Here is a 288,358-nt window from a genome sequence, read left to right as displayed (position 1 = left end):
GGTTAGTCACCGAAAAATACTTCTGGCCCTCCATGAACAAGGACATCAATTCCTGGGCCAGAGAGTGTATCGCATGCCAAAAGTGTAAAGTCACCAGGCATGTAAGGAAAGAAGTGGGCTCATTCTCCCCACAACCGAGCGGTTCCACACAATGCACCTCGACATAGTAGGGCCTTTGCGAGACTCACGCGGTTATAGGCATTGTCTCACAATCATCGCGGTAGCCTGAGGCAATACCTCTGAAAGACATTACGGCGCAATCTTGTGCCGAAGCCCTTTGTCGAGAGTGGATACCTCGCTTTGGCGTCCCTGCAGTGGTCATCACTGACCAGGGAATGCAATTTCAGTCCACCCTTTTCTCGGAGTTAGGCAAACTCCTAGGGTTTAAACGCCAGCGGACTACTGCATACCACCCGCAATCCAATAGGATACTAGAACGTTGCCACCGGACGCTGAAAGCCGCCATTATGGCACGCGACGATCCGTCCTGGACCCAAGTCTTGCTTACGTACAACACGCCGAGAGGAATTTGCTGCCAGCCCCGTGGAGCTGGTATACGGGTAGAACCCGAAACTCCCAAGTGATCCGGTCTTCGACAAGAGATCGGGTCTCACAGAGTCGGGGTTGGTGCGTCTGCTGAAAGACAATCTCCGACGCATCAAGGCCACTCCTCCCACCCAACACTCGTCCCCACCTGTCTGTGCGCCAAAGGAACTGGACACGTGTACGCACGTCCTAGTCAAGGCGGATGCGGTCCGGAAGCCGCTGCAGCCTCCTTATGAAGGCCCGTACCGCATTCTCGAGCGGAGAGAACATTTGTTCCAGCTCGAGATCGGTGGACACAAAAAGGCGGTCTCCCCGTCCAGGCTGAAGCCTGTGTGCACCCCTAAACAACGGCGCGTTCGCTTCAGGGTCTGATGGGGGAACACGGTTCCGGATTCAGTCGCTGAAATCTCTCGGTTTCATCTGGGAGCGGAGTGATGTGGCGCGGCAGGATTCGCGGCATTCGAAATGCAGTCAGCTCACCATTGGCTGAGAACATTGATCTGAGATATTTATATCGCTCAATTCTGTGCAAGTCACTGCCACTGCCAATGACAGCGTCTGTTTGATAAGGGTCGGTCCCCAAACATTCTGTTTTATTCAGATTCAATCTAAGACCCTGTTGCACAAGGTGATCATGCGCTAGTAAAACATCATCTGCATAATACAGTCTTACATACAGGGCGCTGAATGTTGGATGTCCCGCATTACAGGCTCTATAACAAGAACAAAGGGGATTGAGGCGTGGGTGCTTCCTTGATGAACATTGACAGAGACACAATGTGGTTTTGATATGCCCGCCACACTTCCAACTTTACTTTTCGGATCGAGATAGAGCAATTTAATTTGAAGAAAATGCATAAGACAAATTGCTAAATCCATGTGTATAATATTGAAGTTCATAGTGACCGTTTAATCTTATTGCGATGCAAAACCGAATCGAGTTTGTGCATAATTCCGCTATTCATACCACCACTCGAAATCGATGAATAATATTCATTCACTTATGTAAGCTCATATGTGTATAGACAGTTTTATGTAGGAGAAGTTACGCTTTTGACTTACATTTAACTTCTCCTTAATACACAACTAATCAACCATTTCTCCCACGACCAGGTAGAAGGGAGGAGGCTTAACTTATACCTAGGACAATCCTCAGAAAACAAAATATAATTGCTGGACTCATAGAAAAAGATACATAGAGTACAGGTGGAGTTACGGGGTTACATAACAATATGCTTTGGTGAAGGGTCACGATAGACCGGAAAAACTAATAGCTATTTCGTAAGAAAACAAATGAAGAAGAAGAAGAAGTCGGGAAACCGGAAGCTTGACGCTTCAGGTAGAAAAGGTTTTGTGTTCCCTATGTGAAGAGCATAACGCAGTTCTCCATTGGCTGATAGCGTTGACGCGCGATATTTAAATAGCTCAATTCTGTCAACGGCAATATCCTGTCCAGAACTGAGCGATCTCTCTATATTGCTTTTCTCGATCTAGAGAAAGCGTTTCATCACATGTTGCACAAATCTCATTTGGTATGCAACACGACAATAAAATGGCCACGTTTTTTCGGAATACAGGACTAATAATCTTCACAGACCTAATAATCTTCAATTATGGAGGACGGATCGGGTGCGGAGGTGTACTCGGGAAATCCTTGGTAAGAGTTTCTTCAACGAACAATCTGTGCATTCTCTGCCTCTGGAGACTGTTTTCGATAGGCCGTTGAATGGGCGATCTCCAGGGATAGTACAATGGACCTAACAAAGACTTGAGTGCTTGAAGGTGCAGCTCCCACCGAGTTACCTAAAATAACTAACTAACACGACAACATCTACTCCCAAAAAAACCATCAACTGGGCTAAACTAGTCTGCTGAAATCCGAAAAGTCTAATTCGAAGTACCGCAGGTACATACTATACATCAAATAATCATAATCATGCAGAAAGTCTGGGGTCAACTGTACGGAAAATAGAGCTTCTGGCGGCCCGGATCTGCAGACATTAAGTGCCTTGCATCGATGCTCGCAGGATATGGTGAACTCCATCCATAAGATTATTCCGTGGATCAATATGGTATAGAAATTACATTTTATCCCCGCCGATTCAATAAAACAAGTCAGAATACCGGAAGCTGGACGCTTCAGGTATAAAGTTGTTGTGTTCATCTTGTGTGAGAAATATCCTAATCCCATTCACATTTACCTCTAATTCATAACATTCCTTGATATACATTCATATGTATTTCCAAACTCCAACAAAACCTTAAAGACACACACTTAAGCTCGGAATCACGTTAATTGATTGCTGTTTACAATGACTCTGATTATTAGTAGAATCTTACGGCCCGTCTACATGTTTACCAAGTCTTAAGAAACAGTCGCAATGGCTTAACAGCTAGCGCTTGCCGCCGAACCGATGGAGTGTCGGTTTTTGACACAAATAAATCGGTGGGTACGCATAAGTGTGAGAGATAAAGGAGCGGTATGAAATGGACTTTGTGAACAAACTACTGACTTGGAACGAACTTCGTCGGCGTGGAATTGAACATTGCAGTTGTAAACGGGGAACACCGCGTCCCGACGTTGAGGATATAATAATGTCGGCCTCGCTCAAGGACTTCGAAGACGCCCTCATAAGCTGGCTGCAGCAGCTTCCGATGAGCGTCCGTCCTAATTAGGACGTGGGTACAGGATTCGAGAACCGTAGCCCGGAGGTCAAGAAGAACAAGTGGTGGGACCTGCGACCAAGAAGGGTGGTCTTAAGCAATTATAGCGGCCTTCAGCGTCCTGTGCTACATTTGGAGCGGTTGCACGGTGGCGTTTAAAACCGAGGAGTTTGCTCACCTCTGAGAAATGGGAAAACTCAAACGGCATTCTCTGGTCGGTGACTATAATTGCCGACACATCCGAGCGTGGAGTCCTTCCTCGACCAAGAGCCTCTGCACAAGATTGTGCAGTAATGTCCGTCAGAGGACTCCCACGTGAACCTGTCGATGATTGTGATGCAATACCTGAAACCGTGCAAGCTTCGCAAAGAACTATTGATGCCGAGGTGGGTTCTATGGAAACGTTAAATGAACCGAGGGAACACTCCTAACTCTTTCCTCACATGCTCCGTTATTTTGCACTTCTGGCATGCGATGATGTACTGTCTTCCTCAAGAATTAATATCCTTGTTCATTAATGGCCAGAAATATTTAGTGGTAACTAACCGATTCGTTATACGAATGCCTAGGTGCGACAGATCATGAATGTTGAGACGAAAATAGAAAACTCCCTAAATGTGTATGTTGAGTTGGGCCTCAAGCTTTGAAGAACTGCGTCGTCCTTCTACGCCTCAGCGATTGTCGGAAAATCGACGGTGGTGGGGATCTTGGCCTCTGCAACACATGACAAAGCATCAGCAACCACGCTATTTTTCCAGACACGTATTGAATGTTCGAAGTGAACTGGCTGATAAAACTCCAGTGCCGAAGTTGGCGAGGGGATGCCTTGCTGGGCTTTTGCTTCAAAACAAGTGAGTGGCTTATGGTCAGTGAGCAATGTGAACGGCCCGCCTTCATGGGAATACCGGAAGTATTTGATTACGAGGTACACGGCGAGTGTTTGGCAAAGAAGAGAACGCTGCCATATTTGGTGAAGGGCAGCACCTACGGCAATGTCTGAGGCAACGACCAATACAGGTAAGGGTGCATCTTGCTGAAGGAATGCCAGAAGTTTAGCATCCACGAACTGTTGCTTGGCGATCTCAAACACTTTGACAGCAGACTGCGGGAAGCGGGAAGCTCGAAATCACTTGAATCTTGACTAAATCCGGTTTAATGCCGTCAGGAGTAATCAGGTGGCCGAGGAATCTCACCCGCAATTGCAAGAATTTGCATTTCTCAACTCAATATTGAGTACTAGGCCGGCCTCAAGGAGCCGTTGAAAAATGCACTCGATTTGTTCTAAATACTCCGACTCAGAGGAAGATGCGACCAGAACATCATCCAAATATACGATACAGAAATTAAGGGTTTCGCAGCACACAGTGGATGAATCTTTGAAAAGTTTGTGTCTCGTTGCAAAGTCCAGAAGTCATACTAGTGAACTTTTTTTTATGGTTTTATGTAAAACCAAACCTTATTAAAATCGATTCAATGTCTGTCTGTTTGTCTGTCTGTCACACGCATTTTTCTCCAAAATGGCTAAACCGATCCGAACGAAATTTGGTGGACAGATGGAAACTATGAAATCCCACGCATACAGCGAGTAAGCCACCACCGTGGCCTCCTCCGAAACCGGAAGGTTGAGTACATCATCATAGATGATGTTCCACAGTAATGGGCCTAGTACGGAGCCCTGTGGGACACCCGCGGAGACAACGTACTCTTTGGGTCCATCATCGGTATCATACTACAATATTCGCTCATGCAAATAGCTATCTATAATAGCGGCGAGGTAGGTGGGAACACCAATCGTCGCCAGAGACTCTCGTATAAGGTTCCAATTGGCCGAATTGAATGTATTCCTCACATCCAGGGTGACCACCACACAATATTTGCTGGTGCAACCCCTTCTGTGAATTGCATTTTCGGCCAGGCCAGTACCCACTTTGATGGCATCAATGGTTGATCTGGCTTTACGGAACCCATACTGCCTATCCGAAAGGCCGCCTTGGGTCTCGACGACTGGGAGCAGTCTATTATAAATAACCCGCTCCAACTTTTGCCCCATAGTGTCTAGAAGACATATGGGTTTATAGGAGGACGGTTCCCCTGCCGGTTTGCCAGTCTTAGGCAAGCAGCATCAGCTTCTGCCGCTTCCACCGTGCTGGAAAGATACCCTCGGACATGCACGTTTCGAACAGCTCCGCGAACGTACCCGGTCTACATTTGACGACAAGTTTGAGGGCTTTATTCGGTTTGCCGTCAAGACCTGGGGCGTTACTGTCGCCTATTCAACTGCAGATCTCCAGCAGCTCGTCACTAGTGACTGGTGGAATCGGCGTCACATTCAGGGGAGGCTGGAAAGTGGCAGTACCCCCCTCTTGCTGGGAAAATAACCCCTGCATTATTTTCAACAAGAGCATAGGGCACGAGATGATAGGCCTCTGAATCGCCCTGTCACGATTTTATAGGCACTACCCCACGGATTTATGTCCGCTTCCAAACAGAGCTCCTTGAAACATTCCCTCTTACTCCGCTGGATGGCGAGCTTGAGGTTCTTGCGGGTTTGCTCCTTTTGCCCTTGATTGATCCTACCTATTGCTCTCTGAGCCGTTCGTCTGGCTCTGTGGCAAATCGGTCGAAGGCTGGCAAGTTCACTATTCCACCAATAATTGGGTCCTCTAGTGGAGAATGAGCATCTCCTAGGCATCGACGCGTCGCATGCTTTAGAGATGCTTTGTGTAACATGGAGAGCATCCTAGTGAACTTGAAGAGTCCGAAAGGTATACTTATTGGCGTTTTCGAATGTCTTCTGCAGCTACAGGGATTTAATGGTATGCCTTGTGTAAGTCCAAGGTCGAGAAAGTACGGCAGAATCGTCTGAGCATTTAGACATCTGTAGTCGCCACAAATTCTCCATTCACCATTGGATTTACGGACCATGTGAAATGGCGAAGACCAACAACTGTCTGAAAGTCTGCAAATACCCCGCTTAAATAGTTCTTCCAACTCTTTCCGCGCAATCGCGAGCGGCGGAAATGGACGCACCTTTGAAAAAAATGGAGAGCCAGTAGTGTTGATGTGGTGAACATCATGCTTAGCGGGCTCGGAGAGACTACGCTCGGTAGTGACGTTGCGGTATTTTTTAAAAAGTGCTCGAATACGTGCGTCGGCAACGTCTTCAAAAACAATGGTAGGAGTCCTGGGTGAGTAGGATGTGATTTTTCCTGATAACCTAGGGAAGTTGTGGGATCAATAAGGGACCTTTTATGAATATCCACTAGCAAACCATAATGACACAGGAAATCTACGCGTACGATGGAGGGGATCTAGACCTTAATGTCCGCGATTATGAAGCGCCAAGAAAGCACTCGTCGAAGTCCTAAATTCAAGTCTACCTGTCTACGAGTTTCGATAATTGCGGTATTAAATTTTAATGCCGGGATATGGGAAGAACCGAGACTTCAGCACTTGTATCGACCAGGTAGTTGCGCCGGCTCAAAGGGTCGTAGATTTTGAGGGTACTTGCTAAAGATCCCGACGACCTACCAACCGATCGCCCATTTCGGGAGGCGGATCTAGATCTTGATCTAATCCTACTCCTCGAACGCAAAGCACCGCCGGCCTGTGCCTACTCAAAGACCGTAGTTGTTAATGCTGTCACTATCTGCTGTAGCTGAGCCACCTGATTCGAGTTGTCGCAGAACACCTCGCCAACCATGGGTTGCACAGGGACCTCATGAATATTGTCCGCGATGACAGTTAACGCATCCTGAGACCACAAATCCCCATTCCAGGATGGCCTGTGTGCTGTTCGGAAGTCTGTGCAGCCTGAAAGATTGTAGCGTTCGGTGCCAATTTTGTCACCACCCAACAATTGGCTTGGCACATAGTCACCTAGCATCAGCTCTTTTAATAAGTGGGTGAGTTTAGCCGTTTCACTTACTGACAGACGTTTAATGAGCTGGTCTTCTAATAATAATAACAATCCACATCGAATCAGGGCGTTGAATTGTGTTAGAACATTCAAGACCGTAACGGTACACTACTGTAGGAGAAAATGTAGTCAGTATTGCGCTCTTCCTCTTTTTCATCAGCCTTTGTCCCGTTCACAATCGAGGTCGGTTCCTCGTGATCAGTTTCGGCATTTGGCTCTATCAAATGCCTGATCCCCATCGAACTTATCAAGCCACTATTATTTCCGCCGACCTTTTGGTCGTTTGCCATCGACTTCGATGTTCAGACCAATCTTGACAAGTGATTTCTGGCTACTGCGAATTACATTACCATACCATCGAAGATGCCTCTCTCGCAATTTTTTCACGAGCGGTGCAACCCCATATCGATTACGGATATCCTCATTTCAGATGTGATCAAAATGTGTTACGCCAATAGTCCAACGCAATATCTCCGTTTTCACGACCACAAGACGCCGCTCATTGTCTTTTATATTCGGCCTACACTCAGAACCATGGTGAGCGACAGGACCGACAACATTACGGTAAATTTTAGATTTTAGAGGTCCGTTGATACGTCGATCACAGAGAACACCAGATTTGGAAAGCCACTTCATCCAGGTTGCATTAATGCGTGAAGCAATTTTATACCGCAGTTCTCCATTGGCTGATAGCACCGACCCGAGATATTTAAATCCCTCTGTTCTGGGCAGATCACTGCCGCTCACAGTGATTGTGTCTGTTTCATGGGGATCCGTCGTCAAAAATTCAGTTTTACTCAAATTCAATCTGAGACCGTGTTGCATAAGGCGATCATTCCATTTTTGGACAAGGTATTCGAGATCATTTTTGCTATTAGATGCTAGGAAAACATCATCTGCATAAAGCAGTGTATATGGCGCTGGTCGTTGCATGTCCTATATGACGGTGTCCATAACAAGAACAAAAAGAAGTGGTCAGAGGGCGCTTCCTTGATGAACACCAACAGAGACACAAAGGTTTTTTGATACACCCGACACACTTCGAATTTTACTTTTCGGATTGTGACAGAGCAATTGAACCCAGCTCACGAGTTCCTCTGGCACTAAGTGTTGTCGTAGAGCATATCAAATGAGTTCATGTGGCACATGGTCAAACGCTTCCTCTAGATCCAGAAAGGCAATGTAAGGAGGGCAATGCTTCTCACGGTGGTTCTCCATGAGTAACTGCGCAACGTATATTGTGTCAGTAAGTCCGCAGTTTTTGACAAATCCGGCATGATTCACGGTTATTTCAACGATTTCGCGAATACGGTTGTCAAGAATGCGTTAAGAAATCTTCATGACCAGCTTTGCGGTACTCATTCACAGCTGAGTCGGTTGATATCCGACATCCAGTCACGATAAAAAAATCCCTCTGCCCCCAGTGAAATTTGAAACGCGACCTTCTGCTACGACACTTGAGGTTTAACCACTTGAGCCATTCGGACAGTAGCTGCTTTTTTAATTGCCTATAAGAACAGCCCTCGAGGACGCAAGTGACAAGCTCAACTACCTCCTCGTCCAGCCCGACTTGCGAGTGATTAAAACGAACGGCATCCGTTGAGATGCCGACCAAAGTGAATTGGGCCTGGAGTTAAAGGGAACATGCTGCCGGGCTCCTACGCCAAAACGGCGGCACCAGTACGGCCGCGGTAGTTACTGAAGACGGAAACAAACGACCCAAGAGAGAAAACGCGCAAATGGAATAAGCGGAGTTCGATAATCAAAAAAGTGAAAGAGGAGAGGAGAAGAAAACGGTCCTGGGCCGTCTTTTCCGCCGTTTTCTCTTTTTTTATGATAACAGGAAGAAGCTCTGCCAATTCTTGCGGCCTGATGTTTTGACTTTACAGAAAGAATTTACAGAAGGAATAATAATTTAACCTATTCATAATATAAATATAAAAAAAAATTGATATCTGCTAAGACGACGGTTGCGAAGTTGTAATAGTTCCGTTGGGAAGCGACTGGCTAAAGGTTACTCGATTTCTCGCCTGCTGTTGCGGAGCACCGCTACTGCTATTCATTGTCATAATTTGAGACGCCTACGATGAATGCATCTAAGATTGCTGCTGCGAACTCGAATGGTGCGAATTGATTGTGCTTATGGATCTTTCTTCTCCTTCTTCAGCCTTTGTCCCGTTCACAAGCGAGGTCGACTCGTCGTGACCAGTTTTGCCATTTGGTTCTATCAAATGCCTGATCTGAATGCAATCGCGAGGTCTTTAAATCCCCATCCTGCGTATCAAGCCACTGTTGTTTCGGCCGGCCTTTTGGCCACTTACCATCGATGTTCAGACGAATCTTGACAAGTGAATTCGAAAACGCCTCGCTTGCAGTTTTTCCACGATCAATACAACATCTTCGCCTCCATTCCCGCAAAACGCCCTTTGTTTCCTACAAAGTACACTTTTTTATAAACATGTGCAATCCGATATCGTAATTGCTGATATCAAATTGCATAAGGCTTAAATTTTAATTCATGAGTGGATCGGATGGCTATTTTATGAATATTGCCAATCTTTGCGTTACCGGGGTAAATGAACTTTGTTAGGTTCCACATTGAGCACCTTGATCAAAAGTGGTGAGTCTTTCGTATGCAATAAAGCGGTAGATACCGATTTTATAACGTTCTGTTGTGTTTTCGTTCAAACATAAGAATTTTGGTCGAGTAAAGAGATCATTAATGCCAAGTTAATTATTTTTTTCGAACCAGTATTTAGCACAGTTTGCTCGTTTTGTGGTTTATAACGCGAAATTTAAACTATAGGGCGAAATAGTTGCCGAAGAAAGTTGTGAATTGACCGTTATCGGGCAATAGACGGGAAGCGCTGTAGCCATTTTCGTTGAAAAGTTTCCTAGTGATAATTTGTTTTAGAAGCGCGAAGCTTCCAACGTTTTAGTTGTGAGTGTTGAGTGACTGGTCGACAAAAACTAATGCTGGTGATTTGTGACTAAATTTTCCATCAGCGCCATTAAAAGTCGGACATTTCCATCAAGGTTTTTAATATTTTATTAATTTTTTTTTTTGCTTTTATATACTATCTTCGAAGTTAAATTATGGAGCTTCCAAGGAGCATGCAAAGTATAATTGACCAGAAACAATCTCGTAGCTTCGAAATAGAAGCTATTCGAGGATCGTTTTGTAAGCTCAGAAGTGTAAAGCGTACAGTAAAAAAGTTTCTCGGAGGGTGGGAAAATATTAAGGTTCTTATGAGCAATGCCAAAAAGACCACCACAAATCCTTGTGACAGCAGATATACCGCGAGATGTTTCGTATTTCACCGATCGGAAATTCGGAATCTTTGTCGATGTATTTAAGCGTGCGCGTGAATTTATTGAGCGAGTCCATCCGGGATAAACTCAGGACAAAGACTATGACATGCAGTTTCGGAAGGTTAAGAAATCGCGCAGCAATCCGAAGGCCCGGCTGCAAGGGAATATATCGATGGGATGAATCCATTCCTATAGGAAAAGAAGAAAGGGCTCCAGAAAACAGTAAAGGAGCCATACCCAAAGAACAAAATTTAGGAGAGGTTGCTGAACATAGACAATGTAGTGAGTGATGAAGAGTTTTCGGAAATTGGGATGTTAATGTACGCCAATCGTTTTGATTGTGCGCGAGGCTCCACGAAGCCAAACTATGACACACGACGGTCAAGTGACAATTACGATCGCAAAAGTGATTTTCTTGGGGAATATTTTTGCGTGCGCCGGAAATGATCGTAGCCGAGCTTGGGACTATGCACACTATGATGGAATTGAAAACGAATCATACGGGCTTTGGTCGAAACCAAGGCAATCTAGAAACAATCTAGAATATGTTGACGAGAATCGATTTACACCAGAAAGTGCATGCTATGACAGAAGATTATCGTATCGGTTTTCGTGTCGTGATAGACGCGTTCAATTCGAATCGGATTTTGGGCGTAGAGACTCCGATCGTGATTGTTATGAGAATCCTATCGGACCAAATCGCTTCGAACCAGAAAGAAATGTTCACCCTAATCAAACGATTCCAGTTACGTATTGGAATCGGTTTTATCGACCTCGCCCGTATCCTCGGTATTCTATCTACGATGGATTAGATAAAGTAGAGCGGTTAATGATGCTACAAAGCAAATTAACTGAAAATGCGAAGCGGGTAATTGAGCATTTAGGAATAAATGCTGCGAATTATCGACATGCTTGGGAACTACTTACTACTACTACAGATTTCTCAAGACGATCCTAAAACTTTGGGGAAAGCTCTTGACACTATGCGATCAGTTATCCAGAGTTTGAAAAAAGCTGGATATGACGTGTTCATAGGTGTCCCATTCATTCCGTTTGTTACAATCAAAAGAATGGATTTGAAAGCAAGACGTGAACTTGACAACACTTTGCGGAATCGCAATTGGCGATATTGATTGTTTTTTAGAAAACCGATATATAATAATGAGAACAACTGTTAATAATAAAACTATTAGCAATTTAGAAGGAAAAGCCTATGAAAGTTGATGTTGCTAAATAGAGAGAACATGCTTTTATGGCGCAGGCAGATTCCTCATGCGAACCTGAGAGAGACCAATCGAAATTAAAATCTACTGCAGGAAGCGAAAAAGGGAACAAATTGGAAAATCTAAACAACTACAGTCCTTTATTTGTGATGAAAATCATTATACTGTCAGATGCACAAAACTGCTAGACAGTACCGACAAAGACTCTTTACTGCGAAAATTCAAAGTCTGCATTTATTGTGTCGCACACAAATTTGATTACAAAAATCCTTGTAAGAAACGAGAAACTCTAAAATGCGAAATATGTCACAGAAAATATATTACTATCATGCACCCATTGAAACAAATTGTAAGCCCTGCAAGTGAGGTCGCCCATGTTTCTGAAAACACCAAAGCAATGTCTTATTCGGAAACTATATTATCTACAGCAGTAGCCAAAGTCGTGGTGAAAAATTGACAAATAATCCCTGCTCGATGCCTAATAGATCAAGGAAGCCAAAGCAGTTATATGTCCGAAGATTTAGCTTAAAAACTACGGCTTCCTAGAAAACGAACATTGGTTGAAATATTTGGCGTAGGAGGAATTACTTCAGGGAAGCCGACAACTATAGTCTGGCTCACTATAAATATTTGTGCTGGAAAATTGGTAACTACGAAGCTTTAGTAGTTAAGAAAGTCACGAAGGGAGGTCTTCCGCAATTTCCATCAAAACTTAAAACCACCAGATCCAAATTTTGAGTATACGTCCCATATACCAATTCTGTTAGGATCGAACGTTATCCTATTACTTTTCTTAGAGGGAGTGAAGATAATTGATAATTACTTACTCCAAAACGCAAGGCTAGAATGGATCGTTTCCAGGCCATCTGGGAGCAGTAATTCGAAGTTTAGCTCCTCATATGTTCCGTTATCCGAAACCGAACAACGACTGCTATAATTCTGGGATATTCCTGTCACAAAGTATCAAGATGATATTTTAGAAGAAGAGAGTTGCGTATAGCTATATATATATACTATACGACAAAAAATTTGCGATAGCTCTTGGCAAATCTCACTTAGTCGATCATTATTAGGGATATACATTAAAGATACCAGCATTGTGGAAACGCGTTGACAATCGCAGCTATAAGGTTCAAATTTCACGTGCCTGCATTATCACGACAGGTTAAAAAATTAATCAGAAGTTGTATTGCGTGCCGGAGATTTCGTGCAAAACCCTTCCCACCAATAATGGCGGATTTGCTAGGTGAAAGTGTTGCTGCGTATTATGCTTTCGATAATGTCAGAACTGATCTATGTGGTTCCAGATTAAATCCAGCTCGTTGAGGTTTGCCAAAGTTACATAAGTTTACATTGTAATTTTTATTTGCATGGGAACGAAAATGGCTTATCTCCAATTTTGTTCCGATTTCAGCACCAAAACTTACCTAGCTGCATTTAGTCGGTTTGTAAGCCGCAGAGGTCAACTCTCCAGGGTGGGATCTGACAATGGCACAAATTTAGTAGGAGCATCCAAAGTTTGGGAGGCAGCTTGGAATTATCTGGCTACATTACCCACCTAGAGCTAGTCATTTCGGAGGGCTTTTCGAGGCAGCTGGGAAGAGTCTAAAACAATTCTTAAAACGTTTACCGACAACTGCAAATTTAAACTACGAGGAGTTCCACACTGGAGTTTGCGGCTGGGAAGCGATTTTTAATAATCGCCCACTTTATCCAGTATCAAATTGTGCAGATAACACCGACATCCTTACGCCTGTCCACTTTCTTTTGTAAAGGAGTGCCATTTCTCCTCCGATGGCACAAAGTCTCAACGAAAACCTTCCGGCCACCAAGCGCTGGTTGTACACACAAGAGCTTCTAAACAAATTTTGAAAAATGTTCCAAACAGACTAGATACAAATGGAAACGTCCTGGTCAACCCATCAAAGTAAATGATTTGGTTATAATCAAAGATAACAACTCGCCACCGCTAAAATGGAAAGCAGCTACATTAACCGGAACATTACCGGATGCAAAAGGGGTGGTGCCACAAGTAACTTTCAAAATTTCTTCAAGGGATAACGTCCGAAGAGGGGTTCATCAACTTGTACTATTGTTGCCAGAAAAAACATGGCATTATCACTCGAAGCAACAAGCGGCGATGAAACTCCAATGGCAGATGTAGGGTCGATGTGTACAATTGATCCAACGTCTGAAGTAAAAGGCGCCCACAAGATTATAAACTCGGCGCGGATGAAGACTCGATCGCAGACGCAAACAAGTCGGAATACCGGAAGCTCGCGCTTCGGGTATAAAGGTTTTGTGTTCATCTTATGTGAGAAACTTCATCGCACATTTTTCTGTCCGTATATAGCTACAAATCCAACATAATCCTTCATATTTTTCCAAACTACGAGACATACGTACATATTACAGCCATAGATATGACGCTCACCCTAAACAAACAAACTGCCTATTACCGAATACTGTACACATATATACACGTATATAAATTGATCGTACCCATATTTCCGATTTACTTCTTATATCTATCTGAATTAGGCACTACCCGCAAAGTTCATTAGCACGCATATATTATATACCTACATACACGCATGTCTGGCTGACAAATAACTAAAAAACTAAAACAAAATAATTCTCTGCGACCCAATTCATAAGAACTCATTTCGTTGTGGTATTGACGAATTGATACGTGATCATGACGTCATGCAGGTTGTAGAGTGCACGAAATTCACAAAAAATTGTAAAGTTTCACCTCCTATAACTTTGTTAATAATAATTGGATTTTCTTCAAACTTGACCAAATTGTGCATTATGTTCTTCATTACACGCATGCCAAATTTTGTACTTCTGGGATGAACATAAGGGGGGTGCCGGGTAAATTTCGAAAATGTGGAAATATACTATTATTAACTTTATTTCTGCAGATATCGGAACCGGATATATTTTGAGGCCTAGATTTCGTAGAGATGCACCACTGTGATTTTTTTCAGATTTTTCGGTTGGATAGGTTCTGAGAATGAAACCTGTTACACTTTTTGTGGGTCATATTTTGAACCCTCACTCCCCTATGTTTCATCTAATATCAAATATTGAACCACATTCGAAAATTGAAAAATTGAAAAATTGAAAATTGAGACCTTTCATTTGATACCCCACATGGCTACATTCTGTGAAAAAAAAATTTGCACCCTCCATTCACATGTATGGGGAGCCCCCCCTTAAACTTAACACAAGATGGCGCCACTTACTGCATGTAAAGGGATCACCAGATTACATACTCTCACCAATTTTCGTGACAATCGGTCTAGTCGTTTCCGAATAAATCGGGTGTGACAGACAGACAGACAGACAGACAGACAGACAGACAGACAGACAGACGGACAGACGGACAGACAGACACCGTCTCGATTCTAATAAGGTTTTGTTTCACACAAAACCTTAAAAAGAGGTCAGAAGGAAAAAATAGTACGAAGCTTAACGCCACCAGAGGATTATTTACGAAAATGTTTTTACTCTTGCTATGTTAACTCATAGTAACCGTATCAGCGGAATCAACATCTACGGGAAGACACCACCCCACGCAATTACTATTAGAAAAATTCAAGTGGAAAGCTTCAGTTTGAGATTTGTTATAGCGACTTCAATTAATATGACAAAACAGTGTGAATCGATTGGTAGAGAAGTTGAAGACTTCAGAACATTTTGTAACTTCGAACCAATCCGAGAAAAAAAGATTGGAGAACAATGCCTCGAAAGGCGGAATCTATTTACGCAGAATTCAACAGTTTGAAGACTAGTTTCAACGAGTTCTATAAAGGAAATAATAGATCCAAAGGGACGCCGTTTTCACCCGCTCTAATGTCTATCGGAGGTAACCTCCTCCTCCTGGAGGAAAGTATTTGCCACACATCCTCACTACAAGAGCCGCAGTTGTTATGGGGTTGCATCGAGCGTGGACAAATTGCGAGGGAGGCGTATTTGATGGTATGGTCATGCAATTCACGCAAACGAGAATTCACTTGCCAAGATTGGTCTGAACATCGAAGTCGATGGTAAACGACCAAAAGGCAGTCCTAAATGTTGGCAATGATTGTGAAAGTGGCGGATGAACCAATTCTTCAGTTGAAATCTGCCCGGAATATTCTCGCGGGTTCACGCTTGGTAAGCAAAGTATCGTTCTTGGCATTAACGCAACAGAAGTTTTCGATATCCTGTGTGCGTTCGTATCGGTTTTTGCCTTTTGCCTCTCTCGCCATCCCGAGTATCCATTTTATTGTAAAGATTTTTGTAATGGACCGCTCGGGTGACAGCGATAGCTTTCTTTGCTTTCCGGTTAGCATTCTTATAAGTTTGCCAATTGGTGAGCGTTGTATCGTCGAGAAACTTGTGGTAAAGGCGTTTCCTTTCACGGACCTTCATTTCAACATCGTCATTCCAAAGCGAAGTACCTCGGTTGATGTACCGCTCACCTGGCTTGGTGACCCGGAGGGATGCAGACGCCGCTTTATGAATCGTGCCTTTAATTTGGTTCCCCATTCTTAATGGTTGGAATTTGCGAGATGTGAGATGATGATGATACTACTCCATAAATACAAAGTCCGCAAAATTAATTATACGCTCGCCATCCTCACTACGCGCTCCAAACTCCTTTCCCCCATGGCACTTGTTACCGTCTACGTTTTCACCCACATGATCATTAAAGTCGCCGCCAATGATGATATAGTCATCAGTGGGCACTTTCTCGGCGTCAGGTCGATCAGCTGAAATAATGTTTCATTAGCCGGTCATCAAATCATTCGGCTTCTCTGATAGCTTAGCGGAAACCCTCCGAGATGGCAATGTTAAGAGCGTATTGAGTGTGTAGGCTACAAAAATAGAGAAACTTATAACCATTTTTACCGCGTTCGTGCTCTAAGTCGCAGTTTTTACAACCTGACCATCAGGTTTCTCGCAGAGCACAGATATCAATGTGTCTTTTCCGAACGGCTCTTGCGAGTTCCTCGGTCTTTCCAGTTAGGGTGCGCTAAATAGCGTGCAATTGTGATGTATTTTATTTAATTTTAATATTGTTTTATTAATTATTGTTAATTATAAATTGAATTGAGAGGAGTGACCTCCCTCCTCTTCTTGACCTGTCTTCTTTCAAAGTCCAACTGTCATCGAAAAACAATTTTCGTTGTCAAAAATTTCATCACAACCACGCTTCTTCGTATAATTGCAATCTAAGCATTTTTGCTTTTATTTGTACATTCTAAAGGTACAATGACACGCAGTACTTGCTTGCAATTGAAAATCAAATACAAAAATGTTCGGAATTGCATTTTTTACCCAAACACGTTTTATGTATATAAGACATTACTGTGTTGAATAAAGTTTTCTTTTATAAACCAGAATCGTAAGACTATTTTCTTCGTACGGAAACGCTATTGGTGAGCCGCAGCCCTTTGGTTTTAGGGCAATTGGCACTCTGCCAGAATTGCAACTAAGAAAAAGGTTACAATCAGTATGGATGTGGGAAAGTGGTACTTGCAATCACTTTTACCATTTTGTTCGAAACAGAGAACGAATAGTAAAGAAGCCTTTTACACAAGATTATGTAAGAAGCACTTGTTCTACGCAAAACTTATAAAGTTAGCATTTTCCTAGTATTTCATGAAATGCAACGTGCGGGGATGCCATCTAAACTCACCCTGTAAGTGCTATCCAACTTTATAAATGATAAAGCTTTTAATTCCTAATTGACATTCGCTAGGAATCTGCTATTATTCCCTCGTTTCAAGTAAATTATCGTTTAGCGAGAAGCGGGACTACGCAGACTGACGGTGGGGTGTATATTGCCGTAAATTCGCCTGGATTAGCTCTGGATAAGGAGCAATGAATGGGTCGGTGATGGCTTTCGAACACAGCGGCAGGGTTTGAGCCTTTGTTACGGCGTCAATATGGACTCAGTGAAATGGAAGTCCAACGGTTATGATGGCAACGAGTGATGGTGATGATGCTGGAAGAGGAGGGACCGTGAAGATTCAAGTGTGGTACGTAGGAAGCCGTGAAAGGCAAGTCACCATGTGATTTCGAAAAGAATGGCAGCCCGACGTCAAAGAAGGAGTGTGGTGCAGTGTGAAAAAAGCACACAATCATTACTTTTTCTTTATGATTAAAATCCGTCACATCCAGATGTCGCTCTATATACTTTTTTATTACGATTTTCCAACTGATTTAATGCTTTTTAAGGACCAACAATTTTCTACATGAAAACGTTCGACGTCAATTTTTTCTTGAGCTGCGACATTACACAATGAGTTCCTTGAGGGGTTAAGCCGATATTTTTCATTCCACTTTCCTATATACAATTGTAATGTTGGAAAAAGGGACATAAATTATGCCGTCTCGTTTAGCCATAAAGTTTAATCCAACAATGCTTTTTAAATATTATTATTTAGCACGACAATAAAGAGTTTATGGCAAATTTGCAATGTGACTTTTTAATAGTGAATTATTAGAGGAGAGCATTGAAATTTTATTTGACATGAAGGGTAGTGGAGAAATGAAAACAATTCAGGATATTGAGTACGCCTGAATCGGAGAGTTAATTCTCCCAATAAGCCATCGTATTCCATCTGTATACACATATATGTATAGTTGTGATTTAAAATAAGTAGGGATCATAATTAAGTGTTTTTTTGGGCTAGTCCTCGAACTCTGCCGCCTTGCAGAGCCTTCAAATCAGGGAATTCCTTTCACCAACGGGAGGGGAGAGGAGGAAGGGAACTGTCAGTTCAAGGAACCAAAGCCATCCGGCTCCTCCACCGGTCGAGTTCTATCTTCTTAGCAACGAGAAGGGCCCTTCTTCGACAATGTTGTCTGGAGAGAGATTCCCTGTGTTTAAATAGAGCTGCTGACGAACCCCATCCCACTTTCCACAAGAAAAAAAGGGTGGTGGGCGTCGTCCACAACTCCATTGCAAAACACACAATCCGGAGAACGCGCCTTTCCAATCTTGTGCAGGTAAGACTGAAAACTTTCATGCCCACTTAAAAATTGGGTAAGGAAATAATCAGTCTCACCATGCTTCCGATTCAGCCACGCACCTAAGTTGCCGATGAGCCGCGCAGTTCATCTGCCTCTAGTTTCATTTTGCCAAGGGAGCTGCCACTCGTCTAGAGTGTGTTGCCGTTCTTCGCGAGCAACCAGCTCCCTTGGCTCATCTCCCTTGCGCTTGTATATGGCCTGACGCTCCCTAGCAAGAAGGACAACGGGGATCGCGATCACCATCACGGCCAGTTCAGAGACAGTACGGTACGCAGACGCCACCCGTAAAGCTCCCCGTCTCTGTACTTGCGCGAGGCGTTTACGATATACCTCCTTGTTAAGAGCGCCAGCCCACACCTCATACCGTAGAGCAGGGCAGACTGCGTTGAACTCATCAGGAGACGTAGCCTACTAGACGTGGGACCCCCAATGTTTGCCATTAGCCTACTTAACGCCGAAACTCCAGCCGCAGCTGCTTGGATTTGCTCAGAAAAGCTCATCTTTGAGCCAAGAGTCAACCCGAGGTACTTTACCGCTGATTTTGACTCGATGATCGACTCGGCGAACGATATGGGACGCAGGGTCGGAATTCTCCTTTTAGTCAGGATGACTACTTCGGTTTTTTCCAGTGCAAGGTTGAAACCATGAGTAGTCATCCATCCGCTTACCCGTCGCATCAATATGCCGAGTCTGCTTTGCGCCTGTTCGACAGTGCGTCTAGCAACAAGCACTGCGGCATCATCTGAGTTTAAGCAGACTGTCATAGGTAGCGTTCCAGAGATCCGGCCCTAGGATGGATCCCTGTGCTACCCCCGATGTGACCTCCATCCACTTTTGACGCTCTAGTGTTTCATAGAGCTGGGAGCGGTTCCTCAGATAGTCCCTCAAAATCCGTAAGAGATAGTTCGGCACGTTGAAAGTATTGTCTAGTGTACCTAGAATGTCTTTCCATCTTACGAAATTAAAGGCGTTTCTGACGTCAAGTGTTACGAGGAGCACCACCCGTCGAGTTCGGCGGTTATGTGCCTCTGCTCGTCGAACGGCGTCCACGACTTGCATGACAGCATCAATTGTCGATCTGTCTGCTCTAAAACCGAACTGTCGGGGAGATAAATCTCCGGCAGCACGTACCGCTTCAGCGAGTGCTATTCATGTAACAAGATCATAAAAGGTCAATTGTTTGTGGCAGTGGTAATTACCCTGACACTTGATTGGAATTACAACTACGAAGTGGTCTACTCCCTAAAAGTTAGCTAGTTGCTAGAGGGTTAAGTAGAGCAACAGAACACTCGGTACCAAAGTAATCTACCCACAGCTCTCAGGCCACATGAGAAGCATGTGCGATGTTAGATGTACATTCAAATAAACATGTGAAGTTAACAAGTCGAAAATCGGAAGGTCGACGCTTCAGGTGTGAACGGTTTTGTTAATTTTTCTATATCAGGATTCTTGGTTTCATTTATATATATGTAACTCTGCTACCCAATATTCAATTCATCGTGGTACTGACATTTTATTTCGTGGAGAGTAGTAAAATAACGCGGGAAGGGCAACTTTAACCTCCTATAACTTTGTTAATAATAGCGGGATTTCCATCAAACCTTCCTATTAAAGTCTATATTTTTACGGATCTAGGATAAACTTGACATGCTTTGCAGTAAATTTTTAAAATATAATAATATACTTTCATTAATTTTATTTGAACAGAAATCTTATCGAAAAGTATTCTGAGGCCTCCATACCATGTGCACACACGACCATTCTTCTTCTTTTTTAGGCAATTGCTAACACGCTTCTTTTAATTAAATGATTAAATGAGGAAAATATAGAGCATCATCACCATTTTGAGAGCGAAGAACAATGATGATCTTCGACACACAGAATAGAGTAAATTGCAGTATCTTTGGTGCGGTATGCCACAATGGCGCTGCGTACGGAGGATAGTGCATACAATGGCAGAGCCCCCGTACGGGGGCTCGCACGGACGAAGGGACTACTGAATAAATCCTACCAAGTAGTAACTTCCCGTACACCATTAACGGAACAGGGAAGACGTGAACGGAACTGGATTGATGCCAGTTTGAGTGATCCGATCTACGCAAACCGGATACCCCAAACCAGTGTAAGTTTTAAGTGGAAAACAGACGAATGCTTTGCGTAATTTGATGAGACCTTTTATGGATGAGAACATGGTTGCCTCTGCTTATTTACCGTATAATTATTTGTGTCTACACCGATACAAGAACTAAGGGATCTGGTAGCGTATGCAGAACTAAGTGGTCGCGAGCTCTTAATAGGTTGCGACACGAATGCTCAACATATTTGTTGGGGCAGTAGCAAATTCAATCTCAGAGGAGAGAAGCTTTCGTCACTCCAATTGGTCTCATGAATGCAAACGTTCGTGGAACCGAGAAGAAATGAAGTACTTGACCTAACAATTTGTACTTCAAACGTGTCAAAGCTGATTTCGGACTGGCGGGTACTAGACTGTATATTGCAGGCAAACACTCTGTAATACAAAAAAGGAATCCTAGGGAAACGGATTGGACAAAGTCCAATGGAAATCTTGGGAATATAGTGGAGCTCCATAAGCAACTAAGGATCCCTATGACATTAGAAGGTGAATTGAAAATTGTGAGTCGCACACTTTTAGAGTGCTATGGAGAAGCTTGTCATATTTCCTGAGGAAAAAGCTGGAAAACACTTCCTTAGCGGAACCACGAACTGTAAAAACTCAGGAATCGACTTCTGAACCGTTTGAAGTAATAGAAATGTAGACTGGTTAAATTTCCGCCACACACTGCCTGCATATAAGAGGCTCGTTAAGTGTTCAAAACCAGACTTCTTTAGAGCGTACTGTGAGGAACAGGAGAATTCAAGGCTATGCAAAGTCCCTAATACAGATGATTCGGTGGAGTTTGACTCTCTTAGAAAACCGGATGATATTTTCTGAAACCAGTGTAGACTCTCTTAGAAGTACACCACCCGGGAGAACTGGTGAGATGAGTGGAAGGAGGAGAGTTGGCGGACGTTGCAACTCCTTCAATATTTAATTGTTGTAAAGTGAATTGGAACACTGCAAAAGCGGTTGTTACCAATGAAAAGTGAGAGTTGCTATATGTCCTTTGAACAGTTCAAGGTACCTGGCATGGATCGTATCTATCCAGTAATGCCAAAGGAGGGTGTAGAGCATTTTTTCAGAGTATGGTTACGTTGGGAATCAAGCGAAAGTGCTCAATTAATAATTTCGAAGATGATCTTCTTCCTAACAGCGGGCGGAACACTTAGAGCGACTGCTAAGAAATAGTTTTCTAGCATGTCTGAGCTGAGCTATGATTCAGGTAATCTTCATGCCGAAACATGGGAAAGACGACTTTTCAAATCCATTTTCACTGTACACCGTTCCAAAAGCTTTGTTATACCGCCAGAATGCATGATGCCGATGGTACTTTAATCAAATGGATCTATAATATGCTAACGTAGAGATTTCTATGTACTGGAGTGAGTGGCGATCGCTACCTTACAGCAGAAGCAACGGAAGGCTACCCCAAGGATATTTGCTATCGCCACTTCTACGGAGTATGATGATCGGCTTACTACTATGCGAACTGCAAAATTTCCGACATGCAGAAGTGTACAAAGTACCGTTGATTTAATTTACAATTGGTGCGTCAGGTGTGGGCTTTCAATAAATCTAAATAAAACGATGGTATTATTTTCAAAAAGGATAAAACTGGAAGGGATTTTGCTCTCAGAGATGAGGAGTACAATCCTTCAACTCTCAGAAGAAGTGAAATATCCTGGGGTCACTCTAGATGAAAAGATTCTTTCGAACAAACATGTAAAGATAAAGTTCAAACGCAACCTATGGGCTGTGCAGACGAACCTTTACCTTGATATCGAAACTCTAGGCTCATGTGGTAATGTGGATGTACGTTGCTGTCATTAAGCCGATGCATCCGTAGTGTGGTGGGATAAGGTGAGACAAAAAAGTTTTCACTGCAAACTTACCACACTGCATAGAACTCTGTGTCTGGGTATTAGCGGTGCTATGAAAACAACATCCGGCCCAGCTCTAAATGCATTACCTAATTTGCAGCCCCTGGATATATTTATTCAAGGCACTGCAATGAGAGCAACTTATAGACTAATTCACTTAGATCTATGAGTAAACAACGGACTTGGGAAGCAAAGGGCATTGGAAGAGTTATTCGCAGAACTGGATTTAGTTCCGAAAATGCTTTCTGATTCTCGAGTCCCCATACGTCTATTTGGTGCCAGATAGGAAGTTATTCTAAAACATAGAGAGGTCTAAGAAGTCTCATAGGAATGCGCGGCGGGATAAACCTGGCTCTTCTAAACCGATGGCTCAAAAACAAAACAGGGTCTACCTCTCGAATAAAAACGGGAAGTGAGTTTTTCCTTTCGGAAAATATGCAACGGTTTTCAAAGCTGAAACATATGCGATCCTAAGGGCGACAACATGGGTCATTGGCGAGTAGTCGAGCGCATTCGCTTGGCAATCTACAACGATAGCTATGCTGCGATGAGAGCGTTGAGTAGTCCTTTAATCACCTCGGAAATCCTTCAGAAATGTTGAAACTCTACTTCAAGGCTCCATACGGTAGAGCTACTCTAGGTACCTGGTTACGGTAATGTAGAGGGAAATGAAATCTCGAATCTCTTAGCAAAAGAGGGTTCAATCCTCCCCATACCGGGACCGGAACCAGCAACTGGAGCATCACTAACATTGACTAAGACCGTCTTAATAAACTGACAACAAGCCTCCCATAATGATAGGTGGCAGAGTCTGCTAGACACACCAAACTTTTCCTATCAGAACCTAGCATACATTGAGGAAGCATTTTGCACACTCTGACTGGCCATAATTCACTAGTTGAAGCTAAATGCCGCCTGTAGCCACTTTCGGTCACGCTACTCTGCAGGGCAGAGGCGCTTAGGCAGCATCTGATGAGAACGCCTCTACCCTGCAATCGAAACCGACCGAAAGTATTGGGCACATGCCCAAGAAAACAGTTGCCCGTGCACTAAATAGAACAGGCGAGTTGCTTCTAAACTAGCGCGGCCCACCATTAAGTAGACGGCGGGCTCAGAACAACTCATTACTAAACAAAAGAGGAAGCAGAATCCACGGAACGTTTTCTATGTGAATGCCCCGTATATGGACGCATCAGAAATCTGATCTTTTTAGTGCTAATGTAATCCAGTTGCAGCAGGTAACATCGCATCCACTAACGGAAATCTTGCAATATATAAATAAAACCGTGGTAGCGCTTTCGCTTTTGAATAACCGGATTTCGAATTCGATTCCCAGCAAGTGCGTTTTTCTTTTAGTTTCTTTTTTATTAATAATAAATTCCATCCCGCTTAAATTTTTACTTTCCTTCCTAATAGAAGGTGTAAAAGAATTTTTCGATTTTTTTTTTGCTTCTTGTTGTTTTGGAAGTTAGGTCCGCACTATTTCTCGGCGGCATAACATTCTTAGGAGTCGATTCGGTGCTCCGCTTCAACAAATCATAACTTATAAAGCATCCAAAAGAAATCCATGCGTGCGTAATGCTAAAATGTCTGTCACGCATCTAACCTTACCGTTTGAGCAACTACGCGTCTCGATTAGCTCTGTATTCGAACTGCCCAAGAGAAATACTTGGAGAGCCGAAGTATATCGCTATTCAGCGCCAATGGCAATCGAAAGGCTATCAACAAGGTCAGTATTGGATCTTCACCCGAAGTGCAAATAAAGACTGGCGGAGGCCACCCGAAAAAAGTACAGACAGGGTAAAATAGGTACATCCTAGTCACCTCCAAACACTCGAGGAGCACTAAGTCTAACAAGCGAAAAAGTGCGACGAAAATGGTCAAAACATTACCGGCTAGCAAGCCATCACAGAATCTGAAAATGAAGGTAGTGGACATTCTGCTTAAAATGCAACTTTACCCAAACCTCTGCCAATTTACTTACGTGAGCGCAACAACTTTCTATGTTGTGCTAATGAAAAAGGGCAATGTTGACCAGACAGAAGTGTAGGTCTACAGCGAAAGCGACTATCGTTAAGTCACCAATACATATTCTAGCTTAAAAAACAAAGTAAGCATTTAAAGGCATTGAACCTGAAATTGCCCCACCTGAAATCTCTGAACTGCTCTCAGAAGAGGGCTTTAAGATTAAATCGGTATCAATGCAAAACATGGTACAACAACTGAACAACTGATGCGAAACCAGACATTGAATCTCCAAACCCTTCGAAGAGGTCTGCTATAATCTACCACCGGAATGCAAATAGTATTAGCCTTTCATGTTAGCTTACAAGTATTCCTTGTCAACAGTGGGATCGACATCCTCCTTATATCGGAGACTCATCTCATCGACAGATACGATTTTATGATACCTGGCTACAAATTCTAGGAAACATAGCACCCTGACGGAAATGGTCATTTAGGTTCAGAAATCCTCATTAAAAATTGTGTAAAGCATTATGTCATGGAACGCTTTGCTTAGGGCTATATGCAAGCCACGTTTATATGCGTAGTAGAATGGGGGGATCCGGTTGCAGTTTCCCCTGTATATGGCCCTCCGAGGATTACCATCTCTGCAGAACAGTTTGTAAGCTTCTTCAACTCGCTTAGCAGAAGATTTATTGTATTATAGTTGGAGACTTCAATGCCAAACACACGTATTGGGTCTAGAGAAGGCAAAACTCTCCGGGCTGTCATATCGACGAACTGTAAACTCGATGTGTTATCGAGTGGCCATCCAACCTACTGGCCAACTGATTGCCCTAAAATACCTGATCTTATCGATTTTGGCATAACGAGAAATACAAAAAGAAACCAACGCAACCCTGCTCTCATAACTAGGTCAAATCTCCAACCAATCCCTACCGAGTCTACCAAGTCTACCAACAAAGAAAACTAAGTGGCTGGAAAAAATGTAAACCGCATTTTAACGTGCGGACTTAACAACAGTCCGCAAACTAGGATTATTGGAAAATATTGAAACCTAAATTTTTGGTGCCTTGTTAAACTTTTTTTGGTGTTTTTCAAGGGTTCTTCAATGAATAAAAAAAACTACCGAATGAATCGCAATTATCCCAGTTTGCAGATCGTAGAAATATGTTGTGAATAAGTCGAGAAAATAATCTGCTATACCTAGTCCATAAACCTTAGGTTTCTTCAAGAAAAACATGTAAAACCTTGCCTTCACTTCTTACGATTTTAGTGAAGTCATTCGAAAGTCATTCGAACCGATAAATACACGCTTTATTACGGCGATAAACGTAAACCTGGTATGTGAGATTTTACCTGTTTAACATTGTAATTTCCGAGCGACTCCGAATACCAACAAATCACTTTGCCCATACTGTGTATTCAACACTATATCTAAATACAATTAATGCCAAAAAAAAATTCAATTCCTTGGATCCGACACACAGGATGACCCCCTTAAATATCCGAAATACATTTCTTCGCAAGCAAATGTGCCCTCGAAATCAAATATTGAACTCGACCAGGCTGCAATATTAATTCTTTGAATTATTAGCATCAACAGTGCTGCATGCAACATCGAAAACTGCGCATTGGGACAGTTTCAGATCATCCAAAAAGTTAAAAAATAATAGACCGGCTTATAAGAAAAAAAGACAGCGAAAGCCTAAATGGCAGCAATTTAGATCGCTGAATTCGAAAAAAAACGGGCGGCAGCTAGAAAAAAGCTACAAAAAGCGTTGAAACAAATCGGGAAACCGGAAACTCAACGCTTCAGGTATAAAAGGTTTTGTGCTTCCCTATATGAGGAGCGATGGATGCATGGCAGTTCTGCGTGTACACAGTTAAAAATTCCATTGCCCTCTATTTTTTAGGAAGCCATCTAAATAAACAATTTGATGGAAAGCACTCTATCTAGTCAACCTCATACGCTTCACACTCGGAGTTTAATATTGTTAGTGTGTTAATGTGAAGAACTTAACCTACAACAGATACAGTCGGGATACCGGAAGCTGGGCGCTTCGGGTAAAAGGTTTTGTATTCATCTATGTAAGGAACTCCCTATGCTCGGTTTTCTATTCGTGCGCACATGACTATCCTATTGAACACTACCCGCAAACTTAATTAGCACATATATATACATATACATGTCTGTTTCGAGTAATTTAATTGAATTTGATACACAAATTACAAAAAAAAAGCTAAAACAGGAAAACTGCAATGCCCCCATGGAGCCTCCCGTTCATTTAACTTCACTTTATTTGATGATGACGTCATACACCTTTTAGAGTGCAATAAATTTTCGCGAAATGCAAAAGTTTCAACGCCAATAACTTCATTCAAACTTCCCAAAGTTATGTTTTACATTATCGCTTATTTCCATGCCACATCTTGTACTTCTAAGATGAACTTAAGGGGGGTTGCCGGGTAAATTTCGAACATAAGGAAATAGACTATTAATAACTTTATTTTCACAGATATCGGAATGAGATGAGGTCCAGGTTTCGTACTAATGCACTATTGTGAATTATTTCAGATTTTTCGGTTGATTATGTTCTGAGAACGAAGCCCGTTTCACTTTAAATAAAATCAGTTTCGAAAAATACTAGTCGAGCTCTTTCATTTGATACCCCCCATGACCATATTCTCGGAAAACAAACTTCACCCTCCTTTTGAATGTATGGGGAGCCCCCTTCAAACACAACACAAAATGGCGCCACTGCATGTAAACAGACAGACAGACCACATATTCTCACCAAATTTCCTGACAATCGGTTTAGGAGTTTCCGAGTAAACCGGATGTGACAGACAGACAGAAAATGAACCGATTTTAATAAGGTTTTCTTTCACAAAATTTTTTTTGGAATTTTAATATTCCACTCGAATGTCATTTATTCTTTTTAAGGTTTTGTGTAAAACAAAACCTTATCAAAATCGATTCAATGTCTGTCTGTCTGTCTGTCTGTCACACGCATTTTTCTCCAAAACGGCTAAACCGATCCGAACGAAATTTGGTGGACAGATGGGAACTATGAAATTCCACGCATACAGCGAGTGGCATAAATTTAGGTGGAGTTTAAGGGGGGCTCCCCATACATGCAAAGGGGGGATTCAAAAATTTTTTTCACTGGATATAGTTGTGTAGGGTATCAAATGAAAGGTCTCGATTTGTACTTTCCGAAACTGATATTAGTTTTGGCATAAATTGCAAAGTACCTGAGTAAGCAGTCAAAATGTACGCACTTGAAGTGAGGCAGGACTCATTTTCGGAAACTACCCAACCTAAAAATCCGAAAAAAATCAGGGTGGTACGCCTAGATGAAATCTAGGCCTCAAAATATGTCCAGCATAGGGGACAATATTTCGTATATATGTGCTAAATTTCATGGAAATCAGGCAGTTAACGCTAAAGTTGTACCAGTTCAAACTTAGCAATTTCGCGCGAGTTTACTGCTTCCAAAGCCATGCAAATCAGATGCTAATTACCCGGAATAATTGACATTCGCGTGGAATATTAAAGTCACATTGATGAAGAATCTATTTATCTGCAGCCCTTTTTAAGGTTTTGTGTAAAACACTTATGTGAAATCTAATCTTCGAGAGATGTCCCATTCCGGTATGTGCTCAAAAAATTACTTTTAGAAATAGACTAAAAAACTCCCCTTAAGTTCATCCTAAGTGTACTAAATTTTGCACCGACATAGAGGACAGCCTCGTGCATACACATGCCAGGTTTCATGAAAATCCAACTATTAGTGGGAAAGTTATAGCAGTTCAAACTTATCAATTTCGTGCTAATTAACAGCATCCTAAGCCAGTCAGTCAATTTCTAAAAGTTGTTAATATACTATCAGTGAGTTTATTTGAGCAGATATTGAAATGGGACATATTTCGAGGCTTAGATTTCTCATAAATTTTTACACAAAACCTTAAAAAGGGCTGGAAAGAGGTATTTAATATTTCACGCGAATGTCAAATATCCTCGTTAAATATGACATTAGCATCTTATTTGCATGGCTTTAGAAGCAGCAAATTAAGTTTGAACTGCTATAACTTTGGCGTTAATATCCGGATTTTCATGAAATGGCATGTGTATGCGAAATATTGTCCTCTATTCTGGTACGCAATTTGATTGTCCTAGGATGAATTTGAGGATAGTTTTTCAGTTAATTCACTAACACAGTACGTGCATATAAATGATTGCCAATTATGAAATACGCATATATAGTTTCTAAATGAAGAGTAGCATAGCTCACATCGCACGGATATATTTCACTATTTCGGCTTGCAACCGACACGCCTGTAGATACGTATGTACGAATATATGTACGAGTTGCAAAACAACCCTTCACGGAAGGCACATGGATGATCCGAAATGGAATATTTAGTTGGTTGTTCATAATTTGTAAACAAGTCGGGAAACCGGAAGCTGCACGCTTCAGGTATGAAAGGTTTTGTGTATTTCTTTTATAAAGACATTTGGCATTTGTCCTATTAGTACGTAGCAAATAATATATGTATAAGAATATCCACTTTTGCGTGATATTGACATTTCAAATCTTGAACACAAATTTGACCATTTAACATTTTGTTAGTAATGGTGCGATTTCCACGAAAGGTACAATTATGCTCTATATTATAGCCTATATTGCTACGAAATTTCATGGTGCTAGGATGAACTTAAGAGGGGCTTTGCAGTCAATTATTAAAAATTATAGTAATATGCTATTATTAACTTTATTTGAATAGATATCGATATAAAGGTTATTTCGAAGCCTAGGCACCATACAGTGGCAACCTCTTGATTTTTTTTCAGATTTTTCGATTAGATGGTTCCTGAGAATGGGTCCGTTAAAGAAATGACCATTTTCGACCCCCCGCACTCCCCCTTTTCCAACAAATACCAAAAGTACCAATCGAGACCTTTCATTTGATACCCCACATGACTATATTAGATGAGTCAATGTAGAACTATGTAACTCCCTGAATGCGTGAGCGTTCACAGTTTCCACCTTTCCACCAAATTTGGTGTGAATTGCTATAACCATCTCTGAGAAAAATGCGTGTGGCGGACAGACAGACAGTAAACCCATTTTAATAACGATTTGTTTTACACAAAACACAAAATTTCAAGCTGAAATGCAAACTAAGATACACACAAATATATGTTTGCACTGTGCGTATTCCATAAGTGGCAATTATTTATATGCACGTACCGTGTGAGTCAATTGCCCAACCACCTGTTGACTTTAGACACAGACATCTGTCTGCCTGTTGTCTGATCTAGATTATCTGATGTTTGAGACCGACCCAGACATTTGTCTGAGGCAGCCTCAAACATTTGTCTGGTACAGAAGAAGACATCGCCTGAAACAGATATTTATCAGAAACAGACATTTATCTGAAACAGACATTCGTCTAACACATACATTTGTCTGTCTGATGTCTGATACAGGCACAGAAATTTACCTAACAAAAGCTCAGAAAAAGACGAATATGTTATGTTTTTGTTTTCAACTGGTTTCACTTCCCGCGCAATTCTTCACGCTTGAACACATTTTTCGAGTTTATATGTGCATACATACTTTTTTGTCTACACCTGCTATGACTTTTAATCTTCTTATTGGAGATTAAGTCATACGTATGCTATCACATCAAACCGCACTGGTCAAACAGGAAGAATAAGGATAGGAGAATACAACTTTGAGACCGTTGATAATTTCCCCTATCTAGGGTCGAAAATCACAACCGATAATAGCTACGATGATGAAATCCGCGCGCGGTTGTTGTCAGCCAACAGAGCCTATTTCAGCTTACAAAAACTGTTCCGCTCGAAACGTCTCACCATAGGGTCAAAGCTGTTAGTGTACAAGACTATGATCTTGCCAGTCCTCATGTATTCCTTGGAAACTTGCGAACTTTTGGCCGCGTTCGAGAGAAGAATCTTCCAAAGAATTTTTGGCCCCCTACATGAGGATGGACGATTCCGTAGCCTACACAATGACGAAATCTATGAGCGATACCATGGCCGTCCGGTTGTGGATAAAATCCGGCTCAATAGGTTACGGTGGGCGGGTCATTTAATCCGTATAGATGAGGATGATCCCACCCGGAAAGTCTATAAGGGCAATATCTATGGTAGAAAAAGAAGACGAGGCAGACCCTGCCTAAGATGGAGCGATGGCGTAGGCCAGGACGCCAGACAGCTTTTAGGGATATCGTAATTGGTGGACCTCGGCGCAAAACCGAAATGTCTGGAGTTCCCTATTAAGGCAGGCCTAGACCGGATACCGGTTGTTGCGACGATAATGATGATGATGTACGCTAATTCGTATTCGCACTTGGAAATATTCGTATTAATCCAATAGAGTTCGTATTCGTACCCGTAAATACGAATACGTTTGTATTCACTTTCGGACGTATTCGTATTCACTTGTGCAACTAGCCAGATATTCACTTTTTTGAATACGAATGCATTCGTATTCGTATTCATAAAAAAGCATCGTACGAATTTATTCGTATTCATATTTACACAAAATCGCGAGCGCAATGCTAACCACATTGCCTCCTAAAATGTATTGTAGTGTACCGTTACTGTCTTAAATTAAGTTCTCTAATACACTTCAAAGCCCTGATCCAATATGGATTGTTGCGCCAACGATTGCTATTATTATATTTGAAGAGAAAGAAGTTTACACCCACTTTTCGCCACGGGGGGACCACCTCTAAGTTCTACACAAAACCATGCTTTCCACAGTATACGTCGGATTTCATAGTTTGCTTATGTCCTACAAATTTCACCTCAATAGGTGTAACCTACCGCAAATCGGTAATTTACTCAAGAAGACGAGGCTGGTTCAAATTTTAAAAAAATTTTTTTTTTTAGAAAAACAAGTCGATAAATCAGGAACTGGACTCTGCAGGTATGAACGATTTTGTGTTTTTATTATGTAAGAAATATTCAATGTAAATTTGTCCATTCCTTCTCCATTTGTCCTTCACGTGTTTACAAATTCCAAGCTATACATATGTATGTACATAGTGAAGACAAAATTATTATGATCATCCTAAACAAACATTGCTCATTACTGTTTATTGGTGCTTACATACATACATAATGTATACAGTGGTGGAAAAAATAAACGTTAATAGGGACAAGTTTTTGACATTTATTCGTTTTATAGTCATATATTTGAATGCACAATTTCCTAGTGCGATTCTTTTAATTGTTATTAGCTTCAGTTTAACAAATACAACAAAATAGTAAATAGAAATATGGAACAAATAAATCTGGCACGAACTTCGCTAATGATGCTATATCATATTGCCTGCAATTTTTCTCAGATTTCCCCCTTATTTTTATAGCTATGGCTCACCAACCGCAGCAGCGACAATCCCAAATAATGAATGATCCGCCGCTATGCTTTAAGGTCTTCATGGTGTACTTTTAGTCGGACGGTACTTAGGTAGGCATCAGTGGCCACTCCGTGGAGCCCAATTAGCACTGTGGTGCGGCATTTTGAAGTAAGCAAGGAGGCAGAGTGCAGCCACCTCAAATCTTCAGTCCCACCTTGCAGCCGGAGATCTCTCTAAGGTCCCCAAAAAAGGGTTTACCAATCGCAAAAGAAGTGCCTGAGTGTTTCACCCGTTTCTCCGTAGCTTCGGCAATGCCAGTGCCCCGTGTAGACCACCGTAATCTTGTATGCATTTGCACGCGTCCGGCACGCGCTCAAGATTTGTTATAAGCGAGCCAAATCCTCCTTAACTTGGCGCAGGCGGTGAACCTTCGTCACTTGAGGTCGCGGCTTCTAAGTAGTGCAAGTAGATTCCGCCTTTGATAGTCGACAGCGGGACACAGTCTGTACCCGTCGAAGATCTGCCTAGAGTAGAGCCCCCACTGGGCAGTCCACCAGTCCGCTGATTCCCGTCCATGTTCATAGGGCCAATAGCCCAATAAAGGTGACCTTGAGCATGCCGCCCAAACTGTTCAGAGCATTTCTGCACTGCACGACCAACCTGGAAAATGTCGCCGCTTAGTATAAGGTCTTAATAGCCGCTTAACTGTTGGTCTGAATGACTATGTTACGCTTCGGATACACTGTGTGCATTCGAAAAATCACCCCCCCCCCCCCCGCCACAGCCCTCCTAGCTGGCGGGGAAGTACGTCCGAATCAGCAGCTCCAAGGTTTCACAGAAAATTCCATCCAGAAACCTTCCAACTCTTCAAGAAAGTATGGGCTTTTTTGTTCCTTGAATAGAACCTTACTGAGCCTTGCAGATTCGCTAGTGCTTTCAATCTTCTGGCAATAGTCCAACCAGTCAGCTTTCTGAGGCTGGACAGATCTTCATTCCACCGCGGTGGTAGTGTCTTCTCGCTATATTTAGTAGAGCATGAGGCTTTAAAGGCAGTATCGAATGCCTTTTCCATAGCCCCGATCTTTTCGCACCGGAGCGTTTGTTCTTGATAACTTGGCAAAACTTCCGCGAGTCTATCTGTCTCTGGTCTCTGAAGGGTTTGGAGACCTCTACGACGAGATCTAAACTGAAAAATATCTATGATCTGAGAGAGATCTCTGGGCAGACACTTTTCAATTCTCCACCCTAAGAATCCCATTGTTGATTAGTTGGATGATATCAAGAGCCGCCTACCAATCCTCAGAATTCTCCCAGCTGGGAAAATGGAAGATTCATGTACTGCCCCTGTTACATACCTACAGATTTTTATTAATAATAAAATCAAAGAATGAATTACCTCTTTCGTTGATTTCCGAGCGGCCTCACAGAATATACCTTGCATTTGCATCGTAGCCTGGTTGGTTGGTCTTCTTCGCTGCTACGGTGTTGCAGTTCTTCTGACGGCGCTGATTGATCGTGAGGCTTGCTCCAACTTGACCACGACTAGGTCGCTGGAACTGTGCAGAATTTTCCTGGCGAGGATACATGCTCTAGGTGTATCCCGATCATCGTTTCTTGTGGTGTGGAATAAACTATAATATTTGCTTTGAAGGCCTTTGATAGAGATAGATAGAGCTCGGATAGATAGAATTCGGGCGCCTCTGATCCAGAGTCCCTGTACTAGTGCGATGTCGATGTCTTTCTCAAAAAGGAAGACAAGCAGATTATCCGGGATTCACTTCGAGTGCTGTAGATTTATCTGCGTTACCTTCAGCATAATGTATTTGCTTAAAGCGTTCGTCAGTCTGCGTTGGATCATGTTTTTGTTCGACCTCATCTTGGCCTTCTGCTCGTCTGTCAGATGTTTGCTGTCATATTGTTCAACAACCGCCTGGTATTTAACGAGGTTCCTTTCATCCCGGTCGTCGAGAGTACCGCCCTCCTTATTTTTCGCAATCTTGAATATGCATGACCTTCCTAGTGGACCTCCACTATTTAGGTGGTTTTCGGTGACCGACATTTTTGTCAGTCCTTGCTTTCCCGACATCCGTTGTTTCGAGTTAGAAATACTATGGCTGGTAATACTATGGCTACACCCAGATTGACAGCAGTAGATTCCAAGCTGAAAACCGCTAATCCATGTGCCGCCTCGCTCCGGGAGGTCTGTGGGGTTGGCACAGAATGTACTGCTCTCGACGCACCTGCTCCTGGCTGGATGCGTGCAGCTCGTCCTCCGATAATGCACCTGGCAATATCACCTCTTCGTCTATCGTCGGTTTTCTGTTGTTATTAGTTGAGTCCATGTTTTGGCTCCACAAGTAGTCCGGAAAGAATATCCACCCTGACTAACCCGGCCACCAGGGTAAGGATCTTATTGGAAACTGAAGGTACCCAAGGTATTCAGAGTTCACATACTAAAGACCAAGTTCTCCATTGGTCACGCAGCCGTCGGCATATGCTCTTCCACTTTGGCTTAAGGTCCTGTGAGGACTTTCCGAATTATGCAACCTGAACCTGAAGCATAATCAGACCACGCCGCCCACATTCAGGCTGTCGAACATTGGTTTTTTCCGTCTGATCCAAACAAAATTATAATATTTCAGTTTCGTTGAACCAAAACAATTAGCGCGTAGAAAGTGTTCATGAAGAAATTTCAATCTTTATTTTAGGTTCCTTTTGAGCAAAAAGAGTACCTTCCTTGCAACTCTGCCAACCTAATCTCATTTTTTTAAGTGGGTACTGAATGATACGACTTATAACTGTAGCACGAAATTGCATTTGCAAATCAGATAAAATCGGATGATGTTTTCAATAAGCTGTTTTTGGATACATGCTCTAGCAACAGGTTGAACCTTGTAATCGTTTCCTGCTTTCTTCCCCTTATATTGGCTTATGAAACGCTTTGGAAACCTCATTTCTGAAGCACTCTATGATATCTACTATTTGTTTTATAGTTTTCCTCTCCTTTCGCAATTTTGCAATAAGTTTCCTTTCAAATAAACATGTTTATGTTGCTACATTTTTGATAAATCTATTTAAAATATGAATTACTTTCTTTCCATAATAGTTGCTGATTTTATTTCCAACTAAACTTCCAAAATATCGTTCTAAGGATGTTTTACTCCTAGAGTAAAAGAAGACAGGAAATCAGAGCTGGACGGTTCAGGTAGGAAAGATTTTGAATATTTCTTATATAATAAATTTAAGTGGACTTTTGTCCTACTTGTGTCTGGCTAGTAATGTATATTCAAACACAAAGTCACACTATTCACTTTAGAATCATACTGACATTCAAAGTCTTTGATTGCAGTAAATTCGCACAACTGCTGTGAAAGCGCTGTAGTTTGGAGCCGCTTATCGGAAATTTGTCCAAACTCCACACCAAAGTAGCGCAACTCACCCGCCCGAGTAGTTCGCCTGCCTATTGGTAACCGCAGCCACGGGACCGACGGATTAGCCTGACAGGAAAAGCAAAAAAAAAAGAGAGCCGTCAACCAAAAACGTAAAAAACAAGTCGGGAAACCGGAAACTCGGCGCTTCAGGTATAAAAGGTTTTGTTTACTTCCCCTGTGAGTATATTTAAGTGCAGAACTATCCCATTTGTACATAGCACGTAATGTATATGCATTTAGCATGTCAGAATACTCACTTTAGTGTGGTGTTGATAGTTACAGTAAATTTACACGATAAAGTCAATTTTGAGCTACTATAACTTTGTTAATAATAGTATGATTTCGATCAAACTTAACATGCTTTATATTATATTCTATACTATTACAAACTTTCTCTCTCTATAACTTTGGGATAAACTTAAGGGGGGTTTTACCCAATTTCCCCAAAAATATGGTAATATACTATTAATAACTTAATTTGGGCAGATATCGATATGGAGAGTATTTTGAGGCCTGGACACCAAATAGAACCAGGTTCATGATTTCTTTTCAGATTTTTTGATTGGGTAGTTTCTGAGAATGGGTCCGTTAAAGAAATCATCAATTTCTACCCCTCCCACTCCCCGCCTTTCCAACAAATGTCAAAACCAAGACCGGCTTCGAAAAGTACTAATCGAGACTTTTCATTTGATATGAAAATGACTATATTCAGTTAAAAAAATGTACACCCCCCTTTTGCATGCATGGAGACCCCTTCTTAATCTCAACGTAGAAGAATATCACTCACTGCATGTCTGGGCCTTCACAGTTCCCACCTTCTCACCAAATTTTTTCCACTTTCTCACCAAATTTCGTGTCAATCGGTATAGCCGTTCATGAGAAAAGTGCATGTTACAAACCGACTGGGAGGCCGAACCGAACCGAACCGAACTAAAACAAAATAATTCTTTGCGACCCCATTCATATGAACTTGTGGTATTGACCAGTTGATATGGGATGATGACGGGATACAGGTTGTAGAATGCACGAAATTCACAAACAACGACAAATTTTCACCCCCAATAACTTTGTTAATGATAGTTGGATTTTCTTCAAACTTGACTAAATTGTGCCTTATGTTATCCCTCACACCCGTGCCACTTCTAGGATAAGCATAAGGGGGCTGCCGGGTAAATTTCTAAAATCTGGAAATATACTATCATTCACTTTATTTGTGCAGATATCGGAACCGGATGCATTTTGAGGCCTAGATTTAGTAAAGATGCACTACTGTGATTTTTTTCATATTTTTCGGTCAGATAGATTCTGAGAACGAGACCTGTTACCCATTTTGATAGTCATATTTTGACCCCTCACCCCCCCTATGTTTCACCGGATATCAAATATGCAACCTTTCATTTGATACCCCACATGACGACATTCTGTGAAAAAAAATGTTGCACCCTCTATTCACATGTATGGGGAACCCCCCTCAAACTTAACACAGAATGGCGCCACTTCCAGCATGTAAAATGTGACACAAAATTCCTAATTACATGCGAACAGTGGTAAGACAAACGGTAGGCGACATAGCTACCGTGCAAAGTGATGATTAGGACGCAAATAAACAGTTGGTAGCTGAGCTCCTGAATTTCGTGAAATTGCAATCAATGCAATCAAAGCGAGCAGAGCAAAAAGAAGGTTAAGTGTAATCCGAGGAAGATCTGTATTGCAGACCAGACGCTGTATCTGCACTTTGTGGAATTCGAAAACGCGAACAACTTGATAGACCACAACACTTTATTTGGATACGCAGTTCCAAATAACTTTTACCTTGACATTGCGAAAGTTTGTTAGAATTGAACAGAAACCGACGAGGATTCACGCCACCGCTTGCATCGGCCTCACCACAACATCAACTGAACTTCACCCCAGGTGTCCGTCAGTACTAAACGACAATGTGATTTTGTCACTTCGTCCGAATCGAAGCGAAGCTCACTCCAAGCTCCAACATCAGCTTCAACGTGTGCCGCATATCAAGCTGACATCACTCCGCAGAAGGCATTGCAAACCACCAATGACGCACTATTGAGGCACCAGCAATACCAGCCACCTCCAGCATAACAACAGCGCAACAATCATAAGTGCAATAGTAACAAAAGTTGCCAAGCAACTGACTACAGTTCTTTTTATTCCCGAGTTGTCACAATCTCGGCAGATGCTGAATTTTACCTAATACCAGTACAAAGTACCAACCATTTAGGCTATTACCTATTTAAAAGATGGTGGTGGCCGGTGGTAGGTTAACGGGAGAATCCATCAAGAACTCCCCGCAACATCGAGCACGTATGCTGAATGGTTTAAATCAGACTGTATGAGAGTCCGAGGACGTCAAGAGAAGCAGTAAGGGATTTAGATACAATACCTGTGGTTGACGATATTATGGAAACTACAGCTACTTTCCCGAGACCCCAACTTTCTTTGATTTCCCGAGCCAGTGACTCATAGTCCACTTTCTTCTCCACGTATTTCCGTTCAATGTTCCTATTATGGGGAATAGCAACATCAATAATATACGCAGAGCGACCCGTCTTGTGAACTAACAGCAAGTCAGGCTTGTTGTGTGTAATGTGCCGATCAATTAAGACTTGCTGGTCCCAATATATGCTGCAATCAGAACTATCAAGTACTGCTTGCGGCTCATACCGTTAAACCGGACATGTTCCCGTAATCAGCCCATGCTTGTATGCAAGATTTTGACTAATCATCCTACATACAATATTATGCTTATTCGTGTATTGCACCGGTGCTACAACAGTACAGCCAGAAATGAGATGGTCCAATGTCTCTAACGCTGAACCACCCATTCTCCACTGGTCGTTCTCCACCCGCTCTTTCATTATGAGCTTTTTGTAAGTTTGGAATAATTGAAAGAATGGGACACATGAATCCCTCCATCTCAGCACACAGCAGTCTTTTTGACAAATGCAAAACGACAAATGACTGCCAAAGACAATTCACGTGTTTGCGGTGCTGTGCATTGCCTTCGACTTCCATTCATCAATTCGCTCTTAGTTCAACTTCATCCCACTCAGAGAATTGAAAGATCGATCCCTCAAGTTAAGTAGAGTCAGCTCACAGTCTGCCTTACAAACAGCCGCATGTAAGGCACTCGCCTTCCTTTTGCTGAAAAAATAAGCGCACTACGAACCGATTTGACGGTGATGTTGTGCCGCCACGTCAATCACGCCCATACCTCCGATGTCACGAAGCAGGTTCATCCGCTACACGGCAGAGTTTGGATGGTGCATTCGGAATTTGGACATAGTAGTCCATATCCGCCGCTGGACGTTTTCCAGATCGATTTTCGTCCACGGCAATATTCCGAATACCATAAGCCAGTGATGGGATAGCGAATACTTTCAATGCGCTTATTTTATTCTTCCTCAAGAACAGGAGTTCGGCCAGCAGAGCGTTCTTCAGATCAGCAACTCGAGCATAGGTTTGCGAATGGTTTGGATTCGACATTTGTCTAATCGGAATTCAATCCAAATATCACGACCGAACATGTCTACTATTCGCAACAGACTTCTAAGATGGCCATCAGTACCAGCATACAGTTTGATGTCATCTAAGTTACTCAAGTATATCAGCTCGCACTTGGCAGGTAGGCCATATTTGATTGTGAAACCATGCCCTCTAGCATCATTCAGTAGCCATGAAAGGGGGGTTCCATGCCATGCAAAACCAGGGGGGACCCAAAAAAAACCTGGGACCCTCCATTTCTTCGAGCTGTTTATGGCTCGTCGAACATCCTCTTCGGTAACACCCGCAAAATTCATGCCAGGCATATTGGCATGGCGAGTGCTTCCGGCGGTGATCCATTCAGCATGCTCAGCATGCTGGGCGAGTAACCCCTAAAGTCCACTCCAATACTCTTTCGCTTCCGTCACCGAAAAGTGCACTGTGTGGACGCTCTGTTGGGATTTGTTGAGAGATCTGAAAAAGTTCCGCTGGCTCCTAGCGTATGTTGCATTCTGGACATGTCTGGAATGACTTTCGCCATACCGTCGTAACCGACTGCATATGATAGAAAGTTTCTGCTTTAGTGTGTTCAGAATTTCAACTACGGGTGTGTCACTGGGGATGGCATAGTTCCAGTAAACCCTCTGCACTTTATTCTTCACCCGTCTGCTAGAATTACCAGAGCTGAATTGAGTCAACCTAAAAAAATTCCCCGCCTTAGTGAGTCACACCGAAGTTCCAGACGAACTTCCCATGGTGGATCTCTTCGGTCACTCAAACCAGTAACGCGAAAGCAAATATTCTGATCGTGTAATCTAACAACCGCTACTGCATCCCAATGCACAATTTGTTGTAGTTGCAGCAGCGACATATCAGCACACAGACTAGATGCAATATCATCATTGATTTGAGATAGAATTCTCAGAGTTGCTGGAGACTCATACAGCCTGGGAAAACCTGCTCTATGCAAACGATCCATTTCTGAGAATTCTATACACGCTCTTTGGAATTCATCCCGAACCTCAGCGGAGACTTCATCCGGACGATGAAGGAGAGTGCTTCGGCGAGTACTAAAATTGCAGTACGGCGTGGTGTTGTTGATGCCGCCGCCTCTGCCCCCATCGACCTTTGGTTAACATTTTCCTCTATAACCTCAAGTCGAACACGTTCCCTATTAACGGCCGGGATTATGTTGCTGAGAATAATGAGCTGTACTGGTCTGCGACCCGCTGCACGAATTGCGGGAAACGCTCGACGGATCTCTGGTGCAAGAAGGGGCGGTAAGATGTTGCACCTACTCCGCCGTTATTTCATAGTAGGAACGGATGGTAAGTGGTTCATTTTTGCCATTCACTTCATCCGCTGCCTACGCAAACCTGCTGAAGTCGCCACAGATTGTGGCGAAACAGTTGCAGTAGGCGGGGCAATGTTCCTGGTCATCGTGCCACCTAGACGTCGAGCCGCCCTACGATTAGCGATTTCGACGCTGTGCAGTCCATTACGGGAGCCCAAACCAATCACCAAGTCAGACGACTCCTGTCGGTTATCCGTACCTTGAAATCCTCCTTTTTCTCATTTTTAGTGGTGCATTTTATCCCAACTCCCAGATGTGGTGATAGCTTCCTCAGTGGGGAATCTTCAAAATTGCAAAGTTCCTGCACTTTCCTCACCTACCCCCTGGGACGCTGCGCTGATTCAGACTGAAGCTATCTATCCCTCCTCCTTTCACAACTGGGCTTGGAACCAGTCATTGTTTAACATTATTATTCAACTATTTAAATTATTCTATGTAAAGTGTTTGCAAGGATTTCCGACCGAAATTCTTGCCCGTTCGTCACATAATTGACCAGCTGTAACGCTCCAATATTGGCAAGGTCATAACGTAATTACGGTAAACAGCAGCCGCATAAACAGTTATGCTGCACAATACTTCCGCTGAAGCAGCATGTTCCGTATTCCGACACACACGATCGACGACTTTGCGTGTATTTACTTCCGTATGATGTTTACATACCAGCAGAAATTATAAGAGTTCATAAACGAACTCCGGCGTCGCAGTTTAGACCGAGAACGAAACAAACGGCCAAGTACCAGAGAACCAGTCAGACGAGCGATTTTGATAAATAAGGTAGCGTTAATCTATCGTTGTTGTTATTTGGGAAGTGCAGCTAGAGGACTTGGTACTTTTGGTAAGGAACTTATTCTAACGTATTCCCTTTCAGCAGCGGCGTCCAGGGAAGTTCAACAGCTTCGTAAGAGAAGGTCAGGAAAACAACCGAACGTGGATCCTCAATTTCAGGGCGTGAAGCTAGGCGAGATTTGCTAACGCAACTCCTCAACTATACATACAATCATCAAAAATATAGCAACATTAATATAAAAAGTATTCTCTCGCAACCAGCTAAGCATGATGTACAGCACCATATCGACACTACTGGTTCCCATATCTTCTCGGACGTGCGTCAATTACCGCTCCAGGACCTCGCTGTTGCTAAGACTTTTAAACCATCAAATAGCTGCTGGTCTTCTCATCTTCAGACGTCTCAATGCTCAGACCATTCCAGACTGCTATCTTATACCACTCATCCACGACTTTGCGCACAACCTCGCTAACTGCTGTTTTTACGACCTTGGACTTAGCCAAGCGTCCCATCAAATTCCTGTAGCTCCAGAAGATATGCCGAAAATGCCAATATGCACACTTTTCAGACTCTTCGAGTTCACACGAATGCGTTTTGGTCTGTGCAATGCGGCGCAATCTTTCCAGAGGTAAGCATTTGGTACATCTCGAATGCATTTTCTAACGTGTCATTGAGGCCGGTCTTGTACTTAACGTTCAAAAATGCAAATTCTTTCAACAGCGGGTAAAGTTTTTAGGCCACACTGTTTCCTCTGAGGGAATCCATCCGGATCCAGATAAGATTAAAGCCATCACAAACCTCCCACAACCTAAAACAGTCAAGCATCTGCAAAGGCAGCCGTTGAATTTCCTTTCCAAGAAACTGGATACAACTCAACAGAACTACAGCACCTACGATCGTGAGCTATTAGCCGCGTACATGGCAATAAAATACTTCCGATACTCCCTAGAAGGCAGGCCGTTTACGGACCACAAGTGTCTTACCTTTGCTTTTAAGCAAAAAGGCCGACAAAGCGTCTCCTCCCAAACCTCGGCACTTAAACTTCGTAAGGCAGTTTACTTCGGACATCCAGCATCCGGCAGAGAAAAATGTACTTGCAGACGTTTTGTCACGCGTTTCATAATTTAAAAACCCTGCCACGGTCGATTTTTTGGCAATTATTGAAACACAGAAGGATGACGCCGTACTTCAGCGCTTCAGGGACAACCCCAAATACAAATTTTAGGAGGTTCGCCTTTCCGACTCTACCTCTGAAACATTCTGCGAAGCCTCTGAAAAGGGACTCCAGACCTGTTCAGAATGCAACGTAAGCGAAGAAGCAGCGGAGTTTTTCAGATCTCTCAAACAATCTCAATAAAGCGCCCAGCCAGTGCAGTTATCAGTGACGGAAGCGAAAGAATGTTGGGGCGGAGGAACCAGCGAAACTTTTTCAGATCTCTCAACGAATCCCAACAGAGCGTCCATACAATGCACTTTTCGGTGACGGACGCGAAAGAGTATTGGAGTGGACTTTGGGGGTTACCCGCCCTGCATGCTGAGCATGCTGAGTGGATTATTGCCAAAGGCACCCCCCATGTCACTACGCTTGGCGTGAATTTTGCGGATGTTACCGAATTCGAGGTTCGACGGGCCAATTGGAGGAGCCCTGCATTTTATTTACTAGCACACATAGTCGATTGGCACATAGCATAACTCAGATCATTAGTTGACCAGAGGAATTTCCACCTTTCCTTAATGCGGGAATTACCTACCATGTCCCTAAAACGGTGACACGGTGCAGGACCCCGAAGACAAAAGACCGATTACTTGCTTACCAACTCTCTACAAATTCATAATGCCCATTATTGTGGAAAGGTCAAATGGGATGCTGAATCGGATCAAAGAGTTGCAAAGAGCAACTCATTATCGACTCGGTAGTTGTAGGGCAAGCAACTAGAGGCCAAAGAAACCTCTTTATTTGCTATATCGATTATGCCAAGGCTTTCAATAGCGTCCCGCATACCTGGCTAATCGATGTTCTACGTCTGTATCGCATTAACCCCAAACTAATAAAGCTTTTGGTAATAGTCATGGATGGGTGGCATACCACATTATCAGTGCGTTGATCTGAGGGTGGCAATACCTTAGAGCTTATCCACACGGAGAGGCATTTTCCAGGGGGATTCGTCGGGTCTCCTCTGGTCTTGCATCGCACTGAACCCCTTTCATGGCTTCTGAATGATACTAGAGGGCATGGTTTCGCAATCAAGTATGGCCTACGTGCTAAGCGAGAGCTGACGCACTTGATATACTTAGCCATCAGGTTGCATGCCGGTACTGACAAAAACCTTAGAAGTCTGTTGCGAATAGTAGACATGTTCAGTCGTGATATGATTGAATTAAAAAAATGTCGAATCGCAAAGGTCATCACGAGCCGCATGCCGGACATAGCATTGGAGACCTCTACATCCAAGCTATCAGCCGAGACAGACTTCTACAAATACCTAGAATTTCAGCAAGGAACCCATGCTCAAGTTGCTGATGTGAAGGATGCTCTGCTGATCGAATTCCTGGGATGTATAAAGCTGGTGCTGATATCGCATCTCTCGAAGAAGAATAAAATAAGCGCATGAAATGTATCCGCTATCATTTCACTGGCTTATACATTCGGGATATTGGCGTGGACGAAACCCGATCTGGAAAACGTCCAGCGACGAATACGGATTACTATGTCAAAATTCCGAATGCACCATCCAAACTCTGCCGTGTAGCGGATGAACCTGCCTCGTGACATTGGAGGCAGGAGTGTGGTTAACGTGGTGCCCTTTATCTTTTAAGTAGGCAGGATCATCCGAACCTAAATGATGGGCATTTAGTGTTAGTATTAAGTAAAATCCGGCAACTGCCGAGATTGTGACAACCCGGTGATCCAAACCATCCAAAAGTACACCATTCTGCATTCGTGTTCGATATTGCGGGGAGTTCTACACGGATTCTCCCACTAACCTACCATCAGCCACCACCACCAGCGCCAAACTGTTTTTTAAGTAGGTAGGATCGTCCGACCCCAAATGCTTGGCACTTAGTGTTAGTATTAGGTAAAATCCAGCATCCGTCGAGATTGTGACAACTAAGAAGGTAAATTAGAGAAAATAGAAATGAAAAGAAAAATCTGGCTACTATCAAGGTTGCACCAGTTATGGATATAATTTCCTTACTTATAACCAAAAAAAATCGGATGATTCCATAAATAGATATGCAATATGTTTCCCCATAGCCCCCCCACGAAAAGAGATAATTTTGAAGAAAGAGATGTTTGATTTCAAAGTCCTTATATCAAAGAACTATTCAACCACTTTACATAGTAACCAGCTGAGAATGTTCTGCGTTAGTGTTATTTCTGTATTGCTATAGCACATGGATAGTAAACACCTGTCTGCGTCCAATTCCAAACGAAAAAATTGGTTAGCGCACAGCCCCGTATGGGATGTTATCGGAAGACAGAAGTGGCAGTGGATAGCCCACACATTAGGGAGGGATGACAATTGGATTGCCGACTATGAGTGGAATCCGCTCTCCTAAGAGGAGGACTGCACACATCTTGGGCGTGCATTTCAGTGAACCGCGAACGATAACCCATTGGTGCTATACGCTATACCCCACCACGGGGTATATTCAAGACGGCTTGGTCGCCATCCAGGCTTATAATACCTCATAATCATAAAGCGATGAGTTACCATAGCGAAATGTGTATTTCGACGTTAGAGACTTTGGACTATCTCATTTCTGGTTACACTGTTATGACATCGATACAAAACACGGACAGGTATAATTCTGCATCTAAGGTGATTCACCAAAACCTTGCATACAAGCAAGGAGTGATCACGACAATATGGTTAACCGATATGAGCCACAGGCAATACTCGATAACTCTGCTTACTGCATGTATTAAGACCGACATATTCTAACTGCCATATAGCACACAACAAATCTGATGTGCTATTAATTATCAATTTGGGCCGCCCCAAGTATATTATTAATGTTGCTATCTCCCATAATAGCAACATTGAAAGGAAATAAGTGCAGAAGAGAGAAGAGAAAAAGGTATGCTATGAGCCACTGGCTCAGGAAATCAAAGATATTTGGTCGAGAGGGTGGTAGAAGCTCCCATAATATTGTCAGCTATAGATTTTGCACCTAAATCTCTTATGGCTCCATTGATGTCCTGCGACTCTTATACAGTCTGGTCCAAACCATGCAGAAATACGCCATCCTGCAAACGTGTCCGATGTTGTGGGGCGTTCTTGACTGATTTTTTAAACCAACCTATCTGAACCATTAATATTATTATTATGTCAAATACGACATCTGCGAGATTGTGGCAACCAGGAAATAATAGGCTAATAATAGGCTGACTCAAATCGCCACTGTAAATGCCAGCAGATGGGTAAACAATATAGTGCCGAATGTGTACTGGAACTATGCCATCTCCAATGAGGCAGACTTCTAGAAACACCTAGGAATTCTGTAAGGAGTCCATGGTCGAGTTGATGTGAATATGACAATGAAAACTGAAGTTAATCCTTAACCCGGCGAAGGAGCCAATATCGCTACTCCCAACTGCCGCCAAGTTATTTGAAAAGACTTAAGAAAATTAGTTTCCATTAAAGCATTTCACAATTCTACCGGTGTACAGGATCACGATTCTGGCTGAAAATGTAATGGAAAACAAGTCGAAAAGCAGAATCTCCGCGCTTCGGGTATTAACGATTTTGTGTATTTCTTATGTAAGAATATTTGAGGGCAGAACTCTTCCATTTGTACATAGCCAGCAATGTATATTTATTTAGCATGTCTTACAACTTACTTTAGTGTTATATTAATATTCAGTGTTCCAGGTTATAGTAAATTTACACCGAAAAGACAAATTTAGCTTTGTCAATAATAGTACGATTTTCACGACACTTAGAGATATCGCGCTTTACACTTACATTATCGTTCTATATACACTTAACGGGATCAAGGCTCCAAAAGCATATTAATGTACTCTTATTGACTTTGGTTGGAGACTATTTTGAAGCCTGTAATAGCTCCATGATTTTTTCCAGATTTTACGGTTAGAGAATGATCATTTTAAGACTCCCGCACTCCTCCCTTTTACAACAGACAACGAAATTGAATCGAGACATTGCATTTGATAGCCCATATGACTATATTTGGCGAAAAAATGAACACCCCCCTTTTTGAACTGCATGCATGGGCGTTCGAAGCTCTCACCTTCCCACCAAATTTCGTGTCATTTAGTACAGCCGTTTCTGAAAAAAGTGTGTATGACAGACAGACAATGAACCGATTTTAAGGAGAATTGGTCTTTTTCAAAACCTTAAAAAGCATGTATGCTTAGGCGTTCGATAAGGTGCGGCATCAAGGGTATGCTGTACAAATTACATAGAGACCCCCCGGAAAAATTCGTTGAGCTCCAAAAATCGTATATATCCGAGCGTCTATTCAGAGTAAAATACGGAGAAATATACTCTGAATTAAAACTGCAGCTGGTGTTCCGCAGGGCAGTGTTGATCCCTGCTGTGATGAAGCCAAAATAATGACATTTACGGATGACATTTCTATATGCTAAAACACTGAACAAGCAAAAATAAAGCTACGAAAAGCTATTGACCACATAGTAGAATGGACCAAAAAACCGAAAATCAAATTATGTAAATCAAACGAAACCGATTTACATTAACTTCACCAACGAAAAATAGGATCCAATTTGAAAGTCATATGAACTTTTAAAAACAAAGTGCTCAAAAGCAAGTAGGTCCACATGAGAATAACGAAGTCCAAAAATTGCCAAATATCTGTATTGTGAGACGATTGAAACGAGTAAAATCAAATAACTATCATAAAGAACAACCTGCCTTAGGACTTGGACTTTTGAGGACGAGCCAGTTCCTCAGAAAAGCCAACCAAGATACTGGGCTTGACCACAAGGTCTTTTCACAAAACTGTAGCTGTAGCGATAGATGGTGGGTAAAGACCCACCTATTCCAAAAAAAAAAACAAACTGAATGTCATAGTTGATGTTGCGGCACAGCATTACCACCAAATCGACTTTCTTCGCAGTTATTTCTACAGGAAGGAGCAGGCGAGTCCCTTGCATGCGGCTGACTTCACTTAACTTGAAGGATCGATTTTTCAATGATCTGAGGGGACTAAAATCAGGGCAAAAGCGGATCGATGAATGGAAGTCAAAGGCAATGCACGGTAAAAACGTTAATTGTCTCTGGTAGCTATTTATCCAACAGATGGCTATATACTTGGGGGCTCCTTTCTGAGACAGAGATTTATATGCGCCATTCGAGACGGCGTGATTGCCACCTGGGCGAAAGAGCGGGGCAAATGACCGATTCAGAATGTGTGGTTCGGCGTTGAACCATCTCATTTCTAGCTGCACTGTAATGGCGTCAGTATAATGCACAGACAGGCATAATGCTGTACCTAAGGTAATTCACCAGAAACTTGAATACAAGCATGGACTGATCACGGGAACATGTTTGGCACTTAGTGCTAATGATAGGACAAGTCAGCCCACCCAACACACCCACAAGATCGTAACAGCTCGGAAACATTTAATAGATTTAGGGTTTCGGGAAACTTAAAGGCGAGAAGGTTTTGTGATTAAAGTTTCAAAACAATATTAAAATGAGCATATATAAATTAATACTTAAAATACGCTAATGTTTTCGGTGTAATAAGAAACATGGGTAGTAGGAATATAAAAGGAAGATAAAGGATGCTAATAGAACGAGAAGGAAAAACGTTGCATATACCAATTGTGGAATAGCACGGATACTATTACTTTTTGCACTTTAGCTAACGGAATACTTCCGATGGGTAAACCATGGATGATAAAGGCCGGATGCCAACCGTTCAAACTTTAGGGGTTTCCCCTTTCTCACAATAGATGCTAGCAATATCGAATCGCGGAACCCTAACAGAGAAACCACTGCAATGGAATTAAATATGCGATATATTTTCTAAATATTTCCTAAATAATTTACAAAATAAAAATCTAACAATAATAGAATTGAAAATCAGCATCAGTGTACATATAAGGTTTAAATTTCAACTAAAACACTTATCACATAATCGAACCATTCGCGCCATCTATCAGATTACACTCACAGCTGGAACTGATGCATCGAATTGTGGTAGTCGGGCCGATTGTAATGCGGGTTCGGAGTTCGGCTAGAGAACTGCGAAATGGTGTCGTCGCCCGCCGCTATGTGATGCGGTGGCGACACCAGTAAAACCGGTTGCAAATTCAGCGACTTTCGCGACCCGGCCAGACTCACGGCGTCCGTAATGTAAGCGTTGTTCACTTCACCTAGAATGGAGACAATCATTACGAGGACAACTGAGCTGATTTAATATTACCTTTGTACATGGAGCTTTGGTACATGGGTTCCGGTTGGAGCCGCACGTGTCGTGTCGCTAATATGAATGCGAGCGTAGCGAGAATCAAACCATCAATGCAACCTACAAAAACAAGAAATTTCGATTAGAAAGGAATTCATGCAAGCCTTACATGCCTCCGCCATCATTAAATCCTTACGGGCATCAGCGCAAGTGAACGCGGCAACGTGGAATATGATTTCCCAAAGCATAATTTCCTAAAAACAAATAAGATGAGCTCAACGAAACGGAGCCAGCCACACTTAATGAAAGGGCTCTAGTCGCGATATCTATTCCGTTTTCTACTCATTTAGGGCAGATATAATGGGAAAACTGATAATTTGATTTTAGCCAATCACAATCAATACTAGAAGATGAGCAGAGGTTCTCCAAAGGAGCAGGAAGATTCGAGCCCCAGTTGCCTACCCACGAAGAACTGCATAATAAAGCTACCCGCAGCAGACGAACCATCCCCTTTTATGGTCTCATCCAAAGAAAAGGGTCGTAGCACAAAATCGTTCTGCTCAAGGGGTAACTTACGACTAATAAAACAAGTCTGAATACCAAAAGCTGAGCGCTAGGGACTTTTTTGTTTACTTATCTGAGGGATTTCTGCAGACGGGTTTGCATTCAGGCATAACTAAAAATTGAAAAATGCCAGATATATGTACATATTAAAGACATAAACAAACATTGAGTATTATCGAACACTGATGAATACAGCATCAAAATTCATCATACATCTTACTACTTCGTGACCAAACATATATGTGAATTGGATACCGCTTATAATAACTTTCATATTCATACCCATATGTTGATCTGAATTGAACACAATCTGCAAACCCCATTAGCGTACACAAGTAATTGATACTAATATATAAATAATTAAAATTTGTTCAGCGATTGCATTCTTCAAATAACGCTATGTATTTCGCTGTTGAGTCTCAAGTCCATGATTATTATACCATGCGGCTGTTGCGGCTTTCCACGCTTTCGAGTAGGTTCACCACGTGCAGTCCCCTCAGATGACGATCGTTTTGATTCTGGTGCGAAATAATGGAACCATGTTTCGTCCATTGTCGTATATCGACGTATAAATTCTAGTTTCTTACGGAGAAAGAGCTTCAAACGCTACTAACAATCGTCAACTCGTTGTTGTTTTAGGTCGATTATGAGCTCGCATGACAATCTGATGAAGTATGATCCGGCAATCCCCATGACTTCCTTTTCTTTGGGTTACTGTAATGAATCCATTTTTCATCACCCGGCATAACGCGATGAAGAAAATCCTTCCTTTTTTTGCGCTGGAGAAGTTGTTGACAGGCACCATTCCTTAGCTTTAAATCATAAGGGATCCAATTTCCTTGGTTTTCAATCATTCTCAATGCTTGCAATCGCTTGGTAATGGCTTGGCGGGTAACTTCTAATGCCGAAGCAAGCCGTTCCTGCACTTGGCATGGATCCTCATCGTTTGTTACTTTCCTTCACGTCAACATCGAAATCACCGTCTTTAAAATGACAGAACCAATCACGGCACGTTTCCACTTCCGCACCTTTTTTTAATAGTCGATGCACTCCAGCCGCCATTTTTTTTTAATGAAGGAAGAAAAGTACGACTTCCCGCAAATGACGATTTTTTGGGACAAAATCAGACATTTTCACACAACTAAAAGTATATGACGCCACAATAAAATCACTAACGTGTCAAAGCGATTTGTTTACCATATGCCTCAGCTTGGTTCATAGTGTTTTAAATATGTCAAGATAAACCAGCACTTACCGCTGGAGTCATCTATTGATAAATAGCGGGAACTTAGTTTCACACCTAGTATTATTTCATTCGCATCGTTCAGAGAAGAATAATGGTGCATCGAGATGTTACCATCACGGTAAAATAAATTTCTTTAGCTACTGCGCAATTTGAGAAAATTGTGAGATGCTGAGTGCCTCTATAAGTGCTATATTACACGGACAATACACATATTTACTGAATATGGCGAACTAAGAACTATTTATTCTTGTATAATTACTTTGATCGAGATAACAATTACTGTTAAACATCTTCTTATTGCTTGTGCATAGAATAAAATACCCGGAAAAATTCTTTATACCACTTGTAAATCGTGAATGGGCCTGTATCAATAGAATTTATGGATACTAGGACGAATGTAAAAATCGATACAATTGTGGAATATACACCAATTGTTTTAATTGTTGCCAAGCGGCGAAAATCGGCCTTATTTATTCGGGAACCGGACCTTGAAATCTTATAAGGAAAGAAACGGGTTTTATTTGATTTGTATTTTTCATTCTTCTTATTCTTAATCTGTGGCATTAATACTTTCTTTCAAATTTTCATTTTTTTTATTGTTAAGTTTAACGTCATCATCACTATTTTTTTCTTATGGTGTCTTTATACTTTTATTATAATGCTTTTTTATTTTCACTTTTCAGGGGTTTCAGTAAATTTCTAAAAGTTAACATAATTTTAGTAAGTTTATTTGAGCAGATATCGGAATGGGACATATTTTGAGGCCTAGATTTCATCTAAGCGCACCACCCTGATTTTTTTCGGATTTTTTGGGGTGGGTAGTTTCCGAAAATGAGTCCTGTCTGTTTTGTTTTACACAAAACCTCAAAAATGAGTAAAAAAAATTACTAATAAATCCGTATTCACGTAATTTACTAAAATCATCTTAACCTTAAACAAGCATAACTCGGAAGCAATCTCAGCAATAAAGCATGAGAGCATTTATTCAAACCATTTGAAGTCAAAATGGAAAGTAATTTTTGCGACTGGGAAAATCCTTACTTCCCTAAATATATTTTATTTGCCGACGAAGGTATTTTTATCCAAGAAAGGACTTTTAATTACCCCAATAGTCACTGTTGAATTGAATCGTGAACCATATTATCAAAACCGATGGAATTAAAAGCTTGGACTGAAATTAAAAGCTTGGGCAGGAATTATTTGCGACTAACTTATAAGGTCTTATATTTTGTTATATTTTTTTGGCGGGATGTCCTGCTCTATTTATCACAAAATGCGCCACATAACAGGAGCAAGAACTTATCTTCAGTGGCATTACATTCTTTCTTAACCAAAAATATCATGAATGGTGGGAAGATCGTTTTGGCCCGGTATGTCCTGCCAAACTGTCCGATTTAAATCGACTGGACCACTTTCTGTGAGGCCATTTGAAAGGAATGGTATATAAGAACATCCTAAGGCCCTTATAAGGAATTCTTTCTGCAAAGATATCAACAAGAATGTTATTAAAAGCAACACGTATTTTCAGTAAAATATTCTCCTATTGGTTAATAATGGAGGACGATTACTTGGAACATTTTTCTTAAGAAAAAATCAAATGAAAACATTTGGAATACAGCGTCTTTTAATGTTAATTCATTAAAGAGTCCGTTGTTTCGTGAAATTCAGTGTTTACTTTATCTTTACAATTCACTTTTCTAGGCTAGAGAAGATTACTGAATATTTTTTGCTTAAAATTGCATGAGGAACTGCCTGCCAAACAGTTTGTCCAGTAATTTTGAAACACCTTGTATATGTCAAGGATATAAATGCGAACTGTCAAAGTATTTTTTAGTATGCAAATTTTTCGTATTTTTGCAACTTTAAGTCTTTTGATGGCCTTTTATCTTCCACCTAGCCTTCTGACAATATTGTCCTGTGTTTGTGGATCTTTGCTGGATATCTACGAAAAAATTCAGCCGCGCAAGAGTCAGTTTGTTTTTGACCCAAAATTGACAGGTTTGGCTGCTCGCGTTAGTCTTTCAGTAGGTCTTCTGACTGTCCGGCTGTTGCTTCGCCGACAACAATCCTACCATTTCCAGGTATAATATTTCGCGCAACGAGTCATGTAAATTTTTTGTATGCTCTAGAGGCAAATCTGTCCCGCCCACATCTTCCAATGTCGTGGCGTTTTTTAACCGATTTTAATTAATTCCGAATGGCACCGCATCGTTTCCTAATTACCAGCTTCTGCAGTAGGTCGTTCCATTTTTTGTCTACCTTAATGGACTATTTCATATCTTTTATAATGTGACGGACCGCATTCATCGAAATAGCTACTTCGATTTTACGGAAATTTTGACCTTTCTCACGAACTGACGACAAGCAAAACGGTACTAGTTCAAATTTTCGATCACTTTGCCATCTAGCAAAAGGTGATATTGCCCAATATTAGGTTTGTTTCGGTTTCTGTTGAAAAGTACTGCAAATACCTATTTAATGTAAAACGTACCGAGAAATGAGAAAAAGAAATGAGGTGCTGATAAACTTCAATAGGTACTAATCTTTCGGTACTAAAAAGGCAAGACTGATCGTTACGGCCACGCATCTACTGAATCCGCCACAACTTGATCGACCAAATTCTAAAACCATCTTGCTATAGAAAACTCTGCAAATGTCTCCTATTCACTCTCTTGTGGAGCATAGAGGATCTTCTTGTTGTTATTTTTCCCTCTTTTTAATTAATAAACACCAACCTCCATAGTCGAAAACAGAATTCAAAGCTGGGGCATTCGTACTAGGAGCTGACGCTCAACCGCCTCAACCACAATATCACCTCCATAATATACACAGTAAATAGCAATAGCGGTTAAAATTGTGTGTGCTCCCAAAATTGCATAATCAATATAAATTTGTTCAATTCTACCTATTTTTTATTACCATTTTTCTCCATACTCATAATTGCCAAATCGCTACGTACTGCCAACGTATATACGTATATGCATCTGAATGAATCATTCATACCATAGTTGTGAGATACAAACGATTAAAAAGGCTGCAAAAATCGAGGTAATATGCTCCCATCTGACCCCCTATATGTATGGGCCATTCTAATCAAATTTCGTAGTAATAAATTCAGCGGTTTTTTGGTAAATTGGATGTAGAGAGAGATAGGCAGACGGACAGGCAGACTGATATTGAATTGATATTTACATTAGGCTTTAAAAATTCAGTTATATGTGTAATATAAATAGTAAAATACTTACCTATTATTGCCAGGGGATAAGCCCATCGCACGCCACATAGACCTAGTTCAAACCGATTCGACTCAGGTCCACAAATTTTGCGAGATTCATCGGAATTCCACCCAAAAGGGAAGGCTACGCAACCGATTATCATACAAATCGCTGAAATTCCAATAATACAATTAATAAAATGAAAGCTTTCTATGAGACTAATAATTGACTTGCAGCCTAAACTCTAATTTTAATTCCAACATTATTGTAAGCTGATAAAGTGACGATGAGAACAAATTAAAAATCAATTTGCCTTAGATTTAGTTTGATTTTGGCAAAGCTACTAGTTCAAAATGTTAAATTCCCCTCAACGAATCGAATGGAGGACGAAATCGGTACTGATTAAGTCATATATTAACAAGGGTAACGTTTTCACTACTGTTAAGTTATAACCATTTTTTGCCACACTCAAGTGAGTGAGAGTTGAACATTATTTTGCGAGTGTATAGCAATTTACTTAACACAAATACAAACAAATCGAAAACTACAAGTTCAGCGGTTCAAGTATAAAAGGTTTTATGTAACTTGTGTTATTTCAGTACCCAACAGGGCAGCCAAAGCGGTCGAGAGATACTTGAAAGACCTCGGCAAATATTACCTGGCATGGGGCATTAAGATTAATGAGGCCAAAACGCAATTCTGCACCTTCCGGAGGAAAGCTAGATACCTAGGTTCTAGAGGAATCCATAGAAAAGCTAAACGCTTGAAAATGAAGATCGGAAACACTATAGTGGGCAATTCCCAGACCATTAAGTACTTAGGAGTTAAACTTCACGAACTCCTTAAGTTCAAGCCACATCTTGAGCTCGCTATCGGTAAGGCACGCGATGCACTCAGTAGGATCTACTTTCTTCTTCGAAAGAAGGTAGGACTCAGCACCAAGGCCAAACTGACTCTCTAAAAAACCCTGATCAGACCCATTATCTGCTATGGAGCGCCCACGTGGATCACTTGCTCTACCCGAACCATGTCCAAATGTGAGGCATTCGAACGCCGGATATTAAGGTACTGCACTGGTCTTTCCTATAATTGGAAAACCAAGAAGGTTGGAAAAACCGCCGAAGTATATCGGCGCGCCAAGGTACAACCTCTTCGAGAATTCGTTCTCAACTTGGTGGAATGGTTCTTCGAAAGAACGGAGAATCATCCAAATCCACTAACCCGGCAACTCTACCAACAGGGTAGCACCTTCCCATTGGCCAACTTCCTAAGGCCCTGCCAAATAGTGAGCAAAGCTCTTAAACCCGCCATACTTTCCCTATATGGTTCTCCCTGCCTGGTAGGGGTACATTGAGGCTAAGCACAAGAAATGTAATGTGCTATTGTATATAGTAGGTCAAGTATTTATTGTTAGAGTAAGTTAGATTAAGTTTAGGCTTAATTAGTTTAAGTAAGTAAGTAATGCCTTCTGGCGCTTTTAGTGCAAGCGCAGTCTTGAAATAATTCAGATCAATTGAAAATAAATGTAAAGATTCATGTATTAAATCAATACAATTAACGTAAGAATTACACAGAAGGTCGGGTAGGCCAAACAATAGTAATAGCCACCCATTGAAATAAAGTTAAGTTAGTTAAGCTAGAATGTAATTAATCATGTATTAGAAAGTAAGACACTATCGAAAATAAAAAACTTATAAACTTATAAATTGTGTTGTTTCAGTACACGTTTGTCCCATTTGCACTTAGCTGGTAACATTTGTGCATTTAGTATGTTGGAATATTCACTTTAGGGTGATATTGACATTCAAAGGCTTAGATTACCGTAATTGGAAGATTGACGCTTCAGGTATACAATGTTTTGTTTTCCCTATGTGAGGAGCGCTGAGGGCATGATTGTTCCGTGTGCACATAGTTAAAAATTCCATCGTCCCCTATTTGTTAGAAAGCGATTTATATAAATCATTTGATAATAGTCAACCTCATACACTTCACACTCGGAGTTTAATATTATTAGCAAACGCGAAGAACTTAATCTGCAACAGATACAAACAAGTCGGGAAACCGGAAGCTGGACGCTTCAGGTACGAAAGGTTTTGTGTATTTCTTAGTACGTAGCACGTAAATATATGCATATATATGTGAGTGTATCCACTATCGGGTCAGAGTTTGACATTTATAGTCTTGGGTTTTCGAAGAAGCAACAACTTTGACATATTATAACTTTGTTAGTAATAGTACGATTTCCACTATACTTGGTAGGATTAAGCCATATATTATAGTCTACATTACTGCCTAATTTCGTGGTGCTGAGGCAAACTTAAGGGGGTTTTGCAGCCAATTACCAAAAATTATGGTAATATACTATTATTACCTTTATTTGAACAGATATCGGCATAGAAGGTATTTCAGAGCCCAGGCACCATATAGTGGCAGCCTTCTGAACCTTAAAAAGGGCTGGGGAGAAGTAGATTTTTCTTGAATGAAATTAGCATCGTTAGCATCTTATTTGTATGGCTTAGGATGCGGAAAATTATCGGAATGGGACACATATTTTGAGGTCTTTCATCTAAGCGCACCCTCCTGATTTTTTTTCGGATTTTTGGGTTGGGTAGTTTCCGAAAGTTTTGACTCTTTACTGCCGCACTTTGCAATTCACGCCAAAACTAGTATCAGTACTAACCGAGACCTTTCATTTGATAACCTACACGACTGTATGCGGTGAAAAAATGTTAAATCCCCTTTAAACACCGCCTAAATTTATGTCGCACGCTGTATGCGTGGGGTTTCTCAGTTCTCATCTGTCCATTTTAACCTATTATTCCGATTTCCAAACTTATAATAGTACGCTTGATATTATAGCCTATATTATTGCAAAATTGTATGATTCTAGGGTGAACTTAAGGGGAATTCTAGGTAATTTCTAAAAAATATAGTAATATACTATTATTCGTCATGAACGGCTTGGCCATTGTTCCATATAACCCAGGGTCTGCAACGTCTTCTTTCTCTACCATCGATATTGCCTCATAGACTTTGCATACAGATTAGATTATTAGTGGTATCCCTCAAAGTTTTCGTCGTATGTAAAAGCTACGGAATCGTCCATCCTCATGTAGGCGGGGAGAGATATTCTTCTCACGGACGCGGCTAAAAGTTCGCAATTTATCTTACTAAGAACCCAGGTCTCCGGAGAATACAGAAGAACTTATCAACTGGCTCAAAGTTGTAGTCTCCTATCTTTATTCTTCTCGTTCAAACAGTGCGATTCTATGTATTATTATTAGCTTTACTTAAAAAGGTATCGGTACAGAGAGTGTTTTAAGGCCTGCGCACCGTAGAGGGGCAGCCTCGTGATTCTTTCCAGATTGTTAGGTTGAGTAGCCTTTGCAGCCCCTGAATTCCTTCTTTTGCATCATACGTCAAAACAGATTGATTGGAAAAGCTTTGAAAGATACGTTTTGTTTTATACTAAACCTCAAAAAAGAATGGATAAAAGTAGGTAATTCATATATGAATCGAGAACACTACATGTATGCCGGCTATTACCGTTAATTATTACATCAGCATCACATTTCTATGACTTGCGTGAAATCGATATCTTTGAGAACTGCTACAACTTTGTTCTAATGACAGCACTTTGACGAAACTTCTCAGTATTATGCACTGGTACTGGAAAATTGTGTATTATGTGCCATACTATTCTTTATGCTAAATTGCTCCGCTTAGGATGAAAGCACTAGGGGGTTTCCAGCCAATTTAAAAAGAACAAGTCGGGAAACCCGAAGCTTGGCGCTTCAGGTATGAAAGGTTTTGTTTGCTTCTTCTGTGAGTATATTTGAGTATAGAACTATCCCATTGGTACGTAGCCCGTTATGTATATGCATTTAGCATGTCTGACTACCCACTGGGGACCATATAGAGGCAGCTTCATTTTTTTCAGATTTTTCGGTTGGGTAGTTTCTGAGAATGGTTCCGTTAAAGAAATCATCACTTTCCACCCCTCCCATTCCCCACCTTTCTAACAAATCTCAAAGCTAAGACCGGCTTCGAAAAGTGCTAATCGAGACCTTTCATGTAGTACCCCACATGACTATATTCGGTGAAAAAAGCTTTTACACCCCCTTTTACATCGATGGGGACCCCCCTAAATCTCAACGTAGAAGGATACAACTCACTGCATATCTGGGCGTTCACAGTTCCCAGTTCCCACCTTATCACCAAATTTGGTGTGAATCGGTGTAGCCGTTTCTGGGAAAAGTGCGTGTGACAAACAGACATACCGACAGACAGAGAGACCCACCAAAACTCCCATGGTAAGTGAAAAGGAGGTCCTCGAAGCTGCGGATAAAATTGTTGGAAATAAATCATCTGGCTGGGATAGCATCCCCAATAAAGCTCTCAAGGCAGCAGTCAAAATAGCTCCAAATATGTTTGCCGAGGCGTTCACCACATGCCTTAAAGAAGGACCATTTCCTACACAATAGAATTGGGTGAAGCTTCATCCTACGGGCCGATATGCCTTCTAAATAATACTGGCAAACTATTCGAACGAGTAATCTATAACCGATTAAATCGAATTGCCAAAAAGGATGGCGGTCTCTCCGAAAATCAGTTCGGTTTTCAAAAGGGGAGGTCTACAACGGATGCACTTGTCCTAGTAGATAACAGAGCTAAAACCGCACTTTACGAGGGCAAATGTTGTGCAGTGATTACGCTTGATGTGAAGAATGCCTTCAATTCCACTAGATGGAGCAAGATACTTCAGTCCCTAATCAACTTAGGTGTGGCGAAGTACCAGGTGCATATCGTTGCCGACTTTCTAATCGATAGGATTCTGTGCTGCGAATCAGATGAAGGAATGAAATCATACCAAACGAAATGCGGAGTTCCACAAGGGTCTCTTCTACGGCCACTCTTGTAGATTATTATGTATAACGAAGTACTGACCCTTACCCTTTCTACTACTGTGGCATCCATTGGTTTCGCGGACGATGTTGGTGTGACGGTTGTTGCACGCTTTCTCGAAGAAGTCGAGTTTTATGCAAATGAAGCAATCTATGAGATTAAATCCTGGTTAGAGGATGCTGGTCTACAGCTCGCAGAGCATACGATGGAAGTAGTACTTATTACCAAGCGGAGAAATTGCACTTCCATGAAGATCAAAGTGGGAACGAAAGCAATTCTATCCAAGCCTGCCCTTAAGGACTTAGGTGCAATGATTGACCAGAGGTTAAATTTCAGATTGCATGTGGAGATTGCAGCAACCAAAGCATATAACATCGGAGCGCTAGATTGCGAGAATGCTACCAAATACAGGTGGCGCAAGACCGAGCCGTCGACTCCTTATTTCGAAGGTGTATGTAGGAGATCACGTTACACCAGAAAATATAATGGAACTTATAGAGTAAGCAAAGGGGATATGGACTGAATTCGAATAAGTGATTGCAGCCATCGGAAAGAAGCTTAGGCAGGAAGAAGTCATCCGAAAGAATGAACGCGAGAGGAACACGAATATGAACATGAGCGCAGAATAAATTCTGATCCACCCAAATATCATATAGGCACATTATTGTGATTTTTTTAGTCCTGAGTTCTGTCTAACTTTAAGTTTGTAAATTTGTAAATATTATTTCCAACGGCCGTTTCACTACAGACACTTTTTATATCAAAGAGAAAAATGATGTATGCAATACTCCATCAAGCAATTGAGAATTGCCCTTGAAGGCATTGATGGATATCGGAGGACTCTTCAACTGTAGTTAATTCACAGTCAGTGCACCAAAACGGCATGAAATGGATTTGGAATTGATCAATCAATTGTTATCCCAAGGAGGCAAATAGAAGAAACGTGCAAATCCAAAGGGAAGAAGACCTAGCTCGAGATGAAAATCCAAATTGCATAAGTAATCTAATTTTGTTATTTCCCCTATTTGAGCCCATACAAAGACTCTGGAGCCGGTGATGATCCTCTTCTTTCTTTCGAAAGCAAAAGATTTATGGTGGCAGAAGAGATGATAGACCGTCAACTTTATATGGCCGTATTTAATTTGAAGGGAAAAGATGAAGTAAAAAAATCATTACGACAGCTAAATACCAAATAAGCCTGAATGATAACTTTATGTGCGATCTGAAAAAAAACATGGAGAATAAATATGAAGCTTGTTTTCATACGCATTTCGGCAGCCCCATCAACTTTTAAGAAAAAGTGACATTGCCGAATATTAATTCTCCTCACTTAATATTGAAAAGTAATAAAAAGCACTTTCTGAATAAGGAGAATATTAGAAAATGAGCGGAAGTATTGAGGTATTGATCAGCGTCAAAAACTACTAAATATCTATCTACCTACTTTTAATAACAAAAAGACGACACAGCCTATAACGGGAAAGACGAGTGGACGATTTTGAAAATATTTCCTGCGTACTCTAACGACAATGGAAATCAAACCAGCCCAAATAGTCAAATATTCAAGAGTTCCTCTTGACTCTTAAGTATGGCGGCTAGTCTTACACGATCAGTATTTCATCAGTCTGTCTTAAGTTAATCCATCAAAAATGGACTGATGAGAAACTGATGGACTGATGTATTAGTATAACCAAGACGGAAAAAAACAAGCAAACAAGTTTTTGTCGCAGGGATTTAAATATTCGAAGCAACCATGTTTCAACTAACAACACAATGGCAACTGCATTTCATTCAGTCTATCATTAGTCGAACAACACTGACAGACTTTACTTGTAAATCTAAATATTGGACTGATTCCATTAGTCATTGCCATTAAAATACTCATGACAATCATTTTGCTATAATTTTGTCATTCTGACAGACGCCAGACATATGAAATACTGATCGTGTAAGATCAGCCTATCGTGGGAGCCCTTTCTCTGAAGCTGGCCACAGACGTGCAGCCAAGCTGGCAATCTGGGTGCGGTTCGTTTGCCACAAAACGGAGCACCAATTCGATATCCCTAAAAACTGTCTGGCGTTCTGACCTACGCCATCGCTCCATGTCACGCAGGGTCTGCTTCGTCTTCTTTTTCTACCCTAGATATTGCCCTTATAAATTTTTCTGGCTGGATCATTCTCATCCATACGGATTAAGCGACCCGCCCACCGAAACCTAATGAGCCGAATTTTATCCACAACCTGACGGTCATGGTATCGCTCATAGATTTCTTCGTTATGTAGACTACGGAATCGTCCATCATCAATCATATAGGGTGCCAAAAATTCTTCGGAGGATTCTTCTCTCGAACGTGGCGAAGAGTTCGCAATTCTTCTTGTTAAGAACCCAATTCTCCGAGGAATACATAAGGACTGGCAAGATCATTGTCTTGTACAGTAAGAGCTTTGACCCTATGATGAGACGTTTCGAACGGAACAGTTTTTGTAAGCTGAAATAGGCTCTGTTGGCAGCCAACAACCGTGCGCGAATATCATCGTCGTAGCTGTTATCAGTTGCGATTTTCGACCCTAGATAGGAGAAATTATCAACGGAGACTACACTCCTATCTTAATTTTTCCGTTCAACCAGTGCGGTTTAATGTTGTTGGATGGTTGGTTTTTGGTACTGACGTTTTGTCTTGCCTTCATTGATGTGCAGCCCAAGATCTCGCGCCACCTGCTCGATCTGGATGAAGGCAGTTTGTACGTCTCTGGTCGTTCTTCGCATGATGTCGATATCATTCGCATAGACCAGTAGTTGGGTGGATTTAAAGAGAATCGTGCCCCTCGCATTTACCTCAGCATCACGGATCACTTTTTCAAGGGTCAGGTTAAAGAGGACGCATGATAGGGCATCCCCTTGTCTTAGACCATTATTGAAAAATGGTGCAACTAATGTCCATATTCCAACAGTTTTGCCATCGCTTGTCGCAAGGGAAAATTTGATCTGGGGCTCATTTGCCTGGAATGAAGCTTCTTTGTTATGGGCCAATGATGGTTTGGGCGTATGGAGTATCCCACCTAGCAAGACAGCGGATATCCTATAGGTGATACTCAGTAACATGATACCTCTATAATTGCTGTATCAGATGATATCTCCCTTTTTATGTATAAATACTATTATTAATTTAAATTAGGAGGAAGAGTATTTTGACGTTTGGACACTGCGCTGTTAAGAGTTAGGAAGTTGAACGAGTGTGTAGACACGCGTTTATTCACACATTTCACATTTGTCGGTAACACCATATCAAACCAGTTGATGTCAAATTACCACCAGGCACTTGATCGTTTAGACGAAACGACCCCGTTATAAACGAACAGGCTAATAAAGTGGTTCCGCAAGGTTCTCACGCAACTATGGTAGTTGACGTTATTTGAACCCCTGCTGATAAGCAAATATTTTTATGATGAGACCTCACGTCGCAGATTCGATAAGGCTTTTAATGGGGCTGAGATCTCAAGATATTTTTTAAGGGAGTTTTCCTATGTGACGGTTTCCAGAAATCGATTTTTTCTTTTATATATATTTTAAAAGCAGAATATGTTAGGAATATACGGTAAAAATTTCAGATCAAAATTCAAAATATTTACCAAGCTACATCAAATAAAAGAACACGAGCCATGTGACGTGCACACAAAATGGAACTTTAAAGACGTTTTTTTCAGAACTCCTTTTTTTTCAACCGGTAGGAAGCGCATCCGATCGCGGTGAAATATTTTACATAATATTCTACACCTTCGTAGCTCTGGTCCGAACCACGAATATGTATTTTCGTTAATAATTTCTAATTTTTATTCTGCATTTTCAATGGAAAATTGATCCGATTTTTGATGATTTTGCTTCACAACTTTGAATATTTAGTAAAATAAAATCATAATCGCCATTCGGACGTAAAGGCAAGCATATGGAATAAGAAAACGTTTCAATTTTTGATTTCAGTTTACTATAAATGGGAATATGCTTTACACCTGTTACCCAGATTTTTTTAGAGGAGCCTACTTAAGCCCCAAAAAGCAAATAAAAAAGATTATCAAACCTGTCAATTAAAAATGTAGTATCATAATTGAAGAACCCAATAATAACATTATCATCATCAACGGCGCAACAACTGGTATCCAGTCTAGGCCTGCCTTAATAAGGAACTCCAGACATCCCGGTTTTGCGCCGAGGTCCACCAATTCGATATCCCTAAAAACTGTCTGGCGTCCTGACTTACGCCATCGCTCCATCTTAGGCACGGTCTGCCTCGTCTTCTTTTTCTACCATAGATATTGCCCTTATAGACTTTCCGGGTGGGATCATCGTCATCCATACGAATTAAGTGACCCGCCCACCGTAACCTATTGAGTCGGATTTTATCCACAACCTGACGGTCATGGTATCGCTCATAGATTTCGTCATTGTGTAGGCTACGGAATCGTCCATCCTCATGTAGGGGGCCAAAAATTCTTCGGAGGATTCTTCTTTCGAACGCGGCCAAGAGTTCGCAATTTTTCTTGCTAAGAACCCAAGTTTCCGAGGAATATATGAGGACTGGCAAGATCATAGTCTTATACAGTAAGAGCTTTGACCCTATGGTGAGATGTTTCGAGCGGAACAGTCTCTGTAAGCTGAAATAGGCTCTGTTGGCTGACAACAACCTTCCGCGGATTTCATCGTCGTAGTTGTTATCGGTTGTGATTTTCGACCCTAGAGAGGAGAAATTGTCAACGGTCTCAAAGTTGTATTCTCCTATCTTTATTCTTCCTGTTTGACCAGTACGGTTTGATGTTGTTGGTTGATTCGTCTTCGGTGCTGACGTTGCCACCATATATTTTGTCTTGTCTTCATTGATGTGCAGCCCAAGATCCCGCGCCGCCTGCTCGATCTGGATGAAGGCAGTTTTGTACGTCTCGGGTGGTTCTTCCCATGATGTCGATATCGTCAGCATAGGCCAGTAGTTGGGTGGACTTGAAGAGGATCGTACCTCTGGCATTTACCTCAGCATCACGGATCACTTTCTCGAGGGCCAGGTTAATGAGGACGCATGATAGGGCATCCCCTTGTCGTAGACCGTTATTGATGTCGAATGGTCTTGAGAGTGATCCTGCTGCTTTTATCTGGCCTCGCACGTTGGCCGGGGTCAGCCTAGTCAGTCTTATTAATTTCGTCGGGATACCTAATTCTCTCTTGCCCGTGTACAGTTTTACCCTGGCCATGCAATCATAGGCGGCTTTAAAGTCGATGAACAGAAGGTGCAACTGTTGTCCATATTCCAACAGTTTTTCCATCGCTTCCCGCACAGAGAAAATCTGATCTGTTGCTGATTTGCCTGGAGTGAAGCCTCTTTGGTATGGGCCAATGATGTTCTGGGCGTATGGGGCTATCCGCCCTAGCAAGATAGCAGAGAATATCTTAAAGATGGTACTCAGCAACGTGATACCTCTATAATTGCTGCACTGTGTGATATCTCCCTTTTTATGTATGAGACAGATAATGCCATTGATTCGCGGTCCCATACCTTGAGCACCAGTTGGTGAACCACTTGGTGTAACTGGTCGCCTCCATATTTAACCAATTCGGTTGTAATTCCATCAGCTCCTGGCGACTTATGATTTTTTAGCCGATGAAATGCACTCCAATTCTGCCGTTCACATGCATTCCCTTTATTAGATGATGACATCATACATGGCTTAGAAACCGATAAATTCACGTAAAATATACAATTTTGACCTTCTATAACTTTGTTAGTAATAGTTAGATTTTTGTCAAACTTTCCAAAATTATGCATTGTATTATTACTTAAATTCCAAACTCCAACCAAACTTTATATTTACATGAATCGCGAAACTTTCACCTTCTATCACTTTGTTAATAATAGTTAGATCGTAACTTTCCAGAATTGTGTCTTATATTATTGCCTACACTACTACCAGATTTTGTACTTCTAGGATGAACTTAAAGGGGTTTTCTACGGAAATTTGTAAAATATGGTAATATACTATTGGTACCTTTATTTAATACGTACAGCCCCGTAGGTATCAATCTGATACAAATTGAGTTTGCATGTTGAGGCCGCATGTATAGATTTGATACATATTTGATTTACATGGGAGGCCACATGTATACAAATACTTATTCAACATCATCTGTGAACTCCTCAACAGTATAGAGAATTAAAAAAACACTTCTGGCCTGGGAGTGTCACCTACTCAAAAAAAGCTGGTATTAAGGGGGTCATCCCGTGTGAAGGCCGTTTTTTTCGCTTTTTTGAGAATTTTTTTGTGAAGAACTGAATAAAGATACAAATACGAATTCTTCATCATAGATTTATTAATATCTTGAGCGTTCATAGTAATTTTTCTACCCGATTGCATAGTTCATTACTGAAATACAGAGCAATTTATAACCCATCTCCAAAAAAGGTGTTTTTCTGCTGCCACGCTAGAGGGCGCTGCGGTCATCTTAAAGAAGAAAAGTAAGCGGCATTTTAACGTACAGCCACACCTACAGTCCGCAAACTAGGATTATTAAAAAATATTAAAAACTAAATTTTTGATGCCTTGTTTTTTGACGGCTTCTCCAATGAATAAAAAAAACTATTGAATGAATCGCAATTATTCTAGTTTGCGGAAATATGTTCTGAATAAGTCGTGAAAATTTCAAAGAACTTCGTTGGATAGATTTCGGGCTATGGTGGCAGCAGAGTTTCAATATGCGATTTCGAGAAAAACGCATTTAAAAAGTAGAATGCGATTTTTAGCCATAAAACCTTAACCTTAGGTTTCTTTAAGGAACACATGGACAGCCTTGGCTTCAATTTTTGTCCTTTTAGCGAAGTCATTCGGACCGATAAATACGAGCTTTATTACGGCGATCGACATAAATCTGGCATGTAACTTATCACGTGTTTAACACTATAATTTCCGAACGACCCCGAATATCAAAAAGTCATATTAGAATGGGACGTATTTTGAGGCCTAGATTTCGAATGAATGCACCATTGTGATTTTTTCAGATTCTTCGGCTGGATAGGTTCTGAGAACGAGACCTGTTACATTTTTTGGGGTCCACATTCTGAACCCTAACTCCCCTATGTTGCACCCGGTATCAAAAATATCATCAGTTTCGAAAAGTACTAATTGAGCCCTTTCATTTGATATACACACCACACGACCATAATCTGTGAAAAAAATGTACACCCCCCTTTCAAAATTATGCCATCTATTACGTGTAAATGGTTACACAGACCACACATTCTCACCAAATTTCGTGACAATTGGCTTAGCCGTTCCCGAGTAAATCCGATGTGACAGACAAACAGATAGACGGACAGACGGACAGACAATCGATTTTAATAAGGTTTTGTTTCACACAAAACCATAAAAAGGTTGAAATATGAGCGATTTTAATGTATTTCAACATTATTTTGAATACTACCTTTACAACAGGGAGCAGCCAAATACATCTTCCATCTTCCATTACCGCAAGACGCCGTTCATTGTCTTTTAAAATTGAACTAAGGCATCTTCACACATTTCCACCTTACTCCGTGCACAAAAGCACTTACGTACGCAATTAAAAGCCGCTGGTAACCAGACATATGTGTATTATATTTGTTACTATCCGCAAGATTTATTACACATTCAAATTCATATACATGTCTACCTCGAGTAATTGATACTGATATGCAAATAACTACAAACAGCCAAAAAAGGAAAACTAAAACGTCCCCATGGACAGCGCCATTCATATAAGTTCACTTTATATGATGATGACGTCACACACGTCTTAGGGTGCATTAAATTTACCCGAAATACGAAACTTTGACCTTCTATAACTTTGTTAATTATGGGTGGATTGCCTTCAAACTCCTCAGAATTATGTCCTAATCCGCCTATGCTGCTGCCACATTTGGTATTTCTGAGATGTACTTAGGGGGGGGTTTTCCGGTAAATTTCTAAAATATGGTAGCATATTATGATTAACTTTATTTGTACAGATATCAGAACGGACTGTATTTTGAGGTCTAGATTTCATATAGATGCATCACTGTGATTTTTTTCAGATTTTTCGGTTGGATGGGTTCTGAGAACAAGACCTGTGTCACCTTTTGGAGAATACATTTTGATCTCAATCTCCCTTATGTTTTACCCAATATCAAAAATAAGTCCAGTTTCGAAAAGTACTATTTGAACCCTTTCATTTGACACCCCATGTCTGCATGGTTAAAGCACAAGACTGCCGTACGGAAGGTCGCGGTTCGCATCTCACTGGTGGCAATGAGATTTGTATTGTGATTTGATCGTGTCGTGTCGGATACCAGTCGACTCAGCGGTGAATGAGTACCTGAGTCAAATCAGGGTAATAATCTCGGGCGAGCGCAATGCTAACCACATTTCCTCCTATAGGGTAGTGTAATCCTGCAGTGTACCGTTACGGTCTTGAATGAGGTGCTCTAACACACTTCAAAGCCCTTATCCAATATCGATTGTTGCGCGATTATTATTATTATTTGATACCCCACATGACGATATTCTGCTGAAAAAAATGTACACCCCTCTTTCACATGTATATAGAACCCCTCTTCAAACTTAACACAAAATGGCGCCTGTCGCTGCATGTAAAGGAGCCCACATACCACATATTCTCACCAAATTTGGTGGCAGTCGGTTCAGCCGTTTCCAAGTAAATCGGGTGTGGCAGACGGATAGACAGACATTGAATCCAGTTTCGCAAAGTTTTATTCCACACAAAACCTTAAAAACGGCCACACTTGAAAAGGAAGAAGACGCTATTTAGTGCAAAGTCTAGGACAGTAATTCTACACATTTTACACAAACAGTCGTCAGAAGTCAAACTTGTATTTTTCACGGGAAATTGTTGCACCTTATGCAATAGAGTATACCATATATAAGAAGATTATGCCAAAGTGAGATAACAAAGCAAAATGTTGTATGGTATACGATACGTCCACACATACCACATATGCATGCCCAAAAATGCGTAGCGATTACATAACACAACCACAAAACTTTTCATTATTAAAGCGCCCAATTTCCGATATTCACAATGTAGTGAATATAAAAATCCATTTGTTGGTAGCATACCTTAAGTTGGTAGTTCACGTTAGGTACAATATCAGTAAAAATTCAATTCAAAACTTAATGTTTAAAAGCAGAAGATTATGTGAAAGTAACATGAGTCGACCTTCTAGGTGAAACGCTGCCTTAAATATATTAATATTTTGATCGCTCTCACGATGAGCGCATTATAATTAATTTATGTTCACTCGACAACCGCAGTGACTAAATTCTTTATTGTAATTGTGACAACATGAAGCACGTACAAGATGAATCGTTTGTTACAATTCGCTTAATGGTTTGGAATTTACTTATTTTCACTTTCTTCGAAGCTGTTGTATGGGAAAGTTTGCAGTCTTGCCTACGAGTGAAAATGCAAAATATCGCTGCGCCAATTGAATAATGTTACTGGAAAAAACATTTGATTGAATAGTTTGAGGGGACAAAAGTCGCGAAAGGAGAAAGCAACGGAAACTTCTCAAGCGCACAAGCACTCTGGATTTTTTTTTGTTTCAAGAAAGTAGCTCCAACTTATTTCCACTTGCTACTCCCGAAGGTCATTAACTACTAGCTGCTTAAATATAGCACATACATACTGACCAAACTTGAAAACAGAGAATTTTTCAATCGCATTCGCACACACACAAGTTATATGGTTCCGCCAGTTGCCGTTATCAAGGTTGCGAATATAATTACTTCTGCAAGAGATTTCTCAAGTGATATTTAGCAACGAAGTTAATTAAAAAATGAAATGCAAGGACGTTCACGAAAACCCGTCTCTCGAAGCTTTACCAGAGTTTCGATCTATTTCCTACATTTGGATTAAATATGCTTTCTCATACCCCATACATGATTTAACAATTGTAATGAACTACTTGTGTACACTGACAAGTTTGAAATTCGGGTTTTCCGTAGTCTTTAACTAGAACAAGTCGGGAAACCGGAAGCTGGACGCCTCAGGTAGGAAAGGTTTTGTGTACTTCTTCCATAAAGACATTTGAGTGTACATTTGTCGCATTAGTACCCCGCCATGCTATTAACATAGTATGCTGATCCCAAGCCCAGATAAAGGAAGGTTTGTACTACCCTCAGTAAGACAAAAATAAAATGCTAAGACCAGGGAAAGAGGTAAAATATAGTTGAATTCATTCCACTATGATAAATCTTACCTGATCTCTTTTGGTGACAGGTCGACCAAGAAAATGCATCCAATGTCCATAGAAACAACATGATCGGATTGAGTAACAAGCCTCGGAAAAATGATAGGGCCTCCACCTCAGTCGACGCGGCGGTCCTGTCTAGAAATGGGCAAGGGTTCTTGACGCATGGACGGCGTCAGGACGTAAGCAAGTTAGTCCGCACACAACGAACAAAACAAATACGTGTCTGCACGCTAAATATTGGTACCCTAACTGGAAAAACCGAGGAACTCGCAAGAGCCCTTCGGAAAAGGTGCATTGACATCTGCGCTCTGCAAGAAACCCGATGGTCTGGTTCCAAAAGCTGCGTCATTGAACGCGAACGCGGTAAAAATGGCTACAAACTTCTCTATTTTGGTAACCCACACACTCAATACGGTGTTGGCGTTGCCATCTCAGAGAGTTCCCGTGATACCATTAAAAAGTTGGACAATTTGATGATCGGCTGATGAAGGTCACCATTATATCAGCTGATCGCACTAGTTAATTTTTCACCGCATACGCACCACAGGTAGGTCGATTTGATGCCCAGAAAGATGCCCTCTGACAACTTCTCGATGAAAAGAATTTTAATGCGCCTGCTGATGACTATATCATCATTGCCGGTGACCTTAATGGTCATGTGGATTAAAAGGCAGACGGTAACAGGTACTATTGGGGAAAGGAGTTTGGAGCGCGTAATTAGGGTGGCGAGGGTATAATCGATTTTGCGGACACCCATGACCTTGTACTTATGAAGACATGGTTCATCAAACGATTGTTTCATTTTCCTACATTTTATAGTGGGAACAGTAAAACGCAAATCGACAATATTCTCATAAGACGCCGACCTTTTACCACTGTCATTGATTGCAAAGCCGTTCCCTATGAGACGCACCTCAACATCGGCCATTGATTGCCGTCCTGCGAATTAAGCCACCGATAAAACGGCGTGAGGAACGCACGGGCCCGCCGCGTATGGTAGCGATTTGGTGAGAAGAAAGAAGAAACGATCTCACTCACATGATTACCAACCATTACAAATGTGGAAGAATCATGGAACCAAATGAAAGAGACGATCCACAAAGCGGCCTCTGCAACCCTCGGGGTCATCAAGCCGAGTAAGCGAAACATCAACCGAGATACTTGGCTTTGGAATGATGATGTTGAAATGAAGGTCCGTGAAAAGAAACGACTCTACCACAAATTTCTCGGCGATAAAACGCTCACCAATTGGCAAATGCTAACCGGGCATCGAAGAAAGCAGTCGCTGTCACCCGAACAGCCCATTACAAAAATCTTTACGATAAACAGGACATTCGGGATGGCGAAAGAGATCTGTATCGACTTGCCAAAAGCCGAAACGAACGCGCATATGATATCGAACACTTCTGTTGCGTTAATGACAAGAAAGGTACTTTGCTTACCAATCGTCGAGCCGCCGATAGCAAGAATATTACGAGCAGATTTCAACTGAAGAATTTGCTCATCCTCCACTTCCACAATCACTGCATTAACAGTTCCACCTGTTAGCGCAACCGAAGTCGAGGAAGCAATAAGACGAATGAAATCGGGGAAAGCTACAGGACCTGATGACATCGCATCTGAGCTCTAGAAAGCGAAGAGCTGGGACCCAACACTGTGGATCAATTGTTAAATTGGATTATTCAGGAAGGCCGAACACCATCTGTTTGGGAAGAAAGTACTACAGTTCCAATATGGAAAAAGATTTTTGAACGCATTCTTCACAACCGTATTCGCGTAATCGTTCAAATAACCGTGAATCAAACCGCATTTGTCAAGAACTGTGAAACTACTGACACGGTGCGGTTACCAATGGAGAACCGCCGTGAGAAGCGTCGCTCTCTTCACGTTACATTTCTGGATCTGGAAAAAGCGTTTCACCGTGTGCCACACGAAATCTTCTATTATGCTCTACGACAACATTTAGTGCCAAAAGAACTCATGCGCTGGGTTCAATTGTTCTACCACGGTCCGAAAAGTAAAGTTCGAAGTGTGCAAGTGTATCAAAACCGCTTTGTGTCGCTGTTGGTGTTCATCAAGGAAACGCCCTCTCACCACTCCACTTTGTGCTTGTTATGGACACTGTCATACGAGACATCCAACGTCCAGCGGGTTATACACTGCTTTATACAGATATGTTTTCTTAAGGGGGTCATCCCGTGTGTCGGGTTGGAGAAATCGATTTTTTTTTCGCATGAATTGTATCTATATATAGTAGAGAATATGTGGGCAAAAGGATTTTCCGATATTCCGAGTCCTTCAGAAATTACAGGATTAAACAGGTAAGGAGTTTGCAGCCACGGCTAGAGTACTCGATCAGAAAGAGCATCGAATCTTTTTTTTGCCTGTTAGTTTTTTACCTGAGCCTTATAAATTTGAACACAGGTATAAATATAAAAAGATGAAAAACCAATCAATTGTCTAAACTTATTTTCTGTTTGGAATAAAAAGGATAATCCAGTCTAGAGTGAGCACTGAAAGGCTTACAAGCTATACTCAGTTATATTTTGTTGTAAGTATTGTGCTGTTTGTGTGTTCAGTGATTTTTTTTAAATGGATCGTACGAAGAGAGATCGCTTTAACATTCAACGTCATCCTCGCACTAAAAAACGAGTATTTCATGGGAATCGATAGTTATCAGAGAAGAAAAAGGACTTCGCATCAACATCAGCAAAGAAACTTTTTGCAAGCATGAACATGGATGTTCCAATTGCGACAAGTTTTGTATATTGTATCATATATTGGATTTTGCTGGAGTTTTCTCCGGTATTTCTGCAAATTTCTGCAAATAATAAAATATACGTAGTAGTAAAAAAAGGAATGCGTAGGACATGTCGAGAAAAGAATGGGAACGCGGCTTAGAAATGCAAAGAAGAATCACAAAGGCATTGGTGGAAAAGGGGCTGGAAAACTTACTGATAAGGACCTCACTACATTTTTTGGGCTAGCTATTCGTCGACACGCAAATTCGATAGAAGGAATGACGCAAGAAATTTGGGAAACCTTCCATAAATGTTCTACAGACGAAAATCCTCAGCATCAAAATTGTCCAGTAGGCGAGGACAGTTGGTGCAAATGCGCAAAGCGGAAGCTAAAGGAGAACTGGATAGTTTCCACCACGAGAAGGCACTTTTGACTGAAGAAGTTCAAACAGTCTTCAAACCAATCTACGAAGTTTTGTCACGAGATGATCTGTTGAACAGATGTTTAGGAGCAGAGACCTGGAATAACAATGAGTCGTTAAATGCATAGATCTGGACTTTCGCTCCTAAACACCTTCATTCTGGGGCCAAGGTCGTAGAAATAGCCACTTTTCTGGCTGTAATTATTTTCAATGAAAGATTCAATGGCATTCTCAAAATCCTAGTGACAATGGGATGTCAAGTTGGTCACATATGACAGGTTTATGCCGACCGCCGTAATGAAGCGCGAATTTGGCGGTCCGAACGACGATCGACTGATCTCGCTAAAAGAGCCAGAATTGAAAGCAGAGAGCAACAATCGGCCCTACAAGACTTTTTTGAAGAAATGGAGGGTGCTCTCTATGGGCCAAGTATAGCAGATTAATGGTGAGCTAAAATTTTACTATTGATAATGACATTTAAATTTTCAAATGCGTTTTTCTCGAAACTGCATCTTGAAAATCGGCTGCCACCATAGCTCAAAATCTATCCAACCAAATTCTTTGAAATTTTCACGGCTTCTTTAATACATATTTCTACGGTCCGCAAACTAGGATAATTGCAATCGGACGGGTAGTTTTTTTTTATTCCTAAAAAAAAGCCGTAAAAAAACACCAAAATCCAAAAAATTAAGTTTAAAAGCCCACCAAAAATTTACCTTTTAATATTTTCCAATTATCCTAGTTTGCGGACCGTGGAATATTGTCCACATTAAAATGCCGTTTAGTTTTTTTCCCTCAGATGAACACAGCGCCCTCCAGCGTGGCAGCAGAAAAACACCTTTTTTTGGAGATGGGTGCATAAATTAACACGTATTCCGAAAATTAGCTACGATATCAAGCTGAAAAATTTATCATATATACTAGAGATATCAATAAACACATGGTGAAAAAATCACGTTTCTATCTTTATCCAATCTTTCAAAGTAATTTTTCAAAAAAAGGCAAAAAAAAACGGCCTTCACACGGGATGACCCCCTTAACATAGCATCACATAGCAAAAATGATTTTGAGCAACTTGTCCAAAAATGGAATGATCCTCATGCAAAACGGTCTGAGATTGAATTTAAACAAAACTGAACTTTTGACGACCGATCCCCATGAAACAGGCACAATCACTGTCAATGGCAGTGATCTGCCCAAAACTGAGCGATTTAAATACCTTGGATCAATACTATCAGCCAATGGAGAACTTCGTTATGAAATTGTTTCACGCACCTGGATGAAGTGGCGTTCCAGAACTGGCGTTCTTTGTGATCGAAGTACCAACGAACGTCTCAAATCTACATTTTACCGCAATGTCGTCCGTCCTGTCGCTGTCTATGGTTCTGAGCGAACGTCTTGCGGTAATGGAGACGAAGATGTTGCCGAAATATGGATATCCGCGACCGATATAGTGTTGCCCCGATCATGGAAAAATTGCGAGAGAGGCATCTTCGATGGTATGGTTACGTAATTCGCGCTAACCGGAATTCACTTGTCAAAATTGGTCTGATTATTGAAGTCGATGTTAAGCGACCAAAAGGCCGGCCAAAACAATGGTGGCTTGATACGCTGGATGGGGATTTAAAAGCCTCGCGATTGTATCCAGATCAGGCATTTGATAGAGCCAAATGGCGAAATCTCTTTCCCAGAATTGGTTGGATAACGATGTCCAGCATATATACGCTACCCACTTATAATTTAAAATTCTTGGTTGCCCATCGATTCCTTTACAATTTTTGCCGTATGTTTAGGGTCATTATCATGTTAAAAAATGACCCGCGATGATACTCCTCCATTTTTAAGGTTTTGTTTTATCGGTTTACTAGCAGAAACCTATTAATGCGAAATTTAGTGGAAAAATGAAAACTTTGCATGCAGTGTAACATTGTCCTATGTTGGCTTATAGCGAGGGTCCCCATACATGCAAAAGGCGTGTGAAATATTTTCCTTTCACCCAATATGTCGGATATCAAATGAAAGGGCTCAGTCATACTCTTCAATATCGATATAAGATTTGACATTGGTTCCCCTCCCTTGGGAGTGCGGGAGTCCCAAAGGTGTCCATTGCTTCAAGGACTCGTTCTCAAAAACTACTCAACTCAAAAACTTTAAAAATATTATGGTGGTCCATGCACATGGTATCTAGGACTCAAAGTACACTCCATGCCGACATCTGCTTAAATAAAGTTAATAATAGTGTGTTACTACGTTTATTATTAGTACAGTGCGCGCAACTTCTATATACGCACCCCATATATTGCTCGTTGTGACTATATAGAAGCCTTGAGAAATATAAAGTTTATATGATAGTAAATGTATCTTTATTTAAGTTTAGAATAACAAAAAAAATTAACAAAATACATCTTGATTTCTTTTTAAATTGCCAAAAAATACATTTTTACTGCGCAATTTCTATATACGCACTTACACTTTTAAGCTTATTAAAATAAATAAACGCATATTGACTAGTTACTAATATTTTGTTTTGCCCCCATTGGACCTTATCACTTCGAAAATTCGATTAGGCGTTGAGGCTATTAAATGTTTAAAGTATTTTCTTCGATTTGATCCCAGCATTCTAAAACTTTTGTCTTTAACTTAAGTACGGAGCTAAATTGGCGTTCATTCGCATAGACTTTCCTTGCAAGTATCCCCCATATATTCTCTATCGGGTTAAGATCAGGACTTCGATGGGACCACTGCAAATTTTTTATTTGTTTGTCATTTAAAAATGATTTCGTGTATGCAGTAGCGTGCACCGCGGCGTTGTTATGTTGGAAATTTCAGGAAATGTTATTATTCTTATCTAAATGTGGCATAAAAATGGCTTCCAGAAGCTCAGTATAAATTACTGAGTTCATTTTGATTGGTACGATTCCCTGCCGAAGGTTACAGGGAAAAGAAAATGCCCCCCAAACCATAACACTGCCGCCTCCAAAGTTGCGACTCATTCGAGGAGCTTCATTTTTTTTAGATCGTGCCAAAATGCGCTAAATCCAGCTGGGCCGTAAAGCTTGAATTTCTCCTCTTCCGAAAAAATTACTGCCTTCCATTTTTCATCCCATTTCATCCACGATCTATTCAATTTGAGACGAGCCTTATTATTTGTCGGTGTTAAATGAGCTACTTTAGCAGGTTTTCTAAGGTTTTGGTAAACCTTATTAAAATCGGTTCACTGTCTGTCTGTCCGTCTGTCTGTCTGTCTGTCCGTCGCACGGTTATAGCGATTGACACCAAATTTGGTAGAAAGGTGGGAACTGTGAACGCTCACGCATACAGTGAATTACATCGTTTTACGTCGAATTTAAGGGGGGTCCCCATACATGCAAAAGGGGGGTGTAAAATTTTTTTTCACCAAATATAGTCATGTGGGATATCAAATTAAAGGTCTCAATTAGTACTTTTCAAAGCCGATCTTAGTTTTGACATTCGTTGGAAGGGTGAGGAGCGCAGGGGGTTGAAAGTGATCACTTCTTTAACGGGGCCATTCTCAGAAACTACACAACCCAAATATCTGAAAAGAATCCGGAGGCTGCCACTATATGGTGCCTGGGCTTCGAAATACCTTCCATGCCGATATCTGTTCAAATAAAGTTAATAATAGTATACTACTACAATTTTTTGTAATTGGTTAGAAACCCCCCTTAAGTTCATCCTAGTACCATGATATAGGCTATAATATAGAGCATGATCTTACCAAGTTTGGTGGAAATCGCACTATTACTAACAAAGTTATAATACCTCAAATTTGTTGCTTCTTTGAAAATTGAAGACTTCATAGTCAATATCACCCGAAAGTGGATACTCTCACATAATATATGGATATATTACGTGCTACGTACTAAGAAATACACAAAACCTTTCGTACCTGAAGCGTCCAGCTTCCGGTTTCCCGACTTGTTTATAGTTAATGAAGTTATCGGTAAGGAAAATCTGTTGCAAACGTCTCTTTTTAATAGGAAGAAGGAATTTCGGCATAATCTGGAACGAACCAAATTTTATTTCTAGTAGCTTTCTCTTTTCCCGTTTTTAAGGTTTTGTGTAAAACAAAACCTTATTAAAATTGATTCAATGTCTGTCTGTCTGTCTGTCACACGCATTTTTCTCCAAAGCGGCTAAACCGATCCGAACGAAATTTGGTGGACAGATGGGAACTATGAAATCCCACGCATACAGTGGCATACATTTAGGTGGAGTTTAAAGGGGGGCTCCCCATACATGCAAAAGGGGGATTCAAAAAATTTTTTCACCGGATATAGTTGTGTAGGGTATCAAATGAAAGGTCTCGATTTGTACTTTCTATCTTTATAAATTGCAAAGTGCGTGAGTAAAGAGTCAAAATATACGCACTTGAAGTGAGACAGGACTCATTTTCGGAAACTACCCAACCTAAAAATCCGAAAAAAATCAGGATAGTGCGCCTAGATGAAATCTAGGCCTCAAAATATGTCCCATTCCGATATCTGCTCAAATAAACTTACTAATAGTATATTACTACTTTTTAAAAATTTACTGAAAAACCCCGCTAAAATTCATCCTAGGACTTCCGAATTTTGTACCAGCATAGGGGACAATATTTCGTATATATGTACTGAATTTCATGGAAATCAGGCAATTAACGTCAAAGTTATAGCAGTTCAAACTTAGCAATTTCGCGCGAGTTTACTGCTTCCAAAGCCATGCAAATCAGATGCTGACGCCATAATTACCCGGAATAATTGACATTCGCGTGGAATATTAAAGTCACATTTATGAAGAATATATTTATCTGCAGCCCTTTTTAAGGTTTTGTGTAAAACACTTATGTGAAATTTAATCTTCGAGAGATGTCCCATTCCGGTATCTGCTCAAAAAATTTACTAATAGTATATTATCAACTTTTGGAAATAGACTAAAAAACTCCGCTTAAGTTCATCCTAAGTGTACTAAATTTTGCACATAGAGCACATGAGCACATGAAAATCCAACTATTAGTGGGAAAGTTATAAGCCCTTGTTAAGGTTTTGTATGAAACAAAACCTTATTAGAATCGAGACGGTGTCTGTCTGTCCGTCTGTCTGTCTGTCTGTCACACCCGATTTATTCGGAAACGGCTAGACCGATTATCACGAAAATTGGTGAGAGTATGTAATCTGGTGTTCCCTTTACATGCAGTAAGTGGCGCCATCTTATGTTAAGTTTAAGGGGGGGGGGGCTCCCCATACATGTGAATGGAAGGTGTAAATTTTTTTTTTACAGAATGTAGCCATGTGGGGTATCAAATGAAAGGTCTCAATTATTACTTTTCGAAACTGGTTCAATATTTGATGTTGGGTGAAACATAGGGGAGTGAGGGTTCAAAATATGACCCCCAAAAAGTGTAACAGGTCTCGTTCTCAGAACCTATCCTACCGAAAAATCTGAAAAAAATCACAGTGGTGCATCTCTAGGAAATCTAGGCCTCAAAATATATCCGGTTCCGGTATCTGCACAAATAAAATTAATAACAGTATATTTCCACATTTTAGAAATTTCCCCGCCAACCCCCCTTTTGTTCATCCCAGAATTATAAAATTTATCATGGGTGTAATGAAGACCACAATGCACAAGTTGGTCAAGTTTGAAGAAAATGAAACTAATATTAACAAAGTTGTAAGGTGTGAAACTTTGCCATTTTTTGTGAATTTCGTGCACTCTACAACCTGTATGACGTCATCATTACATATCAATCCATTTTATGAATGGGGTCGCAAAGAATTATTTTGTTTTAGTTTTTTAGTCACAACTACATTAAACAGAGATGTATAATATGTATGTAGGTATATAGTATATGCGTGCTAATGAAGTTTGCGGGTAGTATCTAATTCAGATATTTGTACATTAAACTAGCGGTATTTAATATACATACTATATATGTACATATGAACGCTTTTGTGCACAAAGTAAATCGGAAATATGGGTACGATGAATTTATATACATGCATATATGTGTACAGTATTCGGAAATAGGCACCTTGTTTGTTTAGGGTGAGCGTAATATCTATGGCTGTAATATGTACGTATGTCTCGTAGTTTGGAAAAACATGAAGGATTATGTTGGATTTGTAGCTATATACGGATAGAAAAATGTGCGTTGAAATTTCTTACATAAGATGAACACAAAACCTTTATACCCGAAGCGCGAACTTACGGTATTCCGACTTGTTTTCTTGGTCTTATCATGGCAAATTATCTCAAAACCACTGAACAGATTTTGATTCTATCAAATTCCAATCGTAAGTTGTCCATGATTCATAATTTTTCAAAAGATCCCTCCCGCCGGTTTTTGAGATTTTTCGGAGCAACTTTTAACTTTTTCTTTTTCACAAAAGCTTTTACTCCATCGCCATTCCATGCTCTTTGAATCGTCCATTCTTTAGATCTTTTTTTGCCTACCAGAAACGAATATCCACCAAAAACACGGCAGCTGACACCGCGAAATCTCGTGCACTTTTATTGCAATGCTAAGGGATCTCCTCGTAACTAAATAATATTGTGTAGCTTAACACATGTTCAAACAATGACTATATAAATTTATTTTCCTATTACATTAGTAATAATAATAATAATCGTTGGCGCAACAATCCATATTGGATCAGGGCCTTGAAGTGTGTTAGAGCACTTCATTCAAGACCGTAACGGTACACTAGGAGACAATGTGGTCAGCATTGCGCTCGCCCGAGATTATTACCCTGATTTGACTCAGGTACTCATTCACAGCTGAGTCGACTGGTATCCGACATTAAATCACGATGCAAATTCCACTGCCACCAGTGAGATTTGAACCGCGACCTTCCGTATGACAGCCTGGTGCTCTAACCACTGAGCTATCCGGACACACGGACATTAGTGATAGGGGAAAAAATAATGTTATGAGAACAGTTTTGGCATGGTACAAAATTGAGCCAACGCGGTACTCCTATTCTCTTTAAAGAGAGGGAAGAAAGAAACAAAGGCCTAATTTCAAATTGAACGGATTATATCCACATTATAAAATATGATAGTAAATAATTTTTTTTGCTAACTTCAACGCATACGCTATTGTGGCGCGGCAGGATTCGCAGCATTCGAAATTTATTTCGAATGTTGCGAGTGCGAGCAGCGCAGACTGCGATTTGTTGATGGGGATGATGATGTGCTTGCAAAACAAGTCTCTTATAGATTCCACGACCAACCTTAATTCGTCGGGACATATGGTATCTCACCCAGGCAATAATCTTTCCGTTCTTTTAGAAGACATTACCGACTCTCGTGTTCGGGCACTTCTCCAAAAGTTCAGCCAGATTACTACCAACTGTAGTCTCTCCAAACCAGTGAAGCACAATGTGCAGCACCACATTATCACTACTGGTTCCCCGATCTTCTCGAAGGTGCGTCCTCTACCATCTCAGAAACTGGCAATTGCACGGAAAGAGTTTGAACAACTCGTTCAACAGGGTATCTGCAGGCCCTCAAACAGCTGTTGGTCTTCCCCACTGCATATGGTCCCTAAGCCAAACGGCGAATGGCGCCCATGTGGGGATTACAGAAGGCTAAATGCACAGACTGTTCCTGACCGATATCCAATTCCACTCATCCACGACTTTGCGCATCACCTCGCGAATTGCCGCATCTTTTCGACCTTGGACTTAACCAAGGCTTATCACCAAATTCCAGTAGCTCCTGAAGACATTCCAAAGACGGCAATATGCACACCCTTTGGACTCTTCGAGTTCACCCGAATGACTTTCGGATTGTGCAATGCGGCGCAAACCTTTCAAAGGTTCATTCACTCAGTCCTGCGAAACCTCGAATTCTGTTTCGTATATTTGGATGATGTTTTGGTCGCTTCTTCCACTGAGTCTGAGCACTTAGCCCATCTCGAGTGCATTTTTCAACGTCTCCTTGAGGCCGGTTTAGTCCTAAACGTTGAGAAATGCAAATTCCTTCAACAACAGGTGAGATTCCTCGGCCATTTCATTTCCCCTGAAGGAATACAGCCCGACCCAGACAAGGTGCAAGCGATAACAAGCTTCCCGCGTCCAAAGACAGTGAGGGAGTTGAGGAGGTTCTTGGGCATGCTAAACTTCTACCGTCGTTTCCTGCCCAAGGCCGCCCATCTCCAGTCCATTTTGAACGCGTACTTGTCTGGCCCCAAAACTAAGGACATACGAGAGATCGTGTGGTCTGAAGAGGCTATCTGCGCGTTTGACAAATCCCGTCAACAACTGGCCGACGCTACACTCTTGGCATTTCCTCTGCAAGATGCACCCCTAGCCGTTTTTGTTGATGCCTCTGACATCGCAGTAGGTGCTGCCCTTCACCAAAAGGTGGACCAACTTTGGCAGCCGTTGAGCTTCTTCTCGAAGCAGTTGAATCCCGCTCAACGGAACTACAGCACCTACGATCGCGAACTGCTCGCCGCATACCTGTCCATCAAATACTTCCGTTTCTCCCTAGAGGGCCGGCCGTTCACAGTGTTCACGGACCATAAGCCTCTCACGTTCGCTTTGAAACAGAAGCCCGACAAAGCGTCCCCTCGTCAGCTTCGACACCTGAGCTTCATAAGCCAGTTTACGTCGGACATCCAGCACGTGTCCGGGAAGGACAACATTGTTGCTGACGCTTTGTCTCGTGTCTCCGAAGTCAACATCCCCGCCTCACTCGATTTCTCGGCTATTGCCAAGGCGCAAGTGGATGACGCAGCATTTCAGAGCCTCAGGTCCAACTCCAAATACAAATTTCGGGAGTTGCCCATCTTCGGCTCAAACCTCTCGCTCTGCTGCGAAGACTCGGAAAAGGGACCTCGGCCATACATTCCGGCCACATTTCGCAAGGAAGTGTTCCACGCAGTTCACGACTTGGCGCACCCCGGCATCAGGACAACAAACCGGTTAGTCACCGGAAAATACTTCTGGCCCTCCATGAACAAGGATATTAATTCCTGGGCCAGAGAGTGCATCGCATGCCAAAAGTGTAAAGTCTCCAGGCATGTTAGGAAAGAAGTGGGCTCATTCCCCCGCACTACCAAGCGTTTCCACACCATACACCTCGACATAATAGGGCCTTTGCGAGACTCGCACAGTTATAAGTATTGCCTCACAATCATCGACAGGTTCACGCGGTGGCCTGAGGCAATACCTCTGAAAGACATTACGGCGCAATCATGTGCTGAAGCCCTCTGTCGAGAGTGGATACCTCGCTTTGGCGTCCCTGCAGTGGTCATCACTGACCAGGGAATGCAATTTGAGTCCACCCTTTTCTCCGAGTTAGGCAAACTCCTTGGTTTTAAACGTCAGCGGACTACGGCATACCACCCACAATCCAATGGGATGTTGGAACGTTGGCACCGGACGCTGAAAGCCGCCATTATGGCACGCGACGACCCGTCCTGGACGCAAGTCTTGCCTCTCGTCCTACTCGGCCTTCGTACAACCCGCCGAGAGGAATTTGCTGCCAGCCCCGCGGAGCTGGTTTACGGGGAGAACCCAAGACTCCCAAGTGATCCGGTCTTCGACAAGAGATCGGGTCTCACGGAGTCGGGGTTGGTGCGTCTGCTGAGGGACAATCTCCGGCGCATCAAGGCGCCACCACCCACTCGACACTCGTCCATACCTGCTTGTTCGTCCAAGGAACTGGACACATGCACGCATGTGCTGATCAGAACGGATGCCGTCCGGAAGCCGCTGCAGCCTCCATATGAGGGCCCGTACCGCGTTCTCGAGCGGGGAGAACATTTCTTCCAGCTCGAGATCGGTGGTCACAAAAAGGCGGTCTCTTTGTCCAGGCTGAAACCCGCGTGCGCCCCGAAGCAACGTCGTGTCCGCTTTGCGGATTAACGGCGAACGAAGTTCGGGGATCAGTCGCTGAAACCCCTAGGTTTCATCTGGGGGCGGAGTGATGTGGCGCGGCAGGATTCGCAGCATTCGAAATTTATTTCGAATGTTGCGAGTGCGAGCAATATAGATGGCGCGAATCTATCCACTTTGCGTAGCACGCCAAGGGAGTGGAAGATCGCAGTAATTATGTTTTTCAGACCTGTCACTGATTTTTATTATTAAGTTTGGAATTGAGAAAAGAACACTGAAGTCTTTTTGATTTGGAAAATAGAATTGGAGTTGAGTTCGCTGACTAGAATTGATGTTGAGTTCGCTGATTAGAATTAGGACTAATAATATGTAAAACCATTAATATTAAATGTTCGCTTAAATATTTTAATAAAAATATAAGTAATGTTAATTACTTAACTATAATGAGGGGATCGTTATAATTTCAAAAAAAAAAATCAGTAACATTTTTGCACCATATTGTATCCCCAATTTAGCCACGACATTGTTACCGCACCTGTCATTCGTTCTCTGATATCCAAATTAATGATCGATTTTTCAGTGGTGATGAAAGACACCGCTGCATCAGGTTGCAGCACTGTGTGGAGGAGACCACTGTGGTATTGCTTCGCGGGGAGGGCTCTGGTTTACATAAGCACGATTAAATCACGCGTCCGTTGCCTTTTCCGGGCGCGATCCAGTTCCTGCACTCCAGCACCTTCTTCCCGAGATTATGGGGTTTTTCATTGGCGAATCTCAGGCAATGAATCATAACATAGCGGCGCATTCGGGACAGTCTGGGGGCTCATGCAATCCAAAAGGGTGCAAGTATTCCCTGTGTCTACCATGCCCCGTAAGGAACTGTGTTAGGTAGTAATTCAATTCTCCGCGTTCTCGCTCAACCTATCACCCAATTCGCGACAACAATGTACGGGTCCAGCGGCCATTTCTGAAATTATCCTACCGTTACATTCATCTCCTTTCCAGCTCTTTCCTAATGACTTTTCAGAAGTCCTCCCGAGTCAGATCTACGACCGTTGCTATAGCATCGACCACAGAACCGGCTCTCCGAAACCCATACTGCTGCTCCGATAGACCATCCGCTAGCTCGACGAATGAACGCAGCGCCCTCTCCAACATCTTCCCCGTAAAGTCTAAAAGATAAACAGATCGATATGGTGCCAGGTAGTTTTTGGGGTTTCGGTAGAAGAACCAACCCCTTCCTCTTCCACTAGGCAGGGAACAATCTCTCTACCATGGATGATTCAAATGTGCGTATGAACCACGCAGCCAACTTCAGAAGCAGATGAGTCAATAATGAGCCGCCCACCAAATGGTATTCCAGTTTCTTCGTCTAACATAACATTTATACTGTAGAATCCCGATAATTCGTATCGTCAAGGGACTGACGCTTTAGTGCGAAATGTCGAGATTACCAATTTCTTTTCCTCTCGTGCCCGGCAAATTTGTACGAATTTGCCGAAAATTCGAACAGTCGATGTACAAATTATGTAAATTTCACTGTATTACCAACCAGAATCGTCTCGACATTATCATTCCATGCGTCCACTTTTTAACAGCATGTTGATTACCTTTCATGTTCTCATAAAACGTCTGTCTATGGCCAAAAACGTATACGTCGACGTCATATATATCGAATCTCTCCAATGAAAAGAGTACGTACCTCTTTAGGTTCTACGCTAACACTTTTTAGCTGATTTATATCCACGAACTAACTTACTTCGATGGCGAAGATTCGGATGGACACCACTCCTTAGCCCCTTGTATCGATTCAGGATCATGGTGATAGATCCTGGTCTAATCTATGGCGATGAAAATATTTTTTATTTTGCTTTGAACGCTCCAAATGTTGCTGAGAAAGTCGCATTCGAATGTTTTTGTTTCATTGTTAAGGAATGCGGCTCCAATTCCGCTTCCTGAAACCCAAAATTTTACTTATGTTAAGATATGAATTATACTGCCCGTTAAGATGCCTACGGCCTCCACTAATTCTTTCTGTGTCTCTCGACGATTTACCAAAATCATATCCTACATTTTCTTTCCTTTCTGATGTCCTGCACCTGGATCGTCTTGAATGCTTGCTTTATTAAATTCACTATCCCACTTGAAAACCATTGTTTTCGAAGGAACAGATTCACCTAACACATTTACCATTTCGGTATAAATGGCCATTGGCCTCAAAGTCTTTTACAAAAAATTTAGTAACTGCAAGACGTTCGATACCTTCTATTGTTGCCAAATGCACTGACAAGCAAATTAGAATGGCTTGTAAAAAAGCAGAATGGCCAATATGATTTGAAATTCAGGGAATGCTTGAATGTTGACTTGACAGTTGGAGCGTTAAAATATAATCCAAACGCTAGTTCTAATATCGACAGAGAGATAGCGTTCCATCTGTCCGCATAGCTGAGTGGTTTGAGCACAAGGCTGTCGTACGGAAGGTTGTGGTTCGAATCTCAGTGGTGACAGTGGAGTTTATCGTGTTTGGACGTCGTTTTTTTTCTTTATCAGCTTTCCTATATTCTGAATACCCGCTTTAGTTGGCTCATTTTCAAGTCAGCCGAGGGACCATATCCATCATAAGTTTGGCACATTACCTGTAATGGCCGTTTATGCTCCCTTACGCACCTGCTTAGCAATTCTAGGCAATGTGCAGATACCGGGTACTTCTCTGGCTTCAACGAAAAAACAGTTTAAATAAATACTCTGCCTATTACTTCAAACCTTCTTCTTCTTGATTTTGCCACTTTCAGTTTTTTGATGAGTACATAGGTAGAAAATTAATACGGAAATCTCAGAGAGCTTCCGAAAAGCATACAACAGTACACAAACAGCAATCAGCTTGTCAACTGCGTGAGAAAACTGTGATATCCAAGAAATAGAAGCAGCACCATACTACTAAAATAGGCTAATAAATAGTTTGCCTTTCAGATATCGCAAATGTCTAATGGACTGAGTGGCATTTACGGTTAATAAATATCTACGCTCCGGCTGGAAGTTCCCCTGTACACACGGTTTTTCCTCTGTGTTGTTATTATTGTTAACATTTCACATTTAATGAAACTGCTCTAGTTTCATTATCACCACACTTAATGCTTTTTAAGTGATAAACATATAGCAGTGGGACAAGCACAAAAAAAAACCCGACATTGTCCTCAATTTCACAAAGACGATGGGCCGCAATGGCTAACGACTAATCATTAATTTTTAATCAATGTGCTAATTAAACTGCACACCCAGATACCTAGCTAATTTTTCCACTTATTGCGATAGCAATCACAATTACTGAACCTTTGAAAAGCTGCGTGACGCATCCGGATTATGCATCCGAACAAGGCTCACCTTTCTTATACAGAGAACAAGTTATCGTAGGTGAGCATTCTTCTCGAAAGCGGTGGTTCTATTGTATGTAAGTAATTGGGCAATTACTCTAGAACCCCGCGGAGGAAGGCTCACAATATCAAAATTTCCAACTACTGTTGTTGTTGTCCCACGACGTCCCGGCAAGCTAACAGAGGGAGCTAAGTTCTCTGGTCCGGCCCACGAAGATCGTACGTGGGGGCGAGAATTGGTCAGACCTTTGGCCTATGTATACCAACTGCCACTCGGTTTTTGGGCACTGGGCCCTGTGCTACTAGACTCGTTGTAGGTTATATAACCCACGAATGTTTCAATACGTGTTGTGAAGTGTCGGAGCCTGTCCGAACAGGCAGGACATGTGTTACAAGCTTAGTTACAGGCACTGTTCTCAAATGGTTATGTTGCCTATTTTGCATTGTTCGTCCATCACCCAGGTCTGAGACGACCCAAGTAAGAGGGACTTTAACGGTATTTAAGGCGTAAAACTTTTAAGTTAGCATGTGGATTTGAAGCACGTGCTTATCAACGACACTTCTTACTGAGTTTTCCTTGAACTGTTTGTTAAAACTATTACAACACAGATTTACTGAAAACTACATTACAATTACAAAGTACTATAATATTGCAATATGACTTAACAGTAAAACGGAAAAGTATGTTATTTCAGAATAGCCACTAGCAGGCGTGTAGTCTGTCGGCTCAGTTATCACAATATAAAATACGGATTAGGAAACCGTTGTCGCGTAGTGAGTTGAGGAGACTTTTGCAGAATAAACTTGCGCGTGGTCAAGCAAGCTTAAAATAAATTACGATTGTATTGAATGCATCATACGATCGTATTTAGATTGTACAAATAAATCGAACAGTGCAATATCACTGTGGGCGCCCGGAGGGAAGGAAGGTCACTGTCAAATAGAACAAGTCGGAAAACCGGAAGCTAGGCGCCTCAGGTATGAAAGGTTTTGTTTGCTTCTTGTGTGAGTATATTTGAGTGTAGAACTATCCCATTTGTACGTAGCCCGTTAAGAATATGCATTTAGCCTATCAGATTTAGTATTTCGGGTTGTAAATTTATCCGGTGAGGACAACTTTGAGCTACTGTAACTTTGTTAATAATAGTATGATTTTGATCAAACTTGGAGATAATATGCTTCATATTGTTTTATACTACTACCAACTTTTATAACACTGAGATAAACTTAAGGGGGTTTTACTCAATTTTCCCAAAAATATGGTAATATACTATTATTAACTTAATTTGAACAGATATCGATATGGAGAGTATTTTGAGGCCTGGGCACCGTATAGAGGCAGCTTCAGATATTTCGGTTGGGTAGTTTCTGAGAATGGCTCCGTTAAAGAAATCATCACTTTGCACCCCTCCCACTCCCCGCCTTTTTAACCAATCTCAAAACTAAGACCGGCTTCGAAAAATACTAATCGAGACCTTTCAAATTTTACACCCCCCTTTTACATGTATGGGGACCCCCCCCCCCCCCCCTTAAATCTCAACGTAGGAGGATATCATTCACTGCATGTCTGGGGGTACACAGGTCCTACCTTCTTACCGAATTTCGTGTCAATCGGTATAGCCGTTTCTGAGAAAAGTGCCTGTGACAGACAGACAGACGGACAGACAGACATTGAACCGATTTTAATAAGGTTTTGTTTGTAAAACAAAAAATACTTCACGTAAGGCAACGAGTCGATAGATATGTTAAGAAAACCAGTCGGAATACCGGAAACTGGACACTTTAGGTATAAAGATTTTGTGTTCTTATGTCAGTAACTTTCTATGCAAGTTTTTCCATTCGTATATACTAGTAACTAAAAATTCAAAATATTCCTTCATATATTTCCAAACTCTACGACACTCATATGTTCAAATTAAAGACAAATATTATGCTCATCCTAAGCAAACAGCGATTGGCTATTACCACACACTTATGCATATACATGTGTAGGAACGCTCCGAATACTCGGCTTTACTTCGTATGGAAAAGCGTAATATAAATAAGTATATGTACGTAAATTGAACTTCGCTAATAAGAACGTCAGGGCTATGACACTTTTTTCAAATTTTGAATTTTCTGTGCTTGCAATTGATGATCTTTTGTCTATTTATTACATTTCTGGTGCCATTTTTGTTCGTTTTCAAAAAAAATCTCCCGTGGAAAATATTATTTCATTTCCAACGGTTTTTCGCTACGCGAATAGCAAAAAACCTGTTTGTAGATTATTAGTACTAACAAAATTTAGTAGCTTTATGTGTTGAATTTGTGCATAGGAAATGACGTTATTGATATCGAATTGTATTAATGATGATGCAGAAGAGTATACTCCGACGAAACGAAGGTATAATTCCACAAAATCGGCACCTCAGTTCGTATCAAAAGAGGGGGATTCAACAAAAGAAAAGCATCGAAGATTCTTCAAAGCTTAAGTGAAGAAAAAATAGCGGTTCCCATACCTTCACAATCAGCGATCTACCGTCGAATTATGAAGGATGCAGAAAAAGTAAAAAATCGTTTTAGAGAACTTCTCGCTGAAAAGGGGAAGGAAGAACGGAGTAGTTGCGAAACTTCAAACACAGTTCAGACGAAAGAATCTAGAAGCGCCTCAGCTTATAGGGTGCCAGCATAACATTCTTGATCTTGTTATTCACCACTTGATGGATTCCGTGTGTTCAACCAAATCGCGATCGCCTAAACTTCAACTATCAATTTATTAAAAATATTTTGGTAGAATACGAGAATATGCAAAGAAAGTATTGTGGCAGGGAAAATATATCATGATTAAGAAACCCAGGATGAAGAGACCACTTTCAGTTTCCTTTTGAACCCTATGAAGGATATAATTACTACCAGAAGCAAAAAAGATGGTCTTTAATAAAGTGGAAAAGCTACGCTCTCTCCATAGTGCCAGGTGGTATTTGCGAGCAATGATTGCTTATTTTCTCTTTCCAAAATTGAGAAATCATCCCAAACCTTCTTGTGGCTTTATAACAACTGTCTAAATAAGGACAGGATTTTCAAATCAGCATTATTCAGAGGACACATACGATAAATTACATACTGTTATTACCAAATTAAATTGCGCAAAGGCTTTGGGCAAAATCACGTTCTGTGCTTGATGTGCCTCATTCAAATATGATGGGTGAGCGAGCTACAAAAATTAAATGGAAGAACTTCACAACACTTGAAAAGTGACAAATATGTGAATAAGAAAGCCATAAAAAGTAATTTAAAATCATCTACATAGTCTGTTATATACTATATTCATAAGCAAATAAAATATATTGAAAATATTCTTCAAATTACAAATACCGTTATGCGCGGGAGTTTTTTTTAAGTCTTTACAAATTGGAGATTTTTTTTTTCAGTTTTATACAAAAGTTCACCGTTTGCCACTTCAGACATTTGAGTCTAAAAGAATCATAACCCTAATGTATATCCATCAGAAACAGATACGACCTGCAAATTTCATTAGCATATGCAGCGGTAAAAAAAAGCTGGGGGCATTTTTTGAGAACAGAAGGGCTTGAGTGATGATCTCTCTTGGTACAGGTACAGGTCCCGCGACAGGCATATCGAAAAAATGCATTCAATGTCGCTAAAAACAAAATGATCGTGTTGAGTCATAAACTGCCGAGAAAGATGCCTTCTGGCAATTTCTCAATGCAAAGACCTACTGCTGACGACTATGCCATGTGGGTGAATAGGCAGACGATAACAGGTGCCATGGACGAAAAGGGTTTGAAGGGTGCAATGATAGTGGCGAGAGTATAGTCGTTTTTGCGGACTCCTTGTATTTATGAATACATGGTTTATCAAATGTCTCTTCTTCGTACATTTTATAGCGGGAACAGTAAAATGCAAATCGACTATATTCTCATAAGACGAGACATTTTACCACCGTTACTAACTGCAAGGCCGTTTCGTATCAGACCATAGCACCTCAATATCGGCCCATAAAACAGCGTGAGGAAGGCACTGGCCCGGACAATTACGAATGTCGAAGAATGGTAGAACGTAGAACGACACAATCCGAAAAGCGGCTTATGCAACCCTTGTTGTTACCAGGCCAGGTAACCGGAATGACGATGTTCAAATGAAGGTCCGTGAAAAATATGCCTCTACCACAAGAGTCTCGACAACAAAACGCCCCCCAATTGGCAAATTTATAGGAATGCCCATCGGGAGTTAAAGAAAGCGATCATTATCACCCAAGCGGTCCATTACAAAGATCTTTACTATAAACTGGACAATAGGGGTGGCGAGAAAGATCTGCATCCGGTTGCCGAAACCCGATACCAACACATACAGAATAGTGAACACTTAAATAGCTCTGAAAAGCGGAGAGCTGGGACCCAAAACTTTTGCTCAGAGAAATCGGTTCATTCATCTGACCTGAAAGAAAGTACCAAAATTACAAAATGGAAAAAGAAAAGTAATCCAGAGGATATTCGAATTACCACCCGATTCGGTTGCTGTGCCATGCCATGAAGATTGTTGAACGTATTCTTGACAGCCGTATTCGTGAAATCGTTTAAATAGCCGTGAATCAAGCGGCAGAAAACACGCTGCTATATTACTCATGGAAAAACATCGTAAGAGGCATCGCTCTCTTTACATGGCATTTCTGGATCTGATGAAATCCTTTGACCGTGTGCCATACCAACTCATTTGGACAACATCTAGTGCCAGAAGGACTCGTGTGTTAGGTTAAATTACTCTACCGCGATCCGAAAAGTAAAGTTCGAAGTGTGGCGGGTATATCAAAACCGCTTTGTGTCTATATCGGTGTTCATCACGAAAGTACCCTCTCACCACTCCTCTTTGTTCTAGTTATGGACACTGTCACACAGGACATCCAACATCCAACTCTACACTGTTCCATGCAGATGACGTTTTCTTAGCGTCTCATACCCAAATGATCTCGAGCAACTTGTCCAAAAGTTAAATGATCGCTTCATGCAATACGGTATCATATTGAGTTTGAATAAAACTGAATTTATGACGACCAACCCTCATATTTATAAGACTGACTAGGCTGACCCTAACCAATGTGCGAGGTCAGATAAAAGCAGCAGATTCACTCTCGAGACCATTCAACATTAACAACGATCTAAGACAAGAGGATGCCCCATCATGTGTCCTCTTTAACCTAGCCCTGGAAAATGTAATCCCCGATGCAGATATTAACGCCATGCTCTTCAAGTCCACCCAACTACTGGTCTACGCTCACAATATTGATATTATGGGAAAAACAACCCGAGATGTACAGTCTAGCTTCATCCAGAATGAGCAGGCGGCGCGAGATCTTGGACTGCACATTAGTGAAGGCATGACGAACTACATGATAGCAACGTCAGCGCCAAAAACCAAAGAACGAACAACATCGAATAGCACTGGTCAAACAAAAACAATAAAGATGGGAGACTACAACTTTGAGACCATTGATAATTTCTCCTATCTAGTGTCGAAAATCGCAACAGATAACAGCTATGATTATGAAATGGCCGCACGGTTGTTTAACAGCAGAACCTACTTCAGCCTAAAAAAAACTGTTTCGCTCGAAAGGTCTCACCCTAGAGTCAAAGCTCTTACTGTACAAAACTAAAATCTTGCTAGTCCTTATGCATTCCTCGGAGATTCGAGAAAAGAACCCTCCGAAGAATTTTTCGCCCCCTACATGAGGATGGATGATTCCGTAGCCTACATAACGACGAAAATTATGAGCGATATCACGACCGTCTAGTTGTGGATAAAATTCGGCTAAATAGGTTGCAGTGGGCTGGTCAGTTAATCTGTATGAGTGAAGATGATCCAGCCCGGAAAGTGTATAAGGCCAATGTTTATGGTAGAAAAAAAACGAGCTTGCCTCAAATAGAGCGGTGACGTAGGTCAGGACCCCAGGGATATCGAATTGGTGGACCTCGGCGCAAAACTGAGACATCTGGAATTCTTTACCGGAGACCGGATGCTGGTTGTTGCGCCGTTGATGATGATGAATCTTCATGAAGCATTCACTATCACTATCAATGACAGTAACCTACCCAGAACTGACCGATTTAAATATCTCGGGTCAATGTCATTAGCCAGTGAAGAACTGCGTTGTGAAATTTCTTCACCCATTGGCGCAACCTGGATCTTCATCTATCATCTGGTGTTCTACAACTGGTGTTCTTTGTGATCGACGCATCAGCAAATGTCATTCGCCCTGTCGCCCTCTATGGATATGATTGTTGGCCGACTATAAAAGACAATGAACGGCGTGTTGTGGTAATAGAGGCGAAAATGTTACGTTGGACTAGTGGCGTAATATTCCGAAATGAAGATACCACTGATCATGGAAAAATTGCGAGAGAAGCGTCTTCAATAGAATGGTCACGTAATTCACGCTAAGGAGAATTCACTTGCCAAGATTGATCTGAACATCCAAGTCGTTGGTAAGTGGCCAAAAGGGCGGCCGAAACAACCGTGGCTTAATACACTGAATGGGGATTTGAAAGCCGGGGGGTTTCCGATAAGTTTCTAAAACATGGTAATTATTAAATTTATTTGTGCAGATATCGGAACGGGATGTATTTTGAGGCCTAGACTTCATATAGATCCATCACTGTGATTTTTTCCGGGTTTTTACGGTTGGATAGGTTCTGAGAACAAGATTTGTTTCACTTTTTGGGGCACACTTTGAGCCCTATGTCCCCTATGTTTCACCCAATATCAGATCATTTTCGCATTCGAGCCCTTTCATTCATTCAAAAAAATGTACACCCTCTTTTGCATGTATGGGGAGCCCCCTTCAAACTAAATGCAAAATAGCACCATCGCTGCATGTTTTGACTGAATTTCGTGACAATCACTTCAGCCTTTTCCGAGTAAATTGACTGTGACAGACCGGCAGATAGACAGACATTGAATCGATTTTAATAAGGTTTTGTTTCAGATAAAACCTAAAACAAGTCGGAATACCGAAAGCTCGCGCTTCGGGTATAAAGGTTTTGTATTCATCTTATGTAAGAAATTTCAACACACATTTTTCTATCCGTATGTAGCTACTAATCCAACATATTCCTTCATATTTTTCCAAACTACGAGTCATACGTACATATTACAGCCATAGATAATACGCTCAACCTCAACAAACAAACTGCCTATTTCCGAATACTGTACACATACATGCACGTATATAAATTGATCGTACCCATATTTCCGATTTACTTCTTATATCTATCTGAATTAGGCACTACCCGCAAAGTTCATTAGCACGCATATACTATATACCCATATTCATACATGATATTCATATACAAATAACTAAAACACTAAAACAAAATAATTCTTTGAAACCCCATTCATAAGACCTCATTTCATTGTGGTATTGACGAATTGATATGTGATGATGACGTCATACAGGTTGTGGAGTGCACGAAATTCACAAAAAATGGTAAAGTTTTACCCCCTATAACTTTATTAATAATAGTTGGATTTTCTTCAAACTTGACCAAATTGTGCATTATGTTCTTCGCATGCTAAATTTTGTACTTCTGGGATGAACATAAGGGGGGCTGCCGGGTAAATTTCCAAAATGTGGAAATATACTATTATTAACTTTATTTGTGCAGATATCGGAACCGGATATATTTTGAGGCCTAGATTTCGTAGAGATACACAACTGTCATTTTGCTCGGTTGGATAGGTTCTAAGAACGAGACCTGTTACAGTCGGTCATATTTTGAGCCCTCACTCCTCTATGTTTCACCCAATATCAAATATTGAACCAGTTTCGAAAAGTACTAATTAAGACCTTGCATTTGATACGCCACATCGCTACATTCTGTGAAAAAAAAATTTGCACCCACCATTCACATGTATGGGGAGCCCCCCTTAAACTTAACACAAAATGGCGCCACTTACTGCATGTAAATGGAACACCAGTTTACATACTCTCACCAATTTTCATGACAATCGGTCTAGCTGTTTCCGAATAAATCGAATGCGACAGACAGACAGACAGACAGCCACCGTCTCGATTCTAATAAGATTTTGTTTCACACAAAACCTTAAGAAGACTAATCTCAAATACTACATAGAAGCTCAAATACATATAATACCTAGTTCATGTGCAACTGTTGCAACATCGCATGCATTAAAGCGATCATTGATTTTTTCAATTATACCTTACTGCATAGACATTGGATGTCTATGATTAGCTAATTTTCGTCGGCTAATTCGATTAGTTATGAAATAAAATTCAAGATTACATAATTTTCTCGAAGAGAATTATAACCGAAATGGCAAAAACCGAAAGCCTACCTGGCCTAATATTACCAGCTATTGTTGTTTGAGACGCAAACAATATTCCGCTTTGGTAGCTTATAGTTTGCAATAGTTAACATTCTTTACGAAGTTGTTTACAAAGCAAAAATATCTTTTTTGCCACATTGTGAATTTTAACCAAAGAAAGCACGATTTTAAGTTCTGTTCATCAGTCTTTTTATTCATCTTTGGGTTGGGTTTATTTGTTGTTTGTTTTGTAGAAGTAAATACAAAAAATCAGATGTGAGTATTTCATATAGCTAACTTGAGTTACGTGCAATGGCTATTAAACTCTTTTCTTGCACAAGAGCGAGGAAAATCGTATCGTCTTATATATTGCACAAAGCTGCAGTAGTTACACATTTTCTCGGGAAATTCCAGCGCGCAAACACCGATTGATTTATTACACCAAATGAACAAAAAACATATGCAAATATGATACAAAGGCAGGCAGCTAATTATGACCCTTAAGGGGGTCATCCCGTGTGTCGGATCCGAGGAATCGAATTTTTTGTTGATATCAATTGTATCTAGATATAGTGTAGAATATATGGGTAGTGATTTTTTGATATTCGGAGTCGTTTGGTAATTATAGTGTTGAACACGTGATAAGTCACATGCCACATTTATGTCAATCGCCATAATAAAGTTCGTATTTATCGGTCCGAATGACGACTTCGCTAAAAGGACAAGAATTGAAGCCAAGGCGGTACATGTGTCTCTTCAAGAAACCTAAGCTTTATGGATTAGGTATAGCAGATTAATAGTCAGTTAAGGTTTTATGGTTAAAAATCGCATTCTGCTTTTTAAATGCGTTTTTCTTAAAACCGCATGTTGAAAATCGGCTGCCACCATAGCCCATATCTAACCAAATTCTTTGAAATTTTCACAACTTATTCAGAACAGATTTCTACGGTCCACAAACTAGGATAATTGTGATTCATTTAGTAGTTTCTTTTTTATTCATTAAAGAAGCCAAAAAAACACCAAAATTCAGGAAAAAAAGTTTAACATAAGGACGATGTGTTTATTGCGCTGGACGTTGTTGGAGCGTATTTCGATACATCACACATTTCATTACTCGCGGCAGGTTTGCTCGGTTCGCAACCAAAAATTTACCTTTAAATATTTTCTAATAATCCTAGTTTGCGGACTGTAGTTAAGTCTTGACGTTAAAACGCCGTTTACTTTTTTTTTTACGATGATCGTAGCGCCCTCTAGCGTGGCAGCATAAAAACACCTCTTTTTGCAGATGGATGTATAAATTGCTCTGTATTTCAATAACGAACTATGCGACCGGGCTGGAAAAATTACTACGCATGCTCAAGTTATTAGTTAGTACATGGTGAAAAATTGGTATTTGTATTTTCATCCAGTACTTCAGGAAGTTTTACCAACAAGTCAGCAGGATGAAGCTTTATACACCTCAATGCTCATCCTGCCGAGACAAAGGGGCAAATCTGGTTTCCGACAGAATGGGCATATTGGAGCGATAGGTTGAGTACTTTGATGAACTACTGAACAACCAGAACATCGGCGAGTTGGAGGCCCCGCCAACTGAAGACGACGGACAAATACTGCCACCACCAAATTTAGCAGAAACAGTCCGTGTAAGTCATCGGCTAAAAAATCATAAGTCGCCAGGAGCCGATGGAATTACAGCCGAATTGGTTAAATATGGAGGCGATCAGTTACACCAAGTGGTTCATCAACTTGTGCTCAAGGTATGGGACAGCGAATCAATGCCTGACGATTGGCAACGAGGCATTGTCTGTCTCATACATAAAAAGGGAGATATCGCACAGTGCAGCAATTATAGAGGTATCACGTTGCTGAGTACCATCTATAAGATATTCTCTGCTATCTTGCTAGGCCGGATAGCCCCATACGCCCAGAACATCACTGGCCCATACGAAAGAGGCTTCACTCCAGGCAAATCAGCAACAGATCAGATTTTCTCTGTGCGGCAAGCGATGGAAAAACTGTTGGAATATGGACAACAGTTGCACCATCTATTCATCGACTTTAAAGCCGCCTATGATAGCATAGCCAGGGTAAAACTGTACACGGGCATGAGAGAATTCGGTATCCCGACGAAATTAATAAGACTGACTAGGCTGACCCTGACCAATGTGCGAAGCCAGATAAAAGCAGCAGGATCATTCTCAAGACCATTCGACATAAACAATGGTCTACGACAAGGGGATGCCCTATCATGCGTCCTCATTAACCTGGCCCTCGAGAAAGTGATCCGTGATGCTGAGGTAAATGCCAGAGGTACGATCCTCTTCAAGTCCACCCAACTACTGGCCTATGCTGACGATATCGACATCATGGGAAGAACCACCCGAGACGTACAAAACTGCCTTCATCCAGATCGAGCAGGCGGCGCGGGATCTTGGGCTGCACATCAATGAAGGCAAGACAAAATATATGGTGGCAACGTCAGCACCGAAGACGAATCAACCAACAACATCAAACCGTACTGGTCAAACAGGAAGAATAAAGATAGGAGAATACAACTTTGAGACCGTTGATAATTTCTCCCATCTAGGGTCAAAAATCACAACCGATAACAACTACAATGATGAAATCCGCGCACGCTTGTTGTCAGCCAACAGAGCCTATTTCAGCTTACAAAGACTTCCGCTCGAAACGTCTCACCATAGGGTCAAAGCTCTTACTATACAAGACTATGATCTTGCCAGTCCTCATGTATTCCTCGGAAACTTGGGTTCTTAGCAAGAAAAATTGCGAACTCTTGGCCGCGTTCGAGAGAAGAATCCTCCGAAGAATTTTTGGCTCCCTACATGAGGATGGACGATTCCGTAGCCTACACAATGACGAAATCTATGAGCGATACTATGACCGTCCGACTTAATCCGTATGGATGAGAATGATCCCACCCGCAAAGTCTATAAGGGCAATATCTATGGTAGAAAAAGAAGACGAGGCAGACCCTGCCTAAGATGGAGCGATAGCGTAGGCCAGGACGCCAGATAGCTTTTAGGGATATCGAATTGGGGGGATGACCCCCTTTATATTAAAAACTGCGCTCGGTGTTTTAATGGGCGCCTTTTATTTATTAAGCCAAATTTAAAATGCAAGTTGTTCTGAGGTTTAGGACGCCTCAAAGTTCAAGTTCACTTTGACAACACCTTGCTCGGGTATTTGATGGGAAGGATGGGAAGGTTGGGCCTACCATGATCAGCAGTAGATTTAAGTCTTTTGAGATGCTGACATCGGCTTCGAAAAAGACCATCATCTGATAGTTGCTGCAACGTGATGTCGTCCGACGATCAACAAAGCGAAGGCCGCCTTTGCTATTCTGTCTAAAATCCGCATTAAATTTGTTGTCTCCGCTCTGCAACGTTCTCAGTCTGACGGGTCATCGCACTTTTTATATCTGCATTAGGACAGAGCACTGAAAGCAGCGGTACCAAACTTAATATTGCTCGATGCATTAACCAGGCTAAATCCACCTTCGTTGTTTTGTTTATTTAAGATGTGCTTATGTTTATCTTTGATATATATGTACATATGTATATCTTGGAATCTGACAATATATGAAGCAATGTTTAGCATTCTTAGCTATGTACGAATGGTAAGACGTGCTTAGAGAGTCCCTCACATAAGATGAACACAAAACCTTTGCACCCGAAGCGCCCAGCTTCCGGCAACGAATAATAACAACCGATTAAACAAGGATACATGGATACCATGCTTTAATCCGGGAACTAAACTCAACCTATGGAATGGCACTAACCACAAGAAGAAACTCCACTTAAAGCACGTTCAGTTCCTTCTGTTGGCATGGTAACGATTACTATATTTTGAATTATTTTTGAAAATGGCCTAAAAAGACTAGTTTAGCACTGGGAAAAAAGGATACAATTGAACGGTAACTATATTGAAAAATTGAATTGTAACATCATCATCATCAACGGCGCAACAACTGGTATCCGGTCTAGGCCTGCCTTAATAAGGAACTGCAGACATCCCGGTTTTGCGCCGAGGTCCACCAATTCGATATCCCTAAAAGCTGTCTGGCGTCCTGGTCTACGGTTAAGTTGAAACCTCAATAATATTATTATTAACTTTGTATGAACAGATATCCGTATAGAGGGTATTTCGGAGCCAAGGCACCTCCTGATTTTTTTGATTCGGTTCGGTAGTTTCTGAGAATGGGTCCGTGAAAGAAATGATAAATTTCGACCCCCGCACTCCACACCTTTTCAACATATGTCAAAACTAAGACCGGCCTCAGAAAATACTAATTGAGATCTTTCATTTGATATCACACATGACTATATTTGGTGAAAAAAAAGGCACCCCCCTCCTTATTGCATATATGAGGACTCCTTAAATTCGACATGGGATGATGCAACTCACTGTGTGGGTGAACATTCATAGTTCCCATCTTTTCATCGAATTTGGTGTCAATCACTATAACCGTTTCTGATAAAAATGCGTGTGACAGACAGGCAGTAAACCAATTTTAATAGGGTTTTATTTTACACAAAACCTTAAATAGGATAAAATTTGTTCATTTGTTCACTTTTGCGACAGCTTGTATACCGTGACTAATAACATAGATCATGCTCGAATTACTTACGATTTTTATTAAATGTTCTAGCTTCAATGCGTGCAAATCTACAAACAGCACTTTATATTTTTGTTACTTAGTCTTTGGACTTCCGTTATCAACATATCCCTGAGTTCAGCCAGAACTAACGGTATATTAATCTTGGATTGTGTGATATATGATCGCATGATCAATTTTGTGAGTTTCGCGCGTGCAGTTAAGACGGATGGTTGACAGCTGTGTTCGCTTTGTGAAACAGGTGTAATTAAAAATATTACATTAATAGAGAGATAAGACGTACAAATAAATTCAAAATTAATCGCATGTTATCGTCGGTAGTATAAGAGAACAAGACTTTAATCCACAACATCGGCAGGGAAATTGAGGAGATGTTGCATAATGGTGAAACGTATTGGTGGATTTGACTGGGAGTTGGAATCTCTGTTGGCATAGTAAATAAAATCGCAAGTGGATTCTTAGTCCAGGATCAGGAATTTATACCGATATTAACAATAATAATAATAATAGTTGGCGCAACAACCCATATTGAATCAGGACCTTGAAATGTGCTAGAGCTCTTCTTTCAAGACCGTAACGGTGTACTACAGTACACTGTAGGAGGCAATGCAAGCAGTATTACGTTCGCTCGAGATTATTAACCTGATTTGACTTAGGTACTCATTCCCAGCTGAGTCGACTCGTATCAGACATCCATTCAAGATAGCAACCCCTCGCCCCCAGTGAGATTTGAACCGCGACCTTCCGCTACGACAGTTCAGCGCTCTAACCACTTGAGCCATCCATCTTCATGTGAGATAACAAGATAACAAAATCCCCCGAGATTTTACCTTGGTGCAGCACGTGAAATTTTGCGCCATCAGATGTCGCCCTGATAATTACTATTTGTTCCTCCGGGATGTCCCTCCTGCATAAAGCAGTCTAGATACACTCCCTGTTCACGCTATCGAAAGCTTCCTCGAAATCGTTGAAGAGCAAACGCAACGAAAATCTAAACTCCGTGCACTGTTCCAAAATGATCCGTAGGGTTTTGTTGCGGTCAATGCAGGAGGATCCCAAAGGGAAACCAGTTTGGTCTCTGTCGATCGAGCTCTGGAGACGTTCTTTGATGCATCATAGGGTTATTTTGGCTATTATCTTTGCGACGGCAGGGAGTACGTAGATATCCCTCCAATTGACATTAAAAGCAGGTTCCCTTCTTTGGGATCTCTCTGGAAGCAGCAGATCTGTAATAACTGCATGTACAGCGATAAATAACTTTGCGGGGAGATCGTCAAGCCCAGCGACTTTACTCCGTTTGAGTGCATTGATGGCCGAGATAATTTCTCTTCTGCCTGAAGGAGCAGTCCGTATTCGCATGTGGTGGTGACTAACCATTTCATCCACAAGAGGAGGAACCTCACCGGAAGTGATACGGTTAAGAATCATGGTATCCTTTCCACCGTTGTTATTTGTTCATCATACTAGATGAGAAATCGACCTTTAACGTCCTTCACAAGACCACTGAAAGATTTGCGACCATATACAAGCTCTTTAGTGATGCGGTATACATTTCTGATATCATTGCGATCTGCGGCATCTTCCGCTGACCTGACCACCACAATAACGCCAAAGTTGCCGTTAGGTCAATCGCTATCCGAGGCGCTGTTGACATTTCGGTAGCAATAAAGTTTTAAAATTTGCAGATTTCTAGCCCACAAATTTCCATCCCTTTTAGTCGCCTCTTACCACAAGCAGGGAAAGTAAACATAGAAAAGTATAATGATCATATTACGAAACATCCAAACAAACCACCATGGAACTTTATTTGTTTCCGAAAATGAAATATTGAAGCGAAGATCATATTCCACACTCAGCCGGATTTCACAACAAAAATAATACCATTATCACCATCAGAAATACGAAGCAATCACCGGACATATAATTTAAAGCTTATTTTCACAATTCCTAAAAATTCTCTTTTCGGAAAGGTAATTGAATCAAATACAACTCAGCAACTGCATGATAAATCAAAAATACAAAAAACAAGATGATCTGGCGTTTTTCATATTTGGTGGGTTTTCAGCTGTAAGCTGGCGTTATAAATATTAGAGTAAACCAATTTTCTTTAATTCAATTCCAGTGAGATATTGATTAGTAGACAATAAATAGGCTTTTCATTTAAATATTGAGAAGCAAATGATAATACAGAATTTAAAAAAAACAAGTCGGAATACTGGAAGCTAGACGCTTCAGGTAGAAAAACAAAAAACAAGTCAGAAAACCGAAAGCTGGGCGCTTCAGGTATGAAAGGTTTTGTTTGTTTCTTGTGTGAGTATATTTGAGTGTAGAACTATCCTATTTGTGCGTAGCCCGTTAAGAATATGCAGTTAACATATCAGATTTAGTACTTCGGGTTGTAAATTTACACGGTAAGGCAACTTTGAGCTACTGTAACTTTGTTACTAATAGAATGATTTTGATCAAACTTGGAGATAATATGCTTCATATCATATTTTATACTACTACCAACTTTTATAACTCTGACATAAACTCAATTTTCCCAAAAATACGGTAATATACTATTATTAACTTAATTTGAATAGATATCGATATGGAGAGTATTTTGAGGCCTGGGCACCGTATAGAGGCAGCTTCATGATTTTTTTCAGATTTTCCGGGTAGGTAGTTTCAGAGAATGGCTCCGTTAAAGAAATCACCACTTTCCACCCCTCCCACTCCCCGCCTTTTTAACAAATCTCAAAACTAAGACCGGCTTCGAAAAGTACTAATCGAGACCCTTCATTTGATACCCCACGTGACTATATTTGGTGAAAAAAAATTTTACACGCCCCTTTTACCTGTATGGGGACCCCCCCTAAATCTCAACGTAGGAGGATATTACTCACTGCATGTCTGGAGGTCCCACCTTCTCACCAAATTTCGTGTCAATCGGTACAGCCGTTTCTGATAAAAGTGCCTGTGACAGACAGACAGACAGACGGACAGACATTGAACCGATTTTAATAAGGTTTTGTTTTACAAACAAAACTTTAAAAAACAAGTTGAAATACTGGAAGCTACACGCTTCAGGTAGAAAAGTTTTGTGTTCATCCTATGTCAGGAACTTTCTATGCACGTGTTTTAATTCGTACATAGCTAGGAATGCAAAACATTTCTTCATATATTTCCAAATTTCAAGATAAAAAGATAGATGTTGCTCTCATTTTAAACAAACATTGTCAGTACCGCACACTGACGCATACATACACAAATATGTACGCAATTAATCAAAAGCATCTGAATATTTTCTTTTTATTCCGTGCACAATAGCATACGTACATATGATTATATACATAAATGTAGGTAAATTGGGTGACATTGACATTCATAGTCTTGAATTTGCAAAGAAGCGACAACTTTGACTTATTAATTTTGTTGGTAAGATCTTGCTATTTGAATTTAAGGGGAGTTTCCCAGCCAAATACTAAAAATTGTAGTAATATACTATTATTAACTTTATTTGAACAGATTCGGTGTAAAAGATATTTCGGAGCCCAGACACCATATAGTGGCAGCCTCTTGATTTTTTTCAGATTTTTCAATTGGGTAGTTTGTGAGAATGGATCCGTTAAAGAAATGATCACTTTCGACCCCTCGTATTCCCCAGCTTTTCAAAAACTGTCAAAACTAACGGCTTCGGTAACTGCTAATCGAGACCTTTCATTTGATACCCCACATGACTACATTTGGGGAAAAAAATGTACTCCCCTTTGTCATGTATGGGGACCTCCCCTTAAATTCGGCGTAAAAGGATGCAACTCACTGCATGCGTGAGCGTTCACAGTTCCCACCTTTCCACCAAATTTGTCAATCGCTACAACAGTCTCCGAGAAAATTGTGTGTGACGGACAGACAGACAGTAAATCGATTTTAATAAGGTTAAAGCTAAAAAGTAAAACTAACTCCCCCGTGACCCACCGCTCAGATGATTTCAGTTTATTTGATAATGACGTCTGTGTGACGTTTTAGACGTTTAGAATGCAATAATTGGCGTAAATTCGCAAACTTTGACCCTCTATAACTTTGTTAATGATATTTATATTTACATTTCCAGAATAATGTCCAATGTTATCACTTACATTGATGCCTTGATTGATTGATTTTGTGTTTCAAAGATGAACTTAAGAGGATTTTCAGGTAGATTTCTAAAATATAGTATACACCATTATTAACTTTATTTGTGTAGGGATCGGAATAGTATGTATTTTGAGGCCTAGATATCATATAGGTGCATCATGGTAATTGAGACCTGCTCCACTTTTCGGGGCACCCATTTTCAGCCTTCACTCCCCTGTAATTCACAAAATATCAAAAGATTGATCAGTTTCGGAAAGCACTAATTGAACCCTTCCATTTGACACTCCGCAAGACAATATAGTGTGAAAAAAAAATTACACCCCCCTTTTGCATATATGGGGAGCCCCCCTTAGCCCCAACGTAAGCCGACCCGACTCGCTGCATGTAAAGGGACACGCAGATCACATGTTTTCATTAAATTTCATGATAATCCGTTATGCCGTTTCCGAGTAAATCGAGTCTGACAGATAGACAGACAAACTTTGCATGCATTTTAATAAGGTTTTGTTTCATACAAAGCGTTAAAAAACAGAAAAGATGCTTGCTGCATAATAAAATTTATGTAAATTGCCTGAAGAACTACAATGTCGCAAAATAATACAAAGGCAAATTTGAATCTGACATCTGACATTCAGGTATAAAGGTTTTGTATTCACCTTATGTTTCGTTTAGATACACCTCCGTAAGTTTTTTCAGATTTTTCGATTCGAGGGTTATATTTAAAGTCCTCACTCCCGTAAGTTTCATCCGACAACATATATGGGACGTTTCGAAAAGCACTAATGGAGCCTTTTCATTTGATACCCCCATGTAGCCGTTTTCGAATAAATCGAGGGTGACAGGCAGACAGACACACATCGAATCGATTCTAAAAAGATTTTGTTTCACACAAAACATCGGAGAAACATTGTGAGAAACATCGCCCTCCTTACATTGCATTTCTGGATCCAGAGAAGGTGTTTGGCCGTGTGCCACACGAACTCATCTAGAATGCTTGCGGTAACATAGCTCCACCATGATCGGAAAAGTAAAATGCGAAGTGTCGTGCATATATCAAAACCGCTTCGTGTCTCTATCGAAATTCATCAAGGAAGCGCCCCCTCACCAATCCTGTTTGTTTTTGTTATGGTCAGTATCACATGGCACATCCGTATTAAAAAATGGAATGATAAATATGAGTAAAACAGATTTTTGACGACCGATCCTAATGAAAGAGACACTATCACTATTAGCAGCGGTGACCTGCCCAGAACTTAACGATTTAAATATCTCGAATAGTGAACTGCGTTATGAAATTGCTTGACGCAATAGCCGAACCTAGATGATGAAGTGGCATTCCACAGCTAGTGTTCTCTTTGATCGTCGCCCTCTATAGTTCTGTATGCCAACTAGAAAAAACAAAGAGGATATTCGCGATCGATATGCGGTTCCACTAATAGCGTAATGGCAAGAGGAGTGTCTTCGATGGTATGGTCACGTAACTCGCGCTAACGAGGATTCACCAAGGTTGATTTGAACTTCGCAGTCGATGCAAAACTACTAACGGTGGCTTGATACGTTAGATGGTGATTAAAAAGCCTCGTCACTCCATCCAGATCAGGCTTTTGGAAGTACAAAATGGTGCAACCGATAAAGATGAACGGACCTCGCTTCTGAACGTGACAAAGGCTGAAGAAGAAGACCTTGATCATTCTTTGCTGAGTCCGCAGAAGTTCACTTAAAATGAATACAAAAAATCGGAGTATCCGCAACGGGGCGCCTAAGATATAACAATTTCGTGTTTATCTTATGTGAGAAACCTTTTATATATATTTTTCCACAAAAGGATTCAAAAAAATACCACAGACATAAATATTTTGCTCATCCTAAACAAACAAACCAACATTGTTTATTAATGCATACTAATGTGCAATAATAATAATACTGTCAAGGGAAGTTGCATTGCGGCCTAGAAAAACGATTTTGTCGCTTTACTGGGTATAGTGCAACCAATGGAAATTATGTTCTCTACTTCCAAGTATTTCAACTTGCCAACTTGTCAAATTTAAACACCAAGTATCACAGAATCTTCACTGTTTCTTTTTTGCTTGAATATCCCAGAGACATATTTTTCTTACCTTGTAAATTACTTTGCATTTTAATAAACTAAAATTAACTGTGTACTTTCGCCGAACTAAAAGAATGTATGAAATTGTTCGTCAAAAAACGGAGAGTATGTAACCCAACAATTTTTCAAACAATGAGGTTCAAAAGCTGATAGGCTCTAAATAGAAACAAACTCACCTGATAAAATTTGCATCCAACCACAAATATGGAAAACCGTCGTTGATTTCATAAACAGCATGAGAAGAAGCGACGCAATTGCAACAATGGCAGTAATCACTGATATTCCCATAAAAATTGTCGCCACCTTGAAATGTTCAAGAACAATGCAATCAACCCTTCTACTGCGTCGTCTTCTTGTTTATATAACTTACCTGGAACGGTAATGATGGAACTGATAGAATATCCTCCCATCGCCGCTGACAATTGTCGACTACATCGTCTTTTTGACAAATTTGCCACAACCCAAGTCGACCAGCATTTTCTGTATCTGGGTCACCAATCCACTCTGTAAATGAAAGCAAGCGAAAGAATTAGATGCGAAAATAAAAATTGCTTATAGTACATGACTTCTAACGTATTTATATAATTATTCACGAGCAGGTCGTACTAGATTGCCAGCTTCAAAGACAATCTGGTAACCAAACATCAGTGGATCAAAGAATCTGAAATGAATGCGAGAAGGACACAGTCTAAAGCAAAATTAGAAGATATGCCTGTGCATATTAGAGGTTGAACCATTTGTACAGCCGACTTTCCATATCGTCAAGTTTAAGTTCTTCGAGACTTCTACAAAAAGTCGTTTCAAGGTTTTGTGTGAAACCGTAACCTTATTAAAATCGGTTTACTATCTGTCTGTCTGTTTGTTTGTCCGTCTCAGTTAGTACTTTTTGATGCGTGTATTAGTTTTGACATTTGTTGGAAAGGCGGGGAGTGCGGGAGGTCGAAAGTGATCATTTTTTTAAAGGACCCATTCTTAAAAACTACTCAGTCGAAAATTCTGAAAAAATCACGAGGCTGCACTATATGGTGCCTAGGCTCTGAAGAGGATTAATAATAGTATACTACTGAAATTTTTAGTAATTGCCTGCAAACCTCCCTTAAGTTCCTCCTAGCATCACGACATTTTGCAACATGTAGGGTATAGAGAGAGAGAGAGAGCATGATCCTACCAAGCTTGATGGAAATCGCACTATTCCTAACAAAGTTATAATAAGTCAAAGTTGTCGCTTCTTTGGAAATTCAAGCCTTGGAATGTCAACATCACCTGAATGTGGATCTTCTCACATAGCGTGCACATATATTACGTGCTACGTACTAATGGAACACATACAGACTCAAATGTCTTTATAAAAGAAATACAAAAAGCCTTTCATACCTGAACATCCAGTTTTTGGTTTCCCAACTTGTTTTAAACCTAAAGATCACTTTCTAAAATGAAACGCCTTTGTTACAGTCATCATTAATGTTGACTTTATCTTTTAAGGGGAGCTGAGTATGTTGAAATGTATTATTCAGTTTAAAATTTCGCCAACAAAACTAAAACTGCAAACTTATGACGGAATGTTTCAACCAGACGAGACTACCACGCTTTTTTGATAATAAAACAAAAACACTTCATAAGGGGCGTTCAAGAAGTTCTTAAAAAATTCAAGAGATGGCGGTCATTGCATCAGATACGATTTGTTTTTAGTAAGTGTCATTTCTCACCAGATGGCTGTCGAAGTTGCAGTTATATCCGCAGCATGGTTTCATTTTCATTGTCAGTTAAAGGAAGAAACTTCTGCTTATTTCGAAAGATGAGAAAAAATGAGTTTAGTGCAATGTTTAACCATTTATATTTCAAAGGACGAAGTTCATGGCACATCAGCCCGTATATTGGCAATTATTTACAGTTGGGTATATGAATTTAAACATGGCCGTAGATCCACCGTAGATTTTTTCACCATAGATTTATTAATACCTTGAGCATTCATAGTAATTTTTCCAGCCCGATCGCATAGTTCGTTATTGGAATACAGAGCAATTTATACACCCATGTAAAAAAAGGTGTTTTTCTGCTCCCACGCTAGAGGGTGCTGCGATCATCTCAAAGAAAAAAAGTAAACGGCATTTTGACGTACAGACTTGACTACAGTCCACAAACTAGGATTATTTAAAAATATTAAAAACTACATTTTTGGTGCCTTGTTAAACTTTTTTTTGTGAATTTTGGTATTTTTTACGGCTTTCTCATTGAATAAAAAAAAACTACTAAATGAATCGCAATTATCCTAGTTTGCGGGCCGTGGAAATATGTTCTGAATAAGTCGTGAAAATTTCAAAGAATTCCGTTAGATAGATTTTGAGCTATGGTGGCAGCAGATTTTCTACATGCGGTTTCGAGAAAAACGCATTTAAAAAATAGAATGCGATTTTTAGTCATAAAACCTTAACTGGCAATTAATCTGCTATACCTAGTCCATAAACCTTAGGTTTCTAGAAGAAACATATGTACAGCCTTGGCTTCAATTCTTCTCCTTTTAGCGAAGTCATTCAATACCAGCTTTATTACGGCGATCGACATAAATCTGGCATGTGACTTATCACGTGTTTAACACTATAATTTCCGAACGACTGCGAATATCAAAAAATCACTTTACCCATATATTCTACACTATATCTAGATATAATTGATGTCAAAAAAAAAGTTCGATTCCTCGGATCCGACACACGGGATGACCCCCTTAAGAAGAAAAATCGGGTGAAGGTTGCATTTTCAATTCCATCTCCGGAAGAGGTGAGGAGTTTATGGACGGGGAGAGTGAAGCGTCTGCTCTTCAACCTCAATGAAGCCTTGTGGTAGTCACCGCCCCCTAAAAAAATATGGTCCACCAAAGTGAAGTTTTTTTGATATAATTGTAAATGTCGATTTTTCAACCCTACCTCGTTCAGGAGAGAGGATCGAGAGGATATCCAATAGGAAGAAGATCCACCCTCTCTAATTCCGCTATTGCAGCGGCCATCCCCTTAAAAAGTTTTCTCCCAAAGACGGGACTATTTTCATGTCGAAACGGTAGCGCTTAACTTCGAACCAAATCCTCGTAGGCGAAAAGGAGGGGATTGAAATCTGAGTGAAATTATGCGGTGTTTCCAACGATTAATTAATTGAAATAATAAAAACTTGTTGTTTCTTTTTCGTTGGTGTGGATATTTATTTTTGCAAATTCCGATATTTCGGGAGCCACTTGTTTCCTTCATCAGTACTAACAAGCTGAGGATTGAAAAATCTCCTAAAATATATTGTTTTTCAATCACTCTCTAACGATGTATTGAACGACCCTCATATCTTGTGCTCTTGTCTGTGAATACGTGTGTGGGAGAGCGTGTCTAAAATTTCATAGCGGCAGACAAACTACAAACAAAGGATTTAATCAAAAATATATTAGTAAGCCACAATTAACGAAGAAATATAAAACTTGAAACTGTTCTGAACCCTTTGGGCCAGATTCATATACCCAAAGATTAGGATGGTTAATACAACACCTGGGACGTAAACCTCTAAATACGTATTTTTGAATTTCTCCCTGAGGAAGTGTCATCATTCTCTACTTGCTATTGTTAATTAAGTCCGATAGTTTTGTTTTCAAAAAATTCAACTTTCACAGGAAAAACACAAACAGGAAAAGGCACGACTCAAGTTGAAATACCAAAGACAGTCGGTGATCAGCCCAGTCTACTATTAAAAGACCGACCTCCACGCTAATAGATCACAATCGGGAAGAAAACGAGCACCATCACACGTTGGGACAGAGAAATTATTCTCGAGTCTGTTAAGGAAAAAATATCGTTTCAGCTTGCTTCGGATCTGTCGACAGAAAAAAGAAAACTTATTAGTGCTCGTACCGTACGAAGACTTATCGAAACAAAGCAAACCAAACAAACAAGTCGGGAAACCGGAAGCTCAGCGCGGTATGAAATGTTTAGTTTGCTTCTTCTATAAGTACATTTGTTTTTTTGGGTTTTACTCAATTTCCCCAAAAATGTAGTAATATATTATTATTAACTTTATTTGAACAGATTTAGGTGTGAAAGATATTTCGGAGCCCAGACACCATATAGTGGCAGCCTCTTGATTTTTTTCAGATTTTTCAATTGGCTAGTTTGTGAGAATGGGTCCGTTAAAGGAATCATCCATTTCGACCCTACCCACTCCACGCATTTTCAACGAATATCAACACTAAAACTGGCATCGAAAAGTACTAATCCAGACCTATTTTGAGGTCTTGACAGCATATAGAGACAGCTTCATGATTTTTTGGTTGGGTAGTTTCTGAAAACGGATCCGTTAAAGAAATCATCACTTTCCACCCCTCCCACTCCCCGGCTTTCTAACAAATCTCAAAATTAAGACCGGCATCAAAAAGTACTAATCAAGACCTTTCATTTTATACCCTACATGACTATATTCGATGAAAAAAATCTCAAAGTATAATAGAAGAATATCACTCACCGCGTGTCTGGGTTTCTACCTTCTCACCAAATTTCGTGTCATTGGGTATAGCCATTTCTGAGAAAAATGCGTGTGACAGACAGACAGACATACAGACGGACATGCAGACAGACAGACAGACAAACAGATATATGTATATTTCTGCTAAAGTTTTTGATATTAATTCTTCCAAAGCAGAATTCCTTCATCAGTTTCAACATATTTTTTATATTTCCTATACAATCTAGTTTTACTTGAAAATTTTAATTGAAGGCGTAGGCCTAAAACATACGTACATATACAGGTTTGACAACAAGTCGGGGAACCGGAAGATGCACGCTTCAGGTACGAAAGGTTTTGTGTAATTCTTAGTATGTAGCATGTAATATATGCATATACTATATTATGTGAGAATATCTACTTTCGGATGATATTGACATTCATAGTCTTGAATTTACAAAGAAGCGACAATTTTGACGTATTATAACTTTGTTAATAATAGTGCGATTTCCACCAAACTTGGTGAAATCATGCTCTATGCTATACCCTATTTTGCTGTGTTCGTGGTGCTAACATGAACTTAAGGGGCGTTTTTCAGGCAATTACCAAAAATTATAGTAACATACTATTATTAACTTTATTTGTACAGATATCAGTATGCAAGGTATTTCGGAGCCCAGGTACCATATAGTGGCAGCCTCTTGATTTTTTTCAGATTTTTCGGTTGGTTAGTTTCTGAGAATGGCCCCCTTAAAGGAATGATCACTTTCAACCCCCCGCACTCCCCACCTTTCCAGCAAATGTCAAAACTAAGACCGGCTTCGAAAAGTACTAACCGAGACCTAATCTGATACCCCACATGACTATATTTGAAGAAAAAAAAATCTACACCCTCCTTTTGCATGTAAGGGGACCCCCCCCCACAAAACCTTAAAAAATAGAATATCACTTTTAATAGAACTAGTTAAATTTGAGAAATCCGTATTTTTTTGAGCTAAGGCATATAATTTGTAAGTTTAGGTAAGTAAATTTATGTATTCGATTCATAATAGGTCATTAATTACGTGCTTCCGGTAAATCCATTAAAAGCTGAACTATGAAAGGTGTCTTAAAGGAGGCTGTACTTTTGTGGACCCACCAAGCTCCAGGACAAATCGATGAACGCAAAAAAAGTGGGAGACCACATGTGTTAGAATCAAATTGGAACGAGCGAGCACTACCGAAATAAAATGTTGCCTATATACAGAAGTGCCTCAATAACTGATAGCAATATGCAAAAGGAATATCTTAAACTTGTATGCAAGGTATTGCTCGCTATCATTCCTTTCAATTCCATAAACTACTTGTGGTTTTTTGGTTCTGGCAGCTCTTTTCTCTGTCACACTGATGGCTGTTGGCTTGTTTCCTTGCTAAATTCATAGAACCATGTCTCATTAATAGTTATTATGCTTTCCATGAATCTTGGATAAGCATTGACGCGATCTAGTATGTCCAATGAGATCTGTTTACGATAATCTTTCTGAAGAAGATTCAACTCTTTTGGAACAAGTTATCAACTCAAATCGATTGAACTGACTTGTGAGAGACATTGAGGTGTCGTCTATCTCTTTTAAGCTATCTTAATCTTGATTTTCAACCACAATTTTCTTCACTTCCTCTATATTTTCATCTGTTGGCCATCAACGGGCAAATCTTCAACCAATTCCGAACAAGAAAATCAATGCCAGCTTGCACAAAAAAAAATATTTGAAAAATCATTAACGTGGTTTATTTAAATTATAAATGCCGGGTACATTTTTGACAGAATGTATATGTACTATATGCCTCGAGTAACTGAGACAAAAAGAAGTAAAAACAAATGGGAAACCGGAATCTTGGCGCTTCATGTATGAAAGGTTTTGTTGACTTTTTAATGTAAGAATATCTGGCTACACGATGGTTCCACTTGAATATAACTCGTAGTGTATATACGTTGAATATATCCGATATTCAATTCGACATGGTACTGACATTTTATTTCTTAGTGAGTAGTTATTTGATGCAAAAGGAACAACATTGACCTACTATAACTTTGTGAATGATGTCCGTGATGAATGATTTCCACTAAACTTTCCAGTATAATGCTTCCTGTTAAAAAATCTTCTTGCAATTTCACATATCTAGAATGAACGTTCGAGGTGCGAGCCATAAATTTTTAAAATATAAAAATATACTATTATTAATTTTTTTTAAACTAATATCGTAACAGAGAGTACTTGGAGGCCTAAAGATCATGTGTACGGACCACTATTTTTTTTGAGATGTTTGGGTTCGGTAGTTTCTGAGAACGAAATGAAGTGAAGTGAAGTAATTGTTCCCCTTCACACCTCCGCACTCCTCCCCTTTAAAACTAATGTCAAAATAAATATCTGCTTCAAATCTTCTAATGGAGACCTCTCGTTTAATACCCTACATAACTATATTCAATGCACGCCCTTAAGTTCAACAAGCTCCAATGTATCATAATTCACCACACGCGTGGGGTTCACAGTTCCCAATTTGCCACCGAATTTCGAGAAAGGCACCTGTGCAGACAGACAGTGAACCTATTTAAGATGTTTCCATGCGACTCTGTGTATATTGGCTGTTAATACTTCCAACTTTTCATTTTCATTTCTGTGTATATATGTAATCCAAAAGAAATAGAAAACTTTGAACTACTTTATATAACTTTGTTAATAATAATACAAGGTCCCCTAGATGGAATACACTGCGTCCACCATGCTTACACGCCATGGTTGCCGGTTCGCCGAAATACGCTTCAGTTCCTTCCAGACCATGCCGAGAAGGCCACACTCGTCCTCTACTATTCAGCGCCACGTATTGGATCACCAACTCTAGGATGGTGAATTCCATGGAATGCATGGTCGTCGATGTCTGTCGTCTATCCATAGTCACTTCCGTCTTTTAAACAAAATATTTACTGGTATCAGGCCCATACGCCAACGCAACTCTTCGTTCGAGATTATGTCGGACTAAAGCACACCGATGACGCAACGGAGGCAGGTGTTAACAACGGGTTGGAGCTTTCGAGTAATAGTGGTGATCACCTTTCATGTGCTGCTCCTATGTATATAACAACACATTCAAAGTTTTTAGTATTATGCCTTATATTATTATTTCCAATCATACCAAATTTTATACTTCAGTAGTGCATTTAAGGGAATGGGGTGAAAACATATATGTTTGTAGTCGTATCATTGTGATTTTTTTACAGTTTTCTTTGAATAGGTTCTGAGAATGGAACCTACTTTATTCTTCAGCTGATACTGGAAGCTGGAAGGCCAGTTCTAATTGATCCATTTCATTTGATATCCCACATGAACACATCCTGAGAATGGAGAGTATGGGGAGCCCCCGCTAAAGTCATTGCTTATAAAAAGATTCGCAGACTACACATTTTAACCAAATTTCGTAACAATATTTTGAGCCGTTCCTAAGTTAATTTAATGTCACAAGCAGACAGACAGACAAACAGGCGCACATAGACTGACAGTAGACCGATTTTGATAAGGTTCCATTTTACAAAACACATTAAAAACGCCATTAGCATTTAGAAATACTTATAGTATGTTATTTGCATAGGTACAATTTGTGAAGGCACAAACTTGTGGTAGTTTTGATACCATAAGGATAAATAAAAAAGTTAATTGCATGGATATCGACTCCACCATGAAGGATATTAACTACCCCAAAAACGTGCCCCACGCGTGTAACGTGTCTAACGGATTAGCTGAGGCCATATTAATAATATTCACAATTAATCTATCGCATTTTTTCCATACAAAAATATTAACTCCTCTGTGAGATGGCGATTAAGAATTCACTGAAAGTATTTCCTGCTTACCGCGAAAGGCGACTAAAAGGGATAGAAGTTTGTGGGCTAGCACCGTGCTAATTTCGAAATTTAATTGCTAATCCAATATTATCCAAGCCTCGTATAAAAACGGGTTGGCGGGGATCTTCGTACTAGTACAAGAATTTTTTTTTGAATGCACATACGCTCCTCTAGGGCCCCAGAATGCTCGTTTTCTCCAACTTGAGCGAGAGTCCCAGCGTTGCAAGTTGGACATTCTGAGATTTAGTGGGGTGAGAGGGTGACACTCCACGAAGCTAATGCTTACAACAACCACAAGATGCCGCCTGCTTACTTGGAAGTCGACTACAGACAAGACTGAGGAATATTCCAAAAGCAGTTTTTTGCACCAACGAAGACTTCCAAAACAGAGGAGAAGGAGCTTTTCTATTGTATAAACAATTGAATATAGACTAGAAAACGCCTCCTAAAGGTGCAATTGTGATCGGGATGGGTGATCTGAATGCGAAGGTGAACTCTCATTCGAAAACACGATCGCAACGATAATGTTAAGACGTTTATGCATTTCTTCAGCTTTCACTCATCATTCGCGGCACACTGTTCCGGCACAGAACCTGCCATCAGGTCAGTTGGATTTCACCTCAGCGGCAACGTACAACAATCACATTGACCGCATTATCATCAGCAGTAGATTTAGTTGTGGAAATGCGTTTCAAGAGAGGCACTGGAATCATTTCTGATGGTCGTTAGCGTGTTGCGTCCACTGCTTCTCACAGGCTCTCCAATAAATTTCCATAAAAAAATAGTTACTAATAATAGCTCGCAATTTTTTATAGATTCTTGAGGTGTAACCACTTTTTTCCACCGCCAATCCTCTCCCTTTACGACCAATTCCAAAACTTTTACTATATACCAATCTGCACACTTCATTAAATACATCACATTCCGTAAAAAAAATTGCGTAAATATACATATATATGCGAAGCACTATGGAATTGTCTAATGCCGCACTAAATCAAAACAACTATTATGAATTGGTTACCAACGTCTACGTTGCTTCATACCTTTCAATCGTTTCCCAATAGAGTCCCCCCCTTATTTTCAGTAATGAAAAAAATCACTTTTACGACGCAATCTAGCAAAACTCTCCAAGACCGTTTTTGAAATTATCAGCATTTTAAATTTCAACCAAATTTAAAAAGGAAGAAAAGCACGCGCCACGTTGTACCATGCTATGCCAAAAAACTTCAGTAGCTCGGCAACTGGTAGTTGCTCACTTACAAAGTGTCAAAATTAATGTTGCCGCGTGAAATGCTAAGGAGGACCGTGAAAAAAAACACGAAAACCCCGCAGAAGCGTTTTTGGCTATTCCGAAAGGAGATTTTCGGGAGAAGTGGATCGCCATCGTCCGACGGAATCCAGTTTCTTTGGAGTCAGGTTTTGGTTTTGTGAAGATCATTTCAATGTGAATTAACATTTTTTAAACTGCGTTAGAATTTTGTGGCACTGCTATTCAAATTCAAATCAAATCACAAAAGAAGAGATACCGCAGAATATTCAACGTGCTCCTCCTGCTCAGTGCAAATCTATTTTTTTTAGGCCTGTGAATCTTTCAGGAACATACGTTTTATTGTCGTTCAGATAAAAATGTCAGAATTAGAATAGCTTTTTACCATTACTACCGAAACGTAAAGTAACTTGAAGGATTGTCCATCCACGCATCAATTTCCCAATTTCCTATTTGGTAACTTGCAAAGTTACAAGTAACAAACACTAAACCGTAGATAAGATTCAAATTGCTCGCTCGATGATGTCGCCAGGTTTTCTTTTCCGCCTTGAGAGAATTCAATTTTTAAACCATTATAATTAACAAATGAGCGTTGCGAATTAGTTGTTTTTAATGGATATAATAATTTGGCAAAATACATAGGCATAGGCATAGGCATATATAGGTATTTTCTAACGCGGGGAGTCTATTCACAAACGATAATCCGCTTTCTTATATCTGGCTAGAATCGCTTTGTGGACAGTGGCACCGAGCTTTATATCTCTCGGCACATTTATAGCGCTAAGTCCGCTTTCGTTTGTTTCGCCTAAAACCTGAAAATGCAACTTTCTTCATACCATTATCACTCTCTCTGTATATATGTAAAGTGACTGAAAATCATACTCGGAAGCTTCAAGCTTTCATCAATTCTTGTCTACGTCTTACCATGAGGGAACTATAACCGGAGAGAATGCCAGACCAAGAACTACGTAGACTTATGTGCTAGGTACCCGTGGACACTTCAATTAGAGAGCGGCAGTGGATTGGTCACACCTTGAGGAAGGGGAACATTTCCATTGTACGTTCGATATACCGAACTCGTATTGAAGAAAACCCGAACTTGAATTGCCACCAAATTTCGTAATGCATCCTTCATTATCCTAAAGGCGGAGAAATATTATCTTCACAAATGAACGGTTACTTACGAAATTTGGTGAAACCGTGGAAAAGTCTCAATTAGTACTTTTCGAAAAAGACATCAATTTGGACATTGGTTGCAAAGGGAAAGAGTGTGGGTATTCGAAATAAGCCAATTACCTCAGGGACCCGTTTTCACAAACTACTCAACTGCCCCACGTTACAACATCTACTCAAATCAAGTTAATAGTATATTACCATATTTATTATAAGTATATTTTTCGAAGAACCCCCCTATATTTATCCTAGTACCATTAAGTTTTGCACTAATATAGGCTATAACATTCAGCATGGCACTCCCAGGTTTGATGGAAATCGCACTTTTACTAACAAAGTTATAGTGGGTCAAATTTGCCGCTTTTGTGCAAGTTTACTGCAATTTAAGACTTTGAATGTAAGTATCACACTAAAGTGAATAGTCTGGCATACTAAATACATAAACATTACGCAGCTACGTACAAATGGGACAAATATCCAGTTAAATATCCTTACATAAGAAACACATAAAGCCTTTCATAACTGAAGCATCCAGCGGGTTTCTCGACGTTATTTTTAAATGAGGCAGATGGTTGGTTAAAAATATTTTTGTAATCTTCAAGAGTTGAAAATTGACGGATATATACATATTGGGTCTGGGAAAAAGAAATGTCGTATTTGTGATCGAAATTTCACGCTTTATTTAACACACGTAACACATCGTTCAACAAGTCCCGGGACTAGCGTAGAAATGGCGCTAATAATGCCATTTATATACCAAGGTTCAGAAGTACCAACCTTCAGATAAGATGTGTCAAAATTTGATGTAATTCGAAACATAACCAAGAAAGCTATAGTGGTTAAACTGACGCTACCTTTGCAATCGTGAAACAAGTCGGAATACCGGAAGCTCGTGCTTCAGGTATAAAGGTTTTGTGTTCATCTTATGTAGGAAATTTCAACGCACATTTTTCTATCCGTATATAACTACAAATTCAACATAAACTTTCATATTTTTCCAAACTACGAGACATGCGTACATATTACAGCCACAGATATTACGCTCACCCTAAACAAACAAACTGCCTATTTCCGAATACTGTACAGATATATGCACGTATATAAATTGATCGTACCCATATTTCTGATTTACTTCTTATATCTATTTGAATTAGGCACTACCCGCAAAGTTCATTAGTACGCATATATTATACACCTACATACACACATGTCTGGTTGACAAATAACTAAAAAACTAAAACAAAATAATTCTCTGCGACCCAATTCAAAAGAACTCATTTCGTTGTGGTATTGACGAATTCATATGTGATGATGACGTCATGCAGGTTGTAGAGTGCACGAAATTCACAAAAAAAATGTGAAGTTTCACCCCCTATAACTTTGTTAATAATAGTTGGATTTTCTTCAACTTGACTGTGCGTTATGTTCTTCATTACACGCATGCCAAATTTTGTACTTCTGGGATGAACATAAGGGGGGTGCCGGGTAAATTTCTAAAATATAGAAATATGCTATTATTAACTTTATTTGTGCAAATATCGGAACCGGATATATTTTGAGGCCTAGATTTAGTACAGATGCACCACTGTGATTTTTTTTCAGATTTTTCGGTTGGATAGGTTCTGAGAACGAGACCTGTTACACTTTTTGTGGGTCATATTTTGAGCCCTCACTCCCCTACGTTTCACCCAAGGTCAAATATTGAACCAGTTTCGAAAAGTACTAATTGAGACCTTTCATTTGATATCCGACATGGCTACATTCTGTGAAAAAAAATTTGCACCCTCCATTCACATGTATGGGGAGCCCCCCCTTAAACTTAACACAAAATGGCGCCACTTACTGCATGTAAAGGGAACACCAGATTACATACTCTCATCAATTTTCGTGACAATCGGTCCAGCCGTTTCCGAATAAATCGGGTGTGACAGACAGACAGACAGACGGACAGACGGACCGCAAGCTGGGAGTGGATAAAAAGTTCACTGGCTAACACGGGTGTCCCTAGTTACTTGACTAAGCTCCTCAACAGTTACCTTTCGGAGAGGACACTGTGGTACGACACGGATGAGGGATCCAAGCAGTACACCGTCACCGCAGGAGTACCACAGGGCTCAGTGTTGGGTCCTCTCCTGTGGAACGTCATGTACAATGGGGTCCTTGTCCTTCCCGTGCCAAAGGAGGCCACGATAATCGGTTTCGCAGATGATCTAGCTGTGGTTGTCGTCGCGAAAGAACCTGAAGACGTCGAAATGTACGCTAACGAAACCATTAGCGCCATAAAAGCGTGGCTGGAGATGGTTCAGCTTGACCTTGCGGAACAAAAGACGGAGGCGGTCTTGATTACCAATCGTAGGAAGAGGAATACGATTAATATTCGCGTTGGTGGTCACGTCATCACTTCGAAGCCGGTTATCAAATACCTGGGGGTGATGATTGACGCTAAGATCAATTTCAGGGGACATCTGGACTATGCCTGTGAGAAAGCGGCAAATACCAGCGTATCATTAGCGCGGATGATGCCTAACATTGGAGGTCCAAGGTACAGTAGCAGATTACTTGTAGCCGGAGTGGTTCGCTCCACACTATTATACGCGGCACCAGTTTGGGAGAAAGCATTAGCGTGTGAGAGTAATCGTAGGAGAGTGAATATGACTTACCGCTTAGTGGCGCTAAGGGTGTGCAGCGCCTTCAGAACAATATCAGGCGAGGCAGCGTGTGTTATTGCGGGAATGATCCCGATAGACATTCTGGCAAGTGAGACACGCTGCCTGTACGAGGCAAGGAAGATGAATCCTCTTGAAAAGGATGCAGAATGCCGAAAGGCGGCAAGGCGAGAGTCGCTGGAAAAGTGGCAGAAACGGTGGGATGACTCGCAGAGGGGTCGCTGGACCCACACTTTGATTCCCCGTATTGAAGAGTGGATCCAGCGACGACACGGTGAGATTAACTACCATCTGACGCAATTCCTGTCAGGACATGGTGGTTACAGGAAGTACCTGCACCAATTCAGGCTGGATGATTCTCCCTTGTGTCCTGAATGTGGTTGCACACCTGAGGACCCGGAGCATGTTATGTTCCACTGTCCACGATTTCTCTCAGAAAGGAGGAGTCTGGAAGACTCCCTGAAAACCACTCTAAGCCCGCAGAACATCGTCGGGGAAATGTTGAAATCGGAGGGAAACTGGTGTGCGGTGAACACCGCCATCAAACGAATACAAGAGGAACTGGGAAGAGCGGAGCGCGCAAGGAGGACGCGAAGAACGGAAGGCGTGGTCGCGTAAAGCGCAGTCCACCCCGCGAAGTAATGCTTTGCGGCGGTCCCGCGGGGAAGGAAAAAGGAGAAAGTGGGGGTGGTTTTAGTGGGTGAGAATCCCACACGCTGCTGCAACCTGCCGCGGCAGTGTCTTTCTAAGATTTCCACCTCCATCCATAAAAAAAAAAAAAAAAAAAAAAGACAGACGGACAGACAGACACCGTCTCGATTCTAATAAGGTTTTGTTTCTCACAAAACCTTAAAAATGGACCAAAACGAGTTTTGTGTGTTGATAAAACATTCTTTTCTAATGGGGAAAAAACACTGTTCAAGCTCAACAATGGCTTGAAAAACGTTATCCGGACTCTACTCGTTCGAAAACAACCATTTGTCGGTGGTTTTCGACGTGAAACGCGATCGTGCTGATACAAATGATGCGGAACGTTCGGGTCGGCCAAATGAGAGAGTAACTCCCGAAAACACCATGCACGTATTGAAAATCGTGATGGGTGACCGCAAAATGAAAGTGCGCGAGATAGCTAAGATGGTGTACATATCAACTGATAGTGCATTTACTATTTTGCACCAAAAATTGGCTATGAAAAAGGTTTTTTTCCAAATGGCTGCCGCGTTTGCTCACAATGGAACAAAAGCAACAACGTATCAATGATTCGGAGAACTGTTTGGCACTCTTTACTCGCAATAAACAGGATTTTTTGTGTCGATATGTGACAGTGGACGAAACATGGATTCACCATTTCACTCCGGAGTCAAGTCGGCAGTCAGCTGAATGGCGACCGAGAAAAGTCGCCCGAAGCGTCCAAAAACACAACAGTCGGCCGGCAAAGTGATGGCGTCCGTATTCTGGGATGCGAATGGTATAATTTTCATTGCCTACCTCGAAAAAGGAAAAACCATCAATAGCGACTACCACATGGTGTTATTGGATCGTTTGAAGGCCGAAATAGCGAAAAAAACGCCCACACATGAAGAAGAAGAAAGTCATCTTTCATCAAGACAACGTACCGTGCCACAAGTCAATCAAAACGATGACCAAATTCAACGAATTAGGCTTCTAACTGCTTCCTCATCCTCCGTACTCGCCGGATCTGGCCCCCAGCGACTGCTGGGAATGAGGAGGTGATCGCTGCTACTGAGGCTCATTTTGAGTCAAAATACAAATCGTTCTACAAACATGGCACTGAAAAGTTAGAGAAGCGTTGGAATGATTGTATAACCCTTGAAGGAGATTATGTTGATGAATAATAAAGAATTTTGCCCTCTATAAAACCCCCTCTCCTTATTTGCAAAAACCTCAGACAGCCAGTTTTCGCAAGCGTAATTTGAGGCCAACTTAATAGCACCAAGAGCGTTTTGCATGGACCAGAAGAGATGGTAATCACTTGGTGCCAGATCCGGACTATACGGTGGGTACGATAGGAAATCCCATCCGAGTTCCCGTAGCTTCTGGCGGGTCATCAAAGATGTGTGAGGACAAGCGTTGTCCTGATGGAACACAACACCATTCTTATTGATCAATTCTGGACGGTTCTGGTCAATCGCCTGCTTCAAACGGTCGAGTTGCTCACAGTAGAGGACCTATTTGGGAGGCTGGCCATAGTTGAGCAGCTCATAGTAGATAATTCGCTTCCAATCCTACCAAACACAAAGCAAGACCTTCCTGGCCGTCAATCCGGGCTTGGCGATGGTTGGGCTGGCTCGCCGCACTTTGACCACGATCTTTTTCGCTTGAGGTTATCGTACGTGATCCACTTTTCATCACCAGTCACCATCCGCTTCAAAAATGGGTCGAATTCGTTCCGTTTCAGCAGTGCATCGCAGGCGTTGATTCCAAGACATTTTTTTGCGTCAACTCGTGTGGCACCCAAACATCCAGCTTTTTTTGGAATCCAATCTTTTGCAAATGGTTCCAAACGGTTTTATGGTCTATACCCAGTTCCTGACCAATCGAACGAATGGTTACATGCCGGTCTACTTGGATGATTTCGACGATTTTATCGGTTTCTACGACGGTTGGCCTACCAGTACGGGGTGTATTTTTGACATCCACTACCCCAGAACGAAATCGATCGAACCAACGCTGTGCGATGCGATTCGTTACAGTACCGGGCACATAAACTTCACAAATTTTTTCGGCCGTGTTCGTTGCATTTTTACCTCTCAGGTAGTAAAAACGTAAAATATGACGAATTTCTTGCTTGGTGGACTCCATCTTTGACGCGCTATAACTTGAGACTGAAACGTACGATCACAACTCTGTCAAAGAGACACTTGTAGCACAGATTGTCTTCAAACCGCCGTATAGTATGACCCGATGCGATAAGTAAAACACAAGATATGTTTAATTGTCGCCATCTATTGACAAAATACGACATTTCTTTTTCCCCAACCCAGTATATGCTATGATATGAGCTGACATTAAGCTCTAAAGGTAACTACCAACTGAACTCATTACCAGAAAGACACTATACAGATAAACAATAACTAATTTAGAAACAAACAATACTATACTACCAGATTGCTCTGGGCTGCAGGATTGAACGAAATTAATAAAATTGAAAACAAGTTTTTTTTATCTAAATAAATACAAATATGAGCGATCATTTTTCCAGCCTGAACTCTTTTTACCTCACATGAATGTCAGAAAAATAACGATATTAGCATCCAACCAAATAAGTTTTCGGTCAGCTAACCAGATTTTTATTCCCGGAGAAAAGATGTTTACTAGTATACTAATAAAACAAATGTTTTACTTTATCCATCTATACGACAAACATAAAACCAAATAGTGATCTATCTATTATTTTGCGGCAGGGTTGTGTAATGAATATTCTACATTCCAATCAAGTTTGTTGACTATTCGAATCGACTGTTGCAAACAAACAAACAAATCAGCAGGTAAAATTTCTATAAATCCCCGTGACAGTAAATAAATAATTATGGAATGATGTCTCACCTGGCGTCACAAATGCCACAACACTGATAATGGCATAGCATATCGTGAAAATGGCCCACAACACTGCAATTGCTTTTGAATTTCTGATGTAGTTAGTGGCGTACATGTGGGTTGAATCCACGTACTCAATCTTCGTCCCCATTTTACTCTCCGCAAGTCGCGATGATAGCTCCACGGAATTCGCTTAACCGGTCTGCGATCTGTAAAAGAGAATAACATATGTACTATATGATACGTTGCTTGCATTCCAGATTTCCTTCTATTGACCTATTTTGTCTATTATCTAAATTTGCATCTACAATCAACAGTAACAAATTTTCTATTCTGAATGGGAGCAACAATATTACCCCTCATAAAGTAAATGTAAAAACTGGAAAGCATATAGAGCGTTAGGGGTTTGAGAAAATAATTCACGGCTATCGGTTGAAAGAAACCATGTTCGGTCATTAGCAATATATGAAGAATTATGTGCGCTTCCCAAACGTTCACTCGCTGTAAATATGTGAATATTGTGAACTGCACTTCATAATCGAAGAGCATCCGTTTTAAAGTGAATTTAATGTTTATGTCCAAAATCGTATTTACTTTACATTCAAACATTTCAACTCACTACTTCTCCTCTTCCTTTTTCGACACATGAATGAACACAGTATGGTTTCCGGTTCCATTCACTACTTTCTCTGTTACCATATTAAACCCTGCCATGTAAGTTGCGGTTTAAAAGTATTCCTTACTTGTCGTAAAGAGCGACTAAAAGGAATAGAAATCTGTGGGTTAGCAACCTGCAAATTGCGAAACTCACGGCAGCGATATCAGGGTCCCCAGAATGCTCTACAGCTCGCGCAAATTCCAGCGATATAAGCTGAACATCCTGGGCCTAACCCAAGAAAGATGGTGGGACTATGGAGAGTACTACTCTACCTCTCGCGACACTGCCCTTTTGTACTCTGGAAAACCAAGTGAATAAGCACAGTCCAGGGGAGGCTTCTTAAAGGTGATATTGTGATGGTGACGGGTAATCTGAGCACCAAGGTGAGCTCTGACAGCACCTTGCACGGGCATGTGATGGGGATACACGGCCATGGCGACCGTAACGTTCACTGTGGGAGGTTGTGGATTTCTGCAACTTCCACCGCTCCGCCATTATAATAATAATAACCGTTGGCGTAACAATCCATATTGGATCAGGGCCTTGAAGTGTGTTAGAGCACTTCATTCAAGACAGTAACGGTACACTACAGTAACACTGTAGGAGGTAATGTAGTCAGCATTGCGCTCGCCCGAGATTATTACCCTGAATTGACGCAGGTACTCATTCACGGCTGAATGGGCTGGTATCCGACGTCAAATCCCGGTACAAATCCTACTGCTACCAATGAAATTTGAACCGCGACCTTCCGTACGACAGCCTTGCGCTCTAACCACTTAGCTATCCCCTCCGTCATTGTTGGCACATTGTTCGGGCACAGAGCTTGTCACATAAGGTCAGTTTGTTTCCAACTATGTGACACCGTACGAGCAATCATATTGACAACTTTGCGATCAGCGGTAGATTTAGTAGTTGTCTCCTAGATGTGCGTAACAAGAGAGGCGCACGCACCGGCCTCGAAAAGATCACCATCTAATGATCAGCCTTCACTTACAAGTTGCATCCGCCGTTTCTCGCAGGATAGGCGAGCTTTGACCCCCCAAATTCAGTGTCGACAACTTATGTGATCCAGTTAATATTCGACAGTGGGAAAATTATCTTGCTGGTCGGATGGCAGATAACATAACCCGCCTGTGAATATTGATGGGCCCTGGGCTGCCATTAAAAACGTTCTTTCCTCGGCCATTGCGCAGGTCGCCGGCCACGTCCCGAAGGAGCGTCCCAAGATTTGACTGACTTAGGAATAAGGGAAGCAGATCCACGAACAGAAGGAATTGAAGGTTCTATTGATCGCCGTGAGTAATGCGTCACGAGCGCGAGATCATGCCTGCAGAATTCCGGGAAGTTCTATGAAGCGTGCAACGTGATAATAAGGAATTTGTTATCGCACTGATCCTGGAGTCAGAAATTTCTGTAGATCGCAATGATTTCGGAATCGTATAGCGTATCTCGCCAAAGCTTGCATGTGCATGTAGTTGCAAATCTTTCGGTAGTCCTGCGAACAACATTAACCGTCGACTCCTCATTCACGGTGAGTAGCTGAAGCGATGAAAGCAAGAAGACTACACACAAGAGATTCGTCTCCCGGCACATTGCTTGATTTTTTATAGTGGAAAAAAAACATTGCGCATGACTACTCTTTCACATAGAAGAGAAATCTTCCCGGCTATCAATGTATGTGTGCAACAATTCAAGGCGTGTTCCCTGTCGTCGCAAAGATAATAGCTAAAATAAACCTGGAACGCATCAAGAAACACCTCGAAGGCTTGATCGACACAGATCAGGCTGATTTCCGCTCCGAATCATCCTGCACTGGCGACATTAACACCCTACATTTTTGAACACTGCGCAGAGTCTGACATCTTTCCTCACCTGCTCTCCATTGATTTCGAGAAGGCTTTCGACAATGTCAACAGGGAGCGTACCTGTAGTACCCTGCGTAGGAAGTGCTAATAGCTGTTATCAGAGCGACATATGGTGGTTCAAGATATCACATGCGCAATGGATATGTCGCACATTACGAAAAGGTAACAATTCCATTGCTGGAACTATAAACGTATTAGTATTTTTATAGCCGCTAAAAAGGTTTTGTTTTCTTTTTACTGCCTGGCAGTAATTGGTCCCCGAAATACTGCATGTCTGGTAGAATGAGAACAAAATATAAGAAAAAATGCTCCTTTAAACCTAATTTAAATTTATAAACGCATTCGTTTTTATTCACTGAGTCATCATCATGGGCGGTGAAATAGCCGATGTTCCGTCTTTGGACCGCCTCAATAAGTGGTTTGAAACATACCGATATTCCGCCCAGGACCATCAATTCGATATCCATGGCAGTTGACGTAACATCGCTCACAGATTTTCTCGTTATATAGGTTACACAATCATTTATTCTCTAGCATGGACCGAAAATTCTTCGAGAACTCTCCTCTCGAACGCGACTAAGAATCTGTGTGTTTACTAAAACACTGGCCCTCAAAACATATATGTGGATTGACAAAGTCATTGTCTTGTACGGCAGAAAAGTGACCTTATGATAATTCCCTTCTGCAATGCATTTGCTACTTCTAAATTTTTATATTCTGAAATCGGTTTATTTGGCTGCCAACCACCCGGTGTGAATTCCGCCATTATAGTTGTTATCGGTCGTAATTTTCAACCATAGGAGGAATTTTCAGCGATCTCAAAGTTGTAGCCCCATATTTTCATTGTTTGATTTTGGTGTTATTGTTGCCTTGTTTTCCTTCATGTACAGCTCAAGATCTCGCGTCACCTGCTCAATTTTGATAAAGGCAGTCTTACCATCAGTGTTGTTCTTCCCATTATGTTGGTCTCCTCACCACAGGCGAGCAGCTGTGTGAACTTGAACTTGTCATCTTAAAGCGTATCATAGATTATCCTCTTGCTATAAATCGTTAATCAAGGTGCAAGGTCTCGAGAATTAAGCCACCGGTAAAACAGCGTGAGGAACGCACTGGCCCGCGGCGCATTAAATCGTTGCGATTTGGTGAGGAGAAACAAGAAACGATCTCACTCATACGATTGCCAACCATTATGAATTCGGAAGAATCATGGAACCAAATGAAAGACACAATCCACAAAGCGGCCTATGCAACCCTCGGAGTCACCAAGCCGGATAAGCGGTACATCAACCGAGATACTTGGCTTTGAAATGAAGGTCCGTGAAAAGAAATGCCTCGACCACAAATTTCCCGACGATAAAACACTTGCTAATTGGCAAATTTATAAGAATGCCAACCGGAAAGCAAAGAAAGCGGTCGCGGTCACCTGAACAAACCATTACAAAAATCTTTACGATAAACTGGATACTCGGGATGGCGAGAGAGATCTGTATCGACTTGCCAAAAGCCGTAATGAACGTACACAGAATATCGAACACTTATGTTGCGTTAATGACAAGAACGGTACTTGGCTCACCACCCGTCGAGCCCCAACGGATAGATAGCAGGAATACTTCGAACAGATTTCAACAGAAGAATTTGCTCATCCTCCACTTCCACAATCATTGCCGACATTTTGAGCAGTTCCACCTGTCAGCGACGGGTAAGCGGATGGATGACTACTCATGGTTTCAACCTTGCACTGGAAAAAACCGAAGTAGTCATCCTGACTAAGAAGAGAATTCCGACCCTGTGTCCCATATCGTTCGGCGAGTCGATAATCGAGTCAAAATCAGCGGTAAAGTACCTCGGGTTGACTCTTGACTCAAAGATGAGCTTTTCTGAGCAAATCCAAGCAGCAGCGAACAAGGCTGCGGTTGGAGTTTCGGCGTTAAGTAGGCTAATGGCAAACATTGGGGGTCCTACGTCTAGTAGGCGACGTCTCCTGATGAGCTCAACGCAGTCTGCCCTGCTCTACGGCGCAGAGGTATGGGCTGGCGCTCTTAACAAGGAGGTATATCGTAGACGCCTCGCGCAAGTACAGAGACGGGGAGCTTTACGAGTGGCGTCTGCGTACCGCACAGTCTCTGAACCGGCCGTGATGGTGATCGCGGGAGTTATCCCCGTTGCCCTTCTTGCTAGGGAGCGTCAGGCCATATACAAGCGCAAGGGAGATGAGCCAAGGGAGGTGGTTGCTCGCGAAGAACGGCAACACACTCTAGACGAGTGGCAGCTCTCTTGGCAAAATGAAACTAGAGGCAGATGGACTGCGCGGCTCATCGGCAACCTAGGTGCGTGGCTGAATCGGAAGCATGGTGAGACTGACTATTTCCTTACCCAATTTTTAAGTGGGCATGGAAGTTTTCAGTCTTACCTGCACAAGATTGGAAAGGCGCATTCTCCGGACTGTGTGTTTTGCAATGGAGTTGTGGACGATGCCCACCACACTTTTTTTTCTTGTGGAAGGTGGGATGGGGTTCGTCAGCAGCTCTATTTAAACACAGGGGATCTCTCTCCAGACAACATTGTGGAAGAGATGCTGAGGACTGCTGACAGCTGGAACCGTGTTGCCCATTACGTTCGGGCCCTTCTCGTTGCTAAGAAGATAGAACTCGACCGGTGGAGGAGCCGGATGGCAGGGAGTTCCTTGAACTGACAGTTCCCTTCCTCCTCTCCCCTCCCGTTGGTGAAAGGAATTCCCTGATTTGAAGGCTCCGCAAGGCGGAAGAGATCGGGGGCTGGCCCGAAGTAATGTGACAAACGGTTCCAGGCTAGCTCTCTGACGATGGGGAGGTGTTTAGTTGGTAGTCCGACGATGTACCGAATCGGGAGTCCAACACTGTGTGCGTAAATGCATTCACCTACCCTACCCAAAAAAAAAAAAAAAAAAAAAAAACCTGTCAGCACAACTGAAGTCGAGGAGGCAATAAAACGAATGAAATCCGGGAAAGCCACATGAACTGACGACATCGCATCTGAGCTCTGGAAAGTGAAGAGTTGGCACCCAACACTGTGACTCAGTGAATTCTTTAATCGGGTTATTCAGGAAGGATGAACACCATCTGATTGGCAAGAAAGTATCACTGTTCCAATGTGAAAAAAGAAAGGTAATCCAGCAGAATGTTCAAATTACCATCCGATCCGGTTACTCTCCCATACCATGAAGATTTTTGAACGCATTCTTGACAACCGTATTCGCGAAATCGTTGAAATAACCGTGAATTGTCAAAAACTGCAAAACTACTGACGCAATACACACTGCGCGGTTACTCATGGAGAAACACCGTGAGAAGCATCGCCCTCTTTACATTGCATTTTTGGATCTATAGAAAGCGTTTTACCATGTGCCACACAAACTCATCTGGCATGTTTTACGGCAACACTTCGTGCCAGAAGAACTCGTGCGTTGGGTTAAGTTGCTTTACCACGATCCGTAAAGTAAAGTTCAAAGTATGGCGGTTGTATCAAAACCGCTTCGTGTCTCTGTTGGTGTTCATCAAGAACACACTGCTTCATGCAGATGATGTTTTCCTAGTCCAAAAATGGAATGATCGCCTGATACAACACGGACTCAGATTGAATCTAAACAAAACTGAATTTTTGACGACCGATCCCCATGAAGCAGGCACAATCACTGTCAGTGGCAGTAATCTGCCCAGAACTGAGCAATTTAAATACCTCGGGCCAACGCTATAAGACAATGGAGAACTGTGTTATGAAATTGCTTCACGCATTAATGCAACCTGGATAAAGTGGCATTCCAAAACTGATGTTCTTTGTGATCGACGTATTAACGAACGTAAATCTAAAATTTACCGCAATGTCGTCCGTCCTGTCGCTCTGTGTGGTTCTGAGTGTTGGCCAACTCTAAAAGATAATGAGCGACGTCTTGCGGTAATGGAGACGAAGATGTTACGTTGGACTACTGGCGTCACACGTTTTGATCGCATCCGAAATGAGAATATCTGCGATCGTTATGGGGTTGCACCGATCGTGGAAAAGTTGCGAGAGAGGCGTCTTCGATGGTATGGTCACACAATTCGTGCTAACGAGAATTCACTTGCCAAGATTGGCAGGCCGAAACAACGGTGGCTTAATACGCTGGAAGGGGATTTAAAAGCCTCAAGATTGCACCCAGATCAGGCATTCGATAGAGCCAAATGGCAAAACCGATCGCAACAAGCCGACCCCGTTTGTAAACGAGGAAAAAGCTAAAGAAAAAGAAGAAGGTATCAAAGATGATCCTGCTTCTTTTATGAAAACTCGCACATTGGTCAGGACTTTACTCTGACGGTGGTATCATAGGCAACTTTAAAGACAATTGAAAAGATTGTGTCACTGAACGCCACTTTCACTAATTTATCCATCGGTCCACAAACAAACGTGGACGACTCCAGACGGGTTCAGTTTCAACCAAATTGACCATGTGCAAATCAAATGCCTTGACGAATGTTAGAACATATAAGAGACCCATATAGACTCCGACTACTATCCCGTTGGCATGGTGCTCCAAGCCTGAATAACACAAAATACAACCTCGAACCCCCCCCTGACAATCAGGGAAGAGTGAACACTGAAGCCATCCATAACACAGTTCTTCGTAGCTCCTATAAAGAGGAAATGTATGCCGCAATAACCAAAACTAACAGACGTCCTGGAGATGAAGCGTCGACAAATGATCTCACCTGAAAAACGTTATCATTGGTATGACCACAAACATACTTGCCCTAGTCGCAAAAAAAAATCGAAACGACTGGTTCGATGTTGAATGTGAGCTAGTAACGGAACGAAAGAATGCTGCATACCGGGCAATGCTGCACTCTCAAAGAACGCAAGCACACACAGAGACCTATCATGAACTTTGTCGAATGGAAAAGCGAGTTCACAGACAGGAGTTGGGAAACTATTATAGAAGCTAGAAACTATTATAGAAGCTGGACGCTTCAGTTATAAACACGATGGTAATTCGTAGTGTATGTACGTTAAATATACCTAATATTTAATTTGATGTGGTACTAACATTTGATCTCTCCGGGAGTAGTAATTTGGCGCGAAAGCAGTAATTAATACCAACCTCGGAAACTTTTCATTTCACACCCCACATGACTATGCTCGTAATTGTGTATCCCTCTATTAGGTTCATATCTCCAACTTTTTTACCGAATTTTGTATCAGTAAGTGTAACCATTTCTGAGAAAAGTGTGTGTGACAGACAGTAAATTTATTTTAATAAGGTTTCGTTTTCAGTAAGAAGTTGGGGTCAAGTAGATTCTTAATAAATGGAATTTCAATATTTTACTCAAAAATCAATTATTCTCGTTTATTATGACGTCAGCATCTAATTTGCGTGGCTTAAGGGTGCAGTAAACTCGCTGGAAATTGACAAATTTAAATTGCTATAGCTTTGATACTGTTATGTTACTTGCTTTACATAGCTCGTATCACTGGATTGCGTAGGATTAGATAAACCCCCGCTCTATAACTTTAACATAAGCGTATATTTTACACTAAATTATACAGCCATACTGCTTAATTCATTAAAGACCAATTCCTTCAACTGGTTCAATTCGATCCGTATTTATAACCGACACGAATTGTTCTAACTCTAGAACTTCCAAAAAGAATAACTTTGCGCCTTTAACAAGATCTTACTGACATTAAAGTCATCTGTTAACAATTATCCTGACTAAAGATTCGCCCTACAATTTTGGTGTTCTTGTGCTATAAACTCTGGAGTAATACCAATTCATCCTCGAAGGAGCCATTAGAACTAACTCTTGTATCTAATATTGTTTATCCTTTATGCATGGATGCAATTTCTCCTTACCGTTCTCTAATGACGGTTTTACGTTAGGCATAAAACTTCTTCCGAATTTAGTTCCAATCTCACATAGGAGCATGTACTCCCGTCTTCGTTTCTTCGCCCCTTTTGAAAAGTCATTTCGCATAATCTCACGTAATCTGATCCTAAGCATCTAGTCCAATAAAACAACCGTTTGCCCTTCATTACAGTTTCGGTGACATCCAAATTCTCACAACTAACTTCTTCATGATGCTCCAAAATGATACCCCGCGTCGTTACTCGTCACAAAACCATCAACATTTCTCTTCATTTTCCGCAACGTTGAACACGCATCTACCCACTTACATTAGATTCTGCCGTCGTGCCACATAAATCCTAGCTGTGCAACTTTTGACCGTTGAATCATCCCAGCTTCCGTAGCACTCAAACGACAAACACTACTGGATCGCTTCATGATACTCACTCGTGTATTCTCCTTACTTTTGCTCTCTTTATCGGTAGTTTCGTTCTTGCTGTTTAGTCACCTCCTGACTGATCACTTCTTGTCATTACTCTCACGCAACTTGGCAGCTTCCTCATGTCATTTTTCAACTTTTTGGATCATTTCTTCCGTCGGTTATATCACTTCCTTATGTATACTCACTTTCCAATACATCGGCCTTCCATCCTACCGCTCTACCGTTACCTCTTGCCTTTCCATACCTTTCTTAAGCGATTCTTCCAGACACTTTGTACTTTCCGTTTGTTGTTCTGCTACTTTTAGAATGTCTTCCTTTCGTTCATCTACAACCCGTCCTTAAACTCTTCTAAAAATTCGGCTTGACGTGTTGTAATCTCTTCCATGATTTTTGCCTGCCTTTCGTGTTGTCGGATTTCCTCTCCCTCCTCCGTCTTTTGCTTGTTCTTCGGCTTGACGCCTTTCCCATTCCTCTTGTCGTCTTCTAGATTCTTCTTGTTGCTTTCTAGAGGATCGTCACGATAAGCAATCAGCCACAATATAATACTCCACAAAAAAGATTGACGATTTGATTCACAAATTGGCGAAAATGCATAAAGGAAATCAGCAGTGGTATTTCATTGGATATTCGATAACGGCGTAAATCTGACATCGAGAAAGAGCTTGAGCGGTTCAGCAAAGTTCCGCAAAAGGTCAAAACAAATTCAATTAAAACCCAAACTAGAATAAATTGGCGCTTGTAGATGATCATGAGTCGGATATCCAACCATTTGTAGGCAGCCTATTCGTTGTGAAAAACAGCTAAAAAGATGAAACCATTAATCAAAGCGTCCCCCTTAATAACTTTCAGAGGTAATTGGACTAAAGGTAATGAGGACAAAGATAAGGCAGAGAAAAAACTTTAACTTCATGTCAGCCGATCGTTAACATCATCGCATTTCGCATCGATTTTTATGACACTTCAACATGTTTTCCCATCAAGCAAATCCTGTTCCGCATAGAACATTGAAAATCAACCCTATATGGAGACTTGGGTCTGCTGTATACTCTGTGTCTTTGCTATTGTATGTGTCATCTAAAAGTCAAAACAATCGAATTTGCCTCTTCTCGAGAAACTCGTTGTCATAGTTTAAGGACCCATTAGATAATCGGGATATAGTTCGGGATATATAGATTTTGATTACCACTATCAAACGGTATTACATTCAGCCGATCAGCTAAAATATTCATTTACGGAAGGCAGGTTTATCTAACTGACGCTTTGTAAGTTAAGACCGGCATGAAAAGGCAGTTTTTCCATTTTCCATTACGCTACGCTACGCAAGGACGTGCAACAGGGCGAACATTTGGAGCTCGAGATCATTTTAGCTATGAAACACTAGGAAAACATCATCTGCATAAAGCAGTGTATAGCGTGTTGTACGTTGGATATCCTTTGTGACAGTGCCCATAACAAGAACAAAGAGGAGTGGTGAGAGGGCGCTTCCTTGATGAACACCAACAGCGACACGAACCGATTTTGATACACCCGCTACACTTCGAAATTTACTTTTCGGATCGTGGTAGAGCAACTTAACCCAGCACACGAGTTCTTCTGGTACAAGGTGTTGTAGAGCATACCCGATTAAATGATGCAACGCACGGTCAAACGGTTTCTCCAGATTCAGAAATGCAATGTAAAGGGGCGATACTTCTCACGGTGCTTCTCCATGAGTAACCACGCAGCGGTGTTTCTTCATGAATAGTTCCGCATATGTTGACAAATCCGGCTTGATTCACGGTTATTTCAACAATTTCGCGAATATGGTTGTTAAGAATGCGTTCAAAAATGTTCATGGTATGGAAAAGTAAGCCGCCTGGTCTGATTATGCTCCAGGTTATAGTTGCATAATTCGGCAAGTCTTCGACCTCCTCGCGGTGAATGCTGGAAACCGTCTTCGGACGGGCCAAGAGTGTGTGGGACCGGGCTGGGAGTAGGCTTTTCCAACTGACGAGGATCTACAAGTAGATCTCGCGGGGGGATAAGCCAAAGCAATAGCATTGGAGAAAGTGCTAGTAGGACCCCAAGCCAAGGCGGGACAGCATGCGCCGAGGGCTGCGTGGCCAGTGGGGAGCTTGGTCTTTAGCATGCGAACTCTGAATACCTTGGACACCTTTAATTTCAAATAAGACCCTTGCCCTTGTTGCCTGGGCTAGCCAGGGTGGACATTCTTCTCGGAGTACTCTTGGGACGAAGAGATGGACTCAATCTTAAAAATAAATAAACCGACGATAGAAGAAAAGGAGCTGATAGCATCCAGCCAAGAGACCGTAGTCGTCGAGAGCAATACACTCGGTGCCAGCCTTAGCATCGCTGCGCTGAAACCAATCGCTGGGACCTCCCGGAGCGAGGCAGCAGACGGACTAGTGGTTTCCAGAGTGAAATTATGCGGTGTTTCCAACGATTAATTAATTGAAATAATAAAACTTGTTGTTTCTTTTTCGTTGGTGTGGGTTCATCACCCACACCAACGAAAAAGAAACAACAAGTTTTATTATTTCAATTAGTGGTTTCCAGCCTGTAATCCACTGCCATCACGCTGGGTGTAGCGAGTACGAAAGGAAGCGGAGCAGAGTGGCGAAGAGCTCTGACGCTAAGCAACATCTGACAGCCAGCCGACGACCCACGAACTGCGAAACCATTCAGCGATGTGGCCAGGAGCAACTTACATGTGGCGCTGACGGATGGTAATTCCGCAAACGGCAAACTAGCGCCGGAGGTGTGGACCAGTGTGGAGATCAGGCTGTCGGAGATGATCATTTAGCATCTCCTGGACGCCAAAGGCAAACACACTTCCATTCCTCTAAAGTGGTTGTGGATTCCACGTTATAGCTTGCGAGGGCTTTCTCGATTCGTGCGTCGATAAGATCAGGGACGCAAGGAAGGGCGTAAAGCTCAATATCATCCCCTGCGATGAGATTCCCTGGAGACCGGTCGCTCGTATCTGGTTACCGCAGATCCGCATGGATAAAGGCAAGATTGTCCAATCCCTGCGCCTTCGAAGCCCCAGCATTCCCATGGACGACTGGGTTGTTATCAAGGAAGAGGAACCCCAAACAAACAGACAACGTTTTCTACTCCGTGTAAACGGAGTGCCTGGAGACACTGGAAAAGATCGACTATAAGTGTTCCCCTCTGCAAAACCGGACGGACGCAAGCAGATCATGCTGAGGGTAACGCAGATAAATCTGCAGCACTCGAAGTGCGCCTTGGCTAATCTGCTTGTCTTCCTCCTAGAGGAGCTTTGGAGGCGACGGAACTATCAAAGGGCTTCAAAGCAAATATTTTAATTTATTCCACAGCACAGGAGACACTGATCAGGACAAACCTAGAGCCTGTATCCTCGCGAGGAAGAGTCTGCACGATTTTCTGTGCCCGGACCTGAGTTCCAGCGACCTAGTCGTGGTCAGACTGGAGAAGGCGGGGTTAGAGAACATATAAATTCCCTCGATTACATGCCTCACGACCGATCAGCTCCGCCAGAAAAACTGCAACATTTGACGAACACTATAGCAACAAATAAGGCCAACCTATTGTTAGGCTGCGACGCCAATGCAAGGCATATGCTTTGGGGCAGCTCGGAAATCAACGAGAGAGTTGAGTCATTCTTTGATTTTATTATTACTTCAAACCTATCGGTGTATAACAGGGGCAGCGAATTCGCCAAGGACTTTCGACCAATCAGCCTCACCTCTTTCGTACTGAAGAACCCAGAGCACGTCCTGGACATCCACTTAAGGACGATTATGGAGAGAACGCCTTTCTCTTAGTCCCAGCATCTCTACCTCAAAGGAAAATCCACAGAAACCGCTCTCCACATGGTAATTGGCACAGCTTAGCGGCCACTGCAGTACAAGCAGTATACAGTTTATCCTAGCTACCTCCTTAGATATAGAGCGAGCTTTATATCCATGCTAAGTACCAGCATAATCCAGTCGGATCTATAAGGCAACCACTTGACTAGAGCTACAAACAGAGGCACGCCCCATGGTGGCACCATTTCTCGGGGGCTCTGGTTAATAGTGATGGGGGGTGAAGGTAGGTAGGTATGCCAAAGACTTGGTGATGTTAGTGACACGGAATCATGAAAGGAGCGTTGTAAAGTTGTGTTGGGTGTAATCCTGGATTCAAAACTAAATTGGAGATTGCACATAGAACTGAAGATTAAGAAAGCCTGTACAGCCTATATCTGCAAGAGAACCTTTGCAAAGAAATGGGGTCTCCGGCGGAGGATGGTACACCGCTGTGGTGCGCCCAATCCTAACTAACGTACAGAGCTTAAAAGGATTTAAAGAACTGCGTGTGTAGGTGCTACCGGAGCAACGGACACGCAAGCTGAACTTCACAAGAAACTTTGCTGTGGACTTTCCAACCAGAGCAAAGTGGAAGACCGGCGACGTGTTGCAAGGTTATGACACAGTATTCTTTACCGATGGATCAAAAATGTTCTGTATAGTCGGCCCGCGGGTTTCCACGAAAGTGTATTCCAAGCGGAAGTACTGGCGATACTGAAAGTCTGTCGATGGTTGCAGCGTGATTCGAGCCCCAAGCGTAACATAGTCATTCTGACCGACAGTCAAGCGGCCATCAAGGCTTTGTCCTCACCGACGACATCTTCCAAGCTGGTGGGGCAATATAGAGACCCGCTAAACCGTCTGGGCGGCACGCCCTTCGGTGGGTACAGTCGATGTCTCGCTGGCGGCTGTCAGGGGCGGAGTCTACTCGCACTTCATAGCAGCCACGGGCCTCAGATGGCGAAGGTTTACCACCTGTGCCAAGTCAAGGAGAGTTCCTGTGCCAGACGCGTGCAAATGCATTCAAGATTACGGCGGTCTGCACGGCTTATTGGCCACAGGGGGCCATGCCGCCAGGCACGGCATATCCAACAATTCGCATTGCCGAAGCCACGGAAAAGGGGGAAACCCTCATGCATTTTCTCTGCGATTGCCCAGCTCTAGCTAGAGTCAGGCTATGGACACTGGGTAAACCATTCTTTGAGGACCTCAGAGAGATTTATCGCTGCAGAGTGGGAGAGCTGCTTCCCTTCGTGAATGCTACGGGCTGGCTCTGTAGATCCGAGCCGGCTGCACTCTGCCTCCCTGCTCTCATAACAGCAGTCACGATCTTAGGAGTTTGTAGCATCAAAACGGCGCACTATAGCGCTAATTGGACTCCTCGGAGCGGCCACTGATACCTACCTACCTACCCATGGGAAAGTAACCGGAGTCGTCCGCAATCCAATTAAAGAATTCACTAAGCCACAGTATTGAGTCCCAGCTCTTCGCTTTCCAGAGCTTAGATGCGATTTCGTCAGCACCTGTTCCTTTCCCCGATTTCATTTCTTTTGCTGCTTCCTCGACTTCAGTGGTGGTGAGGGGGGGAATGACTCCAAATACCGGCAATGCCTGTAGAACAGTTTCTTCCGTTGAAATCTGCTCGAAATATTCTCGCCATCTATCCGTTGCGGCTCGGTCAGTAAGTAAAGTACCGTTCTTGCCATTAATGCAACAGAAGTTCGTGTTCGTGGTGTCTTTTGACAAGTCAATACCGATCTCTTTCGCCATCTCGAGTGTCCAGTTTGTCGTAAAGATCTTTGTAATGGACTGCTCGGATGACAGCGGTCCTTTACTTTGCTCCCGGTTGGCTTCTTGCAAATTTGCCAGCGTTTTATCGTTGAGAAGTTTGTGGTAGAGGCGTTTCTTTTCACGGACCTTTACTTCAACATCGTCATTCCACAGCCAGGTATCTCGATTCTCGATTCTTCTACATTGATAGTGGCTGGTAACCGCGGTAATCGCCACCATTTAATGCACGGCGGGCCAGTGCGTTCCTCACGCTAGTTTATCGGTGACTTGATTCGCAAACTGACAAATAAACGGCGGATGTTGAGGCGCGATGGTCTCATAGGAACGGCTTTGCAGCCAGTGTAGATGTAGAGTTCTCACTATAAAATTTAGGAAGATGAGACAATCGTTTGATAAACCATGTATTCACAATTACAAGGTCATGGGTGTCCACAAAATCGACGCTCGCAACCCTCATTGCGCGCTTCAAACCCTTTTCCCTCGTGGCACCTGTTGCCCCCTACCATTTCACCCACATGACCATTAAGGTCACCTGTAATTATGGCAAAGTCATCAGCCGCAACGTTACAGATTTTTGCATTTGCCAGAAGAAGTAAATAGTGCGATCTGCTAATACCAGTATAATGGTGAGCTTCAGCAGCCGGTCATCAAATCGTTGGACTTCTTTAATGGCATCACGGAAAATGCCAATGCCAACACCCTATTGAGTAGGTGGGCTACCAAAATAGAGAAGTTTATTCCCACTTTTACCGCGTTCGCGTTCTATGTCGCAACTTTTGGCATCAGACCATCGAGTTTCTTGCAGAGCGCATATATCTATGCGCCTTTTCCGAAGGGCTCTTGCAAGTTCCTCCGTATTTTCTGTCAGGGTGTCAATATTTACCGTGCAGACAAGTATTTGATTTGCTCGGACTAGTTTACTTAGCTCCTATCGCCGCCCATACGTCAAGAACTCTTGCCCATTTCTAGACAGGACCGGGGTGCATTCTGCCGCATAGACTGAAGTGAACGCCGAGGCCTGTGACTCAATCCGATCATTTTGTTTTCACGACATTGAATGCATTTGCTTGGTCGGCCTGTCGCAGGACCTATCACCAAGAGAGATCAGGTAGGTTTAGCATAGTGGAATAACTCCAGTTATACTCTTATATCTGCACTTTATTTTTCTTTTAGTGAGTATAGTGCAAAATATGTTGCGTCAAACCCTCCTCCTTTACCTGGTGATCCGAATTGACTATGGGTAATCACTATAACAAAACCTTCCAAAAGCAGCAAAAGTGGCGAAAATTGACCGTACGTTGAATGGGATCACGCCAGAATCTGAAATAATTATAGAAAATTCGCGAGAAATTATGGAAACAAATGCGAAGTGAAATTGGGAACAAGTCGGGAAACCAGAAGCTGGACAGGTAACGTATGATAAGTTTTATGTCCCATTAAAGCGTAGCACGTTATGTATGCATATATAATATAAGAATATCCACTTTCGCGTGATACTGACATTCAATCTTGAATTTTCACCAAAGCGGAAATTTTGGCCTATTATAACTTTGTTAGTAATAGTAAGATTTCCACGGAACTTGGCAGGATCATGCCCTGTGCTGTAGCCTACATTGCTGGAAGTCTAGGAACGGTATGGAGGGTATTTGGAAACCATTCAAATATTTCGATTGGGTTGGGTTGGGTTCTCTCCCACAATGGGAGTCCGTGTGGCGAGATAACAAGTACAATGCTTGTAAGATTCCTCGCGTTTGCCGAAAGAAAGTTTTGAAGGAAAACACTAGTTAGCGCCGCTGGAGACTCACGATTGCAAGTCTCGTCAGACTTGTTCGTGCTTTTCCATGGAAAAATTTCGAAAGAAAGCACTCGCTACCGACAGACGACAACACGTATATGGATGGATTTAAGCCAAATAAAAATCAACTGATGGCAAGTATGAATAACAAAAAGAATTCTTTGGAAGGTTATCCTGTATCGTATTTTGGCCTCCTACAGAGAATGAACAAGATTGCTGTCATCGATTTTCGAACCCATTTCTGTTGGCCAGGAAAGATATACCAAAACCACAGTACTGTTTCTAAAACTCTGCCATATTACGAAGAAAATTGCAATGACAAGGACACAATATCTCAGATCTGGTATGTGGGAAAAAAAAATTCAGAATGGATATTAAAGAATAAGGTAGCGGGTAGGTAAGTTAAAATTTTGGGTAAACAAATCCACTCTCCACATTCCGTTATGTAATTAAAAGACAGGTAAAATTTGAAAGAAAATTCATAGTTCTGGTGCGGACCATAACTACATACGTGTAGAAAAATCCCCCAAAATTTTACCCAAATTGGTCCAATTGACCTTTTATAATCATGTCAACCATTTTAGAAAAGGCAGGTTCTAAAAGACGGGTTTTGTTTAGAAATTTGCAGTATGCGCGCGCTTTCAGAATAAGCGCCATGCATTATAGGTTATTTCTATATGTATATACTATAAAAAGAAGTGTTTAAAAAGTCGTTTTTTTTATAAAAAAAATATACACTTAAGGGGGTCATTCCATGTGTCGGATCTGCACAATCGATTGCTTTTTTGGCTTCGATTGTATTTACATAGATAACACATCGTTCAATAAGTCCCGGGACTAGCGTAGAAATGGCGATAATAATGCCATTTATATACCAAGGTTCAGAAGCACCAACCTTCAGATAACATGTGTCAAAATTTGATGTAATTCGCAACATAACCAAGAAAGCTATAGTGGTTAAACTGACGCTACCTTTGCAATCGTGAGAAAATGGACCAAAACGAGTTTCGTGTGTTGATAAAACATTGTTTTCTAATGGGGAAAAAACACTGTTCAAGCTCAGCAATGGCTTGAAAAACGTTATCCGGGCTCTACTCCGTCGAAAACAACCATTTGTCGGTGGTTTTCGACGTGAAACGCGGTCGTGCTGATACAAATGATGCGGAACGTTCGGGTCGGCCAAATGAGGGAGTAACTCCCGAAAACACCATGCACGTATTGAAAATCGTGATGGGTGACCGCAAAATGAAAGTGCGCGAGATAGCTAAGATGGTGTACATATCAACTGATAGTGCATTTACTATTTTGCACCAAAAATTGGCTATGAAAAAGGTTTTTTCCAAATGGCTGCCGCGTTTGCTCACAATGGAACAAAAGCAACAACGTATCAATGATTCGGAGAACTGTTTGGCACTCTTTACTCGCAATAAACAGGATTTTTTGTGTCGATATGTGACAGTGGACGAAACATGGATTCACCATTTCACTCCGGAGTCAAGTCGGCAGTCAGCTGAATGGCGACCGAGAAAAGTCGCCCGAAGCGTCCAAAAACACAACAGTCGGCCGGCAAAGTGATGGCGTCCGTATTCTGGGATGCGAATGGTATAATTTTCATTGCCTACCTCGAAAAAGGAAAAACCATCAATAGCGACTACTACATGGTGTTATTGGATCGTTTCAAGGCCGAAATAGCGAAAAAAACGCCCACATATGAAGAAGAAGAAAGTCATCTTTCATCAAGACAACGCACTGTGCCACAAGTCAATCAAAACGATGACCAAATTCAACGAATTAGGCTTCCAACTGCTTCCTCATCCTCCGTACTCGCCGGATCTGGCCACCAGCGACTGCTGCTCTTTGCGGATCTCAAAAAGATGCTCCAGGGAAAAAGATTTGGCTCAAATGAGGAGGTGATCGCTGCTACTGAGGCTCATTTTGAGTCAAAAGACAAATCGTTCTACAAACATGGCATTGAAAAGTTAGAGAAGCGTTGGAATGATTGTATAACCCTTGAAGGAGATTATGTTGATGAATAACTTATTCAACGATGTGTTATAGTGTAGAATATTTAGACTAAGTGATTTTTCGATGTTCCGAGTCGTTCGGAAATTACAATGTTGAACAGGTAAAATGTCATATGTCAGGATTATGACGATCGCCGTAATGAAGGTGTGGCGCAGCAGGATTGGCAAAATTCGAAATTTAATTCGAATGTTGTTAATGCGTGCGGATAGATGACGCCGCCGGCGCTCTTTGCGATTTTTAGAACTTGCCACAGGAGTGGAGAGCCAGCGGTGGAAAGGTTCCGCTGGTTGTAGACAGAGGGACCCCGGCTATACATTCCGGCCACATTTCGCAAGGAAGTGGTCCACGCGGTTCACGACTTGCGCATCCAGGCATCAGGACAACAAATCGGTTAGTCACCGAGAAATACTTCTGGCCCTCCATGAACAAAGATGTCAACTCTTGGGTCAGAGAGTGCATCGCATCCCGAAGTGTAAAGTCTCCAGGCATGTAAGGAAAGAAGTGGGATCACTCCCCCCCACTACCAAGCGGTTCCACACCATACATCTCGTACATAGTAGGACCTTTGCGAGACTAGCACGATTACAAGTATTGCCTTACAATCACCAAGAGGTTTACGCGGTGGCCTGAGGCAATACCTCTGAAGGACATTACGGCGCAATCTTGTGCCGAAACCCTCTGTTGAGAGTGGATCCCTCGCTTTGGCGTCACTGCAGTGATTATTACTGACCAGGGAATGCAATTTGAGTCCACACTTTTCTCGGAGTTAGGGAAACTCCTGGGTTTTAAACGCCAGCGGACTACGGCATACCACCCGCAATCCAATAGGATGCTAGAACGTTGGCACCGGACACTGAAAGCCGCCATTATGGCACGCAACGATCCGTCCTGGACTCAAGTCTTGCCTCTCATCCTACTCGGCCTACGAACAACCCGCCGCGAGGAATTTGCTGCCAGCCCCGTGGAGCTGGTATGCGGGGGGAACCCAGGGCTCCCAAGTGATCCAGTCTTCGACAAGATATCGGGTCTCACAGAGTCGGGATTGCTGCGACTGTATCAAAGCCACACCTCCCACCCGACACTCGTCCGCACCTGTCTGTGCGCCCAAGGAACTGGACACTTGCACGCACGTCCTGGTCAGGACTGATGCCGTCCGGAAGCTGCTGCAGCTTGCATATGAAGGCCCGTACTGTGTTCTCGAGCGGGAAGAGCATTTCTTCCAGCTTGAGATCGGAGGACACAAAAAGGCGATCTCCCTATCCAGGCTGAAGCCCGTGCGCGCCCCAAAACAACTTCGAGTTCGCTTCGCAGAATGATGGGGAACACAGTTCCGGATTCGATTGCTGAAACCCCTAGGTTTCATCTGGGGGCGGAGTGATGTGGCGCAGCAGGATTGACAACATTCGAAATAAATTTCGGTGTGAGCGGACAGATGACGCCGCCGCCGCTCTCCGCGCTTTATAGAACTCGCCACATTAAAATAGTGATAATACTTTAATAATCAACCGAGAATTGTTATAAATTACGTGAAGTATCTGTATAGCAATTGAGTGGAATAGATCAGATGATATTGCTAAAGCTTTTGTTTCTTACTGACGTCGTGTATTCATTGGCACAGGGAAGTATTATTGCAAATACTGAGCTCGTAAATAGAAGAATAGTGCAATCTTGAGTGACGGTGAAATCCAGTTACAGGATATTTATTTGTGCACCAGCAAGGACATACGTAAACAAGTTGGGAAACCGGAAGCTGGGTGCTTCAGGTATGAAAGGTTTTGTTTGCTTCTTGTGTGAGTATATTTGAGTGTAGAACTATCCCATTTGTGCGTAGCCTGTTAAAAATATGCATTGAGCATATCAGATTTAGTACTTCGGGTTGTAAATTTACACGGTAAAGACAAATTTGAGCTACTGTAACTTTGTTAATAATAGTACGTATAGTATTTTGATCAAACTTGGAGATAATATGCTTCATATTATATTTTATACTATTACCACCTTTTATAACTCCGAGATAAACTTAAGGGGGGTTTTACTCAATTTTCCCAAAAATATGATAATATACTATTATTAACTTTATTTGAATAGATATCGACATGGAGAGTATTTTGATTTCTGGGCACCGTATACAGGCAGCTTCATGATTTTTTTCAGATTTTTCGGTTGGGTAGTTTCTGAGAATGGGTCCCTTAAAGAAATTATCACTTTGCACCCCTCCCACTCGCCGCCTTTTTAACAAATCTTAAAAGTAAGACCGGCTTCGAAAAGTACTAATCGAGACCTTTCACATGACTATATTTGGTGAAAAAAAATTTTACACCCCACTTTTACATACACTCACCGCATGTCTGGGGGGGTCCACAGTTCCTACCTTCTGACCAAATATCGCGTCAATCGGTACAGCAGTTTCTGAGAAAAGCGCCTGTGACAGACAGACAGACAGACAGACAGAGGGACAAGATAACCGGCATATTGCCGGAAGTAGTAAATGTCCGCAATTTAGGAAGGCGCTCACTGCAATAAGAAAATGAGGTTTATTCAAATAAACCTCAATCATTGCAGGGTCGCTCAGGATTTGCTTGAGCAGACCACCTTCGAATCTGAGATGGAAATTGCCATCATAAGTGAGCCGTACAAGAACCGTCACGGTGGCGTATGGGTCACAGATTCGACTAGTGGAGCGGCGATATGGGCTTGTGGTCGACAGGCCACACAATCTACTGCAGGTCAGCCAGCCAGTGGCTTTGTGTGGACGAAAATAAGTGGTGTATATGTATACAGCTGCTACGCCCCGCCAAATTTGACACTGTTTGAATTCGAGCAAATGCTTGATAATCTTGTTCTCAACGCGAGGGGACGAAGTCCAAAGGTGATTGCTGGTGATTTCAACGCTTGGGCCCTAGAGTGGGGTAGCAGAGAATCAAATGCTAGGGGGCACAGTTTAATAGAAACTTTCCCGAAGATGGACATGGTTTTGGCTAACGAAGGTAAACACCTTCCAGAAAGGGGGGGGTCAGGCTCAATTGTAGACTTGACCTTTGTTAGCCCTTCGCTGGCGCGTGGTATATCCTGGTGAGTCAGCGAACGCCACACCTACAGCGATCACCAGGCAATCTTCTTTGAGACATATGTTGAGCCTCAGGCCAAAGAGCTATCATGCCCGAAACCGAAAAAGATTTCAGGCTGGTCTGCAAAATCTTTGGATGAGCAGACCTTCGTAGAGGTGTGGTTAGATCAACCTTGTGAAGGAAACGCCACTACGGAACGAGCCGTCCATCTGGCTCAATGTATCGCCAAAGCATGTGACGGCCCACGCCTTGGAGGTGTTCAGTCCAACCAATCAAGACCAAACTACCGGTGGAATGATGGACTGACCGGTCTTCGATCAGCCTGCCACCGAGCCAGAAGAGTGGCTCAGAGGGCGGTAGGTAGAGTCTATCCGGGGCAGAAAGAGTGCACCTATAAGGCAGCCCGCATAACCCTCAAGCTCGCCATCCAGCGAAGCAAGAGGAAATGTATTAAGGAGCTCTGCTCAGAAACGGAGGTAAACCCGTGGGGGAGTGCTTATAGAATCGTGATAGGACGATTCAAAGGCCGTTCATCTTTCACTGAAGAGGTGCTTTAAATGCCTTATGTTTGAGGACTTCGCGAAGGCATCCACCAGCAGCATTGATCGATCCGATCGGTGCAGAAGGTATGGGGAGAAAAGCCATATTGCCAGAGAGTGCAATAGGAACCCCAAATGCGTATTGTGCGAAGTAAAAGAGGGACAGGATAACCGGCATATTGCCGGAAGTGGTAAATGTCCCGAATTTAGGACGGCGCTCACTGCAATGAGAAAATAAGGTTTATTCAAATAAACCTCAATCATTGCAGGGTCGCTCAGGATTTACTTGAGCAGACCACCTTCGAATCTGAGATGGAAATCGCCATCATAAGCGAACCGTACAAGAACCGTCACGATGACATATGGGTCGCAGATTCGACTGGTGGAGCGGCGATATGGGCTTGCGGTCGACAGGCCATACAATGTACTGCAAGTGAGGCAGGCAGTGGATTCGTGTGGGCGAAAATAAGTGGTGTGTATGTATACAGCTGCTACGCCCCGCCAAGTTTGACACTGTCTGAATTCGAGCAAATGCTTGATAATCTTGTTCTCGACGCGAGGGGACGAAGTCCAAAGGTGATTGCTGGTGATTTCAACGCTTGGGCCCTAGAGTGGGGTAGCAGAGAATCAAATGCTAGGGGGCACAGTTTAATAGAAACTTTCCCGCAGATGGACATGGTTTTGACTAACGAAGGTGCTGTAAACACCTTCCAGAAAGAGGGGGGAGGTCAGGGTCAGTTGTAGACTTGACCTTTGTTAGCCCTTCGCTGGCGCGTGGTATGTCCTGGTGCGTCAGCGAACGCTACACCCACAGCGATCACCAGGCAATCTTCTTTGAGACATGTGTCGAGCCACAGGGCAAAGAGCTATCATGCCCAAAACCGAGAAAGGTTTCAGGCTGGTCTGCAAAATCTTTGGATGAGCAGAGCTTCTTAGAGGTGTGGTTAGATCAACCTGATACAGCAGGCGCCTCTACGGAAAGAGCCGTCCATCTGGCTCAATGCATCGCCAAAGCATGTGACGCGTCCATGCCAAGGAGGTGCTCATTCCCCCGAAGAAGACCAAACTATTGGTGGAATGATGAACTGACCGGTCTTCGATCAGCCTGCCACCGAGACACAAGAGCGGCTCAGCGGGCGGTAGGTAGAGTCGATCAAGGGCAGAAAGAGTGCGCCTACAAGGCAGCCCGAAAACCCTCAAGCTCGCCATCCAGCGAAGCAAGAGAAAATGCTTTAAGGAGCTTTGCCCAGAAGCGGACGTAAACCCGTGGGGGAGAGCTTATGGAATCGTGATGGGACGATTCAGAGGCCGTTCATCACCGCAGATCACGTGTCCCACCCTCTTACTGAAATTTATCCAGGGGTTATTGTCCCAGCAAGAGGGGACCACCGACGCATTCCAACCACCTCTGAATGTGACGGCAATTCCGCCAGTCACCAGTGACGAGCTGCTGGAGACCCGAATAAGGCCCTCAAGCTTGCCGTGAAATCCAGGCCGGACATGTTCGCTGAGTTGTTCGAAGCGTGCATGTCCGAGGGAATATTTCCAGCGGCATGGAAGCGACAGAAGTTGGTACTTCTGCCCAAGCCTAGTAAACCTCCAGGTGAATCATCGTCATATCGACCCATATGTCTTTTGGACACGGTGGGGAAAATGTTAGAGCGGGTAATCTATAATTGATTACTCCTGGTTGTTGAGAGCCAAGGCGTCCTTTCAAATCGACAGTATGGGTTCCGAAAAGCCAGATTAACCATCGATGCCATCAAATTGATTACTGGCTTGGCCGAAGATGCAATCCACGGAAAGGGTAATACCAGCAAATATTGCGTGCATTCAATTCGGCCAATTGGAATCTAATACGGAAATCCCTAGCGAAGGTGGGTATTCCCGCCGCTATCGTCGATAGTTACTTAACTGAAAGGAGGCTCTGGTATGACACCGATGACGAACCCCAGGAGCACGTTGTTTCCGCAGGTGTCCCACAGGGCTCCGTATTGGGCACACTACTGCGGAACATCATGTACAACGATCTATTTAACCTTCTCCTTCCGGGGGAAGCCACAGTGGTGGGTTACGCTGACGACATAGCGCTGGTTGTTGTCGCAAAGCATCTCGAAGATGCTGAGTTATACTCAAGTGAGGCAATCGGTGCTGTTAAAAGTTGGCTAAAGAGCTCTGGTCTGACACTTGCGGAGGAAAAAACGGAAGCGTTCCTCATCACTAAGCGCCCCAAGAGAAATTACGCCTGTATTAGAATCGGGAATCATATCATCACTTCCAAGCCGACCATCAAATACTTGGGGGTGGTGATAGACAGGAAGCTCAGCTATAAGCAGCACGTACAGTATGTTTGTGATAAATCATCCACTGCTAGTATGGCTCTGGCGAGGATGATGCCGATCGTGAGAGGGCCACGACATACCTCTGGGTTATAGCCAGGGTGGTGACCTCAATCATGCTCTATGCGACCCCAGTTTGGAGCGAGGCGTTGCGGATGTCAGTTAATACTAGCAAACTGAATGCAGTCTACAGGAGGACAGCTCTGAGGGTATGCTATGCCTTCAGGACTGTCTCAGATGATGCAGCATTCGTCATCTCTGGAATGATGCCGACTGACATCTTGGCAGATGAGATGGCGAATATATACCATGCGAAGCCAATCTCTGCCCTATTGCAGACGAAGAACGCTGAGAGGGAGAGATCCATAAATAGATGGCAAGAGCGGTGGGAACGCTCGGGAAAGGGTCGGTGGACTCACAGGCTCATTCCTGCCATCAAGGAGTGGTTGGAGAGACGACACCGTGAGATTAATTATAATCTCACCCAGTTTCACACGGGACATGGAGGATATCTCCAATACCTTCACAGGTTTAAATTGGAGACCTCACCCGACTGTCCAAATTGTGAGGGAGTCCCAGGAGACCAGGAACATGTATTCTTCCACTGTCCGAGATTTGTGGAAGAAAGGAGGAATCTAGAGGAGACTCTAGGAGAGGTGCTGGTACCAGAAAATCTGGTGCCGAAAATGATAGCACATCAAGAGAATTGGGATGCGATCAACTCCATGATCGCATCTATTCAAGATAAACTGCGCAAGGCAGAGGAAAGGAGAAAAGCGCGGTCAAGTGCGCCGCGTATAGAAGAAATGGGATTAAGCTAGAGTAAGCTGACTCCGCCCCGTGATGTAATACCTTATGGTGGTTCCGCGGGGCAGGGAGTCGGGCGTGGTTTTAGTGGGTAAAAACCCCACCCGCTGGTGTATCCAGACCAGTGTCCTTTAAAGATTTCCACCTCCTCAAAAAAAAAAAAGAGACAGACAGACATTGAACCGATTTTAATAAGGTTTTGTTTTACACACAAAACCTTAAAAAGGTTTATGGACGAAATATAGCAAATTAAAATCGGAAGCTAAAAATTTCAGGTGTAAAAGATTTTGTGTTTCCGATATGAAGAGTATTTTGAGGACTACATACCACGCGCATAGACCACACTTCTTTTCAGATATTTAGGTTGGGTAGTTTCTGAGACGGGGTCCTTGAAGTAATTGATCCTTTTCGGACCCCCGTATTCCGACCATTTGCGACAAATGTCAAAACTAATAATGGCTTTAGAAAGCAATAATCGAGGCCTTTAATTTGATACCTCACATGGTACATCCCCATTTTGAATGCATTGCAGATTTGTACAATACAATATCAAAGTATCCAATGTGAGGAACGCATTTTTCATATTTGTCACTTTGAAAATGCTCTAGCGAAAACACTTGTTGTGCAATTAACCTACTTCTGATTCGAAACATATTCAAAACGTTTTTTCGAAACACTCCATTCCATTACAACACCAATTTCACGCCGTGTTTTACTGTCAAGAAAGGAAGTCATTTTCACATTCAATACCAATTTTACCTAATGGAAATAAGCCAATAAGACAGAAATAATTTTTTTCTGCCTTTTCCATCTTTCGAACATCAACAGCTTTGTCATTTGCACTTTCGGCTGGGAGAATTTATTAAGCGTTAACCACTATTGCCGCAGTACTTTTATGTTTATCCAAAGAGTATTTTGATTACTATGAATATTCTTGTGCAGCAGTCCACTTCATATACATACATATAACAACTTTATGCAAACGATATCAGCTACATTTCCCCCAGTGACCTTTAAGCAAGGCAACTGGCTAATAAAACACGTCATACGTTATACTGGAAATAGAAAGTCGCCTGAGATGGCTCAGAGAGCAATATGGCACAGCAAAATAAAATTCCTATTTGAATACTCGTTTGAAAGTTGCGGAATTATCTAAAGCCTTACATTTCGAGCATTTCAAAGCGCTCTTTTTGGATGACATCTATAGGCAACAGACCAGCATTTTATAACATTTAAAACAAAACAGTCAAACAGGGAAAATCCATGATTTTGCAGTATAAGTTCTCAGATAGACATTTCACAAAGTTTTTCACAATCTCAAACAAAGTTCCACTCTGTCTTTAGAACATTTTGAATAAATAACACATTTTGGTATTAGTCTTGTCGAAAAGATGTATTGCGAGCCAAGCAGCTGAACAGAAATTATTTCCACATACCTAGCTGGTTGTATAAGCAAAGATGAGCAAGCCCCAAATGGTCTACTATACCAAAAATATTTTCTGTTAAAATATATAAAACTCTGCTCAAGCCGAATACATCCACAAACCAAATAGGCGTACTAAGTCGAACATGGCCTATCCATTTCTACTGGATATCACATTTAAGTTCTCAGAAATATTAATATTCACCCGAGAAAACATCTACAATGAAGCCCGACCTCTATCCTGGACACCCTAGCATCAATATATCTCACAAAAATAATTAAATGCAGGATGTAGGGGAAACACTTTTGAATCTGCTGTTAAATTCTCAATTTAGAATAAATGAAACGTTAGTAATCAACACCTTCGCCATTGCGGTCTTCCTATATACTTCCGATGCGAAAATTTAGCATTTACAAACATACAAATAACAGCAGGTCAGCAAGCAGCAAGCTATATAAGCGGACTGGTAAAAACATGTTTTTCTATGAGGATAATTTCCCAGCCAACATAACCAAGGTTCCGCCATGGCAGCTAACATTGAGGTTCATGTAGAGTATTAAATGGATGTTTACCGGCGCACTTGGTTTTGGTCTTTAGCAATAACTATGATGTTGATATCTCGAAGAAATGTATATCAAGTACAGCGGAATCCCGATCGATTACTCGTATTTCCCGCATCCAAATTTGCCGGTCCACAGAATTAATTTTCCTAATTCATAATTGGTAATCCCAATATTTCGTACCAAATCGTCAGTCCCTTAACTATACCAGTTTGGTCTAATAACAGAATTTGGCAAATCAACAAAATATTCCAAAATATAGATTCTCCAAGAATATCTACGTCTTTTCACCATTTCCACGCAAAAATCAATATTTTTCTGAAAAGAATTCTGCGGATTGCGGCTGGAAGAATTAAGAGATCGGAGCTTACCAAAACTTTTGATTTTCTTCCCACCAATGAAAGTTACATCGGTCTTAAAAAATCAAAAATCAAGAGGAACAAGCCCAGACTATGGTATATGACGGCTGATATCCGGCCTAAGCCATTAATTCGGTTTCCATCACACTACTATAGAGTACAGGTCCATCAAGCGGTTTAACAAATATATATATATATATAGTTCAAAAAGCCCACGGACCCTCTTCCCGCCCAACCGGACCGAGGGGCGACCAACCTAAGGATGGGCTGAAGGCAACATCCAAAGGCCCGCATCACAGCGATGATGCGTTTTAACGCAAAGTGTGTGCGACCATGCGAAAATGTATTACTACATCCCGATTGTCGCAAACACTTCAGGAAATGACGCGATGACTCTAAACTACAGAGACATGGATCTTAAATCGAAGACAGTACGAATTAAGGCTGAAGGTCAAATTGTTACCGGACAGGACTCTTCGGACTACAGCACAGGTTGCAAGTATAACAGCTTTTTGCATCTCCATGTATAGTCCAGTCCTAAGATCGAGAGTTTTCAGCGCTTTATGTAAGTTCTGCGGGACTAATCCCGTCGCTGAAATTACTACTGGGACTACTTCGATCTTTTGTAGTCTCCAAGTCTGCTTCATATCGTCTGCCAAGGGGCCATAGTTCCGGATTTTTTCGTGAAGTTTTTCAACAGTGTTCCGGTCCAAATGTACGACTACACCGATTATGTAGCACGCTCGCTCTTCCTTCAGCAGCACAACTAGATCGGGCCTCTTGTGATTAACACTGTGGTCGGTGGCAAAAATGTGATCCCACACTACTTTCACCGGATCGTTTTCTAAAATTCTCTGCGGAGTGTATTTATAGTAAGGATGGCAAGTTGCCACTAAGTTATACTTCAACACAAGGTTTTAATGGAGAATCTTGCAAACGGAGTTATGACGATTGGTGTACTCGGTACTGCTCAACATCTTACACGCAGATGTTATGTATGTGCTGGATGATCTCCTCTTCACAGTTGCATAACCTATAACTGGAGTTGGTGATTGAGGAATCATGAAGGATGTACCATTTGTAATTTTTTGTTGGGAGCGAAGCATCCTGAATTAAAGTTAGGAATGTTTCGGTCTTATAGAAAAGTACACCATTACTCACCATTTGTTGGAGGCTTCAATGTCAATGCCTGCAACAATAAATTTTTGATATAACCTCCGTGAATGGGTTTCTCTTTCCACATGTCGACCTTCTGTTGGACTGAAGTAACATTCGACATGGGATCCCATTCTCTGCTTTTCGAGTTCAAAGGAGAAAATTTATTTTCTGCCATGACGGTAGCCTGATGTATTTGGCTAGAGGATTGTTTCTCGAAGAAAAACTCACGAAGAGAATGCATTTGTTTGTAGTGCGATGTTTTTCTCCCTGATGACGCGGGATGGTGATCCTCAATTTCTCGGCAGCCCTATGGTGCATGTTATTGTTTGCAAGAACTACGCTTACCCGTCTATTGACAGATTTGTGGCGCGGCAGGATCTGCAGTTGATCAGGCGCCTGTCGGCAAGCGAGTCGGCAAAATTAGACCACTTGCTGGCGGGTTTAACGTTGGATGATCGAACTCCCAGCCAATTGCTTCGCGAAATGAGGCAATTGGGTGGGAGCAAGATTGGCGATGACCTGATCAAGTCGCTCTGGCTGCGACGGCTCCCGGAGGGCACCCAGGCGATCCTAGCTTGCGTCTCCGGTTCCTTGGAGGAACTGGCAGCGACGGCCGACCAGGTGCAGGAGGTGTACGTTCGCCCAACCATAACGGCCGTTCAATCACAGTCGGATGAGGTGAGCAACTTAAGGCGCCAGATAGCTGCTTTAACAGCCAGCGTGGCCGAGATGCGGGCGACGTTGGACGCTCAGCGTTCGAGTGCCAGATCGCGAGCTCGCTCACGGTCTGCCACACGAAAAGGGCGTTCGGGTAGCAGGTCGTCAAGACAGCCCGCGGACAAAGGTATTTGCTGGTGCCATCTGAGATTCGGAGATAAAGCGACAAGATGTACGCTACCTTGTAAATTCGCGCCTACCGCAAAAAACTAGGTCCGCGGGGGTTTTGGCGACGGCCACCCAGAGCGCAGCGCCACGTCGCCTAACTATTTTCGACCCCCTCAGCAGGCGCAACTACCTCGTCGACACGGGTGCGGAGGTTTCGGTTCTTCCCGTACCCCGGCATCATCAACTTTATCCACAACCCCTCAAACTGGCGGCAGCAAGTTCCTCCCGCATCAATACATACGGGTACAGGCAAGTGGACGTGAGTCTTGCCTTGCGTAGGACGTTTTCGTGGCATTTCATCCTGGCGGATGTCAGCTTCCGCATATTAGGCGCAGACTTCTTGTGTCACTATGGTTTGCTGATGGATTTGCAGTCCCTTATAGACCCCACGACCAACCTTAATTCGTCGGGCCAAATGGTATCTCACGCTGACAATAACCTTTCCGTTCTTTTGGAAGACATCACCGACTCTCGTGTTCGGACACTCCTCCAAAAGTTCAGCCAGATTACTACCGAGTGTGGTCTCTCGAAACCAGTGAAGCACAATGTGCAGCACCACATAAATACTACTGGTTCCCCGATTTTCTCGAAGGTGCGTCCTCTACCATCCCAGAAACTGGCTATTGCACGGAAAGAGTTTGAACAACTCGTTCAACAGGGTATCTGCAGGCCCTCAAACAGCTGTTGGTCTTCCCCACTGCATATGGTCCCTAAGCCAAACGGCGAATGGCGCCCATGTGGGGATTACAGAAGGCTAAATGCACAGACTGTTCCTGACCGATATCCAATTCCACTCATCCACGACTTTGCGCATCACCTCGCGAATTGCCGCATCTTTTCGACCTTGGACTTAGCCAAGGCATACCACCAAATCCCAGTAGCTCCTGAAGACATTCCAAAGACGGCAATATGCACACCCTTTGGACTCTTCGAGTTCACCCGAATGACTTTCGGATTGTGCAATGCGGCGCAAAACCTTTCAAAGGTTCATTCTCTCAGTCCTGCGAAACCTCGATTTCTGTTTCGTCTATTTGGATGATGTTTTGGTCGCTTCTTCCACTGAGTCTGAGCACTTAGCCCATCTCGAGTGCATTTTTCAACCTCTCCTTGCGGCCGGTTTAGTCCTAAACGTTGAGAAATGCAAATTCCTTCAACAACTGGTGAGATTCCTCGGCCACTCCATTTCCTCTGAAGGAATACAGCCCGACCCAGACAAGGTGCAAGCAATTACAAGCTTCCCGCGTCCGAAAACAGTGAGGGAGTTGAGGAGGTTCTTGGACATGCTAAATTTCTACCGTCGTTTCCTGCCCAAGGCCGCCCATCACCAGTCCGTTTTGAACGCGTACTTGTCTGGCCCCAAAACAAAAGACACACGAGAGATTGTGTGGTCTGAAGAGGCTGTCCGCGCGTTCGATAAATCCCGACAGCAACTGGCTGATGCTACACTCTTGCCATTTCCTCTGCAAGATGCACCCCTAGCCGTTTTTGTTGATGCCTCTGACATCGCAGTAGGTGCTGCCCTTCACCAAAAGGTGGATCAAGTTTGGCAGCCGCTGAGCTTCTTCTCGAAACAGTTGAATCCCGCTCAACGGAACTACAGTACCTACGATCGCGAACTGCTCGCCGCGTACTTGAGCATCAAATACTTCCGTTTCTCCCTAGAAGGCAGGCCGTTCACAGTGTTCACGGACCATAAGCGTCTCACATAAGCTTTGAAACAAAAGCCCGACAAAGCGTCCCCTCGTCAGCTTCGACATCTGAGCTTCATAAGCCAGTTTACGTCAGACATCCAGCACGTGTCCGGCAAGGACAACATAGTTGCTGACGCTTTGTCTCGTGTCTCCGAGGTTAACATCCCCGCCTCACTCGATTTCTCGGCTATTGCCAAGGCGCAGGAGGATGACGCAGCACTTCAGAGCCTCAAATCCAACCCCGAATACAAATTTCGGGAGTTGCCCATCTTCTGCTGCGAAGACTCGGAAAAGGGACCTCGGCTATACATTCCGGCCACATTTCGCAAGGAAGTGGTCCACGCAGTTCACGACTTGGCGCATCCCGACATCAGGACAACAAATCGGTTAGTCACCGGAAAATACTTCTGGCCCTCCATGAACAAGGATATCAATTCCTGGGCTAGAGAGTGCATCGCATGCCAAAAGTGTAAAGTCTCCAGGCATGTAAGGAAAGAAGTGGGCTCATTCCCCCGCACTACCAAGCGTTTCCACACGATACACCTCGACATAATAGGGCCTTTGCGAGACTCGCACGGTTACAAGTATTGTCTCACAATCATCGACAGGTTCGCGCGGTGGCCTGAGGCAATACCTCTGAAGGACATTACGGCGCAATCTTGTGCCGAAGCCCTCTGCCGAGAGTGGATACCACGCTTTGGCGTCCCTGCAGTGGACACCACTGACCAGGGAATGCAATTTGAATCCACACTTTTCTCGGAGTTAGGTAAACTCCTGGGTTTTAAACGCCAGCGGACTACTGCATACCACCCGCAATCCAATGGGATGCTAGAACGTTGGCACCGGACGCTGAAAGCCGCCATTATGGCACGCGACGATCCGTCCTAGACTCAAGTCTTGCCTCTCGTCCTACTCGGCTTACGTACAACCCGCCGAGAGGAATTTGCTGCCAGCCCCGCGGAGCTGGTTTACGGGGAGAACCCAAGACTCCCAAGCGATCCGGTCTTCGACAAGAGATCGGGTCTCACGAAGTCGGGGTTGGTGCGTCTGCTGAGGGACAATCTCCGACGCATCAAAGCGCCACCACCCACTCGACACTCGCCCACACCTGCCTGTTCGCCCAAGGAACTGGACACATGCACGCACGTTCTGATCAGGACGGATGCCGTCCGGAAGCCGCTGCAGCCTCCATATGAGAACGTACCGCGTTCTCGAGAGGGGAGAACATTTCTTCCAGCTCGAGATCGGTGGACACAAAAAGGCGGTCTCTTTGTCCAGACTTAAACCCGTGTGCGCCCCGAAGCAGCGTCGTGTCGGTTTTGTGGATTAACGGGGAACGGAGTTCCGGGATCCGTCGCCGAAACCCCCTAGGTTTCGTCTGGGGGCGGAGTGATGTGGCGCGGCAGGATCTGCAGCATTCGAAATTTATTTCGAATGTTGCGGATGCGGACGGGTAGATGGCGCGGAACTCTCCACTCACTCATTTTAGAACGCACCAAGGGAATGGAGAATTAGCGGTGGAAAAATGCCGTTGGTTGGGACAGTAAGGACCGCAGGGAAATAAGCCGGTCTCTTCAGTTTCCAACCGCGGCGGTGAACACATTTATACTGCTCTTTATTCTGATAAGTCATAAAATGTGGGATCAAACGTTTTTTTACCATCCATTTTGTACCGCCCTTCATTATTAAATTAAAATTAAAATATTCAAAATATGTAAAAAAATAAATAGCTTGAAGGAGAAAAATATCGTAGTTGAGAGTGAAAACTTAGCCGATTTTCTAAGCAATAGAGATTTACTTCTACCAAATAAGATGTCGCTGCTGAAGTTTCTTGCAATTGTTCGAAGTTTTTGAAAACAAGTTCGTAAGTTGACGACGTGTTTAAAGATTCTTAATCCGTATTACTCCACTGTATCACACCGAAAGTGTAAAGAACGGGAAGGGTGATGGTGTTGATCGCCATGATTTTATTTTTCCTGAACAGCTCAGTTTTAAGGACAATATCCAAACGCCGTTCAAATTCCCCCAGCAACTTAGATTTAACTATTGCCACAGCAGGTGTTGTTGCTTGCAATATGCCGAGGTATTTGTAGGCGCAAGCATAACACTTGTAATAACCACAAATGTGATAAGGAGTCAAAGGCTGATTTATAATCGATGTAGGCTGTCGAGATATTTCGTTTTTGGTGGACAGCCTACTTTACAGCAACCGTATCGATTATAAGCTGTTCTTAACAGCCTCGGGAGCCTTTTGTCCATCCTTTTTACTCCTCAACTATCAATTTATGAACATCAAGATGTTTTGAGATGTTCGCGCACAGAACTGAAGTGCAAAGCATGTAGATGGTAGGAAGACAAGTGATTGATAAGTTATCCCCTTGGTGGAAAATGCTGTGACTAATTTAGGATCGGCAATCATCTGATTAAAATCATTTGCCATTATCCTGTGGATGCTCTTGAACCGTTTCAGCCAGAAGTTATGAATCTTATCAACTCTTGGCGCCTTCCAATTGTGTGTGTGTGTGTGTGTGGTAGGGAGAAGCTACAGGTTCTGAGCACTCAGGCCGTGTTGGCCCATTGTACTCGCGTCCCCCGTCTAACGGAATATTCCGGATTCGTTAACGTATCGTAGGATTTCCGTTAGTGGATGTGATGCTACCCGTCGTAATTGGAGAACATCGGCACCAAAGATTTGATGCCTGATACGTCCATAGGCGGGGCATTCACATAGGAAATGCTCCGTGGATTCCGCTTCCTCATTACAGGAGGGACACGTATCATCTTCGGTAATTCCTATTCTGAACATATGCCCAGCTAGTGAATTATGGCCTGTCAGAATGCCCACAATACACCTGCAAGTCCTCCTGCTTTTCGACAGGATAAACTTTGCGGTACGTATGTTGGGTTCTGGCAGGAAAAGTTTGGTGTGTCGAGCAGCATTAAGGCTCTGCCACCTGTCGCCTTCCAATTAGTTGCGTTTTCAATGGCTGCTTCTATAAAGTCAAGCATGGTCATTTCTGGAAGGGCCTCGCATGAACGCATAAGGTGTGGGAGTCACACTGCTGCTAAATTGCAACGATTAGGTTCGCTCCAAACACTTCTCCAGAAGTCTTCTGCCTGATCTAGATCGAGGTTACTTTCCCGATTTGAGTTGGTGAAATTATTATAAAACGCCATTGGTTCTGGACAAACAAGGTGTTGTCTCTCCTTCGCTGAAAGCTCTTTTGATACCTACAAATGCGATTGGAGCATACCGCAAGTTTCTGCTTCACCACCTCGAGGATTTCTTCGATTGGCATATCATTGGACAGATGGTTGTTTCCAATAATGTGCACAACGTATCTGTGTACTCTTGGTGATGGATTTCCAAGGAAGCGCTCCTTGGACTCGACGAATCTCTTTTCTGAACTTTTCGATTCTTTTGTTGAGCCGAAATAACCAGAACGATAAAGTCGTTCGTTTATTTAATCCTAAATAAATGTTGCACAATATTTATGTCTCTCGTATGTACGTACATATTTGCACCTAGATTTTAGCAATTAATGAAGGAATGCTTTGCATTTTTTGCTACATATGTACGAATAGAAAACTGTAAATAGGGAGTCCCTCATATAAAAGGAGCACAAAACCTTTGACCCGCAACGCCCAGCGTCCGATAGCCCCACTTATTCTGGATAGCACATAATTTTTAAAAACCAAACGACTTACGGTTTCTTCCATCATCCCGAGATCAACGTGATCAAAAAGTTCATACTGCCCTCAGGCAGAGTCTGTTGAGTTGCCTCTACCTTGAAAGAAACCGCAAGTCGTTTGTTTTTAAGGTTTTGTGTAAACACAAAACCTTATTAAAATCGGTTTACTGTCTGTCTGTTTGTCTGCCTGTCTGTCCGTCACACGCATTTTTCTCGGAGACGGTTATAGCGATTGACACCAAATTCGGTAGAAAGGTGGGAACTGTGAACGCTCACGCATGCAGTGAATTACATCCTTTTACGTTGAATTTAAGGGGAGGTCCCCATACATGCAAAAGGAGGGTGTAACATTTTTTTTCATCAAATATAGTCATGTAGGGTATCAAATTAAAGGTCTCAATTAGTACTTTTCAAAGCGGATCTTAGTTTTGACATTCGTTGAAAGGGTGGAGAGCGCGGAGGGTTGAAAGTGATCACTTCTTTAAGGGGGCCATTCTCAGAAACTACCCAACCCAAAAATCTGAAAAAAATCAGGAGGCTGCCACTATATGGTGCCTGGGCTCCGAAATATCTTCCATGCCGATATCTATTTAAATAAAGTTAATAATAGTATATTACTACAATTTTTTGTAATTGGTTAGAAACCCCCCTTAAGTTCATCCTAGTACCATGAAGCTTTGTAGTGATATAGGCTATAATATAGGGCATGATCTTACCAAGTTTGGTAGAAATCGCACTATTACTAACAAAGTTATAATACCTCCAATTTGTTGCTTCTTTGAAAATTGAAGACTATTAATGTCAATATTACCCGAAAGTGGATACTCTCACATAACATATGGATATATTACGTGCTACGTACTAAGAAATACACAAAACCTTTCGTACCTGAAGCGTCCAGCTTCCGGTTTCCCGACTTGTTTAGATATTGTATTTTTATACTTCTTGATTAAGCAGTGTTGTGCAAAAGTTAGTTGCGACTAACGAATGAAAGTAATTCATTCAAAAGTTGGTTGCAACTAGCAATTGAAGTTCAATTGTTATTCGAAAATGTGCAACTAATTTTTCAATTTTCGTCCTTTATTCGAACAGTTTCAATTCATTGATTTCCATGCCACTAGGAAATCAGTTAATTGAAAAAACAGTTAACTAAGGAATTTTTCAGCGATTTTGATTCATAATCAACAATTGAATATGACTGAAATGGAAGCACATTACATTTGTGCTTTTCTTATGAATTGGAGATGGGAGATATTCTGAAATTTAAATGACATTTGCGTGCGGATGATGGACAGTGTTGGCATCGTTCTTCTTCTTCTTTTTTTTCAGCATTTATCCCGTTCACAAGCGAGGTCGGCTCGTCGTGATCGATTTCGCTATTTGGCTCTACCGAATGCCTGATCTGGGTGCAATCTCGAGGCATTTAAATCCCCATCCAGCGTATCAAGCCACAGTTTTTTCGGTCGGCCTTTTGATCCATTACCATCGACTTGGAATTCTTGTTAGTGCGAATTACGTGATCACACCATCGAAAACGTCCCACTCGCAGTTTTTCCGCGATCGGTGCAATGCCATATTGATCGCGAATATCTTCGTTTCGGATGTGATCACAAGGTGTCACGCCACTAGTCCAACGCAACATCTTCGTTCACATTACCGCAAGACGCCGTTCATTGCCTTTTATAGTCGGCCAACACTTAGAACCTTAGAGAACGACAGCACGGGCGACATTGCGGTAAATTTTAATTTGAGACGTTCGTTGATACGTCGATCACAAAGAGCACCAGCTGTGGAACACCACTTCATCCAGGTTGCGTTAATCGTGAAGCAATTTCATAACGTAATTCTCCATTGGCTGATAGCATTGACCGGAGGTATTTAAATCGCTCAGTTCTAGACAGATCACTGCCACTGACAGTGATTGTGCCTGTTTCATGGGGATCGTTATTCTATAGGTATTTTGAACAGAGTTGCCGCGTTTGCTCTTTTTACATTTCTTTTATGTTAATGGGTGCGGATCGCATATCGTTTTCGATAGAAGAGATTAGGGTTGGCGTTCCTGATTTTGAAGGCAATAAATTTAGAAAAAAGGGTTGCTGTTTTAGGATTTTTGGAGGAATCAAGTTTGGAAAAATAATGCCGCACGTGCCAAATTTTCATTTTTGTTGTTATTTGGAGACATTTTTTTCGCAAAAATGTTTTCCCGCATTACTATGAAAACGTTTATAAATTTCCATATGATAACACACTAAATGAGAAATTTTCACATTCGGCCACCCAATATTTTGCGATTTTACTGAAAGGAAAATCATTAAACGGCAACCCTTTTTTCGAAAATGTATGTCCTAAAAATTAAAGAGCGGAACTCTGAACTCTTCTGTCGAAAACAACCCGTGTTCCGCAACCATTCCCAAAAAAAAAACATTTTAAATACGAAAATGGAAACCCTATCTACAAAATGTCCATAAAAACAATGGCGACAACACTGTTCCAGCATTCTCTTTGAAGTATATAATACATGAAATAACAACCATGCAAAAAACTCACAGAAGAAAAATAACCCCCACCCCACCATCAGTTAACATAAAATCATGTCGTTGATTACTTGTAAATAACTTCGTAGACCGCGTACCGCCCATCATATTTCGAAATGACAAATTCAGTTGATTTGCAATAAAAGTTACCAACGGACCAACAGTTAGACAAATGCTTTGTTTTACACAAAAGCATTCATATTCAACTCGGCAATTTTCGTACGCCCGACTCCTATAGAATAAATTAGAAAATTGTTAATTGCAATTAACGAATAACAATTGATTAGTCGTAATCATAAGAGAGCAACTATTTTTTCCGATTTTTAATTGTTAGTTGCAAGCTTTGAATAACGAATGAAAGTCGAAAAAAATAGTTGTCCACTCGTGATGACCACTAATCAATTGTCAGTCGGTCATTGCAATTAATAACTGAATCAATTATTAATAGAATAATTAGCTAATTAACGAATTAGTTAACTAATGCGCAACACTGTGATTAAGAAAGTAATAACAAACAAAACAGGGTAATATATCCACGCCCACGCCCTTGATATGCCCAAATTTCCTTTCATCAGAAAACTAGGAGGCGGAAATTTCTGGATCAAAATATTCATCAGTCTACGCGATACCTTTGCAGCCCTACTCACACTAAGCGGTTGCAAATTGAGAAACTTTTATGTTATTAGCATCACAACTAACGCAGTCAGAATGATGCTAGATCGTCGTTTGATTCATCCAAACATCCGCCTCATACTTCGTTTCAGACCTACAGAGAATAAAAGCTCTCGCTAGTTTATCTACCTTGCTCCCAACGCAGACCTACACCATACACCTTTACTTCCTGAAGACTTGAGTACCCGTGAAAGGTGAATCTCTTCTCCATTTACTTTACGAGTATTCAAAATTGAAAACGCTGGCTCAGCAACCAGTACAAGCACGACTGAGACCAGTTACCAGTCGGCCATGCAGAAAGGTTAAAGCGAAATAATAAAAGGCCACATAGTCCAGTCGACAGTCTATAGCAGAAAAGAAACGCAAGAAAAGCAGTCTGAAAAAGCTTGAGGGTTTTCCACTCATAGTATTGAACGTTTACCTGCGAAATTCGAAACGAAACTATTCATTGTTCAAAAATGCGACCGTGCCTATCGAAATTGTCATGCTTATATAAGTATGTATGTAAAAAGTTGTGATCACAGCTTGATATACAGCCGGATTCAGGCAATTCAATTTTAATGCTTCTCTGATGACAACTCTGTGCAACAACTTGAACGCAAATGGTCCCAGTGAAAGTAAAAATGGATAGAATATTATTTCGTTAATTGATTTACACTCTACACATCCGTTCGGAAAAGCTCAGGAAAACATGCAATAACATAAAAGAAACAAATTCAAAGATTCACAACTTTTACTGCTTCGGCACGTTATTTTCCGAACTATTGAGGTGAAAAACTGAAAAACTTTGTTTAAAAGTAATTTAGCTAAGATGCATAAGATGGATTGTAACTTACAGCGACTCAAAGATACAATGGAACAAGTTAAAATGAAACTTACCTTGGAGAATAATATATTGTACATGTATTTGGAGAAAATTTTCATATTTTTTTTTTCAGAGCTAATATAGCTTTGTTTCAGAAAGCCATTTAAATTAATAATTTGATGGGAAGGACTGTTTTGATAATAGTCAACCCCATAAGCTTCACACTTGGAGTTTAATATTATTAGCAAATGTGTAGAACTTAACCTACAAAAAATAGAAAACAAGTCGGGAAACTGGAAACTTAACGCTTCAGGTATAAATGGTTTTGTGTTGCCCTATGTGAGGAGCATAACGGAGTTCTCCATTGGCTGATAGCATTGACTCGAGATATTTAAATCGCTCAGTCCTGTCAATGGCTGTAACCTGCCCAGAACTGAACGATTAAAATATCTCGGGTCAATGCTATCAGCCGATGGAGAACTGCGTAATGAATTGGGTTCACGCATTAACGCAACATGGAAGAAGTGGTATTTCACAACTGGTGTTCTTTGTGATCGACGTATCAGCGAATGTCCAAATCTAAAATTTACTCGATGTCGTCCATCTGCCGCTCTCTATAGTTCAGAGTGTTGGCCAACTATAAAAGGCAACGAACGGCGTCTTGCGATAATGGGGACTAATGTTGCATTGGACTAGTGGTGTGATACGTTTTGATTACATCCGAAATGAAGACATCCGCGATCGATATGGGTATGCACCGACCGCGGGAAAACTGCGAGTGAGGCACTTTCGATGGTGTGGTCACGTAATTCGCGTTAATAAGAATTCACTTACCAATATTGGTCTGGAATCTAAGTCAATGGTAAGCGACCAAAAGGCCGGCCGAAACAACGGTGGCTTGATACGCTGGATGAGGATTTTAACGCCTTGCGATTACATTCTGATCAGGCGTTTGATAAAATAAAATGGCGAAACCGATCACGACGAGCCTACCCGCTTGTGAAAGGGACAAAGACTGAAGAAAAAGAAGAAGATGTGACGAGCGACGAGTGCACGACAGCTCCGTGTCACATAGCTAAAAGTTCCATTGCTCTCTATTTTTTAGAAAGCGATTTAAATAAATCATTTGATGGAAAGGACTGTATTGATAATAGTTAACCTCATACGCTTCACACTCTGAGTTTAATATTATTAGCAAATGCCAAGAATTTAACCTACATCAGATATAAACAAGTCGAGAAACGGGAAGCTTGACGCTTCAGGTATAAAAGTTTCCCTATGTGAGGAGCATAGCACAGTTCTCGCACATTTTTCTATCCGTATATAGCTACAAATCCAACATAATCCTTCATATTTTCCAAACTACGAAACATACGTACATATTACAGCCACAGATATTACGCTCACCCTAAACAAACAAACTGCCTATTTCCGAATACTGTACACATATATGCACGTATATAAATTTATCGTACCCATATTTCCGATTTACTTCTTATATCTATTTGAATTAGGCACTACCCGCAAAGTTCATTAGCACGCATATATTATATACCTACATACACACATGTCTGGTTGAAAAATAACTAAAAAACTAAAACAAAATAATTCTTTGCGACCCCATTCATACGAACTCATTTCGTTGTGGTATTGACGAATTGATATATGATGATGACGTCATGCAGGTTGTAGAGTGCACGAAATTCACAAAAAATTGTAAAGTTTCACCTCCTATAACTTTGTTAATAATAGTTGGATTTTCTTCAAACTTGACCAAACTGTGCATTATATCCTTCATTACACGCATGCCATGTACCTCTGGGATGAACATTAGGGGAGTGCCGGGTAAATTTCTAATATGTGGAAATATACTATTATTAACTTTATTTGTGCAAATATCGGAACCGGATATATATTGAGGCCTAGATTTCGTAGAAATGAATCACTGTGATTTTTTTCAGATTTTTCGGTTGGATAAGTTCTGAGAACGAGACCTGTTACACTTTTTTCGGGTCATATTTTGAGCCCTCACTCCCCTGTGTTTCACCCAATTTCAAATATTGAACCAGTTTCGAAAAGTACTAATTGAGACCTTTCATTTGATACCCCACGTGGCTACATTCTGTGAAAAAAAAATTTGCACCCTCCATTCACATGTATGGGGAGCCCCACCCCTCTTAAACGTAACACAAGATGGCGCCACTTACTGCATGTAAAGGGAACACCAGATTACATACTCCCACCAATTTTCGTGACAATCGGTCTAGCCGTTTCCGAATAAATCGGGTGTGACAGACAGACGGACAGAGAGACACTGTCTCGTTTCACACAAAACCTTAAAAGGGCTGGGGACAATTAGATTCTTCTTGAATAGAATTTTAATATTTCACTCGAATGTCAATTATTCTCGTTAATTATGATCTTATTTGTATGGTAGGATGCTGTTAATTCGCACGAAATCGATAAGTTTGAACTGCTATAACTTTGACACTAATAGCTGGATGAAACTGCATGAAACTTGTCATGTATACACGAGGTTGTTCTCTATGTCGGTGCAAAATTTAGTACACCTAGGATGAACCTAAGGGGAGTTTTTCAGTCAATTTCTAAAAGTTGGTAATATGCTATTAGTAAATATATTTGAGCAGTTACCGAATTTCACATAAATGTTTTGCAAAACCCTAAAAAGGGCTGTAGAGAAGTAGATTCATTATAAATGTGACTTTAATATTTCACGCGAATGTCAATTATTCCCGTTAATTATGACGTCAGCATCTTTTTCGTATGGCTTAGGAAGCAGTAATTTCGCGCGAAATTGCTGGGTTTGAACTGCTATAACTTTGGCGTTAATAGCCAGATTTCCTTGAAATTTAGCATGTAAATATTATCCTCTATACTGATAATAAACTCGGAAGTCCTAGAATGAATTTAAGGGGGGTTTTCAAGTAAATTTCTAAAAGTTGGTAATATACTTTTAGTAAGTTTATTTGAGCAGATATCGGAATGGGACATATGTTGAGGCCTACATTTCATCTAAGCACACCTTCCGGATTTTTTCTAAATAGGTTGAGTGGTTTCCGAAAATGAGTCTTGTCTACTTCAAGTGTGTACATTTTGACTCCTTACTTGCGCACTTTGGCAATTACTAATTGAGGCCTTTCATTTGATACCCCACATTACTATATTCGATGAAAACAATTTTCCTTTAAACCTTGAAAATCAGCTCTAGGTAGCTCAACTTTTCTTCTAAATAACGCCATAAATGCTCAATAGAATTCAAATCTAGAGACTGAGGTGGGGTCTCTAAAACATGAGAGCAGGCTGGTGAAATGATTTTTATCAAGTTTTACTTTATACTTTTTTGAACTACCAAGAAGTTAAATTTATTTCCTCTTGTACTTTTCTAATGCTAACCAATGAAGTTACAAGAACATATCTAAATTACTTCAGGAAAAAGTTCGTATTTGAAATTTTTAATACATTTTAACTTTGATATATTGTATATACATTGCTGAGAAATGCTAGTTTCATAATATCTTCTAAGAATGAAGCAGCCATGTGCAATTGGGCGTGTTTACAATTTAACTCTTTTATTACCACCAAAAAAAAATTTACGTTGTTTACCATCCAGGTACCCATGCATAGATTGATGAGTAACAATGTATTCTAGTTCAAAATAAGCTCAGGTATTAGAGAGATATCGGCTAAGTTATGGTTATATAATAATATATAATGACTTTTGTGTTATATTATTAAATTACAAATTGTGGTGTCTGTAATTCTAAATCAGGTATGCATCCCCATAATACCCTCTTGATTCAGTGAAGGTCAGGTACCTTGAGTTGAATAACTCAAATATCAAATAATAACAAAAATAATGGTCTCTGTATTCTTTGGTATCTGGGGAACGTTTTGAAACGAATATGTATATTCGGGAGGTAGTTCAGTTTAGTACGTGTCGTTTATCTGAAGAAAAAAAGATATAAGCGTCGCGCAGTTATTGCTAACATAACTCGGATATTTCTGTGTGTTGATCAACATGTCTATGCATTCGTGTATTGTGAATATAACTTAACATTTTTTAGCGAAAATTCGGCATTTAATTTTCCGTGAATTAAAAATTTCGGAAAATATATTTAATTGAAGGCAAAACAATAGAAAAGATGACAAGAACTGAATTTTTGAGGTAATATATACAAAAAACAAGTCGGAATACCGGAAATTGGCGCTTCTGATATAAAGGCTTTGTGTTCATCTTATGTGAGAAACTTTCTACGCATTCCATTCGTATATGGCTAAAAACCCAAAATTTTCCATCATATTTTTTTCAAACTACAAGAAATACAGACGTAGATATTATGTTCACTCTAAACAAACAAACGCTGCCTATTACCGAATACTATACTTATATATGCGTGTATATAAATTTAGCGTACACATATTTCCGATGCACTTCGTGGATAAAAGTATACATATGTACATCTAAAGTACGTATGTTGAATACCTGAGGCCTAAACTTCGTTTACCTACACCACTGTGATTTTTTCAGATTTCTCGGTTGGATAGATTCTGAGAACACTCCCCTATGTTTCACCCGATATCAAATATGGGTTCGAAAGTACTAATTGAGCCCTTTCATTTCATACCCCACATGGCCACATGTTAAAAAAAAATTTACACCCTCCATTCACATGTGTGGGGGCCCCCCCTTAAACTTAACACAAAATGGTGCCACTTGCTGTATGTAAAGGGAACAACAGACCACACGCTCTGAACAATTTTCGTGACAAGCGATCCGGCCTTTTCCGAATAAATTGAATGAGACAGACAGATAGACAGACATCGACTCGATTCTAATAAGGTTTCGTTCCACACAAAACCTTAAAAGTATTTGATGTGCTAGCGTGGGTATAGAGCTTTTACATTTACTTATTTTTTAGATGACATTTAGCCAAAAATAATTAAATTTTATAATAGAGCTAGCTCGCGGAAGAACTAGCAAGCTTCAAGCAACAGGTTATGCGAAGTCAGTCAACGAAATTAGCGATTGAAATTTAAAACACAAACTAATTATAATAGAAGTTAGTGCTGTAAATCAGCCGCGAAATAACACTGACAGAAGGGTCTAGTAGGACCATGCAACATGTGCAACAAGCAACCTATTCGAAAATAAAGAAAGACAAAGAAGTGTTGCGCTAAATGTAAAAATCCCGTTTATAATGAATATGCGGCATAAATATCTAAATATTTAGAATGCAGTCAATAAAATTCAAATTATGTTGAATAAATCCATTTATTACAATGCAATAATCTCATTAGTTTTTTTTATTAGTCCGAAAATTCTGTATTTTTTTCGCAAAATGTAGTAATTATATATGCTTATATGCTATATACTTTATAAACAATTAAAAATGAAAATAATCTCTAGTAACTCATTTATCTAATAATATCTATTTCATCATTTTTCGTCTAGAAACACATTTGCTTTATGATATTATATAATACACGAATAACATGAGTTTTGTGCAGGAGTACCGGGGTACTCCGGGTGGTATATATTAGTAATTTTTTTCAACTTCCAACATTTCCGAGAGGGCTTTAGCCAATTCTTTCAAGAACGAAAGTAATTTAACATATCGTACGTCGATGGATACCCGTATACCCGAGTACAATGGTTAATAGACTCTCCGCCTTATTTTCACTAATGTCGGAAATTACTTCCATGGTGCAATTTAAAAAAACCCTCAAAAACTGTTTTTGAAAAAAAGCTGTTTTTGAAATTATCAGCATTTTAAATTTCAATCAAATTCAAACAGCCTGAAAAGTCCGCGCCATGTTGTGACGTCACAACTCGAACCAAGAAATTTCATTAGCCCGGCAACTGGCAGTTACTCATAAAAATATAAAACTATCAATATTAATTTCCTGCGTGAAATGCTAAGGAGAACGATGAAATATTGTTTCGTACCTTGCTGCACAGATAACTCCATGAAAACCCGCAGAAAGCTTTTTTGGCTGTTTCGAAAGGAGATTTTCGGAAGAATGCTTTCACGTAAATAAGATCCAAATTGCTTGCTCGATGACGTCACAAGCAGTGCCAGCCAATCACGCGTTTTCTTTTCCGCCTTATGAAAATTCAATATTTAAACCATTATGATTAGCAAATGAGTGTTCCGAATTGTTTTTTTAATGGATATGGTAATTGGGCAGGTGAAACTAATATTTCGGCGTAAAAAATATATGTAGTCATTTTCCAAGGCGGGGAGTCTATTGTACAAACGAATATTCAATACAGAGGAAAATTATAATTATTCAGAGTAAAGAAATATTTTAACATCATTAATTAAAGTCGACTGCTGAAAGTATAAAGTTCACTTTTCGCTTACGCTAATCACTGCTGAATTGGAACAATATACGAATCCTAAGAACTCAAGCTAGTTCAAAAGATACACCAGATTGCCACCTAATGAACTCTATAAACATTTCTTGGGAAAAGAGGGAGTTTTTTAGTTACATCCCGAGCCGCTTATCTTTTGGCTCGAAACGTATATGTACATTCAAATTATTGCATTTCATTTTCATTTCGTTTTTTAGTTCAAGGGAACGTCCCCAGCCTTAGGAGAGAAGTTTCACAATTGTTTTTCGAGAATATAGTCCCGTGATGTGTCGAATGACGTCATTTATAGTTTATTAGATTTTTAAGGTTTTGTATAAAATAAAACCTTATTAAAATCGATTCACTGTCTGTCTGTCACACGCAGTTTTCTCCAAAACAGCTAAACCATTCCGAACGAAATTTGGTGGATATATGGCAATTATGAAATCCCACGCATACAGTGACATAAATTTACATGCAGTTTAAAGGGGGGATGTAAAAATTTTGTTCATCGAATATAGTCATGTGGGCTCAAGAGTGAGTATTTGTTTTAGAAATAATATATGTAGGATAACTAGTTTAATACCCTTGATCGCGCTAGCATAGCGAACATTGAATCCCCGGATGAGGGTTTTTCTTTCTAGAGCTTGGGCATCAACCAGCCACTTTGAAATGTCATATTCCTTGAGGCACTTAACGATCTGAGCTTCTCTGCGGTTATGCGCGGCCTGTTTATGCTTGCTCGTTGCCAACACTTTAGCAACTTCTTATTTTATTTCCTCTCTCACATCGCTCGCCTTAAATTTGATAGTTTTTCAATATCAATCACTGTATTTTCTGCTCAAAAGTTGGTTTTTATGTTGTAATTCCTACCTTTATTCAATGCGTGCACTAATTCTGACCTGATTTCAATCAGGTTATTATTTTTTTAATTTCTGCAGCTGTAATTTATTTTGGGATTAATATCAAGGATTTTTTTAGAATATAACATTCTTCTCTGGATTTTACTGGAACCTTCCTTATTTTTGTAGAAATTAAATATTGGGGAAAAAATTAGGTGCTCTTTTGCGAGAATCGATCGCTTAAGATATTGAATCAGAACATTGGGCCTAAACCCAAAATGCGACTCCGAATTGGCGTGACAAGTTCGAAAGGAAGGTATCCGAAATTGTTATCCCCTCATTCTAAGCGACATCACAAACTTTTAAGACCATGCATGCTGTGGTCAGAGCAGGGGAGAGCGACAAAGATCTCTTTGAGGTTCTCAAAGAATGGGTTACCAAGCCACACGCTAGCTAGAGCTAAGCTTGGTCCGGCTAGAGTTAAGAGGCCCTCAAATCGACGTTTAAAGTATCAAACCAGATCAATATCAGCCAGTCAGTCCACACCTGCCTGACTTACATGACCATACCATCGAGGACGCATCCCTTGCAATTTTTCCATAATGGATGCAACCCCATAAGGATCCGGATGTCTTCATTTCGGATGTTACCATAGGATGTTACGCCACTGATCCAACGCAACATCGTCGTCTCCATCACCACGAAACGGGGTTTATTGTCTTTGATAATCGGCCATTCAAGTAGAAGGCGAAACGGCGAACGACATGCAAGCTCGTGGATGGGGGAGAGGGAATTTCCACCGAAACCAAAGTTCTTCCTCAAATCCGGATTAGAGGCTTTAATACATTTGCATAAATTGATTGCGCAATTAACAGAGAAAAGGGTCCGGAAGCACCACTCAAATTCTGCACTCAATCTAAATTTTTTATAACACTGCGATATATTAACAACAAGTCGGAATACCGGAAGCTCGCACTTCGGGTATAAAGGTTAGGTGTTCATCTTATGTAAGAAACTTCAACGCACATTTTTCTATCCGTATATAGCTACAAATCCAACATATTCCTTCATTATTCATTCATTCTTTTCCAAACTACAAAATATACGTGCATATTACAGCCGTAGATATTATCCTCAACCTAAACAAACAAACTGCCTATTTCCGAATACTGTACATACTCGTATATATGCATGTATATAAACTCGTATCTATATTTCCGATTTACTTCGTGCAGAAAAGCATACATATGTACATATATAGTACCTATCTTAAATACGGCTGGTTTAATGTACAAATATATCTATCTGGATTAGACACTACCCGCAAACTTCATTAGCACGCATATACTATATATCTACATACACACATATCAGTTCATATACAAATGACGAAACAAACTAAAATAAAATAATTCTTTGAGACCCCATTCATATGAACTTACTTCGCTGTGGCATTGACGAATTGATATGGGATGATCATACATCCCACACATACACGTTGTAAAATGCACGAAATTCACAAAAAAAATGTCACCCCCTATAACTTTGTTAATAATAATTGGATTTTCTTCAAGCTTGGCCAAATTGTGCATTATGTTATCCCTTACACCCATGCCAAATTGTACTTCTACGATGGACATAAGGGGGGTTGCCGGCTAAATTTCTAAAATGTAGAAATATACTATTATTGACTTTATTTGTGCAGATATCGGAACCAGATGTATTTTGAGGCCTAGATTTCGTAGAGATGCACCACTGTGATTTTTTTTAGATTTTTCGGTTGGATAGGTTCTGAGAACGAGACCTGTTACACTTTTTGATGATAATATTTTGCGCCTCACTCCCCTATGTTTCACCCAATGTCAAATATGAACCAGTTTCGAAAAGTACTAATTGAGCCCTTTAATTTGATACCCGATATGTCCACATTTTATGACAAAAAAAATGTTCACTCTCCATCCATATGTATGGGGAGCTCCTCCTTAAGCTTTACACAAAATAGCGCCACTTACTGCATGTAAAGGGAACAACATATCACAAGCTCTTACCAATTTTCGTGACAATCGATCTAGCCGTTTCCGAATAAATCAGGTGTGACAGACAGACAGACGGACACATAGACATCGACTCGATTCTAATAAGGTTTTGTTTCACACAAAACCTTAAAAAAAGAGATATACAATTATGCTCCAGCATAGTTATGTATAGACTTTTAAACCTGAATATACTGCTCGTAGTTGCAGCCACAAAGGAAGGCAGAAGGGTTTGTAAGCAGCATCAAGTCGATGTTTACGAGTCTGTAGAAGTACTATTGAATGCCCCTGGAAGCAACGAATCGATGTAATTTCAAATAAGTCTTAATATGAACGAACAAACTTGAAACTTTAAACGCGATTATCTCAGAATTGTGTTTTTATAAAATTGTCTTTGCATTAGACACGATTACTAAAAAACTACCATATATATACCACTTATTTATTATAACAGCTTGTCGCTATACGAAGGATCTTCAATTGCTTCAAAAATTGACAGGAAATTTAACATCTCAAAAAAGTAAACCCCACCAATTTTCCAAAAGTTCGCATTTTGACAAATCCCTTGTTCGGCGACTAGATAAGATAGCAATAACGACTAGATAAGATAGTAATAACAATTTTTTTTTTTTAATTTCTGTATTCGGATCAACCTTTATCGAGTTATTGTATCTATAAGAAATAATTCCCAAAAAAAAACACTTGGATAACAGCTATAGGTCCGTCATTTTTCTTTCTTAAAAAAAATTTGTAGTGGCCCTAACTGTATTTTGTTCGTAATTAAGAGCGATAAATTTCTTCATATCCGAAAGGATATTTTTCAAACCATTTTTTTTCTCAAAATGATGTTTTTCAGATTTGCAGAAATTCGAGCTCAAAAAGCAATGAATCGATCATTACGAAATTCGGAGGTATGATTCTTCATAAAATTACTAAGAATATGAATCAAGATCTGGGTTGGCATCATATTTTTCAGGGTGTTTTTTTTTGCAAAATTAGTGAACGAAATGACGAAAATTGCAATATTTTTTTAACACCTGCAAAATTATTGATTTTGATTATTTTCAACCACTAAAAAAATCTGGAAAAATGCCTTCTAATGTGTTTTCTCCCTTTATCACCTACATGCCATTCGATCTTATCCTTAGAGAGTGTCAAATTGATGCAAAGGAGGTAATTTTGACCTACTGTAACCTTTTCCATATTTCATATTAAAACCAGTATTCATTTTACGAATCTAGGATGGACCCCTTTAAGGTTTGCAGTAAATTTGAAAAATATATTAATAGACGCGAGCTGAGCGAGAAGTCCTCAGATATCTTTCTGCCAGTCTTCTTCTAGTGGTAATTTCATTCTCAAGTCAAAACGAGGTTCAATAGCGGTGCCAAAGGAAAATCTTCAACATGTTGCTGACAACGAAGGGGTCATCCCGCGTTGAAGTGCTTAAGCCCTAGTTGCACTAATTGCATGGAGTGGCATCTGCTTTATGCAGATAATGTTTTGCTAGCGTCTAATAGCAAAACTGACCTGAAGCAACTTGTCCAAAAATGGAATGATCGCCTCATGGAACACGTTCTCAAATTGAATCGAAATAAAACTGAATTTTTGACGACCGATCCCCATGAAACAGACGCTATCACTGTCAGCGGCAGTAATCTGTCCAGAACTGAACGATTTAAATACCTTGGGTCAATGCTATCAGCCAATGAAGAACTGCGTCATGAAATTACTTCACACATTAATGCAACCTGGATGAAGTGGCGTTCCAAAACTGGTGTTCTTTGCGATCGACGTATCAACGATCGTCTCAAATGTAAAATTTATCACGATGTCGCCTGTGCTGTCGCTCTTTCAGGTTCTGAGTGTTGGCCGACTATAAAAGACAATGAACGGCGTCTTGCAGTAATGGAGACGAAGATATTTACATTGGACTAGTGGCGTAATACGTTTTGATCACATCCCAAATGAGGATATCCGCGATCGATAGGAAGTTGCAATGATTGATGGTGACACACCTCAGCATCGGAAATGCTTTCATCAAGACAGAAAAGCTGCTATGCTTCAACCAAAACAAAATTACCACCACCTAAGCTAGGAACTAGCGGGGGAGGCGTGAGGGCTCACAAAATGTAATTTCAAAGGCAATATGAAACAAAGTTCGAATGGAAATGAAGACACAACTTGATAAAATCTCTCATTCAGTAACAAGTAATAGGTTGAAGACCAAAGCTTATATATCGTAATATTTTCTATACATTGCCGCTTTCCCCTCACACATTTCACCTAGGCGGTATTTGTTCCATATTTTTTGAACGTGACACTTTGCAATATTCATACATATGGGCAACACAACAAATGTGTGCCTTGTTATCATCAAAGTAGGTTTCGACATAATAAAAACAAGAAGAAAATGTGCCCATTCAGCTGACAGCTTCTTGTAAAGTGTAACTGTGGTGGAAAGAGTTTCACAAGAGGAGAGGATCGATTCTTACTCACGTAGAAAGAGTTGCGTGCACAGTCGTATTATGTATCCTTGTGGCTCCTTGCACCACTAACGCCTGCCTAACGAAAATATGTTGCGACAGTCACCGCGCAGCACCCTCGCGTCACCTAACGCCACAAAACTCGCTGCACTCAGCACAATCCTAATTTCATTTCCACCTTCTTTCACTTAAGCAATGCTCGCGGATTCGTTGTCAAAATTTCAACACCACACAGAGAAGTGCCTCCTGCGGTTCCTAAAACGACTTTCGACGTCAGAGCCTCTTCCAGGTCACAAAACTCGCAAACCCACTGCGACGACCGATAATTGCCGTTGTCGCGACGCACTGACCCCGCAGACGACACTTGATGTCTTTCGCAAAATGTAGGCCAGGCACCACTCACCAACACACACGCCGTAGCACCCCTATGATAACGTCGATAGGCGAAGCCAATTGCTTGACGATAAACAGCACGAAAATTCCGGGGACCACTGATCATTCACAATGGAATCTGCAGCAGGCGCGGAATTGCATCACCGCGGTCACCTAAAAAAATGTATACTTTCGAAATCCACTTCACATCCGGGAACACCGACCAAACAAACCTTTCACGATCGCTACGACACAGAAGCAAAGCTGCCAAGAGACTAGAGGAAAACACTCTTCAGCTGTGGCTGCAAACGAAAAACTGTAGAAAGAAACTTGGAGAGGGTACGAACGAGCCACTAGCAGCATTGCAACTCGTTCCGAAAATATCGGATAATTCGCTTTAAGAATCGATACGGTTAGTTTCTAAGCCATTTGCACTGTGGAGCTCCTGGACCGTTGAAAACCTGCAAACCTAGAAGGGGATTAGACGTAGTAAATATAAATGTGAACCACAGATTTAGGTTAGCATTATCACTAAGTGGGGCAACAGGCGTCAACCGCAGGAATGTGCACGCCATCGCTGTGGATTTGCGGAACTTCGTCCTAAACCACGTATTTATGTAGTAAATGATATACTGTGGTTTGCGGCTTACTTCCGAACAAAATGGGGTATTAAGATAATTCAAATGTAGACTTGCAAAAAGTGTATAAACAAAATTTGTAAAAGAAAGACAATAACCACTTTCATCAGTCCAAGATGAAAAGAATTGTGACATGGATTTACCTCAGCTTATTATAACTAGGGGTGGGAAATATTGATGAGCACGCTACACATCCGACTCAACGAGGAGCGAGTCGACTCAGTTGGTGAGGCAATATTGGATGGCTTGTTGATGCCGTGCATGTACTGTCTGCATAGTGGACACATTTCTGTTTTGCAAATGCAGCCAATAGGAGTCTTGTACGTATTTATGTATGTAGGTGAACATATTTACAGGGCAATCTTGTACCGCGCGCGTAGGAACGATCATTTTAAGGTTTTGTGTAAAAACAATTACAAGATGATTCTATTTTTACAGTACGATTCGCCTTTAGTCTCAAAATGAACCTCAGTTTCGGCGATTCTTCATCGGCGCTAAGTTTCTTTCTAGCAAGCATTCTCTTCAGGTCTGAGAAGAGGAAAAAGTCGCTGGAGCCAGATCTGAAGAATAAGGTGGATGCAGAAGCAATTCGAAGCCCAATTCATACAATTTTGGCATCGTTTTCATTGGTTAAGTACACGGTGCATTGTCAGCACTTTCTTTTTCTTCAAATGGGGCCGTTTTTCCGAGGTTTCATCCTTCAAACGCTCCAATAACGCTAGGCAATGGTCGTTGTTTTTCTCTTCTCAAGATAATCCATGAATTTTATACCATGCCCATCCCAAAGTACAGATTCCATAGCCTTGCCAGCCAACTGTTGCGTCTTCGCACACTTTGGGTTCGGTTCACCACGTGCAATCCACTCAGATGGCGATCGTTTTCATTTTAGTATGAAATAATGGAGCCATGTGTCGGTCATTATCAAATATTCACGCATAAAGTTGGGTTTTTATGGAGAAAGAGCTTCAATCACTGCTTCGAATCGTCAACTCGTTGTTGCTTTTTGTCGATTGTGAGCTCACACAAAAAGTCTGAATAATGTTTATCAAGCCAAGCCTTGACTTCAACAGTTTTTTTTTTCGTCAAAAAGCAATGTTTTATTAACATTCGAAATTGCTTTTTGTCCATTTTCTTCAAACTAACAAAAATTGGTTCACTCAAAATGCTCTATCCCACAAACTATGTGTATGATGCTAGATCTCTCCTCAATCATGTGCTGTGCAACATGGATTTCAGCGTTGTGCTCTTTTCATTTTTTTCTCCTGGTTGTTTCCGCGTCTCTTTTGGAATTGTTCACTACGCATGTGGAAACTTTCTGTCAATGTCAAAATAGATCCCTTTTCCTCTCTAATGATCCTGAAATCAAGAAATGGGAGTTCTCCTTTGTCCTCTATCTCCATTGTGAATTTTAGGTTCCGATGTACCTTATTCAGGACATCCAGCATTTCCCCCACTTCGTCTTCATGGACAATGGTGATGATGTCACCTACGTACCTCAACCAGATCTTTGGGAGCAGGCCTTTGAAATATAGATCATTCTCAACTTTGTCCATGAATATGTCACTCAAAAAGGGCGGTAGGGGGTTCCCCATTGCCACTCGTCTGGTTCGTTTGAGGAACGTCACTCTGAATATCCGTCATGCATACCGCCGCAAGTTTCGTAAGCATCTCTGTTTCTCTTTTGCACGACAAGGACGGGAGATTTTTACTTAGTAGGCACTCTTCCAGATAGAGAAGCTTGGCAACAAGCCATCCACGTCGAATAACACTAGTCATTCATCCGGTGTCATAAACCCTACATCCTTTAGTTCCCTGATGAGATCTTCTCAGTCGAAATGAGTCGACTCACTCGCTTCACTGAGTCGGCACAAAAGAGTCAGCGTTATTCTCAGTTCACCCAAAGCAATATGAGAAAAATTACTTCGCTCAAAGAAGAAAATCAAGAAATATTATTTTTTCATGAAAAGGATTCTACTGATACATGTTTTTATTACTTGGGATAATTATCTCAAATGCAGCTTCATCATCAACGGCGCAATAACCGGTATCCGGTCTAGGCCTGCCTTAATAAGGAACTCCAGACATCCCGGTTTTACGCCGAGGTCCACCAATTCGATATCCCTAAAAGCTGTCTGGCGTCCTGACCCACGCCATCGCTCCATCTTAGGCAGGGTCTGCCTCGTCTTCTTTTCTACCATAGATATTGCCCTTATAGACTTTCCGGGTGGGATCATCCTCATCCATACGGATTAAGTGACCCGCCCACCGTAACCTATTGAGCCGGATTTTATCCACAACCGGACGGTCATGGTATCGCTCATAGATTTCGTCATTGTGTAGGCTACGGAATCGTCCATCCTCATGTAGGGGGCCAAAAATTCTTCGGAGGATTCTTCTCTCGAACGCGGCCAAGAGTTCGCAATTTTTCTTGCTAAGAACCCAAGTTTCCGAGGAATACATGAGGACTGGGACGATCATTGTCTTGTACAGTAAGAGCTTTCACCCTATGGTGAGACGTTTCGAGCGGAAACGTACAGTCTTTGTAAGCTGAAATAGGCTCTGTTGGCTGACAACAACCGTGCGCGGATTTTCATCATCGTAGTTGTTGTCAGTTGTGATTTTCGACCCTAGATAGGAGAAATTGTCAACGGTCTCAAAGTTGTATTCTCCTATCCTTATTCTTCTTCGTGTTTGTGTTTGACTAGTGCGGTTTGATGTTGTTGGTTGATTCGTCTTCAGTGCTGACGTTGCCACCATATATTTTGTCTTGCCTTGGTGGTGGCAGTATTTGTCCGTCGTCTTCAGTTGGCGGGACCTCCTACTCGCCGATGTTCTGGTTGTTCAGTAGCTCATCAAAGTACTCAACCCATCGCTCTAATATGCCCATTCTGTCGGAAATCAGACTTCCCTCTTTGTCTCGGCAGAATGAGCATCGAGGTGTATAAAGCTTCATCCTGCTGACTTGTTGGCAAAACTTGCGCGCCTGGTGCGGTTGCTCTCTGTACTTTTCTAGTTCACAGACTTATTGGTTCTCCCAGACTTCTTTTTTCCGTCTGTGAAGTCGCTTCTCCGCTCGACGGAGTTCGTGATAAGTCTCTGCGCGTGCCCGCCTTCTTTGAGAATGCAACATTACTCGGTATGCGGCATTCTTCCGTTCCGTTGCTAGCTTACATTCATCGTCAAACCAGCCGTTCCGACTCCTTTTGCGGCTGGGGCCAAGTATATTTGTGGCCGTATCCATGATAACGTTCTTCAGGTGGTTGTGAAGATCATTTGTTGATGCTTCATCTCCAGGTCCTGTGTTGACTGCGGTTATTGCGGCATCCATTTCCCTCTTATAGGTGTCGCGGAAGACTGTGTTGTGGATGGCTTCAGTGTTCACTCTCACCTGATTGTTAGAAGGGGATTCTAGGTGGTATTGTTATTCGAGCTCGGAGCACCATGACAACGAGATAGTGATCCGAGTCTATATTGGCCCCCCTATATGCTCTGACATTCATCGAGGCTGAGAGGTGGCGGCGTTCGATCAGCATATGGTCAATTTGGTTGAAAGTGGTCCCATCTGGAGAGGCCCACGTATGTTTGTGGACCGCTTTCCGCGCAAACCAGGTACTTCCAACAACCATTTCGTGTGACCCTGCTAATTGAATAGTCCGCAGTCCGTTATCATTTGTTTTTTCGTGTAAGCTATGGGACCCAACGTATCGCCTGAATACGGGCTCCTTCCCTACTTGGCTGTTAAAATCCCCAAGTATGATTTTGATATCATATCTGGGACAGGCTTCGAGGGTTCGTTCTACTGCCTCGTAGAAGGTATCCTTCTCCGACTCTGCAGTCTCCTCTGTAGGGGCGTGAACGTTTATGAGGCTTATATTTCTAAACTTGCCTCGCAAGCGCAAAGTGCATAGCCATTCGCTTATACTTTCAAAGCCGATAACAGCAGGTTTCATTTTTTGGCTGACTAAGAAACCTACTCCGAGCACATGGTTTACTGGATGACCGCTATAATATATGGTGTAGTGGCTCTTCTCCAGGAAACCGGTCCCTGTCCATCGCATCTCTTGCAACGCTGTTATATCAGCCCTATATTGGGACAGGGTATCGGCTAGCTGCTTATCAGCTTCATCTCTGTACAGGGAGCGCACGTTCCATGAGAAAATGCGCAAATCGTTGTTCCTTTGTCGTTGCCGGGTCCGTCGTTTTAAAATCCGTCCTATCCGGGGCTCCTGTTGTGGCTTCGTAACAAGTTGTTTTCCGTGTAGGGTTGTCAACCATACCCAACCCCCAACCTGGAGGACCAGTTGGTACAATTTGTCCCGTTTTTAGGCGCGGGAGACTCGCCTTCATCCTTCTCCGTCTGCAGCTTTTCGTCAAGAAAGAGCTCCCAGCGGTCACCACGTGGAGGTGGAGATAGGGGTTGGTAGTAGAGCTGTTGGTGTTGGTTCAGCAGGCATTTCCCAGGTTTTATGCTCCATCGTGGGTACCAATCCACGTTTCGCCCACCCTCAGCAGCAGCAGCTTCATAATGGTCATTAAACGCCATACAAGTATGTATATTTATATTTAAGTTTTTGCGTATTTTGTTCATACCACATTTTACCTTATAATTGTTTTTACACAAAACCTTAAAATGATCATTTCGATAAAGAAACGGGCACGGTACCATTGCCCTGTAAACAGAGTTACCTACATACGTACAATACTAATATCTGCTGCATTTGCAAAACGGAAATGTATCCACTATATATACAGTACACGGGGTCAACAAGCCATCCAACATTGCCTCCCCAATTGAGCCGTTGAAATTGTACTGATGTGCTGTCGCATCAATTGAAGCGGTTGGATGTCATCGACCTTTCTGAATCATCGGCTCTATATGAGTCGACTCACCTCTTTTGCGCTGAGTGGACTCACCTGCACCAATGGACTAAGCAGTACAATAGAGTCGACTCACTCATTTCAACCAATCATTGCTGAGAACAGTTATGATCACAATAGCGTTACTTTAGTTTTCCCGACTTTATATGTGTTTGCATACAAGCTTACAAAAGAAGCAGAACAACAACAACAAAAAGTAATCGTAAAGTTGCTAATTTCGCATAATTTCTTGTACTCATATTTAAATTTAAACAATTTTTCGTAGTTCACCGCAGTAGATCATATTTTGTTGGGATAATTTTAGGTTAGGGAAAATTGTATGTAAAGAAGATATAAAAACGAAATAAATGAGTTGTTAATCAGTGACAAAAGCCTTTACTTACTTCCCTCTGGTGAGGTTGCCAGAGGCTGCAGCTCAAGCTGCATATACTAGTACCACAGTACATCGAATAAGTAGTATCCATACTAAATGGACCAGAGTTGAGAATGTATTCATAAAGTTTATCCGTATGCATGATATGCACTTAACCACATGTGCAAAGCTGAAAGATCCGGAAGTAGAACTTACTAAAGTTCCTAACGGTTATAGGCCCGCTTGAGATACTATGATCAATAGGTACACTATAACCAGTAAAAGGGGCACAATAGTTCTTGAAGGACGCGGTGCGACTTTCCCTTGACAGAATAATAATAATAATAACCACATGTAGATACTGCTAGATGCCGTGGGCCTATGATGTGTATGGATAAGCTTTTCCAATATATTCGCAAGTCCGGTCCATTTAGTATGGGTACTGCCTATTAGATATAGTGTGCTAGTGCTGTACTAGTTATATACCAGAAATAAAAATCCCACTAATGAACTGGTAATAGGCATTCCAAAGATACTGTTATTCTAGTACTGAACTAGAGTACAGTCCGTACCTTGGAAGAAGACTTAAGGCAACAAAGAAGAACCATTATCGCGGTATAAATACATTGGTACATAAAATGGTGCTGTTAGATTCCATCTTCTCACCAAATTTCGTGACAATTGGTTCAGCCATTTCTTGATTCTAATAAGGTTTTGTTAAAAAACCTTAAAAAAAAAACAGCGAAAACCCGCTTCTCCAGTGAAGTCATCTAAGGAAAAGGGATGCATAGTGTGTAAAGAAATGCTTCCACTATATTTCGGCAAAACATATGCAAGCCAATCGCTGAAGGTTCGCCGCCAAACTGTGAAGAAGAATAACTTGTGTTATAATTGCTTGGAGGCAGAACATATTAGTGGCCAATGTTTTCTACGGGAATGCAAAAAATGTTCGCAGGGGCATAATACGCTATTACACGTAGATGATACTTCAACAAAGGGTTTATTGCCTACCAATTAAAGTATACAATCAAGTGGGAACTACGGTGGAATGACATACCATGTGCATTTTGGTTAGAGGAACCCATCGTCATCGTATGTCACTTTCGTTGCGAATCGAGTAGCGGCAATACAAGAGCTCACCTCCATCAAACAATGGCGACATGTACCCTCCCAGGAAAACCCAGCAGATTCAGTTTCACGTGGAATCTCACCCACTTAATTGAAAAATAACATCATTTGGTTCTACGGGTCGAGATTTCTATATGGTGGAGAGAGTTTGGGGCCAACCAACCCAAAGTTCGAAACTAAGCAGGCTCTCAGTTACAAACAAAGGAGACATACTTTCCACAATCGACCACCGGAATTCGTTTCAACATTTACGACGGATGGTCACGTATGTTTTCCGATTCGTGAACCAGAACGAGCTGAGATGCTTATCGTTTTTAACCATTGAAGAAACCGGCTGATTTCAGCCGCGAAAATGGCATTTTAAGCTCACTTAGTCCATTCTTGGAAAATAACAAAGGGCCATCAGGGTTGAGGGACGCTTACAAGCAGCGAACATCTCATATGAATGAAACGTCCAATATTGCTGCCATAGAATGACACTATTACTCATTTGGTGATGACTGACATTCACATTAGAAATTTCCATGCAGGCCCTCAAGAACTACTCGCTGACACGCGGCAAAGGTTTTGGTCAGTCAAAGGAAAGAAATTATTGTCCCAGATAATAGGTAATCTCCGTGCGAGGAAAGTTCAACCCGATAAACCATTTCAAACTACAGGAGTTGATTTGTGCCGCCCATTCTGAATTCACTACAAGATCAGAGGAAAGAAGCCTCGAAAATCTTACGACACAATGTTCTGCTTCATGACAAAGGCAGTACATTTGGAACTAGTTAGTGACTTAACAACTACTATTGGAGCATTAAAACGCTTAATAAGCAGAGATGGAAACTGCCGACATCTGTTAAAAACTTGCTTGCAATTCGCTAATATATGAGGAATTTGAAACGGTCATAGTGCAAGTAGAAGCGATATTTAATTCGAGACCCATCACGCCAATGTGTTCGGACCCGAATGATCAGACCGCACTAACACTGGCGACTTCCTAATAGGAGAACCACTGATGGGTACCGCCGAGTCCACTGAACAACCCCAGCGGGAAGATCTACATCAACAATGAAAGACCACTCTCCACGTCAAAAGCGAGTTCTGGCAGTGATGGTTCAAAGAATATTTAACTGAGCTACTGTATCGAGGCAAATGGAAGCAACAATGCCAGAACGCCCAACCTGGTATGATGGTAATATTGCGATTTCCACCAAACTTGGTAAGATCATGCTCTATGTTATAGCCTACATTACTGCATTGATGGTATTAAAATGCACTTAAGGAGGGTTATGCAGCCAATTACTAAAAATTATAATAATATACTATTATTAACTTTATTCGAAAGGATATCGGTATCGATTGATTGATTGATTGATTTTTTTCAGATTTTTCCGTTGGGTAGTTTCTGAGAATGGGTCCATTAAAGAAATGATCACTTTCGACCCCCCGCACTGTCAAAACTAAGACCGGCATCGGAAAGTACTAACCGAGATCTTTCATCTATATTTGGTTAAAAAAAATTTAGACGTCCTTTTTGCATGTATGGGGACCTCCCCCTTAAATTCAACGTAAAAGGACGTAACTCACTGTATGCGTGAGCGTTCACAGTTCCCACCTTTCCACCGAATTTGGTGTGAATCGCTATAACCGTCTCCGATTTTGTTTTGTTTTGTTTTACATAAAACTGTAATGTAACCAATCCAATGATAGTTCCCAAGGGTCGTATTTGTGCCCCCTCCGATCCTCGCTTCTTTTTCTAGCCTTCTCACTATACGGGTCTCCGGAAAGTCGGAGCAGCTAAGGTGCCGAACTCCAGGCCAACCAATTTTGAGAGCAGCAATTGCCTAGACTCCACAAGCTTGAAACGAGCCCGTTCAGTTTTACTAATTCTCGTGAATTGTGTATTTCTAAATTCATGTCATTCATGAAGCCTGTCCCAGATATGATATTAAAATCATACTTGGGGATTTTAACAGCCAAGTAGGGAAGGAGCCCGTATTCAGGCGATACGTTGGCTCCCATAGCTTACACGAAAAAACATATGATAACGTACTGCGAATTATTCAATCAGCAGGGTCACACGAAATGGTTGTTGGAAGTACCTGGTTTGCGCGGAAAGCGGTCCACAAACATACGTGGGCCTCTCCAGATGGGACCACTTTCAACCAAATTGACCATATGCTGATCGAACGCCGCCACCTCTCAGCCTCGATGAATGTCAGAACATATAGGGGGGCCAATATAGACTCGGATCACTATCTCGTTGTCATGGTGCTCCGAGCTCGAATAACAATACCACCTAGAATCCCCTCTGACAATCAGGTGAGAGTGAACACTGAAGCCATCCACAACACAAGCCTCCGCGACACCTATAAGAGGGAAATGGATGCCGCAATAACCGCAGTCAACAGACGACCTGGAGATGAAGCATCAACAAATGATCTTCACAACCACCTGAAGAACGTTATCATGGATACGGCCACAAACATACTTGGCCCCAGCCGCAAAAGGAGTCGGAACGGCTGGTTTGACGATGAACGTAAGCTAGCAACGGAACGCCGCATACCGAGCAATGTTGCATTCTCAAAGAACGCGGGCACGCGCAGAGACTTATCGCGAACTCCGTCGAGCGGAGAAGCGCCTTCACAGACGGAAAAAGGAAGCCTGGGAGAACCAACAAGCCTGTGAACTAGAAAAGTACAGAGAGCAACCCCACCAGGCGCGGAAGTTTTACCAACAAGTCAGCAGGATAAATCCGTATACACGACGATGCTCAGCCTGCCGAGACAAAGAGGGAAATCTGATTTCCGACAGAATGGGCATATTAGAGCGATGGGTTGAGTACTTTGATGAGCTACTGAACAACCAGAACATCAGCGAATTGGAGGTCCTGCCAACTGAAGACAAAGCCAGTCCTGTGCACCAACTCTACCTCAATTCTCAAATACAGTGACGGAATCAAAGAAAAACAGTAAGCTTCTGCGTCGGGAGGTTCACGTCCATTGGAAATATATTGAATATATTCGTTAACTTCGCTAACTCACTATTCGGTATTTTGGACAATGAGTATGCCGAGAGAAGGTCAGAAACAATAAAACATCTGGAACAGAACGATGGATACCTGCTGGAATTGCTGCGAAATCAAACATCCGTTATTGATTCCACTACGGACATAATGAGAGAAACCCACTGTTCAGAAGCTGAACAAGGTGAGGAAAATATGTTTCCTCAGGCCAATCAACCACTTCGAGCACATATTTTTTCCACAAGTCCCATTCCGATATCTCCTCAAATAAACTTACTGATAGTATATTACCAACTTTTAGAAATTTTTCCGAAAAACCCCCTTAAATTCATCCTAGAACTTTTATACCAGCATGGAGGACAATATTTCGTATATACGTGCTCAATTTCATGGAACTCAAGCCATTAACGCCAAAGTTATAGCAGTTCAAACCACAGTAGATCTACTATAGGCAGTACCCTTACAAAAATGACCCCACTTGCAAATTTGCTTGCAGAAGCTTATCTGTACACATCAGAGACGCTAAACAAGGAAAAGGCATAATCTTCGTCAAATCGTATTGGTAAGAGAGAGATCGGTGAGCTTTTGCTATTCTGGTTCTACGGCGTGCTCACCCACTTATCAAAAAGTTGTTTCACGTATTCACTTATACATAAGCAAAAACTTGCCAATCTCACCAATACATTGGCAAGTCCGGGCGGTATGTCAAACACAGCTGATCGGGTTTTCGGTACATTTCGCTCATGCTCAAGGGCAAAACAATTTGAAATCGTGTGTACTCGCACTGATTTCCCCCCTTGAGGGGCAAGGGGGAGTGAGGTAGCTGTCTAGTATCTAACTGTGGTTCAAACTTAGCAATTTCGCCCGAATTAACTGCTTCCAAAGCCATGCAAATAAGATGCTGACGTCATAATTAACGGGAATAATTGACATTCACGTGAAATATTAAAATGGTAAGAATCTACTTATCTCAGGCCATTTTTAAGGTTTTGTGTAAAACACTTATGTGAAATCTAATCCTTTCTTCCACGAACCTAGGACACTGGAAGAATACGTGCGCTGGGTCCTCTGGGATCCCGTCGCAGTTTGGACAATTAGGTGAGGTGTCCAATTTAAACCTGTACAGGTATTGTCGGTATCCTCCATGGCCGGTGACAAACTGGGTGAGATTATAATTGATCTCCCCATGCTTTCTCTTCAGCCACTCTCCGATGGAAGGGATCAACCTTTAAGTCCAACGACCCTTTTCTGACTGGTCCCATCGCTGTTGTCATCTGCTTATGGATCTTCCCCTTTCGGCTTTTTTCACCTGAGATAAGGGAGAGATGGACCTGGTGTTATAAATGTTCATCATTTCGGTTGCCAGGATGTCAATCGGCATCATTCCCAAGATGACGAACGCCGCATCGTCTGAGTCCTGAAGGCAGAACAGACCTTTAAGGATGTTCTTCTGTAAACTGTACTCAGTTTATGTGTATTGCCTAAAATCTGCGGTGCTTTTACAACTCAACATCCTCGAGATGCTTTGCGACCACAACCAGTGCTGTATCATCAGCGTAACCCATCACCTCCTCCGGAACCGGAAGGTTGAGTACATCATTATACATGATGTTCCACAGTAGTGGGCCCAGTACAGAGCCCTGTGGGACACCCGCGAAGACAACGTACTCTTTGGGTCCATCATCGGCATCATACCAGAGTGTCCGCTCTTTCAACTAGCTATCGATAAATGCACTCCTTACATCCAGGGTTATCACCACGCAATATTTGCTGGTACAACCCGTTTCTGTCTGTCTGTCTATCCCTCTGTCTGCCTGTCCGTCACACGCGTTTCTCTCGGAGACGGTTACAGCCATTGACACCAAATTTGTTAGAAAGGTGGGAACTGTGAACGCTCACGCATACAGTGAATACAGTGAATACGATGAATTTAAGGGGAGGTCCCCATACATGCAAAGGGGGGTGTATATTTTTTTTCACCAAATATAGTCATGTAGGGTATCAAATTAAAGATCTCGGTTAGTACTTTTCGAAGCCGGTTTTAGTTTTGACTTTTGTTGCAAAGAGGGAGAGTACGAGGTTGGGAGGCGGGTTGAAAGTGATCATTCCTTTAAGGAGGCCATTCTCAGAAACTACTCAACCGAAAAATCTGAAGAAAATCAGGAGCTTGCTACTATATGGTGCCTTGGCTCTGAAATACCCTCCATACTGATATCTGTACAAATAAAGTTAATAATAGTATATTACTATAATTTTTAGTAATTGGCTCCAAAACCCCCTTCAGTTCATGCTAGCATCACGCACCAATATAGAGTATAACATAGAAGTTTGGTGGAAATCGCACTATTACTAACAAAGTTATAATTCGTCAAAGTTGTCGCTTCTTTGCGAATTCAAGACTATGTATGTCAATATCATCCGAAAGTGGATATTCTCACATAATATATGCATATATTCCGTGCTACATACTAAGAAACACACAAAACCTTTCGTACCTGAGTCTTAAATCGCTTTCCAAAAAAATAGAGGGCGATGGAATTTTTAGCTATGCGACACGGAGCTGTCTTGCACTCGTCGCTTTTCAGCAATTGTCTCGTTCACAAGCGGGGTCGGCTCGTCGTGATCGGTTTCGTCATTTTATTTTATCAAACGCCTCATCAGGATGTAACCGCGAGGCCTTTAAATCCCCATCCAGCGTATCAAGCCACCATTGTTCCGGCCGGCTTTTTGGTTGCTTACCATTGACTTCGATGTTCAGACCAATATTGGTAAGTGAATTCTCGTTAGTCGGAATTAAGTGACCACACCATCGAAATCGCCTTTCTCGCAGTTTTTCCACGATTGATGCAAAACCATATCGATCGCGGATAATCTCATTTCAGACGACAAAGAACACCAGTTGTGGAATGCCACCTCATCCAGGTTGCGTTAATACGAGAAGCAATTTCATTATGCAGTTCTCCATTGGCTGACAGCATTGAATCGAGATATTTACATCACTCAGTTCTGACAATGGCAGTAACCTGCACAGAACTTAGCGATTTAAATATCTCGGGTCAATGCGATCAGCCAATGCAGAACTACGTTATGCTCCTCACATAGGGAAACACAAAACCTTTTATACCAGAAGCGTCAAGTTTCCCGACTTGTTTTGCTATCAATTGCATTTTTAATTAATTACCTTAGGAATATAATGCGTTAGCAATTAAAATGGCAAAGGTTTAATTATACACACGAATATGATTTGTGAGCAATTTTGTATTATTTAAGTAATGATATTTCAACTAGACATTGCAATCAATCAGTAGCCACTCAACTCCTACTTTTTCCCCATCTGATATTCCTCTACAACCATTGAGGATATCAGAACTCTTTTCAACCATACCACCAACTGGAGCGGTTGTGTGATATTTGCAATTTCCAACTAAACAACTAGTTTCACCTACTTTCAGTAAATATACTGAAGCTGAAGCTACTAAATCGGCTGCAATACAAGATTGCAGTCGAATATTGGTTTTCCACCCCCGCGAGATCTGCCTCTAATTGCTCCCAATCTTGCAGTATTTCAGCTGTTGGAGATTCATCCCAATCTGCTCCGAGTTTCCAGACTTGTTGCGTTAGTAGCTTAGTTTTGATGGTTACGGGGGCTAGCTAATGAAGTGGAAAATAAGTCGTCACCATGGTAGACAGCAACCGCCTCTTTGTTAATTTCCTTGATCTGTCGAAATCCGTTATCTTCAACTCGAACTCGTCTCTTCTTGGGTTCCAAATTACCCCCAAAGTCTTGCTCTGGGTGTCATTTAAACTGACACTACTCGATTTCTTGGCGGATGCAACGAACACCAGCCGTATTTTAGTCGTTGTGCTGATTTGCTTAAAGACCGCTCACCCTATCCTTAAATACAATATCCCCACTTCAAAAAAGCTGTTTTGTTATAAACAGCTTATCCGCCCGTTCCTCATTTTCGGCTTTATTTTCTGGTCTGATTGCTCCCCATCCCAAATGGAACGACTCCGCCTTAAGGAGCGCAGGATCTTTCGCCACTGCCAACATTTTTAAAAACGAAGACCGCCCCAAGTACATTTCTAACCAGATCCTCTACGAGTCCTGGCAAACCCCACATATCGATGCCTTCCTCGCCCGTCATGCCCTCAACTTTCTGGTCAAGTGTCAATCCCATCCCAATCCTCTTGTCTCCAAAGCCATGCAGACAGAAATCGTAGAAGACAACCGGACTCATCTGTTTCCCCAGATCCTCTTATCACTCCAATCACAGAATCATCTTTTCGATCCCCACGGTAGAGTAGTCTTCTACACAGGCAATTTCTCCGACTTCCAATTTTTTAAACCTACCCATCATAAGCGCCACTCCTAGCTTTTAATTCCCTTCCCTCTCCCGCAGGTCACCCATCCTACCCCAATCCTCTTTCCGTCCCCGCCCCACCCTGTTTTTAAATATGCTCAACGAGTGGAGGTTTTTTTTTTGACTTTTGTTCCAAAATGATTTGTAAATATTTTCACACATTTATTTCTTTAGTGATAAGTTAGGTTAAGCTCGATGATATACCTTAGATAAAGGTATTCCCTAAGTTAATTATAAGTTTATGGGTAGGTACGTAGGTATCAGTGGCCGCTCCGAGGAGCGCTTTGGTGCGCCGTTTTGATGCCACAAACTCCTAAGACCGCGACTGTTGTTATAGGAACAGGGAAGCCGAGTCCAGCTGGCTCGGATCTTCAGAGCCAGCCCGTAGCATTCACGAAGGAAAGCAGCTCTCCGACCCTGCAGCTAGAAATCTCGCTGAGGTCCCCAAAGAATGGTTTACCCAGTGTCCGCAGCCTGACTCGAGCCAGAGCTGGGCAATCGCAGGGAAAGTGCATGAGGGTTTCCCTTCCTTCTCCGCAGCTTCGGCAATGCGAGTTGTAGGGTAAGCCGAGCCTAGCGGCATGGTCCCCTATGGGCCAGTGCCCCGTGCAGACCACCGTAATCTTGAATGCATTTGCACGCGTCTGGCACAGGAGCTCTCGTGATCGGGCTATGTTATAAGCGGGCCAAATTCTCCTTGGCACAGCTTGTAAGCCTTCGCCATCTCAGGCCCGCGGCTGCTAGGTAGTGCGAGTAGACTCGGCCCCCGACAGCCGCCAGCGGAACACCTGTATTCGCCGAGGGACTGCCAAGAGCAGAGCCTTGCCTGGCCAATCCGTCAGTCCGCGCATTCCCCTCTATGTTCCTATGCCCGGGAACCCAGAGGAGAGTGACCTTGAGCGTGCCGTCCAGATGGTTGAGCGCGTCTCTGCACTGCCCCACCAGCCGGGAAGATGTCGTCGTTGAGTACAAGGCCTTGATGGCCGCTTGGCTGTCGGTCAGAGTGGCTATGTTACGCTTGGGGCTCGAATTACGCTCCAGCCATCAACAGACTTCCAATATCGCCAGTACTTCCGCCTGGAATACACAGGCGAAACCTGGGAGACCATACGACTTGGATACCCTGTGTGTATTCGAGAAAACCCCCGCGCCGACTCCATAGGCCATCTTTCATCCGTCCGTAAAGAATACCGTGTCATAGTCGTGCAACACGCCGCCGGTCTTCCACTTTGCCCTGGTTGGAAGGTCCACAGCAAAGTTTCTCGTGAAGTTCAGCTTGCGTATGACATAGTCCGTGCGGGATGTCAAGATTTCCCGTGGCATTTCATATAGGATGTTGTTGTGGTCGTAGGACTTCGTTGCCCAGCATCCAGACTCACGTAGTCTGACGGCACTGCACGCTGCAACAGATTTAATGTAGAGGTCTAAGGGGAGGAGATGCAGAAGTACATTGAGAGCATCTGCCGGGCAGGACTGCAGAGCCCCAGTAGCACCCGCACACGAGGTTCTTTGAATCCTATTAAGCTTCGTTCTATTGTATTTTTTGTTCAAAGCCTGCCACCATACAATAGAGCCGTACGTTAGGATCGGACGCACTACAGCGGTGTACATCCAGAGAACCATCCCCGGCCGGAGACCCCATTTCTTTGCAAAGGTTCTCTTACAGGCATAGAAGGCTATACAGGCCTTCTTAACCCTCAGTTCTATGTTCAACCTCCAATTTAGCTTAGGATCCAGGATTACACCCAGATGCTTTACATTAGAGGAAAGAACCGATCTTTGTTCATTCAGCCGTGGTAGATGGAATTCAGGTATCCTTGTCTTGCTGGTGAACAGCATCAGTTGCGTTTTGGTTGGGTTTATGCTGAGTCCGCATCGTGCGGCCCACAGGCACACCTTTCGCAACGCTCCTTCCATGATGTCGCTCATAATGGACAGAAACATCCCTGATACTAATATCACCAAGTCCTCGGCATACGTCACCACCTTCATTTTCCTTCACCTTCATTGCCTCCCAAATCGGACTGGATTATCCTGGTACTCAGCATGGATATAATCCAATGCGTGAGATACCTCTCCAATCCAATACTGGTCAAGGCTTCTGTGGATTTTCCTTTCAGGTGGGCATGCTGGGACTTAGAGAAAGGCGTTCTCCCCATAATCGTCCTTAAGTGAATGTCCAGAACGCGTTCTAGGGTCTTCAGCACGAAAGAGGTCAGTCTGATTGGCCGAAAGTCCTCCGCGGATTCAGGACCGCGCCTGCCCGCTTTCAGTATGAAAACCACCCGTGCGCGCCTCCAGGACTGCGGTACGTATCCTAAAGTGATGCAGCTCCGGTAAATCTCAACAAGCCACGGCACAACCCTTTCCTGCTGCTTCTGTAACATGACTGGCATTATGCCATCTGGGCCTGGAGATTTGTATGTGGAGAAGCTGTTTATAGCCCAGCCGATCCTATCCCCGGTAATTACCGATTTGATAGTCTCGCACAGCTGGGGTTGCCGCAAACCCTCCAAGCGAGGTTCTGACTCACAGTCCTCCTCGCTGGAGGGAAAGTGCGTTTGCACCAGCAGCTCCAAGGTTTCGCTACAAGATTCCGTCCAGGAGCCTTCCGACTTTTTAAGGAAGGATGGACTCTTATGTTCCTTGGACAGAATCTTACTGAGCCTCGCGGATTCACTAGCGCTTTCAATGCTCTGACAATAGTCTAGCCAAGACCGGCTCTTGGCGGTCCTGATGGCTGACTTGTATTTCTTTAGGCAGTCCTTGTATGGCTGCCAGTATTTTTGCTTGTAGCAGATGTTGAAGATTTCTTTAGTCAGCTTCCTGAGACTAGAGAGATCTTCGTTCCACCACGTGGCAAGGTCTTTTTGCTGTACTTAGCAGGGCACGAGACTTTGAAGGCGGTATCAAATGCCTTCTCCAGAGCCCCGACCTTTGACTCCAGTTCGTCTGTCGTGCCAATCCTACCAATTTGCGCACTGTTCTTAATTACCTGACCAAACTTTCTCCAGTCGATCCTCCTGGGTTCTCTAAAGGGCTTGGAGACCTCTGCGGCGAGATCCAGACTGAAGAGTATCCAACTATGGTCAGAGAAGGATCTCTGGTCAGACACTCTCCAGTCCTCCACCCTAAGAATCCCGTTGTCGGTTATTAGGGTGATATGAAGGACCTCCTCCCAACCGTCACAATTCTCCGAGCAGCGGAAATGAAAGGTTGGTGTATTGCCCCTGTTACACACCGATAGATTTGAAGTAATAATAAAATCAAAGAATGACTCACCTCTTTCGTTGATTTCGGAGCTGCCCCAAAGCGTATGCGTTGCATTCGCGTCGCAGCCTATCAGCAGGTTGGCTTTCTTTGCTGTTATGGTGTTGATGGTTCGGTAGCTTCCGACCCAGGGCTTCTGTATTAATGCGATGTCGATGTCTTCCTCTAAGAGGAAGACGAACAGATTAGCTGAGGCGCATTTCGAGTGCTGCAGATTTATCTGCGTTACCCTCAGCATGATCTGCTTGCGTGGGGGGTTTGTCAGCCCCCGTCGGACCGTCAATCGTCATCTCCTCCAACACTGGTCCACACCTACAGCGTTAGTTTACCGCTAGGGGAATTGCCATCCGCCAGCGAAAAACACGTAAGTGACTCCTGGCCACGTCGCTGAAGGGGTTCGCATTACGTGGCCCGCCGGCTCACGGTTGCTGTACAATTTCCTTCGGATGTTGCTTGGCGTCTGCGCTCTTGCCCACTCTGCTCCGCTTCTTATCTTGTTCGACCTCGTCTTGAGATCGGTTGCGTTTTAGAGCGATGGGCTTCGCCTTCTGCTCGTCAGCCAGGCGTTTGCTGTTGTATTCATCAACAATCGCCTGGTATTTAGCGAGGTCTTTTTCATCCCGCTGGTCGACAGTACCGGCCTCCTTATTCTTGGCAATCTTGCCGAGAATATGCATGGCCTTCTCGTACTTGCTCTTGAGCAGGACACCCGTGGACCTTCGCTACTTAGCCGTTTTCCGGCAAACCGACATTCTTGTCGGTTTTCGCTTTCGAGGGATCCCCCGACGCTGAGGGCTTGAGGTCAGGAGTACTTCTGGTACTCGCTACACCCAGCTTGACGGCAGTGGGTTCTAGGCTGGAAGCCACTAGTCCGTCTGACGCCTCGCTCCGGGAGGTCTCTGCGGTTGGTTTCAGCACAACGGTGCTACGGCTGGCACCGAGTGTACTGCTCTCGACGGCCACTGTCTCGTGGCTGGAGGCCAGCAGCTCGTCCTCCGATGATGCGCCTGGCATCATCGCCTCCTCTTCTATCGTCGTTTTAGTTTTTTTGTTAATTGAGTCCATGTCTTGGTCCCACGAGTAGTCCGGGAAGAATGACCACCCTGGCTGGCCCGACCACCAGGATAAGGGCCTTATTTGAAACTGAAGGTGCCCAAGGTATTCAGAGTTCGCATACTAAAGACCACGCTCCCCATTGGCGACGCAGCACTCGGCGTATGCTGTTCCACCTTGGCTTGGGGTCCTATTAGCAACTTCTCCAATGCAGGGAGGACGATCCCCGGGCTGTTGCTTCAGTCCATCCCCCCGCCAGATCTACTTGCCCCTAATACATGACCAACAGACAAGCAGATCCTCGTCAGTTGGATGAGCCTACTCCCAGCCCGGCCCTACACACTCTTCGCCCGCCCGAAGACGGTTTCCAGCGGCCACCACGCGGAGGTTGTGTGAGGACTTGCCGAATTATGCAACTTTAACCTGAAGCATAATCAGACCGGGCCGCCTATAAGTTTATAGTCATCCTTTTCGTAAATAAAAAATTGTTGTTTTTCGTTTGCTTAAAGACCACTTTTTTCGTGACATCCGCCATGGACGGACGCACTTCGTATTTGTATCGACAGTGCTGTTTAATTTGAAGTTAAATCTCTTTTTGCCTAACGCGTGGGTGTAATAAACCGGGTTTTTAAGCTTTTGTGTGAAACAAAACCCTATTAGAATCGAGTCGATGTCTGTCTGTCCGTCTGTCTGTCTTTTTTTTTTTTGAGGAGGTGGAAATCTTCAAAAGACACTGATCTGGACGCACCAGCGTGTGGGATTTTTACCCACTAAAACCACCCCCGACTCCCTCCCTGCTCCGCGGAACCACCCTAAGGTATTGCATCATGGGGCGGAGTCAGCTCATTCTCGCTTAATCACCTTTCTTCTATACGCGGCGTACGTAACAGCGCTTTTCTCCTCTCCGCTGGAAATATTCCTTCGGACATGCACGCTGTCTGTCTGTCCGCCTGTCTGTCGGTCTGTCTGTCTGTCTGTCACCATTCCAATATTTGCACAAGTAAAGTTAATAATAGTATATTTTCCACATTCTAGAAATTTACCCGGCAACCCCCCTTATGTTCATCCCAGAAGTATATGGCATGGGTGTAAAGTTATAGGGGGTGAAACTTTGCTATTTTTTGTGAATTTCGTGCATTCTACAACCTGTATGACATCATCATCCCATTTCAATTCATCAATACCAGAACGAAATGAGTTCTTATGAATGAGGTCGCAAAGAATTATTTTGTTTTAGTTTTTTAGTCATTTGTATATGAATATCAATTACTCCAAGCAGACATGGGTGTATATAGTTTGCGGGTTGTGTCTAATTCAGATAGATATATTTGTGCATTAAACCAGTCGTATTTAATATACGTACTATCTATGTACATATGTATGCTTTTGTGCACAAAATAAATCGGAAATATGGGTACGATCAATTTATATGCGTGCATGTATATGTACAGTATTCGAAAATAGGCAGTTTGTTTAGGGTAAGGATAATATCTATGGCTGTAATATGTATTGCTTGTAGTTTGGAAAAATATGAAGGAATATGTTGGATTTATAGCTATATACGTATAGAAAAATGTGCATTGAAGTTTCTTACATAAAATGAACACAAAACCTTTATACCCGACGCGCGAGCTTCCGGTATTCCGACTTGTTTTGTTCTTGTTTGGCTGTGAATCTGTTCCTGCTAACAGAAGTTTTATTTCAGCTCTTACATTCAATCAAACTTTGAAGTAGAAAACTGTTTTTGAATTTTTTGGTGTGTTTTTCCCTGTAAACGGGCATTTCTGCTTTTTAATTAAGATAGGTTATGTAGGTTAGGGAGTGTGAACCCCGGACAAGGGAAAATAAACTTAGACCCATCTGCCTCCCAAATTTCAACATCTCCTCAGGCACCTGTAGGGAAACAGTTCAAAAGTGCAACAGAAATTGGTGGTTATGTCCTAACCAAGAAAGAGAGAAAGGCATTGAGGAGCTTGTCAAGATCCCCAATTCAATCTCCCACAATCAAACAGCCCAAGGTTTCTAAAATTCTACCAGTCACATCTCAACTCAAAGATTTTCCTGAGGTTGCCCAGTCTCAGGACCTAAATAAAACTTTTTCTCCCATGGAGAAGCAAAACATAGTTCCTATGGAATAAACAACCTCAGTGTACAAATACAATGAGAACATTCAATGTAAAGCGTACGCAGTATGTGTTGAAGGGAGCAACCCCACGACATACATAGACAAAATTAATGGTCAAGAAAGAATTGGGGCTTTCAAACCCCTCAATTTCCATAAGCTTACGAGATGCCTTAATCTCAATGACCAGGTAATTATGGTCAAGGAAGATGGGCCTACGAGGATCAGAGTTTATTGGAAGTCAGCGTCCTGTGTGAACAATCCATCCGACAACCGCTTGAGTATATTAGGGCTAAAAGCATACATATCCTTGGGAGATACTCACAGATTTTGGATTATTAAAGATATACCCACTGATTTCTCCGAAGAAGATATAAATTCTCCGATTAAAGTAACGAAAACGCTCACAACTCTGATTAAAGTAAGGAAAACAAAGAAATCTTCCTTCCATCTCGAACAGTCAAACTAACCTTCGTAGGGTCTGAGATCCCCAAACATATCTCAATTGGTAGCGTGAGGATAGAGGTTGGCCATTACGTGAACAGATCACGGCAATGTTTCGCTGTGGTAGATTGGGCCACATTGCCACGAACTGTAAAGTGAAATCGAGCAGATGCTGAAAATGCAGTGGACCTAAAGATTAATGTGATGGTAACTCTTGCGATCATGACGCCAGGGACAGAAATTGCACCATCTGGATTGAATCTTTGAAGATCATCAAGATGGCAGCAATAAAAACATCTCCATGAGGGAAGCTACCAAAGAAGTAAAAAATTATTATGATTCATTGGACTGTGATGTTGACTGTGACGTTGCCTTCCCATCGCTGGAGAAAAAAGCAATTCCGAAGAACAGGATGAGGAATTCTTAATATGAGTTCAACAGAACCATCAGAGAAAGTAAAAAAATCAGTTCTGCAGTCAAATCAAATCCCCGCCCGAACCCCAGAACAGCCTTTCCTAAAACTGACCATCAAGAACTACCCATGCCAAACCATACTGTTTTCGAACACCCAACCTACACAGTTATGTCCGAGTTTTAAAAAGTCCTGTTGAATCATGTTCAACAGATCGGCATTACAATTGATGCATGAAACATTATACCACAAAATCTATCATAAAATCAAATGCCTGATCTGGGTGCAATCTCGAGGCTTTTAAATTTCTATCCAGCGTATCAAGCCACCGTTGTTTCGGCCTGCCTTTTGGTCGTTAACCATCGACTTCGATGTTCAGACCAATCTTGGCAAGTGAATTCTCGTTAGCGCGAATTGCGTGACCATACCATCGAAAGACGCCTCTCTACAAAATTGCCCACGAATCATATTCGTGAACTACAATTAATCCATTGCTATTTTAATTGTTGCTGGTGGTTGATTGACCTGAGGAAACAATGATGACGTCACAGATTTTCCTTACCTTGTTCAGCTTCTGAACACCCACAAAACAGTAGAAAAACTAGTAAACGACCCTAAAGGGTACCTCAACCAAACAATCAGCAAAATCAGGGGAATAAACCACGAAATTCACCAAAAATAATAATCAAGTTTTTCAGTACTTTAGCAATACGATTGATCCTGATAACGACACACAATCAAAGGGTGCAATCAATTGGATGTAGTATCAGGAGTTCAAAGTTAATCGGCAGGTATTAAGTCAAAAGCAGTTGCAAGACCAATTAACAGTCTTCAAAGAACATCTCCCACCAACATTGCGAGCACGCGGAAATCAACGGCACATAGCGAAATTGTATGGAATAATGTCCACAGAAGGTCGAATGCTAACAGAACATATGATTTTCCGAGTAAGGCTGCCCTTCTATCTCAGGAACAGTTCGAAACACTGCAAATCGTTTCAGTAGCTATGTTGGCTAATGGAATATAACACCAATTTTGTTGGTGAATCTCCATCGAGACCAGTATTATCCAATGTCTGAATTGGAAATCACGCAATGTCTTCTTGCCGATAAATCTGAATTTATCTGCAAACAACGACACCCCAGATTTGAAGTTTTGTTAGGATAAACAGTTTTAGGTTAAGGAAAATTGTATATGAAGAAGATATTAGAACGAAATTAATGAATTGTTAATCAGTGACAAAAGTCTGGGTCGGCTTGTTTACTAGTACCTTTCATTACAATAAGACACAATATCATGCGTTTTAAGTACAATATCACGCGTTGTACATAGTATAGGCATAAGTTCTGTCAGTCAAACAAATATTTATTTCTCACGAAGTAATAAACCAAATCAATTGAATAGTACACCATTAGAATAGGGAGACATAGAGCTTTCAAACGAAAAAAAATTATTCAAAATGGCCGCCGCCAGCAGTTATACAGGCCCAAAGTCTGTGAGGTTATGCATCGACGTTCCGCGAACTGAAGGAGCTCCTGGACAGGATTGCATATTATAGGCGAACATGGCGAATGAGAGAAAATCCGCAGGAAGTAGAAACAACCGCGCCTCCCGACGAAAACACTACGAGTACCAAACGGATCGCAGACAGCCTATGCAGACCGAACTGGGGAAAAAACGAAAGGAGACAGGGACATTTGAAGGAGACACAGATACTCTCCAGGGCTCAAAAGAAAAAGGCGAAAAGGAACAAGAGACAACAACACGTTGCGCCATCAGAAAAACTTCTACCTAAAATTAAGGTGGACATGAAGGACGGAGCACCAATAGAAAAGGTGGGGAGACAAAGGAGGACTAGACCGCCAGTTCTGCCTATTAAGCCAACGGAAGGTAAGACTTTTGCGGAAGTCCTCAGTGAAATCCGTTACAAGATTAAACCCGAAAATAACGGAACAGAAGTGTCTTCCATTCGTAAAACGCAGGGTGATGAGTCCTCGTCGAGCTAGACCCGAAGACAATAAACAAAGTTACGTTCTGTGATGCAGTCAAGGGGCTTCTGGGAGAAAAAGCTTAGGTTTCCAGGCTGGAATCCACGTGTTCCCTGGAAATCCGACACCTTGACTGCCTCACAGAAAAGAACGAGGTAGAAGAGGACATCGAAAACGAATGTCCGGAGGTAAGCAATGTCCGAATTGGTATCACCTCTGCGAACTCCCGGGGCCAAAAAATCGCTGTGGTAGAAATTGCCGAGCAATACGCGAAGAAGTTTCTAAACAGGGGGAAAATAAGAATTGGTTGGCCCCAACCAAATGTTACAGATGTTTGGGCACACATCGTTCGGCAGTTCGCTGGGGGACCAAAGCTGATTTAGTACTCGTCAGTGAGTAGTACTGAAACAAAGGCCCAGTTTCATGGCACCCAGACATATCAGGTACCGCTGCCATCCGGGTTCGGGACGGCACCCTCCTTAGGGTTCTTGCCTAAGGCCAAGGGGATGGCTTTCTCTGGATTCGGTGTTCAGGGATAACGTTTTTTAGTGTCTATCTTACGCCGAATGAGACGATGCCGGACTTTCGACGCAGGCTTGATGCTTTCTTTGCTATCTTAGGCACAGATGGGTGAATACTGGTCGGGGTTGACTTCAATGCCAGGGCACTTGAACAAGCCATGCATCACACAGACTCCAGAGGGAAATTCTGGAAATGGCGGCAAGAACAGGACTCGTAGTTATAAGCACCGGAACCACCCCAACGTTCCGGCGCCCGGGCTGCGAGGGAAGGATTCCAGACGTAACCCTTGCGTCGGAATTACAGGTGTCGCTTGTGGACGGGTGGCGAGTTCTGGAAGACTTCTCGGAAAGCGACCATCAATACAATGCCTTCGAAGTGATGGGCACAAACTCTCGGTGTGCGCCACCCCGGCGCTCTTTCTCTGCATGGAACGTCACGAAAGTGAACACCGGGAGGTTTGTCGAAACTCTGGGAACCGATGGGGCCGCACGGAAGGGTGCTCCTGGGGGCGATGGCGCTGCAGCCAACACTGTCGTAAATTCAGTTATGAATATGATAACGACGGCCTGCGGAGCCTTCATGCCCAGGGGAGGGCATCGAGACATAGCAAACCTTCTATGTATTGGTAGACAGGGGAAATCGCAGAGCTCCGGAAGGAGTGTCACAGGCTCCGACGCTTAACACAACGTCTAAGTGACCGGGAGGACGCATGTACCATAGTGACGCAGTACAAATCAACCAAAAGTAGACTCCGCAGCACAATAAAAAAGAGCAAAGTTCCAGCCAGACTTACTGCTCGGCGCATTCAACGTATGCCTGAAAGAGACACTTTCCCTACTCGTTGGAAGGTGGCGAGGCTTGCGCTGATCCACAAAGGGAAAGGTGACCCCAAGTTGCCGTCCACTATGTATGCTTTCACTCCTGGAAAAGTGTCCGAAAAGCTTATCAGAAGTAGACTCGCTGAAGCGATACGTGCTGTCGAACATTTACCTCCCCAGCAGTTTGGTTCTAGAGCCCCCGCAGGGGTTGTTAGCGACTTTTAACGGGTCGCTTACGATACGGGGTGTAACGTCCCCGAGGTGCCCGAGTAAGTAGTTCTGCCCCCTAGCTGACAGCATACCTGCGTCCTAGGTAGTAGCCTTGAGAAAGCTTCTCGGTGAGGAGCGAGCCGCGAATGACCGGTACACGTCGGGTCACACTGGGAGTCTCCGGAGCCGTTGACAACTCTCTGTCGGCGTCGACGGGGTGATGTTAGCGTAGCTCTGCCAAGGTGGTAGTTGCGACGTGTACCAGGAGCCAGCCGATCCGGGACCCTGGTCGGGAAGTGTGCATTGAACTGGTGTTAGTAGACCACGTTGCCCCGAGCGAGCGCTGATCCGTCCGTGAATTCCGGGATCAGCTAAGCGTAGGTCAGGCCTCAGGGAATTGGGGTAGGGGCTGTGTCCCCGAGGGTATACCTGTTCCTGATTATTGGGGCCCGCTCCCTTTCACACGATACGCTGATTATTTTTTCATGGAGAATATTCATAAACTAAACAACAGACAAGGAGGAAGAGCTGAGTGCGTTTGGGTGGAGCACAAAAATGCGTCGTTCGCCGCAGCAATCAGTGGAAAAGGCAACGAGGGCTGGCATACCCGATGTGACACCGGGGCGCCCAAATAAAGAGGAAGCCTCATCAAGTGGCGCGACTGACTGTGCAAAGATGGCAACTCCAATACCTTGCAGTGCCCCTGTTCTGGAAGTAAGCTCAGTGAGAATCGCTAGTCCTGAGCAGATGGATTTGGACACAAATCGAGTGGAAGTGCATTCGAATTACCTCGCTAGAGCCGAAGAGGAAAGGCTCATTAGAAAGTGCGCAGCAGTGGTGAAACGTATGCGGTCGGCAACGTTCCTTCAGAGGAACGTCAGCAAAGGCGTCAAAAACGGGTTGATGGAACTTTAGGAACTACTGGACCGCATTTCCTTTTATAGACGAACGTGGAGAGCAGCGGAAGACGATTGTAGAGAAGAAACAGTCGCACTCCCCGTTGAGAATGCTGCTTGCGTCAAACGGACCGCAGATAGTCCTCTGCAAAGTGAACTGGGGAAAAAGCGGAAAGAGGACGACGTACCTGAAGAAGACTTTATCGAAGTAGTCTCCAGGGCCCAAAAAAAAGGAGGTGAAAAAGGAGAAAAAGAAACAACGGACTCCGTCGCCAGAGACACGTCTGTCCAAAAACCAGTAGGCTGCCAACCAAAAGCCAGGAGCGGAAAAAAAGGAGGAAACGAAGAAGGACTAGACCGTCGGCTCTGCTCATTAAGCCGACGGAAGGCAAGACATTTGCGGAAGTCCTTAGTGAAATCCGCTACAGGATGAAACCCGAGGAGAAAGGAGCAGAGGTGTCTTCGATACGGAAAACGAGGAGTGGTAGAGTTCTCGTCGAACTGGGCCCAAAGACGACCAACAAGAGCACGTTCTGCGAAGCGGTCAAGGGGCTATTGGGGAGAAGGCTCTTGTTTCTAGCCTAGAACCCATGTGCTCTCTAGACTGCCTCACAGAAAAGGTCGAAGTAGAGGAGGCGCTAAAGCGTGAATGTCCAGAGGTAACCAATGCCCGGGTAGGTATTACCTCTGTAAAAGCTCGAGGCCAAAAACTCGCCGTGGTGAAAGTCCCCGAGCAATATGCGAGGAAACTCATTAACAGCGGGAGAATCAAAATCGGATGGGTAGTATACAGGGTACGAATGCGGATAGTCCCCACCAAGTGCTACAGGTGTCTCGACTATGGACACATGTCAGCAGCTTGCAAGGGTCCGGACAGGAGGACAACATGCCGGAGATGCGGCCAAGTCTGGTGAACGCGTCGCACACACTGCGGGCTCGGGACGGTGTCAGGGCGAAATTGGAGAGGGCTAGGGTACGAACGCCATGATCCGCATTTTGCAAATTAACATGCACCGGAGTGCAACCGCTCACCAGTTGCTAGCACAGTTTGCTGCGGAAGTAAATGCTTATCTAGTGCTGATTAGCGAGTAATACCGCAACAAGGACCCGTCCTCATGGTATCTCGACTTATCGGGCACCGCTGCCATCTGGGTTCGGGACAACGTTCGACTTCGTGTTTTTGCCGAAGGCCGGGGGACGGATTTGCCTGGATCCGGTGTTTAGGGATAACGTTATTAGCGTTTACCTGACGCCGAATGGGACGATGCCGGACTTTCAGCGCCGGCTTGATGCCTAGTTAGCAGTGATTTTATTGCCAGGGCTCTTGAATGGAACATGCCTCAGTCAGACTCCAGAGGGAAACGGATTCTGGAAATGGCGGCGAGAACCGGGCTCGTAGTTTTAAATAGCGGATCCACGCTAACGTTTCGGCGCTCAGGTTGTGATGGAAGCATTCCTGGTAGTGTCGCAGTTGACACCGTCGTAAATTCAGTGATGAATCTGATAACGACAGCGTGTGAGGCTCCGAAGAGGCCCCAGGCGCGACAAACCTTCTATGTACTGGTGGACGGCAGAAATTGCCGACCTACGGAAGGAGTGTCATAAGCTCCGCCGTGTGGCACAACGTTTGTACGCCAACGAGGAGGTATGTGCCATAAAGGCACAATATATGTAGATCAGCAAAAGGGAGACTCCGCAGCGCTATAAATAAAAGCAAAGCTCGCTGCTGGCGGAATCTGGTGAATGAGGACCCACCAGATGGACCGCATTGTGCGCGCATTGTTCCCCAGACACCCTGTACGAGTTGATGTAAATAGCACGGAAAGCGTCGTGGATTACCCTCTTTTCACAATGAGAGAGCTCGAAGAAGCGGTTCTCACTATGAAAAACAGGAAGGCGCCAGGCCCTGATGGCATCCCGGCGGAAGTTTACAAACTGGTGTTTCGCCAACGGCCAGAATTGCTGCTTGAAGTGTTCAACGCGTGCTTGAAGGAGAGCATTTTTCCTTGTCGCTGGAAAGTGGCCACACTCGCGTTGATCAGTAAGGGTAAAGGAGACCCGGCGCTCTCGTCTGCATACCGACCGCTGTGTATGCTTGACAAGGCCGGGATAGTGCTCGAGAAGCTCATCAGGGGTAGACTCGCTGAAGCGATCCGTGCTGCCGGGGACTTATCCGCAAGGCAGTTCGGGTTTAGAACAGGGAAATCTACAGTGGACGCTATTATGGAGGTCGTAAATGCGTTTAATCGAGCCGGGGCACACAGCCGCCGATCTCGAAGGATAGTGCTCCTCATAACGCTTGATGTCAGAAATGCCTTCAATTCCGTAAGATGGACAGATATGCTAGGCACACTAGAGAACTCCTTTCACGTGCCAAGCTATCTCTTGCGGATATTGAGGGATTATCTGAAAGACCGCTCCCTGCTCTATGAGCCGCAAGAGGGCCAGAGGAGGATGGAAATCACGTCGGGGGGTCCATCCTAGGGCCGGACCTCTGGAACGCTTCTTATGATAGTCTGCTTAGACTCGATATGCCCGAAGAGTCGCGCCTGGTCGGTTATGCAGACGACGTTGCGGCACTTGTTGCCGGATGCACTGTTGAACAGGCGCAAAGCAGACTTGGCATATTGATGCGACGGGTAAGCGGATGGATGACTGTTCACGGTTTCAACCTTGCGCTGGAAAAAACCGCAGTAGTCATCCTGTCTAAAAAGAGAATTCCGACTCTGCGGCCCATATCGTTCGGCGAGTCGATAATCCAATCAAAACCAACGTAAAGTACCCCGGGCTGACTCTTGAATCAAAGATGAGCTTTTTCGAGCAAATCAAAGCAGCAGTAAATAAAGCCGCAGCTGGAGTTTCGGCGTTGAGTAGCCTGATAGCGAATATTGGGGGTCCTACGTCTACCAGGCGACGTCTCTTGATGAGCTCAACGCAGTCTGCACTGCTCTACGGCGCAGAGCCATGGGCTGACGCTCTTGGATACCGAATTTTCCCATAGCCGGGTACAATTTTACCCTGGGTATGCTCTCATAGGCGGCTTTAAAGTCGATGAATAGATGTTGGAACTGTTGTGGTTATTCCAACAGTTCTTCCATTGCTTGCGGCACAGAGAAAATCTGATCTGTTGCTGATTTGCCTGGAGTGAAGCCTCTTTGGTATGGGCCAACGATGTTCTGGGCGTATGGGGCTATCCGGCCTAGCAAGATAGTGGAGAATATCTTATAGATGGTGGTGGTAATTATTGCACTGTGTGATATCTCCCTTTTTATGTATGAGACAGATAATACCTGGTTGCTAATTGTCAGGCATTGATTCGCTGTCCCATACCTTGAGCATAAGCTGATGAACCTCCATATTTAACCAATTCCGCTGTAATTCCATCGGCTCCTGGTGACTTATGGTTTTTAGCCGATGAATTGCACGTCGTCTTCAGTTGGCGGGACCTCCTACCCGCCGATGTTCTGGTTGTTCAGTAACTCATCAAAGTATATACCCATTCTGTCGGAAATCAGATTTCCCTCTTTGTCTCGGCAGGACGAGTATCGAGGTGTATAAGGCTTCATCCTGGTAAAACTTCCGCGCCTGGTGCGGTTGCTCCCTGTACTTTTCTGATTCACAGACTTGTTGGTTCTCCCAGGCTTCCTTTTTCTGTCTGTGAAATTGCTTCTCCGCTCGACGGATCGTAAACCTCTCGCGCAAGTACAGAGACGGGGAGCTTTACGGGCGGCGTCTGCGAATCGCACTGTCTCTGAACCTGGCGTGATGGTGACCGCGGGAGTGATCCCAGTTGCTCTTCTTGCTAAGGAGCGTCAAGCCATATACAAGCGAAGGGAGATGAGCCAAGGGAGGTGGCTGCTCGTGAAGAACGGTAACGCACCTTACACGAGTGGCGCTCTCTTGGCAAAAAGAAACTAGAGGCAACTTAGGTGCGTGGCTGAATCGGAAGCATGGTGAGACTGACTATTTCCTTACCCAATTTTTAAGTTGGCATGGAGGTTTTCAGTCTTACCTGCACAAGATTGGAAAGACGCGATCTCCTGATTACCTGTTTTGCAATGGAGTTGTGGGCGACGCCCATCACACTTTTTTTTCCTGTGGAAGGTGCGATGGGGTTCATCAGCAAATCTATTTAAACACAGGGGATCTCTCTCCAGAAAACATTGTCGAAGAGGTGCAGAGGAGTGCTGACAAGTCGAGCCGTGTTGTCCATTACGTTCGGGTTCTTTTCGTTGCTAAGAAAATAGAACTCAACCGGTGGAGGAGCCTTCCTCCTGTCCCCTCCCGTTGGTGAAAGGAATTCCCTGATTTGGAGGCTCCGCAAGGCGGGAGAGTTCGGGTAAAAGCCCGAAGTAATATGACAAACGGTTCCACACTAGCTCTCTGACGATGGGGAGGTGTTTAGTTGGTAGTCCGGCGACATACCGACCGGGTGTGCAACAATGTTTGCGTAAATGCATTCGCCTACGCTACCCGAAAAAAAAGAAAGATTTACGAGAAGCTGATTCTCGTATTGAAGGGCGGAAAGGGCAAATTGGAAGGAACGACCTCTGATGCTGACACCTTGTAGCCTTCCAAATATCGGCTTACGTTTACCAGTGACTGCTCTGAATCACGTCGGGGTCACCAATGGCGCTTTCTGCTTTCTAATCATCTTCTGAAATAATGGGGGTTCGTCCGGGGTATGAACCCGGGATCTACCGATCATAATCAACGCGCATCAATTGTATTGAATTGCGTTCACTGCAGTAAAGTAAAGCCAAAGCCAAAATAATTATCCCAGACGATGCCTTAGAGAAAAGTTCAACCCGGTAGATCATTCCAAACACCGGGAGTTGATTTTTGCGGCCCCTTCTGGATCAAGATCAGAGGAAAGGAGCCTCAAAAATTTTGCGTGGTAGTGTTTGTCTACTGCGTGACAAATGCAGTATACTTGGAAGTAGTTAGCGACTTAACAACCAACGTATTTATCGGCGCATTGAAACGATTTGCAAGCAGACGTGGAAACTGTCGACTTTGTACTGCGACAACGCTATGAACTTTGTGGAAGCGCGAAATCAATTAGCAAAACTTCGTCCAGCTATATATTCAAAACAGGCCGAGAATAAAATAAATCATTTCTGCACATTAAGATGAACTGAAGTTTTCATTCCACCAAGAGCTCATCATTTCGGTAGACCATGGGAGGCAACCGTCAAATCTGCTAAAAACTAGCTTCCTTGCAGCGTAAAAACAACTCGCTAACTTATGAGGAATTAGAAACAGTAACAGTACAAGTAGAAGCGATACTTAATACAAAACCATCATCATGTAGGCGGGCAAACATTCTTCGGAGGATTCTTCTCTCGAACGCAGCCAAGAGTTCGTAATTTTTTTTGCTAAGAACCCAAGTCGCCGAGGAATACATAAGAACTGGCAAGATCTTGGCAAGTCTTGCACGGTAAGAGCTTTGACTCTGTGATAAGACGTTTCGAGCGAAACAGTTTTTGTAAGCTGAAATAGGCTCTGTTGGCAGCCAACAACCGTGCGCGGATTTCATCATCGTAGCTGTTATCGGTTGTAATTTTCGACCCTAGGTAGGAGAAATTTTCAACGGTTTCAAAGTTGTAGTCTCCTATTTTGATTGTTTTCGTTTGGGCAGTGCGATTCAATGTTGTTCGTTCTTTGCTTTTTGTACTTCGTCTTGCCTTTATTAATGTGCAGCCCAAGATATCATGCGCCTGCTCCTTCTGGAATGTGACGATCTGGAAGCTAGACTGTGCATCTCGGGTTGTTCTTCCCATAATATCAATATCGTCAGCATAGGTCAGTAGCTGGGTGGACTTGAAGAGGATGGTGCCTCTTACATTTACGTCTGCATCGCGAATCACTTTCTCCAGGGACAGGTTAAAGAGGACAGATTATAAAGCATCCTCTTGTCTTAAACCACTGATGGTCATATTGAATGATCTCGACAGTGATCCTGCTGCTTTTATCTGGCCCCGCACATTGGCTAGGTTCAGCGTAGTCAGTCTTGTTAATTTCTTCGAAATACCGAATTCTCTCTTGGCCGTGTACAGTCTTACCCTGGCTATGCTGTCATAGGCGGCTTTGACGTCGATGAAAAGGTGGTACAACTCATAGTCATATTCCAACAGTATTCCATCGCTTGCCGCAAAGAGAAAATCTGATCTGTTGCTGATTTACCTGCAGTGAAGCCTCTTTGGTATGGGCAAATGATGTTCTGAGCGTATGGAACTATCCACAGCAGCAAGATAGCTGAACATATTTTACTGAAGGTACTCAGCAACCTGATACCTCTATAATTGCTGCACTGCGTGATATCTCCCGTTTTATGTATGTCACAGATAATGCCTGTTTGCCAGTCGTCAGGCATTGATTGGCTGTCCCACACCTTGGTGAAGTTGGTCGCCTCCATATTTAACCAATTCGGCTGTAATTCCATCGGCTCCTGGCGACTCATGATTTTCCATGATTTTTAAGCCCGTGGATTACAAAGACTCTTTCTTCTATGCTTGGTGGTGGCAGCATGTGTCCGTCGTCTTCAGCTGACGGGACCTAGAACTCGCCGGAATTTGGTTGTTGAGCAGTTTATCCAAATACTCCACCCATCGCTCCAATATACCCATATTGGCGGAAATCAGATATCCCTTTTTGTCCCTGCTGACTTGTTGGTAAAACTTTCGCGCCTGGTGCGGTTGCTCCCTGTACTTTTCGAATTCACAGACCTTTTGGTTCTTCCAGTTCTTTTTCCGTCTGTGAAGTCGCTTCTCCGTTCGACGGAATTCTTGGTAGGTCTCTGCGCGTGCCCGCGTTCTTTGAGAATGCAACATTATTCGGTATGCAGCATTCTTCGGTTCCGTTGCTAGCTTACATTCATCGTCATCGGCTGGGGCCAAGTATGTTTGTGGCCGTAACAAGAAGATCATTTGTTACTGCTTCATCTTCAGGACATCTGTTAGCTGCGGTTATTGCGGCATCCATTGCCCTCTTATAGGTATTACAGAGGGCTGTGTTTTGAATCGCTTCTGTATTCACTTTCACCTGATTCTAGGTGGTGGCGGCTGGAGCACCATGCCAACGAGATAGTGATCCGAATCTATATTGACCCCCCTATATGTTCTGACATTCATCAAGGCTGAGAGGTGCCGGCGTTCAATCAGTACGTGGTCAATTTGGTTGAAAGCGGCTCCTTGTGGAGAGGCCCACGTATGTTTGTGGAACGCGCAAACTAGGTACTTCCAACAACCGTATCGTATCATGCGATACTACTAACTGAGTAATCTGCAGTCCGTTATTATTGGTATCTCTATGTAAGCTAGGGTAACCGATGTATCGCCTGAATACAGGCTCCATCGCTGCTTGACTATTGAAATTTCCAGGTATGATTTTGATATCATACTTGGGACAGGGTTCGAGGGTCCGCTCAACTGCTTCGTAGAAGGTATCCATCCTTGTTCGACTCTACAGTCTCCTCGGTAGGAGCGTGGACGTTTATGAGGCTTATATTTCTAAATTTGCCGCAGAGTGCATAACTTTTCGCTTATATTTTCAAAGCCGATAACAGGAGGTTTCATTTTTTGGGTGACTAAGAAACCTACTCCAAGACATGGTTTACTGGATGGCCGCTATAATATATGGTATAGTGGCTTTTCTCCAGGTCCCTGTGCAGCGCATCTCTTACAAACGCTATTACATCAGCCTTATATTGGGACAGGGTATCGGCTAGCTGCTCCGCTGCATTCGGTCTGTACAGGGAGCGCACATTCCATGAGAAAATGCGCAAATCGTTATTCGGTTGTCGTTGCCGGGTTCGCCGTTTTAAATTCCATCCTGACCAAGCTTCCTTCTATAGCTTCGTCACTTAGGTCTCCCGTGTAGAGTTGTCAGCCCTGCCCAACTAAGGGTTTGGTAGTGGAGGTGTTGGTGTTGGTTCAGCAGGCGATTCCCAGGTTTTATGCTCCATAGTGGGTACCAATCCGCGTTTCGCCCTGGGAGCTATACTACCCTTTGACCGCATTGGCCTCTCGGTCGCATACAGGAGACTATTAAAGGAAATGACGATCTCGTCTGAGTGGCAATTATAAAAACGGCCACAGGTATCGGGAAACGGTTAATCGCCAATGAGAAAAACGGTCACCGGGACGGAAGAAAGCATGACCAGATCAGTCTCCCCTCTCGCTACGACGAAACCCTTATCTAACCCATTCGTGACGAGAAAATCAACAGCCAACACAAAAGCAAAGCCACAGTAGACCGAAAGTCTATCTCCCTCCAAGAAACTTCGCTGAAGCCAATCTCCCATCAGTCTGTTATTATTCACTTGACTTATCTTGCTAACCCTAGGAAACGATCAAGCCACAATAACACCATTTAAATCAACGCCAGGGTTGTATTTTAAACGGATGGAATTCACCCACATATCTTCCAACGAATGGGATCTGGTCATTTACTATAATATGACCAACAACTGAAAAGAGCTAGGAACCGTAAATAAGGGGTCCGAAAACTTGCCTTATCTTTGGAGCCGGATAGTAAATACGCTGAGATGATGTCAGAAACAATAAAACATCTGGAACAGAACAATGGATACCTGCTGGAGTTGCTGCAAAATCAAATATCCATCATTGATTCCACTACAAACATGATAAAAGAGACCCACAAAACAGTAGAAAAAGGAGTGATTGAACTTGAAGCACAACACAACACAATTAAGGGAATAAACCACGAATTCTACCAAGTAAAAATAATCGAATACTTCAACACTCTAGCAATACGATTAATTTTGATAACGGCACCCTATCAGAAAGCACAATTTACATCATTAGATGTAATAACAGGGGCTACAGCACGTGTATTATTCGGCTCCGAATGTAGTGCTTCTCAGTTGCTCCTGTAGAGAAATTATTGCATCATGCGTCCAACAGTGCAGTTCTTGGCAGAGTTCTGGTTAGTAGTCAGATGAGGATCCTTCAATGGCATGTTCTCTTATTGTTTGGTCATTCTCTGTCAGTTCGTAGATTTATTTTGAAGCAAGTTGATTTTCAGTTCGTAGTATTCCTCAGAATGTTCGCCGCTAGCCTTCTTCTCAATGTCCTGAATAATAATATAATAATAATCGTTTGTGCAACAATCCCTATTGGATCAGGGCCTTGCAGTGTGTTAGAGCACTTCATTCAAGACCGTAACGGTACACTACACAATAGCCTGTAGGAGGCAACGCTCCCAGCAGCAATGCGCCCGCCCGAGATTATTACCCTGACTTGGCTCAGGTACTCATTCACAGCTGAGTCGACTGTTATCCGGCGGCAAATCACGATACAAATTCCACTGCCAGCAGTGAGATTTGAACCGTGACCTTCCGTACGACAGCCTTGTGCTCTAACCACTCAGCCATCCGGATGTCTCCTGATAAAGTACTCCATAATCAGCTGTGAGTTCGGACTACGTGACATTCAGAGCCTTTCGGTCGGGATGTATGTTTAAACTTATCCTTAGACGATGTCGCCATGGTGTCAGCATTAGAAGTCCTGAACCAGCTGATTCTGGTTTGCGCACCACTTCCTCGATTTGAATCCTCCTGATCGAAACAATTATGTTATTTGCCTTCGTACTGCCAGAGCTTCTGTTAAACTGTTGGTTCCTGCCATTACGTCATCAACGTAAATATTGTTTTTTATTGCGTGCGATCCCAACGGTTCTGACGTTTCACCTTGCGCTGTTATCTGTCTTAGGCTTTTTATAGCTAAGTAAGGAACCGTTGTAATAAGCTGATACTGGTTGATTCACATTATCCCTCCTACATTTTTCGCACCTTGCCGATTGCACGATCATGGATCAGTTCAAGATACAAACCGCGAAAATGAGCCCACTGGCAGAACAATTTTGGGCAATTGCACTTGTGTGTCACTTGATCGGGGCAGTGGGTCGTCGCCTCCGGATGTAGTGTATCTCAGTCGCGCCTGTAGAGAAATTATTGCATCTTGCGTCCAACAGTGCAGTTCTTGGCAGAGGTCAGGTTGGTAGACAGATGAGGTTCCTTCAATGGCATGTTCCATGTTTTGCCAATTCGTCGATGTATTTTTGAAGCAAGTTGAATTTCAGTTCGTAGTATTCCTTGGAATGTTCGCCGCTAGCCTTCTTCTCAATGTTCCTAATCCGCAGGAATTAATTCCAAAGCAGTTGCAAGACCATCGTTATGATTAAAGAACACCTCCCAGCAACATTGCACGTGCCCGAAACTAAAGGGCATCTAGCGGAATTGTATGGAAAAATGTCGAAAGAAGGTCCATTGCTAAGAGAACAGATGATTTTTCGAATAAGGCTTCCGCTTCTCTCTCAAGAACAGTTCGAAACACTGCGGATCGTTCCGGTACCTATATTGGTTAATGAAACATTTGTCACCATCACCCCGCCAAGACCAATTTCGTTGGTAAGTCTCCATCGAGATCAGTATTATCCAATGTCTGAATTGGAAATCTCACAATGTCTCCTTGCTGATTAACCTGAATTTATCTGTAAGCACCCCCTGTATCAAAAGGGGTCTAGGATCAACAATTGTGAAATGGCAATTTTAACTGAAATAGGTGCACTTTCAAGTTGCGAAATACTCAAATCTAGTGAAACAGTAAAATGAACTCAGCTCTTGAATCCAAATCATTGGATTTATGTTGTAAAGCAAGCCATCACCGTAAACATCATATGTGGAGCTACGATTTCCGCTCAAGTGCTAAGTGGATTGGATATTTGTCAATAGCCGTGGCCTGTTTAGTATACCTGGTGTGAAAATTCTAATTCTCGTTCCATACTCGCACCACAGCAAATAAATGCTGAGAATTTCCAAACGAGTCCAGAAGTTCATCTTTGAACAGGGCTTTCAAAGGGGAGTGGGGATGTTCGCATGCAAATCATGTTTATGACAAAAGTCGCATAATTGCGATTTTACCAAAGTTCATTAAATTCTTATTTGCAATTTAAGAGCAGCAGATTTCAAATCGGCTTGTATAAATACTGTGTTAGAATAAGCAATTTTAAGATTAAGCGAAATTGTATATAAAGAATTAGTTAAAGCAAAATAGATGAGTTGTTTTCAGTGAATCTTCATTTTCTTTCCTCTGGTGAGGCTGCCAGAGGCACTGAATCAAAAACAACTTAGGTGGATTATCAGAATACGTACCAATAGTATCTAAAGGCGTCATATCCTAATACTGAATTAGGTTGTGATTAAGCGAGCTCTAAACGCTGCATAACCTAGTGCTGAACTAGGTTGTGCAGGCGTTAAAGAAAGGCTTTTATCACGATATAAAAATAGGTAGAATAGTAATAAAAAACCCTTCATAAGTAAGAAATCGAGTAAAGTTGTCTTTTGTTTGCAAGAGAACGCTGGCTCCAAATTTAACATTTCCGGCTTCGTCGGTCAGGCTTACATCTGGTGTAAACCAAGTACATACTGAGCTGCAAAATCTAAAGGCGGCAGTTAAGCGCAGTGGCTACACTGTCATGGCTTGGCCCAGCAGCTAACGTTGGGAATTTGAAGCTTATTGAAAGTACTATGGGCAAAGCTTCATACCTTGATAATATGGAGAAGAAATTTGCTTCCGAGTGCTGAAAGGTTTGAGATAATGCGTGATTTTCGATTTTATCAAGACCATGGTCCGAAACATAAGTAAGGTATTATTCAATCTTCTTCCATCTGCCACCAGCACAATCACTTGATCTTAATTAGTTTACAATTTATGGGTCATTTTGGATCAAAACATCCGACGCTGGCAAGTTCAAGCAAAACGATCTTAATAGATACTCATTCAAGAACTGGAGAAAATAAGTCCCAAATTACCCGGCAATTAGTTAAATCCGTACCAAAAGACTGTCATCGACTAAAAACAAAATCATGCAAATCTTCTTTAATAAAAAAAACTAGTTGGAGCAGACACACCCAGTGTCGGATTGTTACTGACGGCTACCGCAAAACGCGTTCTCCTGACCTGGAACGATTTCTGACAGGATCTTGACTGCAAAATTTCGGATCAGGTTAAGGAGCATCACAGCTTAAAAATCATAAGTCGTCAGGAGCCGATGGAATTACAGCCGAATTGGTTAAATATGTAGGCGACCAATTACACTAAGTGGTTCATCAACTGGGTGGTGGGACAGCGAATCAACGCCTGACGATTAACAAGGAGGCATTATCTGTCCCATACATGCAAAGGTGGATATCACGCAGTGCAGCAATTATCACCACACTGGCAGTGTCTTCTTGCTGTATTTGGCAAGGCGCGTGGCTTTAAGGTCGTTGCTGATTACCATCTATAACATATTCTCTGCTATCTTGCTAGGTCGGATAGCTCGATATGCCCCGGACATCATTGACCCATACCAAAGAGTCTTCACTCCAGGCAAATCAGCAACAGATGAGATTTTCTCTGAGCGGCAGGCGATGGAAAACTTTTGGAATATGGCCATCATCATCTTTTCATCGGCCGTCTATGATAGCATAGCCAAGGTAAAACTATAAGCCGCCATGAGAGAATTCGCTATCCCACGAAATTTACAAGACTGACTAGGTTGACCCTGACCAATAACATCAACGGCGCAACAACCGGTATCCGGTCTAGGCCTGCCTTAATAAGGAACTCCAGACATCCCGGTTTTGCGCCGAGGTCCACCAATTCGACATCCCTGAAAGCTGTCTGGCGTCCTGACCCACGCCATCGCTCCATCTTAGGCAGGGTCTGCCTCGTCTTCTTTTTCTACCATAGATATTGCCCTTATAGACTTTCCGGGTTGGATCATCCTCATCCATACGGATTAAGTGACCCGCCCACCGTAACCTATTGAGCCGGATTTTATCCACAACCGGACGGTCATGGTATCGCTCATAGATTTCGTCATTGTGTAGGCTACGGAATCGTCCATCCTCATGTAGGGGGCCAAAAATTCTTCGGAGGATTCTTCTCTCGAACGCGGCCAAGAGTTCGCAATTTTTCTTGCTAAGAGCCCAAGTTTCCGAGGAATACATGAGGACTGGGACGATCATAGTCTTGTACAGTAAGAGCTTTGACCCTATGGTGAGACGTTTCGAGCGGAAACGTACAGTCTTTGTAAGCTGAAATAGGCTCTGTTGGCTGACAACAACCGTGCGCGGATTTTCATCATCGTAGTTGTTATCAGTTGTGATTTTCGACCCTAGATAGGAGAAATTGTCAACGGTCTCAAAGTTGTATTCTCCTATCCTTATTCTTCTTCGTGTTTGTGTTTGACCAGTGCGGTTTGATGTTGTTGGTTGATTCGTCTTCAGTGCTGACGTTGCCACCATATATTTTGTCTTGCCTTCATTGATGTGCAACCCAAGATCTCGCACTAATCGCCGCCTGCTCGATATGGATGAAGGCAGTTTGTACATCTCGGGTCGTTCTTCCCATGATGTCGATATTGTCAGCATAGGCCAGTATTTGGGTGGACTTGAAGAGGATCGTACCTCTGGCATTTACCTCGGCATCACGGATCACTTTCTCGAGGGCCAGGTTAAAGAGGACGCATGATAGCGCATCCCCTTATCGTAGACCATTGTTGATGTCGAATGGTCTTGAGAGTGATCCTGCTGCTTTTATCTGGCCTCGCACATTGGTCAGGGTCAGCCTAGTCAGTCTTATTAATTTCGTCGGGATACCGAATTCTCTCATGGCCGTGTACAGTTTTACCCTGGCTATGCTATCATAGGCGGCTTTAAAGTTGATGAAGAGATGGTGCAACTGTTATCCATATTCCAACAGTTTTTCCATCGCTTGCCGCACAGAGAAAATCTAATCTGATCTGTTGCTGATATACCTGGAGTGAAGCCTCTTTGGTATGGGCCAATGATGTTGAATATCTTATAGATGGTACTCAGCAACGTGATACCTTTATAATTGCTGCACTGTGTGATATCTCCCTTTTTATGTATGAGACAGATAATGCCTCGTTGCCAATCGTCAGGCATTGATTCGCTGTCCCATACCTTGAGCACAAGTTGATGAACCACTTGGTGTAACTGGTCGCCGCCATATTTAACCAATTCGGCTGTAATTCCATCGGCTCCTGGCGACTTATGATTTTTTAGCCGATGAATTGCACGGACTGTTTCTCCTAAACTTGGTGGTGGCAGTATTTGTCCGTCGTCTTCAGTTGGCGGGACCTCCAACTCGCCGATGTTCTGGTTGTTCAGTAGCTCATCAAAGTACTCAACGCATCGCTCTAATATGCCCATTCTGTCGGAAATCAGATTTGCCTCTTTGTCTCGGCAGGATGAGCATCGAAGTGTATAAGGCTTCATCCTGCTGACTTGTTGGTAAAACTTCCGCGCCTGGTGCGGTTGCTCCCTGTACTTTTCAATTTCAAGATTACAATCGCTTCTGGGCCAATTCGCACTTTTGCCTTTTTCTTCGCCTTTTTCTTAACTACCTTGGTCCATCCACCTTTTTCATTCCCCTTGGATTTTATCGAGTCGATTGCCGGAGCTCGCACTTGGGGGACCTACTTTCTCTCTTCGGTGCCTTTAGTTCCGTTTTTAGGAACTATTTGTCTGGCTTTTTTCCTCTTGGGCGCCTGCTGACTTCCCAGAGGATCGACATCTCCTTCTCTTGTTTGGTGGCAGGTTGATTGCAATACGATTAGGTGTCACTTGGGTCGCATGTGACACCGTTGGGGCAAAGATTTCGACTTGCCCTTGGAATTTCGTTCCTCTTGCTGCGATTTGTTGTAGAGCGCTCTAATTGCTCTCACCATATTTTTTATGGCTTGGTGGACGTTGTGCTTGTCTTTGATGAACTCAGATAGTTCCACTACTTTTGCACCAAGCTGTGTGAAGGGTAATTCCTCTGCTTCAGGGGTTCGCTCTCCATGATTCCTAGCCAGATTAATACTTTTAAATAGTCCTTCACTTGACCTTCCCTCCGTTTTTAAGTTGACGAACTTCTTCTGAATGGGTCCTTTTCCTGGTCCTGGAGTACCTCCTGTTGCTGCTCCTCTTGAATATGTGCGGTCGATGTTGTTGTTGCCCAGCGATCTGCTTTCAATTCATCCTTCTTCGGTTTTGTTACTGGTGTTCTTGGTAGAGTTGTACTTCGTTTGAACACTTCCTTTTCCAAATTTAAAACATTTGTGGTATTACCAAGTTGTCCACCACCGAGGCAATGCGGTCGGGGGATATCGATGACCGGGAGCCCGCTTCCTCATTCCCAAAAGCCGCCGCTACTGGGGTTCCGAGCCCCTGCACCGTAACTTTACTCCTTCTCAATTTGTCCATGTTGGTTTTATTTTCTGGGTGTCCTACCCATAACTATTTTGGTTCACGCACCAGAGATAAGCAAACACTAGCCCATGCACAGACAGAAAAGACAAGTGCATGAACACATATTTACACATCAATAGGTATGCCCCAATCCGCCAGCTAGAGTCGCGCCTGATGGGAGATCTGGCCACTCCTTACAAGTCTGTCTGTCTTTTTCTTTTATTTTTGTTAGGAGGTGGAAATCTTCAAAAGACTCTGGCCTGGCCGTGCCAGAGTGTGGGAATTTTACCCACCAAAACCACCCCCGACTCCCCCTTACCCGGTGGAACCACCTTTAGGTATTACATCACGAGACGGAGTTAGCTTACCTTAGCTAGGTCTCCTTCCGTCTACCCGCGGGGTTCGTAACCGCGCCTTCCTCACTTCTTCTGCTTTTCGCAGTTTATCTTGGATTACTGCGATCATGGAATTGATCGCATCCCGGTCTTCCTGACAGGCTACCATTCACCGGACGAAATTTTCCGGTCATAGCACTTCACCTAGAGTTTCCTCTAGGTTCCTCCTTTCGTCCACGAACCTAGGACACTGGAAGAATACGTGCACTGGGTCCTCTGGGATCCCGTCGCAGTTTGGACAATTAGGTGAGGTGACCAATTTAAACCTGTACAGGTATTGTCGGTATCCTCCATGGCCGTTGAGAAACTGGGTGAGATTATAATTGATCTCCCCATGCTTCCTCTCCAGCCACTCACCAATGGAAGGGATCAACCTGTAAGTCCAACGGCCCTTTTCTGACTAGTCCCATCGCTGTTGCCATTTGCTTATGGATCTCTCTCTTTCGGCTTTTTTCACTTGAAATAAGGGAGAGATGGACCTGGTGTAATAAATGTTAATCATTTCGGTTGCCAGGATGTCAATCGGCATCATTCCCGAGATGACGAGGGTTGCATCGTCTGAGACGGTCCTGAAGGCAGAACACACCCTTAAGGATGTTCTTCTGTAAACCGTATTCAGTTTATGTGTATTGCCTAAAACCTACAGTGCTTTTCCCCAAACTGGGACTGCATACAGCATGATATAGCCCACCACCCTGGCTATGAGCAGCCTGCAAGTATGCCGCGGCCTCCTACGTTCGGCATCATCCTTGTCAGAGCCATACTCATGGTGGATGCTCTTTTAGAAGTATGCGCTATGTGCTGCTTAAAATTAAGTCCTCTATCATCACCCCCAAGTATTTGACAGCTGGCTTGGAAGTGATGATACGATTCCCGGTTCTAATGCAGGCGTTATTTCTTTTGCGGCGCTTAGTGATGAGGACCGCTTCCGTCTTTTCCTCCGCGAGTGCCAGTACAGCACTCTCTAACCAAGCCTTAACAACACTGATTGCTTCGCCTGAGTACAACTCAGCATCCTCGAGATGCTTTGCGACCGCAACTCACCACCGTAGCCTCCTCCGGAACCGGAAGGTTAAGTACATCATTATACAAGATGTTCCACAGTAGTGGGCCCAGTACAGAGCGCTGTGGGACACCCGCGGAGACAACGTACTCTTTGGGTCCATCATCGGTATTATACCAGAGTGTCCGCTCTTTCAAGTAGCTATCGATAATAGCGGCGAGATAGGTGGGAACACCAATCGTCGCCAAAGACTTTCGTATAAGGTTCCAATTGGCCGAGGTAAATGCATTCCTCACATGCAGGGTTACCACCACGCAACATTTGCTGGTACAACCCCTTCCGTGAATTGCATTTTCAGTCAAGCCAGCAACCATTTTGAAGGCATCAATGGTTGATCTGGCTTTACGGAACCCATACTGCCTTTCTGAAAGGTCCCCTTGGCTCTCGACGACTGGAAGTAATCTATTATATTATAAATGACCCGCTCCAACATTTTCCCCATTATGTCAAGAAGACATATGGGTCTATAGGAGGACGGTTCCCCTGGATGTTTGCCAGCCTTAGGCAACAGCACCAGCTTCTGCCGCTTCCATGGTGCAGGAAAGATACCCTCCGACATGCACGTTTCGAACAGTTCCGCGAACATATCCGGTCTACATTTGACGGCAAGTTTGAGGGTCTTATTCGGTATGTCGTCAAGACCCGGGGTTTTACTGTCGCCTATTTGACTGCAGATTTCCAGCAGCTCGTCCCTGGTGACTTGAGAAATCGGCGTCACATTCAAGGGGCGCTGGAAGGTGTCAGTACTCCCCTCTTGCTGGGGAAATAACCCTTGGATTATTTTCAACAAGAGTATAGGGCAGGTGATCTGTGAAGAGGATCGGCCTCTGAATTGTCCTGTCGCGATTTTATAGGCGCGTCCCCACGGATTTATGTCCGCTTCCGACCAGAGCTCCTTGAAATATTCCCTCTACTCCGTTGGATGGCAAGCTTGAGGTTCTTGCGAGCTTCCCTATAGGCATGCTCTTGTTTCCCTGATCGATCCTACCTATTGCCCTCTGAGCGATCGAAGGCTGGCAAGTTCACTATTCCACCAATAATTGGGTCTTCTAGTGGGGAATGAGCATCTCCTTGGCATCGACGCGTCACATGCTTTAGAGATGCTCTCTATGACATGGAGGGCTCTATCCGTGGAGGTGCCTGTTTTGCTAGCAAAGTCTAACCACACCTCCATGAATGTTTGCTCATCCATCGCTTTGGCAGACCATCCTGGTGTTCTTTTGGATTTCGTCTTCCGGGGTGCGGATATTCTGCCTTGTGGTTCCGTCCTTAGTTCAAAGGTGATTGGCTGGTGGTCGCTATACGTGAAGTCCTCGCTAACTTGCCAGGATATGTCACGTGCCAGCGCAGGGCTGACAAAAGACAGTTCCTCCTTCCGATAAGTGTCTTTATCACCTTCGTTGGCCAGAACCACATCCAACTGGGCGAATTCCCCCTTGCGTTAGTCTCTTTGCTGCCCCACTCGATAGCCTACGCATTAAAGTCACCGGCTATCACCTTTGGACCTCGTCCCCTTGCGTAGTGAACAAGATCATCTAACAGGTCTTGAAACTCAGGCAGTGTGAGGCTCGGTGGGGCGTAACAGCCATGTACGAATAATAATAATAATAATCGTTGGCGCAACAATCCATATTGGATCAGGGCCTTGAAGTGTGTTAGAGCACTTCATTCAAGACCGTAACGGTACACTACAGTATACTGTAGGAGGCAATGCCACTAGCCACCTGACCCATGCTATATTGTATGGCTTGACGACCGCGCCCATATCGCCGCTCCACCAGTCGAATCTGTAACCCATACACCACCGTAGAGATTTCTGTACGGTTCACTAATGATAACAATCTCCATCGCGGATTCGTTAGTGGTCTGCGCAAGAAAATCTTCTGCGACCATGCAATGATTAAGGTTTATTTGTATTAACCTCATATTTTCACTGCGGTTAACGCCTTCCTAAATTCTGTGCATTTACCACTTCCGGCAATATGCCGGCTATCCCTTCCCTCCTTTTCTTCGCACAACATTCATTTGGGGTCTCTATTGGACTCCTTGGAAATAGGTCCTTTTTCCCCACACCTTCGACTGCCGCTAGTGCATGCCTTCGCGAAGTGTCGAAGCATTATGCATTTGAAGCACCTTTTGAAAGAGATCTGTTCCCTTAGTCGGCAAACAACCCATCCAATCTGAACCTTCCCCACGGCCAACAACTGCGCTGACTCCACTGGCAGTCGCATTGTGGTCGCTTGAGTACCGCCATAAGCTTTTCATAGACTTACGATAGATTCTTCCCTGAATTCCTCCAACTTGAATTGTTCCTTCAAGGCAGTGCAGATCTCTTCTCTGGATGTTACCTAATCGAGATCCTTGCACTGTATATAGACCTCATGATTTTGGGAACGAACCGCGACATTCTCCCCAAGTGAATTTATAACTTGGTTACGAAAGCCGTCAGTTTTTCCCACGATGGATTTTCTCAGCTCAAACATGGGATCCCCTTTCTGGGTCCTTCGGGTTTTGCTGACATTTCCGCCTAGGTCTTTTAGGTCGGGGTCAGATTTCACCTTCTTCAGTATCTCCGCATACGTTAGATGTCCTCTGCTGGAGATTACAATTGCCTCCGGGCGAATTCGCACCTTTGGTTTCTTATTTCATTTTTTGTTCACGACCTTAGTCCAACCATCGTTCTTATTTTCTTTCAGTTTCACTTCGCTAGCCGACTTTCCTACTTTGGGTACTTTGGGCCCTTCCCAACTTTTAGTTCCGTTTGTTGGACTGGTCAAGATCCCTTTTTTCCTTTCTGGGGCCTATTGATTCCCCAAAGCTTTCCTCTCTTTGTCTCGCACTCTGTTACTTAAACGAAGGTCGATGACTTTGTGCTTTGGTGTCACTTGGGTCGCCTGTGACACTTGGCTTTCTTATTTCTTCCTGTGACCTATTGTAAAACATCCTAATGGTTCTCACCATGTTCTTAATGGCTTGGTGCACGTTGCGCTGTTCCTTAATGAATTCAGATAGCTCAACTATTTTAGTCGCAAGCTGTATAAAAGGTAGCTCTTCTGGGTCAGGGCTCTGTTCTCGGTGAATCCTGGCCAGATTACTATTTTTACTGACTCCTTCACCTTTTTCAGTTGCTGAGCTCCCATGAGCTTTCTCTTTTGCCGGCTTTGGTATTCGAGGAGATCGTAAAATTGATGAGCTTCTCCTGAATGGATCTATTTGCTGCTGCTGGAGTACCTCTTGATCAAATCCGATGAGTGTCGAAATCGCCTTTTTTGGCCAGCTATCTCCTTTTAGCCCATCATTCTTTACCTTTGCAATTGGTGTTCTTGGCAGAGTTGTGCTTCGTTTGAACACCTCCTTCTCCAAATTTAAAACACTTGTAGTATTAGATGCAATGGTGGTCAAGTTGTTCACCACCGAGGTAATGCGGTCGAGGGATATCGACGATCGGGAGCCCGCTTCCTCATTCCCAAAAGCCGCCGCTACTGGGGTTCCGAACCCCTGCACCGTAACTTTACTCCTTCTCAATTTGTCTATGTTGGTTTTATTTTCTGGGTGTCCTTCCCATAGCCATTTTGGTCCACGCACCAGAGATAAGCAAACACTAGCCCATGCACAGTCAGAAAAGAAAAGTGCATGAACACATATTTACACATCAATAGGTATGCCCCAATCCGCCAGCTAGGGTCGCGCCTGATGGGAGATCTGGCCACTCCTCACAGGTCTGTCTGTCTGTCTGTCGGTCACACGCATTTTTCTCGGAGATGGTTATACCGATTGGCACCAAATTTGGTAAAAAGGTTGGAAGTGTGAACGCTCACACATACAGTGAGTTACATCCTTTTACGTTGAACTTAAGGGGGGGCCTTAGTTTTGACATTTATTGGAAAGGTGGGGAGTGCCGGGGGTTGAAAGTAATAATTTCTTTAAGGGGCCATTTTCAGAAACTACCCAATGGAAAAATCTGAATAAAATCAGGAGGCTGCCACTATATGGTGCCTGGGCTCCGGAATACTTTCCATACCGATATCTCTTCAAATAAAGTTAATAATAGTATATTACGTTATTTTTTGTAATTGGCTGCAAACCCCCCTTAAATTCATCCCAGAACCACAAAATTTTGCAGTGATGTAGGCTATAATATAGAGCATGATCTTACCATGATGATCTTGGTGGAAATCGCACTATTACTATTACTAACTAAATAATACGTCAAACTTGTTGCTTCTTTGAAAGTTGAAGACTATGAATGTCAATATCACCCGATAGTGGATACTCTCACATAATATATGGATATATTACGTGCTACGTACTAAAAAATACACAAAACGTTTCGTACCTGAAGCGTTTAGCTTCCGGTTTCCCGACTTGTTCCATTTTACCACCACCTGCGCATAGTTTGGCTAGAAGATGGAAGAATTGCTTTTCGCTTGTTTTTGAATACTAAAAAACATATTTCCGGTTGCCATTCGTTATTTTCTTCGCATCAATTGTATTGTCTGCGAAAATAGTTTTTTGCAATATGTGCTGCAAAAAAAATCTTAATCTTTCAATCACTTATTTACCTACAGACGCTCGTTTTACATTTTCTTCAATAGTTTTTGTTCATTTTGTACAATATTTCTTCCAACAATTTTTGCCTAAAAGTTCAGTTTTTAAGGTTTTGTGTAAACACAAAACCTTATTAAAATCGGTTTACTGTCTGTCTGTCTGTCTGTCCGTCTGTCTGTCTTTCTGTCTGTCTGTCTGTCTGTCTGTCCGTCTGTCTGTCTGTCTGTCTTTTTGTCTGTCTGTCTGTCTGTCCGTCACACGCATTTTTCTCGGAGACGGTTATAGCGATTGACACCAAATTTGGTAGAAAGGTGGGAACTGTGAACGCTCACGCATGCAGTGAATTACATCCTTTTACGTCGAATTTAAGGGGGGGTCCACATACATGCAAAAGGGGGGTGTACAATTTTTTTTCATCAAATATAGTCATGTGGGGTATCAAATTAAAGGTCTCGATTAGTACTTTTCAAAGCCGATCTTAGTTTTGACATTCGTTGGAAGGGTGGGGAGCGCGGGGGGTTAAAAGTGATCACTTCTTTAAGGGGGCCATTCTCAGAAACTACCAAACCGAAAAATCTTAAAAAAAAATCAGGAGGCTGCCACTATATGGTGCCTGGGCTCCGAAATACCTTCCATGCCGATATCTGTTTAAATAAAGTTAATAATAGTATATTACTACAATTTTTTGTAATTGGCTAGAAACCCCCCTTAAGTTGATCCTAGTACCATGAAATTTTGCAGTTATATAGGCTATAATATAGAGCATGATCTTACTAAGTTTGGTGGAAATTGCACTATTACTAACAAAGTTATAATACCTCAAATTTGTTGCTTCTTTGAAAATTGAAGACTATGAATGTCAATATCACCCGAAAGTGGATGCTCTCACATAATATATGGATATATTACGTGCTACGTACAAAGAAATACACAATACCCTTCGTACCTGAAGCGTTTAGCTTCCGGTTTCCCGACTTGTTGTTAGGTTAATTTAGTAAAGGAAGATTGTTTCAGGATTCCAAGATTGCATTTTAAAAATAAAGTTTCATTTCATCTTAAATTGTATATAATCCATTCATGCTCTTGATATGGATTTGTTCCTTTTGTTCACTATTTTTTGTTTGTTTTTTTTTTTAATGGATAATTTATGGAAATTAACTGAATATTTGAATTGGATTATCATAAAGTTAATACAAACTATTGGTCGTTTGCATAAGTATCTTTTTGTACAAACATTTACTAAATTTATTTCAATTACTTGGTATAAAAGGCATGTCCGAGTATGATTTAGAAAACTGGCTTCTTTATGGCAATATTTCCGTACCTATTGGTTGCTTAAACATTATTTCAGATAGACAGAAACCTGGAATTTAGCTTCAATACTTCCCAAAGAGCTTTATTCTGTTTTTCTTCTCACATACATGCGATGATGAAGTTGTTTAAATTACAACAATGGAGTGTGAGATATATAATCATTTTTAGTCACGAAACTTGGCTGACATTTGACTCGATTAAATTACATTTACAACTCAATCACGCCAATCAATACTTGTCACGCCTTCTCGTCGACTAATATACGCTGATGTTTAGCACAATGGAGTCGCCCACAATTCAACACAAATGCTGCTCGCACGCGAATTACTCAAGCCAAACATTTGACGTAGTATTGCGTCGCTAGGATATATTTGGATCGTTAGGGCTGCCTTTAGGGACGCACAACGCAACAAATCAAAGGGTCTTTGATACTGCGCACCGCCCTTCTGTTAAATCTCCTAATGATCACTTCTATTCATTAAACGATACAAAATTCTTGCGGAGACTCCCGTTCAAAAGGACGAGTCGCCCTAACGTCGACTGGCAACCGAAACCAAAACCCAACAGTTTCACTCGTCCGCACACCAAATCCCGGTAGCTCTGTACAATATTCAGTTCTATATCCCACCATTATCTCATCACTCCACGCTCACGTTTTTCTCCCTTTTTTGGCTTTTCTCCTCCCTTCTTTTCCCTCTCTCTCCGTCAAAATCCCACGCGATTCTGTGCGGTAAACCTGTGTAGGATTGACACACCGATAAAATTCCCCTGCCCCGAATACGGGCAAGAAAATTGCATCGATGAACCAAATGTGATGATGCTTGGTAATGCGGTGACCCTTCATAATGCGGTAATGTTAACATAGGTGATGCTGTGATGTTTGGACCGCGCTCGGTGATGGTAATGTAATATTTTAAGGTGATACCACTTTTTAAGGTTTTGTGTAAACACAAAACCTTATTAAAATCGGTTTACCGTCTGTTTGTCTGTCTGTCCGTCTGTCTGTCTGTCTGTCTGTCCGTCACACGCATTTTTCTCGGAGACGGTTATAGCGATTGACACCAAATTTGGTAGAAAGGTGGGAACCTTCCATGCCGATATCTGTTTAAATAAAGTTAATAATAGTATGTTCCTACAATTTTTTTGTAATTGGTTAGAAAGCCCCCTTAAGTTCATCCTAGTACCATGAAATTTTGCAGTGATATAGGCTATAATATAGAGCATGATCTTACTAAGTTTGGTGGAAATTGCACTATTACTAACAAAGTTATAATACCTCAAATTTGTTGCTTCTTTGAAAATTGCAGACTATGAATGTCAATATCACCCGAAAGTGGATACTCTCACATAATATATGGATATATTACGTGCTACGTACTAAGAAATACACAAAACCTTTCGTACCTGAAGCGTCCAGCTTCTGGTTTCCCGACTTGTTTAATATTACATACGTCACCTACTCATCTCCAGTCCTTAGGGTTTGTGGGGTGCTTGGTAAAGTATTTAATCCTTTTCCGTGTTAGAGAATGTTTTGACTTAGTAGCAAAAATAAAGGTCCAATCTGCCTTCGTATTCTTCAATGACGCTTTCAGGTACTTTTCTGAGCGGATGTCATCATCGTAGTGAGTGTGAGTGGTGATTGAGGTCCCACCGCCAAAGCACTTTGAAGGATGATGATGATGATGAGGAAAAGAATATGCAGTCTTGGCGGATTTCGCTTTGCATTTCCAAATCCTCTGAAATTTCACCTCAAAGCACGCCATAGCATTTTGTGCCGTCATATATCGTTCTGATAATAGTTATTAGCTTCTGCCATTCCCTTTGAAACTCGACGAAGTGCAAATGAAGGAAGGATCTAAAATCGGCACACTGTTCTACAATGATCCGAAATTTATTTAGTTATAATTAATATGGTTAGTGTAGGAGAATCGAAAATAGAAATCAGCGGGGCGTTGTTAGTTAAGTTTTCAGGGTATCCTTTTATACTTACTAGGATTATTCAAGTTACTATCTATGCGGCAAAATGGAACACGTAGTCTCGCACTCAAGACAAATGCCTTTCTTCGGAATCTTCACAAGAGCAAGTTTCATCTTACAACCAGACTATGAGTGTGAAATGATTTCCAGATAGTTTGTAAGTTTCTCTTTTCATTAACTTTTTCCAAATGTCTAAGACTCCTCCCCTTTGTTTTTAAGGTTTTGTGTAAATCAAAACCTTATTAAAATCGGTTTACTGTCTGTCTGTCTGTCCTTCTGTTTTTTTTTCAGGAGGTTGAAATCTTCATAAGACATAGTCTGGATATACCAGCGTATGGGATGTTTACCCCCTAAAACCACACCCGGCTCCCTCCCCGCCCCGCGGAACCACCATAAGGTATTACATCACGAGGCGGAGTCAGCTCATTCTAGCTTAATTAACTTTTCTTCTCACGTGACAGCACTTTTCTCCTCTCCTCTGCCTTTCGCAGTTTTGTATGGATAGATGCGATCATGGAGTTGACCGTATCCCAACTTTCTTGATGTACTACCATTTTTGGCACCAGATTTTCTGGTACCAGCACCTCTCCTAGAGCCTCCTCTAAATTTCTCCTTTCTTCCACAAATCTCGGACAATGACCAAATACATACTCTGGGTCCTCTGGAACTTCATCGCAATTTGGACAGTCGGGTGAGGTCCCCAATTTATACCTGTGCAGGTATTGGCGATATCCTCCATGCCCCGTGAGGAAATGGGAGAGATTATAATTAATCTCACCCTGTCGTCTTTCCAACCACCCTTTGATGGCAGGAATGAGCCTATGAGTCTACCTACCCTTTCCCGAGCGTTTCCACCGCTCTTGCCATCTATTTGTGGATCTCTCCCCCTCAGAGTTCTTCGTCTGCGATAAGGGAGAGATAGACTTCGCAGTATATATATTCGTCATCTTATCTGCCAAGATGTCAATCGGCATCATTTCAGAGATGACGAACACTGCATCATCTGAGACAGTCCTGAAGGCAGAGCATACCCACTGCGCTGTCCTCTTGTAGACTGCACTGAGTTTGATAGTGTTAGCTAACATCCACAACACCTCGCTCCAAACTGGGGTCGCATAGAACCTGATTGAGGTCACCAACCTGGCTTTAAGCAACCTAGTGGTATACCGTGGCCCTCCCACGTTCGGCATCATCGTCTCCAGGACCATACTAGCAGTGGATCATTTATCGCAAACATACTGTACGTGTTGCTTTTAGCTGAGCTTCCTGTCTATCACTACACCCAAGTATTTGATGGTCGGCTTGGAAGTGATGATATGATTCTCGATTATAATACTGGTGTAATTTTTCTTCAGGCGCGTAATGATGAGAACCGCTTGTGTTTTTGTCTCAGCAAGTATCAGACCAGAGGTCTCTGCCAACGTTTAACAGCACTGATTGCCTCACTTGAGTATAACTCAGCATGTTCGAAATGCTTTGCGACAACAACCAGCGCTATGTCGTTAGCGTAACCCACCACTGTCGTTTCCATCGGAAGGGGAAGATTAAGTACATCGTTGTACATGATGTTCCACAGTAGTGGGCCCAATACGGAGCTCTGTGGGGCACCCGCGGAAACAACGTACTCCTGGGGTCCATCATCGGTGTCATACCAAAGCCTCCGTTCTTGTAAATAGCTGTTGACAATAGCTGCAAGATAAGCGGGAATACCAACCTTCGCCAGAGATTCCCGTATTAGGTTCCAATTGTCCGAATTAAATGCATTTCTCACATCCAGGGTCACTACCACGCAATATTTACTGGTACTACGCTTTCCGTGGATTGCATCTTCCGCCAAGCCAGTAACCAATTTGATGGCACCAATGGTTGATCTGGCTTTATTTATTTAATCCATATTGCCGATCTGAAAGGCCACCTTGGCTCTCAACAATCGGGAGTAATCTATTATAGATTACCCGCTCTAATATTTTCCCCACACTGTCCAAAAGACATATGGGTTGGTATGAGGATGGTTCCCCTGGAGGTTTACCACGCTGAGGCAGAAGTACCAACTTCTGCCGCTTCCATGCCGCTGGAAATATTCCCTCTGACATGCACGCTTCGAACAACTCAGCGAACATGTCCGACCTGGATTTCACGGCAAGCTTAAGGACCTTATTCGGCACTCCGTCCAGGCCCGGCGCTTTATTGTCTCCTATTCTACCGCAGATCTCTAGCAGCTTGTCTCTGGTGACTGGAGGAATTGCCGTCACATTCAGAGGTGGTTGGAATGTGTCGGTGTTCTTTTCTTGCTAGGGGAATAACCCCTGGATGATTTTCAGTAAGAGGGTGGGGCATGTGATCTGCGGAGATGAACGGCCTCTGAATCGTCGCATCACGATTCTATAAGCACTCCCCCACGGGTTTACGTCCGCCTCTGAGCAGAGCTCCTTAAAGCATTTCCTCTTGCTTCGCTGGATGGCGAGCTTGAGGGTTATGCGGGCTGCCTTATAGGTGCACTCTTTCTGCCCCTAATAGAATCTACCTACCGCCCTCTAAGCCACTCTTCTGGCTCGGTGGCAGGCTGATCGAAGACCGGTCAGATCATCATTCCACCAGTAGTTTGGTCTTGGTTGATTGGAATGGACACCTCCTAGGCGTGGACGGTCACATGCTTTGGCGATGCATTGAGCCAGATGGACGGCTCTTTCCGTAGTGGCGTTTCCTTCACAAGGTTGATCTAACCACAGCTCTACGAAGGTCTGCTCATCCAAAGATATTGCAGACCAGCCTGAAAGCTTTTTCGGTTTCGGGCATGATAGCTCTTGGCCAAGTGGCTCTACGCATATCTCAAAGAAGATTGCCTGGTCATCGCTGTGGCTGTGGCGTTCGCTGACGCACCAGGACATACCACCCGGTAGCGCAGGGCTCAGAAAAGTCAGATCTACAACCGAGCCTGACCCGCCTTTCTGAAAGGTGTTTACTGCACCTTCGTTAGCCAAAGCTATGTCCATCTGCGCAAAAACTTCTAATAAAGTGCGCCATCTCGTGTGTCCGGATAGCTGAGTGGTTAGAGCACAAGGCTGTCGTACGGAAGGTCGTGGTTCAGTTCTCACTGGTGGCAGTGGGATTTGTATCGTGATTTGACGTCGGATACCAGTCCATTCAGCTGTGAATGAGTACCTGAGTCAAATCAATAATCTCAGGCGAGCGCAATGCTGACCGTATTGCCTCCTACAGGATACCGTAGTGTACCATTACGGTCTTGAATGAAGTGCTCTAACGCACTTCAAAGCCCTGATCCAATATGGATTGTTGCGCTAACGATTATTATTATTATCTAGCATTTGATTCTCTGCTACCCCACTCTAGGGCCCAAGCATTGAAATCACCAACAATCACCTTTAGACTTCGTCTCCTTGGGTCGAGACTAAGATTATCAAGCATTTCCTCGAATTCAGACAGTGTCAAACTTGGTGTGTTGGGGGGTGTCGACCGCAAGCCCATATCGCCGCTCCACCAGTCGAATCTGTGACCCATATGCAACTGTGACGGTTTCTATACGATTCGAACGTGGTCTGCTCAAGTAAATACTGAACGACCCTGAAATGATTCAGGTTTATTTGAATAAACTTCACTTTCACATTGCAGTGAGCGCCTTGCTAAATTCCGGACACTTACCACTTTCGGCAATATGCCAGTTATCCTGTCCCACTTTTACTTCGCACAATAGGCATTTGGGGTCCCTGTTGCACTCCCTGGCAATATGATCCTTCTCCCCACACCTTCTGCATCGATCAAATCGTTCAATGCTGCTGGTGCAGCGAAATACCTAAACATGAGACATTTAAAGCACCTCTTTAATGAAGTTTGTTCTCTTAAACGGCAGACAACCCATCCAATCCGAACCCTTCCGGCAGCCAACAATATCTGCGCTGCTTCAGCTAGTACTCGTATTGTGGCCGTTTGGGTACCACCATAGGTTTTTCCGAAGCCCACAACAGACTACTCGGTAAGTTCTCCATTCGATGTCACTTTATCGAGATCCTTACATTGTATATAGATGTCATGTTTTTGGGCACGCATTGCAGCATTCTCCCCAAGTGAGTTTTTCACTTGAGTGCGAAAGTCATCAGTTTTGCTTACGCTGGATCATTTCAGCTCGAACATGAGATCCCCTTTCTGGGTTCTTTGGATTCTGTTCACATTTCCATTCAGATCTTTGAAGTAGGGATCAGCTTTTGAGTATCTCCGCGTAAGACCGATTGCCCTTACTGGAGATAACAATCGCATCTGGACGAGTTCGCACTATTGCTTTCGCTTCGCTTTTTTGCTGGTAACGTTTGTCCATCCATCGTTTTCGTTCGTCTTGGGTTTCACAACTCTGGTCGAGTTTCCTAAATTTGCTGTACGCTTTCCTCCTTCTGAGCTGTTGGTGCTGGTTTTCAGAATGTCCTGTCCGCCTTTTTTTTCTGTTAGGCACCTGCTGATTATTTAGAGGATCCCCTCTTTTTCACGTGCTCGTTTATTTCGCCGTGATTCGATGATAGTACGGTTAGGTGTCACTTGGGTCGCCTGGGACACAGTTGGTGCGGTGGGGTTCGGCGTATCCTTAGTATTCTTTTTCTCCATCTGGGATTTATTATAGAGGACTCTAATAGCCCTCACCATATTCTTTATGGCTTGGTGCACGTTGTGCTTGTCCTTGATGAACTCGGACATCTCAATTATTGTGGGGGTGTAAGTTCTTTTTCACCAAATATAGCCATGTGGAGTATTAAGTGAAAGGTCTTGGTTAGTACTTTTCAAGGCTGGTCTTAGTTTTGACATTTGTTGGAAAGGTGGGGAGTTCGGGGGGTCGAAAGTGATCATTTATTTAACGGGGCCATTGTCCGAAACTGCCCAACCGAAAAATTTTAAAAAAGGCACGAGGCTGCCACTATATGGTGGCTAGGCTCCGAAATACCTTCCATACCGATATCCCTTCAAACAAAGTTATTAATAGTATATTACTGCAATTTGCATTAATTGGCTGCAGAACCACCTTTAAGTTCATCCTAGCACCACAATTTTGTAGCAATGTAGGCTATATAGAGAGCTTGATCTTACCATCTTGATATCTTGATCTTTGGTGGAAATCGCACTATCCCTAACAAAGTTATAGAAGGTCAAAGTTATCACTTCCTTGGAAATTCAAGATTCTGAATGTATGCGTATATTACGTGCTACGTACTAATGGGAAAAATTCACACTCAAATGTCTTTATAAAAGAAATACACAAAACCTTTCATACCGGAATATGTGAATATGATGTGAATATGATCGACAATACAAGCTTGTGTTTAACAACAAAAATAATACGGATAATTTTCTTCCGAACCACATAAAAGCATACCTTACAATGCCAAGGAGCGAAAATTTATAATCAGTTACCGAGGTTGAGAGCATTTGAAGAAATTATAATATTAAGCCTTCCAATTTTGGTAAACGTGATAGAAATCCAAAACACCAAACGCCAGTCTCGATTGAGCTTAATTTCTGATATGGGAGTGATTGAAAAGCAATGTCGAGTGCTCATCTCAAATTCGTACATCTTTGTTAAGGATGTCCGTCGATTGCACGTTTTATAATACTTGAAAGGTTTCTCCTAGAAGACCAGAAATTTCACACCGGGTGCGACGGCAGCTCAGCTCCACTTCCTTTCTGTTTATTTTAAATTTTGAAATTTGAATCTATGCTCAGCGTATCGATGAACTGCCCGCAAATTTATTCATAGCTGAATGGAATGATTATGTCGCATTCATTCAGCCAATGAACAGTTAAAACGAACTCAGACTATGTTTAGGCGCGAAAACCGTTATGTAGAGGGATCGTTGCATCGCGACGTGTAGTCTGGTTTGCTTCTGTTGAACTGGTAGTTTTGAGCTAAAGTTTCTTAGTGACTCGGTTTGTTATGTTGCATATTTTCGAGCCCGTCACCAAGTATTTCAAAATCAAAAAAGTCCGAGTGTACGATGGTGTATTTGGGTTGCATTGTCAAGTGAGTGTGGCGATCTTAGTCGCGTGCGCAATCATCGTGTCGGCGAAGGAGTATTTCGGGAAGGCTATAGACTGCGTGTCGGATGACAAAGACAAGGATTTCGTGAGCACATTTTGCTGGGTGGCAGGAACTTACATCACCGAGAATTTCCAGCAAACTGTAGGTGCGCAGGCAGCGAGTGTGGGAGTCACAGGAGATGTCTTCGATCAACAGAATCCCGCTGTCCCGTTGCGGATCTATCAACGCTACTATCCCTGGATTGTCCTTTTCCTGTTCTTCCAGGCTATAACTTTCTTGACTCCCTCCTATCTATGGAAGATTTGGGAGGGTGGACGACTGGAGCAGATGTGCGAAGATTTGAGTACTGCAATCTGCCCTACCGATGTCAGGATGTAAACTAATTTGCTATTTTCTAGGATCGGTTTTCGTCCCAGAGGAATGGAATATCAAGAGGAGAGATCTGCTTATTTCCTATTTCTCGAACAATAACAAGGACATTCACATGTGTTACGCTTTGAAATACTTTTTCTGCGAATTCTTGAACTGCGCCGTTTGTGTAAGTCTTTACCATTTTGAATTCTTTTAACAGCTGCTTTGTGTAAAGCGAAATTCACGGGAAGAAGGAAGTAGAGCGGGTTCCAATCCAGCATAAGTTAATTCTCGCTGGCTATTCTGCTAGTAGAAAGATAAATATCCGGTTTCAGAACTTCTGTAAAGCAAGAGGGTTTTGCAAAAGTGGTCTGTTTTCATATAAAGGTTAATTTCAAAGTAGTGGAAACGAAAAAATCCAGTTGGTCCTTTTTGAATGCTAAGAACGTTGAAACAATCGAGGGATTGACAAATGGGAGGAAATTACGAAGACGGAATTGATTTATAGAGGAAAAGCTGGCCGCAGGTTAAGCAGCATAGGAGGGTGCTCGATTTTCGTCGGTGAAGCAACATCCTGACAGTCGCAAGCTGCTGGGCAGGCCAGCCCATTTTACAAGAAAAAAGCAAAATCAAAGAGGTCACGAGAATTCGAATTGTAAAATATGAGACCATTTCGGAGCGCAGCATATCTGTAGCCTTTCTGATATTTTAAAAATATTTATAGACTTATTAAACCCTCTGATGTCGGTGTTTTTAGCTACGTAATTGTTGTCATGCGTCGAAAATGACCCCAATTGGGAGAAAGTAAATAAATAGTATTATATATAAAAATTGTAGGGAAAATCCGGATATTTTTAAAAAAATACACAATTAGTACTTATCGAAATTGGTCCCGTATGAGTGAAATGTAGGGGAGTGAGGGCTCGAAATATGACCCCCAAAAAGTGTAACAGGTCTCGTTCTCACAACCTATCCAACCGAAAATTCTGAAAAAAATCACAGCGTATCTAAGCGAAATCTAGACCTCAAAATACATCCCGTTCCGATATTTACACGAATAAAGTTAACAGTATATTTCCATATTTTAGAAGTTCAGCCGGAAACCCCCTTAAGGTCACGTTTGAAGTACAAAATTTGGCATAAACATAAAGGATAGCATAAGGCATAACTTTGGGAAGTTTGAAGGAGGAATCCAACTATTATTAACAAAGTTGTAGAAAGTGAAACTTACATTTTATATGAATTTCGTGCATTCAACGTATATGTCGTCATCGTAACATAATAAGAAGATTTTTACAAAACTAACCATTTGCATTGATTTTTGTCTCAAAAATCACTGCAACAAGTGATGTGATGAGATTACTTAGATGAGTGTGCGCATAAGTTAACAAATATAAATATTAGAGCAAAAATGCGGACAGTTGGGTTCATTTAATGGTGGTAATTGTAATCTTTAAAGCGATGAAGTCCACACAGTACGCTACTTCGCTGGTAAGTTGAGACTATTAGGAGCGATGGTTTTTGCTTCACGGCGTTGTATGTCGGGAAGGTGAAATCGGTCGCAGTTTCGAAACCGCGTCCGTGATGATTACAGTTGATACACCAAAGCGCGGCACCCATTCTCGACAGACGGTCTCTGCGCATGATTGTGCAGTAATGTCAGAGGTATTGCTTCAGACCAACGCGTAAACCTGCCGGTGATTGTGAGGCAATATTTGTAACCGTGCGAGTCTCGCAAAGGGTCAATGATGTCGAGGTGGTTGATATGAAAACGCTTGGTCGGCCGAGGGAATACGCCTACTTTCTTGCACTTCTAATAAGCGGTGCACTGCCTAGCGCCAGAGTTTATGTCCTTGTTCATAGACGGCGAGAAATATTTTCTGGTGACTAACCGGTTCGTCATAATGATGCATAAATGCGCAAGAAAAGAAGCTCAATGGATGCCAGTTTTGTTTCACCCGTTGGCGAAAAGCATCGACTACCCCTGTATTTGAGGCATCGACGAACACGACTAGGGGTGCATCTGGCGAGGAAATGCCAGAAGTGTAGCATCAACCAGTTGTTGTTTGGCAGTTTCAAATGCAAGTACGGCCCCTGTAGATCATACAACCTCGCGTGAGTCTTTTGTTTTCGGCCCAGACAAGTAAGCGTTAGGGATCGCTTGATGGTGAGCGGCCTCGGCCAGGGAACGACGATAGAAGTTTATCATGGGCAAAACCCTTCGCAGATCCTTTACCGTTGTCAGCAGGGAAAAGTTTTCGATCGCTTCAACTTTGTCTGGGCGAATTCCGTCAGGGGTGATAGGGGACGCACTTTTGAGTAGATCGTGGAGCCGGTAGTCTCATCGGCTGGTAGTTTCTGATAATGATGTTGCGATATTTTCGGAGAAGTGCGCGGATGCGATGGTCGGCCATGTCCTCGGAAGCAATAGAAAGAGTGTCCTTTACGCAGGTGAATTTTTTTCCTGACGTCTTCAACGAAATTGTAGGATCTATCAAGGCTCTATTCTGCACAGGAAGTCGGCGCCTAAAATGGGGTGCCCGCCAAAACGAATCGCCACGAAACCGTTCGGCGCAATCGAAGACTCACGTCCATCCGCCTGCATATTTATTGGAAAGGCGGGGAGTACGGGGTTGAAAGGGATCATTTATTTAACGGTGCCATTCTCAGAAACTGCTACCACTATATGGTGCCTAGGCTCCGAAATACCTTCCATACCGGCATCCCTTCAAATAAAGTGATTAATAGTACATTACTATAATTTTCAGTAATTGGCCGCAGAACCCGCTTAAGTTCATCCTAGCACCACGAAATTTTGCGGCAATTTAAGCTATAGCTATATAAATATAGAGTATAATATAGAGCTTGTTCCTACCAAGTTTGGTGGAAATTGCACTATTATTAACAAAATTGTAATAGGTCAAAGTTGTCACTTCTTTGGAAATTTATGATTTTGAATGTCAATATCACCCGAAAGGTAATATTCTCACATAATATATGTGCATATTACGTGTTACGTACTAATGGGACAAATTCACACTCAAATGTCTTTATAAAGGAAATACACAAAACCTTTCATACCTGAAGCGTCCATCTTCCGGTTTCCCGACTTGTTTGAGTTGAAAATGTATCCAGTGATACACTTAGTTGCTTTATCTCCAAATTTACAGTGGTTCCCGCAAATTATCGGGCCCGCTGTGGTCTCCGTAGCGTGAATTCCCGAACGCCCATTTCTGGAATTGTGGAAACAGACCCGGACCTTGCCTGCGATTGAGATCTACCTCCGGAACTCAAAGTACTCGCTGTCAGTTTGGAAACTGCGACCGCAAGTGAAGCCGCCATTTGTCTAAGATCCTCGACTTCTTGTGTGTCCCTAGAGAGTTCCATGACCGCTGCGCGCTTACATCTTGTAGACTTTATTGGCAGTGGGGGGCAGCACCTCGAGTGACCCCAAATCTGCACAGCTCAAGATAGTGCTGGTGCTCCTTGAAAGTCGCTACATTCATAATGATTTTAACAGCTCCGAGCCAACTTCACCCCCACCTAGCTGCTTCATTTTCCTAGAAGCAGCTGACTGGGCGCATGGTCTTCGAGCATCAGCTCGTTCAGCAAGTGATTCAGTTTGGTCTCCTCATGTACTGATAGCTGGCATATGAGCTGCTCCTTTAATCGGGCGTAGGAGCAGTCTTCCAAAGCGTCCGCGACAAGCCCGATTTTCGAGGCTGATACGCTTCCAATTGGCGGAACCACGCGGGGGAGGCACCCCCGCTGCGATAGCTGCCACATGGGCATCGCGCTACCCGATGTCGCTTTGTGCTCCTGCAACATAGGGCGTCAGCGGAGCGGTGGCGGAAGACGGAACAAAATTATGATGCCCCCGCCAAAGCAATGGAACCACCGTTGCGGAGACAACTTTTATCGTCTTCTGTAAAACAAAACCTTGAGATCGATTCATTGTCTATCTGTCTGCCACACGCATTTTGCCCCAAAACGGCGAGTAAGGAGTAAAATGTACACACTTAAAGTGAGACAGGATTCATTTTCGGAAACTTCCCAATCCAAAAATCCGAAAAAAATCAGTTTATATCAAATCTAGGCCTCAAAATATGCCCCATTCCGATTACCGCTCAAATAAAGTTACTATCATAATATATTACCTACTTTTAGAAATTGACTGAGAAAACCCCTTAAGTTTTTAGTATTTAACAAATTATATTTTATTTTAAAAAATAAAATTCTATTCATAAATCAATACATTTCATAAAAACTTTTTAAAATTCAAATAGTAAGCGGAGTGCGGATGTCGATTGCTTTTTGGGTCGTTGTCCAGCAATTATTTTTTTATATATCTGACATTCTGCCGTCCACTCATGGCACTCTGCTCTCCACTCCTGTGGCGAGGTCTAAACTGAGTGGAGAGCGCCGGTGGCGTCATCTGTCCGTTCGCATTCGCAACATTCAAAATAAATTTCGAATGCCGCGAATCCTGCCGCGCCACAAGTCCATCCTAGAAGTACCAAATTTGTGCATCAGCATAGAGGACAATGTTTCGCATACACATGCCAAGTTTCATAGGGATCTGGCCATTAGTCCAGTCATTGAAACTTTCAAACTCAAAATTTTTTCAGTCAAGACCGATCGACATGAAATTTGGGGTAAGGGTAGGGGATTGCAACAGTATGGAAACAAAAATTATGTAGCGCCGATGTGCGCCTCACCCCGAAAGGTTCGATTCTAAGCAAAAAATATTTAGTGAACATTTTTCGCACAAGTAGTAGTTTTTGAATTATTCATGTTCAAACATGTCGTCTTTCATCGAAAAAATGCACGTTTTTCAATGGTTTTTCGCAAATGTGGAATATGGGCATAAAGTCCTTTCTTATGAGATGGCGCAAATATGTTTCTCTTGTAAATTTAGCAGATTCGAAATCTGAACTCAGTCCAAAACAAGTCGGAGTAGGGGAAGCTCGGCGCTTCAGGTAAAAGACTTGGTGTTCATCTTATGTGAGCAACTCTCTATGTACCTTTTCCATTCGTACATAGCTCCTCCATCTTTTGTCAAACCATAAGATACACACAAAGGTACCTTTAAATATTGTGTTTATCCTAAATAAGCACGCATTCAATTTAATTGATCTAACGCATTTTGGCGCATTTCCACTTTACTCTCACATGTCCAATTTATTGATCATTATCCGAAAAACTCAATTAGCACAGACATATACATACACATGTCCGTCACCAGTAACTGATACTGACATTCAAATAATTAGAAATAGCTAAAAAGAAAACCGAAAATGAACCCATAGACCCCGCCGCTCAGATGATTTCATTTTATATGATGACGTCATACGCCGCTTACAGTGCAATAAATTTATGTGAAAAGCAAAAATTTAACTTTCAATAACTTTGTCAAGAATAGTTAGATTGCGTTCAAACTTTCAAGAGTTGCTGCCTGTCTTAAACCATAATATGAGGATTTATCCAGTTTACAAACTAAATTCTCTTTGTTTGATATTGTGGAATTTGGCTGAAATCTTTTGCAACAAGACGTACTTTATACTTTAATGGATTTCAAAATTCATGATTTTTAAGGTTTTGTTTGGAGATTATATTATCGCCTATATTGTTAGTAAAATTTGTACTTTTAGAATGAACGTAAGAGTAAATTTCTAACATATGTTAACATACTATTATTAACTTTATTTGTGCAGATCTGCTATATTCTCTTCCTTCCTTTCTTTCCACATTTATTATATACATATGACCAGTCGTTATCTTTTTCTCAGAAATGGCGCAGAGATAAAAATGATCTCTTTCAAAGAAACATTTATTATGGTGTAGAGAAGTAAATAAGTTTTGTTATACAACTCATGTTCATATTCAAGAGAATGCACATAAGAAGTATTAGTTAGTAACATTGCCCTCAAAAACTAATCGATTGAAATTTAAGGCTATCTGAGTTTTAAAATGTATAATATCAAAAATATTAGAATCACTCCTATATGTTCGGAGAAAATTACATGTAGTCAAACATTTGTTGCAAAGGATTAGGAAATCCTAGACAAAACCTAATCAGACCACTCAATTAAGTTATCTTATAATAATATTACTTTAATCCCATCTTAGTCGCTAACTCGTGAATGTAACTGAAGATACGGGCTTCGTTAGGATATCTGGCTGCTGATTACCTGTTGAAATGTAATTTAGTTTGATTACTTCCCTTTCTATCTGTTCTCTTAAAAGTTCTAAAGTATGCAGATTGCCACTTTTTGCTGAAGATTTCAAGCATAATGCTTCTCTAATGGCTTGGAATAAAGCCATATATTGTGCTTCTGTAGAAGAAGCCGCTACTGATTTTTGTCTTTTCGTATTCCAGGATATCGTACAGTTTTCAAATAATTTGAATAGATATCCAGAGGGACTGTTCATATCAGTGTTAGCATCTCCACCCTCCACAAATTCAATCAATATATTGTAGTTGTTCCTTGTATATGTTAATTTAACCTTAATGGACCCTTTTAAATATCTTAATATTCTCTTCAAACATTTTCATAATTCATGTATCTGCTCAAAATGTTTGCAGCTGCACTAAAGTCAGGACTTGTACATACCATTCCATTCCTCAAACATCCAAGTAGATTTCTACAAAGTGCGTTGTAGTTTTTTGCTACACTAAGAGCTTTGTAATTTAATTTACTTTTGAGTGGAGTAGCAACTGCTTTACAATCACGCATATGAACTTTTTAGAATTGTTTCTATATATGCACTCTGATCCAAAGTAATTTCCTCACCATTCCTAGTAACTTTTATTCCCAAAAATCACTTTATTTCTTTCAGTTCGACCATTGAGAATCTGTTCATCAAATAAGATTTAAAATTACTTAATGTATCAGGATCAGCAGTCAAAATCGCAAGATCGCCGACATAAAGCACTATATAAATATTTTTTGAAATATATTTTCCTGTCTAAAATATAAATAAACCTATCAACAGGTGAATTATGAAAATCTTTCTATTTTAAGGGGATCATCCCGTGTGAAGGTCGTTTTTTTTTTTGGCTTTTTTTTTTGTAAATTCTTTGTGAAGAACTGGATAAAAATACAAATACGAATTTTTCACCATACATTTATTAATACCTTGAGCGTGTATAGTAATTTTTCCAGCCCGATCGTATAGTTCGTTATTGAAATACGGAGCAATTTATACACCCATCTCCAAAAAAATGTGTTTTTTCCGCTGCCACGCTAGAGAGCACTGTGATCATCTTAAAGAAAAAAAGCAAACGGGATTTTAACGTACGGACTTAACTACAATCCGCAAACTAGGATTATTAAAAAATATTAAAAGCTAAATTTTTGGTGCCGTGTTAAATTTTTTTTTTGTGAATTTTGGTGTTTTTTCACGGGTATTTCAATGCATAAAAAAAACTACTGAATGAATCGCAATTATCCTAGTTTGCGGACCGTAGAAATATGTTCTGAATAAGTCGTGAAAATTTCAAAGAATTTCGTTAAATAGATTTTGGGCTATGGTGGCAACCGTTTTTAATATGCAGTTTCGAGAAAAACGCATTTAAAAAGTAGAATGAGATTTTTAGCCATAAAATCTTAACTGACCATTAATCTGCTATACCTAGTCCATAAACCTGAGATCTCTTCAAGGAAGACGTGTACAGCCTTGGCTTCAATTCCTGTCCTTTTAGCGAAGTCATTCGGACCGATAAATGCGCGCTTTATTACGGCTATCGACATAAATCTGGCATGGGACTTACATGTATTTAACACTATAATTTCCGAACGACTCTGAACATCAAAAAATCACTTTGCCCATATATTCTACACTATATCTAGATACAATAGATGCCAAAAAAAAATTCGATTCCTCGGATCCGACACACGGGATGACCCCCTAAAGGTGAGATTGAACTCTCCAAACCAACTTGCTGCCTGTCTTAAACCATAATATGAGGATTTATTCAGTTTACATTCTCTTTGTTTGATATTCTTTGTAGAATTTGGCTGAAATCTTTTGCAACAAGACGTACTTTATACTTTAATGGATTTCCAAATTCATGATTTTTAAGGTTTTGTTTGTAGACTAAGTAGGGGGAGGTCCTCATACATGCAAAAGCGGGGGGTGCAAAATTTTTTGTTTTCTCTATGTCCTAATCATTGATGCTACAGGTCATAATTGATTTTTGTCACATCAAAAATCTGATCATCATTTCATTCAAAATTATCGACTCCCGGCTGCTTGCATTTTAGTTACAGATAAGTTGAAGGGAACTTCCACTTATAGTTCTCCGTGTATTTCCGTGTCGCTGATTACGTTTTTTTTCTCGTTCTCAGAAGCTATCCAACCCAAAAATCTGAAAAAATTACACTGGTGTATCTAAACGAAATGAGGGCCTCAAAATACATTCCGTTCCGATATCTGCACAAATAAAGATAATAATAGTACATTAGCATATTTTAGAATAACATAAGGCATAACTTTGGGTAGTAGAAGGAACTCCAACTATTATTATTAAAGTTATAGAACTTGAAACTTTTATATTTTGTGTGAATTTCGTGCGTTCTAAAACATGTGTGACGTCATCATAAAATATGAATTCGTCAATACCACAACAAAGTTAGTTCACGTAAATGGGAGGTCGCAGTGAAACATTTCGTTTTAGTTTTTTAATCATTTATATATCAATATCAATTACTCCAGCCAGACATGTACGTATTTTTATGGTATGTATATGTAAATGGAGCTTTGGGGTAGTGCCTAATTCAGGTAAATATATTTGTACATTGAACAAGGTTTTCAATATACGTGCTTTATATGTACATATGTATACTTTTATGCACGGAGTAAATTAAAAATATGTGTAGGATCAATTTATATACATGCATATGGAATACAGTATTCGGTAATACAAAATGTTTGTTTAGGGTAGGCATAGTATCTACGTCTGTAATATGTGCGTATTTCTTGCAGTTAGAAAAAAATATAAAGAAATCTTTTGGGTTTTTAGCCATGTACGAATGAAAAAATGTGAGTAGAAAGTTTCTCACATAAGATGAGCACAAAACCTTTATACCCGAAGCGCCGGCTTCTGGTATTTCGGCTTGTTTTTATTTTCACACGAAAAAAATCATTTAAAAAACTGATTTTTTCATGTGAAAATAAAAACAAGTCGGAATACCAGAAGCCGCTCGAAAACATGAAGAGGATGAAAAAGTCAAACCCCGACTTCGGAAAGGTGTCTTCACTAACAATCATTTGAAAATGTTGCTTTTGTTTTATGCAATTAAATTAATATTAATCACATCTTAGCCAAATCTATCTTTAATTTAAAGAAATAGCGTGAAAAGGAAAACAACTCGGGAAAACGGAAGCTGAACGCTTCAGGTATGAAAGGCTTTGTGTGTTTCTTATATAAAAATATTTGAGTGGACATTTGTCCCATTAGAACCTAGCACGTAATACATACATGCTATGTGAGAATACCCACTTTCGCGTGATATTGAGATTCAACATCTTGAATTTGTACAGAAGCAACAACTTTGACTTGTCAGTTGCAGCCTCCTGACTTTTTTCAGATTTTTCGCCTAAGTTCGACTTAGAATTATGTAATTCAATGTATGCGTCAGCGTTGACCTACCAAATTTGATGTCAATCGCTAAAACCGTTTCAGATAGATAGTAAACCGATTCAGACAGATAGTACTGATTTTAATACGATTTTGTTATACATAAAACCTTAAAAAATAATGCTAATACAGAAAATCGTGAATAATAGCATGAGATTATGCAAATTTCTTACTTGTTTTAAGATTTAAAAGATATTTAAAGCTTTCCATGTGTGGTTTGGAATTAAATAATGAATATGAATTTGAAAAAAAGTTAAATATTGTGTTTATTAGTTTTCTCTCTCATTTCATTTCTAAGTAAGGTCTGTTTAGATGTTTTTGGAGAAACTGATTTTACTTAGCCAAAAAGAAGGTTTTCTTCCTGTTAAAACCGTCTTCTAAACCACTGTGCAACGGTTGCAATTATTCGAACGTGATGTAGATTTTATCCCCCCGTGTAATTTTTGTGAATGCAGCGAGAAGAATTATTCTTCCCATTATCGATATTAAATGATTTGAAGTTTGTATCTGGTCGTTTACGACAACTTAGTTGAATTTTCTTTTACAGTTGTTTACAGTTAAATCTGTGTACTCAACTTTGTCCATTTGCAACATAATAACTACGACCGCTTAACTCGTTTTTTTTTTTCAGTGTGTCAACTTGATGCTTCTGAATTGGTTTTTTTCTGGTTTCTGGAGTAAATTTGGGCCTGCACTAGGCGCACTTTCATTATACGACTGGGAACTTTGGAACATCCAGAGCTCCGTGCTTTTCCCTAAGATGGCTAAATGCGAGTTTTTTAAGTTCGGTTCATCGGGATCTGTCCAGAATACTGACGTTCTGTGTGTACTACCGCTGAATATGTTGAACGACAAGATTTTTGCAGTCCTTGCTTATTGGCTGATATTCTTAACGGTAGTTTCACTCCTGAACGTTTTCTATAGAATATACATTATGTGTTCACCGAAACACCGGCTCCGATTGTTCCGTGTGCATCTAAACAGTATGCCAACTCATCAAACGAAATTTATATTTTATGGAATTAACATTGGTGATTGGTTCATGTTATACCAAGTAGGGCGTAACATAAATCCTACTTTGTTCCGAGAGCTTGCAGAGCAACTTTACAATAAGAAGAAAGCTAACATTTCAAACGATGTTTGATTTGGTCTATTCAGAACTTTATAAAATGTAATTTTATATATCTTTGTAGAAGTACACTTTAAATGGAGTGAAAAAAATGATTTGAAATAAAGAGCCAGTTATAACTTGAATTTTATTACTCAACCGATTCTATGTAATACGTGTTTTTTTTTTAAATTTTATAAAGTATGGGCAGAATATATTTAGTATAAATATGCTTAAAAGAAAGGTATTGTAACTAATCTACACAAAAATGAAAAGTTAGCACCGTCTCCGCCGCTAGAAGTAATTTTTATTCACCATATATCGATATTTCGGGAACAACTTGTTCCCTTCTTCAGTGCCGGGTGTATAATGACTGATGCCATGCATGGAACTTATATACTATTCATACTAATAGATAAGCTAATTGTTAATTAATTATAATGTCTTATAAAAATCTAAATAAGGGGGAGTTGCAATTAGCTAAATGGGAATTTAATCTATGATTTACAGGTTGCCTGCTAATCCACAGGCTTTCATATGCATCTAACAAAGTGCACTTTTTTAACTGTTTAAGGACCTTCACATTACTAATATCTACATGGTGTCCTTCCCTTACCATATATTTGGCCACCATGGTGGCGTTCCTAAAGAAATATTATACCCTTTTACTGGGTATAGTATACCTATTGACAGGGACTTTATAATGGTTCCTACTTCCAAATGATTCAACCTGGCAACCTACTTTGCACAAGGGCCGGACACTGTTCCAGGACATGTGTAGGCGGTGCCTACATAGATATCCCCAGCTTCTCCAGGTCGTATTTTAACCTGCCGTGACCAGTGTGTATTCCTGTTATGATCCGGAGGCTTGGAGAGGCTTAAATAATCCTTCGAGTCCTTAGGTTCGTATCCCCCCATGAGGACCCTGCTGGACTGCTCCCTTCCTGATAAGTTCGTCCAGTAAAGTCGCCTAAGCCCTAGCCCTGAACCCATTTCCTCTGGCTCGTATAGCGCCGTCACTGCTCCTTTCCTGACCAGTTCGTTCGTTGCCTCATTGCATTCTAACACAATGTGGTCTGGAACCCAGAGTATCCAGATCGTGTTCAGTTTGTTAAGGCATTCCCATACCAGCTTGGAACTTATCTGATAGGAAATGCCTTAGTAGTCGCTTGACTCAAAGTATGTTTTCCTTGGACCAATGACCCGGCCCCCGCTTCTTGTGTGAAAGATCCGTCAATGTATCAGTTAATCAATTGTTCGGTTAAGCCGTATGTCACTGCCAGATCTATATACAATGTAAGGATCTCGATGAAATAACATCGAAAGCAGAAATTTGTACTGCTCTGAAGGAGCAATTTAAGTTGGAAGAACTTGCCGAGGAGTCTGTTGTGAGTTTACGAAAAGCCTATGGCGGTACTCAAACGGCCACAATACGAGTACCAGCGGAGACAGCGCAGAAGTTGTTGGCGGCCGGAAAAGTTTAGATTGGATGGGTTGTCTGCCGTTTAAGAGAACAAATTTCACTAAAGAGGTGCTTTAAATGCCTCATGTTTGGGCACTTCGCCAAGGTATGCTTCAGCAGCATTGATCGATCCGATCGATGCAGAAGGTGGGGGGAGAAAGGCCATATTGCCAGGGAGTGTAATAGGGACCCCAAATGCCTATTGTGCGAGGTGAAAGAGGGACAAGATAACCGGCATATTGCCGGAAGTAGTAAATGTCCCGAATTTAGGACGGCGCTCACTGCAATAAGAAAATGAGGTTTATTCAAATAAATCTCAATCATTGCAGGGTCGCTCAGGATTTACTTGAGCAGGCCACGTTCGAATCTGAGATGGAAATTGCCATCATAGGTGAGCCGTACAGAAACCGTCACGGTGGCGTATGGGTCACAGATTCGACTGGTGGAGCGGCGATATGGGCTTGTGGTCGACAGGCCATACAATGTACTGCAGATCAGGCAGCCAGTGGCTTTGTGTGGGCGAAAATAAGTGGTGTATATGTATACAGCTGCTACGCCCCACCAAGTTTGACGCTGTTTGAATTCGGGCAAATGCTTGCTAATCTTGTTCTCAACGCAAGAGGACGAAGTCCAAAGGTGATTGCTGATGATTTCAATGCTTGGGCCCTAGAGTGGGGTAGTAGAGAACCAAATGCTAGTGGGCACAGTTTAATAGAAGCTTTCGCGCAGATGGACATGGTTTTGGCTAACGAAGGTGCTGTAAACACCTTCCAGGTCAGGCTCGGTTGTAGACTTGACTTTTGTCAGCCCTTCGCTGGTACGTGGTATGTCCTGGTGCGTCAGCCAACGCTACACTCACAGCGATCACCAGGCAATCTTTTTTGAGATATGTGACGAGCGTCAGGGCAAAGAGCTATCATGCCCAAAACCGAAAAAGATTTCAGGCTGGTCTGCAAAATTCTTGGATGAGCAGACCTTCATAGAGATGTGGTTAGATCAATCTGATAAAGCAGGCGCCTCTACGGAAAGAGCCGTCCATCCGGCTCAGTGCATCGCCAAAGCATGTGACGCGTCCATGCCAAGGAGGTGCTCATTCCCCCGTAGAAGACCAAACTACTGGTGGAATGATGAATTGACAGGTCTTCGATCAGCCTGCCACCGAGCCAGAAGAGCGGCTCAGAGGGCGGTAGGTAGAGTCGATCAAAGGCAGAAAAAGTGCGCCTACAAAGCAGCACGCAAAACCCTCAAGCTCGCCATTCAGCGAAGCAAGAGGAAATGCTTTATGGAGCTCTGCTCAGAAGCGGACGTAAACCCGTGGGGGAGAGCTTATGGAATCGTGATGGGACGATTCAGAAGTCGTTCATCTCCGCAGATCACGTGTCCCACCCTCTTACTGAAAATCATCCAGGGATTATTCCCCCAGCAAGAGGAGAGCACCGACGCATTCCAACCACCTCTGAATGTGACGGCAATCCCGCCAGTCACTAGTGACGAGCTGCTGGAGATCTGCGGTAGAATATGAGACAATAAAGCGCCGGGGGTCCCATACATGTGAATGGAGGGTGAGAACATTTTTTTTTCATAAAACATGGTCATGTGTATCAAACGAAAGGACTCAATTAGTACTTTTCGAAACTGGTTCCATGCTTGATATCGGGTGAAACATAGGGGAGTGAGGACTCAAAATATGACCATCAAAAAGTGTAAGAAGTCTTGTTCTCAGAACCTATTCAATCGGAAACTCTGAAAAAAATCACAGTGGTGCATCTCCATGTAACAAATGAAGTTGATAATAGTATATTTTTACATTTTAGAAATTTACCCAGCAACCCTCCTATTTCCATCCCAGAAATACAAAATGTTGGCACGGGTGTGAGGGATAAGGCACAGTTTGGTCAAGTTTGAAGAAAATCAACTATTATTAACAAAGTTATAGGGGGTGAAACTTTGCCATTGTGAATTTCGTGCATTGCGTGTATGACGTCATTATCCCATGTCAACTCGTCAATACCACAACGAAGTAAGAATTATTTTGTTTTAGTTTTTTTGTCATTTGTATATAAATATCAATTACTCCAAACAGACATGTGTGTATGTAGGTATACAGTATATGCGTGCTAATGAAGTTTGTGGGTTGTGCCTAATTCGGATAGATATATTTGTACATTAAACCAGCCGTATTTAATATATGCACTATATATGTACATATGTATGCTGTTGTGTCAATTTACATATGTGCATATACGGGCAGTTTGTTTAGGGTGAGGAAACAACTATGGCTGTAATATGTACGTTTGGCTTGTAGATTGAAAAAATATGAAGGATTGTATTGGATTTGTAGTTATACAGGGTGCGGCAGCATAACTTCCTTTTTTAAAATGCGCGCCACTCAGTTGATGTCATAACGGAGCGCTAGTGGTCTCGTTCAAGAGGGGATACTCTAAAGTTTTGTACCGACACGGTTCAGTCGCCATCATGCGTTTGAATAGTGAGGAGCGTGCCTTTGCCGTTGAGGTTTACTTTTCAAGCGGATGTTCGGTTATTGCAACACAGCGTGCATTTCGGAATCACTTTAATTTAGCCCCGTTGGCTCCCGTCCCAGACTGCAAATCAATTGTTACATGGGTCACTACATTCAGACAAACTGCAAGTGCGACAAAAGGAAGAACTGGAGTCCCTCGGCCCGTTAGATCACCTGAGAACATTGAAGCAGGGAGAGCGTCAATGTTTCGATCGCCACGGCGTTCTGCGCGCAAACACGCATCTGCCCTTGGACTATCCGATCGTTCTGTGAGAAGAATTCTTCGTGATGATCTTCATTTTCATCCCTATAAGATGGCGATAGTGCAGGAACTTTCAGAACGTGACTTCAATTCTCGGATGAACACGTGTCAGCTTCTTCTTGATGTCGTTCCCGAGGGTGCTATTGTTTTTCTTATGGCGTTTTTTGAAATCCCGTGTTTATGTGAACCGTCCAAGAACCCTACAAGATTTGAAGACCAACATCCAAGAAGAAATTGCCAACATAACACCCGCTATGCTAACAAGAGTCATGACAAACGCCAGAAATCGGTTTACGCAATGTATGGAGAATGGGGAACGTCACCTAACAGATTTGATCTTCAAAACAATGTAAATAAAAACTTTAGACATGTACCTACATTATAAAAAATAAATATTTTCCGATGCATAAAATAGTTTTTATTGAGTTTTGAAAAAAGGAAGTTATGCTGCCGCACCCTATATATGGATAGAAAAATGTGCGTTGAAGTTTCATACATAAGATGAACACAAAACCTTTATACCCGAAGTACGAGCTTCCGGCATTCCGACTTGTTTAAGGGGTTATTCTAGTGTTAACGTATAAAACAGGAGATGAAAATTTCATCACAATTCATCACAATTTATTGGGTATCGCGTACCAAGATATTGCTTCGTGAGAGCAAAAAGAGATAGAAATATTTTTTTAGTTCTGGTGTAAATCTACTGCACACACCTAAACTTGGTCATACATTCTGAATTTTGGCATTTGGCAAGCTTTCGAACATAGCATTATTGACTTTTGTCATGTTTCTTATTGGAAGAAACTCCAAAATTTCAAAAAATTAAAGTATTTGTCTAATTTTAGGTGCGGCAGTAGTTAACATACTTATGCCATAAGTTCGCTTCGGTATGAAAGGCTTGTGTATTGCTTATATAAGCATATTTGACTGGGCATTTGTTCGTGGCTCGTAATTTTTATGCATTTAGTTTGTCAGACCATTCACTCAAGGAGGCAGTTACGGACATACTGTATTCGATGCAAAAAATACTGTACACCCTCTTTTGCATATATGAGGATACCCCTTAAACGCAACATGGAACTATATTACTCACTGCATGCAGTGGGATTTACACGGCCCACCTTTCTAGCAAATTTCCTATCAGTACCAGTAGCCATTTCTGAGATAATCCTATTTGAATAAGGTTTTGTTTTACACGAAACCTTAAAAATTCAATTATGCTAGATCATTAAATTTGCAGAACGCAGGCAAGGCACAGATTTTGGAGGCTTTATCAGATTCATGTAGCCCCATGGGGAAATCTGTGGAGGGCATGCTCTGAACTTCAGCGGAACGCCTGCACCCAGTGTCGACGTCGCGTTCACTCAGAAAGAATAGCAAAACAACTCCCTTAAAGAGAGGAACCGGAAACCTGACTACGGTCAATTCTTCCTGAAAAGGGAGGAGGAAGGGTCGACAGAAGAAAACTTCAGCAAGGGAGAGAGGACTACAGGTTCAATGTTGCCTATCAAAGCCTTCTCTTCCGCCTCTATCAGGAAAAACGAACGAAAGGGAAGTTGATGATGTACATGCAACTGGTCTAATACCGGTATATGAGTGTATGCATCCCAGACACCGTGAACCTGGGTGGGATCCTCACTGACTACTACGGAAGGCACTGTAAAGAAGATGAAGTTTTCTGGGAATGAGGACATAGACGTTGCTACACCACCAAGTGTGACGATATCTAGAGGAATCGGACGCAAGAAAGCACAACTTTTGGCGGAAGTTGAAATCGAACTGGTGACCCCTGTGAGATTCTTACGGGAATCAGGGGATTCTTCAATTAGCACCGGTTTTCACATTAGATTACACTTATGTCTACAAACATAAAAGTTAGTCATATTAACCTGCAGTATGCCCAAAGCCTCTTCCTATTTACTTGCAGCAAGGTTGGTAAAGTTGCAGGATTGCCTTTATTAATTGTATTTCTGGTACAAGAGCCAAGGGTTCGTTTAAACCAATGTGGTGAGCCAATCAATAAAGGGGACTGTGTGTGTGTGGTGGGGGAGAAGCTACAGCTTCTAAGCCCTCAGGCCGTGTTGGCCCATTGTACTCGCCACTCCCATCTAACGGAATATTCCGGATTCGTTAACGTATCGCAAGATTTCCGTTAGTGGATGTGATGCTACCCGTCGCAATTGGAGAACATCGGTATCTGGTCTTTGGTGTGTGGTGGCGGTGCATTCACATAGGAAATGCTCCGTGGATTCCGCTATCACGTATCATCTTGAATAATTTCTATTGTGAACATATGCTCAGTTAGTGAAATATGGCCTGTCAGAATGCCCACAATACTCCTATAAGTCCTCCTGCTTTTCGACAGGATGTACTTTGCGGTACGCATGTTCGGTTCTGGCAGGAAAAGTTTGGTGTGTCGAGCAGCATTTAGGCTCTGCCACCTGTCATTGTGGCAAGCTTGTTCCCAATTTTTGAAGACAACCTTAGTCAATGCTACATACTCCAATTGCTGGTTCCGGTCCTGGCATGGGTGAGATTGACTCCTCTTTCGCTAAACCATCCGAGATTTCATTTCCCTCTACGCTACAGTAACAGGGTACCTAGAGTAGTTCCACCGTATTGAATCTAGAGATAGAGTTCAAACGATTTCTGCATTCCTGAACGGTTTTCGAGGTGATCAAAGGACTACTCAACGCCCTTAATGCAGTTATGTGCACCAGTTTGCCGCCCTTAGGATCGCATAAACTTCGGCTTGAAAAACCGTTGCAAATTGTTCCAAAGAAAAAGCCCACTTCTCGTTTTTATTCGAGAGGTAGACTCCGGCTCCTGAACCCTCTTCTGTTTTTGAGCCATCGGCGTAGAAAACTTCCATATATCCCGCCACGCATTCCTTTGGAACTTCCCAGTTCTCTCTACGCTTCAGGGTAACTTCATATCTTCTACCAAACAGAGACAACAAACAGAATCGGAAGGCATTGTAAGAACTGGATTCAATACTCCCAGTAACTCTTCCAATGCTCTGCGCCCCCCAAATCCGTTGTTTCCCCATAGAGCTAATCGAATTAGTCTATAAGCTGCTCTCATTGCATTGCTTTGAGTAAATACGAGTATATGCAGGGACTGCAAATTGAGTAATGCATTTAGAGCTGCGCCGGATGTCGTGCTCATTGTAGATCACTATTTTCGAAGAAGCACCTAACACTTTTACCATTTTGGTATAAACCTCCAGTGACCTCAAACTTATTTTTACAAGAACTGCATGATGTTCAATATTGTAAAGATGGAATTTTAAAATTTGATCTAAACCCTAGTTTTGATATCAACGTATAGATAGCGCGAACTCTTTGATATACGCGGACTGCGGCATACGCTTCTGTTTTCCATAACACACTAGACTAAGTTTATGTCGAAAAACATAAAGATTGGTCAACCCAACCTGCAGCATGCCAAAGCCTCCACCTGTTTGTTGGCAGCGAGGCGAAACTGCAGGACTTCCCCCACATTTTCCTGTTCCCCCAGCCATGCTGAGAAAGTTCTGTTCCCAGGATTTAGTTACGGTCGTCTTACAATATCAGATAAATGGTGAGAGGAAGAACATTATAGTTGCCTCCGCTTATTTACCAAATGATTCTTTGTATCCTCCACTGACGCAAGAGCTTAGAGATCTGGTAGCGTATGTAGAATCAAGAGATCTCGAACTCTTAATAGGGGAGAAGCTATTTGATTTCATCACTTCAGCTGGTCTTATGACTGCAAACGCGTAGGGGTGCGCCCCTAAGATCGTGGGACAGAGAAGAAGCGAAGTAATTGACCTAGCAATTCTCGAGGCCAAAGCGGTAAAACGGTTCCTTGCTGGAAACGGGAAGTGCAAAAACTCAGGAAATCAACCAGGCGACTTCCGAACCGTGCTTGCAAAAGTAATAAGAACGAAGACTGGTTAAATTTCAGGATCTCACAGCGTGAATATAAGAGGCTCGTTAGATGTTTGAAACGAGACTCCTTTAGAGCGTACTGTGAAGAACTGGAAGGCGAAAGAGAGACTACAAGGCTGTGCAGAGTCCTTAAAAGAGATGAGTCGGCCAGCGGCGAGCTCCAGACTGGAATCAGTACAAACCCTGCTGGAAGTACACCACCCGGGGGAACGGGTGAGAGAAGTGGTAGGATGAGAGTTTACGATTCTCGCAACTTTTTCAACACGCAAGTGCTGCAAGGGGAACTGGAACACTGGAAAAGCTGTTGCTAGCGATGAAAAGGTGAGAGCTGCCATACTGCCCTTTAAACATTTCAAAGCACCTGGCATGAATAGCATCTATCCAGTAATGCTAAAGGAGAGTATTAAGCACTTAGAGCAACCTCTACGAAATATTTCTCGAGGATGTCTTGCTCTGGCCTACATGCCTTCCTCTTGGCAAAAAGTTAAGGTGTAGTCTTCATACCGAAACCTGGGAAAGATGACTACTCTAATTCAAAGAACTCTAGACAGATCAGGTTGACTTAATTCTTGCTGAAAGGTTTGGAGAGACTGGTCGAGGATCACATTCGTGGAAACGCACGTAGATCGCATCCACTTACTGAAAACCAACATGCTTACTAGCGTGGAAAGTCCTGTGAGTCTGCTCTTCATTGTTTACAAAGATAGAGAATGCAACTTCGAATGGTGAATGCGCGATGAGGGTGTTCGCGGACATTGAAGGGTCGTGACTGTGCGCCTTTTCAAAAACATTGTGATGCCGCCAGAGCGCATGGTGTTGATGATGCTTTAATTAAGCGGATCTATGCTATGCTAACGCAAAAATTGCTGTGCGCTGAGGTGGGTGTCGATCCCTATCTAACAGCAGAAGAAGGAGCAAAAGAACGAAAGGCTGCCACCAAGGAGTGTGCTTTCGCGACTTCTGCGGAGTATGCTGATGGACTCACCACTATGCGAACTACAAAATTTGCCAATACACGCTCAAGCCTATGCTGTTGATTGGGATCTTGGAATGGTGTGTTGAAATATACAACATGGCGTTGCTTTGATAGACAGTTGGTGCCTCAGACATGGCCTTTCAGTGGCATTGTTCACAAAAAGGAGAAAACTGGATGGACTTTGTCTCTTTGATATGAGTACTGCCCTTCAACTCTCCGAATCCGAATCAAACATCTGGGAGTCACTCTAGATAAAACACTTCTTCGGAACAAACATGTAGAGGTAACGATGAAACGAGCTCTCACAGCTTATGGGCTGTGCAGACGGACCTTTGCCTCGATATGGGGACTCAGGCTTCATGTAGTAATGTGGATATACATTGTTTTTATTAGCCCGATGTTCGTTTATGCATGCGTAGTATGAAGGGTTAAGATGAGACAAAAAGATTTTCACCGTAAACTAGCCACACTGCAAAGAACTGTGTGTTTGGGTATCACAGGTGCCATGAGCACGACATCATAGGATATCTTAGCGGGCAGTGTATGCCATATTCACAGTTAAGCCCATGAGTGTATTAGTAGGTACCTTGTCGTGGAGACTTAATCCTACGGTCCTCTTCAGACACGGGTTGATTTTGTGACCACAATCAGAGCCCCGATGAGACAAGCAACAACGGTACCAGTCTATACCAAGTGCATAGCTTAGCATTCATACTGGTGGATGCAAGAATTACCTAAATCTCTACCGAACTAAGGAGTACGGCACCCGTGTTGAAACGCAACACCACGCCGAGGCCCGAAGGTCTCTTCTCGCTTGAGCATAACCACAACCACCATGAAACTCCTACTAGGGGGGCCAACCGCAAACAATCGAGCTGTACTCACATACAACGGGAGTTCACTCGAAGTATGAGAGTCCAGGGGCCATCCCGGTTCTCATGGTACCAGTATACCCCTGGTAAGGTTTCGTGACTAATTTGTCACTTCAGATGAGTCCCGACCCGACTCGGGTCTGATCGCCTTAATTAGGCCTTTGGAGCATTCGCCTACTGCATCACGGCCGGCAAACCAAAGTGAGTACAGCGTCTCCCGGTGCCACCACTATGGAGGTTCTCCTCGGCCACTTGGTTTTGGTTTGGCCGACAGGGTTGCCGCCCCGTCTTCCTCACCGCCACCTCTGAGCACCATGCCATATTCACAGTGAGACCTTGGGTGTCACTGAAAGCGGTGCGCACAATGGCTACCGCATCCTTTAACAATGGTGTAAAAAATTATTCGAATGCAAGTGTTTTAAGAACAATAAAAAAAAATGTGCTTAAATTCATCACCTTGGATGAGACCTGGATCTATCACCATGAATCAAAACAAAAGGCTACGGAGTGGTATCCATCTGAATCTTTGGCACCGAAGGGAGTGCTTTGGGATGTTAAAGCAACTTTGTTCGTGGATTACCTCCAAACTGGTAAAACAATGAACCAAGTTTATTACTGTACTGGCAACTCACGTGCAAAACGAGGGTGTAGAATTTGTCGTAGAAGATAGTCGTGTTGGGTATCAAATGAAAGGTCTCGATTAGTACTTTTCGGAACCAGTTAGTTTTGACATTTGTTGGAAAGTAAAGTCGAAAGTAATGATTCCTTTAACGTCTTTTTATATGGTGTCCAGGCTTCAAAATACTCTTCATATCGACATCTACTCAAATCAAGTTAATAATAGCATATTACTCTTTTTGGGAAATTGAATAGAAAGCCCCCTTAAGGTTATCCTAGAGTTGTAAAAATTCGCAATAATGTAGACTATAATATGATATCTCCAAGGTTGATCAAAATCATACTATCTAGAGCAGCTCAAAGTTGTCTTTTCCCTGGAAATTTACAGCAACCCAACATGAATATCACGCTAAAGTGAATAGTTTGACATGGTAAACATACAATGAAATAATTCTGCTTTTAAATATACTGATATAAGAAACAAGATATTAGATTTTTGTCTGCTATTTGTAGTCTAGCCTAAAATTGATAGACAAGTAGTACAATTTTAATTTTTCAATATAAATATATATTTCGGGAGCAACTTACCCCTTTCATCAGTATAAACAAACCCTTTCATACCTAAAGCGCCGAGCTTCCAGTTTCCGACTTGTTATGCATTGGCAGATAATGCCTGGTTGCCAATGATCAGGCATTGATCCGTTGTCCCAAACCTTGATGAACCGTTTGGGGGAGTTGCTCGCCTCCGTATTAAACCAATTCGACTGTAATTCCATCGGCTCTTGACGACTTATGATTTTTAAGCCGATACATTACACGGATTGGTTCTGTCATTCTTGGTGGTGGTATCATTTGTCCGTCGTCTTCAGTTGGCGGGACCTTCAACTCCTCAATATTTTGGTGGGGCAATTGATCAAAGAACTCAAGCCATCCCTCCAATTTGCTCATGCGGCTGTAAATCAGTTATTAACTGGAGTGCTCTTTCCCTTTGTCTCATCAGTCAGTCGTTCATGCTTTTTTTTGCGACTGGAGCCAAATGCAACCACAAACATGTGGTTGCACCAATAATAACGTTCTTCATGTGGTTGATATTCACATTTATCCATATCTGAGTACCCCGGTGGTGGTCAAAGGATAGTATAGACTCCAGGGCAGAACGTGGATTGGTACCTACGATGGAAAATACAATCTGGGAAACGCCTGCTGAACCGACGCCAACAGCTCTACTACCAAACCCTATGTTCACCTCCACGTGGTGACCGCTGGGAGCTCTTTCTAAACGAAAAGCTGCAGACGGAGAAGGATGAAGGCGAGTCTCCCGCTCCTAAAACCGGGACAAATTGTACCTACTGGTCCTCCAGGTTGGGGGTTGGGTAGGACTGACAACCCTACACGGAAAACAACTTGTTACGAAGCCATAACAGGAGCCGGCAACGACAACGGAATAACGATTTGCCCATTTCCTCATGGAACGTGCGCTCCCTGCATAGAGATGGAGCTGCCAAGCAGCTATCCGATACCTTGTCCCAATATAGGGCTGATGTAATAGCATTGCAAGAGCTGCGTTGGACAGGGACCGGTTTCCTGGAGAACAGTCACTACACCATATATTATAGTGGCCATCCAGTAAACCATGTGGTCAGAGTAGGTTTCTACACAACACAGGCACACACGGAGATTTATCACGGACTACGGCGATCTGAGAAGCGGCTTCACAGACGGAAAAAGGAAATCTGGGAGAACCAACAGGTCTGCGAGCGATCGCATCAGGCGCGGAAGTTTCACCAACAAGTCAGCAGGATGAAGCCTTACACACCCCGATGCTCATCCTGCCGAGGCAAAGAGGGAAATCTGATTTCCGACAGAATGGGCATATTGGAGATCGGATCGGAAGACCGCCCTCAACCGTCGCACCCTTTGGATATATATCCAGAGCGCTGCAATGGGGAAAACTCATAAACTCATTTTTTCAGATTTATGAGGAAACAACGGACGCAAGCGGCACTGGGCATTGGGAGAACTGAATTCAGTTTTTGTAATGCCTTCTGATTCTCGAATAACTATACATCCACAGTAAAAGATGTATGATAAAAGCGGAACGAACCAGAGGAATGCATGGTGGCATATGCTGAGATCTTCTGCTGGCGCAGCAATGTATTTTTCAGATAAAGGCGAAAAGTGGGCTTTTCCCTTGGGGCAGTATACGACCGCCTGTCAGTAACTTGGGCGATTGACGAGCGGTTGAAGGACAGACGTACCGCGATCCGCAGCAAAAGTCAAACTGTCCTAAGGGTAATGTAAAAATCGTTGGAACTCGATTTCAAGATTCAACACGAAAGAACTACCGTGGGAAGTTGTTCATTGTGGCGTTGAGAGTTCAATTACTTTCTTACCGGGATCGAAACCAACAATTGGAGCGTTAGTAGCATATGGTAATGCTGCTATCAACAACTGGGAACAAGCTTCCCGCAAGGACAAGCGGAAGTCCCCTTCCCTACACACACACGCAGGACAAAGATAATCTTGACAGATGAAAAAGCCAAAGAAACAATTTGTGCAAAGCGATTACACGACTCAATCGTGTTCCCGTAATTGAAGTTGATAATTCTTAAACAATGACATTCGGTCGCTTCTTTGAAAAAGTCGAATCGAATAATAACTACAATTGAACAATCTGCTATTCCTGATATGCAAAAGTACTCCTGAGTTGATATACTCCTACTCTTCTTCTTGCCGCGCGACATTACGATCTTGTCTTCATCTTTTTCTACCACGTATTCATTGGATTTAAAATCGATTAGGCAGTCCATTCTGTCTGGAATTTTTAACAGTTATCGGATCTTCATTGAACTCGGCCAGTGAAATATGCGTACCCAATTTCATAACTTCCTTACGTGCGCACTAAAACTGCTGTAACTTTCATACTTTTTAAGGTTTTGTGTAAACACAAAACCTTATTAAAATCGGTTTACTGTCTGTCTGTCTGTCTTTTTTTTTTTTTTTTTTTTTGTAGAGGAGCTGGAAATCTTCAAAAAGACACTGGTCTGGACACACCAGCGTGTGGGATTTTTACCCACTAAAACCACCCCCGACACCCTCCCTGCCACGCGGAACCACCATAAGGTATTACATCACGGGGCGGAGTCAGCTCACTCTAGCTTTGTCACCTTTCTTCTATATGCGGCGCACATGACCGCGCTTTTCTCCTTTCCTCTGCCTTTCGCAATTTATCTTGAATAGATGCGATCATGGAGTTGACCGCATCCCAATTCTCTTGATGCGCTAGCATTTTCGGTACCAGATTTTCTGGTACCAGCACCTCTCCTAGAGTCTCTTCCAGATTCCTCCTTTCTTCCACAAATCTCGGACAGTGGAAGAATACACGCTCTGGGTCCTCTGGGACTCCATTGCAATTTGGACAATCGGGTGAGGTCTCCAATTTAAACCTGTGAAGGTATTGGAAATATCCTCCGTGTCCCGTGAGAAACTGGGTGAGATTATAATTAATCTCACCGTGTCGTCTCTCCAACCACTCCTTGATGGCAGGAATGAGCTTGTGCGTCCACCTGCCCTTTCCCGAGCGTTCCCACCGCTCTTGCCATCTATTTATGGATCTCTCCCTCTCAGCGTTCTTCGTCTGCAATAAGAGAGAGGTTGACTTTGCATTGTATATATTCGCCATCTCATCTGCCAAGATGTCAATGGGCATCATTCCAGAGATGACGAATGCTGCATCATCTGAGACAGTCCTGAAGGCAGAGCATACCCTCAGGGCTGTCCTCGTGTAGACTGAACTCAGTTTGGTAGCATTCCCTGACATCCACAACGCCTCGCTCCAAACTGGGGTCGCATAGAGCATCATCGAGGTCACCACCCTGGCTATAAGCAACCTAGAGGTATGCCGTGGCCCTCCCACGTTCGGCATCATCCTCGCCAGGGCCATACTAGCAGTGGATGATTTATCACAAAGATACTGTAAGTGTTGCTTATAGCTGAGCTTCCTGTCTATCACCACCCCCAAGTATTTGATGGTCGGCTTGGAAGTGATGATATGATTCCCGATTCTAACACAGGCGTAATTTTTCTCCCGGCGCTTCGTGATGAGGACCGCTTCTGTTTTTTCCTCCGCAAGCGTCAAACCAGAGTTCTCCAACCAGCATTTGACAGCACTGATTGCCTCACTTGAGTATAACACAGCATCTTCAAGATGCTTTGCGACAACAACCAGTGCTATGTTGTCAGCGTAACCCACCACTGTGGCTTCCTCCGGAAGGGGAAGATTAAGTACATCGTTGTACATGATGTTCCACAGTAGTGGGCCCAATACGGAGCCCTGTGGGACACCGGCGGAAACAACGTACTCCTGGGGTCCGTCATCAGTGTCATACCATAGCCTCCTTTCAGTTAAGTGACTATCGACGATAGCAGCGAGATAGGCGGGAATACCAATCTTCGCTAGGGATTTGCGTATTAGATTCCAATTGGCCGAATTGAATGCATTTTTCACGTCCAAGGTTACTACCACGCAATATTTGCTGGTACTACCCTTTCCGTGAATTGCATCTTCGGCCAAGCCAGTAACCAATTTGATGGCATCAATGGTTGATCTGGCTTTTCGGAACCCATACTGCCGATCTGAAAGGCCGCCTTGGCCCTCAACAACTGGGAGTAATCTATTATAGATTACCCGCTCTAACATTTTTCCCACCGTGTCCAAAAGACATATGGGTCGGTATGACGATGGTTCACCTGGAGGTTTACCAGGCTTAGGCAGAAGTACCAACTTCTGTCGCTTCCAAGCCGCCGAAAATATTCCTTCGGACATGCACGCTTCGAACAGCTCAGCGAACATGTCCGGCCTGGATTTCACGGCAAGCTTAAGGGCCTTATTCGGCACTCCGTCCAGGCCCGGCGCTTTATTGTCTCCTATTCTGCCGCAGATCTCCAGCAGCTCGTCTCTGATGACTGGAGGAATTACCGTCACATTCAGAGGTGCTTGGAATATGTCGGTGCTCTCCTCTTGCTGGGGGAATAACCCCTGGATGATTTTCAGCAAGAGGGTGGGACACGTGATCTGCGGAGAGGAGCGGCCTCTAAATCGTCCCATCACTATTCTATAAGCACTCTCCCACGGGTTGATGTCCGCTTCTGAGCAGAGCTCCTTAAAGTATTTTGTCTTGCTTCGCTGGATGGCGAGCTTGAGGGTTTTGCGAGCTGCCTTATAGGCGCACTCTTTCTGCCCCTGATCGACTCTACCTACCGCCCTCTGAGCCGCTCTTCTGGCTCGGTGGCAGGCTGATCGAAGACCGGTCAGTTCATCATTCCACCAGTAGTTTGGTCTTCTACTGGGGAATGAGCACCTCCTCGGCGTGGACGCGTCACACGCTTTGGCGATGCATTCGGTCACATGGACAGCTCGTTCCGTAGAGGCGCCTGCTTTATTAGGTTGGTCTAACCACACCTCCGTGAAGGTCTGCTCATCCAGAGCTTTAGCGAACCAGCCTGACATCTTTCTCGGTTTCGGGCATGATGATCTTATGCCCGGTGACTCCACCCATAGCCCAAAGAAGATTGCCTGGTGATCGCTGTGGGTGTAGCGTTCGCTGACGCACCAGAATATACCACGCGCCAGCGCAGGGCTGATAAAGGTCAGGACTACAACCGAGTCTGACCCCCCTTTCTGAAAGGTGTTTACTGCACCTTCGTTAGCCAAAACCATGTCCATCTGCGCAAAAGCCTCTAATAGACTGCGCCCCTTAGCATTTGATTCTCTACTACCCCACTCTAGGGCCCAAGCATTGAAATCACCTTTGGACTTCGTCACCTTGCGTCGAGAACAAGATTATCAAGCATTTGCTCGAATTCAGGCAGTGTCAAACTTGGTGGGGCGTAGCAGCTGTATACATATACACCACTTATTTTCGCCCACACAAAGCCACTGGCTGCCTGACTTGCAGTACATTGTATGGCTTGTCGACCACAAGCCCATATCGCCGCTCCACCAGTCGAATCTGTGACCCATACGCCACCGTGACGGTTACTGTACGGTTCACTTATGATGGCAACCTCCATCTTAGATTCGAACGTGGTCTGCTCAAGTAAATCCTGAGCAATGATTGAGGTTTATTTGAATAAACCTCATTTTCTCATTGCAGTGAGCGCCTTCCTAAATTCTGGACATTTGGCACTTCCGGTAATGTGCCGGTTATCCTGTCCCTCTTTGGCTACGCACAATAGGCATTTGGGGTCCCTATTGCACTCTCTTGCAATATGGCCTTTCTCCCCATACCTTCTGCATCGATCGGACCGATCAATGCTGCTGGTGCATGCCTTCGCGAAGTGCCCAAACATGAGGCATTTAAAGCACCTCTTTAGTGAAGTTTGCTCCCTTAAACGGCAGACAACCCATCCAATCCGAACCCTTCCGGCAGCTAACAACATCTGCGCTGCCTCCGCTGGCACTCGTATGGTGGCCGTTTGAGTGCCACCATAGGCTTTCCGTAGACCGACAACAGACTCCTCTGTAAGTTCTTTCAACTTGAATTGCTCCTTCAGAGCAGTGCAAATTTCTGCTTTCGATGTCACTTCATCGAGATCCTTACATTGTATATAGATCTCATGTTTTTGGGCACGCACTGCGGCGAAAGTCATCAGTTTTGCCACCGCTGGATCTTTTCAGCTCGAACATGAGATCCCCTTTCTGGGTTCTTCGGATTCGGTTCACATTTCCATTCAGATCTTTTAGGTCGGGATCAGCTTTGACCTTTTTGAGTATCTCCGCGTAGGACAGATTGCCCTTACTGGAGATAACAATCGCATCTGGACGAGTTCGCACTTTTGCTTTTCGTTTCGCTTTTTTGTTGGTTACTTTAGTCCATCCATCGTTTTCGTTCGTCTTGGGCTTCGCAACGCTGGTCGAGTTTCCTAGATTCACTGTATGCTTTCCTCCTTCTGAACTGTTGGTGTTGGTTTTCAGGATGTCCTGTCCGCCTTTTTTTCTCTTAGGCGCCTGCTGATTATTTAAAGGATCCCCCTCTTTTTCACGTACTCGCTTATTTCGCTGGGATTCGATGGTAGTACGGTTAGGCGTCACTTGGGTCGCTTGTGATACTGTTGGCACAGCGGGGTTCGGCGTGTTGTTATTATTTTTCTCCTCCATCTGTGATCTATTATAGAGGACTCTAATGGCCCTCACCATGTTCTTTATGGCTTGGTGCACGTTGTGCTTGTCCTTGATAAACTCGGACAGCTCAACTATCTTTGCCCCAAGCTGGGTGAAGGGTAATTCCTCCGGATCGGGACTCCGCTCCTTATAAGCCCCGACAGGGTTACTCCTTCTATACGCTGTTTCACTTTTGCCAGTTATTGATCTTGCCTGTACTTTTTCCTTCATCGCCTTTAGCATTGGTGGAGATCTCAAAGTTGATGAGCTTCTTTTGAATGGATCCTCATCTTGTTCCTGGAGCACCTCTTGCTGTCGCGCATCTTGAACATATGCTGTGGGTGTTGTTACAGTTTTTGCCGTCCAACGATCCATCTTCAGTTCATCCTTGGTTGTTCTTGCTACTGGTGTTCTCGGTAAGGTCGTACTTCGCTTGAACACTTCCTTCTCCAGATCCAAATCACTTGTAACATTATATGCCAAGGTGGCCAAGTTGTCCGCCACCGAGGCACTGCGGTCGAGGGATATCGACGACCGGGAGCCCGCTTGCTCACTCCCAAAAGCCGCCGGTACTGGGGTTCCGAGCCCCTGCACCGTAAGTTTACTCCTTCTCTCGTCTTCCATGGTGGTTTTATGTTCTGGGTATCCTTCCCATAGCCATTTTGGTTCACGCACCAGAGATGAGCAAACACTAGCCCATACACAGTCAGAAAAGAAAAGTGCATGAACACATATTTACACATCAATAGGTATGCCCCTATCCGCCACCTGGGGTCGCGCCTAATGGGAGATCTGGCAACTCCTCACAGGTCTGTCTGTCTGTCTTTTTTTTTTTTTTGAGGAGGTGGAAATCTTTAAAAGACACTGGCCTGGACACGCCAGCGTGTGGGATTCTTACCCACTAAAACCACCCCCGACTCCCTCCAAGCCCCGTGGAACCACCGTGCGGTATTACATCACAGGGCAGAGTCAGCTAATTTTAGCTTCGTCCCCTTTCGTCTCTACGCGGCGTACGTAATCGCGCTTTTCTGATCTCCTCTGCCTTTCGCAGTTTGCTCCGGATAGATACGACCATGGAGTTGATCGCATTCCAGTCTTCCTGACATGTTGGCATTCTTCGCACCAGATTCTGTGGCACAAGCACCTCTCCTAGAGTTTCCTCTAGACTCTTCCTTTCCTCCACAAACCTTGGACAGTGGAAGAATACATGCTCTGGGTCCTCTGGGACTCCATCGCAGTTTGGACAATCGGGTGAGGTATCCAGTTTAAACCTGAACAAGTACTGGCGATATCCTCCATGCCCCGTGAGAAACTGAGTAAGATTATAATTAATCTCACCGTGCCGTCTCTCCAACCACTCCTTGATGGCAGGGATGAGCCTGTGTGTCCACCGACCCTTTCCCGAGCGTTCCCAACGCTCTTGCCATCTATTTAACGATCTCTCCCTTTCGGCGTTCTTCGTCTGCGATAAAGGAGAGATAGACTTCGCATTGTATATATTCGTCATCTCGTCTGCCAAGATGTCAATGGGCATCATTCCAGAAATGACGAATGCTGCATCATCTGAGACAGTCCTGAATGCCGAGCACACTCTTAGGGCTGTTCTTCTGTAGACTGAACTCAGTTTGTTACCGTTAAATGTAACCTGCAATGCCTTTCCCCAAACTGGAGCTGCATAGAGCAGGATCGAACTCACTACCCTCGCTATAAGCAACCTGGAAGCATGCCGTGGCCCTCCCACGTTCGGCATCATTCTTGCCAGGGCCACACCCGCAGTGGATGCTTTGTCATAGACATACTGCACATGTGCTTTATAGCTAAGCTTCCCATCTATCATCACTCCCAAGTATTTGATCGCAGGCTTAGAAGTGATGATATGATTCCCAATTTGAATACGGGCAAAATTTCTTTTACGGCGCTTGGTGATAAGCACCGCTTTCGTTTTTTCCTCCGCAAGTGTCAGACCAGAACTCTCAAGCCAACCCTTAACAGCACTGATCGCTTCGCATGAGTATAACTCAGCATCTTCGAGATGCTTTGCGACAACAACCAGCGCTATATCATCGGCGTAGCCCACCACCGTGGCTTCCTCCGGAAGGGGAAGATTAAGAACATCGTTGTACATGATGTTCCACAGCAGTGGGCCCAGTACGAAACCCTGTGGGACACCCGCGGAGACAACGTACTCTTGGGGTCCGTCATCGGTGTCATACCATAGCCTCCTTTCAGTTAAGTAACTATCGACGATAGCAGCGAGATAGGCGGGAATACCAATCTTCGCTAGAGATTTGCGTATTAGATTCCAATTGGCCGAATTGAATGCATTTTTCACGTCCAGGGTTACTACTACGCAATATTTGCTGGTACTACCCTTTCCGTGAATTATGATACATCTTCGGCCAAGCCAGTAACCAATTTGATGGCATCAATGGTTGATCTGGCTTTACGGAACCCATACTGCCGATTTGAGATACCTCCCTGGCTCTCAACAACCGGGAGTAATCTATTATAGATTACTCGCTCTAGCATTTTGCCCACCGTGTCCAAAAGACAAATAGGTCTGTAAGAGGTTGGCTCACCTGGAGGTTTGCCAGCCTTAGGCAGTAGCACCAACTTCTGTCGTTTCCATGATGTAGGAAATATCCCCTCGGACATGCACGCTTCGAACAACTCAGCGAACATGTCCGGTCTGGATTTCACGGCAAGCTTAAGGGCCTTATTCGGCACGCCATCCAGACCCGGAGCTTTATTATCTCCTATCCTAGTGCAGATCTCCAGCAGCTCGTCACTGGTGACTGGCGGTATTGCCGTGTCGTTCAGAGGTCGCTGGAAGCTGTCTACGCCCTCCTCTTGCTGAGGGAATAACCCCTGGATGATTTCTAACAAGAGTGTAGGACACGGGATCTGCGGAGATGATCGGCCTCTGAATCGCCCCATCACGATTCTATAGGCGCTCCCCCACGGGTATACGTCTGCTTCTAAACAGAGCTCCTTAAAGCATTCCCTCTTGCTCCGTTGGATGGCGAGCTTGAAGGTTTTGCGGGCTTGCTTATAGGCGCGCTCTTTTTGCCCTTGGTCAATTCTGCCTACCGCTCTTTGAGCCGCTCTTCTGGCTCGGTGACAGGCTGATCGAAGGCTGGCAGCATTCCACCAGTAGTTTGGTCTTCTACTGGGGAATGAGCACCTCCTCGGCATGGACGCGTCACACGCTTTGGCGATGCATTCGGCCACATGGACAGCTCGTTCCGTAGAGGCGCCTGCTTTATTAGGTTGGTTTAACCACACCTCCGTGAAGGTCTGCTCATCCAGAGCTTTAGCGAACCAGCCTGACATCTTTCTCGGTTTCGGGCATGATGATCTTATGCCCGGTGACTCCACCCATAGCCCAAAGAAGATTGCCTGGTGATCGCTGTGGGTGTAGTGGTTGCTGACACACCAAGACATACCAGGTGCCAGTGCAGGGCTGACAAAAGTTAGGTCTACGATTGAGGTAGACCCCCCTTTCTGAAAGGTGTTTACACATCCTTCGTTGGCCAGAACGACATCCAACTGTGCGAAAGTTTGTAATGATAAGAGTGGAGATAGGAGATCAAGTCGATCATCCTGAGTGGCCGATAACGACCTAGAGGGCAGAGCTATCCCAAAAAGCTAAACAAATTGGCAAAATTTGACCGTGAAGGTCCGCCCACAAAGATTGAAGCTCTATCAAGGTGCTCGGTCGACACGTTCTTGCACGCCTCTGTGCTAGCCAGGCTCGGGAATGTGGGGGGGGTCCTTTGAGCGCTTTGATCCCTCACGCTTCATTACTTAAAACAACGTGCCTTTTCCGATGCGTGGGTCCGCACCGGATTTAAAGTCGATTTTACAAGGAATTTCGCGACGGCCTATCGATGGACAAACAGAACGCGAGCTAAATTGGAAAATAAAAAAAAAACCGGCTCGACCGCGCGCGTGGAGCCGTAAGTCTCCGGACCCGAGTGCCGCGATCAAGGAGGGGAAGATCCACGACGGATCACCGTCTCGATTGCCGTCTCTTCCGCCTCAGATCTTGTACGAGGCGCGGCCTGTGAGGTTCCCGCCCTTCCTCGACATCCTCCGGCCAGTTATTCGATTAGAGGATGTCCCTTTCATATTAATTCCGCGGGAGTAAGGAGGAACTAAGGGGAGGAAGTCCTCAAACTACTTCGGATTATTCACACTTCATTGTTTATCCAATTCTTTAACATTTATCATAACAAACAAAAATGAAAATAAAAATAAGCAATTTGTCAAATTCAAAGAAGAAAATAAAAAAAAATGAAAAATAAATAAAAAAAAAATAAAGAAAAGAAAATCAAAACAATGACTCACCCAGGTCGTCACGCCGAGCTCGGTTGGCGGCTGGTGTACAAAGTCTAAAAAAACCAAAATTTTAACAAGAATATGATTAAACTATTTACATGCATGTATCAATAACACTTAGTGCAAGTTATGCAAGTAGCAGCTTTGGCCGTTGTGCATGCTCTGTGTCCTTTGACGTTAACAGTGATAATATACACGAAATATTGAATGCATAAAAATCTGATCGCTATTTAAGTCACAGAACATCATCAATATCTAGCGCACTAATTTTTACTCTTGTATAAAGTGCTTGCGTAATTTTAGATTTGTTCTAATTTATATTTCAAACATTTCCCGTTAGAGCATTAACGAAAGAGTAAAATCCACTTAAATATTAATTCTGTTAGTTTCCTACTTTCACCTTAATTCAATTTCAAATTAGGCATAAACCCAGGTTTCTTTCACTCACTTTCTTATTTTCTTTTTCTGTTTATAATCCAATTAACCTTCAATATATTATATTCTTTTATCGAAACAAGCACTCTACTTTCCGTGTTTAAAACTTCACTTCCTTTGTCGTTTCGTCTCCTCCACTCCAAACGAAAAGACTCCCTTCTTGCTCTTCCTCCGTTGCTCCTCCAATCTTTCCACTTCCTCGTTTTCTTTTCCCCGACTTCTCCCAGTCTTTTCACCTTCTTGCTCCTTTAATCTGTCCACTTACTCTCCTTCTTTTCTCCAACCTTTCCAAATCTTTCCTCTTCTTGTTGCTCCTTCAACTTGTCCACCTCCTTCAACGCCAAATCCAAAACTCCCAGTTATTTTTCTGTGCACCGTTTCCCTCACCAAGCAACACTCTCCTCGTTCTCTCTTCGTGCACCGCTTCTATTCCCGCTACATAGCCTTTCTCACTCGCTAGGCAATGTTGCGGCAACATGCGCATGCGCCTGCGGATGCGGCAAATCATTCGCCTCTTGTCAAGATCAATTCGCTCGAATGCATTCAATAATGTGCAATCTGCGGCGAACATTAAGGCAATTGCACACTATTAAATGCATTGTTTAAGCAAATTAATTAAGAAAGAGCCGAATGAAATTCCGCTCCCGTCGCGCAGCCGCGGTCACTACAAGTTTCTAATAGACTACGGCCCCTTGCATTTGTCTCTCTGCTACCCCACTCACGGGCCCAAGCATTGAAGTCACCAGCTATCACCCTTGGACTACGACCCCTTGCGTCGAGAACAAGGCTGTCAGCATTTCCTCGAATTCGGGCAGTGTGAGGCTTGGTGGGGCGTAACAGCTGTACACATATACCCGTTTATTTTCGCCCACACAAAGCCGCTGTATGTCTGATTCCCAGTCTGTCTGTCTGTCTTTTTTTTTTTTCGGCGTTGGAAGGTGGCTCCTGCCACGCAGTTATGTGAGACTTCTACTCACTAAAACCACCTCCTTCTCATTCCACTCTCCCCACGGAACTCCTATCAAGTATTGCATCGCGGGGCTGGATCAGCTTTTAACTGCGGCTCATTATGGTTCTCTCCCTTCCTTGTTTTCGTCGTAGTTCTTCCTGCCTCAGCTCTTGGTGAATAGCTTGCAGTTCCCTTACAACCTGGTTCCAGGCATCCGTTGACTCCAGCATAAACTCCACAATGTTTTCGGGTGTTAAACGCCTATCAGCGACCGCTTCCATTCTTGTTCGGTGCGCGGTGAACCTGGGGCAATCAAATATGACATGCTCCGCATTCTCAGCCACGTTACCACATCTTGGGCAGCATGGTGATTCGTCGTGACTAAATCGATGTAAATAAGCACGATAACCTCCATGTCCACTCAAGAATTGTGTTAACTCGTAGCTTAATTCCCCATGGTTTCGTTCAAACCATCTCCGAATATCCGGAATGATGCGGTATGTCCAACGACCAGTTTGGGACTCGCCCCATCGCTGTTACCACCGTTCGATAGATTCCCACCGTGCCAGCTGCCGTCGAAATGCGCTAGACTCTCCAGCTGCATACGTTTTGTCGTAAAGTCGCCGACTTTCCTTCGCCAAGATGTCTATAGGGAGCATCCCTGCTAGTACATATGCTGCTTCTCCTGATGTTGTCCGATATGCACTGCATACCCGGAGTGCACTTAACCGATACGCCATTCCCAATTTTCGGCAGTTCACTTTGTTATTCAGAGCAGTTGCCCAAACTGGAGCTGCGTAGAGTAGCACGGAGCTGACTACCCTGAAGAGCAGAAGACGTCGACTTTGTCTTGGCCCACCAATGTTCGGTAGTATCCTCGAGATTGTTGTGGCGATGGAAGACGCTTTAATTGCGGCGAACTCAATGTGTCTTTTGAAGTTGAGTCTTCTGTCAATAATTACTCCCAAGTATTTGAGCGATGGTTGGGAGTAAATTGTTTTTCCGCCAACTTTGATTTTCACAGTTGTGTTCTTTCTTCTCTTGCTAATGAGAACTACTTCTTTTTTATGCTCGGCAAGTGAAAGGCCAGAATTCCTCAACCAGGAATTGATCTCCCATATCGCTTCATTTGCATAGATCTCGATCTCGTCTTGGTGCTTTGCAACCACACATCGGCGAAACCAATAGTTGTCACGTTGTCCGGTAGGCGTAGCGTCAACACTCCATCGTACATAACTAGCCACAGCAAGGGACCCAGGACAGAACCCTGTGGCACTCCGCAAGTTGTCGGGAATATTTTTAGCCCATCGTCCGAGTCGCAGTAAAGTCTTCTCCCAAGGGGAAACTCGACCACAATGCGTACAATGTACTTCGGGGCTTGTATCTTGTCGAGTGCCTCGATGATTTTTTTCCATTTTGCACTATTGAACGCATTTTTTACGTCGAGGGTTATTACTGCGCAGCTTTTTCCTTCTTCTATTGCAGCCTGAGCCAAGCCAGTCAGCATGCTGATTGCGTCGACAGTTGATTTTGCCTTACGAAATCCGAATTGTTTGTCGGAAAGGCCTCCTTCCTTTTCCGCAACAGCGAGCAGTCTGTTATATATTACTCGTTCAAATAGTTTGCCAATGGTATTGACCAGACATATCGGCCTATAAGAGGAGGGGTCACCCAATGGTTTACCTGCTTTCAGAATGAGTATTAGCTTTTGTACCTTCCATTGCTCGGGGAATTCTCCTTCCCTAAGGCATGCCGTGAAAACTTGGGCAAACATACCTGGTGCTGTCCTGGCTGCTACTTTCAGGGCAATGTTAGGGATTCCATCCGGTCCTGGAGTCTTTTTTTCAATCAATCTTTTTGCTGCGTCTAGAACCTCCTCATTTACCACTATCGGAACTTCGTCGGGATTTAAATGTACTGCAGGCAGACTTGTACCATTCAGATCCACTGGGAATAGAGTGTTCACTATATTCTGCAACAACTCTGGGCAAGTAATCGGTGGGGAGCGCTCGCCTTTTAGTGATGACATCACCGACCTATATGCGCCACCCCATGGGTCAGAATCAGCTTCAGTACACATCCGCTTGAAATGTTCGGATTTGCTCCTTGCGATAGCTACTTGCAATTTTTTGCTCGCATTTTTATATTGCACATGTAGCTCCTCGAACTCAGGTCGGTTTCTTCTGCGCTGGGAGCGTCTCCTAGCTTTGAGACACTTTTTCCGGCATTCCTCAATTTCGGAATTCCACCAAAAATTAGGATTTCGTCTTCGGAAAGTGCTACGTCGAGGCATAGAGGCATCGCATGCCCGCTGCAATTTTTCCACGACCTGTGAAACTTTGTTTTGTGCGCTTCCCGATAGCAATGTATCTTCCAGAAGTACCTCCTTGAACATTTCTGCGTCGAATTTCTTAGTTACCCAGCTCATCGTTATTCGTGTTAATGGCTTCAAATTATTCCTTTGCGAGGTTTGAAAGATGATAGCCTGATGATCGCTGTGTGTGTACTCCTCGCTGACACGCCACTCCAAGAGACCACCCATCCAATACGTACTTTGCCCACTGCAATCGCCTTTTTCGCTGCTTCAATAGGAAGACTTATCGACGCTATCTGCGTGTCACCGTACGCTTTTCTAAGTCGTAGCACATTAGACTCGCTCACTGATTGTAATCCCAATTGGGTTTGCAAGGCCTCGCAGATCTCAGATTTTGTGGTGACTTCATCCAAATCCTTGCATTCGATCACCACCGAATCCTTACTCATTTTGACCGCCGCAGCCTCACCTAGTGATGCTTCAATTTTCTTCCGTAGGTTTTCGCCTCCGTCATCACCGGTTTTAAGTTCGAACAACAGGTCGCCTTTCTGTGTTCGTCTTATCCGCGTGACATTTGCACTCAGATTCGTCAAGGAGGCATCTGCTTTAACCTTGCGTAGGATTTCCGCGTACGTCAACTCGCTGGTTTTTGCTATTATCAGCGCGTCCGGCCTGGCTCTTTTTTGCAGCTTCTTTTTAGGTCCTACCTTAGTCCAAGTGTCTTCGGCGCTGTTAGTTGCCTTTTCCGTATGCCCAGATAATCTTTTGCTGTTCGTTGGGGAGATAGCACTTCTTCATTTGGGTCTCTTAATCGTTTGTTCCGAATTTCCGAGATATCCTTTTCACTTTGGAAGAGTTCTTTGCCAAGGAGCTTTTTGGGAAGAGATGTCTTCTGCGTGGTTTGGGTTGCTACGGCAACCATCGCTTTTTGTTGGTTTATCGGCACTGTTGCTTCTGCCCGTGATTTCACGTCCTCCTTGGCCTTGAAGTATGTTGCCCTAATAGAACGCACTTGATCCTTTATCGCGTGGTGCACATTATTGCGTTGGTTAACGTACTCCATTAGATTATTAATCATCGATCCCAGCTTCGTAAATGCGTCACCCTCGGCTTCAGCAGTAACTACATTGCTGCTACTCTTAGGGCCCCACATGCGTTTTTCCGTCGAATTAGCTGCTGGTGATCGCACTAATTTTGCGCTCCGCTTGAAAGGATCACTCGTGCTAGAAGGTAACAGTGGAGACTCCCCACTAGGCATTTTGCTAGTGGGAAGCCCACCGGAGTCCTCCGCTTCCTCCACTGCTTACAGTAATTTAACTCAAAAAAGTGAAATTATAATAAAGTAGTTTATAAAACTTGTCCGCTTTAAGTGGGGATGGAACTCGGGCTTCACTCACCAACCGCTTAATTGAAAATTTAAAAATTTATTTGTTATAGTATAATATGTAAAAACAAAACCTCTCGCGCTCGAAACGAGAATCGACCCCAGATCACAAGTAATGCGAAGCAAGCGTGCTGTCAGCAAGCTACGCACTCTTGCCAAAAAACTACACTTTATGTGGATTAGTCCAGACAATAATTGCATTTTCTACTCGCATTCAATATGAGCGCCTTGAATGTCCAATTCAGCATTCAACAAGAGAAATAAATAAAGGGGAAGAACCAAACTCCAACCTGTTCCTATCTCGATCAGCAAACATTAACCATTAAGTGTTCCGCCGTATTGGTGCGGTTAAATTGAAAACAATTTTTTTATTATTTTTTGAATATAAAAGAAAAAAAATAGAAAAAAAAATTCCCCATACGTGATTTGAACCAAGGCCTCCCGGTCCGCGAGTACGCGCGCTCCCACTAGTCTGTACTCGGCGCCGTATGTCCTTTTTCAATATTAGTTACTGGACATTACCAGCTAACACCCGCCGATATATTTCATAAACGGCAATTCAAATGACCGGTTCAGCGGAGAAGAGAACAAAGAGAAGATAAACTTATTTAAATAAGTTTCACGTAAGAAACGCCACCGATCTCACTTCACCTTTAACTACTCCCGCACTTTTCACCTTCGGGCAGTTTAGTTCACAACTTTAACTGAATTCCTTAGCCTTTTTTTGCTTCTTCATTTGCGAGCGTTCGCAATACACTTCCGCTCCAGTCAACGACTAATCGTTGTCTGTCTGTCTATCTATCTGTCTGTCTGTCTGTCTTTTTTTTTTTTTTTTTTTTTTTTTTTTTTTTTTTTTTTTTTTTTGAGGAGGTGGAAATCTTCAAAAGACACTGGTCTGGACACACCAGCGTGTGGGATTTTTACCCACTAAAACCACCCCCGACTCCCTCCCTGCCCCGCGGAACCACCATAAGGTATTACATCACGGGGCGGAGTCAGCTCACTCTAGCTTAATCCCATTTCTTCTATACGCGGCGCACGTGACCGCGTTTTTCTCCTTTCCTCTGCCTTTCGCAATTTATCTTGAATTGATGCGATCATGGAGTTGACCGCATCCCAATTCTCTTGATGTGCTAGCATTTTCGGCACCAGATTTTCTGGTACCAGCACCTCTCCTAGAGTCTCCTCTAGGTTCCTCCTTTCTTCCACAAATCTCGGACAGTGGAAGAATACATGCTCTGGGTCCTCTGGGACTCCATCGCAATTTGGACAGTCGGGTGAGGTCTCCAATTTAAACCTGTGAAGATATTGGAGATATCCTCCATGTCCCGTGAGAAACTGGGTGAGATTATAATTAATCTCACCGTGTCGTCTCTCCAACCACTCCTTGATGGCAGGAATGAGCCTGTGTCTGTCTGTCTGTCTGTCCGTCACACGCATTTTTCTCGGAGACGGTTATAGCGATTGACACCAAATTCGGTAGAAAGGTGGGAACTGTGAACGCTCACGCATACAGTGAATTACATCCTTTTACGTTAAATTTAAGCGGGGGTCCCCATACATGCAAAAGGGGGGTGTAAAAATTTTTTTCATCAAATATAGTCATGTGGGGTATCAAATTAAAGGTCTCGATTAGTACTTTTCAAAGCCGATCTTAGTTTTGGCATTCGTTTGAAGGGTGGGGAGCGCGGGGGGTTGAAAGTGATCACTTTTTTAAGGGGGCCTTTCTCAGAAACTACCAAACCGAAAAATCTGAAAAAAAACAGGAGGCTGCCACTATATGGTGCCTGGGCTCCGAAATACCTTCCATGCCGATATCTGTTTAAATAAAGTTAATAATAGTATATTACTACAATTTTTTGTAACTGGTTAGAAACCCCCCTTAAGTTCATCCTAGTACCATGAAATTTTGCAGTGATATAGGCTATAATATAGAGCATGATCTTACCTAGTTTGGTGGAAATCGCACTATTATTAACAAAGTTATAATACCTCAGATTTGTTGTTTCTTTGAAAATTGAAGACTATGAATGTCAATATCACCCTAAGGTGGATACTCTCACATAATATATGGATATATTACGTGCTACGTACTAAGAAATACACAAAACCTTTCGTACCTGAAGCGTCCAGCTTCCGGTTTCCCGACTTGTTTAAAATTTCTTTACAAAAATGTAGGACGTGTTTTCTGAAGTTACATAGAATCGAAAATCCCAAGAAAAAAATTAATTTTTCAAAAAATAATTCCTTTAATGTCTACGACGCAACCCGAAAAGAGAGTTCAACAACCCCCTTAATGAGTGAAACTAAAAACCCAACTATGGCCGGCCCATCCGAGACGCTTTTACCCATATTAGATGATGCAGATTCTGCGTTGAGTGACAATGCACGGAAAAAGCATAAAACCAATACATCAATGATAGACAACGGTTAGAAGTGAACCGCACTAAAGCCTACTTCCACGGTCTTTGCGAACAAGCGCTAGACGGTGATCAACTCTGCGAGAGATATCTCAATGAGGTTGGTTTCTCTCATAGGAACACTAAGACGTATGCGTAGACAATTACGATAGGAGTTCCTCTAAGGGACAACAACCGTGCTATGGGAGTTGATGTGGAAAAGTGTTGGAGTGGGGGACCAAAACCAATGTTTGATAATCACGATTTTCACAATGGAAGATTTGAAGTACACTGGTGAGGCACCTTAAAGTAGCCCCAGCAGGCAATCCCAGCAATGAGAGCGAGATTACGTCGGGCTAAAATCGGTAGTGATTGCTGCTTAATGAAAGAAGCAAGGCAAGGCAATTTTTGTGAAGAATGCCGATCGACTCGAAACCTCGAAACGGTGTGTAGAAGTAGACAACACGCCGTTGATTTAATTGATAGTCGATTCCTCAGCACGCGCTTTCAATTAATCCTAATAAAGCTAAGATGGTGTTATTTACGAAAAGAAGAGAAATGAAAGATCTTCCAAAGACGATAGTGAAATGCCATTCAGAGCGCAATTAGTGGAGTGTTTTTAAAATTGTGATTTCTCAGAAAGGAAATAACATTCATTTGGGCCTTTTTATTTTGAAGATAAAGAATCAAATCGAAATATAAAATATATCCGGTTGTTGTTGTTATACACAGGGTTGTTTTTGAGGTTGAAATTGCGCTGTTTTTAGACTTAATTCAACTTCTTCTGCTTTTTGAAAAGAAAGTGTAAATGCATTAAATTAAATTTCAAAATCTCAATCATTTTGTTTTTATCTTAATCATCGAAAAGGGACTATCGACGGATTTCGAAATATTAGTTCGGGCCATAATGACAAGTGTTGCAATCATTTTGATAAATAAAATTTTTAAAATTAATTACGTAGCACTCAAGAAAAGTTTCGGGGAATCACTCACCAAAAATGAGTTGGGCAATTTGGTTGAAATTTTAATCTCTTGTTTTACACATTCATGACGATAGGTGGGAGCTTAAAAATATTTAATTTTCTAATAATAAGTGTCTTCTTTTAACAGCTTTTTTTGTGTTAAGCTGTTAAGAAACCATTTTGAAATTGTTGTTTCACAAATGTGCCATTTTGTTATTTGCATATTTCGACAAGTCTATTGAATAGAAGGAAATTATTTTTTTTAAATTCGGACCAATACATAGGCCTGTGAAAGATTCTTTTCTTCAAGGAGTCTACTTTTTTGATAAAAAAACACATTGATTAAAGCAAAAAATTGACTTGTGTTGTATATTTTTAGATTCCATCAAAATTATATTAAAATTTCAAAATGAAAGTGTATTATTTTCTTGTTAAAAAAAAACTAATAAAATAAACGTTGAAATTTCGAGCGTCACACTGTACTGCTACCTTAAGGGGGTCATCCCGTGTGAAGGCCGCTTTTTTGGCTTTTTTTAGAATTTTTTTGTGAAGAACTGAATGAAAATACAAATACGAATTTTTTACCATATATTTATTAATATCTTGAGCATACGTAGTAATTTTTCCACCTGCCACGCTAGAGAGCGCTACGATCATCTTAAAAAAAAAAGTAAACGGCATTTTAACGTACAGACTTAACTACAGTCCGAAAACTAGGATTATTAAAAAATATTGGTGCCGTGTTAAACTTTTTTTTTAATTTTGGTGTTTTTTAAGACTTCTTTAATGAATAAAAAAGACTATTGAATTCATCACAATTATCCTAGTTTGCGGACCGTAGAAATGTGTTCTAAATAAATAAAAAATAAAATAAATAAAATTTCAAAGAATTTCGTTGGATAGATTTTGGGCTATGGTGGCAACCGATCTTCAACATGCGGTTTTGAGAAAAACGCATTTAAAAAGTAGAATGTGATTTTTATCCATAAAACCTTAACTGACCATTAATCTGATATACCTAATCCATAAACCTTAGGTTTCTTCAAGGAACATATGTACAGCCTTGGCTTCAATTATTGTCCTTTTAGCGACCGATAAATACGAGCTGTATTACGGCGATCGACATACATCTGGCATGTGACTTATTACGTGTTTAACAGTGTGATTTTCGAACGACTCCGAATATCAAAAAATCTCTTTGCCCATATATTCTACACCATATCTAGATACAGTTGATGCCAAAAAAAAAAAATTCGATTCCGCGGATCCGACACACGGGATGACCCCCTTAAGAGATTAATCTTGTGTTAAAACAACAATTTTTTCTCTATTTTTTCCTTTTTACTTATTTTGACATATACTTCCAAGAATGACTGTACAAAATATTTTATTAATATCTACTTTCTTTTTAATAGTATAAGCATATTTGCAAATGCGTATCGCACGGCTCCCATACAGCAAAGCTTTTATTACTAATAGCTTTTTTTCAAAACATATTTTTGGTGCACGGGGTAGCACAGAGAAAAGTCTATCCAACCGATTGAAACCATTTTTTTTACAAACTTATAGCATAATTAGCGCCTGTGTGCACCTAAAAATAAATAAACGTATTAAATTTTGGAAATTTGGGAATGTTTTTCCAATAAGAAATGCGGCAAAAATCGAATAAGCTATGTTCAAAAGCTTGCTAGACTGCCACAATTCGAAATTTAATGTCAAATTTAAGTGCTTAGACTAGATTTTCATCAAAACTAGACATAGTTTTGTTGACTTGGTTACAGGTCGCTTCCAAAACCTGAGGGCTCTCCTCCGTGATTCACTCTCTTTTCGTTGTTACATTGCAATATTTGGATACTGCGGTCTAGTCTAGATGTCCTCTTGTAGGCATGTCTTGGTTTTGAGCAGAACAACAATGAGAGAACCAACTTATTTGGAAAATTTCATCAACCTCTTGAACCTCTGTAATCGTTGTGCCTGTCTCCAATGAAGTTTTTATTGCTTCCCCCCTTGTCTTCATGCAAGACATGAGCATTAGTAGTGGACCAAGCGCGATAAGGCAAGCGAAGTCGGGCGCTGAAAAATGGAGTAATAAGGCAAAATTCATCGTAGACACGAGCAACAAGATGCTTTGGACATCGTGGATGACAGCAACATCTTCTATGGACCTAGCATCAATGATTCAATGTGAACTAAGCCGATAAAACTCATTTATGAACTTTTTATTTCAATTTTTTTAATCCAAAACTTCAAAGCGTCTTTCCCACAACTCTAAAGTTACTACACCGACCCTTTTGAAATTTTTGAACACTCTTTTTGCACATAATTTACGAGGTAAGGCTGGAGAGTTTTCTCAAATTTGTCAATATTATTTAATTATTTTGCAATAATAAATTAGCCGATTTTTTTTCGTAAAAATTGCGTTTTTCACTTCAAAGTGTTCCCAAAAAGTGAAAAATTTAAATTTCGAAACACCCTCTCAGCGTTAACAATCATCTAATGAAAATTCTGGATTGATTTCAAATGATTCAGCACGTGGTTATGAGGGGCACCGCAATTTTACTTTTTTTCTGAGGCGCTTTCAAATAATATTTTAATATTTCTTCATGAAGATTTTACACAATATTCTTCGACGGCCACACCTCAATGTATCATTGGTTTTAATAAATAGATTTTAACTCTGTCGTCAAACAAATTCACAAAATTGTGCCTTTTTTGTATGAATTAGCGTCCCCCTTTAAGTTGAAAAAACGTTCTCTTATTTGATAAATTTTGAAGGTGCAGAGAGTTGTTCTGAATGCTCCAACAAGAGTTGGCCGTCATGGGTGCATTCCAATAGTTTTGATAGTATTCCTCTATCGTACGAAGCTCCTGGTGGAATCACTCATCCTATTCTTCATTTACACCCCTAATATTGGCGGGAAAATAGTCCAGTGGTAAGTAACTTGATGCTTATGTTACATCCAAACCTCTGAAAGTGACTCATTAGCCGTTCTTCGTGTTGAGAATAGTCAGAACTTTTCTTATTTCCTAAACAATTTTGAACAAGCCAAACAAACTTATTCTATGCCTTCTTCTCAATCACTGTCATAGTGGCCGTAAAATTTGAATCTCTTATAAATGATCTTATCTGTGACCCATCAAAAGTGCCCGCTTTTATCTTTTGTGCTCTGAAAATTTTTTGTAAGAAAAATGAAACAATTTCCATTTTTATCAAGACTTTTACAAATAGTTATATAAGCCCTGGTTGTATATGTAAGAGAGGCAAAATTGTAATCTCGTTGCAGCAGCAGGTGCGCCTCTACAAAATATGAGGTCATCTTCACCAGCAAAATATTTGAGGAGATTTTGATTTCTTATACCATAATAGTAATTGTTACTAAGTTCCTTTCTTTTAGCCTAGTTCAAGGTCACTATTACTACTCTCAGTTTCCGTCTCAAAATGCGAAGGCTCCTGCCGGCCGGGAAAATTCATATTTGATCCTTCGAACTTCGGCTGGGGCAGAGGAATTTTATCGGTGTGGCAACGCTACACCGCTTTACCGCGCAAAATGGTGTGGTTTATTTTGCGGACATGAGAAGGAGGCGAAATTCGAACGGGAGGAGAAGGAAGTTTGGTGTCAGGAAAAGAAGAACATGTCCGTATCGTAGTTTTTGCGCACCTGTTCGAACCGTTACGAATTGTTACGTTCGTCTACAGTTTAAATTTAAGTATTTCTTGAGTGCGGAGTCGAATAAAAGGCGTAACACTGTATCGCCACGACCCATGCAAAAACGTTTCGGTGGTGCTAGCAACGAAACAATACTTGAGCAGGTAAATGGCAATGGATTATCATTGGAAGGATGCGTATCGAAATATGGAACGCCAACCAAGAGATTATAGACGCTATTAGAAGGGAATTAAATAGGAGGCAAGGTACAGTGTCCGCCCAACTACTGGCCTGTGCTGTACAAACTGCCTTCATCCAGATCGAGCAGGCGGCGCGAGATCTTGGGCTGCACATCAATGAAGGCAAGACAAAATATATGGTGGCAACGTCAGTATCGAAAACCAACCAGCCTACAACCTCAAACCGCACTGGTCAAACGGGAAGAATAAAAATAGGAAACTACAACTTTGAGACCCTTCATAATTTCTCCTATCTAGGGTCGAAAATTACAACCGCTAACAGCTACGAAGATGAAATCCGCGCACGGTTGTTGGCAGCCAACAGAGCCCATTTCAGCTTACAAAAACTGTACTGGTCGAAACGTCTCACCATAGGGTCCAAACTCTTACTGTACACGAAATGATCATGCCAGTCCTCATGTATTCCTCGGAGACTTGGGTTCTTAGCAAGAGGAATTGCGAACTCTTGGCCGCGTTCGAAAGAAGAATCTTCCGAAGAATTGTTGGCCCCCTACATGAGGATGGACGATTCCGTAGCCTACAGAACGAGTGATACCACGACCGTCAGGTTGTAGATAAAATCCGTCTGAATAGGTTACGGTGGGCGGGTCACCTAATCCTTATGGATGAGGATGTTCCCACCCGGAAAGTCTATAAGGGCAATATCTATGGTAGAAAAAGAAGACGAGGCAGACCCTGCCTGACATGGAACGATGGCGTAGGCCAGGGCGCCAAACAGTTTTTAGGGGTATCGAATTAGTGGACCTCGGCGCAAAACCGGGATGCCTGCAGTTGCTTATTAAGGCAGGCCTAGACCAGATACCGGTTGTTACGCCGTTAATGATGATGACGATAAAGGTAAAGTGTGAATTAGTACTACCGACAGAGAAGTAATCCGTTTGTGCAACACAAAAACTAAATTGAAAAGAACATTAAATCCAATTCTACTTGTAAGAATAAAGCATAAATACACATTGATATATAGCCGTGTATAATATGAACATGGATATCGCTTAGAATCTTTCAAGACAACGGCGAAAGTTATTCAAATTATCGACAATTGCATAAGAATTTGAGCTCGATAGTTTACACACACGCATACATATTTCGGTAGGACAAAAATGTAAATAAAAAATAAAATGTTACTGCATTTCACACCACAAGAAAACGACAAAAAGAACACTACCTATATCCGGAAATAAGGTAACGAAATTAATTATATAAATTTTATAATTATATTATATAATATAATTATATCTAGTAACGTTACATAAATAATTAAAGTTAAAAGAAGTGTTGTTTATATTAAGAATAACAATCGAAGAAAACAAAAATCAAAAAAACTGAACACTTAAAGTAAGTAGTAAGTAAACAAGTCGGGAAACCGGAAGCTAGACGCTTCAGGTATGAAAGGTTTTGTGTATTTCTTTTATAAAGAGATTTGGGTGTGCATTTGTCCCATTAGCATGTAGGACGTAAAATATGCATATATTATGTGAAAAATTCTACTTTCAAGTGATATTGACATTCATAGTCTCGAATTTGCAGAGAAGCGACAGCTTTGACCTAGTATTACTTTGTTAGTAATAGTGCGATTTTCACCAAATTTGGCAGGATCATGCTCTATGTTGTAGCCTATATTGTTGCAATTGTTGCAATTTTGTGATTCTAGGATGAACTTAAGGGGGGTTTTCCTGTCAATTACTAAAAATTATAGTAATGTACTATTATTAACTTTATTTGAACAGGTATCGGTATGGAGGGTATTTCGGAGCCTAGGCACCATATAGTGACAGCCCCCTGATTTTTTTCAGATTTTTCGGTTGGGTAGTTTCTGAGAATGGGTTCATTAAAGAAATGACCACTTTCAACCCCCCGCACCCTCCACCTTTTCAACAAATGTCAAAACTAAGACCGGCTTCGAAAAGTACTAATCGAGACCTTTAATTTGATACCCCACATGACTATATTTGATGAAAAAAAAATTTACACCCTCCCTTTTCATGTATGGGGACCCCCCCTTAAATTCGTCGTAAAAGGATGTAACTCACTATATGCGTGAGCGTTCATAGTTCCCACCTTTCTACCAAATTTGGTACCAATCGCTACAACCGTCTTCGAGAAAAATGCGTGTGACGGACAGACAGACAGACAGACAGTAAACCGATTTTAATAAGGTTTTGTTTTACAAACAAAACCTTAAAAAATACGTAAGGAAATTTATAAATGAAAATATTAATTTGGCAATGAGTGGATTTTCTATGTCTAAATAGTTTAAGGGAAAAACAAGTCGGAATACCGGAAGCTGGACAATTCGCGTACAAAGGTTTTGTCTTCGTCTATTGTGACAAATTCCCTATTCACGTTTTCCCATTCGCGTATACCTGCAATTCAAAATATTCCTTGATATATATGTATTTCCAAACTCCAACTCCGCCGTTCATATGCGTTCACTTTATATGATGATGATGGCATATACGTCTTATACTGCGGTAAATTCACGTGAAACACACAATTTTGACCTTCTATGACTTTGTTAATAATAGTTGGACTTTTGTTTTCGAAAATTATGCATGATGTTATTATTTATAACCGTGCCAAATTTTGTACTTCCAGGATGAACTTAAGGGGGGTTTTTGGGTAAATTGCTAAAATGTGGTAATATACTATTATTCAAACAGATTTCGAAATGGAAATATTTTGAGGCCTAGATTTAGTATGGGTATACCATTGTGATTTCTTTCAGATTTTTTGGTTGAATAGGTTCTGAAAACGAAACCTGTTACATTTTTTCGGGAACACATTTTGAGCCCTCACCCTTCTATGTTTCACCCGGTATTAAAAGTTACATTAGCCTCGAAAACTACTAATTGAACCCATTCATTTAATACCCCATGCGACTATATTCTGTGAAAAAAAAATTTACATTCCCCTTTCACATGTGTAGGAAGACCCTCTTAAACCTAGTGCAAAATGTTGCCACCCGTTTATCTAAAGGGATTAACAGACTACTCGTTCCCACTAAATTTCGTAACAATTGGTTTAGCCCTTTCCAAGAAAATCGGGTGTGACAAACATCGAATCGATTCTAATAAAGTTCTTTTTTACAGAAAAAACTAAATATGAATATGAAAATGAAGAAGACGTACTACATTCAAGCTATTAGAAAATTCGGAAAAATAAAAAAAAAGCTAATTAAATACAATAGGCAAATAAGCAGAATAAATTATATAGTATAACTACGGAGAACTTTAAAAAAATGGAAAACGTAAAGCAAAGCTTGGGGAATCCTACGACAAATAGTTATAATCCAATAAAGTCCTCCATAGTAACACATTTTCCTCTGTATTGGTTTTGTATATTGGAATGCTGTCAATCGTTCTCACTCGTTCGATATACGATATATTTGTATTCCGTCTTTTGATTGAAACGAAAAGCGAAGTTGAAAGAACATCTTAAGACATTTCCATCATCTGCGATAGCGCGATGAATCAATTTTATTAAATTTACAATTTAATAATCTTTGAATTTGCAATAAAAAGAAGGATCTACTGGGAAATTCAAATATAAAAAGAAACGAAGGAGCGTTTGCTTAGGACAGATAAAACGAAACTTACACGAAAAAAGGAGGAAACATGAATATTTTTAAGGTTATGCGTAAAACAAAACCTTATTAAAATCGATTCACAACCTGTCTGTCTGTCACACGCACTTTTCTCCAAAACAGCTAAACCAATTCAAACGAAATTTGGTGGACAGATGGGAGCTATAAAATCCTACGCATACAGCGAGTGACATAAATTTCGGTAGAGTTTAAAGCAGGGCTCCCCATACATGCAAAGGGGGGATTACAAAAAAATCACCGGGTATAGTCGTGTAGGGTATTAAATGAAAGGTCTCGATTTGTACTTTCCGAAACTGACATTAGTTTTGGCGTGAATTGCAAAGTGCGTGAGTAAGAAGTCAAAATGTACGCACTTAAAGTGAGACAGGACTCATTTTCGGAAACTACCCAACACAAAAATCCGAAAAAAATCAGGGTGCGCTTAGATGAAATCTAGGGCTCAAAATATGTCCCATTTCGATATCTGCTCAAATAAACTTACTAATAGTATATTACCAACTTTTAGAAATTTACTGAAAACCCCCCTTAAATTCATCCAAGGACTACTAAAGCATAGAGGACCACATTTCGCATACACATGCTAAATTTCATAGAAACCTGGCCATTAACGCCAAAGTTATAGCAGTTCAAACTTAGCAATTTCAAAACGGCTAAATCGATCCGAACGAAATTTGGTGGACAGATGGGAACTATGAAATCCCACGCATTCAGTGAGTGACATAAATTTAGGTGGAGTTTAAAGGGGGGGTGGTCAAAGGGTAGTATAGGTCCCGGGGCGAAACGTGGATTGGTACCCACGATGGAGCATAAAACCTGGGAAATGCCTGCTGAACCAACACCAACAGCTCTACTACCAAACCCTATCTCCACCTCCACGTGGTGACCGCTGGGAGCTCTTTCTTAACGAAAAGCTGCAGACGGAGAAGGATGAAGGCGAGTCTCCCGCGCCTAAAAACGGGACAAATTGTACCAACTGGTCCTCCAGGACAACCCTACACGGAAAACAACCGTTACGAAGCCACAACAGGAGCCTCGGATAGGACGGATATTAAAACGACGGACCCGGCAACGACAAAGGAACAACGATTTGCGCATTTTCTCATGGAACGTGCGCTCCCTGTACAGAGATGAAGCTGATAAGCAGCTAGCCGATACCCTGTCCCAATATAGGGCTGATGTAACAGCGTTGCAAGAGATGCGATGGACAGGGACCGGTTTCCTGGAGAAGAGCCACTACACCATATATTATAGCGGCCATCCAGTAAACCATGTGCTCGGAGTAGGTTTCTTAGTCAGCCAAAAAATGAAACCTGCTGTTATCGGCTTTGAAAGTATAAGCGAACGGCTATGCACTCTGCGCTTGCGAGGCAAGTTTAGAAATATAAGCCTCATAAACGTTCACGCCCCTACAGAGGAGACTGCAGAGTCGGAGAAGGATACCTTCTACGAGGCAGTAGAAAGAGCCCTCGAAGCCTGTCCCAGATATGATATCAAAATCATACTTGGGGATTTCAACAGCCAAGTAGGGAAGGAGCCCGTATTCAGGCGATACGTTGGCTCCCATAGCTTACACGAAAAAACAAATGATAACGGACTGCGGACTATTCAATTAGCAGGGTCACACGAAATGGTTGTTGGAAGTACCTGGTTTGCGCGGAAAGCGGTCCACAAACATACGTGGGCCTCTCCAGACGGGACCACTTTCAACCAAATTGACCACGTGTTGATCGAACGCCACCACCTCTCAGCCTTGATGAATGTCAGAACATATAGGGGGGCCAATATAGACTCGGATCACTATCTCGTTGGCATGGTGCTCCGAGCTCGAATAACAATACCACCTAGAATCCCCTCTGACAATCAGGTGAGAGTGAACACTGAAGCCATCCACAACACAACCCTCCGCGACACCTATAAGAGGGAAATGGATGCCGCAATAACCGCAGTCAATAGAGGACCTGGAGATGAAGCATCAACTAATGATCTTCACAACCATCTGAAGAACGTTATCATGGATACGGCCACAAATATACTTGGCCCCAGCCGCAAAAGGAGTCGGAACGGCTGGTTTGACGATGAATGTAAGCTAGCAACGGAACGGAAGAATGCCGCATACCGAGTAATGTTGCATTCTCAAAGAACGCGGGCACGCGCAGAGACTTATCACGAACTCCGTCGAGCGGAGAAGCGACTTCACAGACGGAAAAAGGAAGCCTGGGAGAACCAACAAGTCTGTGAACTAGAAAAGTACAGGGAGCAACCGCACCAGGCGCGGAAGTTTTACCAACAAGTCAGCAGGATGAAGCCTTATACACCTCGATGCTCATCCTGCCGAGACAAAGAGGGAAATCTGATTTCCGACAGAATGGGCATATTAGAGCGATGGGTTGAGTACTTTGAGGAGCTACTGAACAACCAGAACATCGGCGAGTTGGAGGTCCCGCCAACTGAAGACGACGGACAAATACTGCCACCACCAAGTTTAGGAGAAACAGTCCGTGCAATTCATCGGCTAAAAAATCATAAGTCGCCAGGAGCCGATGGAATTACAGCCGAATTGGTTAAATATGGCGGCGACCAGTTACACCAAGTGGTTCATCAACTTGTGCTCAAGGTATGGGACAGCGAATCAATGCCTGACGATTGGCAACGAGGCATAATCTGTCTCATACATAAAAAGGGAGATATCACACAGTGCAGCAATTATAGAGGTATCACGTTGCTGAGTACCATCTATAAGATATTCTCCACTATCTTGCTAGGCCGGATAGCCCCATACGCCCAGAACATCATTGGCCCATACCAAAGAGGCTTCACTCCAGGCAAATCAGCAACAGATCAGATTTTCTCTCTGCGGCAGGCGATGGAAAAACTGTTGGAATATGGACAACAGTTGCACCATCTGTTCATCGACTTTAAAGCCGCCTATGATAGCATAGCCAGGGTAAAACTGTACACGGCCATGAGAGAATTCGGTATCCCGACGAAATTAATAAGACTGACTAGGCTGACCCTGACCAATGTGCGAGGCCAGATAAAAGCAGCAGGATCACTCTCAAGACCATTCGACATCAACAACGGTCTACGACAAGGGGATGCGCTATCATGCGTCCTCTTTAACCTGGCGCTCGAGAAGGTGATCCGTGATGCTGAGGTGAATGCAAGAGGTACGATCCTCTTCAAGTCCACCCAACTACTGGCCTATGCTGACGATATCGACATCATGGGAAGAACCACCCGAGACGTTCAAACTGCCTTCATCCAGATCGAGCAGGCGGCGCGAGATCTTGGGCTGCACATCAATGAAGGCAAGACAAAATACATGGTGGCAACGTCAGCACCGAAGACGAATCAACCAACAACATCAAACCGCACTGGTCAAACACAAGCACGAACAAGAATAAGGATAGGGGAATACAACTTTGAGACCGTTGACAATTTCTCCTATCTAGGGTCGAAAATCACAACCGATAACAACTACGATGAGGAAATCCGCGCACGGTTGTTGTCAGCCAACAGAGCCTACTTCAGCTTACAAAGACTGTTCCGCTCGAAACGTCTCACCATAGGGTCAAAGCTCTTACTGTACAGGACTACGATCTTGCCAGTCCTCATGTATTCCTCGGAAACTTGGGTTCTTAGCAAGAAAAATTGTGAACTCTTGGCCGCGTTCGAGAGAAGAATCCTCCTAAGAATTTTTGGCCACCTACATGAGGATGGACGATTCCGTAGCCTACACAATGACGAAATCTATGAGCGATACCATGACCGTACGGTTGTGGATAAAATCCGGCTCAATAGGTTACGGTGGGCGGGTCACTTAATCCGTATGGATGAAGATGATCCGACCCGGAAAGTCTATAAGGGCAATATCTATGGTAGGAAAAGAAGACGAGGCAGACCCTGCCTAAGATGGAGCGATGGCGTGGGCCAGGACGCCAGACAGCTTTTAGGGATATCGAATTGGTGGACCTCGGCGCAAAACCGGGATGTCTGGAGTTCCTTATTAAGGCAGGCCTAGACCGGATACCGGTTGTTGCGCCGTTGATGATGATGATTAAAGGGGGGCTCCCCATACATGCAAAGGGGGGATTTTAAAAAAAAATTCACCGGATGTAGTCGTGTAGGGTATCAAATGAGAGGTCTCGATTTGTACTTATAAATAAGATGTTGACGTCATAATTCACGAGAATAATTGGTATTCGAGTAAATATTAAAATTCCATTCTGGAAGAATTTATTTGTTCCCAGCCCTTTTTAAGGTTTTGTGTGAAACAATCGGGTGAAACATAGGGGAGTGGGGGCTCAAAACATGACCCCCAAAAAGTGCAGGTCTTGTTCTCCGAACCTATCCAACCGAAAAATCTGAAAAAATCACAGTGGTGCATCTTTACAAAACCTAGGCCTTACAATCCGGTTCCAATATCTGCACAAATGAAGTTAATAATAGTATATATAATAGTTATATAGTATAATGCACAATTTGGTCAAGTTTGAAGAAAATCCAACTATTGTTAACAAAGTTATATGGGGTGAAACATTGCCATTTTTTGTGAATTTCGTTCACTACTCGTACAACCTGTATGACGTCATCATCACATATCAATTCGTCAATACCACAACGAATGAATGGGGTCTCAAAGAATTTTTTTTATTTTAGTTTTTTAGTCATTTGTATATAAATATCAATTACTCTAAACAGACATGTGTGTATATAGGTATATAGTATGATATATGCGTGCTAATGGAGTTTGCGGGTATAGACTAACTCAGATAGATATATTTGTACATTAAACCAGCCGTATTTAATATACGTACGATATATGTACATATGTATGCTTTTGTGCAGGAAGTAAATCAGAAATATGGGTACGATCAATTTATATACGTGCATATATATGTACAGTATTTGGAAATAGGCAGTTTGTTTGTTTAGTGTAAGGATAATATCTGCTGTAATATGTACGTATGTCTTGTAGTTTGGAAAAATATGAATGATTATGTTGAGGAGCCTTCTGATTTTTTAAGAAAGGGTGGGCTCTTATGTTCAGACAGACTCTTACTGAGCCTTGCGGATTCGCTGGTGCTGCCGATGTTCTGACAATAATCCAACCAAGACCGCCTCTTGGCGGTGTTAATGGCCGAATTGAACTTCTTCAGGCAGTCCTTTATGGCTGCCAATATTTATGCCTGTAGCAAATATTGGCGATTTCGAGCCGACCCCGCTTGTGAACGGGAGAAAGGTTGAAAAAAAAGGAGATATTGAAGATTTCCCTAGTTAGCTTCCTGAAGCTGGACAGCCACCAGGGTGGCAGTGTCTTCTTGCTGTATTTAGTAGAGCACGAGACTCGCCGAGGCGGTGTCGAATTCCTTTTCCAGACCCCCAACCTTTCACTCCAATCTGTCTTGCCAATTTGCGCACCGGAAGTTTGTTCTTAATTACTTAACCAAAGTTTCTCCAGTCAATCCTCCTGAGACCTCTGCGGCGAGATCTAGACTGTAAAATATCCGACTATAACCTAAGAAGGATCTCTGGTCAGACACTCTCTAGTTCTCGACCCTAAGAATCCCATTGACGGCTAGTAAAGTGACATCAAGAATCTTCTACCAACCGTCACAGTTCTCCAAGCTAGGGAAACAAAAGGTTGGTGCACTGCCCCTGTTACACAGCGATGTGTTTCCAGTAATTGATCTCCGAACTGCCCCAAAGCATATGCCTTGCATTGGCGTCGCAGCCTATCAACAGGTTGGCTTTGTTTGTTGCTATAGTGCTCGTCAAATGTTGCAGTTCTTCTGGCGCAGCTGATCGATCGTGAGCCATGTAAGTCGAGGAAATATACACGTTCTCTGCTCCGCCTGCTCCAGTTTGACGACGACTAGGTCGCTGCAACTCAGTTCCGGACACAGAAAATCGAGCAGACTCTTCTTAGCGGGAGTACATACTTTAGGTTTGTCCTGATCAGTGTCTTCTGAGCTGTGGAATAAATTAAAATATTTGCTTTGGAGCCCTTTAATGGTTCGGTCGACGCCGACGCAGGGCTCCTGCATAGGTGCGATGTCGATGTCTTCCTCTAGGAGGAAGGCAAGTAAAATAGCCGAGGCGCACTTCAAGTGCTGCAGATTTATCTGCGTTGCCCTCATCATGATCTGCTTGTGTGGGGGTTTCGTCAGTCCCCGTCGGACCGTCGATCTTCATCTCCTCCAAGGGCGTCGATTAGATCCAGGTTGTCGTCCGGTTTTACAGAACGAATCACTTTCACTTTTGCATTCCTGACTCCGAACCTATAGTCGGCCTGTTCCAGTTCCTACAGGCACCGCTGATTTTAGCGACGCACAAGCCGGAAAAGTCCCTGGAGAATTGGTCCTCGCAAGCTATAAAGTGGAGCCCACGGATCACCTGAGAGGAATCAAAGCTGGGAGGGATTCCGTGTGTTTGCCTTTGGCTCCAATTGAATTGTCACGCCAACGATTATTATTATAATTCTTCAAAAGATGATGAACTGATGATCAGAGAATGTCCTGAGAGTCTAACCGCTCGTGGATATCATTCAAAAAAAATTTGCGAATTCTAGTTCCCGACACCACGTAATGGATGGTCTAGCAAAAATTGCTGGCAGAGTGATTGAATTATTATATATGGCTCTATAAGGTGTAGGTGTGCAATGGGTAGGAGGGTGTTATGTAATGGTTTACGTATGACATTACGAGTGTTCCCCTGCCTGCTTAATTGCGTTGGGAAAACAAGTTCAGTTCGGCAGTTTTTGATAATGATTATGCAATATGCTATATTGTCATCTTGTTGTGATTGGTTGTGAAGTCAAGTGACTTAAAGGCGATGTATTCAAAACTCAATGGCGAAATCAAAAAGTACTTTTGTGGACCACCTAAAGATGGTGAATCAAATCGAGTTAGCGAATTGAATAGCATAAACGCATCTCACCTATCAAGCAGTTCGATCGAATAAATAGTAGTATTCTTCCCCCTTCAACCACATGTGTATAACTTCAATTTTCTTTCGGATGTTCCTATCTATATGTATCTCAGAGTTTACACGTCCAATTAGTGTTTTGCCACTTGGGACTTAAAAATACATTCAAAGTTTTCCTGCTTGGTGTGAAGGCGACTAAAAGGGATAGAAATTTGTGTGTTGTGGATGAAATGGCCAGTCACCGTAACATGCGGATACTTACTGTTCCTCTAAGTAGAAGAGAAGTCATTTCGCCCATCAATGCACTCAATCGGAGGAAAACCGCTGGGCTTGACAGTCTCCTCGCAGAACTATTTATCGCTGCATCTGCTGTTACTGAAGATATGCTAATCCATTCATATGGAAATCTGGGAAATCCGAGACGTCTCAGAGAGTGGAAGAAGGGCATCCGTTTTCAGTGTGACGATTGTATAGCTCAAATTATTCTGGAACGCATCAAAGAACATCTCGAAAGCTTGCTTGGCTCGGATTCCTCCTTCATTGAGCTCGTCAAAACTCTACGAACCACTTTGGAACAGTGCCCGAAGTTTAGGTCTTCGGCAACGGGAGTGTATCTGTCGTGCTCTAAACAAGAGGGGCATTCTGGAAAGGCTAATAGCTATTATCAGAGCGACATATGATGGCGCAAAATGTCACGTGTTGCGTCAAGGCGAAATCTCAGAGGAAGTTTATGTTCAAAGCGGAGTTGACCAGGGCCGCATTATTATTTCTTCTTGTTATCGATGACGTTCTTCACGCTGCCTTGTCCGATGATGACATCTGTTTGCTCTCTCTTCGCTCTCAACGGGTTATCACACTCTCCCTATCTGCATTAATGGGCAGAGCATTGAAGGCGTTGATCAATTTGTGTATCTTGGATGCGTCATTTCTGCCGACGGTGGCCCCAAACTTAATGTTGCTCGACGCATTAACAATGCCTGTGTGGAGTTGCCAAATCTCCCATCAGGCGCGTCCCTTCGTGCGGATAAGGGAATGCTCGGCGAATGTGTCATGGCCATGCACATGCACGCATCCGGAGATGTGCGTGTATGGGCATGTTTATGCGCAGGCCGGGTAGGTGGGAAGTAAACGCCCACCCGTGGATAAAAATTGGCTATGGGAAGGATACCCAGAAATAAACCCAAACATGGAGGAGCAGAAGAAGAATGAAGTTACGGTGCACGGCTTCGGAAACCCAGTGCCGGCGGTTTTTGGGAGTGAGCAAGCGGGCTCCCGGCCGTCGATATCCAACGACCGCAGTGCCTCAGTAGTGGGAACCTTGGCTACTGTGGCATCTAATGTTACAAGCGTACGGGAGGAACTTGAACTGGCTCCAGTGATGGATCCGTTCAGAAGGAGCTCGATTTTTCGCAGATCCCCTCCCACACGGGCACAAGCACCCACGATCGCTACCCCCAGTGGGAAGCGTATAGCGGGAGTCTTCGATGAGGAAGAATCGCTGACGCCGATTCACCCGAGCGATGTTTTGGGCAATGATCAGTCTGGAGCTGCCTTTACTGCCCTCGGTAAAAAGATCATGGAGCTGTGTGAGTTCATAAAGGAGCGCAGGAACATTCACCAAAATATAAGGGCTATGATAAGAGGCATCCGTTTGACGTACGGCAAGGCCCAGGATGAACGAGTAGGGAAGTCGCCGATTGGAAAAGTGAACCAGGCAACTCAAGTAACGCCGGTTCAAAACACAAAAGGGGAGAAACCGGGGAAGAGGCTGCGCGAGAAGCTGAATGACTCAACAGGCCAGCAAACCCCGAAAAGAAGAAAGGACTCAACTCCCAAAAAGGCGGAGTTCATGAAAATTATGTCTGAAACTACCAGGGAAAATACTGCAGTGGCTACCTCGAGAAAAGGGATCGAACCTTCAAAGGCGGATGCGGAAGCTTGGAGGAAGGTAGAACCGCGGAAAAGAAACTATCGGAGGAAGATTAGACCGGAGGTGATTTTCATTTCCAAACGAGGCGAAGGGTCATACGCCGACATACTCAGGAAAGTGAAGGCAGACCCCGAACTCACCAATTTGGGAGACAACGTCAGCCGTATTAGACGGTCGCAGAAGGGAGATCTTATGTTGGAACTTAAGAAATCCAAGGATGTAACCGCGGACAAATTCTTAAGCCAAATCGGGAAGACTTTAGGGCAGGAAGCCGACATAAGAGCTAGCAGGCCGGAGATCACTATAATCTGCAAAGATATAGATGAAATCACGACGAAGGAGGAGGTTCGCGAAGCGTTGGAGAAACAGTTCGATCTTGCCGGACTACAAGAGTCAGCGGTAAAAACTCTAAGGAAAGCCTATGGGGGAACACAAACCGCCATCATCAGCCTACCAGTGGAGAACGCACTCAAACTGTTAGCAGCAGGGAGAGTGAGAATAGGTTGGGTTATGTGTCGCCTTAGGGAACAGGTGGCGTTAAAACGGTGCTTTAGATGCCTTGGCTTTGGTCACATTGCGAAGTCATGCACTAACCCAAATGACAGGTCAAAGCAATGCAGGAGATGCGGAGTGGAGGGTCACATCAGCAAGGACTGCGGAGCTGACCCAAATTGTCTACTGTGCAAAGGAAAGGAGGGTGTGGACCATCGGCACATTGCAGGCAGCAGCAGGTGCCCGGAATACAGGAGAACCCTTAGCACAAATCGCAGATGAGGTTGATATAAATCAACCTCAACCACTGCGAGGCGGCGCAGGATCTACTCGCGCAAACCATCCGCGAGAAAAACATCGATGTGGCCATACTAAGTGAACCATACCGAAACCGCGGTGGTAGCGTTTGGGTCAAAGACGAAACGGGCCAAGCAGCGCTGTGGACTTGTGGAGAACAAGCTTTCCAGGAAATAATGGAGCACCCGGAGGAGGGCTTCATCAGAGCGAAGGTGAAGGGCATCCACATCTACAGCTGCTATGCTCCACCCAGCGCTACCCTCGTCGAGTATGAGCGGATGCTTGCTGCTCTTGTTTTGGATGCAAGAGGACGTTGGCCGATCATAATAGGAGGCGATTTCAATGCGTGGGCTCTTGAATGGGGCAGCCGGATAACTAATGTCAGGGGACGTGTTCTCCTCGAAGCATTCGCGGAGCTGGACGTGGTACTGGCGAATGTTGGGTCTTCGTACACTTTCCGGGGAAGGGGCCTGGGGTCTATAGTGGACCTGACATACGTGAGTGCCACTTTAGCCAGTAGAATCGCTTGGCATGTCAGTGAGGACTATACTCACAGCGACCACCAGGCAATCTGCATAGAGATCAAGGGCGGATCG

General features: G+C 42.5%; 2 protein-coding genes across 2 annotated transcripts; one reads left to right on the top strand and one right to left on the bottom strand.

Moving 5' to 3' along the window:
- Positions 1 to 48,128: 48,128 nt before the first annotated feature.
- Positions 48,129 to 172,485, bottom strand: LOC119648989 (LHFPL tetraspan subfamily member 3 protein). The gene is made up of 7 exons (XM_038050913.1): positions 171,846 to 172,485; positions 121,311 to 121,510; positions 104,664 to 104,797; positions 104,470 to 104,596; positions 53,591 to 53,731; positions 48,554 to 48,655; positions 48,129 to 48,503 (listed from the first exon to the last, which is right to left on the bottom strand). Exons 2-7 carry the CDS (start codon positions 121,450 to 121,452, stop codon positions 48,298 to 48,300), a joined length of 852 nt encoding a protein of 283 aa, XP_037906841.1. The 5' UTR covers positions 121,453 to 121,510; positions 171,846 to 172,485; the 3' UTR covers positions 48,129 to 48,297.
- Positions 172,486 to 228,708: 56,223 nt separating this feature from the next.
- On the top strand, positions 228,709 to 240,189 carry LOC119648901 (innexin inx6-like). The gene is made up of 3 exons (XM_038050805.1): positions 228,709 to 229,257; positions 229,313 to 229,452; positions 239,540 to 240,189. Exons 1-3 carry the CDS (start codon positions 228,810 to 228,812, stop codon positions 240,050 to 240,052), a joined length of 1,101 nt encoding a protein of 366 aa, XP_037906733.1. The 5' UTR covers positions 228,709 to 228,809; the 3' UTR covers positions 240,053 to 240,189.
- Positions 240,190 to 288,358: the final 48,169 nt, after the last annotated feature.

Source organism: Hermetia illucens, chromosome 2, assembly GCF_905115235.1.
Source record: "Hermetia illucens chromosome 2, iHerIll2.2.curated.20191125, whole genome shotgun sequence".
Lineage (NCBI taxonomy): Eukaryota > Metazoa > Arthropoda > Insecta > Diptera > Stratiomyidae > Hermetia > Hermetia illucens.
The sequence above is the reverse complement of the archived record's forward strand: the minus strand, read 5'-3'. Positions and strand labels throughout refer to the sequence as shown.

What these genes read in the sequence shown, in the direction of transcription:
- LOC119648989 (XM_038050913.1), bottom strand. Translation starts at nt 121,452, where the DNA reads ATGGGGACGAAGATTGAGTACGTGGATTCAACCCACATGTACGCCACT. An exon ending in TTCCATCATTACCGTTCCAG is followed by an intron (nt 104,597 to 104,663) that starts GTAAGTTATATA and finishes GAACATTTCAAG; the next exon opens with GTGGCGACAATTTTTATGGG. An exon ending in TTATCCCCTGGCAATAATAG is followed by an intron (nt 48,656 to 53,590) that starts GTAAGTATTTTA and finishes TTGTTTTTGTAG; the next exon opens with GTTGCATTGATGGTTTGATT.
- LOC119648901 (XM_038050805.1), top strand. Translation starts at nt 228,810, where the DNA reads ATGTTGCATATTTTCGAGCCCGTCACCAAGTATTTCAAAATCAAAAAA. An exon ending in GCAGATGTGCGAAGATTTGA is followed by an intron (nt 229,258 to 229,312) that starts GTACTGCAATCT and finishes GCTATTTTCTAG; the next exon opens with GATCGGTTTTCGTCCCAGAG. An exon ending in TCTTGAACTGCGCCGTTTGT is followed by an intron (nt 229,453 to 239,539) that starts GTAAGTCTTTAC and finishes TTTTTTTTTCAG; the next exon opens with TGTGTCAACTTGATGCTTCT.